Source organism: Hermetia illucens, chromosome 3 (assembly GCF_905115235.1).
Source record: "Hermetia illucens chromosome 3, iHerIll2.2.curated.20191125, whole genome shotgun sequence".
In the NCBI taxonomy this organism is placed as follows: Eukaryota; Metazoa; Arthropoda; class Insecta; order Diptera; family Stratiomyidae; genus Hermetia; species Hermetia illucens.
The window spans coordinates 98758591-99011580 of NC_051851.1; the positions used below are offsets into that span (position 1 = coordinate 98758591).

The 252990-nt window shown below is 41.9% G+C and overlaps 1 protein-coding gene and 1 non-coding gene across 3 annotated transcripts; one reads left to right on the plus strand and one right to left on the minus strand.

Annotated features, from left to right (window-relative positions):
- Window positions 1–91041: 91041 nt before the first annotated feature.
- Window positions 91042–91114, plus strand: Trnak-uuu. Its single transcript has one exon. It is a non-coding gene; the product is annotated as a tRNA-Lys (tRNA).
- Window positions 91115–120985: 29871 nt separating this feature from the next.
- LOC119651771 (adenosine deaminase 2-like) lies at window positions 120986–241683 on the minus strand. 2 transcript variants are annotated; one of them, XM_038055524.1, is made up of 9 exons: window positions 241573–241683; window positions 186789–186875; window positions 167751–167875; window positions 160183–160549; window positions 159955–160124; window positions 159721–159896; window positions 140826–140962; window positions 140394–140751; window positions 120986–121137 (listed from the first exon to the last, which is right to left on the minus strand). In XM_038055524.1, the coding sequence occupies exons 2-9, from the start codon at window positions 186865–186867 to the stop codon at window positions 121035–121037; spliced, it is 1515 nt and encodes a 504-aa protein (XP_037911452.1). In that variant the 5' UTR covers window positions 186868–186875; window positions 241573–241683; the 3' UTR covers window positions 120986–121034. The 2 variants fall into 2 exon arrangements, with proteins under 2 accessions (XP_037911452.1, XP_037911451.1); XM_038055523.1 differs by lacking the exon at window positions 241573–241683 and adding an exon at window positions 216288–216538.
- Window positions 241684–252990: the final 11307 nt, after the last annotated feature.

Consider the following 252990-nt stretch of genomic DNA (forward strand, 5'->3'; position numbering starts at 1 on the left):
ATTAAATTTAATGGCATCTGTCGTGACGCCCACGAGAGTGAACTGTGCCTCCAACTGGAGGAACCACGCCTTCGGGTTCTGCTGACAAGCAATAAATTTAAATAGGTCCGACAGACTAACAAATGAGAGGACAAACTGGTTACTACTAGAAATAGATCAGCGCTCATCTCCACATCGACAATGCTGTCGAGCAATTTAATCAATGCATCGTCCCAGCAGCCCGACACTCTTCTCCGATGAACAACAGTGGGAGGGTTCCAGGAAAATATTGACGAGGGAAAAACAGCAACTGATAAGGAGTAAACGAAATTTGAGGCGGGAATGACAGGAACATCGATCCCCGAGAAGGAAGCAGGAACTTGCAAAAGCCACTAAGAAGCTAAGAAATGATCTTAAAGTAGAAACAGAAATCAGGCTGAGTCCCTATCCCCCTCAGCAACGACTACTCTCTATGGAGGGCAACTAAAAGCTGAAGCGACCGGTACAGAGTGAGCTTGGGAATGGAAACCGAGCAAGGCGCGATTCCGATAAAGGGAGAGTGTTTCCAATTTATTTGTAGGGTGTTTTTCAACCAAATTCCTCGCGGAGTGGCCCACTTTTGCCTAGATCACCACATGGTGGGTCAGTAGGCGGGTTTTCTATTAGAATGAAAGATGTGCTCAATTGCACACTTCAGAAAGTCAATCCCAAGAAGGCTGCTGGGCTTGACAACACTAACGGCAAAATGGTTAAAAAGTGACCACCTATCGTTACCAAGTATTTAACCCAATTATTCAATAGGTCGGTTAATTCGGACGGAGCTAGAAAACATCGCTGGTTACAATGATACCCAATGCTTGCAAGGCTTTAACGCTAGCAAACCCAAATCGGCCAATCAGTTTGCTATCCGTAGTGTCAAAGCTTTTCGAGGGCCTACTCCTGGTAAAACTCTTACGTTCGTTGATACGTCGATCACATAGAACACCAGCTGTGGAACGCCATTTAAACCAGGTGACAGTTAAGCCCATGATGTTTAACGTAGGTACCTGTCGTGGGACTTAATTCTACGGTCCTCTTCAGACACGGATTGATTTTGTGACCACAATAAGAGCCCCGCTGAGACAGCGGTACCAGTCTATACCAAGTGCATGGCTTAGCATTCATACTGGTGGATGCAAGACATACCTAAATTTCTACCGAACTAAGGCGTACAGCACCCCTGTTGAAACGCAACACCACGCCGAGGCCCGAAGGTCTCTTCTCGCTTGAGCATAAGAAGCAACCCTCATGAAGCTTCCACTAGGGGGCCTACCGCAAACAACCGAGCTGTACTCACATACAACGGGAGTTCACCCGAGGTATGAGAGTCCAGGGGCTTTCCCGGTTCCCATCGTACCAGTATATCCCTGGTCAGGTTTCGTGACCAAATTACCACTTCAGATGAGTCCCCGTGCAGACTCGGGTCTGATCGCCCTAATTAGGCCTTTGGAGCATTCGCCTACTGCATCACGGCCGGGAAACCAAAGTGATTACAGCGTCTCCCGGTGCCACCACTATGGAGGTTTTCCTCGGCCACTTGGTTTTGGTTTGGCCGACAGGGTTTCCGCCCCGTCTTCCTCACCGCCACCTCTGAGCATCAACCAAGTGGCAAGTGAAGCCCATAGTTTTTTACGTAGGCACCTGTCGTGAGACTTAATCCTACGGTCCTCTTAAGACACAGATTGATTTTGTGACCACAATCAGAGCCCCGTTGAGACAAGCAACAACGGTACCAGTCTATACCAAGTGCATGGCTTAGCATTCATACTGGTGGATGCAAGGATTATCTAAATCTCTACCGAACTATGGAGTACGGCATCCGTGTTGATACGCAACACCACGTCGAGGCCCGAAGGTCTCTTCTCGCTTGAGCACAACCACAATCACCATGAAACTCCCACTAGGGGGGCCAACCGCAAATAACCGAGCTGTCCTCACATACAACAGGAGTTCACCCGAAGTATGAGAGTCCAGGGGCTTTCCCGGATCCCATCGTACCAGTATACTCCTGGTAAGGTTTCGTGACCAATTTGCCACTTCAGATGAGTCCCCGTGCAGACTCGGGTCTGATCGCCCTGATTAGGTCTTTGGAGCATTCGCGTACTGAATCAAGGCCGGCAAACCAAAGTGATTACAGCGTCTCCCGGTGCCACCACTATGGAGGTTCTCCTCGACCACTTGGTTTTGGTTTGGCCGATAGGGTTGCCGCCCCATCTTCCTCGCCGCCACCTCTGAGCACCCCCAACCAGGTGACAGGTGGAACTGGCCAAATGTCGGCAATGATTGTGGAAGTGGAGGATGAGCAAATTCTTCAGTTGAAATCTGTTCGAAGTATTCTCGCCATCGGTTGGTAAGTAAAGTGCTGTTCTTATCATTAACGCAACACACGTGTTCGATATCCTGTGTGCATTCGTTTCGGCTTTTATCAAGTCAATACATTTCTCTTTCCATCCCGGGTGTCCAGTTTATCGTAATGATTTTTGTAATGGTCCGCTCGGACGACAGCGACTGCTTTCTTTAGAGGCGTTTCTTTTCACGGACCTTCATTTCAATCTCATCCTTCTAAAGCCAACTATCTCGGTTGATGTACCGCTTACCCAGCTTGGTGACCCCGAGGGTTGCAGATGCCGCTTTGTGAATTGTGTCTTTCATTTGGTTCCATGATTCGTAATGGTCGTTAATCGCATAAGTGAGATAATTTCTTCTTTCTTCTCACGAAATCGACACCATTCAAAGCGCGGTGGACCAGTACGCTCTTCACGCTATTTTATCGGTGGCTTAATTCACAGGATGGCAATTAATGGCGACGTTGAGGTGCGATAGTCTAACAGGGAACGGCTTTGCAATCAGTGAAGGTGGTAAAATGTCGGCATCTTATGAGAATAGAGTCGATTTGCGTTTTACTATTCCCACTATAAAATGTAGGAAGATGAGACAATCGTTTGATGAACCATGTATTCATAAGTACAAGGTCATGGGTATCCGTAAAATCGATTATACGTTCGCCACTATCATTGCGCGCTCCGAACCCCTTTCCCCCATGGCATCTGTTTCACTCACATGACCATTGAGGTCACCCGCAACGATGATTTAGTTGTCAGCAGGCATGTGATAAGTCTTCTCATCGCGAAGTTGCCAGAAGGTATCTTTCTCGGCATCAGGTCGACCTGTCTGTGGTGCGTACCCAGTGAAGAAGTGAATAGTGCGATCAGCTGATATAATGGTGAGCTTCATCAGCCGATCATCAAATCGTTCAACTTCTTTAATGGCATGACAGAAACCCACTGAAATGGCAATGTGAACACCATATTGAGTATGTGGGCTACCAAAATAGAGAAGTTTATGACCATTTTTACCGCAGCTTTTGACACCAGACCATCGGGTTTTTTGCAGAGTGCACATATCAATGCGCCTTTTCCGAAGGGCTCTTGCGAGTTCCTCGGTCTTTCCAGTTAGGATACCAACATTTAGCGTGCAGACACGTATTTGTTTTGTTCGGACTAACTTACTTACGTCCTGACGTAGTCCATGCGTCAAGAACCCTTGCCTATTTCTCGACAGGACCGGTGCCCGTCCTGCCGCGTCGACTGAGGCGGACGCGCTGGTATTTTTCCGAGGCTTGTGACTCAATCCGATCATCTTGTTTGTAACGACATTGGATGCTTTTTCTTGGTCGGCCTGTCGCTAGACCTGTCTCCAATTGAAGCTGTTATGACAACCTATCCATTTTTGGTTCTACTATTACACTTTTGAAATTGTTGCAGGTATGGGTCCGGTCGAGAAGCTATGGAGAGAAGAAGTCCCTAGGGAAAACGCTCGGAAGCCACCTTTTCGTTTTGAATAGCTCTGATAAAATTTTTAAACACTGCACCATATTCTATAATAAACACCTTATCATCGTATTCCGATATATTGTGTAATGACATGAAATTGGTGATGGTCAAAGAGGCAGGCAGAGCAATCCTATGAAAGAAAGCGAAATTTACCATGAAGGTCTCCCAGCAAATATTGAAGTTCCACTGAAATGTCTCGTTGAAATGCACTTACACGTCTTTGCGCTATCCAAACTCGAAAATGGGGGTGTTCCTTTTGGATGCAGTTCCCTGCGTGTCATTTACCAAAACATTGATGTTTCATTTGCGAGTTTGTCTCTCTCCAAGGTTCACAGGTTCACAGAAACAATTTTAATGTAAGTTTTCTAAACAATGAAAGACTAATTTTAGCCGGTAATGGTTATCTTTATCATTTCATTTTATTATGCTTTGTTGCGTGAACTGCTTATTAATCACTTTCAAGGAAGAATATTAGGTTCACATATCTGTTTATGAGGAAACGGACGAAACCGGTATCATGTGTTATTAAATTTGCGAGAGGGGTGTGTTTTTTCTCCGAATATAATGAATAGGGGTATCCAGTGAAAGGACTCAATTGGTCTTTAGAATATAAAATTGGTTGCAAAAGGGGGGAGTGTGGGAGGAAATATGGATAAACATATCAAGGACTCATTTTCAGAAAATATCCGATCCAAAAATCCGAAAGCGATATCTAACTTATTCAGTAGATTTTATACTGCTTTCCAATATTAAAAATACATAAAATCTATCGTACCTGAAACGTCGAGTTTTCGGTTTCCCCCGTTTTTCGTAAATAATGCAAAATACGTATTGCTGACAACCCCAATAAATTAACAACTTAATAAGTCAATGAAAGTTGTAATTATTAAACGGAGAGTATTTAAATGAAGAAGTGAGGAAAAAAGGTAGAAATTAAGCAGAAAGGAATTTGAGGTAACAACAATTCGAGGATCCCGCGAAGCCTCTTGTTAAGGTCAATATTTATTCTTGATTTAATTTTCGGATTTAGTAAGACGTCATGTATGGCTGTAGAAAGTCCTTAAAGTGTAATGAATTTCAATCAAATTTTTGAGAGCAAACTGTGTGAGAATTGAAGATTATAGTCGAACAATTAAACCCTTCACAATAGGCCCGCATGAATTTGCCGAATTAACTCGTGAAGCGGAAGAATCCGCCATTTTTCTAAAAATCTACTATCAGGGTATGAAATTAAATGTTGTTTGTTCCGAAAAAGTGAGTGACCCAATCGAATTGTTGATCAAGGAACCAAGGCAAAGCCCCAGCATATCCCAAGAAAACTATTACTACTGTTGTGAATTCAATAATGAGATACTCCGCGTAGATAATCCAGAACTTCTAGAAGCTACTCTTAATAATCACTACGATTGACGTAGGTATTTCGAAAAGATAAGAATTATGATTTTACAGAAGGTCAAATAGATTGGTTGGGAAGCTTCGATGCTTGTCTTATTGGGCACGCGATGATACTGAGCTCGTGTTTAATTTACAAGTTAATCCCAAATATGGAAAAAACGTGCCTTTATTAATATTTAGCTTGCCAATAACGTAATGCGGTTATAAATATCATTAGCCGTTTTTTTGGGGCCCACTATTACCTTTATGTTCACGAACGTTTTTACATGCATGCGTTGAAAATGACCGACTTCTACCTCTGATTTGTTAATAAGGAAATATTATATGTTATTCGAAGTGCTATCCTTTCGCACAAATTGCACCAATTATCGATATTTTCCAAAGGGTTGATGTTTCTACTAGCGAATCAGTTCTGATTGCGCGACTGAATTCTCTAGTTGAATTCCGCCAAAGATGATCCCACGCCCGTTAGGGATGGAAGGACAAAGAACGATCCATTATAGTTTGAATGGCTGTGTAACAACCAGGAGTCTCAGAGAGTAGGTGTGATCTTATTAATAATACTCGTTATTAATTTATTGCCACCTTACTCCACTGACATAGTGATTCCCCAATAAGGTGGGGGTTAATTCTTGTCGGGATAGCTGAGTGGTTAGAGCGCAAGGCTGTCGTACGGAAGGTCGCGGCTCAAATCCCACCGGTGGCAGTGGAATTTGTATTGTGATTTGACGTCGGATACCAGTCGACTCAGTTGTGAATGAGCACCTGAGTCAAATCAGGGTAATAATCTCGGGTGAGCGCAATGCTGACCACATTGCCTCCTACAGTGTACTGTAGTGTACCGTTACGGTCTTGAATAAAGTGCTCTAACACAAGGCCCTGATCCAATATGGATTGTTGCGCCAATGATTATTATGATTATAATAATGGACTAATCCTCCGGTGAGATCAATTTGCACCAGATGAGATTAAGTCCCTGCAGCCGAGAGGGCTTCAGACGCCAGTGAGCGTACATAATGATAAGTGATGTTGTGATTCTTCACTAAAAGCATTCCTTGCTTGTGGTAAAAGGTATTGGAGGTCCAGAGAATGTTTGTGTTTTCCACTTTAGAGTGAGTGTCAAGCTATACATTCTCGGATTTAGTGAGGCTAGATGGTGTGACTATGGAGAATATTTCTCTCGCTCTTGCGGTACTGTAATCGTGTACTGAAAGCCCGGCGGAAGCATGCGTGAATCTAGTGGTGGGTTAATGTTTACGACAACTGAAAGGCGCGCACTCAGTGTTTGGGAGTCTGACTCTGAGATTCCGATCCATAATGAGGAGCATTGCAATGGCAAATTGCGAACTCTTGGCCGCGTTCAAGAGAAGAATCCTGCAAAGAATTTTTGGCCCCCTACATGAGGATGGACGATTCCGTAGCCTACACAATGACGAAATCTATGAGCAATACCCTGACCACCCGGTTGTGGATAAAATCCGGCTCAATAGGTTACGGTGGGCGGGTCACTTAATCCGTATGGATGAGGATGATCCCACCCGGTAAGTCAATAAGGGCAATATCTATGGTAGAAAGAGAAGACGAGGCAGACCCTGCCTAAGATGGAGCGATGGCGTAGGCCAGGACGGCAGACAGCTTTTAGGGATATCGTATTGGTGGTAAGGCAGGCCTAGGCCGGATACCGGTTTTTGCGCCGTTGATGATGATGATTGCAATGACATAGTGTTACATTTCTGATTCAGAGGAGTAGGGAGTTTTTATGAGAAATTAAATGCAGTCCGGGAAAGTGCTCCTAAAGGTGATATTGTGGTCGTAATAGGTGATCTGAATGCCAAGATGCGCTCGGACAACACGTTGCCTGCACATGTGATGGGGAGCCACTTCCCTTGGCTTCGTCATCAGTGGTATATTGTTGGAGTAAAGAACTTCCCATAAGGTCCATTGAGCTTCAACTGACCGAGACTTCACGATCAGATTGACCATATTACAATCAGTAGCAGATTCGAGAGTTGTTTTGAGGATGTTCGTAAGGGAGGGAGGTGCTGATATAGGCCTTAAGAAAGATCATCATTCAATGGTCTCTGTGTCCGCTTGAGTATTGCGTTTACGAGATGTTTTGCAGCAACAACGACCACTATATCATAGGCGTAACCCACTATTGTGGCCTTGCTAGCAACTGGAATATTGGAGGCATCATATACATATTATCCCAAAACAGTGGTTCCAGCATAATGGCCTGCGGGATGAGACAGTGTATTCTCTGGGTCCATAATAAATATAAAGCCTGAATGAGACCTTCTTAGCCGTCTAGTTAGATAGCTGTGAACGCTTGTTAAGTAACTGGGTACACCAATTGTAGCCAAATACCTTATAGGGCTCCAACTGGCTAAGTTGAATGCATTTTGCACATTAGGGGAAATGACTACGCAATATTTGCTAGTGCAAACCTATCTGTGTATCACATTTTAAGCTAAACCAGTAGCCGGGCTGATGGCGTCGATGGAAGCTATATGGAAAACATTGTTGGTCTGATAGCCCAGCCATTTCCCCCTTAGTATCGAATAGTTATAACTATGTAGAAAAACATTTTTTGAGAATTGTGGGGTCCTAAGTCCTAATGTTTCACCGAGAGGTTTATTGGCTTTAGACAACAACGCTAGCCTTTGGCGTTTCCATATCTCAGGAAAGATCTCATCCACCAAGTACGCTTCAAATAACTCGAGGCCTGATGCTTTGTAAATCTCCAGTAATTCCTTACTGTAAATCTCCAGTAATTCCTTTGGAGTTATTGGGGGTATTACACACATAAAGGTCTCTGTTGAGTAATACTGCTCGTGCTCTCCTAAGGACGAAAATCTTGGAAAATTTGCAGTACGAGACCGGTGAATATAATTTGCGGGGTTACTTGACCTTTAAATCTCCCGATTATAACCTATGTATGCTTGTATCTGCCTCTGTGCAGAGTTGTTTGAAGCAATGATGTATAGCTAGCTTGAAAAATTTTCGAGCATCCTTGTATATACGCTGCTTCACCTGTTAGTCGATCATACTCTCTGCTCTCTGGGCCGCTCGTCTGGGCCGATGACCTAAAGTAAGACAGTTCGTTATTCCACCAGCAGTTATTCTTTTTACTGGGAATGTCTTATCATCGACTCATGCCGTTGCGATGCACGACGTGATACGGAACACTCTCTCCAAGGGTGTGTTTGATATGATGATCGTCTTAGTCCAATCACTCATCCATAAATGTTTGCTCGTCAATTACTTTCATTCTTGGACGTGCAGGTCCCCAATCGGTGATCACTGTGGGTACAGCGCCACATTCACGGACGTTCTAGGACATATCGCGAGCTAGTGAATGACTAACAAAAGTCAGGTCCATAACCGAACCGGATCCTCCATCCCGGTAAACATTAACGTGACCATCGTTAGTCAATAGTATGTTTTACTGCCTGCCTACCTTCAAGAGATCTCCTGCATTCGCCAATGAAATCTCTCAATTCTATGACCAGTGCATTGAAGTAATCGGGAATGACTTTTGATCTTCGCCCTTTCGCGTCCAAGACCAATCTGTTCAATATTTTCTTGACTTCAGCCAACGTCAAGCTTGAAGGTGCATGGCAACTATAGACGCACTATATATACCGTCTATTTTTATACATATAAACCTAGTTGTGGGCTGCCTCATACATTCCTGAATGACTTGATCGCTCTATACCCACAAAGTTCGTCCCTATAAGAACGGCTACCTGTACATTGTTGTTAGGATTCTTATGTTTTCTAACCACTTGCGTTTTCGATTTGTAGGTCGTCTGCGAGAACAGATGTTGAGTGACCCTACAGTTATTGAGGTTGATTTGGATCACTTGCCGCTTCCGGTAATATGCCTGCTGTCCAGGTGCTTCTTTTTTTAATTGCACAGTATGTATTTTGGACCTCGATGTTCTTGCCAACTATAAGAGACACTGAAAGTACTTTTTCAAAGAGATCTGCTTTTTAAGGTGGCAGAGTAACTATTCGATAAGGGCCTTCCAAACCTTCAGCAGCTTGCACGCTGCCCCTGGTGGTAATCGAATGGTCGCCGTCTATATGCCTTTCTGAAGCTTACATTGGAGCATCATCATTATCATCTGGCGCAACCACCGGTATCCGGTCTAGGCCTGCCTTAAGAAGGAACTCCAGGCACCCCGGTTTTGCGCCGAAGTCCATCAATTCGATATCCCTAAAAGCTGTCTGTCGTCCTGACCTACGCCATCGTTCCATCTCAGGCAGGGTCTGCCTCGCCTTCTTTTTCTACCGTAGATATTGCGGGCTGGGTCATTCTCATCCATACGGATTAAGTGGCCCGCCCACCGTAACTTTTTGAGCCGGATTTTATCTACAACCAGACGGTCGTGATTTCGCTTATAGATTTCGTCGTTATGTAAGCTGTGGAATTGTCCATCCTCATGTGGGGGACCAAAAATTCTTCAGAGAATTCTTCTTCTCAAGAGTTTTTTTGCTAAGCACCTAAGTCTCCGGGGAATAAATAAGGTCTGGCAAGATCGTAGTCTTGTACAGTAAGAGCTTTGACCCTATGGTGAGACGTTTGGAGCTGTGCAGTTTCTGTAAGCTGAAATAGGCTCTGTTGGTTGCCAACAACCGTGCGTGGATTTCATCGTCAAAGCTGCTATCGGTTGTGATTTTCGACCCTAAACAGGAGAAATTTTCAACGGTCTCAGAATTGTAGTCTCCTATCTCTATTGTTTCTGTTTGACTAGTGTGATTCGATGTTGTTCGTTCTTTTGGTTTTGGCGCTGACGTTGCCATCATGTGCTTTGTTTAGCCTTCATTAATGTGTAGCGCCAGATATAGCGCCGCCTACTTGATCTGGATGCAGGTAGACTGAATATCTTGGGTTGTTCTTCCAATGATGTCGATATCGTCAGCATCGGCCAGTAGTTGGGTGGACTTGAAGAGGATGGTGCCTTTCGCATTTACATTGGCATCGCGAATCACTTTCTCGAGGGCCAGGTTGAAGAGGACGCATGATAGGGCATCCCCTTGGCTTCGATCGATGGATAATAATCGTTGGCGCAACAATCCATATTGAATCTAGGCCTTGAAGTGTGTTAGAGTACTTCATTCAAGACCATAACGGTACACTACAGTACACTGTAGGAGGCAATGTGGTCAGCATTGCGCTCGCCCGAGATTATTACCCTGATTTGACTCAGGTACTCATTCACAGCTGAGTCGACTGGTATGTGACGTTAAATCACGATACAAATTCCACTGTCACCGCGACGTTCCGTACGACAGCCTTGTGCTCTAACTACTCAGCTATCCGGACAGATCGATGGATGCCTCTTTTAAATAGTGCAGCTCGAACTACCCTGCTAAGGCAGTACAAACTTCTGCTTTAGAAGTGATCTCTTCTTTTGAGCTAGCCCGGTAGCGCTTTCACTAAGCAGATTTTTGATTTGCTTTACTCTTTTTGGACTTTTAAAATTTCAGTATCCTACTGACACTTCCCTCCAAGTCTTTGACATCGGGTCAGCTTTCGCATTTATTAGTATGTTTGCGAAGGACATATCACTTTCCTTCTTGTTTTAGCCTTTCCTTCTTTTTAACCTTTTTTGGTTCAACCTTCGTCCAACTGTCCCATACTTTTTGGTTGGATATCAGCTTCCTTGGCGACACTGGTATTATGGGCACTACTTTCTGGCATATCAAGGTCTAAGGCCCTTTCTTCAAAGTGGGGGGGGGAGTTGAGCATCGAGGGTCAATTCGAATTTAATGGAAAATCCAAGGGAATCTTACAAGCTGATCAAGATAAGAGGTATCTTAGTTATATCCTTAGTAATGTGCTTCAGCACTCCGACGGTAAGAGAGGTGAGAGTGAGAGGTGAAACAAGTAGATGCGGTTTTCATCATTAAACAATTTTGGGAGTTGAATACTGGAATCCCTTGTTCAGCTTAGAAATTGAGATAAATATAGACAAGAAAAAAGAAGATAAATGAATAGAATAAAATACAAGAAAATAAAAATGCAGAGGGCAAAACAAATGAAACCATTGCGTGATATAATATTTAATGAAATATATGTTTAACCGTCATTTTAAATGCGACAGCTAGAATAAAACAAAAAAAAAAAGCAAGTAAAAAATAACAAAAGAAAACTGCCAAAAGAATAATCTCTACTATATTATATAAATAATAAAAATATGTAAGCTCTTATTTGAATGTCAATTGTTCAAGCTTTTGCGTAGTGATCTCTATCATGTCTATTATACCTTACTTATATATAGGTAAATCATAAGCATGCGATAATTTGAGGCTGTCTTCTCTAGCTATCCCCCGGGAAGCGTCAGTACTTCCATGTTTTGGGGGTTCCGCCATTATGTTTGAAGCGGCAGGAGTGAACATTTCGGTTGGGGTAGGCCGCCGCAGGGCCACCATGCCATCAGGCACGCCATGAAGAAGAAAGGAAGACGGGAGCCGCTCGTCGCGTAGGTACAAGACCTTGAATATCGAGATCTCAAAATTGTTGAGGTTCTCCCGAACGGATCCGGTTGCCGATCCCGAGGAGCCTCCTGTCACCCCTGTCGCTGAGATGCTGTTGCTGTTTTTGCTTTTGTTATTCGTGTTCTAGATAGTGATGCGCTAGGTTTAAACATTTTGTCTAAGCTAGTTGTAGCATTAAATGCCACGATGACCGCGCTGTCCACCATTGGAGTACTACATTCAAGGGGTTCGATGATTAGGAATTTACTTATGCACTCACAGAAGCCGCCAATATTGGGGTTTCGGGGCCTACACCATAGGTTTGCACCTTCTTCCTTCTTCCATACTGATTTAATGTTCTGGGTGATTTTCCTATAGCTTTTTCTCCACGGCTGGGCATTTTCCTCCCACATACCCGATCTGCATGTCCAAATGCGTACAAGTGCATATTCATACATATCCCCGAAAATCCTTTTGTTGCACGAAGGACCCGCCTAATGGGAGTCTGGCACACGCGTCATACGCACTTTTCTCAGAAGGGGATAATCTTATTGATACGATATTTAGTGGAAAGGTCGGATCTGTGAACTCCCAAGCATGCAGTAAGTAACATCGGTCTACGTTGAGTTTAGGATCCCCCAATCTAAAAGAGGGAGTCAATTTTGCTTTTCAAAATCTGAAAAAAAATCACAAGGCTAACACTACATGGTGTTTAGGTTCTGGAGTATCCTCCAAATCGATATCTGCTCAACTGAAGTTAATAGTAGGGTATTCAAATTTTTTTTAAGAAATTGACTATAAACTCTCCTGAACTTGATTCTAAAAACATAACATTTTATGGAGATATGCTCTATCATATAGAGCATGAAACTACCAGGTTTGGTGGAAATTGCATTATTACTAACAAAGTTATTAAAGGTCAAAGTTGTCGCTTTTGTGCAGATTTACTGGAATCTAAATCTAAAGTGACTAGTCTAACGTAATATATGCATACACATTACAAGCTAGGTACAAATGGGGCAAATGTCTGCTCACACAAGAAACACGCGAAATCTTTCGTACCTGAAGAGCCAAACTTCCGGTTTTTCACTTGCTGGATTAGTTGAGATGGGGGTTTTATGGGTACAGCGCCACATATAACCAAAAAGGCTACACCTAGCGTTTTAGTGCCGATTCAGCGAGGATGTCGATTGTGCTTGCAAAAGCATCTGATCCTGCGTGCGATAAAATCTTCGAGAATTACCATATCTTTCACCGAACAAATACAAGTTATTTGCCCCTTTTAGGAAAGAGCGGCTTCTCCGAAACATTCTTTCTATTTTTTTGTTTAATAACTAAATCTTTGTATCTAGCCTAAATCCTCAATCGGATAGCTGAAATGACGTGGATACCATCCTATTAGATATGGATATCGGAAAGAAAGTTATGACCTTTTTTTTCCGTTTCACCATACACAGATAAGAAGAGCAGTTCGCAGAAATAGCCAACACCATAGAAAGGCCGTTGATCTTAAAAAGCTTGGAAGACTTGTGGTAAACCGAATTAGATGAGCCGCAAAGGAATAACTTTCTTCTTGTGATAATCAATGGCTCTTGTGAAATACAAGTCCCATGAGAATATGAAGTACCGCGGCAAGCAAAATACGAGTTGTGCAGTCGAAATTTTGATTTTTCCAGACCGATCTTACCAAGAAAGCGCCAACGGCTTGAGAGGACGGAATATTGCATTTCTCGCATTCAACTCAAGCATTTCTTTCGCTGCATGAAGAGTAAATGATTGAAATGGTAATTTCTGTTTTTCTTGTGCACCGAATGGCTGAGTGAGTTGCTCGAGTGCTGCATGTTTTCACTGCACGAAATCCGGGACAAAATTTGCCCCCAAACAATCTCTTGGACGCTTTCGAGCAGGGTTCAGCCTCTAGAGGTGCTCGTATAAATTCATTGAAGCAACGGCCGACTGGCGAGTTGCAAACGTGTTATTGTTAGCTAAGTACGCTGAGAGTACTCGAATACCTGTGCACGTACGTACATATGTGCAGCGCAATAGACGCAAAGCAACTATAAAATTATAACCAAATGTGGAGCCTCCGCTGGGCTGCGCGCGAAGACCCTGTGACAATTTCATTGTATAAGTTCATTCCGAATATATAGTAAATACCTTTTTCACACAACCTCAATTACCCACATATAGTATTCGTTCCTCTCTTTCTTCTGGGCCCGGACTGCTGGCCTGGAGCGTTCTGCTGGCACCGAGAAAGCCAAGTCTTCAGCAGCAGCGGAGAGGGGGCTACGTGTCAACGCTCATACTAACTCCAGAAGAATAAGAAATTACTTGCTTGCTAGGAATGATAGAAGAAAGTTTATCCATGGCCTTCGACTTCTCTTGTGGCTTGGTGAAACGCGTCATTGACCTGAATTCAGGTCACTAGAACGTTGAAACTCTGGTGTGTTGGCTGCTGCTGCCCAGGCCATCAGGGAGCTCGCGGAGGCTGGTGCTGGGTTAAGTATTGATGCAGCATTAATGTCTTCGGCAACAATGTGCCGCTAGCATTCCAATCATTAAGGTACGAATCTTTCTTTCTTCGGATGGTGCGGTTCTCAGTATAATTCGGTATATACTCGTACATAATTGGTATATACCTGTATATGTAGGTTCGCCCTGCGATAATGGGGTATTGTAGGAAAAAGCGCACGGCAATTCTGCGTGAGTAACGGACTTGAGTAGGACAATTTTCGCTCATTTCCCGAAATCTGAGTAGATAAGTAATTTCTCCTGCTTCAGTTCGTTGGAAATATGATAATATGGGATACATATGTACACGCGAACGCGGTGGATGGTACTATTGATAATAACGTATGAGGATCACGACTTCTTTGGTTCGTTTTCAGGTCAGCCATTCTGTGCAACACAAAGCCACAATGTATTTTTTGAAAATTTCGAAGCTTGTGTTGCCTTGCCAATAAGAAAGGCCCCTATTCACATATGTGCCATTATACATAGTAGCGATTTTATGGAAGCAGAGACCTTATTAAAAAAGTACATTGCTGGCCTATCTGGCACTTGAAGTTTTCGCGACATGGATTCTGTAAGCGGCCAAAACACCGTGCGTGCAATAGATGGAATAATTTAACGCCTAAGAAGGTGGGGGGGGTCATACATATCGAACCAAAGAGCTCGATTAGCAGCTTTCGTAGCGAATCTTACTATTGAATTGCTTGAGACTTAGTTCTTGGAAATCTGAGCAACTTCTCCTTTGAATATTTTTTCGAATGAAATCAGTTATGGACTCTTACACTTAGAAAATCCACTGGGAAATTTAAATTGGGAAAATTAGTGCTTGGAGAAGTGGAAAATGTGGAGATGGTGGCAATGCCTATTTAACACATAAAAATTATGCTAAAATATTACAATGAATACTTACAGTTAGGTCACACTCACGTGACAGCCTTATTAGAATCGGTTCGATTCGTATGGTTGTCTGTCTGCAATTGTAACAATTTTTTTTTTTTGAGAATGTGTGATTTTTGAACCCTTTTACATCGAACGAGCAGCTTTATTTTGTATCGAGAGTAAGGAGGGGCTCCCATCCATATCAAAGGGGGGGGGGGGATAAAATACTGTCAGGATAAAACAGTTAAGGCTTTAAATATAAACTTGGGGGAGTAAAGAGAGTGATTCCCCGGGCCGGAATAGAGTGTTTAACACATTTAGATATATACTTTCGCAATATGAGGGAGGCGCTATTCACCCTGGGCCCGAATTTTCTTTTTCCGGTTCTGCTCTTATATTAATACTTGGCGAAAGCATGCAAATGGTATAGATCAGTCCGTTCGATGCTAAATGTATGGTGATAAAGGGCACATTGCTGCGGAGTGAGACATGGATTAAATTCATGCTATGCGGAGCAAAGGAGGATTCTGCCGTTAGTGCCAAATATCCAGAACTGATATATGTAGGCGTTAACTTGACCCGAAGAATATTTGGTGAAGGGTCGTTCATGATTTGCATTCATAGACTACTTTCGAAGTGAACCTTTCGGAATTTGCAACCAAATCATACAGGTTTGCAAGGAAAATTTAAGCTTTGTGTTATCTATGATAAGCAACGTGTATGGGTATAGTTGCCATGCTCTTCCAAGTCCTCCAACCCTATCAAGTTCGAAAAGATGCTCTTCCCTTCTTGCAATAGTTCAAGGCAGCGTAGTTCTGTAGTTCTTTGTTAAATTTTGCCCAGTTGGGCTTGGTACCGAAAGTGATGTAAATACGTACTGAAAAAAGGGGCCTGGTGCAATTGTGGAGCATTTGTTAGCGCTGCGCTGGTGCATAACATTTCTTATCACTTTAATGAAGATTATCCCTGTTGCATCCACCAGGCAATTTTATACTAGTTAGGAAGGGCGGCTACCAAGTTAGCCAGTGAAAGCGATTGTCCAGAAAAACTTTGTGGAGGTGTGCTCAAATCAGATACCCGCTCAGAGAGGGCTTCCCACTGAACAAAATGAAAATAAATGTTGAGTTGTTGCACACTACCTAGCAGAAAACTTAACTTTTGGTGAAATAGTGAACATGTACTGCAGGAGAGGTCTTCTCAGCATCGTGGAAATGGCAGAATTTAGTTTTGGCACATAGATCTGGTAAATCTTTAGACGAGCCCTTCCTTTAAAAACGCTGAAATCAGTACCGGGTATTCTGAGTAGTTTCTGGCCTGGTAGGTTTCCAGATTGCCAATCTCAGGATCCAATTCTTAAACAGAAGTTCTTGTTCTAGCAAGTTTTAGTTTGAAATATGAGCTACAGTATACTTATTACAAAACACCCAGCGAGGCATGTGATACACTTTTAGGTGAATCAGACTTGAGAAGAGGAAGGGAGGAGGAGATGATTCTCTTCAGATCTGAAGTTTTTTGGGGGTCTGAATTTTTTCGTCAGCACTGCGGTGGGCGGGTCACTTAAGGTGGTCATCCCGTGTGAAGGCCGTTTTTTTGGCTTTTATTAGAATTTTTTTGTGAAGAATTGGATAAAGATACAAATTCGAATTTTTCACCATACATTTATTGTGCAAAGTATTTTTTCCAGCCCGATCGCATAGTTCGTTATTGAAATACAGAGCAATTTATGCACCCATCTTCAAAAAAGGTGTTTTTCTGCTGCCACGCTAGAGAGCGCTGTGGTCATCTTAAAGAAAAAAAGTAAACGGCATTTTAATGTAAAAATTTAACTACAGTCCGCAAACTAGGATTATTAAAAAATATTAAAAGCTAAATTTTTGGTGCCTTGTTAAACTTTTTTTTTGCGAATTTTAGTGATTTTTCACGGCTTCTTCAATGAATAAAAAAAACGACTGAATGAATGGCAATTATCCTAGTTTGCGAACCGTAGAAATATGTTAAATATGAATTTCGTTGGAGATTTCGAATTTCGGAATTTCGTTTCAACATGTGTTTATCTCTATATCCCTCCCCAACGATTCGCTGAAAATAATTTATGTCATTCACGCATTTCTGTTTGCTATTTAGTCAATGCAAGTCAAGTAATAGCTGGTTTCCGATAACGAGCTGTTTTTTTCTCTTTCCCATTACAGGTGAGATGATAGGACTTTCGAAAGTAGCCTTCTCTCTCTTGCAGCACTGTGCTTTTTTACTCTAGAAAGCCAAGTGAGAGCAGATGCATATCCGATATCGGACTGCTGACATCAACCGCTGTAAGGCGTACTTTCTTGACTTGGGAGCCAGTTTTTGACCGGATTCCAACTGAAAGATTACGGAAGAGCGCTACAGTTGTGCAGTACTACGCAGCAACGGAAAGCAACTATAGACGCTTCCTAAAGGTGATATTGTATTTGTGGTGAACTTGGACAACAACGTTATATCGGTTGCCATGGGGAGGAAGGTCCTGGTGGCCGTGATCACATTGTTGGAAAGTTGCAATTTTCACCGCCTCGTTATTAGTGGCATACTATTCAAGCATAGTGCTTCCCACAAGATCTGTTGGGTTTTGATGGACTGAGTACGAACAGCTAACCAGATCGCTCATATTGTGATCAGTAGTCACTTTAGGAGTGCTCTTTTCAGTGTGCATAATAAACGCATCTTACCTTTGTAAGTCGCGTCTGCATTTGCACACTGGGCCGTCCCCGAGATATGAATATCATCCCACAATAGAAAAACATTCTTGCTGCATAAACGACAAAAGCTCCAAATAATCCATCCGAAAATTTTGACGAATACTGGGTCGCTATCAGAAGTACCTTTGTCTCCGGTACGATTGCAGTTGACGGCCACATCCTAAAAGGACATTACAAAGCAGATCCAGAAATGTGGGAGGCTGGCAGCTCTTTTGACGGATGTGAGAGGGGGTGAATGCAAAACGCCGGAGCTCCGTGAAGTGCACGAATCCAAGCTATGAATTGGAGAGGGTGGGAAACGGTATCCCAAATAGCAATGATTTCGATTCCTTTCGATGGTATCGTGAGGGTTGTTACTGCAACGTCCTGAATCCAGGTAAATTTTCAAACGAATTTGAAATCGAAAGTATAGTCCACCAGGGTTGCATCTTGCCACTGTTGCTTTTTCTTCTCGTTATTGGTAACGTTCTCCGTGCGGCCTTGACTGGAGCATTTGGAGAAGTCTAATGGACGATGCCATCTTTCCTCAAAGGCAAGTAGAATCGTATTGAAGATAAACACCAATAATAGCTATATTCGAGCACGTTCATCTGGATCTAATCGTGCCTTAATGCGGGGGGTAACGCTACCGCCTGACCATGGTAAAAAGTTTCTCACGTTGGCCTGGAGTAGCACCAATACCCAATCAAAAAGCTGTGGCGCAGCGGAGTTAACAACATTCGAAATTTATTTCGAAAAAAATGGGTTTAGTTTAATGTCAGTTTTTCTCTTAAGTAAAAGAATTGAAGAAAAGTTTAGTTCATCTTGTATAATCAATTTATTAACATTTTTTTAAATAAAATAAAGTTACATGAAGACGAAGCGAGTTGTATTTAACTCTGGTAGAAAGCTCAAGATTTCCTCAAGCGCGTTATATTTAAATCGTGTGGTAAGCTCAAGATTTCCTCGAGCAAATTACATGAAGACTTACTGAAAACTCTAGATCTTCTCTAAAAAGCCATGACAGTTGTCAGAACGTTCCTTGACATATGGATCGCCAAGTTCGGCGCACCATTTCGGATCACCACAGATCACTGAAGACAGTTTGAATCGAGGTTCTATTAAGAACTCAGGAACCTGCTCGGTACAATCCACATCAGCATACCATCCTGACCGTAACCAGGCAGGCCTACAATAATTTAACAATAACAAATCCCTGAGTTGGCGTCACGATACGGTCAGCTGAACCATCGTAATTTCCTTGCACTCAATCAGTGGTAGGAGAGTGCTGCGGTGGGGTGCCAATTACTTCCAGATATTTGTCTGGAATTAGAACATGTAATTACCTTTCTTTTCTAGGGAAGTGATCTACTTCCTAAAAGTTAGCTAATTGCTAGAGGTTTAAGTAGAGCAATCATTCGGTAGAAGAGTCGGTCTACTTACAGTTCTCACTTTCTGGACACCACAATGAGAAGCAGGATCGATATTGGATTTAAATAAATATATCACATATATAAACACGGCTCTCATTCAACCTCTGTTATCTACATAACCGGGCAATTTTCGAAATTGTTTCGTTCCTCCAAGCTTTAAATCGAAGGAGTTCGAGGAGGGTGCTGCCTTCGTGACTCTCTTATCTTTCCGCACAGCTGGATATTATCTTGGCAACCAAAGGTGAATATACCGTTCAGCTATAGACGTTATCCGAGTTCTAACGTCCATTCTGCACTGAGACAGTTTCACAAACGGATTACTGAAGGATAACCTTTAAAGTGTTGCTAAGGTCGATGATACCATTCGACATTTTGGCCTACAAACAAAGAAGGTTGAAATAAATCGCAAACTAGGCGGCTCGATGGGTGAGACGTAGTTAGATAGAGCTAAGTATACCGCGCGATATAATATTTTACAGTAGCTGTTTTATACAAAAGCAATAAAAGAGGCATGAGTTAAGAGTCTGAGAATTCTGATTATCCAAACTGAAGTCTCGATGAAAGCTAGAACCATCGTCATCAGAGATCTATTCATTAAAGATGCTAATGCCGATATTGTCGCAGCATTTTGAAAATAGGTCATCGGTTGGTCACTACACCAATACTAAAGTTTGTTGGCACCAAATGTACCCGAAAATATTTAAAATTGCATTGTCATGTGAAAGTGTGAATCATAAAAGTAAAGTGTTACTTGGAAAGTTGGCGAATATTCTTTCACAAAATGTAAAAGTTAAATGAGATACGTAAACACAACCCAGTTTCATGTCTTTAGAAAAAGAAGGTTCTAAAAGGAAATTTCAGCAAAGTTTTGGGGACATCGCCAGTGAAGATGAAATTATGTCGTGAAATCGAAGTTTGCAAAATTAACACATTCTGGAAGAGGTTGTGAAGGTAAATTCAAGTGAATTTGAAGAAATTTTCTTAACACCGTGAATATGAAAAAAAACTATGCGATAACCATATTGAGAAGCGGTTCGAAAGTGTCATTATTAATGGAAAGTACAAGCAAGAGTGTTTTGTAATTCACATCCACGGTGTTGGTTAAAAAATGAAACAGTATACCTATTGGTTGATTTGTTTATACAATATAAAGTCGCTCCCTCTTGATTTCAATTGCTCTCGGATCGCTTTGAAATTTTGGCTGCGCCTTACCCTGATACGAATTGTGTTGACTAGTACTGATGAAGCATTTTTCTTCAAATAGAATTTAATCGAAATTTTGAAGTCACTGACGGTAACTATTCGTGTCCTTTGGGACAATTATCTATCATCATTTTTTTCACCAAATATCGATCAGTACTTTTCAAAACTGGCCACAGTTTTGACATGTAATCCACATAGGGGCAGAGCGGGAGTTGGAAAAGGGTTATTTCTTTCTCGGACCCATTCTCAGAATCTGCCCAACCGAAAAATCTGAAAAATGAAGAGGATGCTACTATATGGTGCCTAGGCTCTCGCTTGTTTAGATTTTTTTTTTTTTTTAATCGTGTACTCATTTGGTTCCCACGAGTATAGGGGCTAGATGGTCCACCGTATCATAGCTCCACGTAGGACGTGGAGGTTAAACTTACTCACTGAAGCGACCAGGTATCAGTGAGGTTCCGTTTGAATACAGTAAGTTAACCCCGACTGCAGACTGTCCAATGGGCACGGTTCGCATGACACTCTGCATTGGAAGAGGTGCTTTTCGAATCCCCAGTCTAGATCCGTAGCGTTTTGTTAATAGTAGAGTCACCTCGTACAGGATGTGGCTATCTCCAGATACTAACGGTGCTAGTAGATGAGAGGCTTGGCCCCTGGAAAGCCGCACATCACCCCAGAAGAGAGATTCGAAATGAAAAACGATTTTTGTAACGTACTTCACTGGGTTTCCACAAAACTTAAAACTTTGGGAAGAATTTTTCAGAAACCCACGTTTGTCAAACCGATTCGCACGGTTTCTGAAGGACTAATGGATAGATTTGAGTTTGCTTTTCTTAAAATATATAGTATAGTAAAAAACGGCTAAATACTTTTTTTTCTTGAGACCGCCATTTTAAAAATTGTTATGATAAACATTCATAAAGTGCTCGGACGATAGTGACGAAGGTATGACTCGCACATCTGAGGCGGGAAAAGCTGCCTGCATGCAGCTGTGGATGCGATCGGTTATGGATCTTCCCTCTCGACCGCGGCATTCGGGTCGGAAGTTTAATTGTTCCACGCACTCGGTCGAATCGTTATTTTTTTTATTTTCGCTTTTCAATTCAGTTCAAAAAATTTATTTAATAGAAAAAATCACTAATAAATCCGGCTGCCATCTTAAATGTTCCTGTAAATTACAAAAATCATCGTAGCCTTAAACATGATAGCTCGCAAGCAATCTCAACAGTGAAACATAAAAAAGTTTATTCAAGCCAAAGTGGAGTACATTTACTTGATTGGGGGTAAGAGCGAATTAGGAAAAATCGTTTCTTCACTAAAAATATTTTATTTACCGATGAGGGTTTTTTATCTAAGAAGGGACTTTCAATTATCACAATAGTTACCGCTTAATTGAATCAAAACTGATGGAATTTAAAAGCTTGAGCGGGAATTATTTGAGACCAACCTAAAATGTGTTTTATTCGCCGAAACTGTGTTTCCCCATCACATGTCCGAGCAGGGTGTTGTCAAATCCTACTTCGGCATTTAGATCAACGATCAAAATCACAATGGCACCTTTAGAAAGCCTCCCCTATCGGAAGCCTTCGTTGGTTCGTAGTATTGCACAATTCTGATGCTCCCTAACCTGAACTGGAATCTTGCAGTTAGAAGTCAGTCAGAAACTGGCTCGCGAGTATTTTTAAGGCCCAACCGACAGGTCGCCAAGATGGCATATTTTGTGTGGTAGTAACCATGGACATAAAAAATGCATTTAATTTGGCCAACTGGAGCCTTATACAGAAGTCCTTGGCAACGATTGGAATTCCCCCCTATCTCGTTGAAATTGTGGATAGCTCATTGCGAAAACGGACGGTCTGGTATGAAACTACTGATGGATCTAAGGAGTACATTGTCTACGCGGGTGTCCCATAGTTAATCTTGCGGTTGCAGATGAGGTCACGGTGGTGGCTTCCGCCGACGATATTGCGCTGGTTGTATTTGCAAAGCATATGGAAGATGCTGAGTTGTATACATGCGAAGCAATCAACCTTACCATTGGATGCTGGTAACAAACCCAGGTAAACGAGGAGGGTTTGAGGCAACGTACTTTGTATCTTCAGTAAAACAAAAACAAAATGTTGAAATCAGGGAAGAGATAAATAAAGTATATTTGGAGTTATTCCACTGAGCTAAATTCTACCTGATCTCATTTTGTGGCAGGTTCCACGACAGGCCGACCAAAAACATGTATGCAATGTTGTTAAAAACAATATGGTACGGTAACAGGTGCCATGGGAAAAAGGGCGAACGTATAGTCGATTTTGCGGCCACCCATGACCTTGTACTTTGGAATACATCTTTCATCAAACGATTGTCTCACCTTCCTACATTTTATAGTGAGAATAGTAAAAGGCAAATCTACTATATTCTTATAAGACGCCAACATCTTACCACTGTCACTGATTCCAAAGCCGTTCCCTATGAGACCATCGCACCTTAACATCGGTCGTTGATTGCCGTGCTGCCAATCAAGCTACCGAAATGGTGGCGATTTCGTGGGAAGAAGAATTATGCAATTACAAACCATTACGAATGTGGAGAAATTGTGGAACCAAATTAAAGACATGATCGACAAAGAGACCACCGTAACCCTCGGGGTCACCAAGTCAGGTACATTAACCGAGATACTTGACTTTGGAATGACGGAAGGAAGGAAGAAACGTCTCCATGACAAGTTTCTCGATGATAAAATGCTCCCCAATTGGCAAATTTATAAGAATGCCAACAAGAAAGCAAAGGAAGCGATCGCTGTGACCCGAACGGTACATTACAAAGATCTTTACGATAAACTGGACACTCAGGATGACAAGAAAGATCTGTATCGACTAGCCAAAAGCCGACACGAGCGCACACATGATATCGACCACTTCTGTTGCATTAATCACAGGAACGGTACTTTTTTTACCGACCGACGAGCCACGACAGAAAGGTGATGAAAATATTTTGAGCAGATTTCAACTGAAGAACTTGTTCATCATCCACTTTCACAATAATTGCCGACATTTGGGGTAGTCACATCTGTCAGCGCAACTGAAGTCGAGGAAACAATAAAACGAATGAAAACGGGGAAAGCAACAGGACGTGACGACATCGCATCTGGGCTGTGGAAAGCGAAGACTTGTGACCCAACACTGTGGCTCAGTGCATTTTTCAAGAAGATAGAACACCATCTGAGAAAGTAGTACAGTTGCAATATGGAAAAAGAAAAGTAGTCCAGCAGAATGTTCAAATTACCATCTGGTTATATGGCTATACCATGAAGATTTCTGAACGCAATCTTTACATCCGTATTCGCGGAATCGTTGAAATAACCGTGAATCAAGCCGGATTTGTCAAGAACTGTGGAACTATTGAGGCGATACACGATGCGCGGTTACTCATGGGGAAACGCCGTGAGAAGCATCGCCCTCTTTACATTGTATTTCCCGATCTAGAGAAAGCGTTTGACCGTGTGCCACACAAACTTATCACTTAGTGCGAGGAGAACTCGTGTGATAGCTTCAATTACTCTACCACGACCCGAAAAGTAAAGTGTGACGGGTATATCAAACCGCTTCGTGTCTTTGTTGGTGTTCATCCAGCCTATCACCACTTCTCTTTGTTCTTGTTATGGTCACTGTCACATGGAGCATCCAACGTTCAGCGCTCTATATGCAGATAATGTATTCCAAGCATCTAATAGCAAAAATGATCCCAAGCAACTTGTCCAATAATGGAATGATTTCCTCGTGCAACACGGGCTCAGATTGAATCTGAATAAAACTGAATTTTTGACGTGTGATCCCTATGAAATATGCACAATCACTGTCAGTGGCAGTGGCCAGCCCAGAACTGAGTTATTTAAATATCTCGGTCAATGATATCAGTCAACGTCGCTCTCTGTGGTTTTGAGTGTTGGCCGACTATAAAAGACAATGAACGGCGTTTTGCGGTAATGGAGACGAAGATGTTGCGTTGGGCTATTGGGGTGACACGTTTTGATCATATCTGAAATGAGGATATCCGCGATCGAGTCGGAGTGGTTTTAGTGAATAAAAATCCCATACACTGCTATGTAGAGTATCTTTTGAACATTTCCACTTCCTTAAAAAAACGTATAGACGAACAGTCAGATACTTAATCGATTTTAATAGGACTTTGTTCAACACAAAGCCGTCAGAAGTTAGGTGCGCGGCATTGTGATTTAATTATATGTTACCTCATATAAGTAGTTCAATTCCTATTTTACTACTTTCCCGTTATTTTATCGATAAAATTCTCTGTAATTTTCTCGACAGGTAGTTTGGAATGACCTTCTTCAGAGGCAAGCATTTAATTCAATTTTGATTCCAGCCAAATCCAAATCAGAGATGGTAGTATAGTTATCAAATGCATCATAGTTATGAGTTTCGACAGAATGCCTCTACTGCGTGACGATTCTATATATATGCACTTCCTGCTCACGTTATCGAAAGCTTCCTCGAAATTGATGAAGAGCATGTGAAGCAAAGAGAAAAAACTCTGCACCTTGTAATACCATGACTCAGGGCTGTTAATTTGGTCAGTGCAGGAGGAACCAGAGCAAAAGTCAGTCTGCAGTTTATCGATCAGGCTTCCCAGCTGCCCCTTGATACGTTCTATGATGATTTTGGTTAATACCTTCACTTACTGGAGCCTGGGGTATAAAAGCGCAGTTATGAACTCCGGAAACATTCAAAAAATTTCTTAGTTGCCTCCATATGAAACCCCTTTAAAGTTAATTCTAGAGTCATTAAAGGTTGTAACGGCATTGATCATAATATGAAGTTTGGTACTGGAAAATTTGGTGAAAATCATACTGTTATTAACAAAGTGGGTCGAATTTGCCTTTTCCTGAAGTAAATGATGTGGCGTTTAACGGTTAAAGAAACTACCTAACTAGTTCATTTAATGCAAAATAAGCTAAAGGAGAGTATTTACAGGAAAAACTATGCAACAAGTTAAGTATTAAGGTACCGGATTAGGTATCCGGTAAACAAATCCAGTAGGGTTTAAGTTAGATGGATAAACCGTTCAGGTGTACTTAGAATTGTTTGGATGGTTTTTGGTGTCTCGATACCAGCAACTTATTTTCTCCGCGATTCTTATCAGCGAACATAGTTTCGTAGCAGGTTGATGAGGAGATTGATTCATTTGAAAGTCCTGGCGAGGGTTGAGTTAAAGTATAGAGGGAAGAGTTGACAGTAGGGGAGGTTAAGTTAGAACGGTGCATTTTCCTTTACATAAGCAAATAATAATAATTAACTTATATTAAATCTATTATTTTTATTGACTAAATTCAGAATGGGATGAAATGTCGTTGGAGTTGACATTAATGGTACTGAAATGTATTATAGATACACATTTCTAGTAATAGTTTGGTAAATTAGAACAAATAGAGATAAACAATATTTAATACCTCTTCGTTCTAAAGCAATATCTAATGAAAGGTATCGACTTTTAATTAATTGCCAATATATGGAAACACCTTGCGGACAAGATGCAACTTAGAAATCTAAACTTGACTTTTAAAATTGTCGTCATTAATTCGCCGCCCCTTATTATCAGTGACCAGATACAGATAGAACTGAAGAATTAACGAGCTGCCATTTGCTTCGATCGGCGGCGTCTTTCAGCTTCTTCCAGTAAGTTAACGTTAATTAATCTTAAAGCAATCGGGAGTGTTTTGGCGTGTTGCATAGAGTCAAGGATCATTGGTTCTTCTCTTAGGGAAAGTTTAGATGTTGTATGAAAATATTCTGATTATTCTGGCGAAATTGCGCACATTCTCTGCTTATTACAAGTGTCTACTTGCAATTTATATGCAAAGACAGATTACTTACTACGGTAACCCATGGTGAACTAGAGTAACTGGTTTTTGCTTATTTATAGAATACCTAGCAACTACAGATACCGGAAAATAACTGGATTTTCTATTACTAATAAATAATACAGTTGAACCATGAACTATTTCATGTTATATTAATTAAAATTCATTTTAAAAATTTCAACTAAAAATCTTTAAATGTTAGAGTGCAGTAGAACAGTAGCCCTGGCTGCAAAGACAGTTTCGATAAATAATCGAAGATCTACCGAGTTCGTCCAATTGTCAAAGGCTGCAACCCAACCAGTGTGAAGGGTTAGCGATTTCAATAAAATATAAAAAAAAAATTTACTGCATTGAAAGGTTGGCGTGGCAGATTTTTAATATCAGGTTTTTCTTGTGGTTTGGTATTTGGGTTAGTAAGTAATCTTTACAAAAAAGGTACCCAGAGAATACGCTGGGAATCGACTCGAGTGCGAGCAGAACACATTGATTGTTTGCTTATAAAAATTCTATTTGCATATCAGGTTTGATTAGTTTGGTAATTACTTTTCATCTAGTTTGAAACAAATCGAAAAATCAACGATTTTATGTCCCACACCAAATCGAATATCAATATCATCTTTCTGGAACTAGACAATAGATGGAATTGCGAAATCAACATTCAACATTGTTCTAGCCTGGGACTAGTCTTTGAAATTTAAGGACGCTTACGTGAGTGGAGGGAGTCGAATGCGCAAGCATTACGTTATCACCTCCATTCGGGCGCCGGTTTCTATCCAAGGTTACCTATCATCATTGGGATTTTAATGTTGTCTGTCGGTGCTCTGGAGAGATCTACTGAAACGCATCCGCCTGGAAAGTTCTATACGACCAAGTACTTCTTCCTGATTTTTATTCAGGTTTTGTGTGAACACAAGACCTGATTAGTATCGAGTCGATGTCTGTCTGTCCGTCGATCCGATTTTATTTAGAAAATCGGTAAGAGCGTGTGATTTGTCGTTCCCTTTACATGCAGCAAGTGGCGCCATTTGGATTAAGTTTAAGGGCGGCTCCCCATATATGTGAAATGTGTCCATGTGGGGTATCAAATGAAAGGGCTCAATTAGTACTTTTCCGTATTAGATATCCGGTGAAACATAGGGAAGTGAGGGCTCAAAATATGACCATCAAAAAGTGTAACAGGTCTCGTTCTCAGAACCTATCCAACCGAAAAATCAAAAAAAATCACAATGGTGCATCTCTACGAAATCTAGGCCTCAAAATACATCTGGTTAAGATATCTGCGTAAATAAAGTTAATAATAGTATGTTAGTATATTTTAGAAATTTAGCTGGAAACCCCGCTTAAGTCCATGCTAGAACTACAATGTATTTGTGTAAAGAATGACATAAGGCACAATTTGGTCAAGTTTGGAGAAAATCCAATTATTATTAACAAAGTTATAGGGGCCATGGGCAAATACTGTGTTCTGGTGACGCTGAACGTCAAAAATGCTTTTAACTCAGCCAACTGGGGCTGGATTAAAGGCGCTTTGGTCAAACTGGGTGTTCCTAGCTACTTGGCTCGGCTAATCGAGAGTTACCTTTCGGACAGACTTCTCTGGTATGAGACGGACGACGGGCCGAAGGAGTACATTGTGACAGCAGGTGTGTCTCAAGGTCCTGTATTGGGACCACTGCTGTAGAACATAGTGTACGACGGAGTGCTTGGCCTTCGCCTGCCGGAGGAGACAACGCTGGTTGGTTTGCGGACGACCTGGCGGTAGTTGCAATTGCAAAGAATCCCGACGATGTGGAGCTCTATGCAAATGAAGCCATTCATACCATCAAGTCATAGTTACGAATGGCCTAGCTGGACCTGGCGGACAAAAAGACGGAGGCGGTCCTCATTACCAACCGTAGGAAGAACAACACGGTTCCTATCCGGGTTGGTAATCGTGAGGCCGTCTCAAAATCAGTTGTCAAATACCTGGGGGTGATGATCGATGCCAGGCTGAATTTCAAGGGACACTTGGATTATGCGCGAGAGAAGGCAGCAAATGCCAGCTCATCATTTGCAAGGATGATGCCTAACGTGGGAGGGCCGAAGTATAGTCGCAGGCTACTCATCGCGGGAGTGGTGAGGTTGATCCTGCTATACGCGGCCCCTATCTGGGCGGGAGCGTTGAACCACGCTGTCAACCGGAGGAAGATAAGTTCGCATACGGGCCAATTGCGCTAAGGGTGTGCAGCGCATTTAGGACGGCGTCGATGGAGGCAGTGTGTGTCATCGCGGGAATGATCCCTATAGATCTGCTAGCGAACGAGGCACACTGGCTTTACGAAAAACGGAAGGCAAATCCAGCCGAGGTGAATGCGGATTTCCGAAAAGCCATCAGGAGAGAGTTGTGTAGCAAGTGGCAACAACGATGGGATAACTCCGACAAGGGCCGGTGGACCCATACATTGATCCCGCCTATCGAGAAATGGGTCAACCGAAAGCACGGAGAATCGAATTACCACCTGACATAGTTCCTTACGGGACACGGTGGCTATAGGAAGTACTTGCATCGCTTCGAGTTGGACGAGTCTCCCAACTGTCCTGAATGCAGTGCTATACCCGAGGGCCCGGAGCACGTTATGTTCCACTGTCCCAGATTTCTGTAGCAGAAAAGGAGGTTGGACAGTGTCTTGGGGGCGGACATCGAGCCCTCCAACCTGGTGGAAGAGATACTGAAGTCGGAGGAAAACTGGATGGCGGTAAATGAGGTAGTAGCCGTGGTGCAGACAAAACTCCTGGAGTTGGATCGAGCTCGGAAGGCGGCGCGACGGAGACGCGACATGGACGAGCTGGTGTAGCGAACCAGAGCCTCCCTCGCGAAGTAATACTTCACGGTGGTCCCGCGGGGAAGGGGCGGAAGAGTGGGGGTGGTTTTAGTGGGTGCGAATCCCACACACTGCTTCAACCTGGCGCAGAAGTGTCTTTCTAAGATTTCCACCTCCATCCATAAAAAAACAGACATGTGTGGATGTAGGTATATATATGCGTGCTAATGAAGTTTGCGAGCAGTTAGTCCAGACAGATATATTTGTACATTAAACCAGCGGTATTCAATATACGTACAGTATTCGGTAATAGGCAGTTTGTTTTTTAGGGTGAGGATAATATCCATGTCTGTAATATGTACGCATATCTTTTAGTTCAGGAAAATATAATATGACGGAATATGTTGAATTTGTAGGTATATACGGATGGAAAAATGTGCTTAGAAGTTTCTCTCATAAGATGAACACAAAACCTTTATACCTGAAGCGCGAGCGTCCAGTATTCCGACTTGTCCTTATTGTTTCCTTTTAAAGACTTTTATTTTATTGTACTTTTCTGAATTAGAAACTAACAATGAATTTTCAAATCTTTCAACTAAGCTGAAGTTGTATTCCTCCCCAATGCTGTAGAAAATATATGTTTACATAAATTATGGTCCGTCTATTTCCGGGAAAGTTCAATAATTTGGATAGGCTGAGAGAAGCCTGTTGAAGGAGGTTCCTGACTAAGGGATTAGGCTCGGGAGTGTTCATTTGTACTTCGTTATCTTGAATGAGATTGGATGGCGCTGGATGTGCCATGTGCATGCTGTACCCCAGAGCCTAAGTCCCAATTGGCATTAAAACTACTTTGTTGAGAAAGCGTTTATCCTCAGTTTTTATTTAAAAGTCGACACATGTTTTGTTATCAGTTTCATTTGCATTTTATTCGTATATCCAATGGATATCGAGATACTGTATCTGATTTTCTTGAACATTGAATAAAACCGCAGTTTTGTCGCTTCGGGCTGCAAGTGACGTAATAGCTTTTGGTTTCGCTCAGCCGAATTGTCTATTTTGATAGTTTGTTTTTCATTTCATCGCAAGTGAATTTGGTGATTTTTTTATGCATCCTGAGAATCAGAGCGAGTACATAAGATTGCGGTATCATCTGCGAACGTTAAGGTTATCAGGTTAAGGTAAGCTTACGGGTTGGAATTGTAGATGAATTAAGATGTCGGTACAGAGCTTTCGTGTTTCGCTCTCAATTTGCGGCCCGAGAGAAAGGGTTCTAAAATTCTATTCAACGTAGTGGAAGCAATTTCTTTCTATCAAAAATCAGATTTTAGTACTACCTTATGTCGATACTTTGCGCTACGTTAAAGAAGACCGTTGAACAATGCTTTATCTTCCAGTAGACACTTTCTCTCACAGACGATCCTGTGAACTTGAGATTTTATTGTGCTTCTCTCGAGAAGAGGAGTTGGAGAATCATTTTATTTTCCACTAGACATGATGCGATCTCTGAAACTAATGGTTTTTTTAACAACTTTGATCGAATGGGTAACAGGCTTATGGGCTTGTAGGATGTCACTGGAGTCTGATCTTTCCCACATTTAGAAGTCATTGTAATCTTTGAAATATTCTTAGCCGAGGCGAGCCTTGATGAATGTCAGAACATATAGGGGGGCCAATATAGACTCGGATCACTATCTCGTTGGCATGGTGTTCCGAGCTCGAATAACAATACCGCCTAGAATCCCCTCTGACAATCAGGTGAGAGTGAACACTGAAGCCATCCACAACACAACCCTCCGGGACACCTATAAGAGGGAAATGGATGCCGCAATAACCGCAGTCAATAGAGGACCTGGAGATGAAGCATCAACTAATGATCTTCACAACCACCTGAAGAACGTTATCATGGATACGGCCACAAATATACTTGGCCCCAGCCGCAAAAGGAGTCGGAACGGCTGGTTTGACGATGAATGTAAGCTAGCAACGGAACGGAAGAATGCCGCATACCGAGTAATGTTGCATTCTCAAAGAACGCGGGCACGCGCAGAGACTTATCACGAACTCCGTCGAGCGGAGAAGCGACTTCACAGACGGAAAAAGAAAGCCTGGGAGAACCAACAAGTCTGTGAACTAGAAAAGTACAGGGAGCAACCGCACCAAGCGCGGAAGTTTTACCAACAAGTCAGCAGGATGAAGCCTTATACACCTCGATGCTCATCCTGCCGAGACAAAGAGGGAAATCTGATTTCCGACAGAATGGGCATATTAGAGCGATGGGTTGAGTACTTTGATGAGCTACTGAACAACCAGAACATCGGCGAGTTGGAGGTCCCGCCAACTGAAGACGACGGACAAATACTGCCACCACCAAGTTTAGGAGAAACAGTCCGTGCAATTCATCGGCTAAAAAATCATAAGTCGCCAGGAGCCGATGGAATTACAGCCGAATTGGTTAAATATGGAGGCGACCAGTTACACCAAGTGGTTCATCAACTTGTGCTCAAGGTATGGGACAGCGAATCAATGCCTGACGATTGGCAGCGAGGCATAATCTGTCTCATACATAAAAAGGGAGATATCACACAGTGCAGCAATTATAGAGGTATCACGTTGCTGAGTACCATCTATAAGATATTCTCCACTATCTTGCTAGGCCGGATAGCCCCATACGCCCAGAACATCATTGGCCCATACCAAAGAGGCTTCACTCCAGGCAAATCAGCAACAGATCAGATTTTCTCTCTGCGGCAGGCGATGGAAAAACTGTTGGAATATGGACAACAGTTGCACCATCTGTTCATCGACTTTAAAGCCGCCTATGATAGCATAGCCAGGGTAAAACTGTACACGGCCATGAGGGAATTCGGTATCCCGACGAAATTAATAAGACTGACTAGGCTGACCCTGACCAATGTGCGAGGCCAGATAAAAGCAGCAGGATCACTCTCAAGACCATTCGACATCAACAACGGTCTACGACAAGGGGATGCGCTATCATGCGTCCTCTTTAACCTGGCCCTCGAGAAGGTGATCCGTGATGCTGAGGTGAATGCAAGAGGTACGATCCTCTTCAAGTCCACCCAACTACTGGCCTATGCTGACGATATCGACATCATGGGAAGAACCACCCGAGACGTTCAAACTGCCTTCATCCAGATCGAGCAGGCGGCGCGAGATCTTGGGCTGCACATCAATGAAGGCAAGACAAAATACATGGTGGCAACGTCAGCACCGAAGACGAATCAACCAACAACATCAAACCGCACTGGTCAAACACAAACACGAACAAGAATAAGGATAGGGGAATACAACTTTGAGACCGTTGACAATTTCTCCTATCTAGGGTCGAAAATCACAACCGATAACAACTACGATGATGAAATCCGCGCACGGTTGTTGTCAGCCAACAGAGCCTACTTCAGCTTACAAAGACTGTTCCGCTCGAAACGTCTCACCATAGGGTCAAAGCTCTTACTGTACAAGACTATGATCTTGCCAGTCCTCATGTATTCCTCGGAAACTTGGGTTCTTAGCAAGAAAAATTGCGAACTCTTGGCGGCGTTCGAGAGAAGAATCCTCCGAAGAATTTTTGGCCCCCTACATGAGGATGGACGATTCCGTAGCCTACACAATGACGAAATCTATGAGCGATACCATGACCGTCCGGTTGTGGATAAAATCCGGCTCAATAGGTTACGGTGGGCGGGTCACTTAATCCGTATGGATGAAGATGATCCCACCCGGAAAGTCTATAAGGGCAATATCTATGGTAGGAAAAGAAGACGAGGCAGACCCTGCCTAAGATGGAGCGATGGCGTGGGCCAGGACGCCAGACAGCTTTTAGGGATATCGAATTGGTGGACCTCGGCGCAAAACCGGGATGTCTGGAGTTCCTTATTAAGGCAGGCCTAGACCGGATACCGGTTGTTGCGCCGTTGATGATGATGATGAGGCGAGACGTAAAATCATTTTAAATGTTTGGGCCACGTGGGTGTTTGTAATCCCCGGATGTTCCTTCAATATTTTTGCCGCCCTGGAAACCATTTTTGAACCACTTGCTCTTTAATGACTCGGGCGATTTACTTGGATCGAAATGAGAAGTTTCTCTTTGGCATTACCATACATATATACTTGTAAATTCCTATCTTCATTCGCGACAGACTAGAAATATTTCCTACAGGCGTTTTCCAAATGCCAATCCTTTTTCTTGAAAGTCAGTTGATGCCGAAGGCGATAGGTTTTTGTAGCTCTTTCAATGAGTATTAGTAGTTCACATCGTTATGTTTGGGATTAGCCATTTGCTTCCGGTATTCTGACTGGTTTATGTTTCAAGACCTGCCCGCTTGCCATTTTCTTCGCAATTTGGGTTTTACTTAGGCCAACTGTAGTATTATATTTAGTTTATATTGTACTATATTATTTTTTGGATCGGACGTGGAGTTGATTTTTGGAAGAACGCTTATGTAATTTCGAAAGTGCAACCAATTCGTTGACTTGACTGCTAGTTTTCCACACTTATTCCTCATTATAGGTACGTTCACAAGTTGCATAATAACAGGCGGGTCTGAAAATAGCTGCTGGTACGGCTCGCTCGTTATCAGTATCTTTAGTAATATCAAAAGCAACCAATTCAAGGACATAAGCCTGCTGCTGGAACGATGTCAAACCTGTTGTTTTAGGCAACCGCGTCCATAGTCGCTTGCTTTCCTTTGAGTGTGATCACTCGTATCGTCAGGATCATCCCTTATTATGCCATCAACGACACGTATCGGTTATTTCCCGAACATGTGGAGAATGTAATTTTTAATTATGATCGCAAAACTTGGTAAAGATCCGTCATAAGTAGCAAAGATTCTGCTGTTTTTACCAAAATCCCAACGTAATTCCTGACCATCAATTTGGCTTCCGAGAAAAGCATGGCATTAAAGAACTAACTCACGGTACCGACGGTCTCTACAATAAGGCTAGCTTTCAACGAAAAGAAATATTTCTCCGTTGTCTTTCTCGATACTGCCCAGGCTTTCGACAGAGTATGGCACAAAAGGCTATTGTACAAAGTTAGAAAACTCCTACCCGCGTTCACAATATTTTGAGAATTTGACAGAACGATACGGTGATCCTTACCTTTTACAACAACCCTGAGGATGCCTCAGAATCTGTGAATGAATGTTATCTCAAAAACTTGAGGAATGGCTAACGACTTGGAGAATTCGGTCGGACGAAAGCAAAAGCTTCACGCTACGTTTATGATGAAACAGAAAAAATGCCCTCCTATTTCGTTATACGGAATAAAGATTTCACAAAATGGCAATGTCAGATATATTGGTGTCTATCTGGATTGACGTCTTACTTCAAGAAGCCACATCGAAGCTAAAGGAAGATAAGCGAAAATAAAAGTGCAAATTTTGACTTACCACTTGACAACAAGGTACTTTTGTCTAACGACTTAGTTAAGCCCATCTGCGTCTACGGACTTGAGTTATGGGGTGGAAGTTTCTAAGGCCCGCTATCCACGTTCAATTCGGCTTTTCAGTTACGCTTGAGGAATCCGCACTTGACCGGTGGCCGTAACGTGGTTGGAGTGCCATTTGTCTGTCAGTTTTGACTGTTCAGGCAGCCGGTGATCGAATGATAAATGATTCGGCCAATCGACCCGACATGTTTATTAAAACTGTGAGCGAGAATTTTATGGACATCTTTATGTCAAGTGAACATTTTTGATAAACGCCCACGCACAAAAATATCTCAAATTCTCATCTCGAGGCGTTCCATGTCCAGAGTTGAATTAATGAAGTTGTGGCCGTGTCGGTAAGCTTGCTTATCCAGCGTAACTGGCAGGCCGAACTGAACGCGAATAGCGGGGTTAACATTAAGCTGTCCTAACAAATGCAGTCAAAAATCTTGCGAACAATAGCAAATGCAATTTGGTTCATAAACAACATTAGTACCCACCACTGTATGTTCTGTACGAACACTGTAGACGTTGCTCAAAGATGGGTTTGGCAATACTTTATTTACCTTATTAACATTTTCACCTTGTTATAAGCCTTTTTTTTCTGGACACTTAGTATCGTAGGGATAATATCCACGAATGTTGAAGTTGTTCTTTTTGGCTCTCAGGTCGGTCCTCGTAATGGATAGCATATCCTTCTTTACCGATAATGAGAATGTGTGAAAAAGAAGATATGATAGAAGGATCCGGGTTTTCCGCACAATTTTTACAGGGTGTCCGAATTAGAGAGAATTCTATGGCCCCAAGTATACCTTAAGCTATTATTAATATTCATGCTACATTTCTTACCTCTACGATGGACTTCAAGAGGACTTTTCTGTAAATTTCTAAAATATTGTAGCATACCATTATTAAGTTTATTAGAATAATTTTTGTATTTTTTTTTTTTTATTTATTTAATAAGACGCGCTTCCCTCTATGGTGCGTGTACACATGACCATATCCTAAAAAAAGTTACATTCTCCTTTTGCCTCTATGGAGAGTGGAGTGTTCAAACTGTCATTCAGTCCGGCGGTTTTGTCATTATTAAGAATTGTGAAACTAATGACATTCAAGAAGATCAACTGTGAGTAATGTTGCTATTTCGACGTTTCCACTTTTAATCTAGACAAAAAACATCGAACCATGTGTCATACAAAGTCACCCAATATGTATTGCCATGGTTTTTAGTGTGAAAGGAACTTTTAACTGATTATTACAGAGGACCTGAATGAAACCTTGGCCGAAATTTGTGGCGAAAACGAGACCGTAGGTGGTACCGTAAAATATAGTGAGAAATTCGGATAGGCTTACATTCAAGGAGGATTGGGGTTTTAATCTTTCGAAGATACTCCGCGAAATAAGACAGACGGTGAAATCTTTTACATACTACTATGCCCGTCAATTAAATACAATGTGCATATGCACATATGAATTCCATTGGACTAAATAAAATTTAAATAGAGACATAATGTGAATTTGGCTGCAGGCTACTGTCAAAAACTTCTCCACCAAGAGTTCCTACCTCCGCAAGAAGTAATATTAGGTGAAAATCTGCACCTATTGCACATATTATATTATTATATTATTTGTCATAGGAGTTTTTCGGTCAAAGGAAGATTTTTTGTGTAGTTGCACCATTCGTGTCAAGTGTCTTCGTGAAACGCCAGCATGCACACGAATGTCCTGATCATTTCGCTCCGAAGCAGAGAAATACCGTTGCAGCTTCCTGATCTTCATTACTGAACTCGAGAGACAAAATAACGGCAAAGTTTGAAGGACCTTCAGATGCCAGACTTTGTTCAAATAACATTTCGACTTATCCTGCAGGCTGCGCCTCGCTCAATGTGGTCATCGCACGTGGCAAAAGCGTATTCTCGGCATGTTCTGGGAAAGACAATATGCTACTACGCAATCACCGTAGGGTGAAATGGCAGAATCATCTGCTGTAACGCAGTAATCACATAGGCCGTCAGCGATTTCCAGACCACCATACGTCCATTATCCCTCACTGTCACCGGAAAGAAAGATTCCGCGTTACATCACTCCAACGCCGATCGAGAAAAAAACTGTGCACCCATACGAGTATTGCACCTTCCTCTCCCTCAATACGTTTTCCGGGACAACGAAAGGAAAATTTCACTGATGAAAAGATTTTTGGTCGGGATGAATGGCACGGATGCCCACGTACGTCCTGGCAAGACATGTGCAGTTTTTTATCCTCGCTACCGATAAAGATTAAAAAAGTGGTGAAGAACAAAGGCCGCCACAAAGGTGGCTTCCCGATTTTTTTATAGAATTATTTCACTTTCCCTGAATTGGAGGAAGAAGGAAAAGGAGGAAATCATTTCTGATGGTACGAAGGCATGTTGGCAGATACAACTGTTGGTAAGGACGAAAAAATCGATACCGAGATGTGCGTTAGACACGTGCCGCTATGACCATATGCTCTTGTTTAGGAATTTTTTTAAACCTGTGAAATCCGTGGTTTTTTACTTCCATTGTTGTTCCCAAGGAAGGAGAACAGAAAGGAAAAGTCTATGGACATGTTTATTGTTCGTCATATATCATTACGCCCTTGGAAAGGTGCCACGTTTTAGAAAAACAATTGTCAGCTCTTCTTCAGAACCAGCGCTTTTATTTAGATCGAACATTTAATTTTTTGTTTATTTGATGTTATTTTATTGTGGTCAAAAGTCGTCTGAACACATATGCAAATGTTCAAATGAAAAAACTGATTGAAGTACGGGAGCCATTGGTTCTTAAAAAAGTATTTCTGAAACAGGAGGCAATTTCGATTTTGTATGTTTTATTTTGTTAAAATTTCTTTCACAGAGAGTATATATATGTACGTATGTATAGCATGATATATAGCAAGTTAATTTGGAGGGAAAATGAATTTAGTTTCGCACGTTATCCAAAAATCTAAAAGAAGAAAATAATTAATTTTTTTCTTGTACAAAAAATAGGTGGATGCATTCATATGGCTAGTTATTCGCCTATGAAATTTGCCTTAGTCTGAGTAATTTCCCTAACATTATGAGAGGGAAAATACCTGTGAACAGTTACCACTATTCGATATTTAATAACTGCACAGTAAATTTTACTTAAATACAAAAACTGTTCAAGGCTTGTTTCTTCAATGCACAATATTTTGTTTGGCACTACATTCGCCCCAGGTGCATGTATTGAACGAAGCAAGTGTAAACATCGTTTTACATTGCAACCGATTCGACAGGGACATACTCACAAAATATTACTTTTTAAGGTAAACAAAACCTTATTAAAATCGGTTTGCTCTCTGTCTGTCAGTCACACGAATTTTTCTCGGAATTGGTTATAGTGATTGACACAAAATTTGGTGAAAAGGTACAGTAAGCATACAGTAAGTTACATCATTCTACGTCGGGTTTAAAGGGGGTCCCCATATATGTAAGAGGGGGATGTAAATGTTTTTTACATCAAATAGTAATTTCCGAATCTGGTCTTAGTTTTGGCATTTATTGGTAAGGTGGAGAATGCAGGGGGTCCAATATGATAGTTTCTTTCGCGGACCCATTCTCAGAAGTTACCCAACCGAAAAATCTGAAAAAAATTAAATATTAAAATGGCGCGAAATACCCTGAATACCGATATCTGTCCAAATAAACTTAAAAATAGTATATTACTATAATTTTTAGTAATTGACCGCAAAACCCCCTCAAGTTCATTCTAGAATCAGGAAATATACGCTACAACATGAATCAGGATCTTACCAAGTTTGGTGGAAATCGCATTATTACTAACAAAGTTATAATAGATCAAAATTGCCGTTTCTGTATAAATTCAAGACTTTAAATGTTAGTATTACGGGATCACTAGGCTATTCTTGCATAATAAATGCGTATATTACGTGCAAAGTACTGATGGGACAAATGTCCACTCTTATGTTTTATAAAAGAAATATACAAAACCTTTCATATCTGAGCCGTCCGACTTCCGGTTAGGACCGGTTGGACGGGCCCCGGTCCTGTCGAGAAATGGACAAGGGTTCTTGACCCATGGACGGCGTCAGTACGTAAGCAAGTTAGTCCGAACAAAACAAACAAAACAAATACGTGTCTGCACGCTAAATGATGGCACCGTAACTGCAAAAACCGAGGAGCTCGCAAGAGCCCGTCGGAAAAGGCGTATTGATGTCTGCGCTCTGCAAGAAACCTGATGGTCTGCTGCCAAAAGCTGCGACATTGAACACGAACGCGGTAAAAATGGCTCGGTTAAACCTCTCTACTTTGGTAGACCACACACTCAATATGGTGTTGGCATTGCCATCTCAGAGGGTTTCCATGATGCGATTCAAGAAGTCGAATGATTTGATGATCGGCTGATGAAGCTCACCATTATATCAGCTGATCGCAGTATTTACTTCTTCACCGCGTACGCACCACAGACAGGTCGATCTGATGCCGAGCAAGATGCCTTCTCGCAACTTCTCGATGAAAAAACTTGTCTCAACATCGGCCGTTGATTACCGTCCTGCGCATTAAGCCACCGATAAAACAGCGTGAGGAACGCACTGGTCCGCCGTGCATTAAATGGTGGCAATTTCGTGAGGGGAAAGATAAAATGATCTCACTCACACGATTACCTACCATTACGAATCTGGAAGAGCCATGGAACCAAATGAAAGACACCATCCACCACACAACTGCTCATCCTCCACTTCCACAATCATTGTCGACATTGGACCAATTTCATCTGTCAGCGCAACTAGTGCTCAGAGCTGGCGGCGAGGAAGACGGGGCGGCAACCCAGTCGGCTGAACCAAGTGGTCGAGGAGAACCTCCATAGTGGTGGCACCGGAAGACGCTGTATCGCATTGGCTTGCCGGCCATGATGCAGTAAGCGAATGTTCCAAAGGCCTAATCAGGGCGATCAGACCCGAATCTGCACGGGGAATCATCTGAAGTGGCAATTGGTCACGAAACCTTACCAGGGGTATACTGGTATCATGGGAACCGGGATAGCCCCTGGACTCATATACTTTGGAAAAATTCCTGTTGTATGTGTGTACAGCTCGGTTGTTCGCGGTTGGCCTCCTAGTGGAAGCTTCATGGGGGTTGTCGTTATGCTCAAGCGAGAAGAGACCCTCGGGCCTCGGCGTGGTGTTGCGTTTCAACACAGGTGCCGTACTCCTTAGTTCGATAGAGATTTAGGTATGTCTTGCATTAACCATTATGAATGCTAAGCCATGCACTTGGTACGTTGTTGCTTGTCTCAGCCCGGCTCTGATTGTGCTCACAAAATCAATCCGTGTCTTAAGAAGACCGTAGGATTAAGTCTTCCAGGCAGGTGTTCACGCAAAACCCCCAAGGGCTTAACTGTCAGCGCAACTGAAGTCGAGGAGGCAATAAAACGAATGAAATCGGGGAAAGCCACAGGATCTGACGATATCGCATTTAAGCTCTGGAAAGCGAAGAACAACACTGTGGCTCAGTGAATTCTTTATTCGGGTTATTCAGGAAGGAAGAATGCCATCTGACTGGCAAGAAAGTACAACTGTTTCAATATGGAAAAAGGAAGGTAGTCCAACAGAATGTTCAAACTACCGTCCGATCCGGTTACTTTCCCATACCATGAAGATTTTTGAACGCATTCTTGACAACCGTATTCGCGAAATCGTTGAAATAATCATGAATCAAGCCGGATTTGTGAAAAATTGCCGAATTACTGACGCAACACACGCTGCGCAGTTACTTTACATTTCATTTCTGAATCGAGAGAAAGCGTTTGATCGTGTGCCATACACAGTCATCTGGTATGCTTTACGACAACACTTAGTACCAGAAGAACTCGTGCGCTGGGTTCAATTACTCTATCACGATCTGAAAAGTGAAGTTCGAAGTATGGCAGGTGTATGAAAACCACTTCGTGTCTCTATTGGTCTTCATCAGAGAAGCGCCCTCTCAACACTCCTCTTTGTTCTTGTTATGGACACCGTCACATGGGATATCCAACGTCTAGCGCCCTACACACTGCTTTATGCAGATGATGTTTTCCTAGCACCTGATAATAAAAATGATCTCAAGCAACTTGTCCAAAAATAGAATGATCGCCTCATGCAATACGGCTTCAGATTGAATCTAAACAAAACTGAATTTTTGACGACCGATCCCCATGAAACAGACACAATCACTGTCAGCGGCAGTGATTTGCCCAGAACTGAGCGATTTAAATACCTCGGATCAACGCTATCAGCCAGCGGAGAATTGTTTCATTGCATTAACGCAATCTGGATGGTGTTCTTTGTGATCGATGTCGTCCTCTATGGTTCTGAGTTTTTGCCAACTATAAAAGACAATGAACGGCATCTTGCGGTAATAGAGACGAAGATGTTACGTTGGACTAGTGACGTGACACGTTTTGATCAGATCCTAAATGAGGATATCGTTGATTGTTATGAGGTTGCACGGATCGTGGAAAGAGAGGCGTCTACGATGGTATGATCACGCAATTCGTGCAAACGAGAATTCACTTGCCAAGATTGGTCTGTACATCGAAGTCGATGGTAAATGATCAAAAGGCAGGCCGGAACAACGGTGACTTGATACGCTGGATGGGGATTTAAAAGCCTCGAGATTTCATCCAAATCAGACATTCGATAGAGCCAAATGGCGAAACCGATCACGACGGGCCGGCCCCGCTTGTGAACGGGACAAAGGCTGAAGGAAGAGAAGAAGTTAGAAGTTTACCCGACAACCTTTAATTTCATCCTAGAAGTACACATTTTGGCAACATAAGGGATGTACATGTGTATAAGGTGGGAGAGAGGCAAAACTTCTGACCAATCAGGCCATCGTGGTCCGTTATATTCGGTTCCCCCGTCTAACCGAATATGCCGGATTCCTTTATGTGCCGCAGGATTTCCGTTAATGAATGTGATGCTATCCGCTGCAGTTGCGCATCAGAATCAAAGATGTGATGTCTGATGCGTCCATAGGCGAGTCACTCGCATTGAAAATGCTTCCTCATTACAGAATGGACACGTGGAGAATTCCTATTTTGAACAGCTAGTGAATTATGGCCAGTAAGAATATCCACAATACTCGCGGAAGTCTCCCTGCTTTTTGATAGGATAAACTTTGCATTATGTTTGTTTGGTTTTGACAGGAAAAGACTGTTGTGTTTAGCAGCATTAAGACTCGGCCCTCTGAGCATTTAGACCTTAGTGGTCCATAGTACTTCATTCGATTTTGAAGTGATCAAAGTACTACTCAACGTTCTCAATGCGATGCGCGAGCCCTTCAACCGCTCGTCAACTATCCAGGTTGCCGATGTTAGGATCGCATACACTTCATCCAGAAAGACCGTTGTGTATTGTCTCACAGGAAAAGCCAACTTCTCGTTTTTATTTGAGAGGTAGACTCCTACTCCAGAACTATTTTCTTCTGGTTCGTCCCAGTTTTCTCTTCGTTTCGAGATAACATCATATCTTCTACGAAACACTATATGGGGATCAAAGAATCAGAAGGAATTGCGAAAACTAGATTCAGTTCTCCCTAGTCGGACACCAGTCGATTTAGCTGTCAATGAGTACCTAAGTCTAATCAGGGTAATAAACTCGAGCGAACGCAATGCTGACCACATTACCTCCTACAGGGTACTGTGATCCTGTTGTGTGTGTACCTTTACGGTCTTGAATGAAATGCTCTAACACACTTCAAGGCCCTGATCCAATTTGGATTGTTGCGCCAACGATTATTATTATTATCATGTATGGGACAGATAATTCCTTGTTGCCAGTCTTCAGGCATTGATTCACTGTCCCACACCTTGAGCATTAGTTGATGAACCACACCACAATTCGGCTGTAATTTCATCGGCTCCTGGCGACTTATAGTTTTTAAGCCGGTAGATTGCACGGACTGTTTCTTCTATGCTTGGTGGTGGCAACACTTGTCCGTCGTCTTCAGTTGGCGAGACCTCCAACTCGCCGAAATTTTGGTTGTTGAGCAGTTCCTCAAAATACTTAACTCATCGCTCCAATATGCCCATTCTGTCGGAAATCAGATTTCCCCCTGTGCCTCGTCAGGTTGAGCACTGAGGTGTATAAGGCTTCATCCTGCTGATTTGTTGGTAAAACTTCCGCGCCTCCAGGTGGCATTCTCCAGGTGGTTGTGAAGATCATTGGTTATGCTTCATCTCCAGGACATCTGGTAGCTGTGGTTATTGCGGTATCCACTTCCCCTTTATAGGTGTTTAGGAGGAACTGAGTTGTGGATGGCTCCAGTATTCATTCTCACCTCATAGTCAGAGGAGATTGTAGTTGGTCTTGTTATTCGAGTCTGGAGCACTATTCCAACGAGGTAGTGATTCGAGTCTATATTGGTATTGGTTATCATTGGTATTCCTATGTAAGGTACGGGAGCCGGCGTATCGCTCGAATACGGGCTCCATCCCTATTTGACTGTTGAAATCTCCAAATATGATTTTGATATCATACTTGGGATAGGCTTCGATGGTCCGCTCAACTGCTTTGTAGAAGGTGTCCTTCTCCGATCCTACAGTCTCCTCTGTAGGGACGTGAACGCTTATGAGGCTTATGTTTCTCAATTTGCCTGGCAAGCGCAGTGTACTTAGCTTTTCGCTTATATATCCAAAGCCGATAACAGCAGGTTTCATTTTTTGGCTGTAAGAAACCTACTCCGAGCACATGGTTTACTGCATGATCGGTATAATATATGATGTAGTGGCTCTTCTCCAGGAAACTGGTCCCTATCCAACGTATTTCCTGCAACGCTGTTACATCAGCCCTATATTGAGACAGGGTATCGGCTAGCTGCTTAGCAGCTCCATCCGCGCAAATCATTATTCCGTTGTAAGAAGTTCGAAACGAGACTCTTTTTGTGAGTAACTGAAAGGCGAAAGAGAGACTTAAGGCCTGTGACGGGCCCTTAAACGGGATGAGTCGTGCAACTGTTTAGCTTGGAAAATGGATGGTACTTTCCAAAACCATAGTGGTGAGTCACGGTTTTGAAAGTACAAGTAAGTCCCTTGCTCACAGCAAATAGAATTAGTCCGCAGAAAATTAGGGGTTTCTGTACACCTTTTGTTGCCAAAGTGCTTTAAGAAAAATTGGTTGCTAGCGAAAAACGAGATCTACTATGATATTCAGTGTCTCGTTGCCAAAACACACATAACTCCACATTAGAGCCACAACAACTTGAAACTTCCATAAGAGGGCCATCTGCAAATAATTGCGCCAGAAGCAGATTCCCCAAGAATTAATCTGAAGGATATGTTTGTTTGTATCGTAATTTGAATCAAACCAGGGTAATAATCTCGGTCGAGTGTAATGTTTGACCACATTGCCTCTTACATTATACTGTAGTAAACCGTTACGGTCTTGAATGAAGTGCTCTAACACACTTCAAGGCCCTGTTCCAATATGGATTGTTGCGCCAACGATTATTATTATATATTTCAGGCGGCCATCCCGGTTCCGATGGTTCCAGATAACTTCCGGTAAGCTTCCTCGCAAGAACCACTTCAGATAGCTCCCATTGCAGACTCCGCTCTAATCGCCTTTCTCCAGCGCGTTGGGACGAATTGCAGGGGCGAGGATATTATTTGGTTTGTTTACTTCTTCCAATACACGAAGCTAATCCGCAGTTTTCGCCAATATACTAGGCAGGGGTTTAGCAAGTATTATATAAAATCGTTTCAGAACATACTGTTAGGTACTGGAAGGAATCTTTGAGCATTTTATACGACTGGACATCGGTGCATCTATTCAGTGATGACCTAGACAGATTTCTAGGAAATATTTTTTTAATATGCCTTGCTTTTGTCTGTTTTACTACCGCTTCGGAGAAGGTTAAGGTGGTTTCTATGCTAAAGTCTGAAAAGGATGACTATTCAAACAAACTTCCGATAAACTAGTTTATCATAATTTTGGGTGAAATATCTGCAGAGATCGGCTTAGCGTCACATTCGTGAAAAGATAATAAGGTTGTTCCTGTTGAGCGAACATGCTTTTTAGTGAGGAAGGCCCAATGCTACCCATAACTCAGTCTTCAAGGTAGAGAAGACAATTCTGAAAAGCAAGTATGCGATGAGGTTTTTCGTGAACATTGAATGGCTTTTCATTCTTCTCCTTTCTCCTTCCAAAAATGTTATGATGCCGCCAGACAGTATGGTGCCATACAATGAGCCTCTATGGACTGAGTGCTTAGGGGCTCCTAAAACAAATACATATCCCAGGGTGGCAGCACGTCGGCAAATAACAAATGACACAAAAAAAAGAAGAGAAAGAATTGAGGTTTCTCAGGAAGTCCTGAAGGAAGCTGGAACACATTTCCAGTAATCGGTATTGATGTCGTTTAAATGTTGTTGATGCGCTAGCTGAAATGATGGACAATGGGGACCTTATATAAATCTTGCATTGAGTCTGGTATTATGTTCCAAAAAAGTCAAATGTCACCGTTTAAATTGGTGGATCTGGAATTGTTGAAATGGTTTATAGATTGTTCAAACTCATAACGGATAACGAAGTAGCCGTTCTTATAGTGGATTTATTGCTGCCAAGGTTGTACAGTTGCTGAAAGAAATTGTAGTTAAACTGCATACCACTGAGTTCCAAAAGGCTCGTATTCGTTCATAAATATAAATAGGCATAAACGTACGCGCACATTGAATTTTCATTTTATGTTTCTTTTGCTTTAATCTGGCAGCGTCAAGAAGACTAATTAATTATTCATGATCTACGCATATGAATGTTGAAGAATAATTTCAAAGACGAAGATGGAGTTGAGTTCATAACAACGTTTGGCCAGAAAGAGTAAGACCATGCAGAATTGAAGTACGGCGAAATGTTGGAGACGTTCGCTCAGGAATTTTTCCTAAACTCATCTGCAACGAGAAAGCTAGGCAGATTGAAAATCGTAGATATCTGTCTTGAACTTCGATAAATATAGCAGAAGTTGAATCTGGTTTGCTATAGGGATTCTACTGGCTCCAAAGCTCTCCAATTCTGGTATCAATGTCACCCTGCAGAAATTGCAAAAAATTTGCATATATTCACCTTTCAGAGTTACTTGATCAAATGATCAAGAGACACTGAGTGGATCGACCAGAGCAACCATGACTATTTCAGGAAGTCTTCAGGTATTTTGTATGTAAACAACTAAAAAGAGACGCATTCACCGATCAGCTGGGAGCTGGTTGGAGTTGCTTCTGGCCAAGAGTGTATTAAAGTGTTTTTACATGGACGCAAATGTCTCAGGTGATGTGAGACATAAACAGAACCAGAACCGCGTTGGTGATGGTAAATTAGAAACTGCCACCGTGTTATTAAGTAGGAATGTTCGCAAACTAGTTAGTCGTATTGACATCTTAGTTGTCCAGCGAAAAAATGCAATCAGCTGATAAACTAAGTCTAGAGTGACTTGCTCACTGCAAAAAGTTTTGGCGTCTTGTTTGTTCAAGTTTTTTCGACCTTCCCCTCTGCAATATTTTTTAGCAAATCCCACTCCTGGCGGCTTTTGCTATATGCAAAAGTCCTTTCTTCCTGTTAAGAATTCGACCCGCCTTATAACTTGCGAGGAATCCTTTGGGAAAGACTGGCACTCTCAAGGTCTGCGGTTTATAGGCTCTAAATATCTGGTCGTTTCGTACGAATCATATCTCACTCGAATAGGGGAGAACCTGCGTTTATTTACATTCTTGATTCACGTGCTTGTGCGAGTGTTAACGATTCATTAATTGTCCAGATCCGCATGTTATCTGGCATACGTTGCACTTTCGGCGTAAAGGTCACGGTGGTATGATCGGTGCTGCACATGATTCATGGGACTCGCTTTGGTTGTTGGAATTTTCTGATGTAAGAATGCATTTTCCAATATATCAACCACTATTCAAGGCTCCATTCAGTTCCTTGCCGACAAATATGAATAGATCCGACAGAACCAGTTGCGGATTCTATCTCCATTTACTTTTTATGAATATGCAAAATGATAGGAATGAATATTGGGAGAATTGGAGATTTTTCACTTAACACGGGAACATTTTTTTAGTTCGCTTAGTTAGTATGCCAATGTTTCCAAACATGCCTTGGGATTATTATTTTATAGTGCGTGAGTCCCGGCTAGCGTCCAAACCAGAAAATGATTTGTTTCCATCGTTGAGTGCAATCGATCGACTCTCATCATTTATGTCAGTTTATTTGTTGCTGTGTCTTTATTTTACATCATGCAACAAAGTGTAATAATCATTTGTTGATGCTTTAGGGTTTCGTGATCCTGCCAATAAATTTATTGAGAACGATGCCAGACGCTAGTTAAGTTCAAGCAATCCCTCCATTCATGACCTTTTCTCTTTCGCATCATGCTAAGAATCAATTGAAAGCTTCCGATCAGTAAAACTAGACTCAGCTGTTATTTTTGGCATTGTCTGAAAGGCGACAGTTCAGGCTTGAAGACACCCAAGTTTGTCAGTCTTGCAAGTTTCATTTTCACATAATTTCTCGTGTAGAAGCACGACAAAACCCACTATTGCTGGAGGGCTCAACTTCCGAACCAAGACTCACTTGCTTTTGATTTTCCTTGTTTTTGTCAATTACATTGCCTCGGCCCCAAGGTTTTCTTACTCAACGTGAGATACTTTAACATGTACTCACTATATGTAGCTTCAAAAGAAGGATAAATGTATTTTCAGTGTTTTCTTTAGATTCTAACTAACTCAATTGAATTGAGCTAAAACTTATTGTTGCAAAATTCTTGGTAGATTGTGAGGTGTTGAGATTGCAGGAAGTGTAAGAGTTGAAGAACTTAGTTCAACTTCTCATATATCTTGAACAGTATTGAGGTTTCTTCACTGCTTGGAAAATTGTTGAAATGCCCTGCTGTTTATGATTAGACATTTCATCTTTGATTCTGATGTTTTCCAAGAAAATAATATTAGCCCAAATTCATTTCTGACGATCGGAAAGAGGAATTATAGAGAAGAAGAAAAAAATTGGAATGAATTCTATTTATACATCTTGTTTACTCCTCTGTGCAGTAGAGGGCATCCAAATAGTTTATTTTACCTATTTTTACACTGTTAACAATCCCTTAAAAAGTTAGATCGGTGAAAGAATACAGTATCTGAACTGCCAGAGTTTGGGGCACATTGTCGAAAACTGTTTAATCGGACACTAGTTCATTATGTGTACAGAGAAGCAGGAGAACGGCTAAGACCCAAGGTCGATACACTCCTCTGCTCCTCGACTGTACTGGACATACAGAAGTTACAAATCTCGTCGAGTCTTCGTGTTTTATCATTCCAAGTCGCTTTTCAAAACCCTAGCCTAACCTATCAGTAATACACCTAAAGTGCTTCAAAATTTGCATGAAACCATCGCTTTAATCCAGGCCAACAGCAGCGTTGACTGGTTGTAATTAGGCTCGTTTTGAATTTACGGATTTAAATCTGATTACATTTAACTCAGCGTCTTTGATCTCAGACCCCAAAATATTGATTGATACTTTGCAAACAGACTTTTTCTATTTTAGGCATTTATTTTAAGAGTAGATATAATGTCGACTTCATCGGATGTGACATTATCTGGTGTGACAACTACGCAGGCTCTAACTTGATAGTCAAAATCATCACAGGGAAACGGCTCACCTGCCTCGTTGCAGCAGGAAGAGTTAGGCGAACTTTGGCAGTTTGCGTTTATATCAAATGCAAGCCAACAACTGAGTAAGCAGCACACGACTTACAAGTTTTGGACAGTTTAAAACTAACTACTTCATTTGTAATAATGACTTTAAATCAGGGCCCGCCTTCTGTGGCGATTCTACACTTAATGAAAGTAAGAAAATCCAGTTCGAATAGATCCGAGAAGCCTACTTACCTTGAGATAGTTTCACCGGATCGTTTAACAAGACCACCAAATCTGTCATACACCTTGGAGTACTTACTGCTGATTAGGGTTATGTGTTATCCTGTGCTACCAGGTGTGTCCGGACACGTTGCCATTTAACTGAAATTGTTATCGTCTTTCTAATTGCAAAACCGGCTGGGAGAAAGTGAAGTCAAACCTAGCACTAATGTCGAATTTGAAGAAATTCCTAGTCATCCGATAAGGAGAAGGAAATCGATGAAGCTATTATTTCGACTACTAAGGCCATCAGCACTGTTATACAAGGAAATACTGGACTTATAAATGTCGATGAGTTTGCATATAACTCACTCTCATATGATATCTGGGAGTCAAACAGAATTGGAGCAGGAATTTTACGTAGAATTTCGATAAATATGGAAAGAAATAGTATTCTCCTGAATTAATTGCCTGTGCTTGACTATTCAGTGAATAGAAGCGGATTCCGCAATGAAACCATTATGTCAAGTTCAGAACAGGTGTCCGCTCATCGTGATCGGTTTCGCCATTTCGCTCTGTGTTTCAATTTGATTGTCTTCGGAATTTGTCTAGAAAGAAACACCCATGGCGATGGAGATTCGAACCGGGACCAACAAGGTCGAAAATTTCCCCGAAATCTGCAGATCTGCAAACCCGGGCGAAATAGGTTAAAACACGCACATAGATTGTGGGGAAAAGTGCATGTTCATGTGGGATATTTATTTATAAATATTTTCTGAGCTTATCTCAACTCAGAGTATTAACTGAAAAACTGAAAGTTAAAAAGAGATTCAAAACTTTTTAATCAAAAAAATTCCCATACCCTCTTTGAAACTTCTTCTGACACTTTTAGTAATTCAATAAAGAACGATTGCTTCTCATGTGCCTGCAAAAATAGCAAAAATTATTGGGATACTAAATAAAACATCTCCCATAAACCAAACAATTTTAGTGCCATTCCTCTCTTTTATCCAAATGCGACATTTTGGGAAAGCATGTACAACTGGCGTGGTTCATCATCGCAGGATCAACTGCCTTTCAGATCATTGGTTTGGGTTCTGTTTCAAATACGGAACATAATTGATACTCAGCTATCTACTCGATACACCGGTTTCAAGATTTAGCGTCAGCAGCTAACCGGCCTTTATATATAAATTAATAGAAAATGAATTTCCAATTCCTATAATTTGAAATGATGATAGGAATTTCTTCGTCAGTATAGGCAATTCATTTTTTGATCACTTACTTACACTTACATCGGGAGTACCAGAAGGATCCATATCAAGACCAACTCCTTATATACTTTTACGGCTGAAACCCTAAACTCCAAAATTGGCACTGGCGTTATTGAATTTGGGGAACAGGGCATCTAAAGCGGTTGAGAGCTGTGTTTTAGATCTTTAGGTTTAAATACAAATCTAATTTTGGAGAAAATCTAGATTAAAAATGAGAAGTTAAAATAATAATAATCTATATAATCACGAACGGTCCGAGTACCCTAATGGATCACATGCCTAAATAATAGCAAAGGAAAATGTGGGCATTCGAACGCCCAATACTAAGACACCGGCTTCTCATACAATTGGAAGCCTTAGAAGTTTGGGGAAAAATGCCGAAGAACGGAAATAAAACTGCTCCAAGAATATTTTGCCAACCTTTCAGAAATGTTTTCTAATAGAATGGAGGTTCACCTAAGATCACTTATTCGACGACTTTACCAATAGGGTAACATTGGGGATTGGCTAAAATTTCTAAGGGCTAAGGTCAAACTGTGAGCATGAGCTTAAAATCTACCATTTTCTTCCTCTTTGGCACTCCCTTAAAGGTAGAGGTACATAGAGATAAAGCTCGGTCAAGGTAAATGATGTTTCTAGGGTAGATTATTAAACCTTATTAAAATCGGTTCACTGCCTATTTGTACCTCATATGGTATAAATGTTCGAACTATGATATTGATTCTGACCTGTTGAGTTACCAGTTTTGCTGGAATTTCCGAGCCAAGCATTACTATGTACAGTGCATGTCGTTCAATGCTGTCGTATGTTTACTTGAAGTCAATGAATATTTGATGGACGCGGAATTCCCAGAATTTTCCGAAAATCTCTTTGGTATTTCCCAATTATCCGATCGGGGTACAGTTTAATTTTTTTCTCTAGAATTTTCCTCATTATTTTACAGAATTATTGCTGCTGGATCTGTTCTTCGTTGCAGAGGAGAGGCAGAGAACCAAATTATGGATAGTTTTCATGATCCGTTTGATGACTTCAGTTGGGATGTCATACATGTCCGCTGCCTCGTCCATTTGATGGATGACTCTATTTCTTCCAATGGTGGGTGTTCAATGTCCTTATTTAAATCAACGATAATTCTTGGGATTCTGGGAATTGAGTTGTATACGAGCGCTGTTGAGCCATTTTAAGTCAAACCAAATGTAATCTGCAGATTTTCTCCTGAAATTCTGAAGAATAGGACATAATCATTATTCCAATTTTTCAAAAAGTAAAAGTGGTATTCAACAACATGATATGAATATAAGTTGACGAACTACTTGGCGTTCGGCTCCATTGGCTCTTGGTCGCTTATGGTACTTTAAAAAGTTAATTGTACGGAGCATTTTTTCTATGTTTTGTGGTGAAAGCATTTGCCTATCGTCGTCTGCTGACGATAGATGTCGTCTGCTGGCTAGCCCGCCAACTTGTCGATTTTTTGGTTATTGAGTAATCCATCAGAATACCTACCCCATTGCTTCAATATGCGACCGTTAGAAATCAGATGTTCTTCTTTGCCCCGGCAGGATAAGCATCAAAGTACAATGGTTTCGCCCTCACCCTGACCAAGAATTAATTTTTTTCAAATTTAGGTTATCACCGTATATGATCCAATGGAAGATAAGGGCCACTGAGTTAAAATAAGTTCTATTGTCGCCTGGAGTAAGTATTTGATTCATTCCCCTCGAATGACTTGAAGATAATACTCGATAACTTCAACACAAAGATCGAAAAAGATCTGTTCCACCGTTGAATCGATATAACTAAGGAGAATACAATGACTTGCAGCAAAAACATGGCAACTAAAAAAACATCGACTTCCCGCAGGATCCACAAGAGAACGTGGGCCTCTCTAGATGGGAAATGGCCAAACGAATTGATCATGTCTTCATTGAGAAATGAATTGCATTTAGCATTCTTGACTTGCGCTCATATTGCCTGGCAAATTATGATAGCGACAAGTACCTTGTTATAGCAAGGATGTTGGATAATGGGAGCAGCAGCGTCACCCCGACTGTTGCCGTTGATTCGACGCCAAGAAGCAGGATAGCATTGACGTGAAGTGGAGTCAGGTAAAAGGCGCAATCATCGAATGAATAGTTGCCGATTAAAAGATAACTTTAAGAAACATGGTTTAAGATCCGCATATAACTTGACGAAAAGAATGAAAACAGGACACATTTGTAGGAACGCAGAGGGGAATTTTAATTGAGATATGGAACAGATTAAAAACCGATAGACTCATTATTTCTATTCTACAACATAATCTTCACCTACCGTTATGGATTAGGTTATACAGGCTTCCGTTCCACCTCTTACTGTCGGAAAAGTCAAGACTGCACGTAAAACGCTAAGAAACAATAAAGCATCGGGTGTAGGTGGAGTTCTTGCAATGTTACTACAAGTAAAGCGTATGAGAATAGTGATCAAGCTTCGTGACTTCCGAATATTGTTTGGGATGACACGACTGTGTCGTAAAATTGGGACAAGTGGAAAAGTCCCATTTGCCCTATTTTCAAGAGAGGTGAAAAATTCTGCTGTGGGAACTATGTGGGGATGTCCTTTTTATTCGCATGACAGATGCTCTGGGGTGTCGAGGAGGTAGACGGGGCAGCAGCCCTGTCGACTGAATCAACACTGTGGGGCTTGGAGAATTTGCTCGTGTTGGCACCGCAAAACTCTATATTCACATTTATTTGATGGCTGTGATGCAGTAGCCGAATGCTCCAACGCCAAGTTAGGGCGATCAGGCCCGAATCTGCACGGAGACTTAACTGAAGTGGCTTCGGGCACGAAGTCTCACCAGAGGCAGGGATAACACTTTGAATTCATATGCCCCAAAAGAAAACCGTCGGATTAGGCCTAAACCACGGGAGCTAACTTTGAAAAACCCTTATGTCACTGTACATTTTACAAAGTTTTGTCAAAAATAGTTGCAAGGAGGCTGGACCCTCTCAAGCAATATTTTTGATGAGTATCAACCTTCATTTCCAAGTAGAAAGGTGGAAACAGTGGATTGCTAGGTACTAATATTGTCTGAATTTGCAGTTTCAGCGCAACTGATTAGACCCTGTCGAATGACAATGGGTCAGTCTAGTGACGACATCATGGCACAGACTGGTTTCGAAGTGGTGTAGGCCCAATAAGGGGGGACGGCGAATGGCGACTGGGGATAAAAAAGGGAATTGTTCCTATTATACGGCGAACAAGAAATCGTTCTCCATACTAATATTGAAAAGTTGCAGCGGACGAGCCATTAAGTACGTATGGACGACAGAAGAATTCCCAGGCGCCAACTCAAAGTAAACAATCATCTGGAAAATTCCGAACTAGATGGGAGGACTCAGTGGATAATGCAAGTTAGGCGCTGCTCTGTGTCCGAATTTGGAGGACGCGGTTGTTTGAACGAAGAGTCGAGAGGAAGACTTCGGGAGGTCAAGGTCCGACATTTGGCTGTAGCACCATAGAAGAAGAAAAAGCAGGCTTAAGGAGGATTCCATTCAAATCTGAGACATATGTAAAAGTAAAACCAAACCAAACCAGCAACGGTCATCACTGTATTTGAGAAGTTCCGAGTGGTCATTATCTGTTGTGTTTCTTCAAGGTGCTCTGGCTTTATATCTCAAATAAAGAGCTACATTAGCGGAAGCGGCAAACAAATAGATAAATGGAAGTTGCATTTACGATCCTAGAATGATTGCCCTGGAATGCGACGCGAAGCAATCCAAGAGGGATGTAGGTTTCTCAGGTGTCTGAAAATTATGTGTACCACACAATTTACTTGGGATACTATCCTGCTGCCCTGACTATGGGTCCCGGTTTTTTTCGTTCATCTTATCATTATGTTTACTAAAAGACGCAGCGCACTTTGAGTGGAAATGATGCGGCCATTTGTATAATAGAATTCCCAAAATGCCTTCGACCGCTTCTCATTGAACAGAAAAGTGGAAAAATTATTGGCCAAACCTGATTGTAAGTCCTTTCAACAGTCGCCTAACCGTCACTCACAACTTACCGGCATGTAGACATTGAATGGCGAGAAAAAAATGTATAAAAATTTAAAGGTCGATATTTCCGGCGAATCGATCATAAGTCATTATCACGGCAATTCAGACACTGGAAATCAGGTCAGTGCTAAAATTGTTTTAAATTAGAAGTACTGCCATTGGAGAGGCGGGGGACGCGCGGCGGGTTTCCAGCGAGAATTGGCTTGCCCGCGACAGACGGCCGTCCCCGCAGCCCGGCCGCGGAAGAAGCTATTCACCTCGCTTTATCAGTCCCAGCAATCACGTATTCTTGTGGGAAAAGTTGAACAACAAACAAACGTGCATCCGCGGCCAGGTATTCCCATGCAATTTGTAAGAGAAATTGTAATTTGTTCAGAGAAAGTTGATAGGAAAGGCTGGCTTTTCCTCCGTTTTCACACGCGATTTCCACCTACCGCCCCGGCCGCCTGCCCGCGCAGAAAGCCGCGGTCGCGCTGCTGAAATTGGTAACCACTACAGCAGCCAACGCGGAAGAAAATTTCCAAGTTGACATGCTGTTAGCGCGCCGTGCCGAGAGAAAAGCTCAATATCACGGACATACCTGCCTATCTAGCTAACATCGATTCGCTGCGAGCGAGCGAGTCTTCTTCACACAAAAAGATCAGCACGGCCGAGTGAAATGTGATAATGGTGTGATTCGACGAGAGCTGGTAGTGCTGCCGTTTGCGTCATTTTATGGGCCGTTTTTTCAGGCGAGCCACTCGGCCTCTGCATACTTAAGCAGGCACCCTGAGCGGGTCCGACTTGCTTACGCAGAACCTGGAAATTGGGGCTAGAACAGCGTTGACCTTTTATCTTTCTCCGTGCGCACTTCTTGCCCGGGCCTGAGTGGCGGAAAAGGTGGACCAGAACAGTTCTGGGGTTTCCGCGGGACCAGTTCTAGCTGCAGACGAGTGCAGAGGCCGCAGTGCAGCTACCACCCACCGGGACCCGGCCGGGCCGGCAACACTGCGGGGAAGAGGCGCAGCAAAAAGAAGCATTACTAGTGCATTTGTTTTCCTCCGCGCCGTACTTACCTCGAGTTAGATACCACTATCTGGCCATTTGCTTGGCGATAAGCCGCAAGGAAGCGAACGAGCGTTTCTGCCCGCTCGCCATCTGTAAACATGGCCTTCGGTATCTAATCGTCCTTGAAAAGCTGTATATCGGCTTTGCCACAATTACTTTCTAAGCTCGGGGAAAGATCCAACTCGACTTGGCGGGCGTGCATGTCGGACCAGACAATAAAATCAAGCATTTATTTCAATATTTTCATATATTATCGTATTTACTTATAATCTTACATAGAAGAGGTGGGTAATTAAGAGTAAGTTTCGATGCGAGCCGGGACTGTCGCACCTGCGTGCGGACGGTGATCTCGAGCAATTACAAGTCTCGCGCATCGAAATTTCTTGCGTAGGAATAAATAAAATTAAATAAATGCTAATGACACATTCCATAAATTATCTAGACTCTGCATGGAAAACAGTACAAGGTCCTGAACATTTAAATATTACAGTAAATTTCAACAGAATACGATTTCCTGAATTAAAATTTAAGAAAGTGGGGTGCGGGGCGCCGGGGCGGCGGGGGCGGCTTTCTCCTGCGCCTGCAGCTGGATGTTTCCTCGCGCCCCCGGACGCCCAGCCAGGGCATCCTCACGGACGCCATGTGTGTGCGCTTCGCGGACATTACTGACAGTAAATATGCTCAGTTAAGTACAACAATAATTTAAGACTTCCATTAATAATTACAAAAAGCGAGAAACTAGCGTAAACCTTTGAGAACACATTCAGGTGTGAGAACTCAGTGCCGCCCACCGCCGGGACCGCCGACCCGTCCAGTGGAGAAACTCATATGGCTTTGCACCCCTAAGGCGTGGAGGTCATTGATCCGGTGCTCTAGCGCCTAATAAGTGCCGGTGGGGTCCAGCATCATAGCCTGGTGTCGGAAGACGACGCGCGGAGACATTTGCTGCCGAAAAGCGCGCTGGGCCTACGGGTCCGCCGGGGACGATCCACCCGATCAATATTGGCCAGTGGGGTCGAGGGAGACCATTTTGCGCCGTGGAGCCAAAGACCTGAATCGCTAATGGAGCTGCTGACGGCTACTTCCGCGTTTCGTTCGCTGCCTGGCGAGAGCGTATCTGTGGGTATCACGGGCGATCACGTTGACCTTTCGTCGTTTCGTCGATTCGTCGGTCTCTCGCCTCTCTTCGAGCGGAGGAAGAGATCCTGCGCCTGCGGCTCACTCAGTCACCTGATAACACTGCGCTTCGCGACCTTCGCTAATGCCACCTGTTCCTCGGCCGGACTGCGGACGCTGGCTCGCCAGACCCTGATAAGTCCAGTCCTCGATCACTGCAGCTCGCGCCGACGTGCTCCAATCGCTCGGACCTCGCTGGACGGGGTTAAGTAGTGGCACCGATCGCGGCTATCTGCGCTGCTCCCTGCGTATTTTCGTTCGAACTCCGGAACGTAACACACAAAGCTAAGCACGTTTCAAAAGTCACTGACACTCGCAAGGCATTAAATAATTGTTCGCGGTATGTGGACGTCGCCGTGGAGCCCGAAACTCGGAGTATCACTTGTGCGCTGCGGAGGAGCGACTGCCCAATCCAATGCAATCTGCGACAATCTTTCCTACTGCGGCCGTGGATCTGAATCTGAATCTGAATCTATTTTGCGCTCTGCCCGTGCCTCGCAAACTCTGCTCAAATGCGCGGATCGGTCGAGATGAGTGTAGACCACTTGAATGATGTGGATGTTATGAGTGGATTTTTGTTAAGTCGGAAGTTTAAATCTTGTAGCGCAGCCAATGTTGTCTCGTGGCGCATCTGGACAAGCACTAGATACACTTGTACCTGGTCTACCTGGTGTGCCCGCCGTACCTCCATCTCACCGCGACGCACACACTCAAGCGCTCGCTGGCATCGGCAAGATTTCCCTAAGACGACCGCGGCCGCGGCGGTACATAAGATGCGGCGGCGAGCCTCGGCTCACCTGAAGAGAAGTTCTCTCACCTTTCGCGAGGTGACATCCAGGTAAATTGTATTACTCGGTCAAAATCACATTCGAGCGCGGCCTAGATTCGGGGCTCTCTTACAGCGAAGAGAGCGGCGGCGCGCGGAAGGGAGTCGAGCGGCGCAATTGGTGTTCATTTCGCTTAGATTACAGCCTTCCGCCGCGGTCGGCGGAGAAAGAGACAAATTACAATGGGAAGAAAGCTGCGCTTGGCTCAGGGCGTTTTGGAAAGTCTGCTGGCAGCGTTGCATCCGAGGGCACTTGCGGTTATTGTGATAATTTCGGGAGTCTCGACTTCCTTGTATCTGGCCAGTGCCGCTGTTATTTTTACCAAGACCTGTCTTCGCCGGAATTTCGTTTCGAGGGCGCCCGTTAGTACATAGCGGCTATGTACACAGGATCACGTGCGATTGGAAGGTTCTGTGCGTGTTGGCTCCGCCTACGCATAGAGCAGCAGCAGCTGCGTGTCCTGGATATGTGTCAGAGGTGGCGGTCGCATGTGTCGACGGTGGGCTCTTGGCAGAGCACCCGGAATTCGTTTCGTGCTGTCCATTGCCTGCTCCCGGCCTATGTGCACATATCACGTACTCGCCCCGGATAGGATCTTGCGACCGACTTAATTCTGAACAGCCTCCGCTTGGCGAAATTCTTGGATTCTTGGGTTTGTTTCAAAGCGTGGGATAAACCTTCGTTCTATGTAATCATCGTAAAGAAGACAAGCGCCGCGCTTCGAGCATTCAGAACTGGTGTCCGCTTCTTGGAAGAAGTCAGTGCGAAAAGATGTCACACACGTAAAGTTCTGGATAAGATAAGAGGCGCCTTCTAATGGTGCTAACGAAATGGCCTAACCGATCGAAAACTATCTTTGCCAGATACATGTATTTAGCCCTCTACTTTCCGCTTTGTTATTGTTATTGCTGACATGATGACGAATAACGGTCAAAACCGTGGGCGCTACAAAAAATTGCTGTAGAAACTGAGTGAATGTGCTTTCGTGAAAGTAGAAGAAATTTCACAGATGCGATTCTCGCCGGAGGAATCGCGAAAAACTTTTCCTATAAGTGGTACACATATTTGCGTTATAGCTGACTTTTGAATGCATCGATAATTATTCGTTTCGCGAACAATACATGAAAGCATGTTTGACTATGCAGTCCAGTAAAAAACTTTCACCCCTTAGGAGCATCAAGGCCTTCTATTAGAATTAATACCTTAAAACAAAGAAAATCTTCTAGAGCTTCACCTGCTTCTTATATTTTGTGTAGTTCCAGTGGGTTTTCTGGGTCATTACTAAACCTACTTCCATGAAATTTGGTGAGAACGTGTGATAAGTGAATCCCTTTACTTGCAACCAGTGATTTGATTTTATGTTGAGTTTAAAGGAGTGGGTTTCGCAGTTATGTGAAGAGACCTTCACAATATGGTTATGGGGGTATCGATTGAAAGGGCTCAATAACTTCTTTTTAAAACGGGGGTTCAATTTTCCGTGTCAACTTGATGACAAAGGTGTTAGGATCCAAAACGTAGGCACTACAAACAGTAACAAGTTCTAAGAATTCATCCAATCGAAATAAATCAGAGAAATCACAATAATGTGCATTCATACATCGTGCGTCTCATTGTGATATTTGCTCAAATAAAGTTAACAACGATGTTGTGTAATGATAGGTTTTTTACCTGCCCCGGTTGTTGCTAGAATGAAGGTATATAACGGTGCACAATGATTTTATTGTAGTGAACTGTTTATATTATATTTTCTAGTTATATATTATGATAAAATAATAAATAAAAATGAAACAAACTCAAATTTTAATAATTGCAATATCGATTTTCCTGATATAGTTTTTTTGAATAAGGACTTTTCTTAAACTAGAAAGAAACGGTTACTCCTATTGATAAGAACGACGGTGGACCACACGCATTCAGTGGGTAACATTGTTCTGCTTTAAGTTCAAAGAGGCGGTCACTCCATGCAAAGGGAGGAAGGATACCTTTTTTTACCGAATAGTCATGTGGAATATCAAATGAAAAGTTTCGATTAGTACTTTTCAAAGCTTAGTTCTCACATTGGATATAAAAGAGGGAGTGCGAGGGCTGGAAGCTGTTCATTTTTTTTCGTGTATCCTTGCTCAGAAACTATCCAAACGAGAAACCTGGAAGAAATCAAGAAGCTAATGCGTTTAGGGCTCAAAATGTACTCCATTTCGATCTGTTTAAAAAAGCCACTTTTTAGGGAAAGTTGTAACGGCACGCATGATGTGATTACTGTCTTCGGCATCAGGCTTGCCAAAGTTTTGTTTTTCCTCCTTTGTCCACTACTCCGGTCAAATTTCCATTGCTCCTCTAAATGCAAGCTTTTGCATGAGTCTTTACTGAGAGCCACTGAGGCCCAGTTTTATGATTTAATAATTTTTGGCGCCGCACAGTGCATGGAATGTCTGGAGAATATGGTAAAAAATCGAAATAATCCAATTTGTGGTTTATTTGCAATGGTTTTGCCAACTGGAGTTCATTTTAAGGATCATTGTTTTGCATGATGCAAATAAATTTAAATAGTTTTAATTAGCACAGGCGGGCAGGCTTGAAACTTTTTTCTCACATAAGATCTAATTCTTTGGACTGCTTTCAGAAGTTGAACTGATGTTTATAAATTTGTATTCTTCTTTTTCTTCAGCCTTTGCCCCGTTCACAAGCGGGGTCGGCTCGTCGTGATCGGTTTCGCCATTTAGCTCGAATGTATCGAATGCCTGATCTGGGTGTAACTTCGAGGCTTTTAAATCTCCATCCAGTGTATCAAGCCACCGTTGTTTCGGCATGCCTTTTGGTCATTTGCCATCGACTTCGATGTTCAGACCAATCTTGGCAAGTAAATTCGCCCTTGCACGAATTGCGTGACCATACCATTGAAGAGGCCTCTCTCGCAACTTCTCCACGATCGGTGCAACCCCATAACGATCGCGGATATCCTCATTTCGGGTGTGATGTAAACGCGTGACGCCACTAGTCCAACGTAGCATCTTCGTCTCCATTACAGCAAGACGCCGTTCATTGTCTTTTATAGTCGGCCAACACTCAGAACCATCGAGCGACTAGACGGACGACATTGCGGTAAATTTTAGATTTGAGACGTTCGTTGATGCGTTGATCACAAAGAACACCAGTTGTGGAACGCCACTTCATCCAGGTTGCGTTAATGCGTGAAGCAATTTCATAACGCAGTTCTCCATTGGTTGATAGCGTTGACCCGGGGTATTTAAAACGCTCAGTTCTAGGCAGATCACTGCCGGTGACAGTGATTGTGCTTGTTTCATGGGGATCGGCCGTCAAAAATTCAGTTTTGTTTAGATTCAATCTAAGTCCGTGTTGCATGAGGCGATCATTCCATTTTTGAGTTGCTCGAGATCATTTTTGCTATCAGATGCTAGGAAAACATCATCTGCATAAAGCAGTGTGTAGGACGCTGGCCGTTGGATATCCCGTGCGACGGTGTCCATAACAAGAACAAAGAGGAGTGGTGAGAGGGCACTTCCTTGATGAACTCCAACAGAGACACGAAGCGGTTTTGATACACCCGCCATACTTCGAACTTTACTTTTCGGATGGTGGTATAGCAATTGAACCCAGCGCACGAGTTCTTCTGGTACTAAGTGTTGTCGTAAAGCATACCAGATGAGTGTGTATGGCACACGGTCAAACGCTTTCTTTAGATCCAGGAATGCAATTTAAAAGGGCCGATGCTTCTCACGGTGTTTCCCCTTGAGTAAACGCGCAGCGTGTATTGCGTCAGTAGTTTCACAGTTTTTGACAAATCCGGCTTGATTCACGCTTATTTCAACGTTTCCGCGAATACGGTTTTCAAGAATGTGTTCAAAAATCTTCATAGTATGGGAAAGTAAATGGATCGGACGGTAGTTTGAACATCACGCTGGACTACCTTTCTTTTTCCATATTGAAACAGTGGTACTTTCTTGTCAGTCAAATGGTGTTCTACCTTTCTGAATAATCCGATTAATTCACCCGTGCACCCGTGTTGAAACGCAACACTACGCCGAGACCCGAAGGTCTCTTCTCGCTTCAGCATCACCAACAGCCCCCATGAAGCTCCCACTAGGGGGCCAACCGCAAACAACCGAGCTGTACACAAATACGACAGGAATTCTCCCGAAGTATATGAGTTCAGGGGCTATTCCGGCTGCCATGGTACCAGTATACCCTTGGTCAGGTTTCGTGACCAAATTACCAGTTCAGATGATCGCCCTAATTAGGCCTTGGAGCATTTGCCTACTGCGTCACGGCCGACAACCCAATGCGATACAGTGGTTCCCGGTGCCACCACGTGGAGGTTCTCCTGGACCACTTGGTTTTGGTTCAGCCGACAGGGTTGCCGCCCCGTCTTCCTCTCCGCCACCTCAGAGCACCAGTTACGCTGACAGGTGGAACTGGCCAAATGTCGACAATGATTGTGGAAGTGGAGGATGACCAAATTCTTCAATTGAAATCTGTTCGAAGTATTCTCGCCATCTATCCGTTGCGGCTCGACGGTTGGTAAGCAAAGTACTGTTCTTGTCATTAGCAAGTGTTCGATATCCTGTGTGCGTTCGTTTCCGCTTTTAGCAAGTGGATACAGATCTCTCTCGCCATCCCGAGTATCCAGTTTATCGTAAAGATTTTTGTAATATATAAATCTTATAAATTTGCCAATTGGTCGGAGTTTTATCGTTGAGCCGCTTATCCGGCTTGGAGACCCCGAGGGTTGCAGAGGCCGCTTTGTGGATCGTGTCTTTCATTTGGTTCCACGATTCTGCCACATTGGTAATGGTCGGTAATCGTATGAGTGGGATAATTTCTTCTTTCTTCTTACCAAATCGCCACCATTTGATGAGCGGCAGGCCAGTGCGTTCCTCACGCTGGTTTATCGGTGGCTTAATTCGCAGGACGCCAATCAGCGCCCGATGTTGAAGTGCGATGGTCTCATAGGGAACGACTTTGCAATCAGTGACGTTGGTAAAATGTCGGCGTCTTATGAGAATATTATTGATTTGCGTTTTACTGTTCCCACTTTTATAGTATGTAGGAAGATGAGACAATCGTTTTATTAACTATATATCCATAAGGACAAGGTCATGGGTGTCCGCAAAATCGATTATACACTTGCCACCCTCATTGCGCACCGAACCCCTTTTCCCCATGGACCCTGTTACCGTCTGCCTTTTTACCCACATGTCCATTGAGGTCGCCGGCAATGATAATATAGTGGTCAGCAGGTACATGACAAGTCTTTTTATCGAGAAGTTGCCAGAAGGCATCTGTCTCGGCATTAGGTCGACCTGTGTGTGGTGCGTACGCGGTGAAGAAGTAAATAGTGCGATCAGCTGACATAATGGTGAGCTTCATCAGCCGATCATCAAATCGTTCGACTTCTTTAATAGCATCAAAGAAACCCTCTGAGATGGCAATGCCAACACCATATTGATTGTGTGGGCTACCAAAAGAAAAGAGAAGTTTATAGCCATTTCCACCGCGTTCGCGTTCAATGTCGCAGCTTTTGGAACCAGACCATCGGGTTTCCTGCAGAGCGCAGATATCAATGCGCCTTTTCCGAAGGACTCTTGCGAGCTCCTCGGTCTTTCCAGTTAGGGTACTAAGATTTAGCGTCCAGACACGAATTTATTTTGTTCGTTTTGTTCGGACTAACTTGCTTACGTCCTGACGCCGTCCATGTGCCAAGAACCCTTGCCCATTTCTCGACAGGACCGGGGCCCGTCCTGCCACGTCGACTGAGGTGGACGCCCTAGCATTTCTCCGAGGCTTCATCATGTTTGTAACGACATTGTATGCATTTTCTTGGACGGCCTGTCGCGGGACCTGGCACCAAGAGAGATCAGGTAAGATTTAGCATAGTGGAATAACTCCAACTATACTCTATTTATCTCTTTCCCTGATCTCGACATTTTATTTTTGTTTTACTGAGGATAGTACAGATTTTCTCTCTGCGGCAAGCGATGGAAAAATTGTTGGAATATGGACAACAGTTGCACCATCTATTCATCAACTTTAAAGCCGCCTATGCTTGCATAGGCAGAGTAAAACTGTACACGGTTATGAGAGAATTCGGTATCTCGACGAAATTAATAACACTAGGCTGACCTTGACCAATGCGCGAGGCCAGATAAAAGCAGCAGGATCACTCTCTATACCATTCGACATCAACAACGGTCTACAAGAAGGGAATGCTCTATCATGCGTCCTCTTTAACCTGGCCCTTGAGAAAGTAATCCGTGCCGCTGAGGTATGATCCTCTTTTAGTCCACCCAACTACTGGCCTATGCCGACCATATCGACATCATCGGAAGAACGACCCGAGACTTACAAACTGCCTTCATCCAGATCGAGCAGGCGGTGTTGGGCGCGAGATCTTGGGCTGCACATCAATGAAGGCAAATCAAAATATATGGTGGCAACGTCAGTACCGAAAACCAACCAACAACATCAAACCGCACTAGTCAAACGGGAAGAATAAAGCTAGGAGAATACAACTTTGAGACCGTTGTTAATTCTGCTATCTAGGGTCGAAAATCGTAACCGATAACAGCTACGATGATGAAATCCGCGCACGGTTGTTGTCAGCCAACAGAGCCTATTTCAGCTTACAAAAACTGTTCCGCTCGAAACATCTCACCATAGGGTCAGAGCTTTTACTGTACAAGACTCTGATCTTGCTAGTCCTCGTGTATTCCTCGGAAACTTGGGTTCTTAGCAAGAAGAATTGCGAACTCTTGGCCGGTTCGAGAGAAGAATTCTCCGAAGAATTGTTGGCCCCCTACATGAGGATGGACGATTCCTACATAACGACGAAAGCGATACCATGACCGTCCGGTTGTGGATAAAATCCGGTTCAATAGGTTACGGTGGGCGGGTCACTTAATCCGTATGGATGAGGCTGATCCAGCCCCGAAAGTCTATAAGACGAGGCAGACCCTGGCTAAGATGGAGCGATGGCGTAAGTCAGGACGCCAGACAGCTTTTAGGGATATCGAATTGGTGGACCTCGGCGTAAAACCGGAATGTCTGAAGTTAATTATTAAGGCAGGTCTAGACCGCATACCGGTTGTTGCGCCGTTGATGATGATGATAGTACAAACTACGTTGCCTCAAACCCTCCTCCTTTACCTGGGCTTGGGACCAGCATAATATGTTAATGGCGGAATTGATGTTCATAAATTTGTATAGTTAAATATATATGTGGTTGCCATTCACCCCTTGATGGGGTGTAGCGCGTAAACCACAATTTCGCGCCATCGCTCGCAGTTACCTGACCGACTTCCCGAGAAACTCGCATTCCTCCTCTATTGTTCTGCGCCAAGTGGCTTTGGGGCGACCCACTTTTCGCCAATATTGGGAGGATGGATTCCCCTGCATGGCGTGGCCCGCAATGCAATTGTTGCTCCACCTTAAGGTGTGACTTATCCACTGTGTCTGGATAGCTGAGTGGTTAGAGCACAAGGCTGTCGTGCGGAAGGTCTCACTGGTGACAGTGGGATTTGTATTGTGATTTGACGTCGGATACCAGTCGACTCAGCTTTGAATGAGTACCTGAGTCAAATCAGGGTAATAATTTCGGTGAGGGCAATGCTGACCATATTGCCTCCTACAGGGTACTATAATCCTCTAGTGCGTCGTTACGGTCTTGAATGAAGTGCTCTAACACACTTCAAAGCCCTGATCCAATATGGATTGCTGCGCCAACGATTATTATTATCCACTGACACTTCTTTCGATCACATCGTGTATGAGTGCCATATTGATATTTATTTTAAGTTCAAATCTACTTACATCCCCTTCTAAATACAGAGCCATTTGGCCAACGTCGATGACTTGGTGGGAGACGAAACAGTAGTCAAGGTATTTGAGGAAAGTTGTTATAGTCCATTGAATTCCTCCACGTGCTCCGGACATGGCAGCATTAAGAACGTCATCGATAGCCAGGAGAAATAATTTCGGTGATAGGATGCAACCGTGGCGCACTTCGCTTTGGACCTCAAAATCCTGCGATACTTTACTTGAATGCAATACGTGAAATATGTTGTTCTGAGAACAACTATTAGTTTCCCCGGAATGCCCCTCCTACGTACAGCACTCTAGACACAATCCTTGTTCACGCTATCGAAAGCTTTCTCCAAATCAATACAGAGTAGAAGCAGCGAAGATCTAAACTCCGCGCTCTGTTCCAAAATGATCCGTGGGGTGTTGATGTGGCCAATGTAGAAGGATCCAGAGCGAAAACCAGCCGGCTCTCTGTCGATCAAGCTTTCGCGATGTTCTTTGATGCGTTCCCGTATTATTTAAACTATTATCATTGCGACGGCAATTGTCAAACTCAAAACAGATCCACTCTCTGGAGACGTTTGGGGTTCCCAAGATTTCCATCTGAGTGAAAGCAGTAGATCTGCGATAACTGCAGGTGAAACGATAAATGAATCTGTGCCGAGACCGTCAAGCCCAGCGGCTTTAATCCGTTTGAATACATTGATGACCGAAATGATTTCTTTCCGTTTGGAGGAATAGTCCGTATCTACATGTAATGATAACTAGCTATTTCATTCAAAAAGGAGGAACCTAACCGTTAAGAACCATGACGAGGTGTCCTTTGCACCTCTTCGGTTGTTAATCATCCTGGATGAGAAGTCGACTATTGACACCCTTCACAGGACCATCGAAAGATTTGCGACCACATGCAAGCTCTTTCGTGATGCGGTATACATTTCTGAAATCATTGCGTTTTGCTGCATCTTCTGCTTCCCTGACCAGTGAATTAGCAAATTCGTTTTTATCACGGCGTACACTACACTGACCTTCTTGGGATTTCGTTCGATACTGGAGTTCGAGCGCATCACGCCCGCTATCACTAGCAGCGGTCAATAGAGCGTTCAACACTTTCCCTTCAACGATCCGTTTCCATGATTCCGCATCTTATAGCGAACCTTCGGGACGTGGCTGATGGCACAGCAGTTTTGATGGCGGCCCAATCGATATTCTCAGGGGGGTTACTCAGTATATCAGCGTCCAATCAGCAAGATAGCTCTCCCATTGTCGAGCGATAGCTGGGTCATACAAGCGACGATGTTGAACTTAAGGGGTCGCAGCATCCCAATCATCCGAGAAGTCGCATGCAACACACATTTTATATCCAACTGACCTTATGGTCTCTATGCTCGAACAACTTACCACCAATGACGAGATGGTGGAAATTGCAGAAATCCACGAACCTCTCATTATTGCCGTTACGCTCACCGAGATCGTGTTTCTCCATCACATATCATCACTCATCACAACTACAATATCACCTTTAGAAAGCCTCCACTGAACTGCGTTTAATTGCTGGTGGAAAGCATTCTCCTCCGCTATATGGGAAGTCCTCGTTGGTGTTAAGCATTGCACAGTTGTGGTCATCTTCTAGCTGAATCGGAATCTTGCAGTTAGAAATCTGTCTGAAACCGGTTTCCAGATCAAGAGAGAGAGCCTTGCGGTAGCTTCCAAAAGCAGCCCGGCACCGGATTCGCGTCTGCTACCACTTGGCTTTTCAGAATACAAAAGCACATTGTCATGAGTGTGGCAAGAGGGAGATTAATTCTCTCTAGAGTCCCACCATTTTTTTTTTCGCTTAGGCCCCGAACATCCAGCCTATATTGTTGGAATTCCCCCTCAAGTTAGCGAAGGCGAGTATTCTGTGGACCCTCGCTACCGTTGTCGAGGAGTGTGTGCACATACCAGAAACCCATCATAGTCCGTTACAGATTGTTGACGTTTTGGTAGCAATAGAGTTTTAAAATTTGCAGGTTGCTGGCCCACAAATTTCTATCTCTTTTAGTCGCCTCTTATGACAAGCAGAGAAAACTTTGACTATACTTTTAAGCCCCAACACACAGGGTGAAAAGTCGAAAACAAATTTAGTTCCGAATTAAAATTTAGCAGAGACTATAAATAACATACATGATTGTTGTTTTTTTCAAAATACAGTACGATGTATGTGATTTCCACAAAAATATCCTTTTCCTCCCTTTCTTGAACTCGGCACTTTTATGCAGGCAGTTGGTAGTACATGTGTAGAATATATTCAAGAAACCTACCAACCAGCAAGATGAACAACATGGAGTTCACCCTCTTTGTTTGGCCGCTTTTTAAAAGTAAATTTTCTCCATATCATCTTTTGCTCAAGTCCCACCAGGTTGTCGCCTACAAAGTTGCGAAAGAATCTGCGCAAGCGAAAATTTCATCTGCAATATTGTGATGCGGTAACGAAGCATTTTTCTCCAAATTTAATAAGCATAGGGTGGGAATGTGATCTTTATGCAATGTAGAAATCTGGTGCCTGGTGGAGATTTAAAGATGGCTGCCCATCATTAGTTGAAGGTTTTGCAGCCCTTTATGCGGCAAAAATTCTTCTCACCCTTTTTTGGTTAGCAAAGCTGATTGAAATCGGAAGTTTTCCACAAACTCCATCTGGTCCAGGCTACTTTGCATTGGTTGTAGGGTCCATTAGTAATTGTATATAATAATAATAATAATCGTTGGCGCAACAATCCATGTTGGATCAGGGCCTTGAAGTGTGTTAGAGCACTTCATTCAAGACCGTAACGGTACACTAGGAGGCAATGTGGTCAGCATTGTGCTCGCCCGAGATTATTACCCTGATTTGACTCAGGTACTCATTCACAGCTGAGTCGATTGGCATCCGATATTAAATCATGATATAAATTCCACTGCCACCAGTGAGATTTGAACCGCGACCTTCCGACAGCCTTGCGCTCTAACCACTTAGCTATCCGGAACTTAAATTAAAATAAATTATTTGCCAATTTTTAAAATATGGTAATATACCATTATTTACTTTATTTGGAAAGATATCGGAACGGGATGTATTTTGGGGCCTAGATTTCGTATCTATGCATCATTGTGATTTTTTTTCAGATTTGTTGGTTGGAGGAGTTCTTAAAACGAGACCTATTACACTTTATGAGCCCCATATCCGCAGCCCTTACACCCCTATATTTCACCCAATCTCAAAAATAAGCTTCGAAAAGTACTTATCGAGCCCTTTTCATTGATATCCCACATGACAATATTCTGTAAAAAAATGTACACCCCATTTCACATGTATTGGGAGCCCGCCTTAAATTTAACTCATAATAGTGCCACTTTCTGTATGTAAGGGCATTCACAGACCACACCTTAATCGGGTGTGGCAGACAGACAGACACTGAAACCGTACTTTGAGGGGAGATAACTTGTTAAGGGGGGTGACCGTTACGAGTTTAGAAAGGGGGCAATTCTCCTCTACAAACTTTCCATCTCCTCCGGAAATGAGACTTAAAGTTCACCAAAATTATCTTTCCATGCATTTGAAGATCAATATTAGAAAAAATAGCGATGCAGCCTGAAAATACACATTTTGACACAACAGGCAGGGAGTTACGTATTGTTCAAAGATTGGCTTGTGAAGCAGTGGGGCAATGGGGATATTCCCTACGGCATCCCTAAAGGTACTTCTGGGATTTATTCCTCTCCATCTTCACAGACAGAGCACACAAGGAGGGTGATCTTCAGAATTTGAATTCTTGATATTCTTTCTAGGTTAGGAATTACCGATATCAGGGGATAGCATTACAACGAGCCAAGCGGCTATCAAGGTGCTAACATCTAACCTGGTATGGGAAATCTTAATAGACGAATATGCTTGGTCCGCTTAATAAGATGTGGGCACTCTGGGTTGCAGGCTACATTGGGTTAGACGGAAATGAGGTAGCGGATCAGCTGGCCAGGAAAGGACCATTACATGGATCAGAATCATTCTGTGAAATATGAAATGGGTCCATGGTTACAATTTACTCAGTGAACCTACCAGGAATGAAACAGTCCAGGGTGATCATCGGGAAATACGTACCCAAGAGCTCGAAAAATTTTTTAAATTTCATCAAGAAAGCCTCCGGATCATAGTAGAAATAGTCACTGGTAATTTCAGGCTAAATTATCACCTGGGGATGGTAGGAATATCTTTGGACACGATCTGTAGATTCTGTGAGAAGGTGGGGCACTATCCGAATACATGACATCAGATGACAATTTGAAATACTTGCAAGTAGGGAACGTATTGAAATTCGCGTCAGTTACATGCTTAAGCTCGCATACCGTAGCTAATTGTTATGCCATAATCAGCAAAATGGTACAATAGTTCTTTTGGGGCGCAGTGCAATTTCGCTATGCAATTCTCATATGTAATTTAAAAATAATTTTGAATTATTGACTTCATTGACAATTTGTTTTGTTCCATAGTTGTTGATACGACTTATTATCATGATGAAGTCAAATTTGCGGAGTGGGGATGGTAGTTGTAATGACTAAATGGATTTGGCGAAAATCAAAGATCATCTTGGGCCGACCTAGGGGAAGAGCTATTCCCAACACCTGACAAATTGACCGTGCTAGTTCGGCCAGGAATATTGAAGTTTCACAGAAGTGTTCCATCGACTCGCGATTGTACGCCGTTTTGCTAGCCTGCTTCAGTCTCTCATGTGTCATTGCACTAAATGTCATGTATCCTCAGATCGAAGCTGGGTCTGCACGGGAACCTGAAAAAAAAAAAATGGAGAGCAAAAGCTAGAAATAAAAAAAAAAATAAAAACTTAATCTCGCACGTTTAGTTTTAGTAGCGTTTAGTAAAACTTCAGGTACGGGTAGTCTAATCTAGTGCAAAGATTACGGACACGGATTGCATCCTCAATAGATGTACCTTAGAGCTTCCAGAGGCTCGGCTTTTGGGTATTCTCCTTGCCTTGGTATCCTCCCCTTCGGTAACAAATTATGCAACCCCAGCATTTAAGAAAGCCGGCCCCTAAAATAGAACCTCCTCGGATTCAGTAACGTAGATGTTAAGACAAATCTTCACCTTACCTTGGAACTTCATGAAACTTACAGAAACGATCTTAGCGTACATTTTCTAAACAGGTTCCCCGGTGACCACTTTGTACGTAGAAATCACAACTTCACTTGGACGAGGCACTTAACTTCAAGATCCTTATATTCAGAATTTTAACGTCAAACAAAGCGTATCCAAATGCCTACTACGATCAAGCATTGATCCGTTCTGAAACTGAATTGCCCTGACCCCTGATTAGGTCTATGTGAAAGCTACAACAAAAAGGTCAATGCTCATTTTTTTAAAAAAATTTATATTAACTTCTAAAATATTTGAATATAATCTAGGGTTCTGGGGGAAATTGAAAGGAAGGAGGGTTTTGTAAATAAGATTGTCAGAAAAAAAATAGAAGTATTCATTCTGTGAATAATATTTTAAAATAATTGAATGTCGAGATGGGAAGTAGGAAGTTAAAGGGAGGGTATTGGAGGTCTTAAAAGAAGTTACGTAGGAAAGAAAGAAAATATTCTGCATTCAAGGAAATTTATCTCTTGTCACTCCTCAATAAGGTCAACCTTAATGATTCAAAGTTGTCTTCGCCAATAGTTAAAATGGTAAGGTTTCTATTAATTAAATTGATTCTGCGGTCAATACAGTTTTATCAGGTTGACAGTAGAATCTATTATCGACGTATGGTTTTGTCAGATGCCCCCTGCCTTCATACTGTTAATAGTTGGTGAGTTGAGCTCCTGTTTGTCATGCTCAAATTGAAACAGTAGAACTATTCATCATCATCATCACCAACGACGCAAGAACCGGTATCCGGTCTAGGCCTGTCTTAATAAGGAACTCCAAACATCCCGGTTTTGCGTCGAGGTCCACCAATTCGACATCCCTAAAACCTGTCTGGCGTCCTGACCTACGCCATCGTTTCATCTTAGACAGGGTTTGCCTCGTCTTCTTTTTCTACCATAGATATTGCCCTTATAGACTTTCCGGGCTGGATTATCCTCATCCATACGGATGTGGCTAGATCATTGCCTTGTACAGTGAGAGCTTTGAGCCTATGGTCATCATCGTAGCTGTTATCGGTTTTGATTTTCGACCCTAAATAGCAGAAATTATCAACGGTCTTCTATCTATCTTTTCTATCTTTATTCTTCCCGTTTGACCAGTGCGGTTTGATGTTGTTGGTTGGTGGTTTTTGGTGCTGATGTTGCCATTATGCACTTCGTCTTGCCTTCATTGATGTGCAGCTCAAGATCTCGCGCCGCCTAATCGATCTGGATGGAGGCATTCTGTACGTCTCGGGTCGATAACGTCAGCATAGGCCAGTAGTTGGGTGGACTTAACGAGAATCGTACCTCTTGCATTTACCTCAGCATCACGGATCACTTTCTCCAGGGTCAGGTTAAAGAGGACGCATCCCCTTGTCGTAGACCGTTGTTGATGTTGCATGGTCTTGATAGTGATTGATAGACCAGTAGCTTACTCCAAATTACAATTTTATTTTATTTATCATGAGTACAAAGCGAGCTTTGTACTAATGAAGATCGTAGAAAAGCTAGCTTTGTACTGATGAAGGGGGTAAGTTGCTCCTGAAATATATATATATATATACTATAAAATAAAATTATAGTTTGGAGTAAGCTACTGGTCTATCAATTGTAGACTTAGCTAAATAGAAGACAATATCTAACCTCTTGAGAGTGATCCTGCTGCTTTTATCTGGCCTCGCACATTGGTCAGGGTCAGCCTAGTTAGTCTTATTAATTTCGTCGGTATACCGAATTCTTTCATGGCCGAGTACAGTTTTACTCTGGCTATGCTATCATAGGTGACTTTAAAGTCGATGAAAAGATGGTGCAACTGGTGTCCATATTCCAAAGGTTTCTCCATCGCTTGCCGCAGAGAGAAAATCTGATCTGTTGCTGATTTACCTGGAGTGAAGCCTGTTTGGTATGGGCCATTGATGTTCTGGGCGTATGGGGCTATCCAGCCTAGCAAGATAGTGGAGAATATCTTATAGATGGTACTCAGCAACGTGATACCTCTATAATTGCTGCATTGTGTGATACCTCCCTTTTTATGTATGAGATAGATAATGCCTCTTTGCCAGTCGTCAGGCATTGATTCGCTGTCCCACACCTTGAGCACAAGTTGATGCACCACTTGGTGTAACTGGTCGCCTCCATATTTAACCAATTCGGCTGTAATTCCATCGGTTCCTGGCGACTTATGATTTTTTAGCCGATGAATTGCACGGACTGTTCTCCTAAACTTGGTGGTGGCAGTATTTGTCCTTTGTCTTCAGTTGGCGGGACCTCCAACTCGCCCATGTTCTGGTTGTCCAGTAGCTCATCAAAGTACTCAACCCATCGCTCTAATATGCCCATCCTGTCGGAAATCAGATTTCCCTCTTTGTCTCGGCAGGATGAGCATCGAGGTGTATAAGGCTTCATCTTGCTGACTTGTTGGTAAAACTTCCGCGCCTAATGCGGTTGCTCCCTGTACTTTTCTAGTTCACAGACTTGTTGGTTCTCCCAGGCTTCCTTTTTTCGTCTGTGAAGTGGCGTCTCCGCTCGACGGAGTTCGTGATAAGTCTCTGCGCGTGTCCGCGTTCTTTGAGAATGCAACATTACTCGTTATACGGCATTCTCCGTTCCGTTGCTAGCTTACATTCATCGTCAAACCAGCCGTTCCGACTCCTTTTGTGGCTGAGGCCAAGTATGTTTGTGGGCGTATCCATGATAACGTTCTTCAGGTGATTGTGAAGATCATTTGTTGATGCTTCATCTCCAGGTCCTCTGTTGACTGCGACTATTGCGGCATCCATTTCCCTCTTATAGGTGTCGCGGAGGGTTGTGTTGTGGATGGCTTCAGTGTTCACTCTCACCTGATTGTCAGAGGGGATTTTAGATGGTATTGTTATTCGAGCTCGGAGCACCATGCCAACGAGATAGTGATCCGAGTCTATATTGGCCCCCCTATATGTTCTGACATTCATCAAGGCTGAGAGGTGGCGGCGTTCGATCAACACGTGGTCAATTTGTTTGAAAGTGGTCCCGTCTGGAGAGGCCCACGTATGTTTGTGGACCGCTTTCCGCGCAAACCAGGTACTTCCAACAACCATTTCATGTGTCACTGCTAATTGAATAATCCGCAGTAGGTTATCATTTGTATTTTGATGTAAGCTATGGTAGCCAACGTATCGCCCGAATACGGGCTCCTTTCCTACTTGGCTGTTAAAATCCCCAATGATTTTGATAACATATCTGGGATAGGCTTCGGGAGAAGATTTACATGCTAACGCATAGCTATACTACTTTCGGGGGTTCGTTCTATTTCCTCGTAGAAGATATCCTTCTCCGATTCTGCTGTCTCCTCTGTATGTTATATTTCAAAACCTGCCTCGCAAGCGCAGAGTGCATAGCTGTTCGCTTTTGTATTCAAAGCCGATAATAGCAAGTTTCATTTTTTGGCTGACTAAGAAACCTACTCCGGGCATATAATTTACTGGATGGCCACTATAATATAAGGTGTAGTGACTCTTCTGCAGGAAACCGGTCCCTGTCCAACGCATCTCCTGTAACGCTGTTACATCAGCGCTATATTGGAACAGGGTATCGGCTAACTGATTGGCAGCTTCATCTTTGTACAGGGAGCACAAGTTCCATGAGAAAATGCGCAAATCGTTATTCCTTTGTGGTTGCCGGATTCGCCGTTCTGTAATCCGTCCAGTCTGAGGCTCCTGTTGTGGCTTCGTAACTTCAGTTTTCCGTGCAGGGTTGTCAGCCCAACCTAACCCCCATCGTGGAGGACCAATTGGTACAATTTGTCCAGTTTTGGCGCCTTCATCCTTCTCCGTCTGCTGCTTTTCGTTATGAAAGAGCTCCCAGCGGTCACCACGTGGAGGTGGAGACAGGGTTTGGTAGTAGAGCTGTTGGTGTTGCTTCAGGAGGCGTTTCCCAGGTTTTATGCTCCCTCTTGGGTACCAATCCACGTTTCGCCCAGGGACCTATACTACCCTTTGACCACCAGTAGAGCTATTGCGGTCAGATAAATCATATAGTCGCCGTAATAATGCGGTCCCGCTGATTAACAGTAGATTAGACATAGTACGCTGTGATCCGTGACCGACAGTTTCAATATTTCTCAAGTTCATATAATACGAAGGTATGCTTATGAATTGTGTATCCTGAGGTTGGCCACTCCACAGGAGTAGGAAAGTAGTAAAATGCAAATAAACAATACCCCAAGTAAGGATGCGGTAGTTAGTTTGGCATTTTCTTCACCCTGTGGTTCAGTATGGCTCGAAGAAAGGTAGTTATGTTCAGACTATTGGGTTTCTGATTCTTGAGTAAATTTAGTTCTGTTTGCTTTAACTGGTTCCTTCATAGGAAGTGGGGGCAGTGTATGTATTGGTCTGGTGAATGTGGTGTTTGCTGTTTTTATATTACGCTTGTGAGTTTCTTCATGATTAGCACATTATCATTCTTCATGAGGACAATGGCGTCTATTGCAATATTCCGTACTGGTGTTTTCTAGCCGTAGTGATGTTGTGGGAGGTCCTCCTTGACCAGCTATGCCTAAATTTCCGTTTAATACTATTGATTTCCGGCAATCTGACACTAACGTGGCTTTCCTCCAAGGAGCATCTAGATAGAATTATATGGTTACTGGTCTATCAATAAGGAAGTGTTCTGGTGTTAAAGCGGCCAAATCCTTTGAATCGGAAGATAGAGTCGTTAAAGGTCGCCAATTTCTATTCTATTCGATTTCTATTTGTCTTCAACATCGGGAGAATTGGATCCACAACCTAGAATCAATACTAAAGGATTATAAAATTGTTCATGGTAAATCAATCTACCGATTCTGCAGCCGACAAAAAAAAATAGAAGGCCCACTGATTTGGCACTTTTTTCGTCTAACATCTTCGATGTCAGCTGGTCTTCAATGTAGAGACGCTTATCTCGTTACTATGCAGATAAGTTGGATATGCGGATCTTGGAACATCAATACCCTTGCACCGTCGAGAAGGTAGAAGTCCTGAAGAGTTTTACCAGAGGAATTAATGGGGACTCATCTAGGATGCTACTAAGGCAAAACCTAAAATCGCTATCACACTTTCTTATTTGAAAGTTCAAAACATAAACTTTTAAATTCAGAAAATTCGGTTGCTGTGACCATCGACCACATTTCCTTTCAAGAAGAGAAGCAAATGGCTCCTAGGCTGCCCCATAAACCAGTTCCAAGGTCTGCGCCAAGGATGTTACCAATCGAGCAAAGGAAGGGACCTTATCATATTCAACATGGCATTATCTAAAAGAATACAAGAAGGAGCTTCTCAGAAGGAATATATGGAAGCGTACGAGGATGAAATGGAAGATATGAATTGTAATGATAACGAGGAGCTGGGGATAAGGATTATAACTTAAGCCTGAAATCTGCAGAAGATATTAAAATGAAGGACATGATATCACCTCTGGCTTCAGAAACCTTAATGGGGTATTCGGTGAAGATACACTGAAAGAACTCGTATCAGTAATTGAGAAGTAAAATAATCTGGAGAGGATTATGTAGAATTTTTGTTTACCCTTTGGTAAAGTAAGCAACAATGAAACAAGAAAACAACTTGGATATTTAGTAAAAACAAGTCAGAATACCGGAAGCTCGCGGTTCGGGTATAAAGGTTTTATGGTCTTCTTATGTAACATTTTTCTATCCATATATAGCTACAAATCCAACATATTCATTCATTCATTCTTTTCCAAAATACAAGATATACGTACATATTACAGCCATAAATATTATCCTCACCCTAAACAAACATTTCTGATCTGAAATAATAAAAACTTGTTGTTTCTTTCTCGTTGGTCTGAATATTTATTCTTACATTTCCGAATACTGACATACATATTCATGTAAATAAATTGATCGTACCCATATTGTTAATTTACTTCGTGCGCAAAAGCATACATATGTACATATATAGTACGTATATTAAATGCGGCTGGTTTAATATGCAAATATATCTATCTGAATTAGACACTACTCGCAAACTTCATTAGCATGCATATACAATACATACACACATGTCTGACTAAAAAAACTTAAACAAAATAATTGTTTGCGACCCCATTTATATGAACTTACTACATTGTGGTATTGATGAATTGATATGGGACAATGATGTCACACACGTTGTAGAATGTACGAAATTCATAAAAAATGGCAAAGTTTCACCCCCTATAACTTTGTTAATAATAATTAGATTTTCTTCAAACCTTGCCAAATTGTGCATTATATTATCCATTTAACGCATGCCACATACTTGTGGAATGAACATAAGGGGGTTGCCGGGTAAATTTCTAAAATATAGAAATATACTATTATTGACTTTATTTGTGCAGATATCGGAACCGGATGTATTTTGAGACGTAGGGTTCGTAGAGATGTACCACTGTGATATTGTTCAGATTTCACGGTTGGATAGGTTGGGCCTCCACTCCCCTACGTTTCACCCAATAGTTTCGAAAAGTATTAATTGAGCCCTTTCATTTGATATCCCACATGGCCACATTTTATGAAAAAAAAATGTTGCACCCTCCATTCACATGTATGGGGAGCCCCCCTTAAACTTAACATAAAATAGCACTACTTGCTACATGTAAAGGGAACAGCAGATCACATGCTCTTACCAATTTTCGTAACAATCGGTCTAGCCGTTTCCAAATAAACCGGGTGTGGCAGACAGACAGACCGACGGACAAACAGACAGACATCGACTCGATTCTAATAAGGTTTTGTTTCACACAAAACATTAAAAACGAAAACAGTTTTCGGGCCTTGGGAAATACCTAATAAATATGAGAATCCATAGAATAGTGGTATGATAGTTTTAAAAAGCCGGATGCTGCCACAGTGCCAAACACCTACACCATTTTAGACTTATCTAACACGATAGCCAGCGTAGCAAATTCCGCTGTATTTGGAGCACATCAGTACCAAAAATCTGATATCTGATGCTTCATAAGCGAGTACACACATAGAAAATATTTCGTGAATCCCGCTTCTCCATTACATCTTGAAGAATCCCTAATATAAACATATGACCAGCTAATGAATCGTGGCTAGTCAGAATACCCACAATACTCCTGCAAGTCTTCCTGCTTTTCAACAGGATACACTTTGCAGTATTCTTGTTTGGTTCTAATAGGAAAAGTTTGGTCTGTTTAGGAACGTTAAGACTCTGCTACCTGCCATTATAGGAAGCTTGTTATTAGTTTTTGATAGTATAATAGCATCAGGCAATGCTACTAATTGCTGGCTTCGGTCCGGGCATGGGCGGTGTTGAACACTCTTCTGCTAAGGCATCCGAGATTTCATTTCTCTTTGCACCACAATGACTGGGTACCTAGAGAAGTTCCACGCTATTGAATCTAGAAACAGAGTTCAATTGGTTTCTATATTCCTGAAAGATTTATGAAGTGATCAAAGGAGTGTTCGACGCCCTCATTGGAACGTGACTATCGCTATAGAATGCGATGGGCCTGCGTTTCAGCCGCTCAAAAATCGTTCAGGTTGGTCGTCCCAAGGCAAAATCCCTCACTACAGACCCCTGTTTTGTTCTATGTAGAAGACTTCAGTATATCTTGACATGCATTTTTCTTGTTTGTTCCAGTTTTTCCGCCCTTTGAAAATAACTTCATATCTTCAACCATGCATATGTTTAGGGATCCGGGAATCAGAAGGCATTGTCAAAATTGGATGCAGTTTCCCAATAACTCTTTCAATGTTCTGTGCCCCCTACGTCCATTGTTTCATAATAAATCTAGTGGAATTACTCTAGGAACTGCTCTCATTGCAGTGCTGTGAATATACAAATCCAAGGGTTGCAAATTAAGTAATGCATTTAAAGCTGCGCCGGATGTCGTGTTCATGGCATCGGTTATACCCAGAGACACAGTTCTTTGCAGTGTAGCTTGTTCACAGCGAACCCCCTTTTGTTTTCCACTAACCCACCATACTACTGATGCATAAGCGAACATTGGCCTAATGACAGCAATATATACCCTGAGGCCCATGTCTCCATGTCGAGGCAGATGACCATCACCACAGCTCATAAATCGTGAGAGTTCGTCTTGACCAACAGATTTTGCAGTTCGCATAGTAGTGTGTCGATCAACATACTCCACAGAAGTGGTGATAGCACACCTCCTTTTAGGAAACCTTGCATCGCTTTCGTTGATAGGAAGCGATCAACATCACCTTCAGCACACAACAATTTCTGCTTTTGCATAGCATAGATCCACTTAATTAAAGTTTCATCAACACCATGCTTTCTGGCGGCATCACCGAGCTTTTGTAGGGGCCCACAGTCAAACGCCCCTTCAATGTCCACGGGCACCCTCATCGCGTACTCTTCTTTCAGAGTTGCATCCTGAGAAGCAGTGAAGAGCAGACAGGACTTTCCATGCTGGTAAGCATCTTGGTTTTCATTAAGTGTGTGCAACCTTAGCGCCTTCGAATGTAACGCTCAACCAGTCTCTCCAGACAGTGTCAAGCTGATCTGTCAGAAGTTCTTTGGATTTCAATAGCCATATTTCCGAGGGTTCGTTATGAAGACTACCATAACCTTTTGCCAACAAGTAGGCACGTAGCTTAATTAGTATTGTTGCTCTAAGTGTTCTATACCCACATTTAGTATCCCTGCATAGATGCCATCCATGTCAGATGGTTTGAAGGGTTCAAAGGATAATACAGCGGATCTCGCCTTTTCATTGGTGATAACCGTTCTCGCGGTGCCCCAGTTCCCTTGCAACACTTTCGTGTTGAAAGATTTGCAGAACCTGCCAATTCTCTCCCTCCCACCACCAAGAGAGTCTGTATACACTTAACTCTGGCATTCGTGTTCCATCCGGTTCTCTATGAGAGCCTAATTTGCCCGACTCATCCTATTCAAGGACTCTACGCAGCTTGGAAAACCCCCATTCTTCTTCCAGTTCCTCACAGTATGGTGGCCCTGATCCAATTAGATTGTTGCGCCAACGATTATTATTATTATCAATGTATAGTTATAAATTCATTAATTGACTATTCAGTATCATAATTCAAGATGCTAATGATAGCATGTAAAAAGATTATATTTATTTTTATTGAGAAAAATATTAGGCGTCACAAATGAAAACACCATTAACGAAATTATAAGAAGACCAGGAGACGCATATCAAAGACTGCCTTTTTGGCTCTGAAGGGAAAATATATATATATATATGGCCTGGCGTACCAGGTTTATCCTCACCTGAGTTGCAAATGCAGAGCTGCATGTGACCAGGCGCGTGTCATGGTTTGCGGATAATGACATGACCCACCGGGTCAGCTACGAATATCCCAAGTTAATCTTGTAAATAAATAGCCGCGGACAAGCAGAACGTTTCCCTTTGTGTTCGTCCTTCCTTACAGATTCTTCCCGTTCAGAGGGAGTAAACCTCCTTAACAAATCCGTAATCCGGGGTGAAGGGATCGATGCGCCTATCGGATGAATTGCAGTGACTTTACACTGTATTTCACTGGCTCCCCTCTAAATACCTTCCCTACCTTTGGAGGTAACCATGGGACATTGCAACATTGGGGCTCTGTTGCAGGGTTGACTGCCTCCCCAACACTCGTGGGAACAGAATTGGGGAAAATATTTCAAATTCTTTTAATGGGACCCCAGGGACACGAAGACAGTACCCAACACCAGGGACGGGAGATCTAGGCGTCGTATGGTTTGGACGAACCAACTCATCGAATTTATCGTCTGCGCCTATTACCGTGTCACGGATTTGGAGCGGAATCCATCAGGGTACAGACATCGACTACATGACGCGTTCATAATCCGATTTCCAGAGCTAAGTCATGTTCCGGAACAGAACGTCGTCAACCAGTACCGGGTGATAGTGAATAACAACCGAGTTACCTTACCAACTAGGCCACAAATCTTCCAAGAGGTTTCACTTGAGCTCGGGCTGGAGTCATCAAATTACCGGACTAGTCAAAGGAGTAACACACGTACTCCACCTGTACGGCACTCCTTGAATCCAGTAGTCAGGAGGAGCTTAGTAACTGGGGATGTCGACCCAATTTATAATGAGGCTTTGACCGCATTCCAGGTCGCATTCACAGAGTATGCTGAGATTTTCCCAGACGCTAGGCCAAAGATCCCAAAACTGAAGTTTACTTCGGCAACTACTAACATCATTGCTGCCGTTGACAGAATTTTGGCTGATCGTTTGGCTGGCGAGATTACTGCTACAGAGGTTCACAGCCTGATTTACGTTGCAGCTGCCACGGTTATTCGTCTCCATAATCTTAGAGCGAATAACAGAGGCGTGCCCACTTTACCGTTTTGGGTGTTTCGACTCAACAAAAGAGTCGAAAAGTTGAGAAAGGAAATTGGTCGTGTCACGCAAGCACTCCTTGGAAATCCATCACCAAGAGTGCACAGATGCGTTGCGAACATCATTGGAAATTACCATCTGTCCAATGATATGCCAATGGAAGAAATCCTCGAGGTGCTGAAGGAGAAACTTGCAGTATGTTCCAATCGCATCCGTTGGTATCAGAAAAGCTTTCAGCGAAGGACAGACAACACCTTGTTCTTCCAGAACTAACGGGGATTCTACAAAAATCTCACCAACTCAGATAGGGAAAGTAACCTCGATCTGGATCAGGCAGAAGACTTCTGGAGAAGTGTTTGGAGCGAATCCAGCCGTTGCAATTTAGAAGCAATCAATACCTTCGCCATTCGCGTCCTTCTATACACTTTCGGTGTGATACAGTGGAGTAATATAGATTTAGAATCTGTCAATAGACGGGTAAGGGTAGTTCTTGCAAACAACAACATGCACAATAGAGCTGCCGAAAAATTGAGGATCACTATCCACTCCTATTGAGAAGCAGAGAATGGGATCCCATGTCGAATGTTACTTCAGTCCAACAGAAGATCGACATGTGGAAAGAGAAACCCATTCACGGAGGTCATATCAAAAATTTGCTGTTGTCAGGCATTGACATCGAAGCCTCCAACAAATGGTTGACAAATGGTGTACTTTTCTATGAGACCGAAGCATTCCTAACTTCAATTCAGAATGCTTCGCTCCCAACAAAAAATTATAAACGGTACATTCTTCACGACTTCTCAATCACCAACTCCAGTTGTAGGTTATGCAACTGTGAAGAGGAGACCATCCAGCACATAACATCTGCGTGCAGGATGTTGAGCAGTATCGAGTACACCAATCGTCATAACTCCCTCTGCAAGATTCTCCATCAAAACCTTGCGTTGAAGTATAACTTAGTGGCAACCTACCATCCTTACTATAAGTATACTCCGCAGAGAATCTTGGAAAATGATCGGGTCAAACTACTGTGGGATCACATTAGTACCACTCACCACAGTGTTAATCATAACAGACCCGATCTAGTTCTGCTTCTGAAGGAAGAACGAGCGTGCTTTATAATCGATGTAGCCGTACCGTTGGAGCGGAACACTGTTGAAAAACAGCACGAAAAAATCCGGAACTACGGCCCCTTGGCAGACGATATGAAGCAGATTTGGAGACTACAAAAGATCGAAGTAGTCCCAGTAGTAATTTCAGCGACGGGATTAGTCCCGCAGAACTTACATGAAGCGCTGAAAACGCTCGACCATAGGGCTGGACTATACATGAAGGTGCAAAAACCGGTTATCCTTGCAACCTGTGCTATAGTCCGAAGAGTCCTGTCCGGTCACAATCTGACCTAATGGGTTTCAGTCTTGATCCGCACTGCCTTCGATTCAAAATCCATGTCTCTGTAGTGTAGAACGTCCGCGTCATTGGTTGAAGTGTTTGCAACAATCGGGATGTAGGAATACATTTTCGCATGGTCGCACAGACTTTGCGTTAAAACGCATCATCGCTGTGATGCGGGCCTATGGATGTTGCCTTCAGCCCATCCTTAGGTTGGTCGCCCCTCGGTCCGGTTGGACAGGAAGAGGGTCCGTGGGCTTTTTTAACTATATACACGACCCTTTTAGGGACTATGGAATGTTCATTTGATATTTCTAAGTATAATCGGCGACGTTTTAAAACCATATATCGCTATGATATGTTACGTCTACATCGATTACAAAATAGTATTTGAGGAAAATAGTTGCCGAACACTTCGTTGATTCTGAGAAAGTATTCTCCAAGGGGGAAGAGGCTAATCTTATGGGCAATTATTGAATTGGATAATTAGTAAAGGTATAAAAAATATGAAACTACCTACTAATCCGATGGATTTGAATAGCTTCTTAAGATTAGCCTCGTACATCGTATGTACCTTCCATAAGATACTTTTCTAAGATTCCCAACCCTTTTACTAACCTTCTAAGAGGAGAAAAGGGGCAGGTGAAATTGTGCCAATCCAAACAAATCCAGAAATGCGGAACTAAAGGCAGATTTGACTGAGGACTTTATTTTAATAATGGATGCTTTGGAGATTGCGTTTGGTGTACTATTTTCCAAGAGCGGAACTGGGAACGATCGACCCATAGCGTTTATATTCAGATACATACATAAAACGGAATAGGGATATGCAGCCAACGAGAGGAAAATGCTAGCATTAGAATGGACCTTTTGGAAATATGCTAGCAACCAAGTACACCTAACACACTGAACCGTGGACGTCGCAAATTATGGACCGTGGACATAGGGGACCTCATTAAAATCAGGAGGAGAATAAAAAGGAGAAAAATTATTTTCTTGTACTGGCAGAATCACCAAGTTTACAAAATATTTCCGTATAAAAACCACGTCGACACTACACCTAAGAAGATTACCGAGGCATTACATTTCTTTACTTCCTAGAGCACTAGTAATTGAATAAATAATAAAGGAAGCACTGTAGTTCCTAACTATATCAAGATGGTAGACATCGAGGTATACAAAAAGGCCCAAAGAGCGAAGTGACTGAAACTGTTAATTCATAATCGCGATAGTAAGATGTCTATAAAAAGAATATCCTGTCTTATGCCTAAAGGAAATCATGAGCATCGCGGTGGATCGATATAATAGCACGATAGATTTTGTGACAAAAAAGGTGACAAAAATTTTGTGACAATAATATTTGTTTTGGAAGAGAGCAAAATATAAATTATCTAAAACTAGTAGATACTAACATTCAAGATTAAGAAATTAATGAGAATTAGCAAAGCAGATCAGGGAGAAAGAAAAATAAGTCGAAAACCAGCCTTTTAGCACACAAAAGGGGACTTTTTGCATAAAATGTCAGAACTGAGCTTTGGGAAGTATTAATCGAGACGCCTTATTTGATACCTACTCCTCGCTTTTTCATGGATGCGCACTCCCTTAAATTCAACGTAGAACGGTGTCATTCACTGCATGCAAGGGAATTCACAATTTCCAAGATTCCATTAAATTCTGTGTCAATAGGGATAACGTTCCAAAGAAAAGTGCATGTGGCAGGCAGACAGACAGAAAGGCAGACGAACGGACAGACATACAGCAAACCGATTTTGATAAACTTTAAAAGAAATGGAGAAAAACAATTTCTTTGTATATTATAATGCAACGGCAGCATATTACTTCTGTGCCTTACCATGCAATTGACAATTTGAATTACTACACCTCATGACAAGTCTACAAAGAAGTGAAGAGCCTGAGTAGTGCATATCAATCCAAAACCACCTTTTGTAAAAACAAAAACGGGGCAATCATTAGGGGCGAAAGTGAAACACCTGCAAGATGGGCGTCTTATTTCAAACGATTCCCCGATCCCTCACCCACAACTCAATCCAAAGCAGAACAAGAATTATGGGCGATCATAGTGGGAATGATTGGGCAATCAAATGTCAAAAAATGCTTCTGAAATAGGGGAAACATTCCTTACGAACAGAATACAATTTACACTTAACCGTCTTTCCAGAATGAAGATATTGAAGTTTATGTTTCGAAGCGTTATTGCAAAATTTGGATATGAGGTACGTCTGTAAAGTAAGTAAACCTTAACAAAATTGATTTAAAAAAACATTTCATGGTTTGATTTGTATATATGTAAGTTATTTTCAACATAGTCGCCGTGCCTTTCGATGCAGGTGGTGGTGTGGTGGATAAATTTTTTGTTTGTTGGCTGCCTTGAAAAAGTCTCTCGCCTACTTTTGCACCCATGTGCATCTTCAGGGAAGTGAACAAATGGTTAAATAAAAATATCATCATCATCATCAACCGCGCCCAAGTCTACCTAACTAATAAACTCCAGACACCCCGGTTTTGCGCGAGGTCCACCAATTCAATATCCCTAAAAGCTATCTGGCGTCCTCATCTAAGCCACCACTCTATCTCAGGCAGGGTCTACTTCGCCTTCTTTTTTTACCATAGATATTGCTCTTGTAGACTTTTCGGCCAGGATCATCCTCATCCATAAGGATTAAGTGATCTGCCCAACGAAACCTGTTGAGTTAGATTTTATCCACAACCAGACAGTCATGGTATCGCTCATAGATTTCATCCTTATGTAAGCTACGGAATCGTCCATCCTCATGTAGGGGGCCGAAAATTCTTCGGAGGTTTCTTGTCTCGGCCTAGAGTTTGCAATTTTGCTTATTAGGAACCCAGGTGGCCAAGTAATATATAAGGACTGGCAAGATCATTGCCTTTACAGTAAGAGATTTGTAAGCTAACATAGGCTTATAAACGGTTTTAAAATTATAGTCTCCTATCTTTGTTCTTTGGCGCTGGCGTTGCCACCATGTACTTCGTTTTGCCTTCATTACTGTAAAGCCCGAGATCTCTCGCCGCCTGCTTGATCTGGATTAAGGTAGACTGTGTATCTTGGGTTGTTCTTCCCATAATGTCAATATCGTCAGCATAGGTCAGTAGTTGGGTCAACCTAAAGGGCGTGGTGCCTCTCGTATTTACCTCAACGTCACGAATCACTTTCTCCAGGGCCAGGTTAAAGAGGACGCATGGTAGGGCATCCCCTTATTTTAGACCGATGTTGATGTTGAGTTGTCTCGAGAGTGACCCAGCTACTTTTATCTGGCATCGCACATTGGTCAGGCTCAGCTTAGTCAGTATTAGTTAGTGGTTTCATAGACGGCTTTAAAGTCGATGGATGGCCTTGGAGTGTGTTAGAGCACTACTTTTCAGACTGTAACACTGCACTACAAGGTTTCAGTACCCTATAGGAGGCAATGTGGTCAGCATTGCGCTCGCCCGAGATTGTTATTTTGATTTGACTCAGATACTCATTCACAACTGAGTCGTCTAGTATTCAACGTCAAATTACGATACAAATCCCACTTCCACCAGTGAGATTTGAACCGCGACCTTCCGTACGATAGCCTTGTAGATGGTACTCAGCGAAGTAATACCTCTATAATTACTACAGTGCCTCGTTGCCATATAAAGATGTCAGTCCAAAGAAATGTGTGCATGGTTCAAAACTGCCCAATCAAACAAGTGGCAGTACCTTGCCGGGTTGATGGTTTCCCTTTGAGCCAGATGTTAAATCAAAGTGATGCCTTTATGGTCTCAAAACACGGATGCCATGATTTTTTCGCTAAAATTGTGGCTTTGAATTTCTTAGCGGAGGATGAAAAGTTGTGACGCCACTGTTCAGATTACCTTTCAGTTTCATGTTATTCTAGGGGAGCTACCCAACTTTCAACTCCTGTGACAACAGAGTCTTCGAATTTTTGGCAATTTGTATTCGGTTCAACTTTTATTTTCCTCTAAACTTGTTTGGAAACTATCTTGCAAAGAGTTTACTATATCCAAGGGTTTCAGTAATTGTTTTGTGTAGCAAAGTTCTGGATATTTACGGAAATTTAATTGGTCACAATCACAACACAACAGTTTTAACCTCGTTGCAAAACCTCAAAACCTCCTTCGGCCGAGAGAACCTTGTTATACTTACTTTCTGGACCTGCCTAGTAATAGCACCACAACAATGGTTGGTAACTACAGTAACAAGACGGAGATATGAAGAGAATTGCAGAAAGTGAAAAATCATGTATTTCTTCTTTCCTTGGCTCCGACTAGTACGTTCCCAAAGCAAATAAAAACGTAATGTTGATATCGATGACACCTCTTGGCAGCCCCGTGCTTCATGATAGACAAAGTGATTCCAAATCATCAACAATCAGACGAAGTCTGGGTTCGACGTTCTCGTGGAAGACCATTAAGATGGCCTTTGACATTTTTTAATGAGGTTGATGTGGTGGGGATAGCTTCTTATAGTGTGCATGTATAAAAAAGCTTGGACGATTTCAAATTTCGTTCTCACAAAGGGATTTTTTTTAAATACCCATGCAGTGGCAGATAATTACATTATCCAAAGTAGTATAGTGAGGTTTGGATAAATAATACCATTAACTTATTTGAACAGAGGTTAGTATGAGATGATTTGGGGCCTGGGTTTCATATAGGCGAATCAGGATTTTTTTCAGATTTTCCGGCCTAGTAGTTCCCAGAAAATACCTGTCTTATCCTCCTAACAAGTAACTAATGTCAATATGCTAAGTAATGTAATTATTGAGATCTCTCATTTAATATCCATACCTATTTGGAAATAAAAGATTTTGCACCCCCATTTCGCTTGTATGGGGACGCAAAGCCATGCCTTCAACTGTTTAACTGTATGCCTGGCATTTCATAGTCTGCATACGTCCACTACATTTCATCCCAATATGTAGATGTTGTTGTTTTCGAGAAAAGTGCGTGTGACAGACGGAAGGACAAACAGACAGACGATTTTAGTAAGATTTTATGTGGGATAATTTTTGACAATATATTGTATTTATATATACTATGTTGTGTGTGCATGTTCTGGAAACTGAAAATTCCAGAAATTCTTGTTTTGTAATCCCGATACGCATTAATCGTGGGACATAAGTATAAACCCAATAGAAGTTTTTGGCTCTGATATGAAATATATAACAAGTCGGAATACCGGAAGCTCGCGCTTCGGGTATAAAGGTTTTGTGTTCATCTTATGTAAGAAATTTCAACGCACATTTTCCTATCCGTATATAGTTACAAATCCAACACATTCCTTCATATTTTTCCAAACTACGAGACATGCGTACATATTACAGCCATAGATATTACGCTCACCTTAAACAAACAAACTGCCTATTTCCGAATACTGTACACATATGTGCACGTATATAAATTGATCGTACCCATTTTCTTTCATTTCTTTCTATCTGAATTAGGCACTACCCGCAAAGTTCATTAGAACGCATATACTATATACCTACATACACACATGTCCGGTTGGAGTAATTGATATCCATATACAAATGACTAAAAAACTAAAACAAAATAATTCTTTGCGACCCCATTCATAAGAACTCCTTTCGTTGTGGTATTGATGAATTGATATGTGATGATGACGACATGCAGGTTGTAGAGTGCACGAAATTAACAAAAAATGGCAGTTTTACCAACTATAACTTTGTTAATAATGGTTTGATTTTCTTCAAGCTTGACCAAATTGTGCACTATGTTTTTCACACGCATGCCAAATTTTGTACTTCTGGGATGAACATAAGGGGGTGCCGGGTAAATTTCTAAAATATGGAAATATACTATTATTAACTTTATTTGTGCAGATATCGGAACCGGATATAGTTTGAGGCCTAGATTTCGTAGAGATGCATCACTATGATTTTTTTTCAGATTTTTCGGTTGGATAGGTTCTGAGAACGAGACCTGTTACACTTTTTGGGGGTCATACTTTTCAGCTCTCCCTCCCTTATGTTTCACCCAATATCAAATATTGAAACGTACTAATTGAGACCTTTTATTTGATACCCCAATGGCTACATTCTGTGAAAAAAAATTGCACCCCCCATTCACATGTATGGGGAGCTCCTCTTAAGCTTAACAGAAAATAGCGCCACTTACTGCATGTAAAGGGAACACCAGATTACATTCTCTCACCAATTTTCATGACAATCGGTCCAGCCGTTTCCGAATAAATCGGGTGTGATAGACAGACAGACGGACAGATCGTCCGCCCAGGCCCTGCTAGCACAGAAAGTATTATATATGAAAAGGAAATCGATGTTGCTATTGTCTGCGAGCAATACAAAAGCCTCAATCACGGCGTCTGGGAAACAGACATAAATGGAAAGGCTGCAGTGTGGGCTTACAGCAAGCAATGAAGCACCGCGAACACGATTTGGTAAGGGTTAAGATCGATGACATCTACATATACAGCTGTTATGCCGCCCCAAGTATGGCAATACCAGAGTATTGCAACATGCTAGACAGACTGGCGAGAGACGCCAAAGATCGCAACCCCAAAATTATTTCTGGCGGGGAATTATTTCTGGAATGGGGAAGCCAGAAAACAAATGAAAGGAGAAGAACCTTGCTGCCTAAACGTCATATATATTTCAATTGAAAAAGGACCCAGAACAATAAATCCCCACCTGAAGAAACCAGAAACAGGTTGGTCATCAAGAGTACTTGATGAGGATACATTTCTTGAGGTATTGCAGTGGAATACCGAGTTTACTGGAACAGCCATAGAAAAAGCATCGCAGCTGTCCCAACAGATATATCGAGCATGTGACACTTCCATACCAAGACGTGTATACTCTCGGAAGCGTAACCCTAACTACTGGTGGAACGCTGAAATAACGAAGTCTCGTGCGGAGTGCTTGAAGGCCAAAAGACAGACTCAATGCCGAAGAAACATGCCAGAGTATGAGCAACGGTACCTTGAATATAAACAGGCACGAAAAAAGTTGCAATGTGCCCTCACGAAAAGTAAAAATGATTGTTTCAAGCGACTCTGTAATGAGGCAGACTCAGATCCATGGGGAGAAGCATACAAGTCCGTTATGTCAGCAGTAAAAGGCACCCCCCGGCATGGATCGAATCCCCAATAAGGCGCTCAAATTGACACTGAGAATGACACCAAGCATGTTTGCATGGGTATTTACAGACTGCCTAAAAGAAGGGTCCTTCCCTGCAGAGTGGAAAATGTAAAAGCTTGTATTGATCGGCAGGAGTTCCGCAGGGGTCTGTTCTGGGCCCTCTTCTCTGGAGCTTAATGTATAATGGCGTTTTGCGGTTTCCCGTAGCTAAACAAGCCGTTGTCGTCGGATTGGCAGATGACGTTGGAGTGGTCATAACATCCAATCACTCCGACGAAGTACAGATTTATGTGAACGAGACTATACGGACGATCAAGTCTTGGCTTAAAGACCACGGACTGGAGCTTGCCAAACACAAGACGGAGTTGGTGCTCCTTACAAAGCGGCGAAAACAGAAAACTGTTGAAATTCGCATCGGGTCGCATGTTGTTAGCTCTCAGCCCTCGCTGAGTAATATTTGACTCCAAGCTGAGTTTTAAACCCCACTTAAAGCGGCGACTATCAGCTCAACACTGGCAAGGGTGCTTCCAAATGTAGGCGGCCCGAAGCACAGTCGACGATTACTCTTATCGCGAGTCGTCAGCTCTGTACTTTTATACGTGTTGTTTTATACATGTTGCGTCTACCGAACAGCATCTTATGAAGCAGCATGCGTGATTGCAGGAATGATCCCGGTAGATATTCTAGCCGATAAGGAAAGTTGAATGTACGAAAATCAGGAAGCAAGCCTAAATAAGCAAAGTGAGCGTTTGCGGTCACTGGCTGCATGGTAAACAGCATGGAACCAGGCGGAACCATTTTCCGGTGGACACACAGGCTTATCCCAGACATAAGCATGTGGACTATGCGGAACCACGGTGAGACGAGTTACGATCTGACGAAGTTCTTAACCGGACACGGTGGATACAGGAGTTACCTTTATAGGTTCGGTCTAGATGAATTGCCCGATTGTCCTACGTGTGAAGGCACAGCCGAAAATGCAGAACACGTTTTCTTCGTCTGCCCCTCAGGTAGAAAGCTTGAAACTGAGCTAAATATCCGTTTAACGGTGGAAAATCTGATAGGGTACATGGTGCAATTAAATACAACATGGGACGCGGTAGTTGCAATGGTGAAACGGATCCACCACCAACTAAAAGCAGCAGAAGTACAGCGGAGAGCTCGTTTAGAGTGAACAGCTCAGAACTGAACAGCCCTGCGTATACCGAAACGGTGATCCTGCGGGGAGAGTGTGGAGAAAATATGGGAGGTGCGCATGCGTGTCCTAGATGCGTATTCATGATGGATTTCCCCCAGCCAAACAAAAAAAAAGACGGACAGACGGACAGACAGACACTGACTCGATTCTAATAAGGTTTTGTTTCACACAAAACCTTAAAATGAAATCAAACATCATTTTTTTAGTAATTTGTATATTTTAACGTTTAAACGCTACAACAATTTTTGAATTGGTCCGAAGCACATGCTATGGATGCTTGTTACACCCTGAACCAATAATTTTTGACCATTTTTCAAGCAAGCTCCAAAGAATGCAATGGCAACGAACCTTCCGCTGCACTGAAAAGCGATCATCAATGTTGACCCTATGAGTGCGGAATATGTAATTGTGTCCAATAAATTTATTGACTTGAAGAAGCGGTCAAATACAAATAATAATATCAAATATCTCTCTGCTTAATTGCGGATATGAATTTCAGAATGACTCTTCCTTCTTCCTTCCCCGTATATATAGTCGTTATTGAAGCTTTCAACCTCCGAATACTTTCAGTCAGTGCCGACTGAAATGAAGTTTGGGGTGAGAGTAGAAGTTGGCTTAGGAAAAAAAGTTATATAGCGCTGGGTCCCCTTCCCTCATTTCCTTTTTTTGGAGGTCCTTGAGAGAACCTTTGAAATGAAGTATGATCAAAGTTTATGGGATAAATAATAACGAATCTATGATCAAAAAATGTAATTACTTGAATTTTTGATATAAAAATCAATAAAAACAAAACCGGGTTCTCTCATATAAATTGAAAGTAAGCGAAATCCCTTGAAAATCTACTGTATTTAGGCCCTCGCAATAAATTCTGCAATTCGTAGGCACAAGCTATAGGAATTTATCTTCCTGAATCCTCATCAAAAACTTATACTCGTGCGCTATATTCATATGCGTTTTCGGTAAATTGGTTTCAGACGCAACTGACCTTATTTTAAATATTTTCTTGCAATGTGACTCGCTTGAAATTTGATTGTCGCATTTACTAACTGCTGGCGGTCATAAATGAATGAGAGAAAATGTTGCCAACGTGACGACTCGTTTGAATTAAGTCCAGGATTTTTGTCACCTCCGAAATTATGCGAGTTCTCAATTTGGTAGAAGTCCACAAAATCTGCCCGCAGCTCGGGTAGCTCAGTCGGTAGAGCGTTGGACTTTTAATCCAACGGTCCAGGGTTCAAGTCTCTGCTCGGGCGGTGGAGGTATTTTTATAATAGTGAATAATAAAACGAATGTCGAGAATTCTAGTGTTTATGATAACAAACCGAAAATAAAGCTGGAGATGTAGCGCTCATTTAGAATGTATGTAATCACGATTTAGTGACAATCAACGTAGCAATGAGTGGCAGCATCTGTTCGATAATCTGATAATAATTTTTGGGTGAGAGCTAAGATTTTTTTCATTTCAATTTTATATTTTGATTCTTGAGTTTGGTAATTCAAAGTCAAATGGCCTTAACAGGAGCTTGCGTAGTGGTACCGGGAAACGTTGAAATCATACAAATTTCCTTTTCGTGATCCAATCTTTGAGTCATGCTATCCGTTACAGAACCGCCATATAATGGTCAATTTAGGCGATCGAAATTTTACGGTGTATTTTGATGTTAAATTATACCTTATTATTATTGCCCTTTGTAAAATTGGCATGCACATATCCAGCCAAAACGTGGAGAAATAAGACTTGGTGACATGTTTAAACAAGTCGGCAAATCGGAAGCTAGACGCTTTGAGAGGTTTTGTGTATTTCTTTTATAAAGAGATGCATTTATTATGGAAAATATCCACTTACAAGTGATATTGACATTCATAGTCTTGAATTTGCAGAGAAGCGACAGTTTTGACCTAGTATAACTTTGTTAGTAACAGTGCGATTTTCAGAAAATTTGGCAGGATCATGCTCCTGATTCTAGGGTGAACTTAAGGGGGGTTTACCTGTCAATTACTAAAAATTATAGTAATGTACTATTATTAACTTTATTTGAACAGTTATCGGTATGGAGTGTATTTCGGACCCTAGGCACCATATACCGCCAGCCCCCTGATTTTTTTCAGATTTTTTGGTTGGGTAGTTTCTGAGAATGGGTTCGTTAAAAAAATGATCAGTTTCAACCCCCCGCACTCTTCACTTTTCCAACAAATGTCAAAACTAACACCTGCTTCAACAAGTACTTATCAAGACCTTTAATTTGATACTCCACATGACTATATTTGATAAAAAAAAAATGTACACCCTCCTTGTGCATGTATGGGGACCCCTCTTGAATTCGACGTAAAGGGATGTAACTCACTATATGCGTGAGCGTTCACAGTTCCCAACTTTCTACCAAATTTGGTGTCAATAGCTATAACCGTCTCCGAGAAAAATGCGTGTGACGGACAGGTAGACAGACAGACAGACGGAGAGACAGACAGTAAACCGATTTTAATAGGGTTTTGTGTTTACACAAATCTTGAAAAATAATTACCATTTATTTTAAATTGCTAATTCTAGGGACAGAAATATGGCGTACGAGTACAGCTTTTTGTTGATTGACGAGAAGACGATGGAAAGTTACGAAGATTCTACAATAGGTGTTGTGTCCATTTAGTCAATCCCGAGCCTATGGCTCCGCTTGTGCATAGTTAAAAATTCAATTGTGTCCTACTTTTCAAATACATAAATAATGTGATCTGGAAAGTACTGCGATAATAGTCAACTTCATACCATTATTACCAAAAGTCAAGAAGTTTGCCAAAAATAGACACGAAAACGGACTGGCGAAAAGTAAAATATAAAATATCACTTACTTTCGTTATTGATGAGTCAAAAAATCACAAGGGGAAAGATCGGGAGAGCGTGCCGGCCATTCCAAATCGCCTCTAATTGAGATAAGGCGCTCTGGAAAGTGTTCCCTCAAAACAGCCATCGATGCTCTTGAAGTGTGTGTTGTTGCATCGTCTTGTTGGAACCAAGTGTCCCCCAATTCCAAATTTTCTAGCCGTGGGAAAAAAAATTCTGTAGCATGTTTACATACCGGTCCGAATTCACTATCACTGTAACCTCATCTCCTTCTGCACTATCGCCATCTTGTAGGGATGAAAATGAAGATCATAACGAAGAATTCTTCTCACAGAACGATCGGATAGTCCAACATTGACGCTCTCACTGCTCCAATGTTCTCAGGTGATCTAACGGACCGAGGGACTCCAGTTCTTCCTTTTGTCGCACTTGCAGTTTGTCTGAATCTAGTGACCCATGTAACAATTGATTTGCGGTCTGGGACGGGAGCCAACGGGGCTAAATTAAAGCGATTCCGAAATGCATGCTGTGTTGCAATAACCGAACATCCGCTTGAATAGTAAACCTCAACGGCAAAGACACACCCCTCACTATTCCAACGCATGATGGTGACTGAACCGTATCATGAAAAAACTTTACAGTATCCCCTCTTGAACGAGACCACAGTAGATATACTATAGGCAGTACCCTTACTAAAATGACCCCACTTGCAAATGTGCTTGCAGAAGCTTATCTGTACACATCAGAGACGCTAAAGAAGGAAAAGGCATAATCTTCGTCAAATTATATTGGTAAGAGAGAGATCGGTGAGCTTTTGCTATTTTGGTACTACGGCGTACTCACCCATATAGCAAAAAGTTCTTTCACGTATTCACTTATACATAAGCAAAAACTTGCCAATCTCACCAATACATTGGCAAGTCCGGGCGGTACGTCAAACACAGCTGATCGGGTTTTCGGTACATCTCGCTCATGCTCAAGGGCAAAACAATTTGAAATCGTGTGTACTCGCACTGATTTCCCCCCTTGAGGGGCAAGGGGGAGTGAGGTAGCTGTCTAGTATCTAACTATGAACGAGACCACCAGCGCTCCGCTATGACATCAACTAACTGAGTGGCGCGCATTTTAAAAAAGGAAGTTATGCTGCCGCACCCTGTAAGTTTTGGTCTACATCGACTTCGATGTTCAGACCAATCTTGGCAAGTGAGTTAACATTAGTGCAAATTACGAGACCATATCCACACACGATCAGGTAGAACACCAGTTCATGCAGGTTGCGCTACTGCGTGAAAAAATTTCACAACGCAGTTCTCCATTAGCTGATAGCATTGACCCGAGATATTTAACTCGGTCAGTTCTTGGCAGGTCACTACCATTGACAGTAGTAGTGACTGGTGATCGTCGTCAAAAACTCAGTTTTATTCAAATCCAATCCCGGAACGCCTTGCATCAGGCGAACATTCCTGATATCGGTTTTGCTATGCGACGTTAGGAAAACATCATCTGCATAACGTAGTGTGAAGGGCGCTGGACGTTGGATGTCTCTTGTGACAATGTCCATAACCAGAACAAAGAGGAGTGGTGAGGGGGCGCTTCCTTGATAAACACCAACGGAGACACGAAGCCGATTTGATATGCCCGCCACACCTCGAACTTTACTCTTCGGATCATGGTAGAGCAATTTAACCCAGCACACGAGTTCTTCTGGCACTAAGTGTTGTTATAGAGCTCACGAAATGAGTTTTTGTTGCACACGGTGAAACGCTTTCTCTACATTCAGAAGTGCTAATGTCGAGAGGACAATGCTTCTCACAGTGTTTCTCCATGAGTAACCGCGCAGCGTATACTGCGTCAGAAGTTCCGAAGTTTTTGACAAACTCGGTTTGATTCACGGTTAATTGAACGATTCCGAATATGAAGTATTTTCTTGGCAGTCAGATAGTGTTCTAACAGCGATGGCTTTCTTTGCTTCACGATAGGCAAATTCATAAATTTGGCAATTAGGGAGCGTTTTATTGTCGAGAAACTTATGGTAGAGATGTTTTTTCTCGAAAATTCATTTTATAATAACATTGTCATTCTTGCGGCCCTGAGGGTTATATAGGCTGCTTTGCGAATCGAGGTTTTAACTGTTTTTAACTCCAGTGGCGGTGGTAAAACGTCGGTGTCTTATAAGATGATGGCCGGTTTGTATTTTACTGTTTCTAATCTACAATGTAGGAGGATCACTTGATGAACCATGTATTCATAATTACAAGGTGGGTGTCCGCAAAATCGGTTAGACGCTCGTCACCCTTATTTCATATTCCAAACACTTTTCCTCATGGCATCTGTTTCGAACTACCTTTTAACGCTTACGATCATTAAGGTCATTAAGTTTTTGGATCGAGAAGTTACCAGAATGCATCTTTCTCGGCATCAGGTCGACCTGTCTGTGGTGCATATCTAGTGCGAGCAGCTGATATAATGGAGAGTTTTATCAGCCGGTCATCAAATCGCTCCGTTTCTCTAATGGTATCACGGAAACCCTCAGAGATGGCAATGCCAACACCATGTCTGCATTCTACGTCGCAGCTTTTGGCATTAGACCATTTCTTATTTTGATAGAACGTAGCCATTTTTTCATCTTTACTGATAGTAAAGCCATATTTTTGTCCTGCGAGCCAGGCTACCATTGAAACAAAGCGAAGAGTGCACGATTTCCTGGGAAAAGAGGAACAGGTCGGACTACTGGAAGCTGGATGCTTCCGCATCTTTTGTGAGAAATTCCCTATGCATGTTTATTACTCATTCACTCTGTCAAAATAAGGGGGGCTTTCGGGTAAATTTCTAAAAAATTCTGAACAGGTATAATACTGGGACGCACTTTGAGGCCTAGATTTTGTATGGGTGTACCATTGTACTTTTTTCCGATTTTTCAATTGGATAGGTTCTGAGAGCGACTCGCGCTACACTATTCGGGGCATACATTTTGACCTCTCATCTCCCTATGTTTCGACCAATCTCAGAAGTAAGATTAGTTTCGAAAAGTACTAATCAAACCCCCATTGATACCCGACATGACCATATTTTGTAAAAAAATGTACACATTAATTTCGCATGTATTGGGAGCTCCACTGTGCATCCGGCTCTCTACATTGCATTCTTGGATGTAGAGAAGACGTTTGACCGTGTACCACACAAACTCATTCGGTAAGTATTTAGGCAAGACCTGGTGCCAGAGGAGCTCATATGTATACATGGGTGCCATTTACCCCTTGGTGGGGTATAGTGCGTCAATCACTTCTACTCGCCATTACTCATAGTTAGCTGAAATGCGCTTCGGTTCGCCCCACGATTTTCCGAGGTGCCTGCGCTCCTCATTTAGACAAAACAGCGAGAGCGGATCTAGCGTTGTTAATGCATCGGGCGGCAGTTCCGTGCCACGGCACACAAATTGATCGACGCCTTCGATGCTTTGCCCATTAATGCAGAAAACGCGAGGTTTCGTTGAACCTCCTTTATCTTGTGATGTATGCAGTTTAGAAAGTCGGAGACATTCTACAGTTCGTTAGCTGTCAACTGGTAGATTCAGAATCTTCGGGGAAAAATTCTAGGTGGGGTGAAAATATTACCTCTTGAAAGTGGGAAATTTTGGATAAGTCCCTAGTCCGCAGTGGATGAGGAAAGTTTTTGCTTCAGGAAATCACCGCGTTGAATGTCAGCTGAAACAAGTGACAGAAACTCAAATTTGCAACCCGAGTAACATAAGATCGAGTGCCAAAAATGGAATGTGAGTGCGGATTGTCGGGAGTTTTCATCTGACATTGTAAATAGTGATGTTGTTGAGTCAAGAGGGAGAGATCTTGCAAATTGTTAAGGGTCTCAACTAGTATGTTTCCCTTAAAAAAGGTAGCTTTTGGTATAAAAAAACTAATGGAGCGAATATTTTGAAATTTTGAGGGATAAATAAATAAAAATATTCGAACTCTGGGAAAATATCCGTGATCTGCGAAGCTTCCAAGAGGCAAGAGCTTGCAAGGGGCATTGTATGGAGGAATATATAACAAATACATTTTAAAAAAACAAGTCGTTCAGACCATTTGTTATCGAGTTAGAACTGCAGCAAATTTGAAAAATGTAGCTTTGAGAAAAACGCGGTTAAAGATGAAGGTACTGATTTAATTGTTAATTTTATTTCATTCACATAAATCAATAAATATAATATAAATAATATGTGAAAAATTATTCACATTCAAAATTATTACCTATCCATTCATATCTGTGAATGTGATCCCTAATATTATTATGATTATGTATGACGCCCACTAATCCATTCAATAAGTTGGAGACGGGCCTTTTGGTAACGCACATTTAAAACCGACGAGCAGCTACCCTTAAAAGGCTGCAACTCAAAAACTATTTGGGATACGATCTATCGTGCGCGCGTTATTTTTTTTTTTGCGATTTTGGCCCGGTTTGGCAGTTTAGCTGCTTTTGTTAGCAACCCGTCTGGGGACTACACGTCTCTATCAGAATAGTTTACCCCAAGTGAGTTTAGTTTTTTTTTGTATTGAGTTTCGACATATGAGTAAAATTTCTGTGTCCTGATAGGTTGAGAACTAAGACCCTCAAACTCATTTCGCGGAACTGCTGGTATTCGGGTTAGCTTCAGCACGTGACGTCCAGTTACATATATTATCTCGCGGAGTCGGTGTTCACGACTGCCAAACCTGTTAGGGGAGTTTGGTTTGATGACAGCCTTGATGACTGTGTCGGTGCCAACGTGATACTCGCCTGACTCTCATCGTAACAACGACCACTACCTGCTTTGCGAGAAAAAGGGCCACTTTCTTTAAAGTATTACGTAATGAACAGTGGACCTTGGCTTTTATTATTATTATAACATTTAATGATTAGCTCATTTGGGTCGCAAAACAATTGCTAATTGTCCATTTTTAGCCCTTTAAAACGGGAAACTTATGACATGGCACCTGTTGCTGTCGGCCTTTTCATCCCCATGGCCATTAAGGTCGTCTGCAACCGTGATATAGTTATCAGCGGGTATGTGACAACTTTTTGCATTGCGAAATTGACAGAAGGCAGTCGACCTGTCTATGGTGCATACGCGGTGAAGAATGGTGAGCTTTATCAGCCGGTGATCAAATCGTTTGACTTCTTTAATGGCATCAATGAAACGCTCTGAGATGGCAATGTTAACACAGTATTGATTGTGGGGGCTACCAAATTAGAGAAGTTTATAAGCATTTTTACCACGTTTGCGTTTTATGTCGCAGCTTTTGGCACCAGATTATCGAGTTATTCGGCGTGCAGACACGTATTTGTTTTGCTTGGACTAATTTCCTGACTTTCTGACCCTTGCCCATTTCTCCACATAATCGGAGCCCATCCTGCCGCGACGCCTGAGGTGAACGCCCTTGCATTTCTCGGGGGCTGAGGGCTCAACTCGATTTAGTTTTTAATGACATTGAGTGCTTTTTCTGGGTCGGCAGGATTTAGCATAAAGAAATAGTTCCAAATATTTTTTATTTATCTCTTTCCCCGAACTCAGCATTCTATTTTTGTGTTACTGAAGATAGTCCAAAGGGCGTTGCCTCAAACTCTCCTCCTTTACATTCAATTCCATGACATTTTTAGTCTGAGATTGAGATGAATAATTTGCTCTGCGAAGTACTCCATCGATTATAGTTAATTACATACGCTTAACATTGGGAGTTCAACATTATTAGCAAATGTGAATCAGTTCATCTAAAAAAGATACAAGAAAATTAATACCGGCAAATGGGAAAACAACTGGGGAGAAGTAGCTTTTTTATATATTGGACTTTAATATTTCATTCAATTCTCAATTATTATCGTTAATTATGACGTCAACATTTTACTTGCATGGCTTAAAATGCCAATTCGCCAAAAATTGATAATTTCGAACCACTTCACTACTGATATTAAATGATTAAAATTCTTAAAATGTCACGAAACTTTGTAGTATTGCTAAACTCAGGACGAACTTAAGGGGGGCTTTGCAGTCAACTTCAAAAATTGGTAATATGGTGCTGTTAAGTTTATTTGGAAAGATATTGAAATTTGATGATTTTGAGGCCTAGATTTCATATGAGTGCATGGCCCTGATTTTTTTCAAATTTTTAAGTCGTGTAGTTTCCGAAAATGAATCCTGTTTCACTTATAATTTGGGCATTTTGACTAATTTTACAATTTGCATCAAAATTAAAATCTACTTGTGGAAGTATTGATCGAGACTTTTCTTTTGATACCCCACGGGGGTAGCTGAAAAAAGTTTTTACATCCCGCCTTTATATGTATAAGGAGCCCACCTTAAACTAAATTTATGTCATTGACTGTGCGCGGGGGGTTTCATAGCTCCCATACATATATGTCCATGAAATTTCATTTGAATCGGTGTAACCGTTTTGGAGAGAAGTGCGTGTGGCAGACAGAATCGATTTGAATAAGGCTTTGTTTTACACAAAACCTTAAAAATCAGAATATATTTCATGGGTGAAAGCCCCAGGGAAAGGAGGATCAACTGAGGGAATGTCCCAAGCCATGGCGATGAGGAATGGAACTGGATTGGGCAAGCGAATGCTCTGGGATGAAAGGTGGTGGATACTTTAGGAGGTTCGAAATCAGGAAATCAAGATGTATCGAAGAAGAGAAATGGTATGGTGGCGAAGTCTCTCAACTAGTAAACCCGGAATCAGTATTACGACTAATTCCCGTGAATGCACTGATATGAGCAACCAAGTTTTCAGTTCGCCGAAAGTTCACACATGCAAATTTTTGATGATTAATCTTTTTCCGAAAGTATACCTGAAGAAACACTTCTCGTGGAATTCCGTGTTTATGTTTTACAACGCCAACCACTTCGCACACGGAAATTTGCACTCTCTGTTTTGGTTTGAGTCCGTGAGTCAGCCGAGGTTTCTGCAACTCCACTTGAATGGGCCAAGAGCCCGAGCGTGAAGCATTGCTTTCTCCGCATTGGTCACCCGACTTTTTTCTGTGCGTACACACATAAATATTCATACGGACATTCAGCAGATTTTTGTTTGGGTGAATAACTTAATGCCGCGTGTTCGGACTAATTGTTGCTGTAGAAATGTCGAAAGCCCTCAATTAGTAGTAAATGCATATGCACCGACGCTCAACAATTTGCGTTGTGTAGCGGGCGTGCGACACAAAAGGGGCGACAAAAGTTTACGAAACGATTAAATAAATGTTTTCATGAATGAATTACGGTTGGTGAGGGATGTGATATTTATTTTCAGAATTAATAATTCATTTGTGTGGTTATTGATTTGGCTACTATCAGGCTATAAATATTTGCATTCGAAGTGCATCGGGGAAACTACGGTAAAAAGATATCGATGATAATATGTTGAGAAGAATGCATGAATTTTGCATTTGTAATAAACTGTAGCAACTCATGAATTTATACGTATTCACCAATGTTGGTGTCGAATGGATGCAATACTAAAATATCAATTAAATGAATATTTCGCTGCTTTTATTAGTCCAATTAGTAAAAAGAACATCGTGAAAGTGTTAAGCAGTTGAACGAAGATATTTTTCTGAATGGGAAGTTGTGGGCTGGAAACAAACAAGTCGGGATACTGAAAGCTGGGCGGGTAAAAGGTCTTGTATTCGTATTATGTGGGGAACTCCCTGCGCATATTTTTCTATTCGCGCATAGTGGAAAATGAAAGATATTCCTTCCGTAATTGCTATAACTCCAGATATACATATATATCAAAGACGTGGATTCCGCTTCATCATTACAGGAGGGACACGTATCATCTTGAATAATTTATATTCTGAACACACAGCTAGTGAATTATGGCTATTCAGAATGCCCACAATACTTTTGCAAGTCCTCCTGCTTTTCGACAGGATAAACTTTGCAGTATGTTTGTTTGGTTCTGACAGGAAGAGTTTAGTCTACCTAGCAGCATTAAGGCTTCGCCACCTGTCATTATGGGAAGCTTGTTCCCAGTTTTTGATAGCAGCATCAGCCAATGCTAACGACACCCCAATTGCTGGTTCCGGTCCGGGCATGGGGAAAGTTGAAGCCTATTTTGCTAACGCATCCGAGATTTCATTTCCCTCTATACCACAATGACCAGGTACCCAGAGTAAATCTACCGTATTGAATCTGGAAACAGAATTCAATCGACTTCTATATTCCCGAACGATTTTTGAAGTGATCAAAGTACTACTCAACGCCCTCAATGCAGCTTGACTATCGCTACAGATTGGGATGCGCCTGCCCTTCAACCGCTCGTCAATCATCCAGGGTGCAGCCTTTAGGATCGCATACATTTCAGCCTGAAAAACCGTTGTGTATTGTCCCAAAGGAAAAGCCCACCTCTCGTTTTTATTTGAGAGGTAGACTCCTGCTCCAGAATCACTTTCTGTCTTTGATCCATCGATGTGGAAGACGTCAGTATATCTTGATACGCATTCTTCTGGTTCGTCCCAGTTTTCTCTCTGTTTCAAGATAACATCATATCTTCTACCAAACAGATGTATGGGGATCTGAGAATCGGAAGGCATCGCGAAAACTAGATTCAGTTCTCCCAATGACTCTTCCAATGCTTTGTGCCCTCACGTCCATTGTTTTCCCATAGATCTAATCGGATTAGTCTATGAACCGCTCTCATTGCAGTGCTCTGAATAAAGAAATCCAAGGGCTGCGAATTGAGTAATGCATTCAGAAATGCACCGGATGTGGTGCTCATGGTACCGGTGATACGCAGACACACAGTTCTTTGCAGTGTGTCTAGTTTACAGCGAAAACTCTTCAACATATATCCACATGGTCTAAGTCCCCAGGCAAAGGTCCGCCTACACAGCCCATAAGCTGTGAGAGCTCATTTCATCTTTACCTCTACATGTTTGCTCCAAAGAAGCTGTACCTTTTGTACCCTTCATCTCAGGAAGGCAAAGACCATTCAGTTTCCTCCTTTTTGTAAATATTACCGTTGTGGTTTTATTTGGATTTACTGAAAGTCCATGCCTGAGACACCAACTGTCAATCAAATTAACGGTGCGTTGTGTATTTCTACACACCATTCCGAGATCTCGACCAACAGCCAGTACAGCCACGTCATCCGCATAAGCTTGAACGTGTATTGGCAGATTGTGCAGTTCGCATAGTAGTGAGTTGATCAGCATACTCCACAGAAGTGGCGATAGCACACCTCCACGTTGGCAAGCATGTTGGTTTTCATTTTGGGGGTGCAACTTTACGCCTTCTTGCGAATGTGATGCTTAACCAGTCTCTTCAGACATTTCAGCGAAAACGATTTTAAGCTGATTTGCCTGAAGTTCTTTGGATTAGAATAGTCATTTTTCCCAGGCTTTGGTATGAACACGACCTTCACCTTCTGCCAAGAGGAAGGCACGTAGTCCACAGCAAGACATCATCGAAAAATATTTCTTAGAAGTTTCTCTAAGTGCTCTATACCCTCTTCGGTGGGTAGATCCCATCCATACCAGGTGCTTTGAAGTGTTCAAATCATAGTATAGCAGCTTTCGCTTTTTCATTGATAACAACCGGTCTCGCAGTGTCCCAATTCCCCTTGCAACACTTTCGTGTTGAAAGGTTACAGAAACCGTCAATTCTCTCCTTCCCACTTCTAAGACCTGTTCTCCCGGGTGGTGTACTTCCAAGAGAGTCTGTATAGACTCAACTCTGGAGTTCGTGAAAGTACCATCCCGTTTTCTAAGAGAGTCCAACTTGGCCGACTCATCCTTATTAAGGACTCTGCACAACCTGGAAGTCTCCTTTTCTCCTTCCAGTTCCTCACAGTATGCTCTAAAAGAGTCTCGTTTCGAACGTTTTACGAACCTCTTATATGCACGCTGTGAGTTCCAGAAGTTTAGCCAGTCTTTTGCAAGGATGATTTAGAAGTCATCTGGTTGATTTCCTGAGGCTCTGCAGTTCTCGGTTTCACCGTAGAACAGTTTTACCACTTTGGCCTCGGGAAATAGGACAAGTCTTTTCAAAGCACTATAAAAGTGTGCAATTCAGAATTTTCAATTGATCTTCTATCACCGAAGGAGACATTAGTCGCCTAGGGAGCTCAAATTTGTCGCCAAGGAGTTCATTGAATTTTGTCCAATCTGTTTTCCTAGGATTCCGACTTTGTATTAAAGGCTGTTCGTCTGTAATAGTTAGACTAAATTCTAAGTATCGGTGATCTGAGAGTGAGACTTTATCTAGTACTCACCAGTTTCTAATCAACTCAAACAACTTTGAAGTGCAGATTGTTAGGTCAATTATTTCACGTCTTCTTGGCCCCACGAACGTAGGGGCGCACCTTACGTTTGCGGTCATCAAATCAGCTGAAGTAATAAAGTCAAATAGCTTCTCTCCTCCAGGATTGCATTTGCTACTGCCCCAACAAATATCACAGCATATTAAAATTTCAAGGCCACTTGATTCTGCATACATTACCAGATGCCTCAGTTCTTGAGTCGGCGGAGGGTACAAAGAATCATAGGGTAAGTAGGCAGAGGCAACTATAACGTTTCTCCTCTTACCATTATAACCATTGGTATTGTAAGTCGACCGCAACAAGGTCCTGCGAACAGACAATTGTCTGAGCATGGTTGCCTCTAACAATTTGGACATCAGAACGCGGGCCCTCAGTCTCGAGAATCTTTCATCGAAGATGATTGTGGTCCCCTTGACTGATCCAATACCACAGATTCTGTTGAAACCAACCCATGGCTCTTGAACCAGAAATATATAAGGATAGTCCTGCAACTTCGCCAGCTTTGTCGTCAGTAGATAGGAACAAGCTTTGGCATGCTGCAGGTTGATTTGGCTAACTCTTATGTTTGTAGGCATAAGTGCAGTCTAATATGAAAACCGCCGCTAACTGAAAAGTCTGCTGTGTTTAGTGTGGATCTCACCGGGATTACCAGCTTTTCCTCACCTTCCACCGAAATTTCCGCTTTCTTGCGTCCGGTTTCTCTGAATATCGTCACACTTGGTGGTGTATCAACGTCAATGCCTTCTTTCGCAAGAAACTTCGCCTTCTTTCGCAGTGCCTTCCGTTGTCGTCGGCTAGAAGCCGTCTCAGGTTCACGAAGTCCGGGCTGCATGGATCTATTTTCACATACCGGCGTTAGACTAGTTGCGTTCACATTACAACCTTCCCTTTTTTCAGTTTTTCCGGGTCCGGGCGGAGGAGAAGGTTCTTATAGAGAGCGAGTTGCTGTATTATCCGTTTTGGCTGACCGCGTCGTAGACACCGGGTGTTTTCCACTGAAGTGGAGAGCCTGTCTTCCACAGATTTCTCCGTGGGGGAACATGAATTAGGTGAGGCCTCCAAAATCCGTGCCTCGGCCACGACCTGATTTCTCAGAGTCGCGGGTGGATTTGAAGTCTGCGACTTCTTACCACTTGGAGAGTTAAAATCCTTTGTTTCCACCTTCATGTGTTTTTGGACACCCTTAGTGTAGTAATAAACTACCACAAGCTCCCCCACCACGACAAGGTGGTGTCCGAGGGGGAGAATACCACTGGTACTACCGTACACAGATGTCTATCCTATTGAACACAACCCACAAAACTTAATTGGCACACACACACGCATGTATGTCTCAAGTAATTGAAAATGATAAACAAATAAATAAGAAGAGCTAAACAAGAAAAATTTCCCCATAGACCCCGGCGTTCATATAACTTCCCTTTATATGGTGATGTTGCCTTATACTTCTTAGAGTGCAATAAATTTTCGTGAAAGGCAAAAGTTTCACCACCAGAAACTTTGTTAATAATAATTGGATTTCATTCAGCTTCCCAAAGTTGTGCCTTATATAATCTCTTATGCCAAATCTTATACTTCTAGGGTGAAATTTGGGAGGTTTTTAGGTAAATTTCTAAAGTATAGAAATATACTATTATTAACTTTATTTGAACAGATGTCAGAATGGGACGTATTTTGGGGCCTAAATTTCGTATAGATATACCATTGTGATTTTTTGCAGATTTTTCGATTGGATAGGTTCTGAGAACGAGACCTGTTTCCGTTTTTGGTGCACGTTTCACCCAATGTCAGAAATAAATCAAATTTGGAAAGTACTAATCGAATTCTTTCATTTAATACCCCACATGGCCATGTTCTGTACACCCCCCTTTCGCATGTATGGGAAGCCCCCTTCAAACTCAACACAGAATGGTGCTACTGACCATATGTAAAGGGGCTTATAGACCACACCTTCTCACCAAATTTCGTGAGAATTGGTTTAACTATTTCCGAGTAAATCAGGTGTGACAAACAGACAGACAGACACAGACGAACAGGCAGGACATGGAAACGATTTTAATAAGGTTTTGTTTTACATAAAACCTTAAAAAAGAATCGATTACAAAGTAGACTAGAAAAGAATTTCATCGACATATTTTAAGCGAGGAAGCCATAGTTTATAAGGAAATACTAATACTATCCTAATTAACCATAATTACGTTATTATATTGCTTTTTGAAAGAAGAAAAATTATTTTGATTAGTTTTTCAAAATAATGGGGAGTAGCAATTACCTATTGCTGGAGAAGATTTGTAACACTGATGAAGGCATCAAGTGGTTCTCGAAATATCGGTATATATAAATAAAATAGATATCGCTAGCGAAAAAGCATTTGTCTTGCATGGTACGTCCCGCTCATTCCTCAGAATATCGACTGTGATCATGTCCGCCACCGCTAGTACTTCCTAGTAGGACTACATAATACGGGACATTCAATAGCAGGGGACCCAGTACCGAACCTTGTGGTACCCGCGCTGTGCCTATGTAGTCTTTGAGGTCCTCATCCGTCAACGTTCAAGAGAGATTCATTTTTGAGGTAATTCTCAACCAGACTCGCCAAATATCCATGAACACTTATATCAGCCAATTCGTCTTTAATTCAGCCCCGGTTCGCAAAATTGAATGCGATTTGATATTCTGTGCCAACACGGCACAATAGAATTTAGAGTGCCTTTTGTCAGGCTCATCACCGTGCTTACTGCATCCACCGTAGAGTAGGTACACAGAAATGCATACTGGCTCTCCCATAGGCCTTTGTCACTTTTGACGACGGGTAACAGCCTGTTGAAGATTACTCTGCTTATCGTCTCCCCAATTCTATACACGATGTTGGATCTCTAAGTAGCTTATTTAGTTTTGGGAAGCAAGACCAAATTCTGTTTTTTCCACTGACTAGGAAATATTCCTTATTTTAGTCAGTCTTCACGACACTCGCGGAGCATAAAACCGAGGTAGTTTTGGTTACAAAGCGAAGGAAGCAGACATCGATAAAGATCAGGATTGGTGAACACATAATACAGTCGCAGCCAACGCTTAAATACCTAGGAGTCATGGTTGACCAGAAACTGAAATTCAAGTCTCATCTTGAAAATTTAGCAACCAAGCCTTCCGGAGTGGCTACATTGTTGGCAAGAATGTTGCCAAATATAGGTGGTCCTAGGCAAAGCCGTCGGCTCCTGATCTCGAGTGCTGCTCCATTTTTCTTTATGCTGCTCCAGTCTGGGCACCGTCTTTGAAGGTGGAAGCAAACAGAAGAAAAATCGCAGCTCCACACCGATTGAGCCCATTACGTACGTCATGTGCTTACCGTACAACTTCAGATGAAGCAGCTTGTGTGATAGTCGGCATGATCCCCATCGAAATCTTGGCGAACGAGGACCGACGCCTCTATGACCCAGCATATGCAATCGGTGAGTCCTATACCCATCTTCGGCAATTGGCACGAAGTGATTCTATTTTGGAATGGCAAAAAAGGTGGGATGATGCACCTAAAGGACGCTGGACACTCAGGATTATTCCAGATGTATCTAAATGGATCAAGCGAAGGCACGGTGAGGTTAGTTACCCCCTAACTCAATTCCTAAGCGGACACGGAGGGTACCGTGCATACCTTTATCGCTTCGGGCGTGACGACTCCCCGTATTGCCCGACATGCGTGATGATTCCGGAAGATGCGGAGTATGTTGTTTTAACTACTCGCGGTTCGCCGCACACAGAGCGGAGGCGGAAACTGACGCCGAGGCACCCGAGAATATCGTGGACCACATGCTAGCCTCTGAAACATCCTGGAGGGCGGTGGAAAAATTAATGAAGGCTATCCACAATCTGAAGAGGAGGGAGGAGCTTCGGAGGAAAGTTACAAATAACGACAGAAGCCGAAGTTCATAACTGATCCTGCCCCGCGATGTAATACCGAAATGGCAGTTCCGCGGGGTAAGCAAAGGAGAAGGGGTGGTTTTAGTGAGAAAAAGTCTCACATAACCGTATGGCAGACGGACAGACGGACGTACGGACAGGCGGACAGACGGACAGATGGACCGACGGAAAGACGGACAGATGGTTTTGTTTTACAAAAGACCTTAAAAGTGGAGTTGGTGTACCGCAGAACAGTGTTTTGAGTCCAGTGCTGTTTTTCTGTGTCCACATTCTAGGCGTCATCATTAACGTTGCAACAATCGGTCTCTGTTCGATGCCCGCCTTAATAAGGAACTATAACCATATATTTTGTAGCGACGAAGCGTATATAGCAACATTTGGGAGTGGAATCGCTGTGTTGTTGTGCGTTCCAGGCACACAGCTCATTACACTTACGGGGCCGTTTGAGGAAATAGATATAAAATTAGTGGGAAGTGAGTTTTGTGTGCCTCGTTTATCAAAAGCGGTAGAGCCTTGGTGCTATTTTCTTTGCATCACCGAGCTTGTCTTTGATTTCTTATCTGAGTTGTGTAACTGAATTTTGTACTTCATCAATAGGTTTATTGCAGACGGCTACAACTACCTTTACGTCGCCTCAGAGCAAAGGTTTGGTGGTAAGTCACATCCATAATTTTATGATTTTACCGGCTTGTGTTGCTAATATTGAGAGATTAAGTTCGCCACTAATCACTAAGGATCCTTGAACGCATTTATTAAATTTACGTCCTGGTATATTTCTTATCTGTTGTCAGAAGACTGGTGCTTTTCCGGTAGGTGTAGTATGTATGTGTACGTATGATGTACGTAGCATCACAGAAGCGGTATCACATTGCCATCACCGAGCGCGAGCTAAAAATTACCAAACATTGTAACATCATCTAATATCACTGCATCATCAGGTTGATGGTGATATTACTTCCGTGTTAGGTAATATTCTGTGATGTGGTATTATAAAACATCACCGCTCTTCGTAGTACTACTGCCACCAGCAGTTGCGAAGTACCAAACTGATGAGGACGCCGAGTACTGCTTGCGGATATATTGTTGTTATCATTGCCCATTCTTTTGGCTGGCTTCGGGTTGGGCTTAGATTGGATTTGGGCTAGAAAATGATTTCGGGTGCATGTAAATATGGTGAGGCAGCAATTGGTTTGTAACGTTATCACTTGGTAACTAATCTTACAATATTTTAACCGAACTACGCACCGTGGAAATCACAATCACTGCAGTAGTGGGGAATTTTTTTTCGGAAGCTTGGTAGACCACGGATAGTTTGGTGGGGGTCAGATATTTTCTTTCCAAAATTTCACCATGTACACATGATTTACCCAAAAATATACCCTAAAAAAATTTCAAAACATTGGATCGAATATTTCTTTTTCATAAATTCATAAACCTATTTTATTTTGCAAGACTAGTTGAACCTCTTACTTGACTTTTTAATGCAGCGAAAGAGATCGTTCTTTTGATGATTCGACTGTAAACTTTGTAGTGTAAACCACGAGACGGTGGTATTCTATGATAAATTTTCGCGCACTGAAGACAACAACCTCCATCGAGTACCCGAACCTTGAGTGGTACCAGTGGTGGAGAAATAAGAAAAGTTCCAAATGATTACTCGAAAATTCTTCGAAAGTAATTCATGATTGATTTAAATTGCCCTGGATATTCAATGGTTTCTTTTGTGGTAAGGCTATTGTTTTCTGCTGCATCTTTTTTGACAGTTTTAAAACTGTTTAATACTACTTTTTAGCTTCCTTCCGGAAGAAAGTTGATTGGTTTGTACGGCCCTTGGCCGTTGGATCAAGGGCTACATTGAAAATTGAGAGGAATTGCCTCTTTAATGGGAAACCGCATTGGGAGGTTTCCAGAATTGACTTTTTTATTTAGATTCCAGAATACGCTGCAAAAATTTGTTTGCTTTTATATTTTAAGAGTGCAGAACTGAGCTTTTATCGGGTATAGGTTCAGACTCAAGGTAGTCGCTTCATGTTCTTATGAAATCTTGTATTGCCATGTAAATAGCATATTTAGCGTCAGTATCTTCTACGAGTGCATTTATATTTGTTGTAACTATATTTTGTTTGTAATTAAGCGACTGTCAAGCTTTTTGCGAACGGTGTTTTTTTTTTAAAATGACTTTTCACATTTGCGAGAATTCTCACTGAAAAGCATGGAACTGACCTTAATGAAATTTGGAAGTATGATTCCTTATCAAATTGAATATAGACCAACCTTTGGAATGATATCATATTTTTAAGGGTGCTTTTTTCCATAATTAGTGAAAATAAATGTAGAAAATCAAAGTAACTGGAAAAAGTTTAATTTGAATTACACATGCGTTTAGGAAAAAAGTTAGTAAGGTATAATTGAAGTTTGTTCTGTTTTCGATAAAACTCAGAGCCTGTACTCGTTCCGCAATTGAATAGTTAGGACTAATGCCGCATAGTGGTAGTCAAAGGGTAGTTTAGGTCCCAGAGCTAAACGTGGATTGGCTCAGACGATGGAGCATAAAACCTGGGAAACGCCTGCTGAACCAACACTAACAGCTCTACTACCAAACCCTACCCCCACATCCACGTCATGACTGCTGAGAGCTCTTTCTTAACGAAAAACTGCAGACGGAGAAGAATAAAGGCAAGTCTTCCGCGCCTAAAAACGGAACAAGTTGTACCAACTGATCCTCCAAGTTGGGGGTTGGATAGGGCTGAAAACTCTACACGGAAAACCAAAGCTATGACGCCACAGAAGGAGCCTCGCGTACGATGGACTTTACAACGACGAACCCGGCAACGATAACGGAATAACGATTTGCACATTTTCTCATGGAACTTGTACTCCCTGTACAGAGATGGAGCTAGCCGAGATCCTGTCCCAATGTAGGGCTGATATAATAGCGTTGCAGAAAATGCGTTGGACAGGGACCGGTTTCCTGGGGAGAGCCACTACACCATATATTAAAGATACCAATGATAATGGACTGCAGATTAATCAGTTAGAAGTATCGCACGAAATGGTTGTTGGAAGTATCTGGTTTCCGCGGAAAGTAGTCCACAAATATACGTGGGCCACGTGTTGATCGAACGCCGCCACCTCTCAGCCTTGATCAATGTCAGAACATATAGGGGGGGGGGCCAATATAGAATCGAATCAGTATCTCGTTGGCATGGCGCTCCGAGCTCGAATAGTAGCACCACCCAGAATCCCCTCTGACAATAAGGAGAGAGTTAACACTGAAGCCATCCACAACACAGCCCTCCGCGACACCTATAAGAGCGAAATGGATGCCGCAATAACCGCAGTCAACAGAGGACCTGGAGATGAAGCATCAACAAATGATCTTCACAACCACTTGAAGAACGTTATCATGGATACGGCCACAAACATACTTGGCCCCAGTCGCAAAAGGAGTCGGAACGGCTGGTTTGACGATGAATCTAAACTAGCAACGGAACGGAAGAATGCTGCATATCGAGTAACGTTGCATTCTCAAAGAATGCGGGCACTCGGTCCGAACTACCGAGAATTCTGTCGAAAGGAGAAACGACTTCGCAGACGAAAAAAGGAATCCTGGGAAAGTCAACAGGTTTGTGAACTCGAAAAGGGCAGGGAGAAACCGCACCAAGCGCGCAGCTTTTACCAACAAGTCAGCAGCCTTATACACCTCGATGCTCATCCTGCTGAGACAAAATGGAAATTTGATTTCCGACAAAATGAGCATTTTGGAGCGGTGGGTTGAGTAGTTTCATGAACTGCTCAACAACCAAAATATCGGCGAGTTGGAAGTTCCGCCAACTGAACCACCAAGCATAGAAGAAACAGTGCAATCCACCGTCTTAAAAACCATAAGTCGCCAGGGGCCGATGGAATTACAGCCGAACTGGCTAAATATGGAGGCGACTAACTACACCAAGTGGTTCATCAACTCATGCTCATGCTCATGTTCACGGCTATGAGAGAATTCGGTATCCCGACGAAATTAATAAGACTGGCTAGGCTGACCCTGACTAATGTTGAGGCCAGATAAAAGCAGCAGGATCACTCTTGAATCCATTCAACATCAACAACGGTCTAAGACAAGGGGATACCCTGTTATGCGTCCGCTTCAACCTGTCACTGGAGAAACTGATTCGCGATACTGACGTAAATGGGGGAGGCACCATCCTCTTCAAGTCCACCTAACTACTGACCTACGCTGACGATATTGATATTATGGGAAGAACACCCCGAGATGCACAGTCCAATTTCTTCCAGATCGAGCAGGCGGCGCGGGATCTTGGGCTGCACATTAATGAAGGCAAGACGAAGTACATGGTGGCAACATCAGCGCCAAAAACCAAAGAACCAACATCATCGAATCGCACTGGTCAAACGGAAACAATAAAGATAGGAGACTGCAGCTTCGAGCTCGTTGAATGAATGATTTCGTAGCCGACATAACGACGAAATCTATAAGCGGTACCATGATCGTCTGGTTGTGGATAAAATCCGGCTCAATAGGTTGCGGTGGGCGGGTCACTTAATCCGTATGGATAAGGATAATCCATCCCGGAAAGACTATAAAAGCAATATCTATGTTAGAAAAAGGAGACGGGGCAGACCCTGCCTGAGATGGAGTGATGGCATAGGTCAGGGCGCCAGACAGCTTTTAGGAATATCGAATTGGTGGACCTCGACGCAAAACTGAAATGTCTGGGATTGCTTATTAAGGCAGGTCTAGACCGGATACCGGTTGTTGCGCCGTTGATGATGATGAATGTCGCATAACTTTGTTATTTTAACTTAAATCCTTCAAAAGACTTCTTGTTTCAAATATAATTAGTATAATATTCAAATTCCCACTTCCCACAAAGTCTTGCCTCGGCGCCTTGTTAGTATTGAGACCTTGTAGCTTTCTGTTTAGTACTTTATGTGTGAAGTTCTGAGGGCAAAACATCGAATTTTCTTCTTGACGCTTCCACCTTTTGCGGCAAAAAAGATGTGAAAGGCATCATTCACCGCATCTTTGCAGTAAATGTACACAGGTAACTGTGAGATCTTCGGTAAGACTGAAAATACTCGTGTCCGTTGAATATTCGCTGAGCGGGCGGATTCTTTTATCACAATTGATGACTTCCGTATTTCCCCCTATTTTCCTGCTCTGCGGGGTAAAAAGCGATCTGAATAACTTCAATCACCACCATTGTTGCTGGCTTCGAGAGAGTATGATATCGCAAAGCACTTCGCTGTTGCACTTACCCCAGACCGTACTTCCGAACCGTAAGGAAGGACAAACTGAACGCCATTTATAAGTAAACTACACCACTTGGATAAGAGATCTTCGACATTGGCCATCACCGAGCAAATAGAATATATTCTAGTTGCAGTTTTGTTTGCACAGTTTCAAATATGCTCGAAGAAGCTGATCTTTATATCTATCATGATGGCGAGGTATTTCATCGCTTCGGTTTCAAAAAGAGAATAATTTTATCAATCTGAACAGGGGGGACTTAGGAAATCCTTTCCTTAGTCAGGACGAGGTTTTTCCTAGAACTAAGAAGAATCCATGTCCGGGCATCTATATGATGCATTACCGTACCCTGTATGCGCTAAGCTTGCTCGGCCATGCCTGCGGCGATCAGTATCGTAACATAATCCACGTATCCGGCCAGATGCGGTTTATTAGGCATCTCAGGTTGCAGCTAACGTATGGGTTGGGGTCAAGCAGTGCACTGCAGGGTAGACTGACGCGTATCATAGCTCCCAGAGGCCAGCCTATCTCTCAGTCTACGGATCTAGACTGGGGAGTCGAAAAACACCTCCCCCAATCCAGGGTGTCATGCGAACCGTGCCCATTGGATAGTTTGCAATCGGGGGTAACGGACTGTATTCAAACGGAGCTTCATTGATACCTGGTCACCTCAGTGAGTAAGTTAGACCTTACCGTCCTACGGGAGGTTATGGCATGGCGGACTTCCTAACCTTCATACTCGTGGGAATCAAATGAGTACAAGCGACAAAGAAAAAAAAAGAAAACCAATAAAGCTGGGTCCCGTACAGCAAACAAACTGGTTAATTAGGCGGAGGCACATCTCCGAAATGCTGAGAGCCAGGTGATTACACCCAAGAAGGGAGGAGTTGGGACATCAAGCAATGGATTCAAGGTTAACATTGGTATACTGCGTGGACAACAACCAACGAAAGCCAAGCAGCAAAAGCACGTCTGAGATAAATATATCAGACGTCAGGAAGGAGACAGGTCTCAGTGGCGCAGGGGCTAACTGGTATCTACCTAAATTAAAATATATACAATATGTCTTTTATAGTTCGTGACTGGGGACCTTGTGGCTATCCAAGTCTCATTGGAAGCCGGAAGGAGCACTTGAGAGGCAGTCGTGATATCGGGATACTTCCCAGGAGACGAGATCCGGGCTGGTGAAGTATTGTGAGAAGAGGACGTTACCAATTCTCCTCGGCTGCGACGCCAACGCCCACCATGAATCTGGGGAAGCAGCGACACCAATTGAAGAGGTGAGTACCTTCTTGAATTTATTCTTAGTAATAAATTGGAAATATATAACTTAGGGAACACTCCAACATTTGTGACCAGTACTAGACAGGAGGTACTAGACATAATTCTAGGATGGATAATGAATGGAATGGTCACGTATTGGAGGGTGTCGGATGAACCCTCTATTTCTGAACCCCGAATAATCAGATTCCACATTGAGGGTAACTCCGAAATAAAAAGAATAGTAAGGAATCCTAGGAGAATGGATTGGGAATCCTACGCAACGCACTTGAGCAACACCATTACTCACCTTCAAGGGAGCGGTGACATTAGGAGCGAACTGCAACTAAAAACAGTGGTGGAAAACCTCAACACAGTCGTTATTAACGAATATCAGGCAAGCTGTTCGACTAAAACAGTTAAGTCATCAAGGGATGTACCATGGTGGAACAGGAACCTGGTCAGAATGAGTACAGAGGCATAGGGGATTAGCATAGGTACAAAAATGCACTGACTGCGTATAGCAACGCGATCAGGGAAGCAAAACGGAACAGTTTCAGGGAATTCTGTGAAGGGATCGAACAGATCACAGAAGTAACCAGGTTTCACAAGGCTGTAGCCAAAGACGGGTGAATATCCTCTGTCTGTTTGAAGAAGGAAGATGGGACATTTACCGAGAATGAGGAGAACAGGGTACACCTGCTTCTCAAAACTCATTTCCCGGTGCCCTACCCCACGGTGGCAGGCGACAACATTCTACCTGACACCCCAACAACGGATAAAAGGGGAAGAAAGGAGACCTGGAAACTAGCAAAAGAAGTATGCTCAGAAGCTAGGCTAAGATGGGCAGTGGGATCTTTTAAACCACTGGAGTAGATGACATTTTCCCAGCACTAATCCAGAGAGGCCTAAGAATTATCTTAGAGTCTCTTCTGAGGGTGGTAAGGGGGAGCATAGCACTGGGATACATACCAAGGGCATGGAGACGGCCAAAAGTGGTCTCTATTCCGAAAGCGGGTAAAAAGGATCACTGTCACCCTAAATCTTTCAGACCAATTTGCCTAACATCATGGAGCGGTGGAGAAGGTCATAGCCAACTATATTAGAACTAACGTTTTAAGGCTTAATTCCCTATATCACTGTCAACACGCTTACCGGGCAGGACGGTTAACTAAAACTGCTCTGTATCAGCTGGCAGATGTACTAGGGGATTCCATTAGAAACAAAAGAAATAGCACTGTGTGGGTTTTTGGATATCGAAGGAGCATTCGACAACACATCGCATATAGAGATACAAGATGCCCTGAGCTGCAAGGGAGTGGGAGATACCCTGGCATTCTGGATGGGCAAAACGCTAGAAAGCAGGCAAATAGAAGTACCAACAGGTACAAATTCCATTGTCATGAACACTACTCAACGTTGGCCACAGGGCGGGGTACTATCGCCGCTCATGTGGAGTATGGTAGTGAACGAACTCCTGGACGTGATAATAAATACTGGAATACAAGTCCAAGGTTACGCGGACGACATTGTTTTAATCTGTAGGGGCAAATATGAAGATACCCTATGTGATACAATCCAAACTGGACTAAGGGTTCCTGGTGCTTGGTGCAGGAAGGTGGGACTGTGGATCAATATAGCCAAAACCACCATAGTACCATTCACTAGGAGGCGTAAGCCTGATCACCTGAGAGCCATAAGATCACACGATATGGAGGTGAAACGAGAAACAGAGGTCAAATGTTTGGGAATTACGCTAGACTAAAAATTACTCTGGAAGACACATGCCGGAAACAGGCAAGGAGGGCAATATTCAGGATGGCCTGGAGTATCAGTGAGGCGAGGAGCTGCCTAAACCGAAGGAAGATTGATATTCTTTCTAGGCGGTATCCCGATCTATTACTGATACCAAGTGATAACATGACAACGAGGTTTCACTTCGCTAAGAAGTTTGAAACACGTTGGAGTAACAAGGCAAACTGGAAGAGCGTGGCTGCGACATATGGCCTAGACCAGCAACTGATTACTTGGTACACTGACGGGTCCCTCACAGCAGAGGGAGCGGGTGCCAGTGAAATTGGTCCAAGGAAAATGTACTTCAAGCCAATGGGCAGGTACATTAACATATTCCTGGCGGAAATATGCGCCATAGACAGATGTGCCTCCTTTAATCTCCAAAGGAACTACAGGGGGCAGAACATTGCTATTCTCACCGATGGCCAAGTAGCGATCATGGTACTTAGGTCCAACCAGGTAAACTCTAAACTCGTATGGGAATGTTTTGAAAGGCTGAATACACTCGGTTTGTCCAACAAGGTCTGGATACTTTGGGTTCCAGGCCATGCTGGGTTGGAAGGCAATGAAGCAGCGGACGAACTAGCCAAGAAGAAAGCAGCGACGCCTTTACACGGGCCAGAACCCTTCTGTGGAATTGGAAAAGGTTTCATGGCTACGGTTCTAAGAAATGAAGTGGAACGATTGAGGAAAGGATTGCTTAAACTTCACCAAAAAGAACCTCCGAATCATAGTGGGAATTCTCACTGGTCACTGTCGGCTAAACTATCACCTAGGGAAGCTAGGGATATCTACGGACACTGCCTGCTGGTTTTGTGAGGATTGTGATGAAACCTCTATACACGTCCTGGGACAGTATCTGGGAGGCAGGTTCGGTAGGTCGAGGCATCTGGGGGAAAACTTAATACCAGATACAAAGTTGAAAGATCTAGAAGTAGGGAACATACAAAAGTTCCTAACGGTTGTAGGCTTGCTTGAGATACTGTGATCAATAGGTACACTATACACCAGTAAAAGGGACACAATAGTTCTTTAAGGAACCCGTGCGACTTTCCCTTAACAGAATAATAATCGTATGAGGAGTGTCCAAAGAGAGACCTCTGAGTTACCTCTCAGTCTCATAAAGAGGGGCAGATCTTTTAAATAGTCTCTCAATATTCGCAAAAGGTAGCCTGGAGTATGAAAACAACTTTCCAACGCTTTGAGCATGCTGCACCACTTCGCAGAATTGGAGACGTTTTTACATCTAGCATGACATCGCCAGTCGTGACTATGTGCCTCAGCCGATTGGGCCACTTCTTCAATCGAATCAATTGTGGGTCACTGCGGTTTAAAACCCTATTGATTTGGTGAGAAGTCTCCCGCAGCATATATTAAGTCAATCAATCTTGTTTTGATGAACTTCTCAAGTTGTTTCCCCACTGTATCTAACACACTGTCTCGGGTTTGCCTTTGCCGTTGCTTATTAGCACGAGTTTCGGAACCTTTCAGATGGAAGGAAAAACAGCAACTGTTAAACAAGCGTTGAACGAGGTAAGTAACAATCTGGCTTATATGTAAATACAAGATTCAGCATTTTGCAGGAAATGCCATCCAATTCCGATGCACTTTTGCCCCTCCTGAGCAAGACTGTCTCTTCGCAGTACTCCTTCTCTTAACGACAGCGTGAGTTCGGATGGAATGGCCATGGAACCTGTACTACTTGTTATATCTTCATTGCTTCCATGGCCGATCTATGAGCGCCGTGTTTTTTGATAAACAATGTAGTCCGAGACTTCATGGGTCCCTGTTAATGTCCCTGACTAGCTCTTGTTTTTGCCTGCTGATTTCGTGGCAGATCTCCTGTTTTGTGCTCTGGTAATCTATGAATCTACGGGTCATCTTTGCATCTTGCACGCTGTGAAATGTTTCTTCGTAAACTTGTAATTTCACCTGTCCACAGAGTACACATGACTTCCCGTGACGGAGTTTCCTTTCGGACATTGATGAGTTGAGTTCACAAATGATTTATCCGCAGTTTTTCAGTTTGGATCTCCTGGCTCGTTTACCCCTATTGAGAGAGCTTCGGTAAATTCGGGAATTTGCCCGACGTGATTATTTGAACGATGTCGCAGATACTGGAACCGGGTTGGATAATAATTTTGACCATCTGCTAAACTACCTTTCTTTACATAATTGAACGTTCACATTCTTGAAAATTTGCCAGCGTTTCATCCTCGAGAAACTCATGGTAGAGGCGTTTCTTTTCTTATCGGTTGTAGGGTTGCATAGGTCGCTTTGTGGATCGTGTTTGTAATTTGGTTCCTTGATCATTCCACATTGTAAGGGTTGGTAATCATGCAAGTGAGATCATTTCTTCCTTTTCCTCACGAAATCGCCACCATTTAATACGCGGCGGGCTAGTGTGTTCCTTTTGCTGTTTTATTGTGGTTTAATTCGCAAGACAGCAACCAACTGCCCATGTTGAGGTGTGATGGGAGACAATCGTTTGATGGATCGTGTAATCAAAAGTACAAGGTCACATAAGTCTACAAAATCAACTATACGCTTGCCACCCGCATTGCGTGCTACAAACCCTTTACCCTCATGACCTCCGGTTCCCATTTGCCTTTTCATCCACATGACCATTAAAGTCGTCCGCAATATATAGCCGTCCGTCAATATAGCCATCAGTAGGCACGTTGCAGGACCCCGGAAAGTTGATTGAAGGCATCTTTCTTGGCATCAGGTCGACCTGTCTCATCAAATCGATCGACTTCTTTAATGCCATCACGGAAACCCTCAGAGATCGCAGTGCCAGTACCAAGTGCGTGTGGACTACCAAAATAGGGAAGTTTTTAGCAATTTTTAATGCGTTTGCGTGCCATGCCGCAGCTTTTGGCATTAGAATATTTGGTTTCTTGTTGAGCTCAAATATCAGTGCGCTTTCCTCGAAGCGGTCTGGTGAGTTCCACCGTCTTAACCATGAGGGTGTCAATATTTAGCGTGCAGATATTTTCATTTCTCGACTGAATCGGTGTCCGTCGGTCATTTTGTTTGTAACGACATTGGATGCGTTTTCTTGGTCGGTCCGCCTCCAAGAAATATCAGCTAGAATTTAGCACAGTTGAATAACTCTAATTATATTTTGTTATAGTGACGACAATACAAAGTGTGTTACTTCAAACCGTCCATCAAGCCTTTATCTGTGCTTGAGACCAGCATGATATGCAAATAACATTGCGGGGTTTATCGGTTTTGGAATGATTTATAGAAATCGGTTATTTTCACCACTGATGAGGACAGAAGTATTGACGTTCCAAAAGTGACAACATTGCGTCAGCAACGGAATTTCGGCGGATGGTCACCCATTTTTTGAAGAGGCTTCGGATATGTAGAAACTACATACTTCCATTTGCTTCATTAGAAAAAAAGTATATATAACTGATAGATGAATAATATTTTTTTGTTGAGGATGCTGGGAGTCCTGAGTCCGCACCCATTTAGGATTTAGCCTCTGCCCTGGATAATAACCGTCAGTCAATTTTTGCTTTTTTGAAAAATTGGATTTAACTCAAAAAAGGGGAGTCCGTGAACTACAAAAAAGGGGATAAGTTGCTCCCCAAGTGGTTCGGTCCGTCACTAAGTGGGTGAGGACTCAGGACTCCCAGCATCTTCAACAAAAAAATATTATTTACTTTGGCCTGGTCTCAGGGCAGAGGTGAGGCAGCATCTGATGAGGTGCCTCTGCCCTGGACGAAACCGTCAGTCAATTTTTGCTTTTTTGGTAGATGAAGTGTTGGTCCCCCTTGGACAAGAAATAGCCACCCCAGAATTTACTTTCCAACTGGACAATGTCGCAAATCAATGCTCACTTAAATTCAGAGGGTCATTTATTTACTATTAAATAATGAAGACAATATACAGAAAACAAATTCCTTACTACGTATTGTCTTCAGAGGGAGCAGCAAGTAAATGGCCTATCTTCCGCTTAAAACTCAAGAAGGAGACAGTGTCAAAGGACTTCGGACTCGGGATCGTCGAATAAAAGGAAATCTCGAACTCTGCGATGGGTACTTCAAAAATGCCCGCAGTATGTGCGTTATGAGAGGCGGTGCGGAAAGTAATATCGGTGCTGGCAGAGCAGTCCATCAGGCAATTGTAGAGTTTGAAAAGAGTACACATATCAAGGAAGATACGGCGTTGCTGGGTGATAGTCACCGATACGGAAAGGAGATCAGACTACACAGCAATCTTCAGGGATTCGAAGTGGGAGTAGAATCGAAGTTCGTCGTCGAATATTCACCCGGGTTTTGGAAGGAGGTCAGTAGTGAAAGGGGTTGTCCACTAAGAGAATAGGAAAATTATGTTGGGCAGGGTTTAAGTGAATAGCACATCCAGTGGCATTTGTTGACATTCAGAGTTAGCTTATTGACCGAACACCAACGGACTAAATTATCAAGATTGGACTGCAAGAGAGCACAGTCACAGCGGAGACAAAGGCAAACTATTTAAGATCGTCTGCGTAAAACAAGCACGGGCAGGAGAGGATAGACGCGTGGTTATTAATAAAAAACAGGAAGAGTAGGGAGCCAAGTCTAGAGCCATGAGAATACCAGAGGAAGTAGGAAAGTTGAGTAATGAGAGTTTAGAGAGGAGAATATTATGGTCAACGGAATCAAAGGCTTTGGAGAAATTAGGGATGAGGAAAATGTGTTTTCTATAGTTAAGACGGAAGGGGTTAGGAAGCTCATCGGGACCAGGTCCGATATTTGGGTCAAGATTACCAATGAGAAACTCAACCAAGGAAGGCATAAGGAGAGAAATGGCTAGAGATTCGAAGTGTGGGTGGAGGGGTCGAGGAAGAAAACACGGAAGAGGAGTAGGTGAAGAGAAGGTCGCAGGATTGTTGTGGGGAGTTGGCAGTGGAGTATTGAAATTCAGGGCAGAGCAAGTGTTCATAAAGGAAGAAAATAGAAGGGAATAATGGGAGAGGTTATTGGTAGGAATGATTCGGCCAGTAGAGCATCAGGAGGTTCAAGTACCTGCAAAGGAAGAAAGGGAATTAGGACCTCACAGCCGAAAATGGAGTAAAAAGCAAGCTCGAAGAATTCCAATTTTGTATCTGCCAGTACTTAGTTATCTGTTATCATCCAAAACTTCTGGTCGTCGCTCTCAATTAAATTTTGACGAACTAAAACAGCTATTTCAAGAAGAGTGAGAATGCCATGCGAACTCATTCGAGCCTTGTTTGGACCGGTAAATAGCGTTCCTTTACGACGATCGACGTAAACTTGACACATGACACCTTAACTGTTTAATACTGGAATTTCCGAATTACTCAAAATATCGAAAAATCACTTTACCTAAATATTCACACGGGATGACTGAAACCGTGAAAAGGCACCAAAAGTACAGAAAATTCTTTAATAGGACACCAAAAATTTACGATTTGATATTTTTCTTTTCGATAATCAAGGCGCCCTCTGGCTTGTCCCAGGAAAAAGACTCTTTTTGGAGATCTAGTGTATAAGTTGTCTTCTACTTCAATAACGAACTATCATGTCGGGCTGGTAAAATTGTGATATAGCCTCGATAATGCGGACTGATTCTTGTCTTCAAATGTATAAACACTCCTACAAATTACAAAACCTTTTTTATTCCATCTGTAACTTTAATTTTGCTTGTCATGTCGAGCGGGCCTTATCTTGATCCGATAAAAGTGAATTATATAGTATAAATGAAACAAATGCCAACTTGTTCAGGTCTTGTCTATATTTTGCCATGTAAGTAAAGGATCACTGCAGTTGTGTGCATATTTGTTATTGGAATGTACCTGCAAGGATGTCGTTCAAAAATTTCTCCCACATTCTTTCGAATATTCTCGTAACCTGTAGTTTCTCGTTGTCTTTTAATGATGAATACCTGAAAAAAATAATTTATTGATTTGTCGATTACGCATGCTTTTAATTTGTAGAAAATGTAAATTTTTGTTCACAATGATTTACTATAAGAGAGATGCTCCCCCGGAATATATTCCAAATATTCCTGCATAATTGTACTAAAGTGAGTCGCATATTACTGTAACATAGTAAGTCCACCTGCCGCTTTCGAGGAAGGATTTAGATTATTCAGCGGACAAGAAAAACGAGTGGAGTAGGTCCCTAAGGCTTAAGTATTCAAAAGAGAGTAAATTTAGAGTGCAGGTCACAGCGGATAGCTCCGAAAGTAAGCTCAGCACTTCAGGTATGAAAGATTTTGTGCATTTATTATGTAAGAATATTTTAGTGAACATTTGTCCCATTTGTACCTAGCTTGTAATCTATATCTATATATTATGTCTGACTACTCACTTTAGTGTGATACTGATATATAAAGCTTCAGAATGCAATAAAGCGACAAATTTGACCAACTATAATGTTTGTTAGTGATAGTACAATTTGCCACAAACTTGGTGGTACTATGCTCTATTTTATAGTCTATATTACTGCATGAATCTAGGATGAACTTAAGGGGGGTTTCCAGTCATTATAAGAAATATATGTATGTTCATTATTAACTTTATTTGGGCAGATATCAGAATTGGGTTTCTCGGGGACTAAACACCATATAATGGCAGCTTCGTAATTTTTTCAGATTCATCGGTGTGGTAGCTTCTGAGAATAGGTCGGTGAAAGAAATTACCACTTTCCTGCCTTCTCCTGCACTCTGTCCTTTTGCATCAAGGGTTAGAAGTGAGGTTAGATTTGGAGAGTACTACTCGAGGCCTTTCATTTAATATCCCCTGAGACCATATTCGGTGAAAAAAATGTACATCCGCCTTTTGCATGTGAGGCTTTCACCTCAACGTAGAGCAATGTTAGTCACTGCATGCATTGGGTTAACAGTTCACACCTTTTTGCCGCATTTCCTATCAATAGGGGTAACCGTTTCTGAGAAAAATGCGTCAAACGGATGGAAAATAAACCAATATTACCCATAATATTGCTGTAATTGCTAGTGCTCTACGAAGGCAGAGCAACAATCTATCATTAGGAAAAATATGAAGATTGGAAGTCGCCATGTGGGATACAGAAAACGGCGATTCCTATAGTATTCATAAACAAGTCGAGAAAACAGAAGTTGGACGCTTCAGTTATGAAAGGTTTTGTGTATTTCTTGTATAAAAATACCTACCACGTAATGTATATGCATATATTATGACAGAATACCCCCTTCGCGTGCTATTGACTTTAAAAGTCTTAGAATTTGCACTGAAACGGCATCTTTGAGAATTATGCTTTATATTATAATCTATGTTACTACTGTTTCATGATTTTAATATGAACTTAAGGGGCCTTGCAGTCAATTACTAAAAATTATAGTAGCATACTATTATTGACGTTATTTGGTTATGCAAACATACAGGGTGCGGCAGCATAATTTCCTTTTTTAAAATGCGCGCCACTCAGTTATCTGATGTCATAGCGGAGCGCTAGTGGTCTCTTTCAAGAGGAGATACTGTAAAGTTTTGTCCCGACATGGTTCAGTCGCCATCATGCGTTGGAATAGTGAGGAGCGTGCCTTTGCCGTTGAGGTTTACTTTTCAAGCGGATGTTATTACAACACAGCGTGCATTTCGGAATCGCTTTAATTTAGCCGCGTTGGCTCCCGTCCCAGACCGCAAATCAATTGTTACATGGGTCACTACATTCAGACAAACTGCAAGTGCGACAAAAGGAAGAACTGGAGTCCCTCGACCCGTTAGATCACCTGAGAACATTGAAGCAGTGAGAGCGTCAATGTTGCGATCGCCACGGCGTTCTGCGCGCAAACACGCATCTGCCCTTGGACTATCCGATCGTTCTGTGAGAAGAATTCTTCGTGATGATCTTCATTTTCATCCGTATAAGATGGCCATAGTGCAGGAACTTTCAGAACGTGACTTCAATTCTCGGATGAATGCGTGGGAGCTTCTTTTTGATGTCGTTCCCGAGGGTGCTATTGTTTTTTTTAGCGATGAAGCCCATTTTCATTTGTGTGGGTCGGTTAACAAACAAAACATGCGCTACTGGGCTGACATCAACCCTCGAGAATTGCATCAAAAGCCTTTGCATTCACCCAAAGTCACAGTGTGGTGTGCAATTTACTCGTGTGCAAGAGTCATGACAAACGCCAGAAATCGGTTTACGCAATGTATGGAGAATGCGGGATGTCACCTAACAGATTTGATCTTGAAAACAATGTAAATAAGAACTTTAGACATGTACCTACATTAAAAAAAATAAATAAATATTTTCCGATGCATACAATAGTTTTTATTGAGTTTTGAAAAAAAGAAGTTATGCTGCCGCACCCTGTATATATAGAAGGTATTTTGGAGGCTAGACACCGCATGATGGTAGCTTCGTGACTTTCTTCAGATTTTTCGGTTGGATAGGTTCGAAGAATGGGTCCATGAAAGAAACGACCACTTTTCAGTCTCTGCCATGCTTTAAATGTCAGAACCGAGGCACGCTTAGAAACCTACTTATCGGGACTTTTTATTTGGTATACCAAATGATTATATGTGGTGAAAGGAAAAATTACACATAGCTTTTGCATGTATAGAGACGCTGCCTTAAATTCCATATAGAACAATGTAGCTCACTGCATGCATGGGCGTTCACAGTTCCCGCCATCCAGCCGAATTTGGTGTCAATCGGTGTAATCAATCCTGAGAAAAATGAGTGTGACAGACAGACAAAGAGATGGATAGACAGATAGACGGACCTGTGAGGAGTGGCCAAGTCTCCCATCAGGCGCGACCCCAGCTGACGGATGTGTAAATATGTGTTCATGCACTTTTCTTTTCTGACTGTGCATGGGCTAGTGTTTGCTCATCTCTGGTGCGCGGACCAAAATGGCTATGGGAAGGATACCCAGAATATAAAACCACCATGGAAGACGAGAGAAGGAGGAAACTTACGGTGCAGGGGCTCGGAACCCCAGTACCGGCGACTTTTGGGAGTGAGCAAGCGGGCTCCCGGTCGTCGATATCCGTCGACCGCAGTGCCTGTGGTGGACAACTTGGCCACCTTGGCATATAATGTTACAAGTGATTAGGACCTGGAGAAGGAAATATTCAAGCGAAGTACGACCTTACCGAGAACACCAATAACAAGACCAAACAAAGATGAACTGAAGGCAGATTCTTGGACGATAAAAACCGTGACAACACCCACCGCATATGTTCAAGATGCTCGACAGCAGGAGGTGCTCGAGGAACAAGGAAGGGATCCATTCAAAAGAAGCTCATCAACTTTGAGATCTCCACCAATGCCAAAGACGATGAAGGACAAAGTACAGGCAAGGTCAATAAACGCCAAAAGCGAAGGACCGTGTAAAAGGGGTAACCCTGCCGGGACTTATAGGGAACAGAGTCCCGATCTGGAGGAATTACCTTTCACCCAGCTTGGGGCAAAAATAGTTGAGCTGTCCGAGTTTATCAAGGACAAGCACAACGTGCACCAGGCCATAAAGAATATGGTGAGGGCTATTAAAGTCCTCTATAATAGATCGCAGATAGAGGAAAATAATAGTAAGGATGTGCTGAACCCCGCTGTGCCAACTGTATCACAAGCGACCCAAGTGACGCCCAACCATACCACCATCGAATCACGGCGAAATAAACGAGGACGTGAAAAAGAGGGCGATCCTTTAAATTATCAGCAAGCGCCTAAGAGAAAAAAAGGCGGACAGGACATTCTGAAAACCAATAGCAACAGCTCAGAAGGAGGAAAACGTACAGCGAATCTAGGAAACTCGAGCAGCGTTGCGAAGCCCAAGACCAGCGAAAACGATGGATGGACTAAAGTTACCACCAAAAAAGCGGAACGAAAAGCAAAAGTGCGAACTCGTCCAGATGTAATTGTTATCTCCAGTAAAGGCAATCTGTCCTACGCGGAGATACTCAAAAAGGTCAAAGCGGATCCAGACCTCAAAGATCTGAGCGGAAATGTAAGCCGAATCCGAAGAACCCAGAAAGGGGATCTCATGTTTGAGCTGAAAAGATCCAGCGGTGGCAAAACTGATGACTTTCGCACTCAAGTGAAAAACTCACTTCGGGAGAATGCCGCAGTGCGTGACCAAAAACACGAGATCTATATACAATGTAAGGATCTCGATGAAGTAACATCGAAAGAAGAAATTTGTACTGCTCTGAAGGAGCTATTTAAGTTGAAAGAACTCACCGTGGAGTCTGTTGTGGGCTTATGAAAAGCCTATGGTGGTACTCAAATGGCCACAATACGAGTACCAGCGGAGGCAGGACAGATGTTGTTGGCTGCGGGAAGGGTTCAGATTGGATGGGTTGTCTGCCGTTTAAGAGAACAAATTTCACTGAAGAGGTGCTTTAAATGCCTTATGTTTGGGCACTTCGCGAAGGCATGCACCAGCAGCATTGATCGATCCGATCGATGCAGAAGGTGTGGGGAGAAAGGCCATATTGCCAGAGAGTGTAATAGGGACCCCAAATGCCTATTGTACGAAGTAAAAGAGGGACAGGATAACCGGCATATTGCCGGAAGTGGTAAATGTCCGGAATTTAGGAAGGCGCTCACTGCAATGAGAAAATGAGGTGTATTCAAATAAACCTCAATCATTGCAGGGTCGCTCAGGATTTACTTGAGCAGGCCATGTTCGAATCTGAGATGGGAATCGCCATCATAAGCGAACCGTATAGACACCGTCACGGCGGCATATAGGTCAAAGATTCGACTGGTGGAGCGGCGATATGGGCTTGTGGTCGACAGGCCATACAATGTACTGCAAGTCAGGCAGGCAGTGGCTTCGTGTGGGCGAAAATAAGTGGTGTATATGTATACAGCTGCTACGCCCCGCCAAGTTTGACACTGTCTGAATTCGAGCAAATGCTTGATAATCTTGTTATCGACGCTTGGGCCCTAGAGTGGGGTAGTAGGGAATCAAATGCTAGGGGGCGCAGTTTATTAGAAGCTTTTGCGCAGATGGACATGGTTTCGGCTAATGAAGGTGCTGTAAACACCTTCCAGAAAGGGGGGTCGGGCTCGGTTGCAGACCTGACCTTTGTCAGCCCTTCGCTGGCGCGTGGTATGTCCTGGTGCGTCAGCGAACGCTACACCCACAGCGATCACCAGGCAATCTTCTTTGAGACATGTGACCAGCCACAGGTCAAAGAGCTATCAGGCCCGAAACCGAGAAAGATTTCAGGCTGGTCTGCAAAATTTTTGGATGAGGAGACCTTCATAGAGGTGTGGTTAGATCAGCCTGATAAAGCAGGCACCTCTACGGAAAGAGCCGTCCATCTGGCTCAATGCATTGCCAAAGCGAGTGACGGGTCCATGCCTAGAAGGTGTTCATTCCCCAGTAGAAGACCAAACTACTGGTGGAATGATGAGCTGACTGGCCTTCGATCAGCCTGCCACCGAGCCAGAAGAGTGGCTCAAGGGGCGGTAGGTGGAGTCGAACAGGAGCAAAAAGAGCGCGCCTATAAGGCAGCCCGCAAAAACCTCAAGCTCGCCATCCAGCGAAGCAAGAGGAAGTGCTTTAAGGAGCTCTGTTCAGAAGCGAACATAAACCCGTGGGGGAATGCCTACAGAATCGTGATGGGTCGATTCAGACGCCGTTCATCTCCGCATATCACGTGCCCCACCCTCTTGCTAAAAACCATCCAGGGGTTATTCCCCCGGCAAGAGGAGAGCACCGACACATTCCAACCACCTCTGAATGTGGCGGCAATTCCGCCAGTCACCAGAGACGAGCTGTTGGATATCTGCGGTAGAATAGGATTGGGCCCACTACTGTGGAACATCATGTACAACGATGTATTTAATCTTCCCCTTCCGGGGGAAGCCACAGTGATGGGTTACGCTGACGACATAACACTGGTTGTTGTCGCAAAGCATCTCAAAGATGCTGAGTTATACTCAAGTGATGCAATCGGTGCTGTTAAAAGTTGGCTAAAGAGCTCTGGTCTGATACTTGCGGAGGAAAAAACGGAAGCGGTCCTCATCACTAAGCGCCGGAAGAGAAATTACGCCTGTATTAGAATCGGGAATCATATCATCACTTCCAAGCCGACCATCAAATACTTGGGAGTGGTGATAGACAGGAAGCTTAGCTATAAGCAACATGTGCGGTATGTTTGCGACAAATCATCCACTGTAAGTATGGCCCTGGCAAGGATGATGCCGAACGTTGGAGGGCCACGGCATACCACTAGGTTGCTTATATCCAGGGTGGTGACCTCGATCATGCCCTATGGAACCCCAGTTTGGAGGGAGGCGTTGTGGATGTCAGGGAACGCTACCAAACTGAGTTCAGTCTACAGGAGGACAGCCCTGAGGGTATGCTCTGCCTTCAGGACTGTCTCAGATGATGCAGCATTCGTCATCTCTGGAATGATGCCGATTGACATCTTGGCAGATGAGATGGCGAACATATACAATGCAAAGCCAACCTCTTCCTCATCGCGGACGAAGAAGACTGAAAGGGAGAGATCCATAAATAGATGGCAAGAACGGTGGGAACGCTCGGGAAAGGGCCGGTGGACGCATAGGCTCACTTCTGCCATCAAGGAGTGGTTGGAGAGGCGACACGCTGAGATTAATTATAATCTCACCCAGTTTCTCACGGAGCACGGAGGATATCTCCAATACCTTCACAGGTTTAAATTGGAGACCTCACCCGATTGTCCAAATTGCAATGGAGTCCCAGAGGACCCAGAGCATGTATTCTTCCACTGTCCGAGATTTGTGGAAGAAAGGAGGAACCTAGAGGAGACTCTAGGGAAGGTGCTGGTACCAGAAAATCTAGTGCCGAAAATGCTAGTACATCAAGAGAATTGGGATGCGATAAACTCCATGATCGCATCTATCCAAAATAAACTGCGAAAAGCAGAGGAGAGGAGAAAAACGCGGTCTCGTGCGCCGCGTATAGAAGAAAGGTGACAAAGCTAGAGTGAACTGACTCCGCCCTGTGATGTAATACCTTATGGTGGTTCGGCGGGGCAGGGAGGGAGTCGGGGGTGGTTTTAGTGGGTAAAAATCCCACACGCTAGTGTGTTCAGACCAGTGTCTTTTTGAAGATTTCCATCTCCTCAAAAAGAAAAAAAGACAGATAGACGGACATATAGACAGTAAACTGATTTTAATAAGATTTTATTTTAAACGAAACCTTAAAAATTCGAGGTTATTTGGCCGTTACGTTATAATAATAGGACAGAACCAGTTGAAATTTCTTCAGAGCCTGGACACATGGAAAGAGACTAGGTTCATTATTCGTTTTATGACAACGATATATCCTCAACTCAGACCTACTTAAGGAGGTCTTTATTTTAAAAGGTGGTCAAAGGGTAGTATAGGTCCCAGGGCGAAACGTAGATTGGTACCCACGATGGTACATAAAAACAGGGGAACGCCAGATGAACGAACTCCAACAGCTCTACTACCAAACCTTATCTCCACCTCGATGTGGTGATGGCTGACAGTTCCTTCTTAATGGAAAACTGCAGACGGAGAAGAATGAAGGCGAGTCTCCCGCACCTAAAAGTGGGACAAATTGTATCAACTGGTACCCCAGGCTGGGGGTTGGGTAAGGCTGACAACCCTGCACGGAAAACAAACCGTTATGAAACCACAAAAAACAAGTAGGGAAACCGGAAGCTGGACGCTTCAGGTATGAAAGGTTTTGTGTATTTCTTTTGTAAAGCGAATTGAGTGTGTATTTGGCGCAATAAGAACCTAGCACGTAATATATGCATATATTATGTGAGAATACCACATTCGCGTGATATTTACATTCAAAGTCTTGAATTTGCACAGAAACGGTAACTTTGACCTGTTATAATTTTGTTAGTAATTTTGTGATTTCGGCAGGATCATAGCCCTTACTATAGGCTACATCGCTGCAAAATTGTGTGATTTTACAATGAACTTAAGGGGGGTTTCGCAGCCAATTACTAAAAATGATAGTAACATACTATTATTAACTTTATTTGAAAAGGTATTGGTACGGAGGGTATTTCGGAGCCTAGGCACCATATAGTGGCAGCGTCTTGATTTTTTTTTCAGATTTTTCGGTTGAGTAGTTTTTGAGAATGGGTTCCCTAAAGAAATGGCCACCTACGACCCTCCGTACTCCCCAACTTTTCAACAAATGTTAAAACTGTCACTGGTTTCAGAAAGTACTAACCGAAACCTTTCATTTGATACCCCACATGACTATATTTGGTGAATAAAAATGAACACCCCTCTGTTGCATGTATGGGGACCCCCCCCCCCCCCCCCTTAAATTAAACGTAGTAGGATGAGGACGTGGATGAAGATAGGAGACTACAACTTTGACATCGTTGACAATTTCTCCTATCTAGGGTCGAAAATCACAACCGATAACAGCTATGACGATGAAATCCGCACACGGTTGCTGGCAGCGAACAGAGTTTATTTCAGCTTACAAAAAGTGTTCCGCTCGAAGCGTCTTACCTACTCTTACTCTTACTCTTACTGTACGAGACAATGATCTTGCCAGCCGTTATGTATTTCTCCAAGCCTTGGGTTCTTAGCAAAAAAAACTGCGAACTCTTGGCCGCGTTCGAGAGAAGAATCCTCCGAAAAATGTTTGGCCCCCTACATGAGGATGGACGATTTCGTAGCCTACATAACGATGAAATTAATGGGTGATACCACGATCGTCTAGTTGTGGATAAAATCCGGCTGAACAGGTTGCGGTGGGTAGGTCATCTAATTCGTATGGATGAGGATGATCCAGTTTGGAAAGTCTACAAGGGCAATATCTATGATAGAAAGAGAAGACGAGGCAGACCCCGCCTGAGATGGAGTGATGGCGTAGGTCAGGACGTCAGACAGCTTTTAGGGATATTGAATTGGTGGACCTCGGCAAAACCGATATGTCTGGAGTTCTAAATTAAGGCAGGCCTAGACCGGATACCGGTTGTTGCGCCGGTGATGATGATGATATTTTGAAAGTGAACATCTAACGGGGGAGGGGGTAACGTTTTTAAATCTTTTTTTTACATTTTTTAAGGTGTTGTGTGAAACAAAACCTTATTAAAATCGATTCAATATCTGCGTGTCTATACGTGTGTCAATGAGATTTATATCGAACCGGCTGAAATAATCATCACGAAATTTTGTGAGAATATGTGGTCTGTGAACCGCTACAAGTGCAAAGAGTGGCATCATTTTGTGTTGGCTTTAAAGGGTCTGCCCATATATGCGAATGGCTCGAGCAAATTCTTTTTCATAGAATATGGTTATGTAGGGTATCAAACGAAAGAGCTCAATTAATACTTTCCGAAAATAATCTTCCTTATGGTGGTTGAAATACCGGGTTATGAGGACTTAAAATGTGCGCCCCGGAAAGTGAAACAGGTCTCGCTCTCAGAACTCATCCAACCGAAGAATATGAAAAAAAAAAATTCACAGTAATGCATCGATACAAAATCTAGGCCTCAAAATACATTCTATTGTGATATTTTTACAAATAAATTTAAAAATAGCATAGAACTATATGTGTCAGGATAGCTCAGTGGTTAGAGCACTTTGCTGTCATACGGAAGGTCGCGGTTCAAATCTCACTGGTGGCAGTGGAATTTGCATCGTGATTTGACGTCGGATACCAGTCGACTCAGCTGTGAATGAGTACCTGAGTCAAATCAGGGTAATAATCTCGGGCGAGCGCAATGCTGACCACATTGCCTCCTACAGTGTACTACTGTAGTGTACCGTTACGGTCTTGAATGAAGTGCTCTAACACACTTCAAGGTCCTGATCCAATATGGATTGTTGCGCCAACATACAACTATAGAACTATATGTTATACATTTACCCGAAAATTCCCCTTGAAGTTCATTCTAAAATTACGAAATCAGGCCTTAGCATAGACGATAATACAATACATAATTCCGGAAAGTTTAAATGCAATTCAACTATTACTAACAAAGATATAGAAGGGAAAAATTTTATATTCTTTGTGAATTCGTTATATTCCAATGGTTCTGAGCTCGACTTATACCAATGGCAGACTACGCTAGTTTGAGTAGCAACTCATTCCGCTCCGCTCTTCAGTAAATGGCGGGCTCAGGATGTATTTGTTGAATTAGATGAAATTAGTCTTGGTGCAGGATTTTACCTTTTTAATTTAATTCATACCTTTGTTGGGTTTTGAATTAAGCAAAAATAGAGCGAAATACCACCCGTAGCCGATTTCGGTCACGCTGCTCCTTAGGTTAGAGGCGTGAGGCAGCGTTTAATAAGATCGCCTCCATATTGCGATCGAAACCGACCAGCCACAAAAATTAGTAGTTCTGCATGACTTTTGAACCTTCATCACCTATATTGCTTGCAGTTACAGTCGCAAAAAAGAGTGAGAATGGCTTGAAGCGAGCATCAATGTTTTAAATTCTGCAGAGGGAATACTGTATGGCCATGAAGTCAATAACTCGATGTAAACAAGTAAATAAATTTTAAAATGAAAAACACAGGCTTGAAACTTTAAACGCGATTATCTCAGAATGGTGCATTTATAAAAGTGCATTTGCGGTGAACACGATTACTAAAAAACTACTAGTCCAATCAACGCCAAACTTTTACTACTTTTGTATGATGATAATAGCTAGTCGCTGAACGATTTTTAATTCTTTTAAAAAATATTTTGAAAAAATCGTCGCCATTTTTTAATATTTCGTATTTTGACAAATCCTAGATAATACGATATATCAACGAATATTTTTTTGAAATTCTGATTTCACTGAACCGTTATCGAGGTATCGTGTCCACCGTAAACCATTCTCAATAAAGCACTCTTGAAAAACAACTGTAGAACCACCGTTGTTATTTTTTTTTCAATAACCTTATACTATGTATTAATCGATGTTGCTAATCGCTTTTTAAAAAAAAATCAATCGGAGCAAAGCTAAGGAAGATACAGCGATTTAAGCAACCGAGACTCATACATGACCCAGCGCGGACTCGCGGTTCGAATGGCAGAAGGCTGCAGTTGCTAATGTATTGGATTCGTTCAAACACTCGCGTAGTGCTCTTCCCTAGGATGTGGTGGATGCCATTAAGCGTATCTATGAAGGTCTGAACAAAGATGTTCCCTGAGTAACGTTTCGGAGGTTTTACGTAGAACGGCAATGAGAGTTCGAACCAACTTAAGTGGAAATCCCTTGGGTGGAACCTCTGTCAGTGTTGGGATTGCAGCTTATGTAGCAGCCTGTGTCTTCGGTGAAGGTCCTTTGTTGTACTAACCTTTATGCTAGACATGAGGTGCGATAAGCCGAGCGGGAGTTGACAAACAAACAAAAGGAGGCAGGATTCGTCGTAGACAGGACCGAAAAGTTAGTTTTAGCATCAATGAGTCAGTGCGAGTTAAACCAATACAACTCGCTTGTAAACGGTTTATTCCTAAGTTTTTAGTGTTCACTACAACTCACGCTTTCAAAGTCAGTGCTGCTCATAACTCCAAAATGACTGCATTAATGCAGTAGAAGTATCCGTATGCATAGTTATCGTCTTTTGACAAGTCGATATATGTAGAGCTTTCTCGCCAGCTCAAGTGTCCAGTTTATCGTAAATGGACCGCTCGAGGAATAGCGATGGCTTTCTTTGCTTTCCGATTGCCATTGTTGTAAATTTGCCAACGGCCCAACTTATGGTGGAGACTCTTCTTTTCATGGACGTCCATTTGGCATTGCCATTCCGTCGACAAACCGTTTACCTTGTTTAGTGACTCCGGGAGTTGCATAGACCGCTTTGTAGATCATGTTTTCAACTTGCTTCCACGACTCTTCCACATTCGTAATGGCTGATATTTGGGTAAGTGAAATCATTTTTAAGGTTTCGTGTCAAACAAAACTTTATTAAAATCGGTTTACTGTCTGTGTGTTTGTCTTTTTAAGGTTTTGTTTGCATCGGTTCAATGTCTGTCTGTCCGTCTGTCTGTCTGTCTGTCTGCCTGTCTGTCACACGCATTTTACTCAGAAACGGCTATACCGATTAACACGGAATTTGGTAAGAAGGTGGGAACTGTGAACGCCCAGACATGCAGCGAATGATATCCTCCTACGTTGAGGTTTAGGGGGTCCCCATACATGTAAAGGGGGGTGTAAACATTTTTTTCACTGAATTTATTCATGTGGGGTATCAAATGAAAGATCTCGATTAGTAATTTTCGGGGTCGGTCTTAGTTTTGAGATTTGTTAGAAAGGCGGGGAGTGTGAGGTGTGGAAAATTATGATTTCTTTAACGGACCAATTCTCAGAAACTACCTAACCGAAAAATCTGGAAAAATCATGAGGCTGCCTTTATATGGTGCCCAGGCATCAAAATACTCTTCATATCTGTTCAAATTAAGTTAATATTAGCATATTACCATATTTTTGGGAAAATTGAGTAAAACCCCCCTCAAGTTTATCCCAGAGTTATAAAGGTTGATGGTAGTATAAAATACAACATATTATGCGCAAGTTTGATCAAAATCATGCTATTAGCAACAAAGTTACAGTAGCTTAAAGTTACCTTCACCGTGTAAATTTACTGCAATATCACACTAGTGAGCAGTCTGACATGCTAAATGCATGTACTTTACGGGCTACGTCCATGTAATGGGATAGTTCTGCACTCAAATATACTCACAGAAGAAGCAAACAAAACCTTTCATACCTGAAGCGCTGAGCTTCCGGTTTCCCGACTTGTCTTTTTTTGGTTGGGGGCAATCCATCTTGGATACGCATCTGGAATCTAGGACATGCATGCCGGACTCTTACCGACTAAAACTTCACATTCCGTTCTGCTACTGGTTTGCGGGGCTGTTCACTCTAAACGAGCTGCTACCGCTTTAATAATAATAATCGTTGGCACAACAATCCATATTGGATCAGGGCCTTGAAGTGTGTTAGGGCACTTCATTGAAGACCGTAATGGTACACTACAGTACACTGTAGGAGGCAATGTGGTCAGCATTGCGCTCGCCCGAGGTTATTACCCTGATTTTACTCAGGCACTCATTCAGAGCTGAGTTGATTGGTTTCCGACGTCAAATCACGATACAAATTCCACTGGCACCAGTCAGATTTGAACCGCGACCTTCCGTACAACAGCCTTGTGCTCTAACCACTCAGCTATCTGTATACACCGCTACCGCTTTGCGGGGCGTTAATTTCAGTAGCTTCCAGATTTTACACCGTTAAACGGATATTTAGTTCTGTTTCAAGCTATCTCCTTGAGCTTTTAAATCTTAGGAAGGCGAAGAAAAGGTGTTCTGCATTTTCGGCTGCACCTTCACACATAGGACAATAGAGGTAATTCCTGTATCCACCCTGTCCGGAACTGAGTTAGATCGTAACTCGTCTCACCGTGGTTCCGCATAGTCCAAATACTTATCTCTGAGATAAGCCTGTGTGTCCATCGGCCATTCTCCGCCTTGCCATGTAGCCAATCGCTGCATACGCTCACTTTACTTGTTTAGGCTTGCTTCCTGATTCTCGTGCAGACGACTTGCCTCATCGGTTAGAATATCTACCGGGATCATTCCCGCATCACGCATTCTGCATCATAAGCTATTGTTCGGTAGGCGCAACATGTTCGGAGAGCGCTTAATCGATATGCAGCATGAAGCTGTCTGCGATTTTCTCCGGGTTTTACCGCCAACGCCTGGTGCCGCGCAAAAAAGTACAGAGCTGACGAATCGCGATAAAAATAATCGTCGACTGTGCTTTCGTCAGCATATATTTGGAAGCATCCTTGCCAGTGTTGAGCTAATAGTCGCCGTTTTCTGCCCAGTAAGCTTTGAGTGGGATTTAAAGCTCAGCTTGGAGTCGAATACTACTCCCAGGTATTTCAGCGATGGCTGAGAGTTAACAACATGCGCCCTGATGCGTGGTCTTTATGTCAAGACTTGATCGTCCGTATAGTCTCGTTTGCATATATCTGTAATTCGTCGGGGTGATTAGATGTTATGACCACTGCAACGTCATCTGCGAAGCCGTAAAACGCCATTATACATTAAGTTTCATAGTAGCCGGTATTACATAAATCTTCGACCCTTCGTCCGTATCATAAAGTAGCTTCAGAGGTCAGAAGCGAACCAACCGAAGAATCTAAAAAAATCAACAGGCTGCCACTATATGGTGCCTGGGCTCCGAAATGCTTTCCATACCGATATATGTTAAGATAAACTTAATAATGGTATATTATTATAATTTTTAGTAAAACCCCCTTAAGTTCATCCTAGCACCATGAAATGCTATAATATAGAGCATGACCTTACCAAGTTTGGTGGAAATCGCTTCTTTGCAAGACTAGGAACTATGAGACTATGAATATCAATATGACTCAACAGTGGATAATCTTACATAATATATGCATTTATTACGTGTTACCTACAAAGAAATACACAAAACCTTTCATACCTGAAGCGTCCAGCTTCCGGTTTCCCGACTTGTTTCTCTCTTTCACGAAATCGCCACCAATTAATACGCGTCGGGTTCTTCTTTACGCTGTTTTATCAGTGACTTGATTTACAAGCCAGCATGAACGGCCGATGCGATGGTCTCATAGGAAACGGCTTTACGTCAGTGACAGTGATTAAATGTCGGCGTCTTATGGGAGTATGGTCGATTTGTGTTTTATTGTTCCCACTATAAAATGTAGTAAGATGGGGCAATCATTTAATAAACCATGACTTGAAAAGCACAGTACTTTTCTCCCATGATACTTGTTGTCGTCTGCCTTTTTACCCACATAACCATTAAGATTGCCGGGAATATCAGGCATCTTTCTCGGTATCAGGTTAGCTTGTTTGAGGGGTGTATGCTGTGAAGAAGTGAATAGTGCGATTAGTTAATAAAATAGATCATCAAGCGTCACAGAAACCCTTCGAGATGGCGATACTCGGACCATGTTGAGTATGTCAGTTACCAAAATAGAGAAGTTTGTAGCAGTTTTTACCACATTCGCCTTCTATGTCGTATGTTTTGGAACTACAAGTTCGAATTTCTTGTGGAACAGAAATATTTATGCGCCTTTTCCGAAAGTCTTCACGGACTAATTTATTTACATCCTGACGTCGTCCATGCGTCAAGAACCCGTACTGATTTTTCAATAGGACCGGGGTCCATCCTATAGCGTTGATTGAGGTGGACACCATGATACTTCTCTGTTTTGAATTCATCACGATAGTTTTTAAAGTTTTTTTTAACTGCTATATCGATCCAAATGTAATTTGGTGGACAAATGACAAACTATAAATTCCCACGCCAGCGATTATTATTACTATTAATGTATAATACCTGTGAGGGGTATCAAACGGAAGGTCTTAGTACTTTCGCAGTGCGTGAGAGGTCAAAATGTGTAAACTAAAAGCATGATTTAAAAAGGACTCATTTTGGAAACTACTAAACCCAAAAATCTAAAATAAAATCAGGGCGATACGCCCTCTTGGCATGCTACCATTCACCGTAAAAAAATTTCTAGTGACAACACTGATTTGACTGTTCCGAAGTTCCATTGCACCTTGGACAATGAGGGGGGAGGGTGCTCAATTTAAACCGGGGAGTAATTGGGTAAGATTGTAATGATCTCCCCGCCGGATTATAATTGATTTCCCCCTGCTTTGTCTTAAGTCACTCCCCGATGGCATGGATCAGTCTATGCGTCCAGCCCTTTTTTGAGTGGTCATATGAATGTTGGTATGCACGTTGCTTTAAATTGCAAAAGGGGAGAGATTGTAGTTTTAAATGTGAACAATAGAAAATTAATGCGCCGAAACATTATAACTACCATATTCAAGTGAATTTAATCTATATCAAGACCACGTTTTCTTTCATTTATTCCTAAATTTTCCATAATTAAGCCCATCATTTTCACATGTCGTTTGAAAGCTAACATAATGAGGCAGCTTTTCCCAACTTTGCAGATTTGCAAGTTTAAAGTATCGTTACAATAATGCATATTGAAATTTAAATAGTTATATCTTCGAGGTGATGATGACTTTTGCTATTTTTTTGGGAAGGTCAAGCGTTTTGACAATATTTACGAAAAACGCTATACCAATATAATATAACAAGTGGTACTATCCACCACTAAAGTTTATACCATCATAAACGGGACACCCTGTATATGTTCGCCATCTCGTTTGCCAAGATGTTAATCGACATCATTCCCCAGCTGACGAACACAGCATCATCTAAGACGGTCCTGAAGCCAGAATATGTCCCTAGGGCTGTTTTTTGTAAACCGCAACTGCAATACTAGTAGTGGATGCCATGTCGCAAGTATACTTCATGTGCTGCTTAAAATTTTGTTTTGCATCTATCATCACTCCCAGGTACTTGATGGCGGGCTTGGAAGTGATGATATGATACCCAAATCTACACTTTACGTTGAGTTTAAGAGCTTGGAATTCCAGATTTGTTGTCACGAATTCAGTAGCAGATTTGCAACAGTACGTTTGTGGTTACTGCCGAAATCGCCGTCAAGTGCAGAGATCTCTGAAAAATGTTGGCGTCCTTCACTTGCTGGGTTAATAACCAAATAGGAGAGTAGGGCACGTGATCTTTGGAGATGCCGGTCCCTGAATCGTCCTATAATAACTCTGTAGGCGCTCCTCTACGGGTTTAAATCCCCCCTCCGAGCAGAGCTCATTAAAATATTCCCTCTTGCTCCGCTAGATGGCCTCTTTAAGGTTTTTGTGACTTTTTTAATATGCATCCTCACTTTGAACCTGATCGATCCTACCCGCCGTACTTTAAGCTATTCGTCCGGCTCGGTGGCAGGTCAATCGAACGGTGAGCACTTCACTAATCCACCAGTTGGATCTTTTACTTGGAAATGTACATTTCCTATGTTTGGATGAGTCATATACTTTGACGGTGCATTAAGTGGCATGAAGAACTCTATCCGCAGGTACACCTGCCTTATTAGATTGCTTTTGCCACATTCCCACGAAAGTTTGCTTGTCTTATGCTTTTTTAGGCCTGTCTCGTGTCCTTCATGGTTCTGGATGCGCTGCCTCCCTCTATATTTTCAAGATAATTGTATGGTGATCGCTGAGGGTGTAGTCCTCACTAACTTGCCAAAACATACCACGGACTAGTGCAGGGCTAACAAAAGTCAGGTCCACGATTAAGGCAGACCATTGCCTTTCCAAAAAGTACTTACATTACCTTTATTAGCTAAAAGCTATATCTAACTGAGCGAAGATTTTGATCCTTTGCGTTATTCTCTCTGCTTAACCATTCGAGAATCCACGCATTAAAATCACCGGCAACCACTTTGGGACTTCGTATGACGTCCCCGTGACGGTTCCTGTTTGGTTCACTTATCATGGCAATTTCTAAGTTAGATCTATAGATAATCTGCCAAAGTAAATTCGGACTGACCGTCCTCGCGATCTATTGCATTTGGGACAATCGGGTGAGGTGTCTAGTTTAAACCTATACAGTTACTGGTGATGTCTTCCATGCGCCGTGAGAATCTGGGTAAGATTATAATTAATCTCACCATGTCGTCCCTCTCTCCAACCACACTTTGATGGCAAGCATGAACCTGTGAGTCCACCGACCCTCTCTCAGCGTTCTCCGTCTGGGATAAGGCAGAGATTGGTTTTGTATTGTATATATTCGCAATTTCATCCGCTAAGATGTCAATCTGTATTATACATTTCTGAGATGACGAACATTTCATCATTCATGAGACAGTACTGAAGGCAGAGCATAGTCTCAGGGCTCTCATCCTGTACGCTGCACTCGGTTTATTAGCTTTAACTGACATCTGCAACGCCTCTCTCAACACTGGGGTCGTATAGAGCATGACTAAGCTCATCGCGCTGGAAATAAGATTTTTAAAAATTGCCTGGGAACCCCCCTTAATTTCTGCTTAACTATATAAGCAATACACAAAACCTTTCATACTTGAAGCGTTCAGCGTCCGGTTTCCCGACTTATTTTATTATTTGTATAGCAGCGTTAATTACTCGAGACGAATCCCGAAATCTACTGTATACATGTATGCGTGCAGTACTCAATTAAAATGAATATGCATGTATGCTTTTGTGCACGGAGTAAACGGGAAATGTTGAAATGCCCTTGAACATATACATATATGAACTACACGACAGTGTGCGGTATAGGTAATGTTTGTTTAGCATGAGCACACTATCTCTCTTTAATATATAAATATAGCTTGAAGTTTAGAAATATAAAAAGAAAGGGTTTGAATTCTTAGCTATGTACGATTTAAACAACGTGCATCAAAAGTTCCCCACATAAGATGAACGCAGAACCTTTATATCTGAAGCTTCCGATATTTCGACTTGTTTATATCTGCTTTAAGTGAACTTCTTCCCATTTGCTGATCATCTTGAACTCCTAGTATAAAACGTATGTACTGTACTTTACACATCAAATTATTTCTGTGAATGACTCTTGAAAAATAGTGGACAATTGGATAAGGAAACACAAAACCTTTCATACCTGAAGCGGCTAGCTTTTAGTTTCCCGACTTGTTTCACTACATTCATCCCGGCGGATCGTGGTGAATCACGAGGGCAGAGGTAAGAAAAGTGTTGAAATACTAGTCTATTTAAATGCTTCGTCGAGATGCGTTTGCACGGTTCTGTGCTAGCCTGACTCGGAAATGTTGGAGGGTCCTTTTGGAAATTTTAGTCCTTTTCACGCCATTAGCAATTCTTTTCACGTGCCCCCTAAACTAGAGTCGCACCAGAGCAAAGTGTGAGTATCGCGTGAAGTTAAAGAAAAGGAAGGATGGGTGAAATATTTGTTGCTTAACAATTATGTTTGCTCACATGATTAGTTCGCTGGCCCCAGACCCAAAAGCCAGTATTGTCTCTCGTAGCAACAATAACATGTCCAGGCCGCATTATACAATTTATTGCGCCCCCCCAGATCCACGGCGGATATCATCTTTAATCGATGTTTTTCCTGGCTCAGATCTTAATGAAGCGGAGTTCAGGAGAAGTATATTTCATATATGTACACAGCTGCTGTTCCTAACTACAACAACAATTGTGATTTCCAATATCACGTAAGTTGGCAAGCAATCAGGGGCGGACGTTCACACAAAACAATGAAAATTCAATAAGATATTATCCGGTCATATAGGAAAAAGAACAAATAACATATCATTTAAATTGGAACTTACTTGAGTGTATTCCATGCTAACTGCTTCAGAACATTCAATCCAGCCTCGTTTGGGAAAAACGACATGAACGCATAGTAATAATCGTAGCTCACTCCTTTAGCATTCCAAAAACCTGGGTCGTCATTTGAAATGACGACGGGAAAGTTCTGCGAAATGTAGAAGACAGCTGGGTGATTTCTTAGGTCCCAAACCAACTTGAGCACTTGGTTAGATAAAGGGTTAATTTCGACGGCAATCCCTCTCTTCTTTGCTGCATGCCAAACAACAGGATGTTTGAAGAGACTGTAGCCATGGCCGATCCGCGTTGTATTCAAAAGAACAGCGTCCAAGATATTCAAGTCAGTTGAGCCGAACTGATCTTTAGATAGACAAAAATAGTTGATACTTATTATTAGTTATTGTAGAAAAGGACAGTAATCGTTTCAAACACACTAGTTTCGCCTGCATGGAAGAAAAAATGAGAATCTGGAGGACGGTTCTGAAGTTCTTCCACGAAGTCAAAAAGTGGATGTCCTAAATCTTCCTGTCCCACAAGGTCAAATCCTATTACGAGCTTTGGATACTTTGCACTGAAAAGAAAAGAAAAATTTAAACTAAGAGGGAAATAAATGAGGATATGACGTTCCGATACATTTAGCAATCAAGATAAGTCCAAAAATAAAGTAATTTTGTCTTTTTAGCCTGTGGCAAGATGTTTATTCTGATATTACGTGATCATGAACGCCTAGATTAAGTGTTATTCCTAAGTATCAGTTTTTGTGATAGAAAATAGTAAATATTATTTATTATGATTGCTTTACTCTTCAAAACAATTAACATCATTTGGACGAGATTATTGAACAAAATTTGAAAAATTAATGATTTTATTTTATGGAAAACAGTGTCTTCTTAAAATTGGTCAATTACAATTCCATCGGTTCATGAAAAAGAAAGTGTGGGATTTTTGAAACCCCTCACCCATAGTACGTCAGACGATCGTAGTAGGAGTTTCCTTCATGCGGAATGGGGTAAAATATTTTCGGTGATTTGATGACTATATTTGGTGAAACAAATTTTACGCCCCCCTTTTGCATGTATCAGGACCCCCCCCTAAACTCAACGTAGAAAGATGCAGTTTACTTCATGTATGGGAGTCCATAGTTCGCACCTTCTCACCAAATTTCGTGTCAATCGGCTTAGTCGTCTCTGAGGAAAGTGCCTCTGATGGACAAATAGACAGACAGGCAGACAAACAGACATTGAATCGACTTTAATAAGGTTTTGTTTTACAATTAAACTTTTCAGGTACTTTTCAGTACTTTTTAATAGAAACCCAAACAAAGTTGATATTTGGTAATATCCCATTATGCTGAATGACAAAATGACCGAAAAGTTGAACTGGTAATGTTACGCTGCCTATGGTCACTTCGTCACTTCTTCGCTCAAAATTCCATAAAATCGGGAAAACAATAAAAATAAAACTAGGTAGCTTGCTCCTACTACAATATATTTTAGTAGTAGGAGCAAGCTACCTAGTTTTATTTTTATTTAGAAGAACTACAAGCATCGGAACGATAACTATTTTTTCGAGAAAACAAATTATCCGTTTTGGTGAAGGTGTAAAATTACACACTAAGTCGGACATAAAGTGGGGCGACTCAATGCATAAGCTAATAGTGCGAAAACAATGAGATGTCATGCAGATAAATGTCCTTCGTCGTGCTACGACATTGGAAGAATATGTTGCGACTTGCGACATGGGTGGACAGGTTCACTTTTAGAGCTTGCGCAGAGTATTGTGTTTTGCGAAGTATCAGAGTCAGAAAATAACCGAGCAAATAGTCTGCCTTTATGAAAATCTTGGATATTTCGTTTTGTGGTCGGGCAGAAGTAAATACGATTTATTTGGGTTTTGTAGGTAAGTCAATGAGGAGCCTAAAATTCGTGACATACATGCAACTGTCAAGTAGGGGGTCAGGAGTCAATTAAATTGGGCCTTCAAGGCGACCAGAATGAATAGTAATTATTGACTACAACCCGAAAACGAAGTATACTCTAATGCGCTGCGTTTTAATTTGTTAGAAAACTCACCTCAGGTATAGAACAACCTTTTGTCTACCAGTCAATCTCAGGTACACTTCCTTCTCGGCACGAGAATGGTTACTGTATAATGTCCCACGGTGCCTCCCCAATCCTTAAATCTTAACTTGGTTGAACATCTTTAACATTTGCTTGAACTTCATGCCGAAAGGCATTGTAAGAAGCTGCGAATGAAATTCCCCCCGATGTGATTCAATACCTTTCCAATTCGATTTAGCGTTGCCTTACAGCTGTTTTTATATACATAATATAAAAATTGAAATGGAAATTCAAAGTTGGTAGATCTTCTTTAAAATCTGTTCATTTTTCTTGCTTTGCCAACATTTTTATTGCACTTGGTTATGTTCAGTTTCATTGCTGACAGAAAAAGGAGACGTGACAGACATTGCCTCACATGATGCAATGACGTGGACCGAGGTGACAGAAAGCTGTTAGGAATATCAAATTGGTAAATCTCGACGTAAAAATTGGGATTTTTGGATTCCGTTGTTAAGACAGGCCAAGACCGGTTATTGCTGCATCCATGGTAATGCTGACTTAGTCGGGCAAACCGCTTTTGCTTGGTATGCGTAATGTAATGAGTAAGTTGGTAACTGAAACTGTTGAACCAATCAGTAATTATAGATGTGAACTGCATCATGCGTCGCATTTAGGGTGGGCGCCGAGACTCCTTCGGAGGCTAGGTTAAAGATCCCAAAACTGAAATTTAGTTGAGCAATCGGCGGTTTCATTAGTTCCGTTGATAGAATTTTACCTGATAATTTGTCAGGATTATTGTGCCAAGACGCCATTATTTGCGGATGTATTGACTAGTTGATGAAACAACTACTACTTTTTTGGAAAGAATATATTATAAAAAAACGTTGAAATGTTGAGATAGAAGATCAGTTCCGTAAGGCAAAGAGAATTTCAAAATTCGTTATCAAGAGCGTTTCAATATGTTGGATTTGGTGACTACAATCTTTCCAAACATAGACCAATCACTGAGATCCATGAGAATAAAATCTTACGGTGTGGCTTAACAAGTCGGGAAACCGGAAGCTGGTCGCTTCAGGTATGAAAGGTTTTGTTTGCTTCTTCTGTGAGTATATTTAAGTGTACAACTATTCCATTTGTACAAAGCCCGTGATGTATTTGCATTTAACATGTCTGACTACCCACTTCAATGTCATATTGAGATTTAGTTGCAGCAAATTTACAGTGTCAATTTTGAGCTACTATAATTTTGTTAGTAACAATATGATTTTGATAAAACTTGGGGATAATATGCTTCATATTATATTTTATACTACTACCAACTTTTATAACTCTGGGATAAACTTAAGGGGGGTTTTACTCAATTTCCCCAAAAATATGGTAATATGCTATTATTAACTTAATTTGAACAGATATCGATATGGAGAGTATTTTGAGGCCTGGGCACCATATAGAGGCAATTTCATGATTTTTTTCAGATTTGTCGGTTAGGTAGTTTCTGAGAGTGGGTCCTTTAAGGAAATCATCGTTTCCACCCCTCCCACTCCTCGCCTTTTTAACAAATCTCAAAACTAAGACCGGCTTAGAAAAGTACTAATCGAGACTTTTCATTTGATACTCCACATGACTACATTCGTTGAAAAAAATTTTTACACCCCCCTTTTACATGTATGGCGATCTCCCCTAAATTCAACCTAGAAGGATATCACTCACTGCATGTCTGGGGGTCCACAGTTCCCACCTTCTCACCGAATTTCGTGTCAATTGGTATAGTCGTTTCTGAGAAAAGTGCTTGTGACAGACAGACGGACAGACTGACAGTTTTACAGGTCGCGGAAAAATTGCAGCGGGCATGTGATGCCTCTATGTTGCAAGTAGCTCTCACGAAGAGCAAATCCGAACATTTCAAGCGGATGTGTACTGAAGCTGATTCTGATCCATGGGGTGCCGCCTACAGGTCTGTAATGTGATCACTGAAAGGCAAGCGCTCCCTACCGATTACCTGCCCGAAATTACTACAAAACATAGTGGACACTCTCTTCCCAGAGGATGTGAACTACACAAATCTTCCTAAAGTCCATGTAAACCCCGACGAAATTCCTGTAGTGGTAGAAAAGGAAATTTTTGATGCAGCAAAGAAATTCGGTGAAAATAAGACCCCAGGGCCATATGGAATCCCGAATATCGCTCTGAAAGTGGTAGCCAGGTCAGCACCAGGTATGTTTGCCAAAGTTTTTACGGCATGCCTTAGAGAAGGAGAATTCCCCGAGCAATGAAAGCTGCAAAAGTTGATACTTATTCTGAAGCCAGGTAAACCATTGGGAGGCCCCTCCTCATGTCGACCGATATGTTTGGTCAATACCATTGGTAAACTATTTGAACGAGTATGATACAACAGGCTGCTGGCTGTTGCGGAAAAGGAAGGAGGATTATCCGACAAATTCGGGCTTCGTAAGGGGAGGTCAACCGTCGATGCGATCAACATGGTGACTGGCCTGGCTCGCGCTGCAATACCCGTATGCGCTGCGTATTGATGGCACTCGATGTAAAAAATGCATTCAACACTGCAAAGTGGACGAAAATCGTAGAGGCTCTAACCAAACTACAGGCTCCGAAGTATATTATACGCATCGTTGTTGCATTTCCTCTTGGAAGAAGATTATATTGCGACTCGGATGATGGATAGAAATTATTCCCAATGACGTGCGGCATACCACAGGGGTCTGTCTTAGGCCCCTTACAGTGGTCTATTATGTATAATGGAGTTCTGACGTTACGTCTTCCTAACGGCGTGACAACTATTGGCTTTGCGGACGATATCGGGGTAACAATAGTGGCAAAACGCTTAGACGAGATCGAGCGATATGGGAGATCAATTCCTGGTTGAAAAAGTTCGGTCTATCACTTGCTGAACATAAAACGGAACTAGTGCTAATCAGCAAAAGAAGGAAAGACACGATTGTGAAAATTAAAGTTGGTGGAAAAACAATTTACTCCCAAGAGTCGCTTAAATATTTGGGAGTAATGATTGACAAAAGACTCAACTTTAAAAAACGCATTGAGTGCGCTGCAACTAAAGCATCTTCCATCGTTGTAACGATCTCGAGGATACTACCGAACATTGGTGGACCAAAAAAAAATCGACGTCGTCTTATTTCAAGGGTAGTTAGTTTCGTGCTACTCTACGCAGCTCCAGTTTGGGCAACCGTTCTGGAACACAAATCAAACTGAAAACTAGGAATGGCGTATCGACTAAGTGCACTCCGGGTATGCAGTGCTTATCGAACGACATCAGGAGAAGCAGCATAGCAGGGACAATCCCCATAGACATCTTGGCGGATGAAGGTCGGCGTCTCTACGACAAAATGTATGCAATCGGGAAGTCTATTGTACTTCAACGGCAACTAGCACGGCGGGAATCCATCGCAAAATGGCAAAAGAGATGGAACGAGGCACAAACTGGCCGTTGGACCTACCTTAACACTTGGAAATATAGTGCAGTTTATGTTGGAATCAACGGAGGCTTGGAATCAAGTGGTAATTGAGCCGAAAATGGTTCATCAACTGCTAAGGCATGAATAACTGCGAAGGAAGCAAGAGAGGGAGCGAAATATAATGCTCCGCAGCTAAGAACTGATCCAGTCCCGCGATGCAATGCTTATACCAGTCCCGTGGGCAGAGTGGAAGAAGAAGGAGGTGGTTTTCGTGAGTAGGAGTCTCGCACAACTGCATGGCAGGGGCCAGCAGTAGGTTTTGAACCTTTCCATCTTCCAATGATGAAAACACAAACAGACAGACAGACAGTCATTGAACCGATTTGCAAATAAAAAGCGAGTCATAAGCAAATAAATGATGGTGGCTCATCTTTAGGACTTTCTGCAGATTTGGATCTTTTTGAGGTTGAAATCATTGGAGGGAAAGATCGAAATGTAAAAGGTCTAACCAGAGATTAAAGACGCTCTTAAAACGGAATTTAATAGATGAACATTAAATCCAGTTCCGTTGGAAAGAATAAAGCCATGATATTATATAAATTATTAAAACTTTAAATACACGTTGATATATACAAGTGTATAATAATAAGAAGGATATCTCATGGTATCTTTCAAGCCTACGGCGAAAGTAACTTAAATTATCGACAATTGCTTAAGAATTTGAGTTCGATAGTTCGCAAAGCGATACATATTTCAATAGAGCTAAAATAGAAATAAAAAAACTACCTACATCCGAAAAGAAGGAAACGAAATTAATTATGTAAATATAGGTTCTTAGTTTAAATAATTAAAGCTGAAAGAAGTATTGTTTATGTTAAAAATAATAATTCAAGAAAATCGAAAATCATGAAAAAGGATCACTTTTAATTAATTAATTGGAATGCTCCAAACAGGTATAAACACTTAGCCACACTTAGAGGAAACATTCCAGTTTATCTTTCGAAGTTGTACCGACCAGACCGGTGACATAATAATAATAACTGTTAGGGCAACAATCCAATTGGATCAGGACCTTGAAGCGTGTTAGAAAACAATACCGTAGCGGTACGGTACAGGATTACAGTACCCTATAGGAGGCAATGTGGTCAGCATTGCGCTCGTCCGGGATTATTACCCTGATTTGATTCTCATTCACAACTGAGTCGACGTGTATCCGACGTCAAATCAGAATACAAATCTCACTGCAACCAGTGTGATTTAAACCACGACCTTGTGCTCCAACCACTCAGCTATCCGGACGCACTCCGGTGACATAGTAGAGACAAATGTTAACGAAGGCTTGGAGCCTTCAAGTAAGAGTCGCGTTTACTTTACATGTGACTCTTATGGTAGCACGGAGGGAACATTGGCGTGGGGAACCTTAACTTGATGTTGATGTATTTGCATTTCGTAATTTTAGACAAAGTAGAAAACAACACAAATTGACCGATGGTTTCAATTATTCGCCGCTTAAAATAAATCCTCTGGTCGATAACTTCCGTTTCATTTTTATTAATCTTCAGTCACGCTCTAATTGTTTTCATCTCTAAACTAACGCATCGGACAAAGGTCTACAGCACGGTTAGCGAGTAGGCAGATTTAGTCAAGTGAGTAGGGGTGTTTGTAAAATTCCGCCATGCTATTAACATAGCATAGTGGTCCCAAGCTTAGGTAAAGGAGGAGGGTTTGAGGCAATGTACTTTGTACTTTCCTTAGTAAAACAATAATAAAATGCTGAGATCAGGCTATACTAAATCTTACCTGATCTCTTTTGGGGACAGGTCTTGTGACAGGCCGATCAAGAAAATGCATCCAATGTCGTTAAAAATAACATGATCGGATTGAGTAACAAGCCTCGGAAAAATGCTAGGGCGTCCACCTCAGTCGACGCGGCAGGACAGGCCTCGATCTTGAGGATTCGGCAAGGGTTCTTGACGAATAGACGGCATCAGGACGTAAGTAATTTAGTCCTAACCAAACAAATACGTGTCTGCACGCTAAATATTGCCACCTTCACTGGAAAGAGCGAGGAACTCATATTGATATCTGCGCTCTACAAGAAACCCGACAGTCTAATGCCAAAACTGCGACGTAGAACGCGAACGCGGTCAAAATGACTATAAACTTTTCTATTTTGGTAGCTCACACCCTCAATACGGTATTGGCATTGCCATCTCAGAGAGTTTCCGTGACGCCATTAAAGAAGTCGAACGATTTGATGATGGCTGATGAAGCTCACCCTTATATCAACTGATCGCACTATTTACTTCTTTACCGTGTACGCCCCACAGACAGGTTCGACCTGATACCTAGAAAGATGCATTCTGACAACTGTGTGGCACAGTGGTGATTCAGAAAAGTTATGTAGAGAGCGCGATGTTTTCCACAGTGTTTCTCTATGAGTAACCACACAGCATGTATTGCGTTAGTAGTTGCCCAGTGGTTGACAAACCTGGCTTGAGTCATGGTTGTTTGAATGATTTCGCAAATACGGTTGTCAAGAATACGTCCAACAATTTTCATGGTATGGGATAGCAATCGGGTCGAGCGATAATTCGAACATTCCGCTGCACTGCTTTTTGTTACTTATCCGAAGTACCGCACTTCAAATATATTATCGCTTATATTGGTATCAAATTTAGTACTTTTAGGACGTATTCAAGAGACAGTTTTCGGGTAAGTGTGTAAAATTTGGTAATATTCCATCGTATCGGAGCGGCACGTATTTGATGCTTAGATTTCGTATCGATGCACCATTATCATCATAGTCAAGAAACTTGCGATAGAGACATTTTTTTTCACGGACCTTCATTACCAAGTATCTTGGTTGACGTGCCGCTTACCTGGCTTGGTGATTGTTTGTTCTCTCACCGGGTCATAGGTCCTGGTCTATTGGTTCTAGGTTTGAAAAGACAGGCGGATAGGGTTGGCCTGAAGAAAACAAAGAAAACCAAAGCCTTCACTGTCTTTGGACTCTCCCTATCTGGCCTGAAGAAAACAGAAAACCAAAGCTTTCACTGTCTTTGGGCTCTCCCTATCTGCATTAATGAGCAGAGCATCGAAGGCGTTGATCAATTTGTATATCTAGAAAGTGTGGTTTCTGCCAGAGGGTAACACGGAAATATATATTTCCCGATGCATTAACAGCGTAAGATCCGCTTTCGTTGCCACGTCTAAAATCTGGAAATTCAGTTATCTTTACACCAAGATCAAGTTGAGACTGTTCTGCGTTAATGTTCTTTCTAAGTTCATATGTGCTAGTAGCACACAAGCTTCAAGCTTTTAACATTCGCATCATATTGTCGAAGTACGCTGGCCTGATACTATACAAATGAAGGACTTTTTTGGCGCACAGGCTAGTTACCCGTCGACGGCGTGCCCTCACCGGTATTTACAGAACAGTAGAGAAAGAGTTCAGGCGTCTCAGGAAATCGTGGGGAGGGCTGAAGCGCATTTTAGTTGACCGCGAACGATGGCGTGTAGGTGCGATTGACGTGCTGTACCCCAGTAAGGGATAAATGGCAGTCATATATAAATATTACCGTGTCACGGATTTAGAACGCAATCCATCAGGGTACAGACACCGACTACATGACGCGTTCATAACCCGATTTCCGGAATTAAGTCATGTTCCGGAACAGAATGTTGTCAACCGTTGCCGGGTGATGATGAATAATAACCGAATTGCTCTACGAACTAGGCAAAAAATCTTCTAAGAGCTCGGTCTGGAGTCATCAAATTACCAGACTAGTCAAAGGGGCAACACAAGTACTCTATCTGTAAGGTATTCCATGAATCCAGTAGTCAGGAGTAGCTTAGTAACTGGGGATGTCGACCCCTAGAAAACGAATTCACAGAATATGCTGAGATTCTCCCAGACGCTAGACCAAAGATAACAAAACTTAAGTTTACTTCGGTAACTACTAAAATCATTGCTGCCGTTGATACAATTTTGGTCGATCGTTTGGCTAGCGAGATTATTGCTACAGGGGTTCACAGCATCTACGTTTCAGCTGCCATAGTTATTCGTCTTCATAATCAACACCTTGGAGCGAATAACAGAGGTACGTGTAGGAGGACTTCACCGTTCTGGGTATTTCGGCTTAATAAAAGAGTCGAAAAGTTGAGAAAGGAGATTGGCCGTACCCCGCAAGCACTTATTGGAAATCCATCACCAAGAGTGCACAGATGCGTTGCGATCATTGGAAACTACCATTTTTCCAATGATATGCCAATCGAAGAAATCCTCGAGGTGTTGAAGCATAAACTTACTTTATGCTCCAATCGAATCCGTAGGTATCAAAAAAACTTTCAGCGAAGAACTGACAACATCTTGTTCTTCCAAAACCAACGGGGATTCTATAAGAACCTCACTAACTCGGGTCGTGAAAGTAACTTCGATTATTAGGATAGATTAGGTAGAAAACTTTTGGAGAAGTGTTTGGAGCGAGCCCAGTTACAATTTAGAAGCAGCGTGGCCCTCACAACTTATGCGTTCATGCAAGACCCTCGACCGAAATGACCAAGCCTGACATAACTGAAGCCGACGTAGAAACAGCCCTTGAAAAGGTAGATTATTGGAAGGCGCCAGGAGTTGAACACTCACAGCGTATTGGCAAATTATTTTAATCAAATGATTACCGAGCTGAAATTAGCTCCAGAATTTTTTACCAAGGGGATCACTTTTCTCATCCCCAAGGAACAGGGTTCCTCTTGCTCTTCAAAATGTCAACCAATTACTTGTCTTCCTACCAATTATAAAGCCTTCACTTCAGTTTTTTGCGCGAACATCTCAAAACATCTTGATCCTCATAAATTGATAGCTGAGGAGCAAAAAGGATGTGCAAGAAGAGCTTCTAATCGATACGGTCGCTGTGAAAAAGACTGTCAACCAAAAACGAAATATCTCGACGGCCTGTATCGATTATAAATCAGCCTCCACATCGAATTCATGGTTACTACAAGTGTTACTTTTGTACAAAATTAACCCGAATGTGGTTCCTTTCCTGAAAACAATCATGAAGAATTGGAGTACGAAGCTATCGGTATCCTCACGCACATCAGGAGAGATACCAATCAGGGGTGGCATTTTCCAAGACGACTCTCTAAGTCTACTGTGTTTTGGCTTGAATCCACTATCTTTTGCATGAAAGCATATATATATATATAGCAAGTCAAATATGACATATTGTCGAAATGTACATTAAGTCATTTAATGCATATCGACGACATCAAATTGTATGCCAAAGACGAAAATCAACTTCGTTCCTTGCTGGATATCACCATCCAGTTCAGCAGGGATATCGGCATGCAGTTGGGTTTGGAGAAATGTCACATAAAAACAATTGTTCGGGGAAAACACACCGACAACGAAGGATACAGCAAAAATAACATTCGAATTGAAGGTATGGATTAGGACGATGTTAACAAATACCTCGGCATATTGCAAGCAACAACACCTGCTGTGGCAATAATGAAAGCTAAGTTGCTGGGGGAATTTGAACGGCGTCTGGATGTCCTGTCCTGATGTCCTGAAAACTGAGCTGCTCGGGAAAAATAAAATCATGGTGATCAATATTTTCGCCATTTCCGCCCTTCTATATACTTTCGGTGGAGCAATACAGATTTAGAATCTGTCAATCGACGGGTAAGGTTAGTTCTTGCAAACATTAATATGTACAATAGAGCTGGCGAAAAATTCACCAGGCTACTGTCATAACAGATAATAAATTATCTCCTTTGAACTTGAGAAGCAGAGAATGGGATCCTGTGTCGAATGTTACTTCAGCCCATAGAAGATGGATGGGAAGAGATACCCATCCATGGAGGTTACATAAAAAATTTGTTGTTGCCAGGCATTGACATCGAGGCCTCCAGCAAATGGTTGACTAATGGTGTACTTTTCTATGAGACCGAAGCATTCCTAACTTCAATTCAGGATGCTTCGCTCCCAACAAAAAATTATAAACCATCTGCGTGCAGGATGTTGAGCAGTACCGAGTAAGGGGTCCACTGTTGTGGAATATCATGTAAACAAACTATGTCCGCCTTCAAATTGGGGATCATGGCATCACTTCCAAAATACGGGAGAGTGATGTTAGATGCAAAGCGCAATTTTAAGCAGCACGTATAGTATTTTTGCGAGAAAGCATTCACCGTGGGTATGGCTCCAGCAAGAATGATATCGAATGTAAGAAGACCACGGCTTCCTGCAGGTTGCTTATAGTCAGGGTAATGGGATCCAATTTCTTCTTTTTCTTCAGCCTTTGTCCCGTTCACAAGCGTGGTCGGCTCGTCGTGATCGGCTTCGCCATTTGGCTCTATCGAATGCCTGATCTGGGTGCAATCTCGAGGCTTTCAAATCCCCATCCAGCGTATCAAGCCACCGTTGCTTAGGTCTGCCTTTTGGTCGTTTACCATCGACTTCGAGGTAATGGGATCCAATTTGTAGGATCCAATTGGGGATCCAATTTGCAGTGTGCATTCCCAGTTTTGGGAAACAGGGCCGCATGTCAATTGACAATTGAGACTTGAGTGATGAAGGGAAGAAGTGGTTCCCGAAAAATCGTTGTACAAGACCAATAAGTAACACTAGTGAATAGAAGTAGCAATTTTTTGTTATTTCAAATAATGTAATTGGTAAAAAATACTGCGTAATTGCACTCAGAGATACATTTAATTACTTTCTTTGAGCTAATATCGAAATGGATTGTATTTTGAAGCCGAGATTTCGTATGGCACCATTGAGATTTGAGAACTTTTTGGGGCACACATTTTGAGTCTTCACTCCCCTATGTTTCATCCAATATCGAAAATATCGTCAGTTTCGTAGTACTAATTGAGCCCGTATCACATTCTGTCAAAACAAAATTTACATTCCTCTCCTCTTTTTTATGTATTGGGAGCCTCCCCTTAAGGCCAGTGCAAATGATGCACCCTCCCGATTGTATATGAAGGGATTTACAGACCACACGTTTAGCCGTTTCCGAGTAAATCGGGTGTGACAGACGGACAGACAGACATTGAAGAGATTCTAATAAGGTTTTGTTTTACGCAAAACCTTAAAAAGGCATTACAGTCAGAAAATGTAGTAATTGTGAATAAAATTAAGCAGCCAGTTATGGAGAATATGAAGTGTATAAAGCTTTAGATTGTTTTGCTCTCTAACTGTCCAAAGATGAAGAAAAGAATAAATGAACACTGATCGAACACTTGAGAATCTTTCACACAGACCTTTAAATTTTGGGGAATAATATGACAATTGTGGGAGATTTCAATGAGAAGTAAAATTATGGAGGTTAGTTACCCCTGAAGGGGAAGAATTATATGAGGTAAGATAGTAAACTTGATCTTATTGGCTGTCTGATATTAACAGAACAGTTGATCTTGGAATTTCAAAAGGAATACTACCTCAAATCACAATACGTGATATGCAATAAGTGTTTCCAGTTCACTCTTTGGTGGAGTAGAGTGCTTCAGTTTTACTATCTACACTTAATGCTGCGCAAATGATAAGCCCACAGCAGCGAGCCAAACAGAAAACGAATACATACACCCATGACAACTGGGATTCGAACTCAGAGCTAACGCTTTATCCCCTCCACTATCGCGCGGTCAGACAATAGATTGACGTTAAGTCCGCAAATTGGCGAGCATACAAAAAGGAAATCATCAATAACATTTCGCTGAGTATTCGATTAAAGCAAATCTGACATGATGAAATTCTTGAAGCAAATATAACGAAACCACAAAACTTCTTAAATTGGCATTTATAGAGAAGGATTAGACTTCGAATTGACTTTTGACTATTCGATGTGGAAAGCAGTTCAAGAGCTCAATAGGTAGGTAATCAGAGAATTTGCATTTAGAACTGTTACAGAAAATCGGCGTAAAAGTGATCTGGATAAAGCCAGATTATCCATAGCTCGCTCAAAACCCACTTGAAGTTCGAACTTCTAAGATGTCTAGTTAACTCCAAACAGAGTCATCTGTAAATATCCTTGAAAGAAATTTAATGCTTCATTACAGAAAAGATGATTTGGTCACTTCTTTTATGTTAAAAAAAAATGTCATTAAAAGTCCTCAAATGGTTGCGCTATATGTTCAATGTAATCCTGAAGATTGGGTATTCCCGTGACTGTTGGAAAAATGTAATTGTGGCAAAGATTCTAAAGCCTAAAAAGGATGCTACTCAAATGCAACCGTGCAGACCAATAAGCCTTCTTCCACGAAATTGAAGCTGGGAGGGTTCTCGTCACCCACGGAAGTGCTCTCGATGAGCTGCCTTGCTTTCTCCTCCTGGCTGACACTCAACCGCTTTATTAATTGTTCACGTAAGTGGCAGTATGAGTTATCTGTCACCGACTCTTAATTTATGTCGCGGAATGCGGTGACATGCCGCGGTTGTAGCACTACTTGACTTGGAAATATTGCTTTTGTGGGTCTGTTATGTTACACCTCCAGTTTACCTCCACTATTTCGAACCGAATTTCGAGTTCCTGGGGATTGATGTCCGGAAATCTTTAAATGCAGTTTACCGTGGCCGCAGTCGTACTCGTGTCTGCAGGCGTGTTGCGTGCTCTTGGCATTCTGGCTGTCTATATTTTGTTTCAGATTTGGGGGATCGTAAGTCTGCATCCACTTGATGTTATACCGGACCTAATGGGGAGTAATTAACTCCCTCCCTTTTGGTCCGCGGATCGTGTGGGCTTAGCAACCCAAGCTTCGAAAATAAAAAGTGAAGACGGCTTCACAGTTTCGTACCAGGCAGAGACCTCACTTCCGGCCTGGGAACAGCGTGACCGAAGAGGGTCCAGATAATTATAATGCTATAAAGCGAAGTGGGCGAAAGTCGTCGATTGATGACCGGCGTAGGCGAGCTATCAGTATATAAGTATCAGTATCAGTATCAGTATATAAGAAAGAGGCTTGTGTGGAAATAAAGGCAGCACTGAAACTAAATGCGACCGGGAAAAGGATTTCCCAAATATTGCAAGAAAATCGAAAAATTCAATATATTTCATAGATGGCGAAACCTCCACTGAAACCGTTTCATATAAGAGCCCGATTGCAATTTGCCAAAAGGCACCAATTTTGGAAGCAGGAATTCAACCAGGTTATATTTAGAGAAGAAAATAATTTAATTTGGATGGCTGCAACAGCACCCGAAATTATTGGTGTGATTTACAGCGTCCCAAAGAGAGCCGGCATCGACGCTTTTGGTGGGGGATCAGTCATGATTTGGGTTATATTTGGATATGATGGGGGATTAGCGCTGAGCTTTACATATTGTAATACGCAGGCCAACAAGTAACTGTTTGACAATGCCGCATTCATAAAGCAAAGGTCACCGTTGACTATTTTCAATCCATAAATATAATAATTCTGAGGTGGCCAGCGAAAAGTCCAGACTTAAAAGTTTACCATCGGGACGAGTTTCAGTCCGGGGTTTAGCGACATGAGCGGTATTTCATTTGAATTTTCCGGGGTGTATTTGACCAAAGAATGTATTCAATAATGCGCAATATTCCCTCCATTCTCACATTATTTTTTCTACACTCTTTAGTTTTCCCAATTATCCCTCTTCATTTCATAATTCCCATTAAGTCTTTCATTTACACACAATAGTTAACATTTTACAATAACTAATTTTTTTTATTTTTAAAACAACCTATCATCCCTAAATTAGAGAACCCAGTTTCATTCGAATAATTCCAAATTTTATTTTTCATCATTTTCAAATGATGCAAGCAAAACTTGACCGGGCCAATCGTTCGTTGATCCTCCTCAACTTGGCCATATTCCACATTATTGGATGCAGGCAGGCGATTGATTGCGGTTAAGAGGAATTGCAAGTCGGATACTATAATACAACACAGCAGTGTGCAATGGTGTTATCGTTGAGTCGGAATGAATTTTTAAGTTAAAGGCCACGCTCAGTGGAATAGGGATTAGTAGGGTCGACACCGGCTGATTGGATGGACAACTGATCAGCTGGGCATGGGGAGTTCAATTTAGTGCTGCAAAGAGAAGAGGCGCGGAATATCAGCTGGCGGAGGAGCCGATTGGGATAATCTGATGCGTGTCGCTTTCAAGCTGGTGCTTTTATGATTACAAGTAATTCGTGCAGACGTTTTCGAACTCCATCTTTTCAGGAACTATCCATCTGAGGAAGCAGCTACAGCGATTGCGAAGAATGCGAAGCCATGAAGTGAGCCAAAGGGATGAGTTGGTTCTGGGCTTTCGGAGGAAGAAATTGGATTGATTTGAAAAGAAGAGCAGATCGAAAATTGGTCGGAGGAGAGCTCTGTTTTTTTTTAAATGTTTTTCTTTAGTGGCTAAGAAATGACGATAACAGTGAGTGTATATTAAACTTGAACATCATATGGTACATTCAGTATGGTGCAAAAGTGGTCCAATAATTTGCAAAAATTAAGTTCAAACAAATAGTTGTTACACTTTCTGTCTTCAGACACACAGCTCATGGTGGTTATTTAGCTTTCGTTTCAAATATGCCCAATAGTTCTCTATAGGATTCGAATTCGGGATCGGTCCATGCTGTGATGCGATCAATGTATTACCATCTCATTGGACAGGATATATCTTGGTTTCATAAGAAGAAATAATATTTAAATAGTAACCTATGCTTTCTTATGGCTTTCCATAGGACCGGCCCGGGGATGATTTTGTTAGCTCTTCGACCTTTTTGTGAGCTTCGATATATTTAAGATATTTTCTGCGTTTTTAGTGTCCTTTCCCTTCGCGCCTTCATTCCCAATTTTTGGCTTGGACCAATATATCTTTGATAACTAAATTCTTTTACGCATTGCCACAAGAATTGATGTTAGCTGCAAGAAGCTCAAATAGACGCTACCGGATTCCAAAATATTACTATTCTCTGAAATTTAAGTGCCATTATCACAATCAGAAAGTTTTGATACATATTTCTTGGAAAATTCAGAAAATCAATTGCCATAGATTCTAGAATACATATATATGTATTACATGAAATATAATGCTACAATAAATATCACATGCAGTTTTTGTCTGTGAAATACACATTTAAAGAGTTTTTAAAGACTTTATTTGTTCATAATATTCGGTGGGTCAGTTTTGGACCATGCTGTATGTGCTATGAGCCTCAAGAATATCGCACCAGATATTGGGTTTGCATGTTTGGGTAATTTGAGAAAAGCTTTAGGAGGCATTGAACAAACATAGTGAGTTGCGTATCTTGTGCTCCATACGAGAGGAGGTCTGCAGGAGGTGAAGGCGCACATCAAGGGATGGTGTGTAAACACATAACCTTATCAAAATCGATTCAATGTTTGTCTGTCTGTCTGTTACATTCAATTTACTCGATAACGGCTGAACCAATTGTAACGAAGCTTGTTAAGAAAGTGTGGTCTCTGATTCCCCTTTCCCTTTGATCTGATGTTTCTGATATTGGCTGAAACATAGAGGAGTGAAACTATGTGGCCCAAAGAATGAAGCAGATCTCGTTCTCAGAACCTATCCAACCGAAAAATCTGAAAAAATCACAATGCTGTATCTCTACGAATTTTAGGTCTCAAAATACACCCTGTTCTGATATATAAATAAAAGAAATAAAGTTAATAACAGTATATTTCTATATAGCAACCCCCTTAAGTTTATCCTAGAATTTTGTTAAGTTTGAAGAAAAGCCAACCATTATTAACAAAGTTTTTTTGGACTTTCGTGTATTCTACAACCTGTATGAGGCCATCATCACATATGAATTCGTCAATACCGCGACAAAATGACCTCATATGAATGGTGGGCTCGCAAAGAAATATTTTGTTTTAGTATTTTAGTCATTTGTGTATCAATATCAATTACTCCAGACAGACATGTATGTAAGTATATACAGGTACGAGGGTAGTTCAATAAGTCTTTAGAATAAAGTGTAGAAAAAAAAATTTTTTGAGTAAATTTTTTTTTATTTTTCAATATAATCTCTTTGGAGCTTTATACACCTGGTCAATCGTTTTTCAAGTTTTTTTAATTCTTCAGAAAAGTGTGTTTTCGGAAGCTCCTCAAAATAAGCACTTACAGAGGCAATCACGCTCTTCTTTCAGCTGCCCTAATAATGATGCATAATACTCACCAGTAATTGTTTTACGCTTTTTCAAGTAGTCAATCCATCCATGTTTCATCCACAGTCACAAACCGACGAAAAAAAATCCTCAGGATTCCGACTTATGCGCGCCAAAAGAGCCTCAGAGGTGACCACTCTATTTCGTTTATTCTCAGTTGAGAGCAAACGCGGCACTTATCTTGCTGATAGTTTTCTCATGCCTAATTTTTCATGTATAATTGAAAAAACTGCACCTATTGATATCCCTGTGGCCACAGCTAACTCGCGCACTTTTAATCTTCTATCCTTCAACACCATATCGTGGATTTTATTGATGATTTCGGGAGTAGTCACTTCTACGGGCCTTCCTGAACGTGCTTCGTCACTTGTTGATTTACGACCACGCTTCAATTCATTTACCCAATTATAAACCGTTGCTAAGGCGGGGACAGATGTGCCATGAACCGAGTCTAATTCATTTTTTATCTCATGTGGAATTAAGCCTTTTAAATGAAAATGTTTTATTACCGCTCTGAACTCGTTTTTTCCTTTTTTTTAACAAGCAATTTTTTTTTTTCAATTGATTATAAAAACACGTAAATTCACAAGATGTGGACTGTGACTGCACTACATATCTAGTCGGAAGTAGCGCTGACTAAAAACAAATGATTTAGGGCGATTCACGCGCCATCCGTTGGTCATTCTAAGGACTTATTGAACTACCCTCGTACTAATTAAGTTTCCGGGTAGTGTCTAATTCAGATAGATAAATTTGTACATTAAACCAGCAGTATTCAATATACGTACTATATATGTATATATTTATGCTTTTGTTCACGAAATAAATCGGAAATATGGGAATGATAAAGTTATATCCATGCATGTACCATATATGTACAGTATTAGGTGATAGGCAGTGTGTTTGCTTACAGTCAGGATAAGAGCTATGTATGTTTGGAAAAATATGAAGAAATATGTTGGATTTGGAGCTATATACGGATGGAAAAGTGTGCGTAGTTTCTCACATAAGGTGAACACAAAACCTTTGTACCTGAAGCGCGAGTTCTGAGAATGGGTCCGGGAAAGAACTGACAGATTTTCAGCCACAGCCCCAGCCCCAGCCCCCTCCCCATGTGAATTGTATATCGGAATTGAGACCAGCTTTGAAAAGTACAAATCAAGACTTTTCATTTGAAACCCCACATGACTATATTCGGTGAAAACAATGCACACCCCCGTTTTGCATGTATGGAGTCCCTTTAATTCAACGCAGAATGATGTAACTCACCGTATATGTGGGCGTTCCCAGCTCACAGGAAGGCAGGCAGCCAGGCTGTCAAACAAATAAACACATAGACAGCGAGCCGGTTTTAATAAGGTTCTATTTTATGCAAAGCCTTAAAAACGTTTAACATTTTTAACGAGTTGATCAAGGCTACTGATGATGATGACGCCATGATACTAAAGCCAATATTTGATTGCTGTGATATAACTTCGTTTCATTGGTTGAGGAATAATTACGAAAAAATAGTGAATAGGAAAAACATTGTAAAGCAGCTATTTATATTTCAGTGGAGAAGAATACATGCGTGTTTTATACATTGTGGACAATCTAAAGATCATCGCTTATAATCAACCCATACCAGTGCTTGGGGAATCGGAAAAAATATGTGTTCTTGACTTTTTTTGTGAAAATACTTACAAGAAATATTTGAAAGTTTGGAATCTTTCTGCAATAGTCGCCGGTGGAGAATTCCGTCCCGTTGAAAATATAATTTTCACTCCGTAAAAGTTGGGATTGTTAGCTTTGAAGTTGTCAATAACGTCCAGAAGGACAGAGGCCGCTGATATGGTCTTGTTGTTAGTGTAGTCGTAAAGCTGTAAATGTATCCATTACTTAAAATCAATAACTGTCTCTAAAACCGTTACAACGAACTGAAGGAAAAGATGTCCTTAGTTCGATATATATGACCCCGTCATCGTGCATTTCCTTAAAGAGTTGATAGTGGTAGGCCTCGAACACAGGCTTGTATAAAAGAGCGTCTCCAACTGTATCGAACATGTTTTGAAATTTATTCCAAACAACGCCTATATCGGGATAGTCGACTGTAAAAATGAAATCATTGTTGAGCTCAATAGAAGCATTTTGTGAATTTAGGTATACCCTCGGGTGTGGGCGTGTACAGGTTAATGTTTTTTTCTAGTTCCTTGTCGTATGTTTCAACATCTGGCACACCTGCCCGTTCGTCCTGTATATAAATAAACGTTTTGCATCCAAGTTGCGGATTCCTGCGGAATGTGAATAGAACAACTCCATTTCGATTGACACATTTCATTATCCCAGAACGATATGTGATGTTCTTTATGAACCACTCCGAAGATACCATGGCTGAATTGTGCGCATGTAGCAGGGCTCCTTTAGGCATTTTCTTAATTATTTTAAACACATTGCTTGCCTCTATGATCGGCTTCACCTTAAAAAAATGCGTGGCTGGTGGGAATCTCGATAAATCCTCTTGTCCTTTTTCGATCTATAATGTCAAAAAGTTTCTAGTGAAAAACTTTATATTTTAGTGCCAAGAAAAAGAAAACAAAAGTTGATTAGTCGAAAACTGAAAGCTGAAAGCTTTAGGAACGTTGTATACCAAGAATTGTTTTATAATTCTTAAGGCTCCATTAACGTAATTATGCTTTAGGGTGTAAACAATTCACAAAAACGTACAAACTAATCAATCTGAGTGTCCAGATAACTCGGTGGTTAGCGCATAAGTTTATCGCATGAAAGGTCGTGGTTTAAATCTGACTACTGGCAGTGGGATCTGTATCGTGATTTGACGTCGGATACCAGTCGACTTAGCTGTGAATGAGAACCTGAGGGTAATAATCTCGGACGAGAGCAATGCTGACCACATTGCTTGCCTCCTACAGTGTACTGTAGAGTACCGTTATGGTCTTGAATAAAGTGTTCTAACACACTTCAAGGCCCTGATCCAATCGAATCGGTGCGCCAGCGATTATCATTATTATTTAACTGAGATACACTGCCACTTTCGGAGCGATAGTTGATTGATAGAAAGATAGTCCGGCAGGTGAGTAAACACTATACTATCAACGACATTGCAGCCCAAACCACCTTGCGCGGCAGTCGAGGGAATTCTGGAGATTAAGAAGTTGGGATGCCTCGGTGAGTTTTTCGAAGACGAGACATTCCTAGCGGCTATAGAAGAGGATTATTTCCCGAAGGAACGATGGTGGGAAACACATTCTGCGATTGGCACGACAACCCCGTTACGGTGCTTGCACCCCAACAGCAAATCAAACTATTAAAAGAAACTGGGAATCTCGACTTTAAAAGACAATCTTAAAGTCGAGATTCCCATTATATTCGAATGAAGAGATTTGAGCAAAAAACATGGAGGATGGAATACTCGGAGCTTCAAGAAAAACACTCAGAGACCCAGATAGCCTGACGGAGCCTAATGGAAGAAGCAAAGAAGAATCTTGCAAGCAGCTGTGCCTTGTGATTTATATTAATTCGTAGGGCACAACCTACAAAGTATTAACGAATAAGATTTTCTCGTGTGACGTGACCGTCGCTAATTCTGGAAACAATTACAGTTCTTTTCTTGTATCAAGAGCATGGCTGATGTAAGCAAACTATTTACTGGGAGTCGAGGCCGATCCTGGGTTTTTGAAAGGAGATTTACGGAAGACCTTCCAAATATATCGAAGATAAAAATGTTTCGGAATAGAACTGAGACTCGATGAGGTGCGAGTGTATGGTTTTATACCCTCCCCAGCTCTGGGTTCCAGTTTTGGATAGTATATTGACTACGGAGTTCAGATCCAAAATGAGGTACATCGTCATCTCGTTCTGCAAAAGATTCGATGGTATGATACCATGAACTGCAACGCTGATCGTGAACACTGTAAAAGTAGACGAACTCCAGTAATTTGGTAGCCGGCATTGCCATCTATATAAATTTCTGTGATGCCTTTAAAGAAGACAAGCGATTTTGCAACCGGTTGATGAAAGTCACCATTATATCAGTTGATAGCGCTATTAATTGACACACCGCAGACAGTTCCACCCAATGGCGAGAAAGACGCCTAAAGACAATTATTTGACACAAAGGCTTGTATCGTTCCCGTCGATAATAATATCGCCATTACGGGTAATCCCAAAAATCATGTAGGTGAAAAGGCAGAAAGCATCCACTGTAAAGGGGTAAGGGCTTCGGCACGCACAATGAGAGTGGTAGGCATATTGTTAATTTCACGATCTTGTACTTGTTAATATACGATAAGCTGGCATCCAACAATGACATCTTAGTATATACCCTGACGAGTTACTAATGGGAAAGCACGGGAGGACGCAACCCCCTCTCAATATTGCACCCTCGGATCAAGAGAGGATGTTTGAGCGTGCGCCACGCAAAGTCATCTGGTTGCGACAATATCAGAAACTCGTGTGTTTAGTCCACTTGATGGCGGACATTGTAGTCACTTACGTCACGCTGCTTCCAGGATAAAGGCAAAGCAGGGTGTGATTAGTTGTCTCTGTCCTGGACGAAACCGGAAGTCATATGATTTTGTTAACTTGGACGCTTTGTTCAAAAAACGAGAAATCTGCCGGTCACAACCGTAGAAGTAAGTATGTTGCTTTTGAACTGATCCGGTTTGACATTAAGTAGATGGAAGATTTATATGTGGGAACGGAATATTCGGATTTGTGTGCTTATTACAGGATCTCCGTTAGCAGCTGGAAATCAAATCTGATGTTCTGTGCAACCATAATCAGGGTACTTATATAGGAAATAGGGGGTGGATTCTCCTTGCAATACTCCTACTCTGAAAAAAATCCCAGATAGTGAATTGCGGCTAGTCAAAATGAAGGCAATACCTATACCAATCTTCCTGCTTTGACAGAATAAACTCTGTAGTAATTTGCTTGGTTTTGTCGGAAAACCTTTGGTGTGTTTAGCTGCATTTAATTTCTACACCTAGTCTCTCTCCAATTACTGGTCCCCACCCCACCATGAAAGAAATATAACTCAAATTGGTTCCCTCTACGACGAAGTGATGACGTGCTCAGAAGAGTTCTACCTTATTGAATATAATAACAATAACTCGGAAAATAATAATAAACGTTAGCGCAACAATCAATGCTGCATCTGGGCCTTGAAGTGTATTAGAGCACTTCATTCAAGACTGTAAAGGTACACTACAGTACACTAGGTAGGTTGGCCAGGCATCGGTAGCCACTCTGTGGAGCTCAATTAGCGCTGTGGTGCGCCGTGTTGATGTCATGGGGTTCTAAGACCATAAGTGCTGTTACGAGAGCAGGGAGGCAGAGTCCGGCCGTCTCAGACCTCCAAAACCAGCCCATAGCATTCATGAAGGTAAGCAGCTCTTCCACCTTGCAGCTAAAAATCTTTCTGAGGTCCTCAAAGGATGGTTTACTTAGTGGCCGTAGCCTGACTGTAGCTAGAGCTGAGCAATCGCAAAAGAAGTGCCTGAGGGCTTCCCCCTCTTCTCTACTGCTTCGGCAATGCGAATTGTAGGGTATGTCGAGCTTGGCGGCATGGTACCCTATGGGCTAGTGCCTCGTGAAGATCGCCGTAATCTTATATGCATTTGTATGCGTCTGGCGCAAGAGCTCTCGCGATCTGGTTTTATTATAAGCATACAAAATCGACAGTCGCCGCCAGCGGGATACAGAATGTATCCGCCGAAGGATTGCAAAGAGCAGAGCCCTGCCAGGCTAATCCGTCAGCCGCTTATTCCCGTCTATGTTCCTATCACCGGGAGGAGAAGAAGAATGCCGCTCAGACTGTTCAGCGCATTTCTGCATTGCCCCCCGTTTGAAGGTTGAATACACTGCATGTACTCGAGAAAACCCCCACATCGACATCACAGCCACTGACACACATGTTTGATTTGTCGATGAAGAATACTGTGTCATAGAATTGCAACAGGCCGCCGCCTTCAACTCTGCCCAGGTTAGAAAGTCCACAGCATAGTTTCTTGTGAAGTTCAGCTTGCGTGTTGTGTAGTCCGCGGGGAATGCCCAGATTTCCCGAGGTACATCATCTACTGTGGCCGAAGGACAGTCTGACGGCACAGCATGCTACAACGTATTTAATGTGGAGGTTCAGGGAGAGGAGATGCAGGAGTATATTGGGAGCATCTGCCGGGAAGGACTGCAGAGCCCCGATAGCACCTGTACAAGTGGTTCTTTGAATTCCATTAAGCATCATTCTATTGTACTTTTTCCACTATATAATAGAGCTGTATGTTAGGACGGGACGCACTACAGTTGTAGATATCTAGAGAACCATCCTCACGCGAAGACCACATTTCTTCGTAAAGGTTCTTTCGCAAGAATAGCATCAGTTCCGTTTTGGTTGAGTTTATGGGCGGTCCGCATTTTGCGGCCCACACCTTTTCTAATGCTCTTTCCATGATGTCATTTAAAATGGAGGGAAACATTCTTGAGACTAATATCAAGCCATGGAACAACCCTTTCCTTCGGCTTGTGTAGTATGACTCGCATTATGCTATTTGGACCGGGGGGTTTATATGCAGAGAAGCAAGCGAACGACTGAAGCGGCTGCATACCCTCCAAGGAAGGCTCTCACTCACAGTCCTTCTCGCTGGTGGAAAAGTGCGTCTGAACCAGCAACTCAAAGGTTTCACCAGTACACTATATAGTAGGAGGCAATGCGCTCGCCCGAGATTATTACCCTGATTTGGCTGAGATAATCATTCATAGCGCCGACTGGTATTCGACATCCAGTCACGATAACACATCCCTCTACCACCAGTGAGATTTGTAGGGGAAACCGAGAATCAGAAGGCATTACAGAAACTAAATTCGGTTTTCTTCTCGGCAAGTTGAAGGGTTATTCCCAACATTCTTGGACCATTCAGTTTCCTTCTCTTTGTAAATAAAGCTATAGTAGTTTTATATGAATATGCTGGCAACTTTCCCTTGAGCCACTAACTACTAATCACATCAGCTGTGTATTGTATATTTCTACAAACCACTTCGACATCTGGATCGACTACGAACATAACTGCATCATCCGCATATGCTTTGGTAGGATATTATAGATTCACTTAGCTAAAATGTTATAAAGTGGCATCACACAGTTTTTGAAAAGGCGCACTGTCAAAAACCTTTTGAAAATAAATTAACATGTCGGTTTTCAGAGTTACGTACTTTATCTTTAAAACCAAGGAATGTAGAGTGGGCTCACAGGACTTTATATGCTGGTAAGGACGTTGTTTTATATTTGGTAAGGGAGACCTTAGCGCCTTCTCTCAATTGTGAACCTTAACCTCTTCAGACGTTTCAGGGAGATTTTTTTGGATATTAACAGTCATTTTTCCTGGGTGTTGGTATAAAGATAACCTTACCCTCCTGGTGGGTAAATGTCATCTATGCCAGGTATTTTGAAATGTTCAAACGATAAGAAAGCGCTTTCGTAGTGTTGCAGTTTCTCTTAAAACACTTTCATGTTGAAATGTTTGCAGAAACCCTTGATTGCCTCCCCCTTAGTCATCTGTTCTCCAGGTCGACAAAAGTACCATTTTCTGAGATAGTTCAACTTTTCGAAGGTAGACCAACTATTCAAGCTTGTAATTCATTATGTTTAACCAGGCTTCACTTTAATTGCTATTAAAATGCGCTTCGGAAATCGTCTGATTAAGGGACAGCCAGGAAACCGTTTTCCTCGGTTTGCCTAGATTAATATAACAAACCTCTTCAAAACATTCTAAAAAGATCCAGTTCAGGGTTTCTTCTTGGGATTTCGTCTGTACATTACAGTCGTTAGCCAGCAATAATTAGACTAAATTCTAAGTATAGGTGGTTTGGCAGTGAGAATTGAAGCTTTCCCATCGCGACCTATTAAGAAATAATTCTGCTTGCCTTATCAGATTTCTCAGTTCTTGTGTTGGCGAAGGGTACAAATATTATAGTTTTGAGGTATACGGGGGCAACTATTTTGCTTCGTTTCTTGGCAATAACCTTGTATTATATGGTTTATCAACTTCGAAATCAGAACAGAGGCTATCGGTCTTGTAGATTTTTCAACGTAGGGGATCATAGCTCCTTAACTGATCATAAAACTATGATTAGTTAAGGACAAACGTTAAGCTATTATGTACATCATCGTACTTAATCTTCTGATTCTGGAGTAAGGCACAGTGTGCATGTCCAAACTTAGCAAACATCTCCGGTATGGATTTCACGGCGTTGGCCTTGGTGGCAGGGTGATCGGAAGCGGCAAGTTTATTATTCTACGATATTATGTCTTGTAGTGGAGAATGTGGATCTCCCATGCACGGATGCATCGCATGCTTTGACGATGCGTTGTACCATATGGGGGGCTCTTTCCGTAGAGCTGCTTGCTTTAGTGTGTTGGTCTAGCCGCATCTCTACTAAGGTCTGCCCTTTTGCAATTAGGCTGACATCCATTCTGCTTTTCTGCCCAGTGACTCCTTGAGTAGATCAGACAAGATTGCCTGGTGGTTACTATGGATGAAGCCCTTCCTGAAGTGCCAGAACATATCCGAGAGTACAAGACTGACAAAAGTCAAGGGTACAAAAAAAATAGAGTCACCTTTCCGGAAGGTATTTACATGACCTTCGTTGACCAGAACTGCAACTAATTGCTTTAAAGCTTCTATTAGAGTACGCCCCCTTGAATGTATTTCTCTGCTAACGCACTCTAGGGCCCAAGGGTTGTAGGTACCAGCTATCCTCGTTGGACATTGTTTCATTGGGTCAATAACAAAAATATGAAACATTTTCTCGAATTCAGACAGTGCATACTTGGTGGGGTGTAGCACCTGTACATACATATGCCGTTCATTTTCGCCCACACTAAGCTACTGGCCATTTGACTGAACCATCAAACGAATCTGTGAATCATACATTACCGCCAAGGTGTCTACAGGGCTCAGTTATAATTACTTCCACCTCGGATTTGACGGTCTGTACAACCAAATCCGGTGGAACCCTCCAATGATTGTGGTTTACTTGAATTAATCTCATTTCCTCATTGCAGTCAATGCCTCCTGAGTTCCGGGCATTTGATCCTATTACACTCATTGGTAATATGTCCTTTCTCCTCTCTCGATTGAACACGCCCTTTTCCAAATCGAAGTCATTTTTAGTATTTAATGACGCGGTATCCACCGACGAGGCACTGCGAACGCGAGACATCGTTTCAAAACCACCGTAATCAGATTATAATTCGCTTAAATTATTGGAAAGTCACATAGAGATAATTGCGATAATGCCTGCCCAACTAGCCTAAAATCCATCCAAATCTTGTTCTTTTCAAATTTCAGAGAATGATAAAATAATAATAATAATCGTTGGCGCAACAATCCATATTGGGTCAGGGCCTTGTAGTGTGTTAGAGCACTTCATTCAAGGCCTCAACGGTACACTATAGTACACTGTAGGTGGCAGTGTGGTCAGCATTGCGTTCGCCCTAGATTATTATCCTGATTTGGCTCAGGTACTCATTCACGGCTGAGTCGACTTGTATCCGACACTTAGTCACGATACAAATATATAAATAAAATGGCAAAACTTGAAAAAAAAATAATGGTATACTCGATCTATTTTTATTGAATTTAATTCATTGGTCTGCTTAATTGAGTGAAACTCCAAGTGGATTAACAAGCACACACATTTCATACTCATAAGCATACCTCAGCTCTTTTGGCTTCCAGCAAGATTTTGTTGACGGCGATCTCCTTGGGACTTAATAATACGGAACCTCCAATCATAAGTTTCCGTTCAGCAGCTAGTACAGCTTGTCTTGCTTGTTCGTACGCTACAATTAAAACAAAAACGTATTATGAAGTTGTCAATTCAAACTAAGATATTTGGTAATTGAAATGGTTGGGACTCTTTAAATACTCAAATTATTAGGTGATATTTGAACGAGGATTACTTTCGTAGCAATATACATACATACTAAACATGAATGGACAGTCTTACGATAGAAAATAGATATGGAATGTTTTCAGGAGGAGGAATTTATCTTCTTCCACTCTTACTGATTCATGAGTTAACCAAGATTGTGGTGAAATACAGACAAATTTCTAAACAACTGTTCGTTACGAAATAAGAGATTGAAAAATACTTAAATTGAGACATTGATCCTTAGAAAATAAATCCAGTAGAATGCGAAGAAATTAGTCGCTGGTCAAAAGGGCGTGTAAACTGGCGGCGGACTTGTCAGCTTATGGTTAGGACCTGCTGCTCGTTTTGTACTTTCTTAATTAGGATGATGACTGTAAGCCAGTTCTTGTCTAGCTCGTGCATATCTCAACCTATGTTCTCAGGTCACACGTTTGTCTTTAGTGCGTCTTTCATCCTCCTTCTCTATGCTTTGAATGTGGGGCAACAAAACTGTAGGTGTACTGCGTCTTCTGGTGTGATGCCACAATTCAGGGAATCGTACAAGCTTTTAAGGCCGAGCAATGGATAAAGATGAGCATCCAAACCGAGAAAATGACAAAATATAGATTCAGCCGGAAATAATAATTATTTCCCGCAGCAACGAAAGCTTGAATTAGGAGGTGGTTAGTTAGTCAAAGTTTAAGTAGAAGATTGATTTTGAAGATAGTTCCTTTTATTGGCTAATAATTCTATAAAATTGATACAAATAGACATTTTGGGGACCAACTGATCCGGAGAGTGATCCAAAAAAACAATACAAGGGACGTCTTCTGCCGAGTGTTTGTGTTTCCCCATCTGTTCCACGTATATATAGTTAAATAATCAACTGTGACCTATCTTTTAAAGATCCGCTTATACAAAAAAATGACCTGGAAAACACAGTATTGACAACACTCAACCTCATAGGCTTCAAACTAGAAGTTTAGTATTATTCGCAAACATGAAAAAGTTAACCTACAACCGATGCAAACAAGTCGGAATACCGGAAGCTCGCGTTTCGGGTATAAAGGTTTTGTGTTCCTTTTCGTGAGAAACGTCTACGCACATCCGTATAAAGCTCAGCGTATTCCTTCATATTTTTCCAAGCAGACATGGATATTATCCTCACCCTAAACAAACAAACTGCCTATTACCGAATACTGTACATATACATGCATGCATATAAATTGATCATACCCATATTTCAGATTTACTTCCTGAACAAAAGGATACATATGTGCACATATAGTACGTATTTTGAGCACAAATATATCTATCTGAATTAGACACTGCCCGCAAACTTCGTATATATACTTACATACATACATATGTCTGTATGGAGTAATTGATATTGATATACAAATGACTGAAAAACTAAAACAAAATGTTTCTTTCCGACTCCACATTCCTATAAGCCCACTTTCTTGTGCTATTGACGAATTGATATGTGATGATGACGTCATACATGTTCTAGAATGTACGAAATTGACGGAAAACGTTACACCCTCTATAACTTTGTTAATAACAGTTGGATTTTTTTCAAACTTGACTAAATTGTGCCTTATGTTATCCTTTACACAAATGCCAAACCTTGTACTTCCAGCTTGAACTGAATGGGGGTTACTGGGTAAATTTCTGAAATTACATACTATTTTTAGTTTTATTTGTGCATATATCGGAACCGGATTTATTTAGGCCTAGATCTTGTAGAGATTTTTTGGTTGGATAGGTTCAGAGAACGAGACCATTTGGGGCACACATTTTGAGCCCTCACTCCTCTCTCATTCCTCTCTCTCTCTGAAACAGGATCATTTTCGGAAAGTACTAATCGGACCTTTTCAATGGATACCCCACATGACCATATTCTGTAGAAAATATGTACACTCCCTTTCACATGCATTGAAACTCAATATAAAATGGTGCCACTTGCTTTATGTAAAGTGATAGACCACATATTCTCATCAAATTTTGTAATAATCGGTTTATCAGTTTCAGAGTAAATCGGGTGTGCCAGACAGGCAGACAGACATTGAATCGATTTTAATAAGGTTTTATTGTTACTCAAAACCTTCATGAATGAAATTTTAATATTTCCCTCGAATGTCAATTATTTTCGTTATGACGTCAGCATTTTATTTGCATGGCCTGGAAGCAGTAAATTCACACGGAACTGAGAAGTTTGAATTGTTAAAACTTTGACACTAATAGCCGGATTTCCATGAAATTTGGCATGCGTATGCGATACTGTCCTCTATGCCGGCCCAAAATTTAGTACTCCTAGGATGAAGTTAAGGATGGCTTTTGAGTTAATTTCTGGCAATATACTATTAGTAAGTTTATTTGAGCGTTTTGGAGAAAAGTGTGTGCGATAGATATAGATAAGAAAGTATCCCCCACCAAAATATCGGTCAATGTTGGGGTAGAAGGAGCCAATAGCCAAAGGGATTTGACCTCAAGCTAGACTTTGTTTAAATCAACGAAGGAGCGGAGTGAAGAGGGGAAAATGATTAAGAAACGCAAAAGTGGGTATGTCCTACGCTGATATTTTACGAAGGATTAAGGCATATCCTGCGTTGAAGGAGCTAAGCGACAATGTAACGCCAATTAGACTAACACAAAAGAGAGGATTGCTGTTCGAACTATTGGAGAGAAAAAGGATCACGATGGCCTACAAAGGAATATCGGCGAGCCATCAGACGGTCGAATGTCAAAATTGGATAAAGATTATGAGGTCACTGCCAAGGAGGAAATTTGCTCAGAGACCCTAACTATGTCTGTGACTTCAGCTACAAAAGCACTGTCTGCGGGTATAGTCCGCATCAGGTGGATCGTTTGCAGACTACGCGAGCAAATTCCACTAAAAAAGTGTTTCAAATGCCTCGGGTTCGGACATATGGCGAAGGATTGCACTAGCACTAGCACGTTGATGAAATCCGCGCACGGTTGTTGTCAGCCAACAGAGCCTATTTCAGCTTACAAAAACTGTTCCGCTCGAAACGTCTCACCATAGGGTCAAAGCTCTTACTGTACAAAACAATGATCTTATAGTCCTCATGTATTCCTCGGAGACTTGGGTTCTTAGCAAGAAGAATTGCGAACCCTTGGTCGCATTCGAGAGAAGAATCCTCCGAAGAATTTGTGGCCCCCTACATGAGGATGGACGATTCCTACAGCCTACATAACGACGAAATCTATGAGCGATACCATGACCTTCCGGTTGTGGATAAAATCCGGCTCGATAGGATACGGTGGTCGGGTCACTTAATCCGTATGGATGATGATGATCCCACCCGGAAAGTCTATAAGGGCAATATCTATGGTAGAAAAAGAGGACGAGACGTAGGCCGGAACGCCAGGTCAGGCAGCCAGGGATATCGAATTGGTGAACCTCGGCGCAAAACCGGGATGTCTGGAGTTCCTTATTAAGGCATTCCTAGACCGGATATCGGTTGTTGCGCCGTTGATGATGATGATTGCACTAGCACTGCCGACAGATCCAAACTCTCTCGAAGATGTGGGGAAAATCATCGGAGGACTGCCCTAAGAAACCGCACTGTCTTTTATGCATGTTTTTATGTCGCGATTGCAACCACATAAGTTATAGCACCAGGTATCCAGTTTACAGGACCGCTTTAAGTACTTACGTGAATTGGAGTCATCCAGCTGAGCATCCATTGGAGAAAATCGCAGATAGTTTCAAGCTGCATATCGGCTAAATGCTCTCCGAACATGTTGCGTCTACCGGACGACATTTTGGTTGCGGGGATGATCCCAGTTGATATTCTAGCGGATGAGGCAAGCGGTTTGTATGAGAATTAGGAAGCGAGCCTAAACAAGCAAAGTGAGCGAATGAGGTCATTGGCTGCATGGCAAACAGCATGGGACCAGGCGGAGAATGCCTGGTGGACACACGGGCTTATCGCAAACATAAGTATGTGGACTATGCGGAACCACGATGAAATGAGTTACGATCTGACTGAATTCTTAGCCAGAGACGGTGGTTCAGGAAGTACTTCTAAAGATTCGGTGTCGATGAATCGCCCGATTGTCGTACATGTGAAGGTGCAGCACGTTTTCATCAAATGTCCAAGATTTAAGAAGAAACGTTGAAACGGTGCTAACTACCCGTTTAACGGTAGAAAATCTTGTAAAGTAAAGCAGCAGAAGCGCAGCAGAGGCATAGAAGGGAAGCCACTGTTATTAACGCCACGCAAAAGGGTAGCAGCTCATAGAAGAACTGAAAAGCCCCGCGAAGCAATACCAGAACCCTGGTCTCGCGGGGAGAGTGTGGAGAAAATATGGGAGGTTTTAGTCAGTAAGAGTTCGGCATACGTGTCCTAGATTCCAGATGCGTATCCATGATGGATATCTTCAATCGAGAAAAGCAGACAAACATTGAATCGATTTTACTAAGGTTTTGTTTCACAACACACCTTAAGGAGCATCTTGATCAGTGAAACAAACTGAACTAAAAGTTTAGATTTGGGAAAACATGTGCCCAAAGAGGGAATGCCGGCTAGCTAAGTGAAAATGAAATGGTGGATAGATCAGTGCCGGCAGCGTAGAAGTTGTTGGCCGTGGGGAAGGTTTGGATTGTTTGCTGACTGAAGGAACAGATCTCTCTAAAGAGTTGCGCCAAATGCCTGATGTTTGGACACTTGTCCGATCGACGTCGGATATGTGGGCGAAAAGCACATATTGCCAAGGAGTGCAATATGGACCAAATATGCACTTTGTGCGAAGGAAAGGAGGGACGGGATACCCGGCACATTTCCGGAAGTGGTAAATGCCTGGAATTTTGGAAGGCGTTAAATATATATAATACGTAAACAAGTTGGGAAACCGGAAGCTGGACGCTTCAGGTATGAAAGGTTTTGTGTATTTCTTTTATAAAGAGATTTGGGTGTGCATTTGTCCCATTAGCATATAGCACATAAAATATGCATATATTATGTGAAAATAGCCACTTTCAAGTGATATTGACATTCATAGTCTCGAATTTGCAGAGAAGCGACAGCTTTGACCTAGTATTACTTTGTTAGTAATAGTGCGATTTTCATCAATTACTAAAAATTATAGTAATGTACTATTATTAACTTTATTTGAACACGTATCGGTATGAAGGGTATTTCGGAGCCTAGGCACCATATAGTGACAGCCCCCTGATTTTTTTCAGATTTTTCGGTAGGGTAGTTTCTGAGAATGGGTTCGTTAAAAATATGACCACTTTCAACCCTCCGCACCCCCCACCTTTTCAACAAATGTCAAAACTAAGACTGGCTTCAAAAAGTACTAATCGAGACCTTTAATTTGATACCCCACATGACTATATTTGATGAAAAAAAAATTTACACCCTCCCTTTGCATGTATGGGGACCCCCCCTTAAATTCGACGTAAAAGGATGTAACTCACTATATGCGTGAGCGTTCACAGTTCCAACCTTTCTACCAAATTTTGTGCCAATCGCTACAACCGTCTCCGAGAAAAATGCGTGTGACGGACAGACAGACAGACAGACAAACAAAACCTTAAAAAAAGAGGTTAAAACAAATAAATCTCAATTATTACAGGGGCGCAACCAATTTACTTGCGCATCCACGACTCCGCGATGGAGATTGCCATAAGTGAACCGTACAGAAAGCTTGACGGTGGTGTATGGGTCACAGTTTCGACTGGTGGAGCGGCGATATGGGCGGGCGGTCGACGAGCCATACAATATAGCACGGGTCATTCGGCGACTGGCTTTGTTTGGGCAAAAATAAGCGATACATTCGTATACAGCCTCTAGGACCCATTCCAGCCTCACACTGCCTGAGTTTGAAGACCTGTTAGGCGATTTTGTTGCTGACAGGCGGACGAGGTAAGTGGGTGATAGCCGGTGAGTTTAAGGCGTGGACCATTGAAAGGGAGCAGCAAAGAGACTAATGCAAGGGGGCGGTGCATATTAGAAGCATTCGCCCAGTTGTATATAATTCTAGCCAATAAACGTGACGTAAACACCTATCGAATCTATCACCTGGTGGTGATAGCACTTCACCCAGAGTTTTCTCTAGGTTTCTCCTTTCTTCTATGAACCTAAATTGTTGGAAAAATACCCCTATCGGAAATGGGGATCCGGTTCAATTGTATATCTGACCTTTGTCAGCCCTGCGCTGGCATCTAATATTTCTTGGGAACTTAGCGAGGTACGGTAGCCACCAGGCAATTAGGCTTTGAACTAGGGAGGAAGACATAGGGTAGGAGACCCACACCCCGGTAGCCGAAATCTAAAAGACCATGTGGCTAGACCAACCTAGAAAGCAGGCACCTCCACCTCTATTCCACACAATGCATCTCGAAAGCATGTAACGCTTATTAACGCTGCTTATTCTCCACTGGAAGGTCCAATTATTGTTAGAATAGCGAACTGGCCAGCCTTCGATCGACTTGCCACTGAGCCAGACGAGCGCCTCAGAGGGCAATAGGTAAGATGGATCAAAGGCAAAAGGAGTGTGCAGATAGAGAAGCCAACAAGAACCTGGTGGTCAAAGGGTAGTATCGGTCCCAGGGCGAAACGTGGTTTGGCATCCATGATGGAGCATAAAGCCTGAGAAACCCCTACTGACCCAAAACAAACACCTCTACTACCAAACCCTATCTACACCTCCACATGGTGACCGCTGGGAACTCTTTCTTAACGAAAAGTTATAGATGCAGAAGGATGAAGGCGAGTTTTCCGCGCCTAAAAACGGGAAAAAATGGTACCAACTGGCTCTCTAGGTTGGGGGTTGGGTGGGGCTAACAACATTACACGGAGAGGAACTTGTTACGCAGACACAACAGTAGCCTCGGACTGGACTGATAAAACAACGACGAACCCGGCAATGATAACGGAATAACGATTTGCGCATTTTCTCGTGGAACGTGCACTCCTTTTACAGAAATGGAGCTGCCAAGCAGCTAGCTGATACTCTGTTCCAATATAGGGCTGATGTAATAGCGTTGCAGGAAATGCGTTGGACAGGGACCGGTTCCCTGGAGAAGAGTCACTACATAATATATCATAGTGGCTATCCAGTAAACCATGGGCTCGGAGTAGGTTTCTTAGTCAGCAAAAAAATGAAACCTGCTGTTATTGGTTTTGAAAACATAAGCGACCGGCTATGCACTCTGCGCTTGCAAGCGAAATTTAGAAGTGTAATCCTAATAACTGGTCACGCCCCTACAGAGAAGATTGCAGAGTCGTAGAAGGATACTTTCTTCGAGGCAGTAGAACGAACCCTCGACGCCTGTCCCAGAAATGATATCAAAATCATACTTGGGGATTTTAACAGCCAAGTAGGCGATTCAGACGACGTTGGCTCCCACAGCTTACATAAAAATAAAAACGATAACGGACTGCGGATTATCCCATTAGCAGTTTTACATGAAATGATTGTTGGAAGTGCCTGGTTTGCGGGAAAACCGGCCCACAAACAAAAGTGGGTCTCTCCAGATCTTATTCGAAAGTCTCTGGTGACGATTTGTGTTCCCACATATCTCGTAGCTACTGTCGGTAGCTAATTGAAAGAGCGGACGTGTTGGTATAATATCGATGATGGAGCCAAGGAGTACGCTGTTTCTGAGAACACAGGGCTTCACACTCGGCCCGCTACTGTGGAACACTACGTACAAGGATGTACTTAACCTTCCCGTTGTCGATGAGGCCACGGTGGTGGGTTACGTTGACGACATATTACTGGTTATGGTCGCAAAGCATATCAAAGATGCTGAGTTGTACTCAGGCGAAGCAACCAATGCTGGTTTGATTAGAGAGTGTTGGACTGGGATTCGTGGGGGAAAAGGCGGTAGCGATCCACATCACAAATTACGCTCGTATTAGAATTGGGAATGATATCATCACATCCAAGCCGGCCATCAAATACTTGGGAGTGGTGATTGACGGAAAATTGAATTTTAAGCAATCCTACCTTCGTCATCTCGGGAATGATGCTGATTGACATCCTGGCAGATGAGATGATGAACATATATAAGCACAGGTGCATCTCTTCCTTATCGCAGGTGAAAAAAGCAGATGTTCACCGCGATGGAACCAGTCAGAAAAGGGTCGCTGACTTACAAGTTGATCTTTTCCATTGGAGAGTGGCTGGAGAGAAAGCAGGGAGAAATCAATTATAATCTCACCTAGTTTCTCACCGGTCTTGAACAATATACAGGTATTGTATAGGTTTACATTGGACACCGAATTGTCTAAATTGTGACGTTTTCCCAGCGCACGTATTCATCCAATGACCTAGGTTCGCAGAAGAAAGGAGGAACTCTAGATGAAGTGCTATCACCACTAGGTTTTATTTGGTAAAAGTCTCACAGTCTGACGTGTCCAGGCCACAGTCTTTTGAAAATTTCTACCTCCTTAAAAAGAAAGAGACAGAGGCATAGACAGATATCGAACCGATTTTAATAAGGTTTTGTTTGACACAAAGCCTTGAAAAATAAATTGGCTTATAATAGTTTTTCAGATAGGGATGACTTTTGGAACTTCGTCCACAAATAATGACAAAATATCCTAATAAAAACCTTCAGGAAGATAATTTTCACTATACGACAAGTGGTACAAAGTAAATGTGGGGTGATGAAAATTAGATGCAGGAAAGCTTTTCCGGTGTGCATAGTGTCCAATTTAGATAAATACGATATGATCGACACGATCAATCTAGATGTGTATACCTGTATGCATATATTTATATATATATGTATTAGTTGTGGTTATCTCTTTCACAGATCCCTTCTCAAAACCTCCCCAACGAAAAAGTATAACAAGTCGGGGAATCGGAAGCTGGACGCTTCAGGTAAGAAAGGTTTTGTGTATTTCTTTTATAAAGACATTTGAGTGTGCATTTGTTTTAGTATATAGGGCCTAATATATGCATATATTATATGTAAATATCCACTTTCGCGTGATATTGATATTGATAGTCTTGGTACAAAATATCGTGGTGCTAGGATAAATTTAAGGGGGTGCTGCAGCCAATTACCAAAAATTATGGCAATATACTATTATTGTATTATTAACTTTATTTGAACAGAGATCGGTATGTAAGGTATTTCAGAGCCTATGTACCATATAGTGGCAGCCTCTTGATTTTTTTGAGTTTTTCGTTAAATAAATTACCAACATTGACCCCCCCGCACTGTCACCTTTCCAACAAATGTCAAAACTAAGATCGGCTTCGGAAAGTACTAACCGAGACTCTTCATTTGGTATGCCACATGACTATAATTGGTGAAAAATAATTACACCCCTTTTGGGCATGTATGGGGACCTAGTGCCCGGATAGATGAGTGGTTAGAGCACAAGGCTATCGTACGGAAGGTCGCGGTTCAAATCTCGCTGGCGGAAGTGGGATTTGCATCGTGATTTGACGTCGGATACCAGTCGACTCAGCTGTGAATGAGTACCTCAGTCGAATCAGGGTAATAATCTCGGGCGAGCGCAATGCTGACCACATTGCCTCCTACAGAATACTGTAGTGTTCCGTTTCGATCTTGAACACTCTAACACACTTCAAGGCCCTGATCCAATATGGATTATTGCGCCAACGATTATTATTATTATTATTATGGGGACCTAGAATGATGTATCTCATGGAGCGCGAGCGTTCACAGTTCCCATCTCTCCACCAAAATTATACCGTCTCCAAGAGCATGTGACAGACAGACAGTTAATCGATTTTGATAAGGTTTTGTTTTTCACAAAACTTTAAAAAGCAGAAAACCGTCATTACATAGTGCCTAGGCTCCGAAATATTCTCCATACCGCTAACTGTGCAAATAAAGTTAATAGCGGTTTATTACTACAATTCTTAGTAATTGACTGCAAAAGCCCTTTAAGTCGACCTTAGAATCATGCAGTGATATTGGCTATAACATGAAGCATGATCCCACCACGTTTAGTGTAAATCGCACTATTCCCAACAAAACATTTAGAAGGTCAAACAGACTTGAATGTTAATATCATACTAAAGTGAATATTCTGACATAATATTTGCATATGCAATACGTCCTAGGTACATATGGAACAAATGTCCACTCAAATATTTTTATATAAGGGATGCATAAAATCTTTCATATCTGAAGCGTCCCGCTTCTGGTGTCCTGAATTGTCTATCCTGCGCTAGATAAGAAACTTCTTTGGAGAAAACATGTAGAGACAAAGATTGAATGAGGTCTTACAATTTATGAGTTATTCAGAGCGGAATCTGTCGGACTATGATGTCCTGGACTTTATTCATACGATCCAGCAGGTAGCATGTTCAGCACTTAACTTGTCCGACACGTAAGAATTCATCCATACATTTCATCATCATCAACGGTGCAAAAACCGGTATCCGGTCTAGGCCTGCCTTAATAAGGAACTCCAGACATTCCGGTTTGGCGCCAAGGTGCACCAATTCGATATCCCTAAAAGCTGTCTGGCGTCCTGGCCTACGCCATCGCTCCATCTTAAGCAGGGTCTGCCTCGTCTTCTTTTTCTACCATAGATATTGCCCTTATAGACTTTCCGGGCTGGATCATCCTCATCCATACAAATTAAGTGACCCGCCCATCGTAACCAATTGAGCCGGGTTTAATCCACAACCTGACGTAATCGTCTATCCTCATGTAGGGAGCCAAATATTCTTCGGAGGATTCTTTTTTCGAGCGCGGCCAAGAGTTCGCAATTCTTCTTGCTAAGAACCCAAGTCTCCGAGGAATACATGAGGACTGGCAAGATCATAGTCTTGTACAGTAAGAGATTTGACCCTGTGGTGAGACGTTTCGAGCGGAATAGTTTTTGTAAGCTGAAATAGGCTCTTTTGGCTGACAACAACCGTGTACGGATTTCATCGTCGTAGCTGTTATCGGTTGTGATTTTCGACCTTAGATAGGAGACATTTTCAACGGTGTTAAAATTGTATTCTCCTATCTTTATTCTTCCCGTTTGACCAGTGCGGTTTGATGTTGTTGGTTGGTTGATTTTCGGTGCTGACGTTGCCACCATATATTTTGTCTTGCCTTCATTGATGTGCAGGCCAAGATCTCGCGCCGATAGGCGCCTGCTCGATCTGGATGAAGGCAGTTTGTACATCTCGGGTGGTTCTTCCCATGATGTCGATATCGTCAGCATAGGCCAGTAGTTGGGTGGACTTAAAGAGGATCGTACCCCTCGCATTTACCTCACCATCACGGATCACTTTCCCGAGGGCCAGTTTAAAGAGGATGCATGATAGGGCATCCCCTTGTCGTAGGCCGTTGTTGACGTCGAATGGTCTTGAGAGTGATCCTGCTGCTTTTGTCTGGCCTCATACATTGATCAGGGTCAGCCTAGTCAGTCTTATCAATTTTGTCGGGATACCGAATTCTCTCATGGTCGTGTACAGTTTCACCCTGGCTATGCTATTATAGGCGGCTTTAAAGTCGATGAGAAGAAGTTTTTTTATCGCTTGCCGTAGAGAGAAAATCTGACCTGTTGGTAATTTCCCTGAAGTGAAGCCTCCTTGGTATGGGCCAGGGATGTTCTGAGTATATGGGGCTTTCCGGCCTAGCAAGATAGCGGAGAATATCTAAAAGATGGTACTTAGCAACGTGATACCTATATAATTGCTGCACTGCATGATATTTCCCTTTTTATGTATGAGACAGACCGCCAGGCATTGATTCGCTGTTCCACACCTTGAGCACAAGTTGATGAACCACTTGGTGTAATTGGTCGCCTCCATATTTAACGAATTCGGCTGTAATTCCATCGACTCCTGGCGACTTATGATTTTTAAGCCGATGAATTGCACGGACTGTTTCTTCTAGACTTGGTGGTGGCAGTATTTGCCCGTCGTCTCCAGTTGGCGGGACCTACACCTCGCTGATATTCGGATTGTTCAGTAGTCAAAGTCGAAGTATTCAACCCATCGCTCCAATATGCCCATTCTGTCGGAAATCAGGTTTCCCTCTTTGTCCCGGTAGGATGAATATCGAGGTGTATAAGGCTTGAACCTGCTGACATGTTGGCAAAGCTTGCGCCTGGTGCGGTTGCTCCCTGCACTTTGCGAGTCCACAGACCTGTCGGTTTTCCCAGGCTTCCTTTTCCCGTCTGTGAGGTCGCTTTTCCGCTCGCCAGAATTCGTGATAAGTCTGCGCGTGCCCGCGTTCTTTGAGAATGCAACATTACTCGGTATGCATCATTCTTCCGTTCCGTAGCTAACTTACATTCATCGCCAAACCAGCCGTTTCGACCCTTTTTGCGGCTGGGGCCAAGTATGTTTGTGGCCGTATTTATGATAACGTTGTTCAGGTCAATGTAAAGATCATTTGTTGATGCTTCATTTCCAGGATTTCTGTTGACTGCGGTTATTGCGGCATCCATTTCTCTCTCACTTCCTAATCTTCCCCCAACCCGCCAGCTAAACAGCTCCCCGCCGTCACTAGAACTAGCTTGGAACCGTATATCACATTACTTCAGGGTTATCTCTTTCGCCTTGGGAGCCTTCAAATCAACAAATTCTTTTCATCGACGGGAGTAGAGGGCAAGAAGCTCTATCTTTTTTCTAGCAAAACGGTCCACCTGTCAGTGTTCCTCAGTATTCTTCCGCCAATTCTGCCTGGAGTGAGTTCAACTGTGTTTGGGTAAAGTTATTGACCAATTCCATCCCACCATTCACAAGAAAAAAAGGAAAACCTCATTGCAAAATACAGAACCAAGAGTTCTTGCCTTCTCAATCTTCTGCAGGTAAGACTGAAAACTTTCGTGCTCACTTAGAAACTGAGTAAAGGAATAGTCAGTCTCGCCATGCTTTGAATTTACCAGCACCTTAACTGCAAATGAGCGGATGATGCAGTCCATCTGCATCTTTCTCTTGTTTTGCCAAAATAGTTGCTATACATTTGTAAGTTGCTGTTCTTCAACGTGGGTAACATTCGGACCATTTAAGCGCCTTGGCGACAATTAATCATCCGTAACCACAACGCTACATCATGTCCAAAATGCCATCATCCAGAGCATCAAGCCTGCGTCGAAAGTCTGCTGCCGTCTCATGCGGTGTTAGATAAACACTAAAGAACGCTATTCCTTAACATCCTTAATAAGCCATCTTCTCCGCCTTTGGTAGGAAGCCTAAGATGGGTGCCAATCCAGACCCAGATGACAGCGGTGATGCATACTAGATCAGCTTTTATTCCGCAGTGAACTGCGCTAGCAGCTTATGAGTGTAACTCACTCCGATTCATATTGATTTGCAGGATGCGGGCCATGTTAACCGCATTGCCATTCTTTCTATAACTCTGAAGATTGAACACCACCCCTAGCCCGCAGTATGCGCAATGCAATCATCAAGCGCGATACGATCTCCTCAGGGAACGCGACTACCATTTTCGTTCCAGGTATTCGCTTTATAAGCTGGGCATATCTGCGGCATATTGCCCTACCAGACTGCATACTACACTTGGCGGGGGCTGTTCGAACTTGTATCCTGCATACTATCCAACCAATTCCGATTTTCTTTCTGTTAAGAGATTTTATTGTGATATCAATCCGGGCATTGGTTACCTCTGCACATTCACTCTTGGTGGCCTCTTCTAGTGTGGTTTTTTCTGTGAAACAGTCAACATCTCAGTTTTGTTGATTTAGCTCGCTCGGGAAAATGCGGTTAATGCACACTACCCGTCAAAGATCCCGAAGTGACTGGCTACTGATACAGGCCACAACTACCATCTTGGCAAAGCTGGGCCCACATCATGCCATTCACGCCGGCAAAGAATTGTCGATGGCTCCGTGGTTTCGGTCGTCTAAGTCCGACTCTCTTACAAAACCGGTTGGAATTTTTACGAACCAGAAATTAGTCAGTGTAGACTTGCTTGTAGGTACATCATCCACGAGAAGAGATCACAAAACTGGAAAGGAGAAAACTAGGGGTTTCGGCAAAAACACGAAACACGAAAGTCTTGCAGAAAATTCATTATTCCCTCTTTAGAGCATGCTGTGGTCTGAAGTATGGTGGGAGGTGTGATATTGACACTTCTGTGGATAGGAGACGAATCCGTTCTGTAATGGGGGATCGAAATCGACGGAACGTTTCCTATGTGAGTGTCCCACTTATAGCGGCGCCAGACATTTGCGTGCTTCACATATATTACTGCTCATCATTTACCCTTAGCGCGTAAAATACACCTATCATATTCCTACGGGATTTTACTGTGGTGCAGCATGCGACATTTTCATATGTCGTCCTGTTAATAGCTACATATTAGCTGAAATGATGCGACTATTATCCTTTCCGGTAGTATCTTTTATGTTTACACGCATCTACCGTCCACTTGTTCCCTTCTGCAGCGCTACACGTCTAATAGCTATTAATTTCTCTGGGGCACCTTCTAGCGTAGAACAATTCAGCACTTTTCGAAATCCATGAAGACTACGAAAAGTGAAGATCTAGTCCTTCAGACTTCCGAAATGTTCTTTGATATATTCTAGCACACAAACATCCTTCCATTGTAGTATTCAAGATGAGTGCCTTTCCACTTTTGTGTGGAAGTGCTGCCCCTACTCGCATATACAGTGATTAGCCATCTCACCCCTAACGAGCGGAATTTCAGTGGATCTTATGCAACAGAGAAAAGTGGTGAAATGTTCCATCAACGTCTTCAGCTGCTCACCATCGTGAATGAGGTGAGCCATTAAATGATGATCATTTTCGAAACCGATGTCAGGAAATCTCTTGTTACGCAAACAATCCGCTTGCTCGTATGTGACTGGTTAGTTGAATCCCAACTGGCCTCATGGAAACCCGTGTGCTCGAATAATGTGTGTGAGTGTTTCTGCAGCACATCTCCGTCCTAGTCACAATGTCACCTTTAGTTATTGAGACCCGCTTCTCCTATGCATCGGAAGCCTCCGTTATTGCATGACACCAGCGTCCAAGTAATGAGGATGCGTCTCCAGTTGCCGTAAGCATTAATGCAATACGGGATTCGCGCTTACTTTCGTCAGGTTTTCCAGTGTAGAATAGGAGAGCGTCACAAAAGGACAAGGAATGCTGCCCACAATCCCACTATCTAACTTACTTAAGTCCAGAATTCCCAGGCTGTAATGTTAGAACTCATGCTCAATTTGGAGAAAGCAAGCATTCTGGGGACCTTTGATATCGTTTTCAAGGAGCGAGCGTTACTTCTAAAAAACAATACCACAATGAAAGGTCGTTATCGAAAAATTTGTTCTTATCCGAATAATTAATTAATTAAGAATTAAAAATTCGAAATCTGCAAATTGTCAGCCAAATTTCTGTCTCTTTTAGTTGCAATTTCTGGAAAGTGGGAAATACTATGAATGAATTTTTTGTCACAAATTTATTATAATTGGCAAGTCCTTGTTTTTTTATCTGTTGCTCTTAAAATGGATTAAGAAGGTAGCAGACGCGAATTCGATGTTAGATTTCTTTTGACTTCTACCGCAAGGCTCGCTCTCTTGACATGGGAGTCGGTTTCTGACAGATTTTTAACTGTAAGATGCCGATCCAGGTTAAGGAGCATCATAATTGTACAATGTTACGCACCAACGGAACCTTTCGATATAATGGAGGAGGACTCTTTCTACGAAAAATTAAACGCAATTCAGTGGAGACACATTGTGATCGCGATGCGTGATCTGAATGCCAAGGCTTGCTCGGACATAAGGTATCCTTATCCTGTCTTGTCTTGGTCACCGCAACGGTAATGGTCGGAGGTTCGCAGATTTCACAAATTTCCACCGCCTCATCATTGATGGCACATTATTCGAGCACAAAAACTGCCTCATCAGATCGACCACTTCGTGATCAGCAGTAGATTTAGAAGTTGTTTGTTGGATGTGCGTAACAAGAGAGGCTCTGACATCAGCCTGGAAGGGGATCATCATCTAATGGTCGCCTTCGTTCGCTTGCGTGTTGCGTATGCCATTTCCCTCAGGGTTGGAGAGCTGCCACCGCACTTCAACAGTGTGCTATCTTGCTGATCAAACGGCAGATATACTCAATAATCCGGCTGAGGATATCGATGGGCATTGGGCCGCCATTAAAAGTGCTCTCTTTTCAGGTGCTACAAGGTCGCCAGTCAGAATTGTGGAAGTGGAGTGAGGAAGGGAAGGGATTGAAAGCTCTATTGATCGCTGCGATCGATGCCATGGATGACGCGCTCGAATTCCGATATCAAGCGAAATCCCGAGAAGTTCAGGGTAAATTACGCTTACCATAACTAGAGAGAATTCGCTACTGCACTGGCGCAGGAAGTGGAAGATGCCGCAGATCGCAATGATTTCAGAAATGTATACCGCATCACGAAAGAGCTTATATGTGGTTGTAAATCTCTTTCGATGCTTGCTCTCTCACCGAGTTATGCGCCTTAGCTAACAAAACTGTGCATCGAGTGTCGAGCAATTTGTATATCTAGCAAACGTGGTTTCTGTCGAGGGTGGCACTGAACTGGATTGCCCGATGAATTAACAACGGTAGATTCGTATTCGCTACCCTGTTTAAAATCTGGAAATGCAGTCTCAGCATGAAGATCAAATTGAGACTGTTCTGTGCTACTGTTCTTTCTACATTGCTAGATGGGAGTAGCACATGGAAAGTGATCTCTACTGTTACCTAAGAGCTCTAAACTTTCATCAATATCTGTCTGCGTCGTGTCACTAAATTGCGCTGGCCTGACACTATCTCAAACGAAGAAATTGGTAGTGGAATTCACTCTCCCAAGAAGACCGACCAGTGGAACGCCCCAAGCAGAACAGTAGAGGTCGAGTGCGAGCGTCTCGGCAAGTCGCGAGGGGAGCTGAAACGCATTTCATTTAACCGCGACCGATGACGCGTTGGTGTCGTTGATGCGCTATACCCCACGAAGCGATGAATGGTTGCTAATATACATAAGATTTTTATCAATTTTTTCAAAGATCCAGTCTGAAATCGTTATCTTTTTGCGTCCATCTCTAATCTACATTTCTAACATATTAGCTTACTAACTTTTGTCCAAAGAAGATGGGTCATTTAGCGTATCTTGACCTAAAAAACAACATAGCAACAACACATAAAGGCAACGACATAGCATATACAAAAATAAAATTGGGCTAGTTTACTGAATTCTACATCCCTTGGGCTATCTTTCAATTGCAAACATTTGTGGGTTAAATAATATTAAACAATTATTTTATATTGCAAAGTACACGTTATGAGGTAGATGTAGAACAACCAAATTATGAATGAAAAAAGCTAACTTTCGAAGCTGTTAAGACAGCTGCAGTTAACAGGGCTATTGTAAAAATTAAATTACCATGCAATTCGGATGCGCTGTTTTATATTCTATTAGAGTAACTGAGTATTCCGTATAAAATCTAAAAATCTTTTTCTGATTTTATGCCAAAATTTTAGCAATTCCGACCAGCGTGCGCCGGCCAAGCTCTTCACTCGTTATTGTCTCAGGCCTGTGTTCCCCATGTCAGACCTGAATTGATGAAAACCTGGTGCTTCTGAATAAAAGTCGCGGTCATTTGTTATTTACTACTCACATAGTCGCACCGAGATACTATTGGTGTGGAATAGCCTCGACTTATGTTGATATTGATATAGTCGCATTTTGAGAATTTGGTCAAAACGGCGACGGCGAATTTATCACTGTTAATACGTCGAGCAATGTCTAGTTCGGTGCCTTCAAGCAACGCTTTTAGATACACAAATTGTTCAATGTCTTCGATGTTTTGCCCATTAATGCAAATGGGAAGATTACTATTTGCTGCCATACACCTTGCCTTTATCTGTCATGAAAAAGTATAAGTGACAAGATACAACCTTAGCGGATTCCACTTGGGATGTCAAATTCCTGTGAGATTGTACCTCGATGTACTAAATGAAATTTCCTAGCATATGTCGCTTTCAAACATGAAGGATATCTATAAAGCTAATAATCAATAGTGAAAGAGTCGAGTTTGAATCCTGGTTTTTAAAATCTGTTGAACCATTTTATTGCTAGAACAGTAATGCTACATCAAGGAGCATTGCGCTAGCATGGGATAATTAACCTGCTTGGACTAGATAGGAATGCATCCACGGTTGAGTAGGATAATGCCCAACCTTCGACGCTAATTCTTCTGTTACTAGTAACATATGAACCATGGCCTTCCATTACGCAAGGTTATGTACTATACATAATGTAAATGGTCCAAAAAGACTAGAAATTTATTCGAATAGTGCTTTCGACAACCATGATTACGCAGCTTCTTGTAATAAAATAGAAGTGATTTTCAATATGCATTACTGACAAACATTAATTCAAAGGTGGTAGGCGTACGATAAGTCATTGCTCTTGCAAAATTTTTGTAGTGTTATGTCAGCTAATGGCGTAGTCTGGGAACTTACATAGAATCCGGGGCACCGATTTTCATCAAAAGATTGCACAAACTAATTGGAATATTGGCACCATTATATTATGTGTAGAAGCCACGGAGTTGTGCCTCTGTAGAGTGGTTTTGTGCTAGGAGTTGGAAGATGAAGTACTTTCGTTTCGCTTTTTAGCCACGCAATTTAGCACGTTAGAAACAATTCAAGGCCGTTAAAACAGAACAAAATGCGCTCTGAGGGGTGAACTAATAGATTTCGTCAATATGTGTAACATCCTTCTTCCAAAATTACATTGTGAATTATGGATAGCAAATTATAAATTGTTTTGGCCATGGTGATTTTAGTTCAGCCTTGAAGCATGCATGAAACAATAATGCTGCAAAGAAGAATTAAAACAAAAAGTCTTTAATTTAAAGTGAGCAGAAACTTACTGAGTTGTGGCGGTGCGCATAAGGTAAATCCAAAAACCATAAACCACGTGATTACGGCTACCAATCCATTGTGTTTCATTTTGCGGTCTGCAATGGGAAGCATCAAAAAGATTTACTTTAGAACAGCTATGAATCAGCTAAACAAATATATGTGTACATATAAACAATTCTTTATTATTAAAGACACGCTAAATATAAATAAATAATACCATCATCAAACAAACAGGACCTGACGTACTAACTGGAAAGGTGGGGAGGAGAATTGGAAACTAAAAACGATGGACATTTCAAATATGAAAAATTTTGTACTTGTGAGGAACTTTAATATTTTTCATATAAATATGTGCACATGTGCTAGTGCAAAGTGAGCTTTAGCAGATATTCGTATTTGCACATTCTTAGTACCGGGAACAAAATAGCCATGGATAGGTCACCCAAAATATGAAGGACACAGTACCAGTGCAAACGGATCGGAAACATTGTGTACAAGCTCGAAAATCCATTTTTTTGTCCGTCGAATTTAGCTTGATAGACTGACGTTGGGGAGATGGCACTTTGCCCGCAAGTAGAAGCTAGATGGAGAGAAGGTGCAGGAATTAGGGCTAAATCGATTTAGAAGAAGGTCAGTAATTCTTTGATCTCTCTTGATGCATGGTTGTGAACGGTGGACAAATCGTTCTGAGGGAATCCCTAAATATAGAGGAATGCAGAAAATAGGGAACGAAACAGGACAGCACAGTTCCGACGAATCTTATTTTCTCTGTTCGAAGGAAAAATACGAGCGATGAGAAAGGTACATCTAAAAAGAACGGGAAACCAAAAGCTGGACGAAGCTGGAAAATATTTATGTGGACATATGTTCCATCCACCTAGCACGTACTGTACATGCATATATTATGTCGGAGTATTCTCTTTATCGTGGTACTGACATTCAAAGCCGTAAAATTTGCACTGAAGCGACAATTTTAGCCTACCATAATTTTGTTAGTAATATTGCGATCTCCACCAAAGCTGGTAGGATCGTGTTTTGTATTATAGCCTATGCTACTGCATACTGATTCTCGGATGAATTTTGGGGGGGGGGGCTTTTCAGTCAATGAATATAAATTGCAATTTTATATCAAGACCTTGATCCAATTGGATGTTTGCGCTAACGATAATTATTATTAATATACCATTATTAATTTGATTTGAGCAGATATTGGCATGGAGGGCATTTCAGAGCCTAGGCACGAATTAGTGGTAGGTTCGTAATTTTTTGCAGATTTTGTGGTTTGGTAGTTTCTGAGAATGGGTCCGTGAAAGAAATGACCAATTTCTAGTCCCTGCCCTCCCATCTTTGTACTAAATGTTAACTGATAACAGCGTTAGAAAACGTACGTTTTATTACCGCCCAAGTAACGAGGTAACGATACGAGTGAAGATTCTTATGCACCTGTGTTCGAGTATTAATTCCGCCAAGACCTGTAAATATTGTCCTTGCACATTAACTGCACGTCCTCCACTGCATTGTTTTTATAAGTCTTACGCTGGCACATGTAAATCAATTATACAACAATATGGCCAAGATTTGCATTAATTTAATTTCTCACACTTGCAAAATGCAAAATATGTTTGAAGCAATCGATGCGGATAGATACTAATCAACATTACAACAATGTTATTATACTGAGTATAATTAATATGGAGTAAACAATACAATTGAACTATCCGTTTTGACATCTTTCTTTTCGGGACCCTACACTTGCCAGAATTTGCTATATAGCTTGTTACCATTACTGTCGAAACGTAAGGTAAATTGAAAGATTGTCCTTTCACGCAACGCTGATTGATTACTTAAAAAGTAGCAAGTAATAAACACTAAACCGAATGCTTCCTCATAGGTAAGATTCAAATTGCTCGCTTCGTGACGTGACATGAAGTATCAGCCAATCACGGCGTTGTCTTTTCCGTCTTGTGAAAATTTAATTTTTAAACCATTATAACTAATATATGAGCATTCCAAATTGCTTTTTTGATGGAAAAGCTGTCTGGCGTCCTGGCCTGCGCCATCGCTCCATCTTAGGCAGGGTCTGTTTCGTTTTCTTTTTCTACCATAGATATTGCCCTTATAGACTTTCCGGGTGGGATCATTCTCATCCATACGGATTAAGTGACCCGCCCACCGTAACCTATTGAGCCGCATTTTATCCACAACCGGACGGTCATGGCATCGCTCATAGATTTCGTCATTGTGTAGGCTACGGAATCGTCCATCCTCATGTAGGGGGCCAAAAATTCCTTGCAGGATTCTTCTCTGGAACGCGGTCAAGAGTTCGCAATTCTTCTTGCTAAGAACCCAAGTCTCCTTGGAATACATTAGGACTGGCAGGATCATAGTCTTGTACAGTAAGAGCTTCGACCCTATGGTGAGACGTTTTGAGCGGAACAGTTCTTATAAGCTGAAATAGGCTTTGTTGGCTGACAACAACCGTGCGCGGATTTCATCATCGTAACTATTATCGGTTGTGATTTTCGACCCTAGATAGGAGAAATTGTCAACGGTCTCCAAGTTGTATTCTCCTTTTTTTTTTTTCCCGTTTGACCAGTACGGTTTGATGTTGTTGGTTGGTTGGTTTTCGGTGCTGACGTTGCCACCATATGTTTTGTCTTGTCTTCATTGATGTGCATCCCAAGATCTCGCGCCACCTGCTCGATCTGGATGAAGGCAGTTTGTAAGTCTCGGGTTGTTCTTCTCATGATGTCGGTATCGTCAACATAGGTCAGTACTTGGGTGGACTTAAAGAGGATCGTTCCTCTTGCATTTACCTCAGCATCACGGATCACTTTCTCGAGGGCCAGGTTAAAGAGGACGCATGATAGGGCATCTCCTTGTCGTAGACTGTTGTTGATGTCGAATGGTCTTGAGGTTCGGCTACAATTCCATCGGCTCCTGGCGACTTATGATTTTTTAGCTAATGAATTGCACGGACTGTTTCTCCTAAACTTGGTGGTGGCAGTATTTTTTCGTCGTCCTCAGTTGGCGGGACCTCCAAGTACTCAACCCATCGCTCCAATATGCCCATTCTGTCGGAAATCAGATTTCCCTCTTTGTCTCGGTAGGATGAGCATCGAGGTGTATAAGGCTTCATCCTCATCAAATTGGATTGGTGGTGCTTAAATTTCCATTCTGAGTGGCCAGAGACGACCGGGGATGCGAATTTGACCGTGAAAGGTCCGCCCGCAAATTTTGAAGTTCCATCGAAGTGCTCCGCCAATACGTGTTTGTATACTTCTGTGACAGCCAGTCTCAGGAACACTTTAATCCCTCACATGTCATTTCACAAAAATTCAGATGTATTGTCACCGGATTCTGAAAAATAAATCAAACACTGAGATTCGCGCGCACCTATTGAAATAAACAACACGAGCGTTAAACCTGGAAATGAAAAAATAAAGAAGTCGAGAAACTGGAAGTTGGATGCTTCAGGTACGAAAAGTTTTGTGTATTTTTTAGTACGTACCACGTAATATATGCATATATTATGTGAAAGTATCCACTTTCGTGTGATATTGACATTCAGAGTCTTGAATTTACAAAGAAGCTGCAACTTTGACGTATTATAACTTTGTTAGTAATAGTACGATTTCCAACAAACTTGGTAAGATCATACTCTATATTATGTGTGTGTGGTGCTAGGATGAACTTGAGGGGGGTTTTGCAGCCAATTATTAAAAATTATAGTAATATACTATTATTAACTTTATTTGAACAGATATCGGTATGGAAGGTATTTCAGAGCCCAGACACCATAGAGTGGCAGCCTCCTAATTTATTTCAGATTTTTCAGTTGCACAGTTTGTGAGAATGGCCCCCTTAAAGAAATGACCACTTTCAACCCCCCGCAGTCCTCACCTTTCTAACAAAAGTCAAAACTAAGATCGGCTTCGAAAAGTACTAACCGGGACCTTTAATTTGATACTTCACAAATCTATTAAAATCGATTTACCGTTGTTTTACACAAAACCTTAAAAAGTGTTGCTATCGAGAAAGTTTATCCACGACGCATCACATACTCCATCAATGTTTCCCCTGCCTCAGATATACTTTCAGGCACGGCTTTTGAGGTTCTCGCCCTACCTTGATATCCTCAGATCATGATATTGGAGGATGTCACTTGTAAACAGTTTTTCTTGGTTAAAAAGGGGTAGTGAAAAGGAGGTCCTCAAATTAAACGGGGAATCAGTTTGGATTCCTTTCCATATGTAATTAAAAAAAAAGAAAAAGATATAAATTCAGAGTAGTAAAAAAATATAAGAACGGAAATATAAATTAGGAAAATGCAAATAAGAAAAAAAAATAAAACCAGAAAAATTAGAATAAGAAAATGAAAACAAAAAAAAAATAAAAGAAGAAAATAAAAAAAAAATAGAAAAATAAAATAAAAAAATAAAAAAAGAAAAATAACATTAATCATAGACCATGGAAAATGAGATATAGGCCTGCTTCCCCTAGGAGATTTTCAGGGGAGTTTACATCAATTAGACAGATTTCAGATTTATTTATTGAGCAAAGAAAAGAAATACATGTGCTGTACAAAGGAATAATAACTTAAAAGCTCAAGCGTGACTAATTAAGTATGTAACGCTAACCTACGGAGATATCCGGCCTAGCCGGTTACATGTTATAAAGTGAGAAGGTGGTGCATATCAGTGCTCATTTGACATAGCATGTGCTTAAACCTAGTAATAATTTATAACTTACGACTAAACAAACTAAACAAACATAAAACAAAATAGTACTCCGTACTGGGAAACGGGAGAAAGGGAGTTTTTAGGCACCGGTGGACAAGATTGATTAACGGAATTGGAGTAAAGCGGAGTCCTTTCTCAATGGTGTTAGCATTCTGAGAAAGGGCTACCTTTTATTCGTTTTGGGCCTGTGCGAGGACAGTGACCCAAGGGGGGAGGAATGAAAAGGGCTGTGGGATTGCGGGGTATGTATTGTGGGGCTAAATTGGTAGAAGGAGGGACCTTAATTTAGGGAAGAAATTAATGCTTGGCGATATTACATTATGTATAGGCTAATTAGTGTCTATTGTCTTAATCTGTACTAGGTAAAGAAAAAAATAATAGGAGGTGATCTACATCTGCGCGGGGGATTGACTGCCAGAACAATGGGCTTACGCGGTTAGCCTCTGTGAAAGTCCGGGGAGGAGTTTTGATAGAAGGAGGGGATGAAGGAGGGAGAGGAGACGTGGTGGTTGAGAGGAGAGTCAGCCCTTACACGTAGTACCTCTGCTCGCGTAATAGTGCATTGCGTTTAGCGAGATTTTTTATCAGCGGGTTAGGGTGGGACAGCCACTTTTTCAGTCTGACGCGCGACAGCTTGATCATGTGCGGAGTTATGGGGCAAACCCCGGAAAGGTCGTACAGAAGAGAGTTTTGGTGGAATTTTAGGTTTGGCCTTCTGTATTTGGCCGTGCATTTCCTGAGTATCGTCCTTTCAAGCGTTGGAGGGCTTCTGCTACGTTCGGAGACATGGTAGCCCATGCTGGGAAACCGTAGGTCAGGGTTGGACTACATCAATTAGAAAATCAATCAAATTCCAACTGGAATTTATCAATGACAAATATGGTCATACTAACGCTTCATTCATTCATGACTAGTTTACAAACGAGATTGTACTTAATGTAAATTTCTTACATTGTCGCGATACTTCCTCAGGTCTTCGAGTTTGTCCTAACGTCCGCAAGGCTTATGTCCTCAGGAACGTGTTCCCGAAAACAGCACGATCTGTTTCGAGTGGATTATATCCTGAAGCTCCTCATTCTTTCCCAATAGAAAACATTTACACGCAATAACAAAAATATATCGTGATTGTAGCTGTTCTCTCAATAACAGTGCTTGACTAATCAGCGGAATTCGGAGCTGAAAAGCTACCAGCAATAGAATAGAATTTCTATTATACTTACAGCAGATTTCAATAATTGTGTGAAGCAAAGAATGAAGTCATTGAGGCAGGAGGAAGGAGGAATGAAGGTATTGAGTCGAGGGTGTTGGGGGAACACAGGATAAATTAGTTTTGGTTCGGAACTGCGGCGACCTCAAAATAACTGAGAGCGTCCAGATATTAAGATACTGAAAAGACATAATCCTCCTTTTCACATTAAACATGCACCATCGCCGGTCGACGTTCGTGCGGGGAAATTTCGGACCAATTTCACTCTTTCTCAACCACTTCTCCCATATTTTTTTATCTTAATATTTTCCTGTCCTGTCCCCACTAACATCGATGCCTCTGCATACGTGAAGGACGCAGGCGAAACAAGGCCCCAGGCGGAGAATAATACATTTTTGCATCGGTCTGTCGCGGCGCAGCAGTAACAACACACAAGAAAGTTTTAGACTAAAACGTCAAATTGAGGTCATCTGTTACAATTTCGATTATTGGCCATTCTTTCCACTTATTCGAGTGCATTCTAGCTTCGTACCAGTCCGAAAGTTTCACGCTGACTAATTTCTCACGAATTTGATTTTCGTCGCAAGAAAGGAGTGTATCCATCAGATTTTCTTCAATTTGGGATCAATATCTCTATATAGAATTTTCGTTCGACTAAATTAAAATACGAAGGCAACATAACACCGAGGAATAATAAGGCAAAACTTTTATACAAAGGAGACTCAATCCACTTTGCATTTGCACTTGGGCTGCATTTTTTCTCTGATTAAAATTTCCCACACTTACTTTTAAATCAATTATTACATGCGGGATTGCAATTATTTCAGAAAAAGGATTCGATCAGTTCTCCGCAATAATCTAAACGCGTTCTAGTGTATATTATAATCGCTGCCACTGTAAACTCATTTCCCGGTACAGCTGTTCTGCTGTCGTCGATCAGCCAGTCTTAGTCCCGCTCAGCGAAATGCAATATCACTCGCTTCAACCAGATCAACCATTAGGCCTGCATACCGAAAGATATGAACCAGTCAAGTTTAAATGCAAAATCAATGTTCCCTTTTGACCGGTCGTACAATTTTTGGAAAATGTTATTATGCACAAATTGACAATTTTTATAGAAATATGTAAACTACTTTTAGAATTTTAGAGGAAGCTAACAGGTGGTAGGCTTTGGGAAAATGGAAATAAAATTGAAAATATTATGCGGTTAATGTAAGTGAATGTCGGGGTGGGTAGTAGGAAATTGGGAGAAGCATATTGTGAAAAACAAGGGGTCTTAAAATGGAAGAACAGGGGAGAATATTACGTATCAGTGAATGCTTCCCCTTTTGTAAAGATTGCCTCTAGAAAAGGTGCCAAAGATGCACACACCACAGCTCCTAAAGGAAGATTTGATCCTAGAGCCAAAGAAGTTTTTGGCGACGCGACGCTGTCAAGATGGTAAATACTACAAGTATTTACTAAGGCACTAAAACTATTGCTGAAACGATCAATGCTTAAAAGGATCTTCTAAGGGGAGAGAGTTGAATCCCAGGTTATAAAGAACCTACGAGCACTACAGCTCACTTGGGCCGTCCCGGCGCTCTTTCCTATAAAACCAACCAACCACGGAAATTGTAAAGTAACGCTCATAAGTAGGGTTGTTTTGACAATGACAAAGAACTTGTAGAGACTTTCCAGAGAAGCGAGGATAGAAAAGATTAAATGCCGCTCCTTATAGAGCTCCTAACCATGCTGTTAGGACTGGCGCAACTGATTTGTTGTCGTGGAAGAGGCAGATACTTGTTTCTCTACGGCGGCCTAATAACTGGGAGAAATCATATTATACAATCGACTATTACCGACAATTTGGCTCCAGAGAAGCTCATTGGATTGGAGTATAGCATGCAATTGAAGTTAGCTCATGACGCGATATCTTCTAGTAAATTTTCTGTTATGTTGACCTTGGATGTTAGAAATGGGGCAAATTCAGTTAGTGTGGAATGCATAAAGAGCTCATTGGCTAAAACGCACATTTTCGTTCTGGAGATGTCACAGTGGTCAGAGATGAGTTGCTAATGAAACTATTAGCGCCATATTATCGAGGCTGCAGTTGGAAGAAATACGATTATGTAGTGTGTGTGGCGATGGTGGTCCCACCATCACTTCAGAGCCTGTTACTAGGTACCTAGGGGTCGCGGAATAAAATTCAAAGGGTTGTCTGAATTATGCCTACGAGAAAGCAGAGAATATTAGTTTATCGTTGTCAGAGATCATGGGCAACATCGAAGAGGCGCGATAGAGACGTACGTTACTCACCCCCGTGCCCTTTTCTACATGCCGTGCGCTGGTCTGAAAAGTAGTACTAGCCTGAGAAAGTAATTTGAAAAGGGTAAACATGATATAGCGCTTAGTGACGCTACGAGGACGTAGCGCGGTAAAGACAACGCGAATGGGTACGAGAATAGAAAAATTACTCTACCTGAAAAATATACATGAAAATAAAGACTGGCATAACACGGTTCACTGGGAAAGTAACAACAGAGATGATTCGCAAAATTTTAACCAGACCCACATACTATATTGCAAAATAGATGTTCCGTCAATATGGCAAAATTAATCACTATTTCAAATAAATTGTGTTGGAAAATGGTAATTATAAAAGTGTCTGTACTGTTTCGGGTTGTATGATTTTCCCGTTTGTCATAAATTTTAATGCGCTCGAAAATCTTGGATATGCCAATTTTCACAGTTCGAAATTTTACTCAGTGTATATAGCATAGCGTGTTAAGGCCTAATTTTTGGTGTATTTTTTTATACTAACTTTTATATCTCACGTTTCTCTTAAAAGCACCTGCTTCTTTCTTTTATAGTTTATATGCGCATAGATAGATAAAATGCATAAACCGTCGTGTGCCCAAACACTCTCCTTCTTCTTCTTGTTCATCATTAGCGTCGTGTTACTCAGTTGCGACATTTTGTTTGGTCATAGGGCTTATCAGGATGGAGTCGAGAGACTCACAAAACACCATCCAGCGTACTAAACCATTGTTGTTTCGGAAGGGTCTTTTGATGGTTTTTCATTGAGTTCTATTTTCAAACCAATTATGGCAAGTAAATTCCCGATAGCTCGAATTGCATGACCATATCACATATCGATCTTGAACGTCCTCATTTCGGATGTTATCATGATATGTTAAAGCACGTTGTTCATTGTTTTTTGAAGTCAGAACGACAGAGGACAGCATGGCAGACGACACTGCGGTAAATTTTAGATTTAGGGCGTTTGTTGATGTTTCGATCACAAAGAATATCAGTTATTGAACAGGAAAAATTTGAAAGGAACGTAATAACAACAATAATCGTTGGAGAAACACTCCAATTGTATCAGGGCCTTGAAGTGTGTTGGAGCACTTCATTCAAGATTGTAACGGTACATTACAGGATTACTGTACCTTGACATCCAATCAGGATAGCAAATCCTTCTACCACCAGTAAGATTTGAACCGCGACCTTCCGTTACGGCAGCTCAGCGCTCTAACCACTTGACCCATCCGGACACACAGAAACTTACTGCGGAAAATGCTGCTTTGGACGTATGAAACTCAATTCCTACCGTTGTGTGAATTGTGTTATATGTTAAATCAGTCTGAAGTGTTTGTTCTGTATTATTTGTAATTTATTTTTGTGGACGTTCACATGAATGTCATACAATAACCCATAAAGAATGATGGGCGCCATGATCGTGTTGAACAGAACAACACATTTGAAATTGCGATTAGTAAATGGGTGTAAGGGAATGTATGTTTTTGGAGATTTTCTTTTGAAATACTGTACACATATATGCACGTATATAAATTGATCGTACCCATATTTCCGATTCTCTTTGTGCACAAAAGCGTTCATATGTACATATATAGTACGTATATTAAATACCGCTGATTTAATATACAAATATCTGAATTAGATACTACCCGCAAATTTCTTTAGCACGCATATACTATATACCTACATACATATATCTCTGAAGTAAAACTAAAACAAAATAATTCTTTGCGACCCCATTCATAAGATGAATTGATATGTAATGATGACGTCATACAGGTTGTAGTGTGCACGAAATTCACAAAAAATAGCAAAGTTTCACACCCCACAACTTTGTTAATAATAGTTTGATTTTCTTCAAACTTGACCAACTTGTGCATTATGGTCATGCCAAATTTTATAATTCTGGGATGAACATAAGGGGGGTTGCCGGGTAAATTTCTGAAATGTGGAAATATACTATTATTAACTTTATTTGTGCAGATATCGGAACCGGATATATTTTGAGGCCTAGATTTCGTAGGGATGCACCACTGTGATTTTTTTCAAGTTTGTTGGTTGGATAGTTTCTGAGAACGAGACCTGTTTCACTTTTTGGGGGTCACATTTTGAACCCTCACTCCCCTATGTTTCGCCTAATATCAAATTTGGAAGTTTCGAAAAGTACTAATTGAGCCCTTTAATTTGATATCCCACATGTCCACATTTGATGAAAGAAAGTGTTGCACCCTCCATTCACATGTATCTCCTTAAACTTAACACAAAATGGCGCCACAGTTGCATGTAAAGAGAACAACAGAGCACATACACTTACTAATTTTCGTGACAATCGGTCCAGCCGTTTCCGAATAAATCGGCTGTGACAAACAGACAGACAGACAGGGCCATACTAGCAGTGGACGATCTATCGCAAACATACTGCACGTGTTGCTTATAACTGAGCTTCCTGGGTGGTGATAGACAGGAAGCGCAGTTATAAGCAACACGTGCAGTATGTTTGCGATAGATCGTCCACTGCTAGTATGGTCCTGGCGAGGATGATACCGAACGTGGGAGGGCCACGGCATACCTCTAGGTTGCTTATAGCCAAGGTGGTGACCTCAATCATGCTCTATGTGACCCCAGTTTGGAGGAAGGCACTGCAGATGTCAGTTAACACTAGCAAACTGACTGCAGTATACAGGAGGACAGCCTTGAGGGTATGCTCTGCTTTCAGGACTGTCTCAGATGATGCAGCATTCGTCATCTCTGGAATGATGCCGATTGATATCTTGGCAGATGAGATATATTCGCGAACAATATGGCGAGATGGCGAATATATACAATACGAAGCCAACCTCTCCCTTATTGCAGACGAAGAACACTGAGAGGGAGAGCTCCATAAAAAGATGGCAAGCGCGGTGGGAATGCTCGGGAAAGGGTCGGTGGACTCACAGGCTCATTCCTGCCATCAAGCAGTGGTTGGAGAGACGACATGGTGAGATTAATTATAATCTCACCCAGTTTCTCACGGGATATGGAGGATATCTCCAATACCTTCACAGGTTTAAATTGGAGACCTGACCCGACTGTCCAAATTGTGATGGAGTTCCAGAGGACCCAGAGCATGTATTCTTCCACTGTCCAAGATATGTGGAAGAAAGGAGGAATCTAGAGGAGACTCTAGGAGAGGTGCTGGTACCAGAAAATCTGGTGTCGAAAATGCTAGCACATCAAGATAATTGGGATGCGGTCAACTCCGTGATCGTATCTACTGAAGATAAATTGCGAAAGGCAGAGGAAAGGAGAAAAGCGCGGTCACGTGCGCCGCGTGTGGAAGAAAGGTGACAAAGGTAGAGTGAGCTGACTCCGCCCCGTGATGTAATACCTTATGGTGGTTCCGCGGGGCAGGCAGGGAGTCGGGGGTGGTTTTAGTGGGTAAAAATCTCACACGTTGGTGTGTCCAGACCAGTGTCTTTTGAAGATTTCCACCTCCTCAAAAAATAAAAAAAAAAGACAGACAGACAGACAGACGGACAGACAGACGGACAGACAGACGGACAGACAGACATCGAATCGATTCTAATAAGGCTTTGTTTCACACAAAACCTTAAAAAGCCAAAGAAAGGCCTCTACATGGGATGACTCATTAAAGATTTTCCAGTGGTGGCGATCGTGTTACGGGGTTATATACAATTGTGGGGGCCGGGAAAATAGCAATTTTTTTTATTACATATCCGTTAAGTATATTATCTCAGGAATACGTATTTCCCCAAAATTTCGGAGCACTAGGTCGCTTGCTGCTGCAGCATAATTGTATTTGGACTTTCGAACCTCGTTTGCCGTATATGCCTGCAGTTACAGCCACAAGAACAGGTAGAACGCGACCACTTATTTATTATAATAATAGCTAGTCACTGAACGATAGTTTTTAATTCGCATTTACAAAGTAGAATGCGACTTTTAACCATATAATCTTAGGTATCTTGAAGAAACAAATGTAAAGCCTTGGTTTCAATTCTTATGATTTTAGAGAAGTTATTGGAACGTCATTCGGACCGATAAATACGCGTTTTATTACAGCGATCGAGATAAACCTGGCATGTGACATTTACCTCTTTAACACTGTCATTTCCGAACGACTCCGAATATCGAAAAATCACTTTGGACATTCATTCTACACTATATACAATTGATGCCAAGAAAAAGTCGATTCTTCGGATCCGACACTTGGGATCATCGTCATCATCATCAACGGCGCAACAACCGGTATCCGGTCTAGGCCTGCCTTAATAAGGAACTCCAGACATCCCGGTTTTGCGCCGAGGTCCACCAATTCGATATCCCTAAAAGCTGTCTGGCGTCCTGGCCCACGCCATCGCTCCATCTTAGGCAGGGTCTGCCTCGTCTTCTTTTCCTACCATAGATATTGCCCTTATAGACTTTCCGGGTGGGATCATCTTCATCCATACGGATTAAGTGACCCGCCCACCGTAACCTATTGAGCCGGATTGTATCCACAACCGGACGGTCATGGTATCGCTCATAGATTTCGTCATTGTGTAGGCTACGGAATCGTCCATCCTCATGTAGGGGCCAAAAATTCACCTCAGCATCACGGATCACCTTCTCGAGGGCCAGGTTAAAGAGGACGCATGATAGCGCATCCCCTTGTCGTAGACCGTTGTTGATGTCGAATGGTCTTGAGAGTGATCCTGCTGCTTTTATCTGGCCTCGCACATTGGTCAGGGTCAGCCTAGTCAGTCTTATTAATTTCGTCGGGATACCGAATTCTCTCATGGCCGTGTACAGTTTTACCCTGGCTATGCTATCATAGGCGGCTTTAAAGTCGATGAACAGATGGTGCAACTGTTGTCCATATTCCAACAGTTTTTCCATCGCCTGCCGCAGAGAGAAAATCTGATCTGTTGCTGATTTGCCTGGAGTGAAGCCTCTTTGGTATAGGCCAATGATGTTCTGGGCGTATGGGGCTATCCGGCCTAGCAAGATAGTGGAGAATATCTTATAGATGGTACTCAGCAACGTGATACCTCTATAATTGCCGCACTGTGTGATATCTCCCTTTTTATGTATGAGACAGATTATGCCTCGCTGCCAATCGTCAGGCATTGATTCGCTGTCCCATACCTTGAGCACAAGTTGATGAACCACTTGGTGTAACTGGTCGCCTCTATAGTTAACCAATTCGGCTGTAATTCCATCGGCTCCTAGCGACTTATGATTTTTTAGCCGATGAATTGCACGGACTGTTTCTCCTAAACTTGGTGGTGGCAGTATTTGTCCGTCGTCTTCAGTTGGCGGGACCTCCAACTCGCCGATGTTCTGGTTGTTCAGTAGCTCATCAAAGTACTCAACCCATCGCTCTAATATGCCCATTCTGTCGGAAATCAGATTTCCCTCTTTGTCTCGGCAGGATGAGCATCGAGGTGTATAAGGCTTCATCCTGCTGACTTGTTGGTAAAACTTCCGCGCCTGGTGCGGTTGCTCCCTGTACTTTTCTAGTTCACAGACTTGTTGGTTCTCCCAGGCTTGGGATGACCCCCTTAAGTGCTTGTATTGGAATGTATGAATTTTTTTAAAGACATAATCCTCAAACAAGCGATCTGATCGATAGAGGTTCCTAAGTTGCCACCATTTTCATCGCTTGATCATGAATTACACGCTATACGGTCGAAGTAGCTACGAGAGTTCCGGAACATATTGCAAGATCAGTAGGTGCTTCGGAAGATCATTTTGCGATTCTAGTCAACCGCAATTATTAAACCATTAAATATTAGCTTGGCGCTGAGTACTCATGAAGAACAACTTAAGAAGTCGAATGAGCTCTTTCTTGTACTTTCTAATCACGCTCGGAAGTAAATTTAACTTTCGTACTAATACTAAATCACATCAGACATCCCCTGAAAAATTAATGGTGTTGCTATTTTATTGCTCAGTTGCAATTACTCATCTTAGGGGGGACTCGGTCACGCGGGTAATTAAAAGCGTCTACATACCTACCATGTGTGTATATATTCTAATCACTTTTGCTTAGAGACTTTTCTGCACCGATTTCAAACAAAAACACTTCACTTGAATTTGTTTTGGATCCCCGGTAAGACATCGGTAATAATATTATGAAAGCAAAAGGTTGGGATGTTTAGAATTTAAATTATTAGAAGTTACTAAAGCACTTTGTGGTGCATGTGGGTTTGCATCTAATGCATCAAAATATAATGCGGAGTCAAGGGAATTCAGAAGTGAAACTGCTTTTAAGGTGGTTTGGCGTCCAAGAGCCTTGGTTTGCAAGACAATGAATTGGAATTTCTGGTTACTAATGTGGAGTAATTTAGGCAAGAGTGAATAGAAAAGACTAGGAATTCCTCCCTTGAAAGATCAGGAAAAGTGATGAGAAAATCATAGCTTAGACATTCAATCAATCAATCAATTTTCTCAGTGCCAGACTCTGCGTCAATTTGATAGGGGAAACACCATGAGGATTACACCGAACCACTTTAAATTAGATGGTGGGGATTCCGTGATTAAGGAAAACCTTACAGAAATTGTATGTTTGCTATTCACTCCTTTATGGAGTTCATACTGCCTTTTCTTCGTATTATTATTTTATCTTCTTAGTTGATTATCGGGTTTCAGTTTCATTTTCCCACTTCATATTGCATAAATGATAGGCCTAGAGCCACGGATCAGCACAAAGCCAAATACAAATAGCCATGATGAACTCGAATTTGAACCCAGGGCAACGAGATCGAAAGATCAACGCTCTACCAACTCGATCATCGTGCTGTCAATTACCCAGGTTAAAGCCGAAACGGGAAAGCGTTTAACCGGGTGCCAAACAAATTCATTTGTTTTGTCTTATGATAGCATATAGTGCAGAAAACTTTCAAGCACTGGGTTAACATAAGTTGCATTACCGTAATAGAGAGCTGAGAGCTGAGAGCTGTTTTCGAACCAAAGTAGCAATATCAAACCGCTCCGTGTTTTAGTCAGTGGTCATAAAAGAAGCACCATTTTGTACATTCCTTTCATGACATTAATTCAGGGCACATGGAATATTCCCTTTTATCGTCAGGTTGAGGACACCTTTTCAGGCATCTTAATCAACAACTCAGTTCTCATTAATGACCTCTAGCGGCTGTTCAAGAAACAGCCGTTGGATTAGTAAGCACTGCTGAAACACAGCTGGATAATGTAAGCGGCCGGTGTCGAATTTGGAGATCGAAGCTCCCCAACCTGTGAAAAAGACTGGGTGGCTGGTTACTGAAAATCCGGTTGTTGGTTGCGACAATAGGTTACTCGTATCTAGAATGTAAAGCACGCGGGGAATCTGTCAAGCAGAAAATAAAATCCCAACCTTAATAACTAATAGCCTAATTGGTCTAACTATGGCTGTTTCAGTAATTGTCGATACAATAACATATCACGTTAATATATGATTGCTATTCACCCTTTGGTAGGGTATAACGTCCCAACCACACCTCACGCCATTGTAGACGCTACTACTTTTCTGCGCCAAGTGCTTTTCGGGTGACCCACTCGTCGACATCTTGAGAGAGTAGGCTCTACTAAAAATCATGTTAAGCGTATATGTAACTGAGAATTTTTAAATTGTTTATAGTTTAATTTTATTTCACCATGACTCTATAGTAATTGATCAATAATATCAAGCGACGATCGTTGTTAAATGTTCTTGAATAATGACGCTAGTTCGAAGGACCGTGGGGGGCATTTCAACTAAATTAATAGTCGTCGGCTCGGCTAATCAAAAGGTGTCTATCGGCAAGGCCTCTGTGCATTGTGGTGGGGATGGTCATACAAGACCTGCCGGAGGGAAAACTGGGGGTGGTTCTTATTACCAACGGCAGGAGACCATACTGTCAATCTCCGGGTAATGATAATCAGATGGCCTCAAAATCAATCATTTGATAGTAGGGGGAGATGATCGATGCCAAGCCTTTTCTTCAAGAGACACTTGGACTTGTGTGAGAGAATGCAGTAAAGGCTAGTTCATCTCTAGTAAGAATGGTGTCTAATCCTGGGGATGAAATGTAGTTGTATGCTGCTTATAATCTGGGTGGTAAAATCCTTCTGCTATACATGGTTCCCGTCTAGGTACCACCATTGTGTGTCATGACAAGAACGATGCGTATAGATCACCTAATGCACGAGATGCACTATTTCTACGAGATAAAGACAGCTAATTCGTCGGAAATAATCGCTAGAAAAGAACTGTACAAAAGAGTCCAGCAACAGTGTTATAATTGTATAGCGCGGCCCCGAATAGCGCACACTTATTTGTATGCAAGTCTGTAGATTTTGTCATTGTTGATTAACAGAAATTAAATTAACTCCTGTTTTGACAATATCACTAGCGGCTAAATGCCTGCGATGATGGAAGCAGATAGAGAGCTGAGGAGACGAGATAGTGAACTCGCTAAAAAAAGGAAGATAGAGAGCGAGGTGAATGTGAACCGTAAAATGTTTTTGGGGGCGATATCCACAAACGTAAACTTCCCCTCCTTTTTATTGAAAAGGTATCAAAATCATTGCCCAATATTATTTTGATAAAGTGTTTGCCAATCATTTTGACCAACATGCTTCTGCGCTCTTCGGCTACGAACCATTTTACTTCTAGCGCTGGTGCAAGAACGATGTTTTTTTTTCATTCAAAAATAAAGTACGAAAGCACTACCATGTATAAAGAGGAAAATTTGACTGACACAATTTTAGTCCAAACTTATACCGAGCACTTATGATGAAAGTTTTGTAACGTTAGCGTTAGAGACGTTGGACCATCTCATTTCTGGCTGTACTGTTATGGCACCGGTGCAATACATCACCATAATGCTGTATGTAAGGTTATTCATCAAAACCTTGCATACAAGCATGGGCTGATCACGGGATCATGTCCAGTTCACCGATATGAGCCGCAAGTAGTACTTGATAGTTCTGCTTACAGCATGTATTGGGATCGGCAAGCTCTGACTGATCGCCACACTCTACACAACAAGCCTGGCGTACTGTTAGCTGACAAGACGGGTCGCTCCGCGTATATTATTGATGTTGCTATCCCCCATAATAGCAACATTGAACGGGAATACGTGGAGAAGAAGATGAACTATGAGCCATTGGTTCGGGAAATCAGAGAAATTTGGCGTCTCGAGCGGGTGGTTGTAGTTCCCATAATATTGTCAGCTACAGGTATGTACCTAAATCCCTCACGGCTTTCCTTGAAGTCCTGGGAATTTCGCACAGTCTGGTTCAAACTATGCAGAAGTACACCATTCTGCATACGTGCTCGATGGTGCGGGGAGTACTCGACGGATTCTCCCACTGACCTACCACTGGCCACCACCACCAGCGCCCCTTTAGTTTTTAAGTAGGTAGGATCATCCGAGCCTAAATGCTTGGCATTTAGTGCTAGTATTAGGTAAAATCCAGCATCTGCCGAGATATCACAATCTCGGAAAATAATATGAAGTAGGAATGTCGGATTAGATGAAACTCCTTAGGAGAAATTAGTTACTCTTGTGTTTATGGCTCTTCGAGGATAATCAAAGGTGTTCGGTTAGGATTTTCCTCTGGCAAGAATTGGGATTCAAAAAACAATCAAACAAAATCGAATGACATGTTGAAGTGGCTGCCGGGGGAGACGGCAAATGGTGAAGGATTCACCTTTCACTGAAGTCTTCTTCGTAAAACTAATGGATCCAAGCTCCGATTAGACAATGAATCTCTGGTTTTCGTTTAACCTAATTTAAATTGTCGAATAGCTTGGACTCTTAAATGTGACTCAACTGTACTACCGTACTGTAGGACGTTCGCATGACCTGGGCGTTTATGGATGTATTCCTGCCAATTGATGAATGGCTCTTGTTGTTTATATAACATGCTGGTCCCTCCCACTCCCAATGCTTTGTAAAATATAAGCCGGAAACCGGAAGCTTCGCGCTTCAATTATGAAAGATCCTGTTAATTTTTTATGTGAGAATATTTGGGTATACGATGTTTCCATTTATATATAGTTTGTAGCATGTACACGCTAAATATGCCCGATGTGTTAGAGATGTTTAATCTCTCAGGGAGCGGTTATATGACGCGAAAGAGGCAACTTCGACCTACTATAACTTTTCCAATAATATTGGAATTTTCATCAAACCAGTATCCTGCTTCATCATCATTATCAATGGCGCAACAACCGGTATCCGGTTTAGGCCTGCCTCAATGAGGAACTGCAGACATCTCGGGTTTGTGCATTCTCTGTCTTTCTAATAAAAACAAAGACCGGCTTTTAAAAGTACTGCTCGAGACTTTTCATTTGATACCCAACGTGATTACATTCGGTGAAAAAAATTTTACACCCCCGTTTTGCATGTATGGGACCCCCCTTAAGTCTCAACGTAGAAGGATATCACTCACTGCATGTCTGGGCGTTCACAGTTCCCACCTTCTCACCAAATTTTATGTCAACCGGCATAGCCGTTTCTGAGAAAAGTGCATGTAACAGACAGAGGAGTGGCCAGATCTCCCATTAGGCGCGACCCCAGCTGGCGGATTGGATTATTGATGTGTAAATATGTGTTCATGCACTTTCCTTTTCTAACTGTGCATGGACTAAATTGCTATGGGAAGGATACACAGAACATAAAACCACCATGGAAGACGAAAGAAGGAGGAAACTTACGGTGCAGGGGCTCGGCACCCCAGTACTGACGGTTTTTGGGAGTGAGCAAGCGGTCTCCAGGTCGTCGATATCCCTCGACCGCAGTGCCTCGGTGGTGGACAACTTGGTCACCTTGGCATATAATGTTACAAGTGATTTGGATCTGGAGAAGGAGGTGTTCAAGCGAAGTATGATTTTACCGAGAACACTAATAACAAGACCAAACAAAGATGAATTGAAGGCAGATCGTTGGACGACAAAAGCTGTGATAATACCCACCGCGCGACAGCAGGAAGTGCATTCAAAAGAAGCTCGTCAACTTTGAGATCCCCACCAATGCCAAAGACGGTGAAGGATAAGGTACAGCCAAGGTCAGTAAACGCCAAAAGTAAAGGAGCGTATAAAAGGAATAATCCTAACGGGGCTTATAGAGAGCAGAGTCCCGATCTGGAGGAATTACCCTTCACCCAGTTTGGGGCAAAATTAGTTGAGCTCTCCGAGTTTATCAAGGACAAGCATAACATGTACCAAGCCATAAAGAATATGGTTAGGGCTATTAGAGTCCTCTATACTAGATTGCAGATGGGGGAAACGAATAATAAGGATACGCCGAACCCCGCTGTGCCGACAGCAACCCTAGCGATCCAAGTGACGCCTAACCGTAATACCATCGAATTACGGCGAAATAATCAGCAGGGGCCTAAGAGAAATAAGGCGGACGACATATTCTGAAAACCAGCACCAACAGCTCAGAAGGAGGAAAGCGTACAGCGAACGTAGAAAACTCGACCAGTGTTGTGAAGCCCAAGACGAACGAAAACGATGGATGGACTAAAGTTATCAACAAAAAAGCGGAACGAAAAGCAAAAATGCGACCTCGTCCAGATGCGATTGTTATTTACAGTAAGGGCAATCTGTCCTATGCGGAGATACTCAAAAACGTCAAAGCTGATGCGGACCTATGGTAAAAGATCCGAGCGGAAATGTGAACAGAATCCGAAGAACCTAGAAAGGGGATCTCATCTTCGAGCTGAAAAGATCCAGCGTAGGCAAAACTGATGACTTCCGCATTCAAGTGAAAAACTCACTTGGGGAGAATGCCGCAGTAGGTGCTGAAAAACAGGCTCTGAAAGAGCAATTCAAGTTGAAAGAATTGTCTGTTGTGGGTTTACGAAAAGCCTATGTTGGTACTCAGCCGGCCACAATACGAAAACCAGTGGAGGAAGCGCAGATGTTGTTGACTGCCGTGTTGGATGGGTTGTCTGCCTCATGTTTGGGCACTTCGCGAAGGCATCCACCAGCAGCATTGATCGATCGACTCTAAATGCCTATTGTGCGAAGTAAAAGAGGGACACGGTAACCGGCATATTGCCGGAAGTGGGGCCCTAGAGTGGGGTAGTAGAGAATCAAATGTTAAGGGGCACAGTTTATTAGAAGCTTTTGCGCAGATGGACATAGTTTTGGCTAACGAAGGTGCTGTAAACACCTTTCAAAAAGGGGGGTCATGCCCGGTTGTGGACCTGGCTTTTGTCAGCCCTGCGCTGACGGTGGTATGTCCTGGGGTGTCAATGAACGCTACACCTACAGCGATCACCAGGCAATCTTCTTTGAGACATGTGTCGAGCCGCAGGGCAAAGAGCTATCATGTCCGAAACTGAAAAAGATTTCAGGGTGGTCTGCAAAATCTTTGGATGAGCAGACCTTCATAGAGGTGTGGTTAGATCAACCTGATAAAGCAGGCGCCTCTACGGAAAGAGCCGTTCATCTGAAAGAAGGTGGCCATTCCCAGTAGAAGACCAAAATACTGGTGGAATGATGAACTGACCGGTCTTCGATCAGCCTGCCACCAAGCCAACAGAGCTGCTCAGAGGCGGTAGGTAGAGTCGAACAGGGCAGAAAGAGTGGGCCTATAAGGCAGCCCGGAAAACCTTCAAGCTCGCCATTCAGCGAGGCAAGAGGAAATGCTTACAGGAGCTCTGCTCAAAAGCGGACGTAAACCCGTGGGGGAGTGCCTACAGAATTGTGATGGGACGATTCAGACGCCGTTCATCTCCGCAGATCACGTGTTCCTCCCTCTTGCTGAAAATCATCCAGGGGTTATTCCCCCAGCAAGAGGAGGACGAGCTGCTGGAGATTTGTGGTGGAATAGGAGACAATAAAGCGCCGGGCATGGACGGAGTACCGAATTGGCCTTTAAGCTTGCAGTGAAATCCAGGCCGGACATGTTCGCTGAGTTGTTCGAAGCGTGAATGTCCGAGGGGGTATTTCCAGCGGCATGGAAGCGGCAAAAGTTGATACTTCTGCCTAAGCCTGGTAAACCTCCAGGTGAACCATCTCCATACCGACCCATATGTCTTTTGGAGCGGGTAATCTATAATAGATTACTTCCGGTTGTTGAGAGCCAAGGCGGGCTTTCAGATTGGCAGTATAGATTCCGTAAAGCCAGATCAACCACTGATGCCATTCAATTGGTTACTGGCTTGGTCGAAGATGTAATCCACGGAAAGGGTAGTACCAGCAAACATTGCGTGGTAGGAACCCTGGATGTGAAAAATGCATTCAATTCGGCCGATTGGAATCTTATACGCAAATTCCTGGCAAAGGTTGGTATTCCCACCTATCTCGCTGCTATCGTCGATAGTTATTTAATTGAAAGGATGCCCTGGTATCACACTGATGACGGACCCCAGTGGAACGTTGTTTCCGCGGGTGTCCCGCAGGACCTTCTATTGGGCACACTACTGTGGAGCATCATGCACAACGATGTACTTAATCTTCCCCTTCCGAAGGAAGCCACAGTGGTGGGTTACGCTGACGACATAGTGCTGCTTGTTGTCGCAAAGCATCTCGAAGATGCTGAGTTATACTCAAGCAAGGCAGTCGGTGCTGTTAGAAGTCGGCTAGAGAAGTCTGGTCTGACACTTGCAAAAAACAGAAGCGGTTCTTATCACGAAGCGCCGGAAGAGAAATTACACCTGTATTAGAACCGGGAATGATATCATCACTTCCCAGCCGACCATTAAATATTTGGAGGTGGCGATAGACAGGAAGCCCAGCTATAAGCAAGACGTGGAGTGTCATCATCAACGGCGCAACAACCGGTATCCGGTTTAGGCTTGCCTTAATAGGGAACTCAAGACATCCCAGTTTTGCCCAGAGGTGCACCAATTCGATATCCCTAAAAAGCTGTCTGGCGTCCTGACCTACGCCATCGCTGGATCTCAGGCAGAGTCTGCCTCGTCTTCTTTTTCTACCATAGATATTGCCCTTATAGAGTTTCCGGGCTGGATCATCCTCATCTATACGGATTAAGTGACCCGCCCACCGTAATATATTGAACCGGATTTTATCCACAATCCGAGGGTCATAGTATCGCTCATTTCGTCGTTATGTACGCTACGGATGGCTGCCAACAACCGTGGGCGGATTTCATCGTCGTACCCCTTATCGGTTGTGATAGGAGAAATTATCAACGGTCTCAAAGTTGTAGGCTCCTATATTTATCCTTCCCGTTTGACCAGTACGGTTTGATGTGGTTGGTTGGTTGGTTTTTGGTGCTAGCGTTGCCACCATATACTTTGTCTTGCCTTCATTGATGTGCAGCCCAATAATGTCCGCCGCCTGCTCGATCTGGATGAAGGCAGTTTGTACGTCTCGTATGCAATATGTTTGCGATAAATCATGCACTGCTTGTATGCCTCTGGTGAGCATGATGCCGAACGTGGGAGGGCCACGGCATACCTCTAGGTCGCTTATAGCCAGGTGGGGACCTCAATCATGTTCTATGCCACCCCGGTTTGGAGAGAGGCGTTGCGGAATCAGTTCACACTAACGAAGTGCGTAGATTCTACAGGACAGCCCTGAGAGTATGCTCTGCCTTCAGGACTGTCTCAGTTGATGCAGCATTCGTCATCTCTGGAATGATGCCGATTGATATCTTGGCAGGTGAGATGGCGAATATATACAGTACGAAGCCAATCTCTTCCCTATTAGATGAAGAACGCTGAGAGGGAGGGATCCATAAATAGAAGGCAAGAGCGGTGGGAATGCTCGGGAAAGGGTTGGTGGACTCACAGGCTCATTCCTGTCATCAAGAAGTAGTTGGAGAGACGACACGGTGAGATTAATTTTAATCTCACCCAGAGTCTCGGGGACATAGAGGATATCGCCAATACCTGCACAAGTTTAAATTGGAGACCTCACCCGACTATCCAAATTGCGACGGAGTCCCAGAGGACCCAGATCATGTATTCTTCCACTGTTCGAGATTTGTGGAAGAAAGGAGGAATTTAAAGGAGACTCTAGGAGAGGTCCTGGTACCAGAAAATCTGGTGCCAAAAATGCTAGCACATGAAGAAAATTGGGATGCGGTCAACTCCGTGATCGCATCTATCCAAACCAAACTGCGAAAAGCAAAGGAGAGGAGAAAAGTGCGGTTGCATGCGCTGCGTATAGAAGAAAGGTTATTAAGCTAGAATGAGATGATTCCGCCTCGTGATGTAATACCTTAGGGTGGTTCAGCGGGGCAGGAAGTATCGGCTGTGTCCAGACCAGTGTCTTCTGAAGATGGCACTTCCTCAAAAAAAAAGACAAACAGATGGGCAGACATCGAACCGATTTTAATAAGGTTTTGCTTTGCAAAAAACTAAATGCTAAATGGTTTTGAAGAAAAAGTCCTAGAAAAAATTATGGAGTTATTTCAAATGGAGACAGACGACAGTCAGGTAATACGATTAAAGCTTAGGCTGGAAACTGCCTGCAGTACTACAAAAAAGTCGAAATACCGGAAGCTGGCGCTCCAGGTATAAAGCTTTTGTGTTCGTCTTATGTGAGAAACTTCCTACGCACATTTTTCTGTTCGTATGTGGCTAAAAACCCAAAATATTCCTTCATATTTTTTTCAAACTATAAGACATACGTACATATTACAGACGTAGATATTATGCTCACGCTAAACAGACAAACATTACCTTTTGCCGAATGCATGCATATAAATTGATCGTACATCTATTCCCAATTTACTTCGTCCATACTGCTTGTTCAGTGCACAAATATATCTATCTCAATTAGGCACTACCACAAAACTTCATTTACATATACATATAAAAACAGACATATGTCTGGCTGGGGTGATTGATATTGATATATAAATGATTAGAAAACTGAAACGAAATGTTTCCCTGCGATCCCTCATTCATGTGAGCTCACTTTAATGTGGTATTGACGAATTGATATGTTATGATGACCTCATACATGTTTTAGAATACATAAAATTCACATAAAATGTAGAAGTTTCACCTTTTATGACGTTGTTAATAATAGTTGGATTTCCTTCAAACTTCCCAAAGTTGTGTTCCGCCTTGTACCTATGCCAAATTTTGTATTTCCAGCGTGAACTTAAGTGGGGCTTCCAGCTAAATTTTTAAAATATGCTAATATACTATTATTAACCAGTCGTTCTTTAAACTTAACACAAAGTGGCGCAACTTGCTGTATGTAAAGCGATCCACAGACCACTCGCTCTAACAAAATTTCGTGATAATCGTTCCCGAATAAATCGGGTATGACTGACAGACAAATTTTTCAAAACTTGGTAGGATTATTCCTTATATTATAACTTAAATTACTGCGATTGGAGGATGAACATAAGCGGAGTTTTTACAGCCAATTAGTTGTAATATAGCACTATTATTAACTTTGTTTGAACAGATATCACTATGGAGGGTAGTTCGGATCCTAAGCACCGTATAGTGGTAGCTTCGTGACTTTTTTCCAGGTTTTTCGGTAGAGTAGGTTCTGAGAATTGGTCCCCAAAAGAAATTATCACTTTTCAGCCCCCGTTTTCTGCAGTAAATGTCTGAACAGGGATCAGCTTTGGAAATTACTAATCGGGACCATTTACTTTATACCCCTAACACATGATACATGACCACAGCTGAGTCGACTGGTATCCAACGTCAAATTATGATACAAATCCCACTGCCACCATTGAGATTTGAACAGCGACCTTCCGTACGACAGCCTTGCGCTCTAACCACTCAGCTATCCGGAGACCCAAAATCTAATAAAATAGGTTAATCAGCGTTATAACGTGTATCATGCAATCAAAGATCAGGTGCGTTCTATTAGAGCAACGTACTTTAAAGTCAAAGAGGATACAAAAGCAGTTGAGTACAGAATAGAGCCGATTAACCGAAAATGTGATGGTTGCAGTAGCAACACGCACGATGCTAAAGACAGCAATAACCGACAAATTGATCCTAGTATGCGCGCAATCTCCCCATCGAAAGACTAAACAGAAAAAACAAGTCGGGAAACCGCAAGCTAAACGCTTCAGGTATGAAAGGTTTTGTGTATTTCTTTTATAAAGAGATTTGAATGTGCATTTATCCCACTAGTATTTAGCACATAATATATGGATATATTTTGTGAAAATATCCACTTGACATTCATAGCCTTGAATTTCCACAGAAGCGACAGCTTTGGCCTAGTATAACTTTGTTAGTAGTAGTGCGTTTTTTACCAAATTTGACAGGATCATGTCCTATGAAGTAGTCTATATTGTTGCAAAATTTCGTGATTCTAGGGTGAACTTAACGGGGGCTTTCCTGTTAATTACTAAAAATTACGGTAATGTACTATTATCAACTTTATTTCAAAACGGATACTTCACTAACTACGTTGAGTGGAAACGTCTCATCCATAAAACGAACACAAAAAGGCGACCTGTTGCTAGAGGTTAAAGCAGGTGAAGACGAAGGTGAATAACTACGGAAAAGGATCTAAGCGTCTCTAGGCGATAAAGCGGTGGTCAAAATGAGCAAGGATTCGGGGGTGATCGAGTGTAACAACTTTCATGAAGTCACCATAAAGTCCGAGATCTGCGTAGCATTCTAGTCTCAATTAGGATTATTGACAATGAGCGAGGCCAATGTGTTAAGGCTTAGGAGAGCATACGGTGACACACAGATATCATTAATAAGCCTTCTTATGAAGTAGTGAAAAAACGTGATACTTCTGGGTATGTAACAGAATCCAGTATAAAATGCGAAACAGAAAAAAAATACGCTGGATAACTAACGAATTTGATGCGGAAATGTTTAAGGAGGTATTTCTTTATTTTATTGTCGGAAAGGGCAAAAGAAAAAGTTTTAGATGAGGAGTTTCATATGCAATATAAAAATGCGAGAAAAAAATTGCAAGTAACTATGGTGAGGAGCAAAATCGAGCATTACAAGCAGGTATGTGCCGAAGTTGATTGAATGATGTCATCTCGAAAAGCGATCCCCACCGATTACTTGTCCCAAGTTATTGCAGAATATAGTGAGCACCCTCTCCCGTCTTCCGGCAGTGCCTGTAAGCTCCGAAAGTTTCGGCATGGTGAACGAGAAAGAAGCTCACTGAACATAAGACTCGAAAGCTGGATGGTATCCCGAATATCGCCTTGAAAGTGGCAGCCAGAGTATGTTTGACTAAGTTCTTATGGCATACTTTAGAGAAGGAGTATTCTCCAAACAATGGGAGCTAGAAAAGCTGATACTCATTCCGAAGTGAGGAAAACCATTGGGTGACTCCACCTTATATCGATCGATATGCCTTGTCAATACCATTGGCATTGTATTGCAGAAAGGGGATTCGTAAGGCGAGATTAACTGTCGACGCAATCAGAATGGGAGGCGGGTTTCGCACAGACTGTAATAGATGAAGGTAAATGCTGTGCAGTGGTAATATTAGATGTGAAGAGTGCGTTCAACTGTGGAAAATGGGAAAACATCATCGAGCCACTAGTCAAAATACAGGCCCCAAAATACATTGTACGCAGTGTTGTCGAACTTCGCCTGGCGAGAGAGCTGTACTGCGATTTTGACGTTGCATTGAAAATATTCCCGACAATTTATGGTGTGACACAGGGCTCTGTCCTAGGTCTTTTGCAACGGCTAATTATGCACGCTTTCCAAACAGCGTCACAACCATACAATAGTAGCAAAATGCCTAGAAAAGATTCGAGATTTTTGCAAACGAAGCGTATCGGAGGTCAATTCTTGGTTAAAAAATGCTTGTTGAAAATAAAATATAAGATGAGGAAAGAAACAAACGTAAAAATTAAAGTTGGTGAACAACCAGCGCTTAAATACTTGGAAGTAATGATTGACACATGAAACACATAGAGTGTGCAGCAACGACTTTGAAAATGCTGCATAACATTGGTGGGACAAGACAAAGTCGAAGTTTTCTTTTGCCAAGAGTACTCAGTTCTGTGATACTCTATGTAGCTCCCGTATGGGCAACTGCGCTGGAAAATAAACTAAACTGTGAAAAACTAGGAGTGGTTTATTGCGCTTAGCACTTCGGACATGCCGTGTTTACTGGACAACATCAGGAGAAACAGCATGCGCACTAGCAGCAATGTTCTTCATAGATATCTTAGTAAACCAAGGTCAGCATCTCCACGATAAAACGTAATATATGCAGCCGGGGAGTCTACCCTATTTCGACGTAGGCTGGCATGGCGGGAATCGCAAATGGGAAAAGAGATGGGAAGAGTCACAAAGTGGTTGTTGGACATACTGCATCATTCCGGAAATTCGGAGATGGACTGAACGAAACCACGGGTAATTAAATCACCTCCATGTCTGCTCAAGAATTGTGCAGCTGGCTGGTTATCGTGCATACCTACATCAATTTGGGCATGACTATTCGCCATAGTGTCTCAGATGTGTTAATATGGCTAAAAATGTGGTGTGTTGTGAGCAGTCCCGCAGGGAGATTAGAAGGAGAAGAGAGTGGCTTTAGTGAGTAAGAATCTCATATAACTTTCCGCCTTCCAATGTTGAAAACAAGAACTGACGGACACAGAGATAGCAAACCGGCTTTAGTAAGGTTTGTATATCAGAAAATGTTCATATTATCTTTTAAACAAATTCCATAATCAAAAATTGTTTTCTTGGAATGAAAGTTCCACAGGATACCAAGAAAAAATGTCAGGTCCTTGTCGACATTGCGGTGAGGTTCCCGATACGTTCTTTTCCTCTTTTTGCTGGGATTGAATGTCGAAAAATCGCCTTTCATTTTGCTGTCACATATTTCTTTTCAATGATCACGAATTTTGGAGGCGGTCATATTTGACAAGCACCAAATTTGTAAGGGCATATCTCGACGACAGCTTCGGTGTACGTCAGTAGTGCGGTCTTCGCGATTACTACATACGGCTGAGTTGACTGGTATTCGACATCAATCATGATACAAATCATTTCGCTACCAGTGAGATTTGACCTCCTGTTTCGGCAGCCTAGCGCTTTACTATCATCTACGCCATCCGGATATTTAATTTAACATAGATTTGCTGATAATGGTAGAATTTTGAAAAAAATATCACCTGTGGGACTGTAACATTTTAAGATTCTAGGGCGAACTAAAGGTGGGTTTCTAGTCCGCTCATGAAAAAGTAGAAACATCATTTTTTCAAATTTTTGGATTGAGTTGCTTTAAGAACGGTTCCTTGATTCAAGGTTGCATTGATTGCTCGGGCAGGTGATGACAAAACACAGTCTTGGCGACCGTAACGATAATTATGAGAGGTTTGTGAATTTCTGTCGCTTCCACAGTCTAGTCATTGGTGGCAGACTGTTCTAGCATAGAACTTGAAATATCGTCAGTGGAGTTTCAACTGACCGACAATGAGCAATAACATTAACCGCATGGCGATCGGCAGTTCTCTTCTGGATGTGCGTAACTCTTCATAGGGCAAGTTCCACCTTGACCGAGGTTCGAAAGTAATTAGACAGCAAGTGCCTTGAATAATTCGAAAGAGAATATTGATGAGGCACTACTCACATTTGGTTTTTACTTAATACTTCAACTATTTACTCCGTTGGGAAGCATGGGGCGTCTACGCTGTTTCTTCTTTCTTATTATTACTTCTTATTCCACTTTATTTTTAACTGCAGTTTCGCTATGATCATATTTAATACTATGTAGGTGGTAAGCACAAAGTTGAACATACATATTCATGAGGCCCAGGATTTGAATATCTGGTAATGAGATTAGCAGGCTGACGCTCAACCGTCATATCGTTTTACTTAAGAATGCGATAGAAATTTTTCACATTAGTTTTACCTTGAAACCTGCATAGACTGATAAGGAGGTGATTGTGTTGTCATTTACACTTGCATAATACCGTCGTGATTCGAAAATTTTTATTATTAAAATGTATGTGTTGATCACAGGTCACGAAAAAGAAACTTTTCAACATTTTCCAAACATTCATTTCTTTCCTTATTTCTGAGTTTCCCGGTTGATTCATGCTTCTACGTTTATATTTAATAGTTGACTAATTTTGTGCGGTTTCTCCTTCATTGAAGCACTGAGTGCTGTTTGATTTTAAATCAAATATTTATATTACCTGTTTAGTTAGTCAGTTTGTCATTCTATAAGCCCTGGTATTCCATTACCAGCAGAGAAATAAGTAATTGAAGAACTGGGTACTAATATCCCATATCTTTATGTATCTAAGATACCAGGAACTGACATATTATCAAGAATTGTGGCATTTAACAATTATCTTTTTTTGCAGCCATTTATGTATAATTACCGATGTGGTGCAAGATCCGAGGTAAGGGCAATCTCTTGGTGATGTTTCGCGTAAGTGGATTTGCTCTAAGCCCGCATTCACCAGAGTATTCTCACTGCATCACTTCACTAACTTGGATCACTAACTGCATCGACACACGGTTTGAGAGGTGCGAAGATCTATGGCTGCGTTACGCAGAACGCTGACAATAACCAAATTTCGGCTCTTACTCTTATTGGCAAAACCGTTGATGAAAAGCGCGCGACCTGAATCAAGCTTAGATTAGAACTGAATGAATGGCGACGAAATCTTGAAGGCATTGAATGTAAATTTCAGCCGCTTTAAGATTTGTAATCCATTGCCATTTCTCGTAACAATCGAATGTAATATGTGACTATGTTGTTTTTTGCATGTTACATAAGAAGTTAAGAATTACAAATTATTGAAGACGAGGCTTCTTCTCACTAGAGTACACACGCAGACAATCCATCTTCGCGATCGCGGCATTGCACAGTCGAAAGAAAGCGTAAATAAATAAGTAATTTGTAAATAGTTTGCCGTAATAGGCGTGCAGAACAGGTGAAAAATTAAAAATTATCATCAATAGACTTAACTCTGCACATTACTAATGTGTGACTAACGGTTGCCGGACGAAGCGAAAATCACTTTTTTTCTTACTAGGGGCCTCTTCGGGCTCTTTTCATAATAGCAAGGATGCTCTTTTACTGCAAGTAGCTAGGTTATCCTTCTTAGAGAAAAAAATCGTCAAAAATAAGACTGAAAGTTTGGGCAATAAAATATATATTTTTATAGGTACAAAAATAGGCATGTTTTCGCTGCGTTATTGTTCAAAATGTGTACTAACAACAATTTTCTCATAACGCAATTATAGTAATAATAATAATCGTTGGCACAACAATCCATATTGGATCAGGGCCTTGAAGTGTGTTAGAGCACTTCATTCAAGACCGTAACGGTACACTAGGAGGCAATGTGGTCAGCATTGCGCTCGCCTGAGATTATTACCCTGATTTGACTCAGGTACTCATTCACAGCTGAGTCGACTGGTATCCGATGCCGATTGACATCTTGGCAGATAAGATGGCGAACATATACAATGCGAAGCCAATCTCTTCCTCATCGCGAACGAAGAAGACTGAGAGGGAGAGATCCATAAATAGATGGCAAGAGGGGTGGGAACGCTCGGGAAAGGGTCGGTGGACTCACAGGCTCATTCTTGCCATCAAGGAGTGGTTGGAGAGACGATACGGCGAGCTTAATTATAATCTCACCCAGTTTCTCACGGGGCATACCTTTACAGGTTTAAATTGGAGACCTGACCCGACTGTCCAAATTGCAATGGAGTCCCAGAGGACCCAGAGCATGTATTCTTCCACTGTCCGAGATTTGTGGAAGAAAGGAGGAATTTAGGAGAGACTCTAGGAGAGGTACTGGTACCAGAAAATCTGGTCCTTTAAGAGAATTAGAATGTGGTCAACTCCATAATCGCATCTATCCAAACCAAACTGCGATAAGCAGAGGAGATGAGAAAAGCGCGGTCTCGTGCGCTGCGTATAGAAGAAAGGTGACTAAGCTAGAATGAGCTGACTCCGCCCCGTGATGTAATACCTTATGGTGGTTCGGCGGGGCAGGACGGGAGTCGGGGGTGGTTTTAGTGGGTAAACATCCCATACGCTGGTGTGTCCGCACCAGTGTCTTTTGAAGATTTCCACCTCCTCAAAAAAAAATACAGACGGGCAGACAGACAGTAAACCGGTTTTAATAAGGTTTTGTGTTCACACAAAACCTTAAAAAGGTGTTGAATATGGCTCTTGATACTTTGCTTTGCACATTCATTGGCGGGCAATAAGTGTGTTTCTGGGCACAATCACAGGTTGCAGCATTGATTCGCATATGGAACATAATCGACAGACATATGAACAGGCAGATAAACGATGAACCCCACAAAACCTTAAAAGGAACTAGAACAGTCATCACTTGTTATAAAATGTCAACAATTCGTTAGTTGATATAAAAATATGTGAAGTCAGCTTGTCAGTCTACTTAAAATCATTGTCCCTTCACTGTAAGGCCCTGAATGTTCCTCCTTAGCATCCAACAATAGTCTGTCATCGTTGCTATGGTCCGATTTCCTCGATATTTCCCTTGTTCTTTGCTTACACGGTAGACACTAGATTGAATTCAGATCTAGGCAATTGCTATTCCCCGTTATTTAAAAAGCTTATAAAAAAATAAATAAAGAAAACTCCTCTCCTTTCAGGATATAAAATAAGTCTTTTAATAAAAAAAGTCGATAAAAGTCGATAAAAGATGCCATGGAGTGGATTCATACTGGAACCTTTAGTGTCACTACAATAAACTAAATTTTCTTCTTGGGTGAAGTAAGACAAGAAATTCTTTTCACGATATCTAAACAAACTAGAAGACATTGAAAGTAGTAATAAATTTTTACTTTTCTCACCAAATCATTTGTCCTTTGGGAGAACAATTTTAGTCTAGGGTCATTTTCCAAGTCAGAGCTTGGGTCCTAGCTGACTAAGTCTGATATCTCTCCTAACGGAGCAGGGGCCATTAGCTAGGGGATATTTGGGACAAAAGATAGTACGCAGCTTATATGTGGTATGTTATGCGTAGATAAAAACTTGCGCCTTTACCTGATGCTGCATTCGGTTCCTTGCACTCCATTATAATATTAACTTAGAAAATTAGCTTGCTTTCTTCCTACTTCCTTAAAGTAAAGGTTCATTCGGAAAATCCGTTTCATATCTCGCAAGATCGCATGGCAAATTGCATTTTATGAAAAATTCCGACGTCCTAGAAGTCTCCAGTACACCAAATTACATATGAATCAGAAATTAAGCAAACAGCTTTTTAGTTGCAGAACAGTGTAATGGATAGCATCTCGTTGAAACTGCTAATTATGGGGTGGTTTGATGTTTAGGCACGGCGGTAACCAGGGGCATCTACATCTACAGGACAAGTATTGCCAGAAAGCTAGGTGGGGGATAAAAATCTGCCAAAGGCTTAAAGTTGCAAAATACGTAAAATTTGCATACTAAGAGGTACTTTGACAATTCGCATTTATATCTTTCACGTAAACAGAGTGTTCTAAAAAACTTGTCTGGCAGGCGAATCTACATGCAATTCTTAGCAAAAAATATTGAGTAATTTTTTCGATTTCTTAACCCTTTAGCTACCACAGGCACTTCAATTTCTAGCTAAAATAATAATAACTTGAAAACTAAGATAGCTGAGGCATTGGAATAAACGTTGAATCGCAGCTGGGACTTCACTCAAGAATGCAAATGTTTGTTTGTGAAAATGGCCCCGCTGAGGTTCAGAATCAATTCCAAAGAGCGTGTATACAAGTTTTAAAAATGGCATTCCCACCCATTATTCATCTCTAGCAATTCCAAAAATCCTATCTCAAATCAATAATATGATTGCGCCCCCGATATGCGCTAACATTTCGTTACTACAACTACAGTCACCCGCGGATTCGCCCTCCTGGTATTGGTTTTGGTAATCGTGTGTGTCTCATTGCTAAGATGGAGGGCTTTGGGTGTGCGATCCAGGACAGCATAGTCGCAACCCGTGCTTACAGAAAGCTCATATTGAATGCATTCGGCATTAAAGAGGTTGGTCCATCTCCCATGGCTGGATTGTGATAGGGATGATATAACGTGGTAACGTCAGCGCCAACAGAGAAACAACGAACAACATCGAGTCGCACTGGTCAAACGAAAACAATAAGACAGGAGACTACAACTTTGAAACTGTTGAAAATTTCTTCCATCTTGAGTCGAAAATCACAACCGTTAATAACTATGACGATGAAATTCGCACACGGTTGTTGGCCGCCAACAAAGTCTACTTCAACTTACAAAAACTATTCCGCTCGAAACGTCTCATCAAATGGAAGAATGTTTCGCCACTACATGAGGATGGACAATTCCATAGCTTACATAACGACGAAATCTATGAGCGATTTCACGACCGTCTGGTTGTCGATAACATCCGGCTAAACGGGCTGCGGTGGGCGGGTTACTTAATCCTCATGGATGAGGATGATCCAGCTCGGAATGTCTATAAGGGCAATATCTATGGTAGGAAAAGAAGACGAGGGAGATCCTGCTTCTGTGTTCCCTGAAGCTCAGTTTGGCATCAAATGTAATCCCCAGCTATTTGGAAGCCGACTTTGAGACGATCGTATATCCACCGAATTTCACTTTTTCTGCCCTCCACCGCGTAGACATCCGCATCTTCTAGGCACTTTACTGGAAGAACTAACGAAGATGGGTACCAGTGCATTCCGTCATCTTCTCCGTTGTATCCAACAGAAAAATTGGGCGATATGATGTTTCAACTGCAGTTGTCTTATTGCGTGGAGAATATTACTTCTTTTAGGCGCGCCTCGAAGATGTTAGCGAAAAGGTGGGGGGTTGTCTTCAGTCACTCTCACTCCACTAACTTTAAAACTCCGTTAGGGATATCATCCAAACTTGGGACTTTGTTGGTGTCGATCCTATGAAGTATTTCCCGTAGCTCCTCCTTCGTTACTTCAAGTGTAGCGACGGGTGCAACATAGCAACTATATTTGCAGTTTCTTTTCACTTTTCCTCTAATAATTTGATTTTCTAGATGTTCTCTAGAACTCTATTTCCTGAAAGATTTGTTCTCCGCGGACCCATAGTGCTGTTTGGCTTGTTTAGTTTTTGACCTTGTCGCCGTCGATGGCAGTAGTTGCGATTGATTTGTATCAATCTCATCTACGATTTGCGTTGAGGGCTCTCTTTTACTCTAGGCGCCTAATGATGCTGAATCGTGCCGATGGTCCACACTCTCCTTCTTTTGTACAGTTTGCAATTTGGGTTATCTTCATAGTCCTTGATGATGTGGCCTTCCGCTTCGGATCTCGTACAATGCTTCCGCGTGTCATTCGTAACCCTGGCTATTCTTATTTTTTCTGCTGGCTACAGTTTTGCTCAATCATAAGCATTTCTTACCAACGCTGACTCTTGTAGTCCGATAAGGTCGAGCTGTTTTTCCAAGGCCTCACGAACCTCTCCCATTATACTGATCTTCTCTATATCCTGGCAGACTATACTGATTTCCAAACTGTTAACCCTTAAGTTGGCTTACTCTCCAAAGGATTTTCCAATTTGACACAAGAATTTATCCGAGATCACATCATTGGAGTTTTTGAGTTCCAGCAGATTTCTTGACTGTCTAATTCGATTAACAATATATCTCAATTGTTCGTTTTGAGAATGATGGGATCCTAAGTCCGCATCAACTTAATGCAGGACCGGACCAAATGGGGAGCAACTTACTCTCTCTTTCCTGGTCCACGGACCCCTCGCTTAGGGCTTGCACCCAAACTTTTAAAAGAAGTCAAGCGACGACGGCTTTACGGTTTCTTACCAGGGCAGAGGCAAATCGTCAGACGCTGCCTCACCTCTGTCCTGGGAGCAGCGTGACCGTAGCGGCTCGCAAATGTTGAATGCTCCTTTATATAATTTGTAGAACACGACATGCTTTTTTTAAAAGTTTGGTGTAAGCCCTAAGCGAGGGGTCCGTGGACTAGGAAAGAGAGAGTAAGCTGCTCCCCATTTGGTCCGGTCCTGCATTAAGTTGATGCGGACTTAGGACCCCATCATTCTCAAAACGAATATTTCAGCTCTGGCCAAGCTCTGGTCAATAAGGCGGATTTGCGCTCAATATAATTCGTAGGCATGTCGACATAAAACCCCATCCCATTCATCACAGGGTTTCATGGAACATCCTCTCTAGTTTTTGAATATTCCACCTTTACACTTCTTAGTTTTAAATACTGAATGGCTTTCTTACTGAATTTGTATATAGACGTTCCACAATGTCTAGAAATTCAAAATTATAAGGAAAATAAATTTTTAAAATTAATGAGATCAGCCTGTCAGACTGTGCGAAAGTCACAGGACATCAAGGGAAGCCCTGAGGGATTTAGGTACAATACCTGTAGCTGACAATATTATGGGAACTACAACCACCCGCTCGAGACGCCAAATTTCTTTGATTTGCCGAGCCAATGGCTCATAGTTCACTTTCTTCTCCACGTATTTCCGTTCAATGTTGCTATTTTTTCGGCAGCCCTATTGTGCATGTTGTTGTTTGCAAGAACTTACTTTACCCGTCTATTGACAGATTCTAAATTCGTATTACTCCACTGTATCACTCCGAAATTATGTAGCAGGACGTACTTGCCTAGATTTCATTTTTCCCGAGCAACTCTGTTTTCAGGACAAGACCCAGAAGCTGTTCAAATTCCCCGAGCAACTTAGATTTAGCATACAATTTTCATTCAAATTTTCAGACGAATTTCAGGTTGAAAGCGGAGTCCGCCACGGTCATATCTTGTCATTGATATTATTTCTTCTTGTTATCTGTGACGTTCTTCATGCTTCACTGTATGGATGAAGTGGAGGAGAATGGACTATGAAATTTTTCTCGATCAGCTTGATTATGCTTATGGCATCTATTTGTCCTCACCGGGTCCGCAACCTGGAATGAAAATAAACACCAACGAAACCAAGATTGTTAGTTTAAACTCCCTATCTGCATTAGTGGGCAGAGCATGGAAGACGTTAGTCAATTTTTATATCTGGGAAGCATGGTGGGAGTAGAAGAGGTAAAGTGGCCTACAATGTCACTCTAAGGGTCCCAGTCTTCGTAAACACCTGCCTGCGTCGAATAATCGGAGCACGCTGGCCTGATACTATATCAAGCTATTAACATAGTATGCTGATCCCAAATCCAGGTAAAGGAGGAGGAGGAGGGTTTTAGGCAACGTATTTTGTACTATCCTCAGTAAAACAAAAATAAAATGCATAGATTAGGGAAAGAGATAAATAGAGTATAGTTGGAGTTATTCCACTATACTAAATCCTACCTGATCGCTTTTGGTGGCAGGTTTCGCGGCAGGCCAACCAAGAAAATGCATACAATGTCATTGCAAACATGATGATCGGATTGAGTCACAAGCCTCGGAGAAATGCTAGAGTGTCCACCTTAGTCGACGGGGCAGGACGGGCCCCATCCCTGTCGAGAAATGGGCAAGGATTGTTGACGCATGGACGGCGTCAGGACGTAAGCAAGTTAGTCCGAACAACACGAACAAAACAAATACATGTGTGCACGCTAAATGTTGGTACCCTAACTGGAAAGATCGGGGAGTTCACAAGAGCCCTTCGGAAAGACGCATTGATACCTGCGCTCTGCAAGAAACCCGATGGTGTGGTGCCAAAAGCTGCGACATTAAACGCGAACGCGGTAAAAATGGCTATAAACTCCTCAATTTGGTAGCCCACACAGTCAATATGGTGTTGACGTTGCTATCTCAGAAGGTTTCCGGGATGTCATTAAAGAAGTCGAACGATTTGATGATCGTTTGATGAAGCTCACCATTATATCAGCTGATAGCACTATTCATTTCTTCGCCGCGTACGCATCACACACAGGTCGACCTGATGCCGAGGAAGATGCCTTCTGGCAATTACTCGATGAAAAGACTTGTCACGTGCTTGCTGACGACTATATTATCATTGCCGGCAACCTTAATGGTCATGTGGGTGAAAAGGCAGGCAATAACAAGTGCCATGGGGGAAAGGGGTAAGTAACGCGTAATGAGAGTGACGAGTGTATAATCGATTTGGTGGACACCCATGATCTTGTACTTATGAATACATGGTTTATCAAACGATTGCCTCGTTTTCCTACATTTTATGGTGGGATCGACTATATTCTCATAAGACGCCGACATTTTACCAACGTCATTGATTGCAAAGCCGTTCCCTATGAGACCATCGCACCTCAACATCGGCCATTGATTGCCGTCCTGGCAACACCGGCCAATTGGCAAATTTATAAGAACTGGACACTCGGGATGATGAGAGACACCTGTATCGACTTGCTAAAAGCCATAACGAACGTACACAGGATATCGAACACTTCTGCTGTGTTAATGACAAGAACGGTACCTTGCTTACCAACCGTCAAGCCGCAACGGATAGATGGCGAGAATACTGTGTGCAGATTTCAACTGAAGAATTTGGTCATCCTCCACATGCACAATCATTGCCGTCATTTCGACCAATTCACCTCAGAGGTGCGGTGAAGAAGACGTTGGCCAAACCAAAACCAAGTGGCCGAGGAGAACTTCCATAGTGGTGGCACCGGGAGACACTGTACTCACTTTGGCTTGCCGGCCGTGATGCAGTAGGCGAATGCTCCAAAAGCCTAATCAGGGCGATCAGACCCTAGTGTGCACGGGGACTCATCTGAAGTGGCAAATTGGTCACGAAACCTCAAAAGGGGTATACTGGCACCATCTGAACCGAGATAGCCCCTGGAATCTCATACTTCGGGTGAACTCCCATTGTATGTGAATACAGCTCGGTTTTTGTAGTTGGCCCTCTAGTGCGATCTTCATGGGGGTTGTTGGTTATGCTCAAGCGAGAAGAAACATTCGGGGCTCGGCGTGGTGTTGCGTTTCAACACGGGTGCCGTACTCCTTAGTTCGGTAGAGATTTAGGTAGGTCTTGCATCCACCAGTATGAATTCTAAGCCATGCGCTTGGTATAGACTGCTACCATTGTTGCTTGTCTCAGCGGGGCTCCGATTGTGGTCACAAAATCAATCCGTGTCTCAAGACTACCGTGGGATTAAGTCGTCCAGACAGGTGTTCACGTTAAACTCTCAAGGACTCACTGTCAAATCGTTGAAATAATCGTGAATCAAGCCGGATGTCAAAAACTACGGAACTACTGATGCATGCTGAGCGGTTACTCATGGAGAAATACCGCGAGAAGCATCACCCTCTTTACATTGCATTTCTGGATTTAGAGAAAGCGTTTGACCGTGTGCCACATGAACTCATCCGGTATGCTTTACGACAATACTTCGTGCTAGAAGAACTCGTGCGCTGGGTGTAATTGCTCTGCCACGATCCGAAAAGTAAAGTTCAAAGTATGGTGGGTGTATCAAAACCGCTTCGTTTCTCTGTTGGTGTTCATCAAGAAAGCGTCCTCTCACCACTCCTCTTTGTTTTTGTTATGGATACCGTCACTCGGAATATCCAACGTCCAGCGCCCAACACACTGCTTTATGCAAATTATGTTTTCCTAGCATCACACAGTAAAAATGATCTCGAGCAACTTGGCCAAATATGGAATGATTGCCTCATGCAACACGGTCTCAGATTGAATCTGAGCAAAACTGAATTTTTGACGACCGATCCCTATGAAACAGGTACAACCACTGTCAGTGGCAGTGATCTGCCCAGAACTGAGCGATTTAGATACCTCGGGTTAAGCCTATCAGCCAATGGAGAAATGTGTTATGAAATTGCTTGTCGCATTAACGTAACCTGGATGAAGTGGCGTTCCACAAATGGTGTTCTTTGTGATCGACGTATTAACGAACGTCTCAAATCTAAAATTTTCCGCAATGTCGTCCGCCCTGAGTGTTGGCCGCCTACAAACAACAACGAACGGCGTCTTGCGGAAATGAAGACGAAGATGTTGCGCTGGACTAGTGGCGTGACATGGTTTGATCACACATACGAAATGAAGATATCCGCAATTGTTATGGGGTTGCACCGATCGTGGAAAAATTGGGAGTGAGGCGTCTTCGATGGTATGGTCATGTAATTTGTGCTAATAAGAATTCACTTGCCAAGATTGATTTGAACATCGAAGTCGAAGGTAAACAACCAAAAGGCAGGCCCAAACAACGGTGGCTTGATACGTTAGATGGAGATTTAAATGCCTAGCGATTGCACCCAGATCAGGCATTAGATAGAGCTAAATGGTGAAACCGATCACGACGAGCCGACCCTGGTTGTGAACGGGACAAAGGCTAAAGACAAAGAAGGAGAAGAAAGAAGAAGAACTTGGTCGTTGCTCAAGGCTGTCACCCGTATGCTATGTGATCAGAAGGCGGAAATGGGAATGAATAGATCACATATGAAGGAGGGTCGACAATTGAAATTTGTCAAGAAGGCAATAGAGGAGTAGTGCGGACATCTTTGGAAGTCCTGGGAGAGCTGAAGCGAATTTCATCGAACAGCGCAGATGTGGTAGACGCACTATTCCGTGCCAAGGTGTAAAAGATAACCATCAATGTGTTTGATACTCCACATGACCATGTTTTAATAAAAAAAAATTTACAGCCCGCTTTCATTATATCGGATTAAATAGGTGCGATAGATGATAAACATGTCTTTATGCAGGCATTTAATAAAAAAACTATAGGGGGCAATTTGCTGCGGAGGAAGTACAATTTGGTCAATTGAATGAAATCTTTCAGGTGTGCAGGCCAGGATGTGGGAGCACTGTTGCCAAAGAAGATGCAACAGATTGGTTCGACGGAGGTCTAGCTTTATTTTGGTGCAAGTAGTGCAACCTATTCACTGTTAAGTATTTTCTTAAATACAAAGTTGCGAGGATTCGCTCAGCCAGTCGGGTCGCTGAAGTCGCATGAAGTTGTCATGAAAATGTAAATGTGGTTTAGAAGTATAGCGTACCGTCTTTGGGCAATTTAGAGATCTGTGGTAAATCAACGAAATCGGCTTGGTTAATTGTAGCCTATGCGAGGAAAAGGTCAAAATATTCACCATTTTGAATTTCAAGATGAAAATAATTCGGAAAAACTTGTTTAATTAGGAATTAGTACACTCTCCGCCTTTGGGCGTATTCTTAGATTAGTTACGGAACGGTTTGAACGGACTGCACAATAAACTTAATATATTAACTTGAGAGTTGAGGAATACTTCTCGACGAATTCCAGATTAAAACATGTATAGTTCAACGCTGCCACCGAATACTCTCTCTAATACATTGCTTAGGATTGCTAATAAGATATTTTTTTAGTAGCTCGTCTGGTGTAGATTAGCCACTTCTACCAACCGTAAACTTGCTCCTGGGGGAGTAGAGTGGTTTTTAGGTTGTTGCTTAATGTGTCAACCCATCATTGTTTCCCCATTTGTGTACCTGAATGGACAACTGGCGTCAGCCGCTGCTTACTGGTTTTGAATACCGCACGGCAAGCCGTAGAGGCTGATAGGGCAAACGATCGTTGATGTGTTGTTTGCAAAGGACTCCAGTTACGGAGCAATAATTTAGTCAGATATGTTAGGTTTGAGAAGAATTTCATGGCAGAGTTTGCTATGGCGAGAGAAGATCGATCTGAAATACTTATATCACATCTAGGCAGATCACTATCCTGATATATTGGTTTAAGGGAGTGGGGGGTGTGTCGGATTTGCGGAATCGATTGTTTTTATGGCATCAATTGTATCTAGATATAGTGTAAAATATATGGACAAAGTGATTTTTTGATATTCGAAGTCGTTCGGAAATTATAGTGTCCAAATTATGTTGGAATGACTTCGCTAAAAAGACAAGAATTGAAACCAAGGTTGTACATGTGTTTCTTGAAAAAACCTAAGGTTTATGGATTAGGTATAGCAGATTAATGGTCAGTTAAGATTTTATGGCTAAAAATCGCATTCTATTTTTTAAATGCGTTTTTCTCGAAACCGCATGTTGAAAATCGGCTGTCACCACAGACCACATCTATCCAATGAAATTCTTTGAAATTTGCAGGACTTATTTAGAACATATTTCTACGGTCCGCAAACTAGGATAATTCCGATTCATTCAGTAAAAAAGCGTAAAAAACACCAAAATTAAAAAAAAAAGTTTAACGAATCACCAAAAATTTAGTTTTTAATATTTTTTAATAATCCTAGTTGGCGAACTGTAGTTAAGTCTGTACGTTAAAATGCCGTTTACTTTTTTTCTTTAAGATGATTACAGCGCCCTCTAGCGTGGCAGCAGAAAAACACCTTTTTTGGAGATGGGTATAAATTGCTCAGTATTTCAATAACGAACTATGCGATCGGGCTGGAAAAAATACTATGAACGCTCAAGATATCAATAAATCTATGGTGAAAAATTCGTATTCATATCTTTATCCGGTTCTTTACAAAAAAATTCTAAAGAAAGGCAAAAAACGGCTTTCACACGCGATGACCCCCTTAATAGAAGCATATCATCACAAACTCTGTTTTCTCCAGATTTGTCCGTATTTTAGGCGATTAATACTAATTCGGGCGTTTAGTTTACGTTTTGTTATGCGATGCTAGAAAAAGATCGCTTAAAGCTAAGGATTTGCCAAAGCTGTTTTGAATGACGATAATTTCAACGATGTACGAAATATGCTTATCTAGGATGGGATAATAGCCTAATTGGACGGCAGTTTGAACTTTCCAGCGAGCAGAATTTTCCTTCATTTATGAAGCTAGAGTGTCAAATTCCAGATCTCCGCTCCAATATGCTCAGGTCGTATTACTTTTCATAATGTTTTCCTTTTAATAGCTCCTTTTTCTTTTGTTGCTTTATATGCTTACGTATCAAATTTTGATTAGATGGTTCTTGTTTTTGTTTTCGTGGTACTGGGTACATCTGTTTTTTGCAATGTTCGGATCACTCGTAATAACCATCGTTATCGTTTGCAGGTATGTTTTAATCTGCGTGTAGTATAGTTGTGATTTGAAAATGTTTTCCTTGGCATAGATAGCAAAGAAGTGGAACGTTTGCGTTTGCGTTTGACAGCGGAATCAATCGACAATTTGAATGACATTATTGAAATCCTTAGTCATGGAAGTGCCGACACTGTACTGAATACGTTGGGTACATTATTATTTGATACCCATTGTTTCCGAAATTGTGCTTTATGTCGTAAATGCTGGTATCAATCTTTGAAGTTTCCTAGCATAGACATCGCTGTGTTTCTTCAGCAGAGCGTTTGCAGTTCGCCAGGAAATTACTAAAGGTGAATCTGTAGATTTGCATGGTTTAGACTATTTTACTTATGTCCTAAGCCTGCTAGAAAGGGAGAGGCTTGGGCCACCATAGCCTGAAGGGTTATGAATTACCTCCAGCTATTAGGAATTCTATGCGTCTTCTGCAGCAGTGAACTAGTGGACACTATGTGAGTTGAAGATTAGGAATTCACTTAAAATAGTTTTTGTTTGGCGTAAAAGACTACTAAAAGGGATAAGAATTTGTAGGTCAGCAAGATTCCGCTATTTGCTAATGAAACATAATTGTATACCGGGCTTAGCGGTAAACACCTACAAATATTGTAGGCGGGCACGCATTGATCTTTGAAATGTTCATACACTTTTTCTAATGAGAAGCTTCAGGCATTCCAGGCTAAATTTTCGAAGGTTAGTCAATGCAATTTGTTCGGATTGAGGAGAGTACTCTTCTCCTCCTTTTGCACCCTGCTATTGGTAGTACAGTGTCACGTGCCAATGGAGTTTTATGGTGCAGAAAATACTAAAATTTTAAAAATATGATAATATACTGTTATTAACTTTATTTGAGTAGATACCACGATGAAGGCTACCCCAGTGCACGATAAGTTTTTTTCGGATCTTTTGGTTGGGTAGTTTCTGAGAAGGGCTTCTAGTAATTGTTCCTTTCGGACTCCTACACTCCTCTCGTTTGGAACTAATGCCTAAAGTAATATTTGATTCGAAAGTACTAATGGGAAACTTCCATTTGACTCCTCACATGGCTATATACGGTGCCTAAAAATTTGCACCTTTCTTTTAGGTATGTGGTATCCCTCCCTAAGTTTAATGTACAGCAAAGTAACTCACCGCATGCATGGGGGTTTACAGTTCCTACCTTCCCAATAAATTGCATGTCAGTTAATACAATTGTTTCAGAGAAAAGTACGTGTGGCAGAGAAACGGACAGGCGGACAGACGGACAGAAGGACAAACGGACAGGCAGACAGCGTATGGATTTTAAGAAGGTTTTGTTCTCAACAAAATATTAAAAAGTAAACAAGTCGGGAAACCGGAAGCTAGACGCTTCAGGTACGAAAAGTTTTGTGTAATTCTTTTATAAAGAGGTTTGAGTGTGCATTTGTCCCATTAGCATGTAGCACGTAAAATATGCATATATTATGTGAAAATAGTCACTTTCAAGTGATATTGACATTCAGAGTCTTGAATTTGCAGAGGAGCGACAGTTTTGACATAGTGTAACTTTGTTAGTAATAGTGCGATTTTCACCAAATTTGGCAGGATCATGCTCCATACTGTAGCCTACATTATTGCATTGATTCTAGGATGAACTTAAGGTGGGTTTTCTTGTCAATTACTAAAAATTATAGTAATATACTATTATTAACTTTATTTGAACAGGTATCGGTATGGAGGATATTTCGGAGCCTAGGCACCATATAGTGGCAGCCCCCTGATTTTTTTCAGATTTTTCGGTTTGGTAGTTCCTGAGAATGGGTTCGTTAAAAAAATGATCACTTTCAATCCCCCGCACTCCCCACCTTTTCAACAGAAGTCAAAACTAAGACCGGCTTCAAAAAGTACTAACAAAGACCTTTAATTTGATACCACACATGACTATATTTGATGAAAATAAAATTTACACCTCCCTTTTGTGCTGATGTATGGGGACCCCCCTTAAATTCGTCGTACAAGGATGTAACTCACTATATGCATGAGCGTTCACAGTTCCCACCTTTCTACCAAATTTGGTGTCAATCGCTATAACCGTCTCCGAGAAAAATGCGTGTGACGGACAGACAGACAGACAGGCAGGCAGACAGACAGATAGACAGACAGACGGACAGACAGACAGACAGTAAACCGATTTTAATAAATGGCGGATCTATTGCTGTACATTTTAAAATCGATTCACATTATTCACACTACCTGTCTGTCTGTTTGTCACCCGCACTTTTCTTCAAAATGGCTACATCGATCCGAAATTTGGTGCACACATGGAAACTATGAAATTCAATACATACCGTGAGTGATACAAATTTTCGTGTACCCTAAATAGGGCCTTCCCATACATGCGAAGGGGAAATGCAAAATTTTTTTTTCACCGAATGTCGCTTGTTAGGTATCAAATGAAAGTTTCGGTTAGTACTTTCCGGTACTGGTATTAATTTTTACATGAGTCAAAATGCAAAAATGTACAGACTTAAAGTGAGACAGGATTCATTTTCACATTTTCTCAATACAGAAATCTTAAGAAAAACGGGATGACACGCTTATGTGAAGTTTAGGCCTCAAAATATGTCCTATTCGATTATTTGCTCAAATAAACTTACTAATGCACATTACCAACTTTTGGAAATCGACTGAAAAGCCACCCTTATGTTCATCTTATATATACGTTTGGTATATATGTATGATTTTTAATTGAAAGCATGTTGGTGCTATCCACGATAGCCATGGATTAACTTATATACCTTTCGACCAGTCTTCATGACAAATAATGATTGTGATTGGTGAAAAACTAAGTTCTGAATATATATATATATACCGCCCAAAAAATCGTACATTGAAAGATCACTAGGCATGCACGGCAGCGGTTAGCCAGTAGAACTACTGAAATATCTGAGGAACCAGACCTGCCATGAGATCCACGATTTGACAATATGCGAATTTGAGCTTTCATGACAAGAGTTGCCGAAATATCTTAACAATCTACTGGACGATACGAATTACATACCTTCGAGCAAAAGCGTCTATTTTCAGAGCTGCTACAGTTCCCAAAAAGCAAGGAATACGACTTGAAGTTGATCTGGTGGCTATATTTTCGCTTATATTGTCGCGCTTTGAAGTTTCAGTAAGAAATGCCTGGTATGGATTGTTCCACTGGCCAATTCAGTTTGCTACCACAGACTAAGCTGCTAGAGCCGCTTTTAGCCCATATTGGTGGAGCTACTCAAGAATCCAATCAACGCAATGCTTTCAAATAGCATCGCTTAGGGAGACGAATATTGTAAAATATGGCAATTTCACACTCACACTCAAAGTGAAAAGGCAAATGTACCATTACATTGACACACTAGTTCCAGTACTCGAAAAAAACCCGCAGTTTTTGTGAATATACACAGGCAGAAGAAAGACACAATACAAGGAGTAAGTTAAATGCACTCGCAGACGATATGCTCCTCCAACAATACGTTAACGTGGTGGTGTAGCCGCTACAAGCTAGAAAGCTAGGGATCTATTAAATCCATCCGCGTCATTCAGCACAAAACCCAAAACCGGAGCGTGTATTATGAAGTTTCACCAAATTCATATCCTCACATGGAAAACTCTATAAGGACATATTCTAATCCTCAATTGAAAGCCAGCACTTAATAGTAACAGCCCAGCACGTTAGAAAATAGAGCACAATAGAGAGAATGCAACAACGGTCAGCCTATCTCAGGTACTATTGCCTAAATCTTGCAGAAAAGCGCGACAGACTCAGCTTTTAAGAGAGATGAGATTTAGGGCTACATCCTGTCTGTACCAGGGAAAGCGGAAGAAGGGGATGTTGGTGTTATTACCAGAATGCAAAAGCGGATTTAGGGGCACCGGACACCGTAAGTCCAGGAACGCAGCGAAACAAGGCAAAGCTTCTTGGGAATAGGACATTGGCGACACCACCATGATGTCAGAACACTGAGAGGATATCTGCAGTGAATATGATTTTAATGTGTTCCACGCCAGGGTCAACCTGCTGTCCTTTACGCTTTCTGCGAAGGATTTGAACAGGCGCAATAAGGTTGATCAAACTAGCAAGAGCGCTCTTAATCAATCTGGTCGCTCCATTGGAACAATAATACGAAGGGGGAAGAGAGTAAAAGAGAAAAAACAGGGCACGTGCGAAAGTTGCAGTTTCATTTCTGATTTCTGTTATGAGATTTGAAGTCTCTTCTAAGGCTTCGAAGGTTTTAAAACTAAGGTTTTCTTCATTGACTCGATTGTAAGATGACTGAGTCATTGGTGGTGGATTGCGAGAAAAACCTGCTATATCAAACATGTTGCAATTGAACAGTGTATTCTTTTCTCTCCGAGCGCAATGCTGACCCCATTGCCTTCTACAGTATACTGTAGTGTACCGTTACGGTCTTGAATGAAGTGCTCTAACACAGTTCAAGGTCCTGATCCAATATGGATTATTGCACTAACGATTATTATTATATATTCTTTTCTCACTGTTTTCCATTACATATAAGACTACGCTTACGTAACTCCTCCATGTTATTAACATAGCATGCTGGTCCCAAATTCAGGTAAAGGAGGAGGGTTTGAGGCAACGTACGTCGTACTATCCTCAGCAAAACAAAAATCAAATACTGTTGTTTGCATCCTCCATCCGAAAAACTGGGACTGGGCCCAGACCAGAAAGCCGGTAGCAAACTGACGCACGAACACATAGAGGCTGCTCGGTAGTTTAAAGGTATGTGACACCGCGAGAATCAGGTACTTCTCCATGATTATACTAACCATTGTGAATTAATGGAGTGTCGAGGGGTAATGAACGGGATTGGTAGAAAATGCCGTGCTACGAATAAACTGGAACTATATATGCTATTATTTGACTCTTGCCTCCTTAAGAAAATATAAAAGGTCATCAGTCATGCAAGGTTCGCTGCTCAAAAAGATTTGTTGAAGATTAAAATACTCATTATACCATTTACACTTAACCCTGCACCGGGCACAAGCCTTAAACTCGAAGATTATGAATTCGTTAGTTTCTCTAACCAAGCAAGTGTTACATTTGTCCAAATCTATGTTTCCAAATCTTTTGAGAAAAACTTTGTTTAATGTGTGATTGGTTTAAAGCCGATTCAGTAATTTCTCTTCGGTGGCTTTAAGCGTACGTGTAGCGCCCGGCTGAATTATGGGTAAAGCAGCCTGAATGTGATATCGCCATCCTCCCACTCTCTTTAGAAGTGCTCCTCAATTGTCTACAGAAAATCGACACGGGAAAATTCGCCTCTGCATACGTTGGACACCATAGAACTTTATATTTAAAAGGGGGGTCAGAAATAAGGGAATGTATTTTTTCCAATAGGTGATGTATGGAGAGTGTCTGTAATGATATCAACCTTCTGCTCACCCATCCTGACAGCCACCTTGATGCCTGAAGCCCGGAAAAAAGTTGAACTGACATCTAAGGAAAACGTGAGAATTGCGTCCCATCCGAACCAACCACCGCATAGGCAGGCCCATCACGCATGAATGCAATATCAGAGACCAGGAACAGAAAACCCCTTGATTTGAGGAATTCCCCCGCCTCGCCATATGTAGCCGCCTCCTGGGTTCTACCACAGGTGCCCCCAAATGATACGAAAGGATAACGTGAATCTTATTAGAGGTTGCGGGAATAACATTCGGAATAATAGTGTTAAATTAACTCCAGAACCACTTATGGATTTAGGGAGACCATTTTTAGCTTCCGGCATCTGAACCACCAAGCAATAGGTTTTAAGATTCTTTCCTTTAATTGAAGAAGTTCTTTGGCTGCCAGGAGGAATCTTCTGAAACGGATGGGCGGCTCCTTGGCCAGAGAAAAAATCTGCTCCAATGGGGTAGTTTTGGTCAGCCACAAGCATCTTCTCAGGATACAAGCAGATATTGGGTTGAGTTTGTTTTCAAAGTATTTTGGTGGGCCCAAAAAAAAACAGTTGAAAAATTAGTCAACATGCTTGCCTTTGCGGCTACAGGAATAATGGAGTTGAAGTGATCGATGACCAAACACGTCCTCGTTATCCCCCTACCTAAAAAGGGGAATGTATTTGACATAGGCTAGGGTAAGATTATTAATTTTAATGAGCAGGGGTACCACCCTGCTTTCTTGATGAATATAGATTGTGATTTGATTGCATTCTCAAAGAACGTGGGCACGCGCGGAGATTTAGCACGAACTCCGGCGAGCGGAGAAGAGACTTCACAGACGGAAAAAGGAAGCCAGGGAGAACCAACAGGTTTGTCAACTCGAAAAGTACAAAAAAAAATCATAAGTCGCCAGGAACCGATGGAATTACAGCCGAATTGGTTAAATATGGAGGCGACCAATTATGCCAAGTGGTTCATCAATTTATGCTCAAGGTACCACGTTGCTGAGTACCATCTATAAGATATTCTCCGCTATCGTGCTAGGCCGGATAGCCCCATACGCCCAGAACATCATTGGCCTATACCAAAGAGGCTTCACTCCAGGCAAATCCGGAATAGATCATATTTTCTCTCTGCGGTAAGCGATGGAAAAACTGTTGGAATATGGATGGATGGTTGCACCATTTATTCATCGACTTTAAGGCCGCCTATGATAGCATAGCCAGGGTAAAACTGTACACCGCCATGAGAGAATTAGGTATCCCGACGAAATTAATAAGATTGACTAGGCTGACCTTGACCAATGTGCGAGGCCAGATAAAAGCAACAGGATCACTCTCAAGACCATTCGACATCAACAATCGTCCATGACAAGGGGATGCCCTATAATTTGTCCTCTTTAAACTGGCCCTGGAAAAAGTAATCTGTGATGCTGAGGTAAATGCGAGGGGTACGATCCTCTTTAAGTCCACCCAATTACTGGCCTATGCTGACGATATCGACAAAGAACGACCCGAGACGTACCAACTGCCTTCATCCAGATCGAGCAGGCGGCTATCGGTGCGAGATCTTGGGCTGCACGTCAATGAAGGCAAGACAAAATATATGGTGGCAACGTCAGGACCAAAGTCTAACCAATCAACAACATCAAACTGCACTGGTCAATCGGGAAGAACAAAGATAAGAGACTACAACTTTGAGACCAATGATAATTTCTCCTATCTAGGGTCGAAAATCACAATTGATAACAGCTACGATGATGAAATCCGCGCACGGTTGTTGTCAGCCAACAGAGCCTTTTTCACTTTTCAAAAACTGTTCCGCTCGAAACGTTTTACCATAGGGTCAAAACTCTTACTGTACAAGATAATGATCTTGCCAGTCCTCATGTATTCCTCGGAAACTTGGGTTCTTAGCATGAAGAATTGCGAACTCTTGGCCGCGTTCGAGAGAAGAATCCTTAGAAGAATTTTTGACCCAATACATGAGGATGGACGACTCCGTAGCCTACATAACAACGAAATCTATGTGCGATACCATGACCGCCCGGTTGTGGATAAAATCCGGCTCAATAGGTTACGGTGGGCGGGTCATTTAATCCTTATGGATGAGGATGATCCAGCCGGGAAAGTCTATAAGGACAATATCTATAGTAGAAAAAGAATGCGAGGCAGACCCTGCCTAAGATAGAGCGATGACGTAGTTCAGGACGCCAGACAGCTTTTAGGGGTATCGAATTGGTGGACTTTGGCGCAAAACCGGATACCGGTTGTTGCGCCGTTGATGATGATGATTTGATTATGTTGACTGGTAGCCCCATTTTTCGGGATTCATCAACAGACAGAGGAAATCGTTCGAATATTGGAAGATTTCAATGCTTTCAGAAAATCTATTATGTTGGGATGCTTGTAGTGACCGCGGCTGCGTGACGGGAGCGGAATCTCATTCGGCTCTTTCTTAATTAATTTGCTGAAACAATGCATTTAATAGTGTGCAATTGCCTTAATGTTCGCCGCAGATTGCACATTACTGAATGCATTCGAGCGAATTGATCTTGACAAGAGGCGAATGATTTGCCGCATCCGCAGGCGCATGCGCATGTTGCCGCAACATTGCCTAGCGAGTGAGAAAGGCTATGTAGCGGGAAGAGAAGCGGTGCACGAACAAAGAACGCGGAGAGTGTTTTTTTGTTCTTTGGTTGAGGACAGGAGGAAAGAAGGAGCGGTTGTTTTTGGAATCGAGGAAGAGGAACAGAATTCAATTTTTATAGAAGGAGAAATAAAGAAAGTGGAGAGAAAGTCTTGGAGAACAGAAGGGGATCATTGGTCCGAAGGTGTGAAGATTTTCACGAGCAAAAGAAGGGAGTTAGACCAAGGGAACTAACACCACGTCGTGGTAAACCCTAACGCAAGTGTGTTTTGAACGAGGATTTCGAGAATAAGTTCAAATCGTTGACAAATCGTACAATCGTTGGCAAATGATAAATGCACAGTGATTTAAGGCAAAAAGGAGAAAAACAATTGAAAAGACAGATAGTTGAAGTGTCGGATGAATGAAGTTAATATTTAGCTGCAGAAGTAAAGTGTCGGAATTCCCGCGCTGTGTATAAACCAAAACAAACACATAAAACGTGAAGTACGAAATTATAGAGAGAAAGTGAATTAACGTTAGTTTTTTTTCTAAGGACTATATATTTTTTTATTATTAATATATTGAATTGTAAAAAGGAAATAAGTACCAGAAGCATCAATACGAGCTCGGAGTGACATCTGGGTAAGTTGTTTGTTTATTTTCTTTTCTTTTTTTTCTTTTTCTTATGATTTTATTTTCATTTTTTTTTCTTTAAACTTTTTTTTATTTTTATTTCCATTTTTTTCCTGTAAATTTTACATTTTGGTTATTTTTTTTTATTTTATTTTCATTTTTTTTCTGTAAATTTACCTTTTGTTTATCTTTATTTTCATTTTTTTTTTGTAACAATTTTTTTTTTGTAATAAGTATTGGATGCTTGAACAAGTACAATGTTGACTGAATAATCCTATCGTAGTTTGAGGACTTCCTCCCTTTCGTTCCTCCTTACTCCCGCAGAATTTCTATTAAGGGACATTCTGAAAGTGAATAACTGGCCTGAGGATGTCGAGGAAGGGTGGGAACCTCAGAGGCCGCGCCTCATACAAGATCTGAGGCGGAAGAGACAGCAATTGAGACGGTGATCCGTCGTGGATCTTCCCCTCCTTGATCGCGGCACTCGAGTCCGGAGACTTACGGCTCCACGCGCGCGGTCGAGCCGTTTTTTTGTTTTGTTTTTTCTTTTAATTTCCAATTTTAGTTCGCGTTCTGTTTGCCCTTCGATAGGCCGTCGCGAAATCCTATTTAACGTCTATTTTAGAATCCGGTGCGGACCCATGCATCGGAATAGACACGTTGTTTTAAGTAATGAAGCGTGAGGGATCAAAACGCTCAAAGGACCCCCCCACATTCCCGAGCCTGGCTAGCACAGAGGCGTGCAAGAACGTGTCGACCGAGCACTTTGATGGAGCTTCAATCTTTGTGGGCGGACCTTCACGGTCAATTTAGTCAATTTGTTTAGATTTTTGGGATAGCTCTGCCATCTAGGTCGTTATCGGCCACTCAGGATGATCGACCTGATCTCCTAGTTTCACTCCTATCATTACATGTTGTATAGACATTAAACAACAGTGGACTTAAAACGTACCCTTGGGAATTGCCATTTCCAACTTGTACGCTGTCCTACAGTCCTGCAGTCCTAGTTGTAGGTATCAATTGGACATTATGCTCGACAGCCATAAAACAATTTTTGCAGGAAAGCGGAAATGTGACTATGTCAACCTTCTTATAGGCGTTCTTCACATTCAGCACCACAGCAACCTTACCTGACCTTTACCTTTTCCTATCAAAATGTGCAAGCAGATGTAGATTTCCTTGCCTAATAAGCAGGCAGGACTTTGTATTAATCAATTGAACTAATGATACGAACCTACCTTGATCACCGTTTGGCAAAAACATTAATGAGAGCAATAAAACGGCAACTGGTCAAAAGTTCTGGGTCCTTAAGTGTTTTTGGGGTTGATTCCACCCGAATAGACCAGTCCTCAGGAGGACTAAACTTTCACCAGATATATAACAGCGCAGATAATGATTCCTGCGCCAATTAGCGTACATGCTGATAAGTGATATTATCCGTACCACGGGAGGAGGCTCGCTAGTGCCTAAGAAAAACAGCAGACAGCTCTTCTAGAGAGAATGGCTGAGAAACAGTGGGATATCTAAGGATATCCGGAAGAGAAGAGGAAGTGGGCTGTGCTGCCCAACCAGAAAATCAAGATATTTAAAGCTTTTCTTAGGATCCCAACATAGGGACTTGTAGCTAGGATAACCGCAAAAACCCTACATGGATTTCCAGAAGGACTTGACATCTTTTGTCACAGATAAGTCAGATAAAATTGCATGCCAACTCTTCCGCTTTGCGTCAGCAACAACCATTTTCCACAGACATTTGGCCTCCTCAAATAAGAGAAAATTAGCGGCGCTGGATCTAGCCCTTAATCGTTTATACGCGATTTGTACTTTAAGTACAATTTAAGCCCCGAGGCCCACCACGTCTTCGGCTGCCTTATGTGATTAGTGCAAAGTCTAGCTGCATCAGAAGTTTTTCTTTTCAAACTATTAGTAATTGTAGAAATATCTGCGCCTCTAACCTATTTTAATAATTTTTGAATTTAGGAGAAACATTTAGCACCTACGCAGAGATGCAAGTGGGAGTGTGGTGACTGTTAGATGGTTTATTCCTAATCGGATTCTACAGTCAGCATTGACTACCGAAATTGGCATGATCTATGTCTAGAACCGAACCGAATTGACTAGAATCCTTTGCCATTACCCAGAATTTGGATCAAGCATGGAGACCCCCGTGACGAGGACACTGTTATGCTTCTCATGAAAAGTGAGGAGCCTACCAAAGGCCGTGTTGAGCTGCCTGTTAAGGATACTGGGAGGGAGGTAAGCTGACAAGATAACGAAATTAGATGTGAGGTTGAGCGTTTCAGCTAGGACAATATCATAATCTGAAACAAAGTTGACTTGGCGGAAACGAATGGACTTGCCGAACGCCAATGTGAGGCCATCATAGTTGTCCTTGCTAAACTTTTCTATTAGATTAAAACCCGAAATAAACTTTGAGAGAAGAGAATGGTTAATAGCATAAGTTTCTTGAAGAGCAAGAATATCGTATTTGCCGCTATTAGCATAATATTCTATGTTTAATTTGTCTGCCATTAGGTTTTGAACATTATACTGAAGCATTTTCACCAATTCTACTGCGAAAAATTAGGTGATCACTTTCCAAGTCAGTTTGTTTATATGTATTTACGATGTCATAGACCTTACTCTCAAGTTCCTGATCATCTGGTCTTATGAGAGATTCATTGAGGATTTGGAATAAATTGCTAATTTTTTCTGGTACTTCGTTACTACAACGTACAAGGGATTCTGTTAGACAGGAGATGTTGGTGTGAAGACATTGGGAAGTGCTGTTACTGAGACCTTCTATTGGGTCAAGCCCGGACTTTTCTTCTTCACAAGATTACTAAACTTGGCAGAGTGATGCATTTGGTGCTGGAGCTCCCTTTACTGTGAAGAGAGGGGAACCTTGCAGTGGGCTATAATAATTGTTTTTCTTATGGGCAGCTTCTGTAACAGTTATGTTTCTAATCGAAGCAATTTCGACATTTTTTACATATTCTACCCATTTAGGGCGTCTACTATCCCTGGCGTTCTGAGGCAATAGGCATTTTTTAACCTCACCTCCCTGAGCAATTTTCTGCAGCACAATTAAGATGTCTGGAGGTTGGGGCCTTTCGAAACTTGTTTATGTGTCCAAGTCTGCCACACTTAAAACATTACGATGCCCTTAGTTTGAAGAGATACCTCGACTCTCGCGTAGGTAAAAAAGATATGATCAGGGTAATTCGTTCACCAGAAAAGTTACCCTCACAGTGGTCGAAAGCACTCTGTCACCACCCAGCTCACGAGTTCTACGAGTTAGTCTCTCAGCACTAACAATTTTACCGAAGATTCAGCATTTACAATCGTCTGCATGTTATAACAGAGGGGGATGTTTCTAATCAACCCATATCTGTAGGCACATCTGAAAGGTATAAAGGCTCGGAAGCCCAAGGAGGTCAAACGATCATACTGGACCAGCCTATTAGCACTAGCAAGATCCTTGAAGAGGAACTGATCTGTGGAGAAAGTGGAACACATCCCGAATATTAAGCGGTGATTTCATGATGTAGCTGCAGTGATTTTAAGTTTCTGCATCGGGTAACTTTTCCTTTAGGTTACGAGATCACACAAGAGCGGAACTTCCGGTTTATCAGTAGGAGTCTGCTCCACCAAATTGGGGAACTTCTACCGGAAGAGGTTCCGAAGATGGAAGGACAGTCCCCTGACAAGAAACGTTGTCGATGTTTAGGCTTGAGGTAAGTACAGAGATTTCGGAGGTATTAGTGATAATAACTTCCGCAGTTTGCGTTCCTTTTGTTTTTGTTTAAACCCTCTTTTGTGCACGCGTTAGGCTCGGATCAGCAGCTTTTCTATTGTTTGGGCCATTTGCCACTGATTTGGCTATACTCACCTTTTTTACCTCCTCCACAGTCGGAGTCTAGTGGGCAGTCCTAAGCCTCCATCCTTCAATTGTTTGTTTTGAAAGAGTCCTAACTACTTAATGCAAAAGTCAAAAATAGAACTAGGGCAGGCTAGAATCCGATTATCTGCAGTTACCTTGGAAAAGGCCTCAAAGGACGTTACACTAACGGTAGAATCTACAGTGAAAAAAACACGGTTAACGGCACTTTATCACACCAAACAAAGGGATTTTACAACGGAGAAAACTACAACAGCAAAACCAACGGACTTCCCCGCCAAATTGTAGAAAAAAAACCGCGAACAACTACACGAGCACAGTCCAACCTGCCCCGGCAGAAATCTCAAAAGAGAGACGCACAAAACGAACAACGAAGAAAAACTAACCAAACATCGTTAAAAACCAAATGATCGTGTTGAGTTCTAAGCTTTGGAGCGATGCTAATGTGATCACTTCAATTGAGGCGACAAAACGGGCCCCGGCCCTATTAAGAAATGGGCAAGTGTCCTTGACGCATGGACGCCATCATGATAAAAGTCAATTAATCTGGCAAGACCGAGGAACTCGCAAGAGCCTTTTGGAAAAGACGTTGGTCTGATTCCAAAACGTCTCTAGCACAAGTTTCTCGACGATAAAACGCTCGCCAACTGGCAAATTTATAAGAATATCCACTGGGAAGCAGAGAAAGCGATCGCAGTCGCAGTAGTTCCATTACAAAAATCTTTACGATCAAATGGACACTGCCGAGAGAGATCCGTATCGACTGGCCAAAAGCCGAAACGAACGCACACAGGATATCAAACACTTCTGTTCTATTCTATGTTAATGACAAAAACGGCACTTCGCTTACCAACCGTCGAGCTGCGACGGATAGAATACTTCCAGAAGTATTGCCCATATTTGTAGCAATTCCACCTGTTGGTGACACTGAAGTAATGGAAGCAATAAAATGAATGAAATTGGGGAAAGCAACAGGGCCTAACGACATCGCATTTGAGCTCTGGAAAACGGCACGAGAATAGTTATTGTATAATGCCTCATGTCGGCTCTATGCCTGAATCGGTAAACCTTAAACTGGTTGAACATGTGTAGCATTTGCTGGAGCTCCGGGTTCATAAACGGCACATTTCCTGAGAACAATGGAAACATTTTAGAATCCTTCGAACGGAATTCCCCGATGTGATGTGCTTTTCCAATCTGTTCGTTGTTTTACAGAAACAATATGTAGCATATATGACGTTCAAATTCAAATCAAAGTTTGAATTGGCTTGGTTTTCAACGAGAATCCGCCCATTTTTTGTGTTGCGCCAATACTATTGATGCACTCGATTGTCTTTATTCTCTCTGCTTTTCTTATGTGGTCTGTACACTAAAATTGCCCCTGGGCCTTGATGTATGTTGGAGCAATTTATCCAAACCGTTACGGTACAGGGCACCTGTGATTATTATCCTAATTTGACTCAGGTCCTCATTTACAGCTGAGTCGAATGGTATTCGACGTCAATTCACGATGTATATCTCACTGTCCCCAGTGAAATTTAAACCCGAACTTTCCATACTATAGCCTAGTTCTTTAACCACTGAACTACCGGGAGCGTGTACCAATAACGTTGGTGGTCACATGACATACTTTTATTCGCATCATACTTTTCTTTTTGCTTGAACCTAAGCAAGTTCATATAAAAGTACCATTTAGTACATTTTTGTTACATTTTCCAGTACGATAATTTTTCTGCATCCCGCAACACTGACTGATGCAATACATGCAGCGCGGTTACTCATGGGGAGATACCGTGAGAGGCACCCCCATTTTTACATTGCATTTATGGATCTTAAGAAAGCGTTTAATCGTGTTCCACATGAACTCATCTGGTATGTTCTACGACAACATCTAGTACCAAAAGAACTCATGCGCTGGGTTCAATTGCTCTTTCATGATCCACTTCATGATTGTGTCGGTTTTTATCAAGGAAGTGCCCTTTCCCCACTCTCTTTGTTCTTGTTACGGACACTCTCACATTGGACATCCAACGTCCAGCGCCCGATGCACTGCTGCATGCAGATGACGTTTTCTTGGCATCTCATAGCAATAATGATCTCGGACAACTTGTCTAAAATGGCATGATTACCACATGCAGCACGGTATCAGATTGAATTTGAGTAAAACAGGATTTTTGTCAACTTAAAAGTATGGAAAAAAAAGATGACGTAGCAGTACCTGCCTCAGATGGAGCGATGGACTAGGTCAGGATGCCAGACGGCTTTTAGGGGTATCGAATTGGTGGACCACTGCACAAAGCCGGCGCGTCTGGAGTACCTTGCTAAAGCAGACCTAGACCGGATACCGGTTGTTGCGTGGATAATGATAATCCTGGTGAAACAGGTAGAACTAAGCCATTTGAATATCTAGGATTAATGCTATCAGCCAATGGAGAACTGCGTTATGAAATTGATTGACGGGTTAGCGCAACCTTTCGTTCTGTTCTTTGTGATCGATTTATCAACGAATGTCTCAAGTCCAAAATTTCGCGCTTACAGTTCGCCAAACCGCCCTTTAGCGTTTTGAGTGTTGGCCGACTATAAAAGACAGTAAGCAGCGTCTCACGGTAACGGAGATGAAGATGTTGCGTTGGACTAGTGGCATAACACGCCTTGATCACATCCGAAATAAGGATATCAGTGATTGATATGGGTTTGCACCGGTCGTGTGAAAATTACGTGAAAGGCGCCTTCGATGGTATGGTCACGTAATTCGCACTAACGAAACTTCACTCACTAAGATTGGTTTGAACATTTAAGTCGATGGTAACCGACCAAAAGGTCGACCGGAACAACGGTGGCTTGTTGAAGGCCCCGCGACAGCATCCAGATTAAGCTTCCTATAGATCAAAATGGCGCAACCGATCATTACAAGCTAACCCCACTTGTGGACGGGACAATGGTTAAAGAAAAAAAGAAGAAGATAAGACTAAATGTTCGTTTTTATTGCACCAAGGCTGATAAAATTATGGGTTTACTCTAAATCTTTCTGATATGAGAGCTATGAATACAGGCTTATAAAATATGTGCTATTGGATCAGCGGGGAGCCTAGAAGCCTCTGATCCCGATATTGAATTTGTTAGAACCGACCACGTAGAGGCAACTTTGTGCCCATCACCTAACGGCGGTCATCTTACAAAGCCGGGTCAGCGGTATAGTTGCCTCTATTTAAATATCCTACGAATCTGAACTATTAGGTTGTGAGAAACGCTTAAGATATCTGTTCGGAGAGTAGGAAAGCAATTGTAGAGAAGGTATTTGACTGCATTATTGTGGTTGAGAAGTCAGGTAGTTGACCTTAGAGTTTGGACTTCAAAGTTTTCAGAGATGTTATGCCACCGTTATTTAGAAATTAGTCTAAATATTGCTTTTGAACAATACATATGCAATACAAAGACGTAATCCATGGAGAGAAGGTTCAATTAACTTTCCGTGAGTAATGTGTAGTTAGACTGAAGATTCTTTAGCAATAGAAGCTCAATTGGAAACTTTGAATTGTTCATTTCTAGAGGTTTCATGCTGGAAGCGGCCATCTCGAATATTCAGGAGATCGAACAAGCAAACTACGTGATAATATCCGACATCATTCTGAAAAGTCTGCAGTAAATCCGACTATTACTAACGCATTTATAGATGGTCAAAATTAGCTATTTCTTGCACATTTATTCCGAAAAGGTGTATAACGTCATTATCAAGTAAAGTGAACTCATATGAGCTGCGGTTTACAAGAGAGCATCTTAGTTTTCCTTTTGAAGGTTTTATGTAAAGCAAAACCTTATTAAAGGTGGTTTAGTGTCTGTCTGTCTGTCCGTCACATGCATTTTCCTCGGAAACTGTAGCAGCGATTGACACCAAATTTGGTGAAAAGGTGGGAACTGTGAACGCTCACTCACTCACTGAGTTACATCCTTTTACGTCGAATTTAATGGGAGTCTCCTTACATGCAAAAGGGTGGTGTAGATTTTGAAAGGTCTCGGTTAGTACTTTTCGAAGCTGGTTTTAGTTTTGACATTTGTTGGAAAGGCGGGGAGTTCGGGTGGTCGAAATTGATCATTTATTTAACGAGGCCATTCTCAGAAACTGCTCAACCGAAAAATCTAAAAAAAAAATTAAGAGGTTGCCACTATATGGTGGCTAGGCTCCGAAATACCTTCCATACCGATATCCCTTCAAATAAAGTTAATAATAGTATATTACTATAATTTTCAGTAATTGGCTGCAGAACCCCTTTAAGTTCATTCTAGCACCATAAAATTTTGCAGCAAGGTAGGCTATAGTATAGAGCTTGATCGCACTATTCCTAATAAAGTTATAATAGGTGAAAGTTGTCACTTCTTTGGAAATTCAAGATTTTGAATGTCAATATCGCCCGAAAGTGGATACTCTCACATAATATATGCGTATATTATGTGTTACGTACTAATGGGCCAAATTGACACTCAAATATTTTTATAGAAGAAATACATAAAAACTTTTATACCTGAAGTGTCCAGCTTCCGGTTTCCCGGTTTATACAAATGTATAAGCATGCACGTAAAGACAAAAAAATGTTGGGATAGTTTGGATCAATTGCGGATGAGCACAAAGTCTTTAATATGTAAATCTATGTGGAAATATACACATGAAGAAACGTTTTGAATTTTTGACTATGAACGAATTGAAAAATGTGCATTGAAAGTTCGTCACGTTAGAAGAACACACAACCTTTATATCTGAAACGCCAGCTTTCGGTATTCCGATTTGTTAAATCTTTCGATCAAGCATTAGCTTTATTGTTATATAAATTCATCGAAATTTGTTGGTTCATATGTTCCAGTTCGTTGTAATTTGGTCACCGTAAAAGATCGAAATAAAAGTACATTTTTTTAGCCAATCGTTGGCTGTGGTGACGAACGGACGTTTTATCTCCTAGTGATTCTGAGCGTGAAAAAGCACGGTTATTCGAGTAAACATGCAGAAAAATAAGTGAATTTTGTGGAAAGCGTGCAAGAAAAATATCACCACCTTTAATTAGGTACAAAATTAGGCAAAATGACGCGGAAACAGGGAAACCGGTTCGTAGAACTAACCAACCTATAATAGTAACTGATAATGAGTTTCCCTCTGCTCCAGCAACAAACGGAAAATTCCACCAATTGTGTTCCCTAATTTAGATCGCAGTATAATTGAAGTTATTCTGCAAGCACTTAATATTCTAGGCTATGATATGCGCAATACATCGGTGGATATCCAATTGCACCTGGCATCCACTTAAAACTGTGTATTGGTTGAGAGATAGAAAAAAAGTCAGCTTTTAAACAAACAGATAAGTTGATAAATCATCATCATTAACGGCGTAACAACCGGTATCCGGTCTAGGCCTGCCTTAATAAGGAACTCCAGACATCCCGGTTTTGCGCCGAGGTCCACCAATTCGATATCCCTAAAAGCTATCTGGCATTCTGACCTACGCCATCGCTCCATCTCAGGCAGGGTCTGTCTCGTAACCTTTTCCTATCACAGATATTGCCCTTATAGACTTTCCGGGTGGGATCATCCTCATCCATACGGATAAAGTGACTGGCCTACCGCAACCTTTTGAGCCGGATTTTATCCCCAACCGGACGGTCACGGTATCGCTGAAAGATTCCGTCGTTATATAAGCTACGGTATTGTCCATCCTCATGTAGGGGGCCAAAAATTCTTCCGAGGATTCTTCTCTCGAACGCGGCCAAGAGTTCGCAATTCTTCTTGCTAAGAACCCAAGTCTCCGAGGAATAAATGAGGACTGGCAAGATCGTTGTCTTGTACAGTAAGAGCTTTGACGTTTCGAACGGGACAGGTTTTGTAAGCTGAAATAGGCTCTGTTGGCTGACAACAACCGTGTGCGGATTTCATCATCGTAGCTGTTATCGGTTGTGATTTTCGACTCTAGATAGGAGAAATTATCAATGGACTCAAAGTTGTAGTCTCCTATCTTTATTCTTCCGGTTTAACCAGTGCGATTTGATGTTGTTTGTTGGTTGGTTTTCGGTGCTGACGTTGCCACCATATATTTTGTTGATAAATGACCCCTTAAAATAACCTAGCAAGGTTTGCAGGACATGGATCGCTCCAAAAGGAGCATACAAACGATCATGCCGTTTGTTGTTGTGAGAAACTTCTGTACACATGTTTCTATCCGTATATAGCTACAAATCCAACATATTTCTTTATATCTATCCAAACTACAAGCCATACGTACATATTACAGCCATATATATTATCCTCACCCTAAACAAACAAACTGTCTATTTCCGAATACTGTACATACACATGCACGTATATAAATTGATCGTACCCATATTTCCGATTTACTTCTTATATCTATCTGAATTAGGCTCTACCCGCAAAGTTCATTAGCACGCATATACTATATACCTACATACACACTTGTCTGTTTGGAGTAATTGATATTCATATACAAATGGCTAAAAAACTAAAACAAAATAATTCTTTGGGACCCCATACATATGAACTTACTTCGTTGTGGTATTGATGAATTGATATGTGATGATGACGTGATACACGCTGTTGAATGCACAAATTTCACAAAAAATGGCAAAGTTTTTCCCTCTATAATTTTGTTAATAATAATTCGATTTTCTTCAAACTTGACCAAGTTGTGTATTATGTTATCCCTTATACCCAAACCAAATTATGTACTTCTCGGTTGCCGGCTAAATTTCTAAAATGTGTGGAAATATACAATTATTAAATTTATTTGTGCAGATATCGGAAGCGGATGTATTTTGAGGCTTAGATTTCGTACGCACCGCATCACTCCTTTCATTTGATACCGCACATGGCCACATTCTGTGAAAAAAAATTGCACCCTCCATTCACAAATGGCGCCACTGCTATATGTAAGGGGAACAGCAGACCACACGTTCTCACCAATTTTCGTAACATTCGGTCCAGCCGTTTCCGAATAAATTGGATATGATAGGCAGGCAGACCGGCAGATTGACCGACGGACAGACAGACAGACAGCAAACCGATTCTAAGGTTTTGTTTCACGTAAAACCTTAAAAATTCAAGCCCACGCTTTAGGGATCAAACAATATATAACATATCCTATCTGTGTCCTATCTGTGTACTGGTCCTACCCAGTGTCAAAATTGTCAGCAATTTGGAAACGGAGCAATACATTGCCATTCACAACCGAAATTCGTTATTAGGCGAAGAGCTGGCTACATCAAAATTTACATGGCTCATTGTTCGAAAAAATTTACATACAAATGGTTGGATTGTTGTCGGTGAAGCGATAGCTGGATAGTCAGAAGGTCTACTGGTTGTTAAACTTTTCAAATTTCGGTCAGAACGCTTAATGTTGTAAAAATATGTAAATTTGCATATTAAAAACTATTGCTGACAGTTCACCTTTATAACCTTTACTAATAGATTAAACTACTCGGAACTTGTTACACCTCCCCCTCGCCCGATATGAGGAGTCGAAAGCGAAATTGAAAGCATCACAATAATTCGAGGGTGGAAAGTGCGAAACCGGTTTTTGGTACGCGCGCTACGCTGAATGGCCCGTTGCGCTTTTCTTGCTATCCAAAGTGACGTCCTTCACTGATAATGGTAACTGCAATCCATCGAACCATCCCTTAAAAGCCATTCAGAAGTATTCATCTGGATCCCACAAACTAGCCTTTCTCCACAAATGCGAAATACAATATGATGTTCCCTTTTTATTTGCTGGAGAAGCTCAACACGATAAGGTGGCAAGTATATTTTCAAAATTTTTGTTTAGGAAATCTTTCCCCGTATTTCGTAGGAACACTCGATACTTAACACCATTGATTCTGCTATTGACCTTAGACCCGTACATGGTGCAAACGAACGACTCTATTTTTGCAACAGTCTCGTTGCTGTCGATCGACGTGTCTCCTAAGTTAACGAATGCTTTCTGAATTTCCTCTTTGCTCGAAAGTATCCTAAATGTACGTTGTTTGCGTTTCCTAAAAAAATGCGGGATTGTAATCACAACCAGTGAATGCATGGAATCCTGCTAAAGCTTTGCAAATTTCTAGTCCTAAATTTTTATGAAGCGCGTTAATATTTAAAATATGCCGGCTATTGGAAAATCTATGCAAATTGACTAACATTATTATAATTATATCTTTGTGAGACCACTTGATTGCAACTATTCAAGCTGAACTCAATTCAGATATATGGTGAATGATTTTGGTGTCAACCTCTTCTTGCGAAGGACAAGCCAAATTGGAATTTTCTTTGAACATTTGCGAAATTAGTTTAGTATAGAAGGAGCAGCGTCATTATGAAAAATAGGACTAGGGCTTCTTTAACTTTGGAATTTTTCAGTTCTTTGCTAAAGTCATTGATTCTAGCCTGTTCGGGACCAGAAATGACGTACTCATGGATACTGTCAAAACCCACCCTCAACGAATGTTAGTCGTCCTTAATAGAGATGTACAGATGTACAGAGAAAACATTAAAATTAGTAAGAGTTTGTAAAAAAAATTTGAAAATGTTCCCCAATAGCTTCGGCAAATTTTTCATTGAATGAATTCAGAAAACCCCATTGACAATTATAATATCGCCCTGTGATATTTGCCAAAGGGGGGTGTAATTTTTTTTTAAAGAATATAATTATGAGTGGTATCAGATGAAAGTACTTTTCGAAACTGGTCTTATTGCTGATATTGGGTAAAACATAGGAGAGATAGGGCTCAAAATGTGTGCCCCAGAAAGTGAAACACTTTCAACAACCATTTCGTGTAACATTGTTAATTGAATAGTCCGCAGTCTGTTATCATTGGTGGCTTTATGTAGGCTACGGGAGCAAACGTATCGGCTGAATATGCAACAACACCCTAAACAAACAAACATGTTACCGCATCCTATACTTATACATGGAAGTATATAAATTGAACGTACACATATTTTCGATTTACTTTGTCCACGAAAGCATGCATATGTACATATACGGTAAGTATATTGAATATCGCTGGTTTAATGTACATATATATCTACTTGAACTACCCCAAAGCTTGATTAACATATATAAATATATTCATATGTCTGTCCCGAGTATGTAAATGATGAAAAAATTAGAGCAAAATGTTTCCCAGTAACCTCTGTTCTTCCTATTCACATGAGTTGTGGTATTGACGAAATGATATGTTATGATGGCATCATACATGTTTTCGAATTCTCGAAGAAACATTAAACTTCCCACAGTTATGCCTTACATCACTGCTCAATTGTGTAACTTCCAGCAAGAACTTAAGGGGGGTTACCGGCTAAATTTATAAAATATGCTAATATGCTATTGTTAACTTTATTTGCGCACATATTGGAACGGGATGTATTTTGAGGCCTCGATTTCGTTTAGATACACCATTGTGAATTTTTACAGATTTTCCGGGTGGGTAGGTACCGAGAACGAGACCGGTTACGCTTTTTGAGGGTCATATTTTGAACCCTGGCTCCCCTACGTTTCACCTTGTATCAAATATGGGACCAGCTTGCAAGTACTCATTAAGGCCTTTCTTTTGATACTCCACGTGGCCATATTCTGTGAAAAAAAATTGCATCCTCCTTTCGCTTGTATGGGGAAACTTGTAAACTTAAGACAAAATGGTGCCACTGATATGTGTAAAGGAATTCACAGACCGCACGTTGTCACCAAATTTCGTGTCAATAGGTTCATTCGTTTCTGAGTAAATCGGATGTGACAGACAAACAGATATACGGACAGGCAGACATCGAATAGATTCTAATAAGGTTTTGTTTCAAACTCCTAGGATAGACTTAAACGAGGTTGCCGGATAGATTTCTAAAATGTGGAAATATATTGTTATTAGCCTTATTTGTGCAGATATCGGAACTGGATGTATTTTGAGCCTTAGATTTCATTGAGATGCACTACTGTGTTTTTTTTCAAACTTTTTGTTGGATAGGTTCTGAGAACTAGACCTGTTACACTTTTTGATTGTCATATTTTGGGCCCTCAATCCTCTATATTTCATATATATCAAATATGGAACCAGTTTCGAAAAGTGCTAATTGAGCCCTCTCATTTGATACCATACATGGCCATATTGCACGAAAAAAAATTTTGCACCCTCCATTCACATGTATGGGGGCCCCCCTTAAACTTAATACAAAATGGCGCAACTGGAACAGACAGACATCGAATCGATTCTAATAAGGTTTTGTTTCACACAAAACAAAATGTTGCTTCCGCTGAGCCGATTTGAATTTGAAGTTCAAGCCGGTGTCGGTGGAATCAAAAATGAACGGATTCGAGGATGCCCTGATCGGGGGAACAGCTGATGAGCGGAAGATTGGATGTTTGGTCTGCGGAAGAAAAGGTTGTGGAGTTTTCCGATTCGTCGTGGATCATACTTGATCGGATTGCACATTTTTGATACGTTTTCGAAAAGAAGTCGCTAAAATCTTAAATATAAAGATCTTTGGAAGTTTCAGACTTTAGTGAATTTATTCAATGTAAATCAATCTATGGCTTTCTGTGTTCCAAAATTTGGTTGGTTTTGAGTGTGAGGCGAGGGTCCTTCTTAAGCGCTTCGTTACCGAATCCGAGTAAGGGACCCCGTTCATTATTGAATGAATGAATGAATAATGTCGAATCCCAAGAATAGTCGTCTTTAGTATAGAGATCGAAAACACGGAAAATCAAAACTTGAGAAACGGAATTTCTTTTTCAGATTCACAATTGCGGACCGGAAGACAGAAATCCGTCGAGAGAAGGCCGGCAAGCACTTGTCGACGGAGCGTATCCATGGAGCTTCAAGATTTGAAGGCGGACCTTCTCACTTCACTATTTCGCCATCCTTTTAGGTTTTTTGGATAACTCTACCCTCTACCTTTCCTATCCTATGGAAAGTAATTAAACGGGATTAGTCGGCCAAGTTAGACACAGAAAATTGGATGATACTTTCACAAACTACTGAGTTGAGTTAGCGCATACCCTCTTGGAACTGCTTCACCTAGGAGAAAAGGTGATAGAATTGACCGAGAAAGCATAATGGGCTTTTTTCAAACCTAGCAACAAGAAGGTGAGATAGAAATTAGAAGACCACGATAGCGGCGGTTGCTAGTTAAAACACAAAAGCTGCTATGCTATTCAAATTCAACCAAAAAAAAATTAGTTTAAGGTCATTCTCAGTGACATGTCTAAAAGGGCTGGTTGAGCATCACATTGAAATGCACCGCTCGAATAAAGGAGGCAGATATGTATGCGATTGGAGTTTTAGTGGTAATTGAAGTAACTTTTGACTGTGGTACTTTTTAAAAAGGGTTATGATACTGTCCGAGAGCAACTGAGGTGAGCGTTAGTCGCATCGCATCGCAGTACCTGTCGGGTTGACTTAACTCCTTTTCTTAAGACTCGGACTGAGTCAAAGTCCCGCTGAGACAACCACAACAATACCAATCTATACTGAGTGCCTGGTTCAGTTTATTCATACTGGTGGATGCAACACCTAATCAATCTCTACTGAAC

Bases quoted from the DNA above. Each gene is read 5' to 3' on its own strand.
- LOC119651771 (XM_038055524.1), bottom strand. From the start codon at position 186,867: ATGAAACACAATGGATTGGTAGCCGTAATCACGTGGTTTATGGTTTTT. The intron at 160,125-160,182 runs GTATACCTAAAT...TCATTTTTACAG, and splicing joins GTACACGCCCACACCCGAGG to TCGACTATCCCGATATAGGC. The intron at 121,138-140,393 runs GTAAGTTCCAAT...TATTTTTTTCAG, and splicing joins TTAGCATGGAATACACTCAA to GTATTCATCATTAAAAGACA.